General features: G+C 46.4%; 1 protein-coding gene across 2 annotated transcripts; it reads right to left on the reverse strand.

Moving 5' to 3' along the window:
* Positions 1 to 3314: 3314 nt before the first annotated feature.
* On the reverse strand, positions 3315 to 231347 carry LOC133356806 (chemokine-like protein TAFA-1). Of its 2 annotated transcripts, XR_009756898.1 has the most exons (5): positions 230259 to 231347; positions 36614 to 36754; positions 25309 to 25433; positions 18561 to 19687; positions 3315 to 3630 (listed from the first exon to the last, which is right to left on the reverse strand). XR_009756898.1 is itself a non-coding variant. In XM_061574502.1 (4 exons), the coding sequence occupies exons 1-4, from the start codon at positions 230422 to 230424 to the stop codon at positions 19673 to 19675; spliced, it is 447 nt and encodes a 148-aa protein (XP_061430486.1). In that variant the 5' UTR covers positions 230425 to 231347; the 3' UTR covers positions 16978 to 19672. The 2 variants fall into 2 exon arrangements, 1 of the variants encoding a protein (XP_061430486.1); XM_061574502.1 differs by lacking the exon at positions 3315 to 3630 and having other exon boundaries at positions 16978 to 19687.
* Between the last annotated feature and the right edge of the window lie 57011 nt (positions 231348 to 288358).

Below are 288358 nucleotides of genomic sequence, written 5' to 3' on the forward strand. Positions count from 1 at the left end.
TTTTCGGTAAAGTCACGTAGAAGGGAAATAATAAAATAATAAACATATTAAACAATAAATTATCACGACGTTTCGACTGCAACACAAGCAATCATCATCAGGTGTGAAATCCACAGCTGCTTTTTAAAAATTTCGTGCTGTGGATTTCACACCTGATGATGATTGCTTGTGATGCAGTCGAAACGTCGTGATAATTTTATTGGTTTATATTGTTATTATTTTATTATTTCCCTTCTACGTGACTTTACCGAATGAACCAAGAATATGAATCCCTGCAGTCACGAAAGCTTTAAATCGAAATTCCACTGTCTGTTGTTGTCGTTGTTGTCGTTTCCTCAAATCTTGTAACTCAATGTTAACCCACTCCCCAATGTGGTATCGACTGCAAACTTGGTATACTTATGTCATGCTGATGACAATACTATATTCCACGGGGTGACCAGCCCCTCCCCACCCAGCCCCACCCTTCCCACCCCCACCCAGCCCCACCCTCCCCACCCAGCCCCTCCCCACCCAGCCTTCCCCACCCAGCGCCTCCCCACTCAGCCCCTCCCCACCCTCCCCTCTCCACCCAGCCCCTCCCTCCCCACCCTCCCCACCCAGCCCCTTCCTCCCCACCCAGCCCTTCCCTGCACGACGGACGGACACAATAATCCCCTGTGGGCTGGTGTAACCAGGAAGTTCCTACCAAGTCACGTGCCCATCAGTTAATTCACAGCATTAGAATCATAGCCACTGTGGGCAGGCGAGTGCATAGCAGGAGGTTCGCTTCAACAACCGCCGCAGCCACTGACACGTCACGCGGCATCATCCAGCAGTGGATCGATAAAGGGCACCACAGTATTTATTATATCATGCAGTGTATGGCTACATACGCATGCCCAAGAGGCTGCACACTCGTGAAGTCGGCCCGATGTGTTCTGAACCAAATTCTAAAGCTGGTAAATACCACTGATTTTGACCGTAAATGTTGGCTAAATGGGGCACGGCAGGCACGCACGATTAGCCCGAAATCCAATTGCTTAATTTCGCAACGGTGTCCATTTGGGAAACAAATTTGTCCAACTGTGCGCTCCATCGCGACGAATCCCCATGTTGGGCTCGCCGCCACCTCTCCGTCGCCGTATGATAATCATTGACAAGCATCTGTTCACCCACGCGGCACGACAGCACATTTTATCTTCCCCTTTTAGATTTTTTTGCTTCGTCCCGAATGTAACGCAGACTGGCAAGGTGTTGGAATTGGGAAGAAAATAGGATGGAATAATGCACTGTAATGTTCTTACACATTAGGGCATAGTGTTATGCTCTGAGTCTAATTCTTCCCGTAACTAGACTAATGGACCAATTTTGATGAGCAACAGCCCATTGGAAATGTCGTCAACAAATTGGAAAGAGTTGTGCACGTATTGACAGATGGACACCTTCTCCCCCGCCCCCCTTGGGTGTTAAACAAGAGACATGGAGCTGGGTGTGGGCTGTGACAGAACATTTGACCCTCGATTGGAAAAGTCGTGAGCTCAAATTCCCGATGGAGATTCACCGAGGTGCAGTGCCCTTCCAGTGGTATGCAGATGAATTATAGTCGTCATGGCGAAGCAATGAGATGAAACCACATAGAGCCCGAGTTCAACTTTGGGCAGAACTGGCCTGGTTTGTAGTTCAAGCTGGTTTTTTGTTTGTTCCGAGTGGCCGGGTGGCTCAGAGGTCAGAGGGCTCAACTGGCAACGCTGAGAGTCCTGGGTTTGAATTCGAGCAGATGCCCACTGTTACATCTGAATTCCCGATTGCAGAAAGTTCATAGAGGTGTAGTTACCAATGGCTGCACAAAAAAATCATCAAATTGAGGTTTTGCTAAATTATAGCTCTAAAACGCAAGATTAAAATATCAGCAATCTTCATGGAAGGGCTATTAAATTTTTCTATAAAGTGTAAAAGGCCCATTTTTATTCATCATTTTCCAGAGGTATTGCGAAAATTGCTACCACAGCCATTATCTGACAACGGAGGCGCAACGCTCTGTGAGACTCATGAATGGATTCTCCATCGCATGTACATGCCACTGAACGAAATTCGAATACTTTGGAAAAAGGATAGCAGAGTCATGTACAAATTTGAATTCAAGTGAAGTGGGCCTTAACATTTTCAATGAAACAAATTATTTGGGGACGCTGCATTGGCAGCGGTGTGCATTCACAAACAAAAACAAACTCAACACATTCATCGACAACACTGTGGCCTTTTAAGGAAAAAAATACAGAACAGGTAAAATTTTGGTCAGTGGCCCTTTGTCATGGCACGTAAATTATATTCTCAGCCTAATGGCCCAACATTTTAAATATATTTTGAAACTGATTTACCACCGAAACCACCAAACCCAGCTTTGAAGGGTGAGGTTTATAAACACAGTTGATAAATGAAACGTGGCAAGTGACACCTTACGTAGCGATGACTTCCGTCTTCCATGGTTGGGCAAGGCCCATTGAAGTGACTCTAGAAGTAGTTCTGCCATGTCATGTTCTGCGGGTCGTTTGCTGACATGACCGTGATTGGTCTACCGATAGAAGGAGTTGCAGAGGGCCGTGTATTCACTGTTTGATGCGCGGCAGAATAAAAACACAACTGGTAATTTTAACGGATACTGGTACATCATTTAACGTAAATATGTTTTTCTCACGAGCTTTGCACATCATGAGATGCGATTGGTATACTCCCGTCTCCTTTGCAAATTCGCTTCAAGTACAATCACCATGTTATTATTACGAAGCCACTTTTTTTTGCACAATCTGGCACAGACACAGATGCTTCCAATGGATGTATGTTGAACTTCTATCGCACCGTACGTAGCCAACCATGTTCATTGGAGGTGCGGGGGAAGGACAACGAGGTAAATACAAAAAGCAGTTCTGAAAGAAATTCGTTTTCAATCTAGGTTTAAAAGTGACATCGCTCCCAGTGGCTTCTATACATCGGAAGGAAGAGCGTTCCAGACGGCCGCAGAAGCGCATCTGAGAGCGTGCGATGTGGTGACCACCGCCTTTGTTTGATTGCCAGCCAGAAGCTGCTGCTGCTGCTGCGAAGATGAGTTGAGTTGGCGTGATGGTTTATACTCCTTGACGAGAGCAGCGAGGTCATGGGGTTCATTTGCGGAAAGCACCTCCGATTGGCACAGTTGGCTACGTACGGTGCGAAAGAAGTTCAACATACATACACATCTACAGCACTTACCTGAGTTGACGGAGACGCCGATAAGTGGTTTGGTAAGAGTCGTTGAAAGAAGAGCCAGGCAATAATAAAGCGATTCGCACAAGCCATCAATTCAATAACTTTCTTTAATTTTATATCTTTTCATCTTTTTTTAAATCTCCACATACACTTTACTTATATAACTAAAATATAGATTTAATGAGATGTCACGGGGCACTGGAGAGGCAGTAAGGAGGAAGGAATGCCTTTATATAATGATTATTGTTTATGTACATATTTTGAACTGAAAACAGCAATGCAATGGCATGCACACCGTATGGAAGATGTCATTCGATGATTGACCGTTTTTTGCATATTCGGCTGAGGAAATAATTAGCGTCTCGTTTGAATGTCCAAATTCGTGTTCTTTTGCAACGATGTCAGCTGTGAAGAGAAATGCAGACGAAAGATAAAGTTGAAGGTGAAATAAATATAATTTAAGGATAAAACAAGGAAGGTTTTGTTTTAATGCACGAAATATTTGATTTTGTTTGACGGTTTAAAATTGTTGTTTATGTCTTTCAGCAAACTGTATTGCTGCTGTATGGTGACCACCAAAATAAGGCTCTTGTTTTTCTTCTGTCTCAGTCTTGTATTGCTGAAAGTGAATGTGCAAAATTACACAAAGACCACAGCTTCTGTGTGAAACCCTCTCTCCAACTCTTTAGACACACGCTCATACACTTTTCTTCAAATGCAGGGAGAAAGGGATAGATGTTTTGGTCAACACTTTGTTCAAAGAATAATCATCGGAGCCAACATTGTATCCCTTCTCAAACGATCACTGTTGGAAGAACGTCCCCCATCACCACCACTACCACCACCACGTGACTTCCTTCCCACAAAGGGCTTCCCATGCACCTCGCAGGGAGGGACCGATGAGCCGAGTTTGACCCTTAACCAGAGGTATTGAACTTGTCACTTTTCTGATTGCGAGGTGGGCAAACTCTCGCGGTGCCACCCAGCTCGGTCAAGAAACTCGCAAAAAAAGTGTTTCAACGAAAGTTTTACGTGAACTATTTTTGTTGGTTTGTTTTGCAACGGGGATTAGAAATCAGCTCTAACTTGTGCGCCATTCGGTTTGGAGGTAGCTCCCGAACGAAGCGGGGCAAACGAAAAACATAACTCTGATAATTATATGCACTGTCCTTGAAGTTGATTGGTCCACACCCGAGACAGCTTTCCTTTGAGCCTAGTCTCACATGGTGTTGGACCAGATGACGCCAAAAAGGCGCAAACATGACTCCTTGTAAAAAAAGAAGTGTCAGTTTTGTCGCCAGATAAAAGGATAAAAAACCAATTATCATATTTTTACTGGCAAATGAGGTTCCAATGGTGAAGCGGGCCAACTTGAAGTCTGCGCTTGGAAGGTAAAATCGGAGCACGGGATGTCGAGGGGACACGGCGAGTAGCGGTCACCGAAGCGGCTTAGAGTGTGGCGGGTCTAGCGGATGGACGGTGCTGCATCGAACGGACGGTGCGGGGGAGAGAGATAGAGAGAGGGTGTGACTCGCAAAGCGGACTCCACGCAGTGGGACAAACGCCCAGCAGACGGAGGCTCACGTCTATGCTCGCGACAGGACGGCTCGCGAGCCCAACGCCGCAATGACCCAGCGAAGGCAACCACATCGTCACTTGCATGCGGGACGGTCCACTCGTTTAGTTCGATCCCAGAGAGAGAGAGAGCGAGCGAGCGAAGAAGCTGCAGAAATTCACGCCGCACCAATTTCATTTTTTGTTATTGAGAATGCTTTTTACGCGTCGCTGTCGGTGCAGTTGGAGCGCCGGGCGTGCAAGAACGATGACTAAATAAATGCGTCTGTCAACGTTGCTCGCGTGAGCGCGGACGTCAAGCCAAGCGCGTAGCCACGGAGCCACGTGGCAACGTCATCTCCCTCCAGCGCGTTCAGGACAAAGCGACCGGTCCGCCCGCGAACGCCGTGACGGCCTTCGCGGTCGGGGACCGCGTGGCGTAGCAAGCGACACAACGTGATCGCCCCAACTCACTCCGATGGACTTTTTTTTGTGTGTTTGCCCGTCCCCCCCACCTGCTAAGGGAATTTTTAAATCCCGGGCCATACCGCTTTTGGCTCTGTTCACCTTGACCCGAGAAAACTCCATTCACGACAAGCTGCGTTAAACCCATTACTGATATAAAAAAAGTACAACCCCGGTGCCAGATGTGGCCAAAAAATAATAATAACAGGTGTGACAATTAGAGGGCACCCGGCTCAGTGATAAGCTGCCCTGCTAATGGTCGTTGGTCGTGGCTTTATCGGTGGTGGTCTAGGTGTGCCTTTCTGGGCAAAGGTAAAATAAACGTTCTATTCCTCGGTGATCGGATGTGTCACGCAAGGTTAGTGTTAATGGTGACTGACACCTGCATGACTTTATGACAGTGTCTCGATTCTAAACATACCATTGATGTACTTATAAGAGCAATGCCAATACGTTGATATTTCCCAAATCACATTACAGTCGGGGTGTTAAAGGCTCAGCGCTGCAATTGCCTGGTCACACCACTGCTAACGGCAGGTTCGCCAAGAGTCGGAGCTCTGGATACCCCCTTCAGAGGGTGTTTTTGGCCTACTCTTCCATTCTGGCCTAGAAGTCTCGAAAGAGGCGGTTGTACCCACACGCCACCTCACCAACAAGCGGCGTCAATTACAGCAATAGAAATAATACGAACCTCTGTTTTATATATTTTTCGCGGCTTTCATGGAAAGATCACAACGTGCTCTAATAATACAAACAAGATCAGACCTTTGGTTCTTTCGGTAAAGTCAGGCCTGATGACCACCGCTTGTGTTGCGATCGAAACGTCGTGATTTGTTTTATTTTATTGTATTTCTAACTTACGTGACTTGACCGAAAGAACCAACGAGTATTGATTCCTGCAGTCACGAAAGCTTCAAATCAAGATCAGACCTGCCGGTCGACTAACTGTACTGAATCCATTCGTACTGCTGGCTGGCTGGACACAGAACGGGACAATTAAAGTCGCTTGCAGATTTAATTTCAACTGCCGCGCCCGGGAATCGAACCGGCGCCCTCTGGAGTGCAAGCTCGGTGTGCTAACCACTAACAACACCACAGGCAGCGGCTATATACATATATATACCGTAACTCTACTCGTTCACGCTCAAGGGCCATTGCCCGAAACGTTGTCGTGTTTAGTTTGTTGTCCTTCGCCTGCACCACGGTTAGCTACGTACGGTGCGAACTAAAAATGTTCAACATACATATATATTCATAATCAACGTTTTTGGGTTTAGATCGCGTTATTTATAAATGTGTCGTAACCCTCCACCACCCGACGCGGCCAATCAGTAAAAAAGTGTCACGTTGACAAAAGACAAATAGTTCACTGCTTTAGCCCACCGGTGTGTTGAAGCGTGAAACAACAACATTTACAACGCGATCTAAACCCAAAAACGTTGATAACGAATAATATTGGTCGCGAAAGCTTACGTGTTATACATATATATATTTTTCTTTTAAGGCAGCGTTATTTTATTTGTTGAGGTTTTTTTTCTAACGTTAATTGTGCTTGCGTCGGCATGGCACACGAGGGGGTGGATGGCCTAGCCCCACGCCGCGACCGCCTTTGTCTCCCGAGTGGCGACGTTTACACATCGCACCAGGTGCTCATTTGAGGCTGAGTCGACCTAGGGGAGTCGCACAACCGGTTCAGATAATCGTCACTGGTGGTGGCCGTGAGCGGGATTCGAACTCAGGTCGCCGGGTTCGTAGCACGGCGCACTAATCATTACTCTAACATCGCTGGTGCGACACGACCCGTTGCAGAGTCATCAAATAATGTTCAATAAATATTGGCATCGTCGGCTAATTGCCACATCGCAATGCATTACCGGTTCCTGTGTAACAATGAAGGGCATTGCTCATTGTTACAGGCGCGTAACGACTCATTGATTAAGATGAACTGCTCACGATGCACACGAGTTGAATCGCACGTACAACAATTGTCAACAGCTCTGATTTGCAAGCTACGCAAAATGTGCACGATTGCACCGTTTGTGTGTGTGTGTGTGGCGCTGTTGCGGCGAACATTAGACAAACAATACAAATACGGTGGCGCAAACAAGACGGGGAATAAACACTGGCCGAATCAAAATTGCGACATTTTCGTGAAATCGTACGGTTGTGTGGTGGCTGTGATTCACTGCACGACCAATCAGTACGGGCAGTGTCTCGTCATTGCGTCACTCATGCCCTCGTGCATTGCCAATGCGTTGCATTGCTAATCTCGGTCAGTCGACCCGTGGCACCTGGGTCTGCCCCGTGACCTCCTGCCAGCGGGCGTTCGACACTTCACGTGGCCTCAATGTGCACATGGCCTGGCACAAGCGTCGTGGTGACGTCACCGCCACTTAGTGGCGAATGGCGGTTGTTGTTGTTGTTTAGGATGTGTGTGTGTCTGGCTGTGTGTCTAGGTGTGTGTTAAGGATGTGTGTGTGTGCGTTCGCTCGTATTCAACGTGACGAGTACCTGGTGCGATGGGTAAACATCGCCACTAGGGAGACAAAGGCGGCCGGGCGTGGTGTTTGGTCCACCCACCGCCTCGTGTACCGTGGCGGCCTTCGTAGGTGCTCGCTAACAGCACTTGCCCCAACAGTCTGTTACAGACTATACGGGGGATCTTTGTCTTTAGTGTGCAACGTGGCCTTGGGCAGGTAGCAGACTGAGAAGGGAGCAGGGTGCTCCCAGTCCACCCTTGTTTTCGCTTCTCGGCGTACAAGAAATCTGGAGCAGGTGTTTTGTTTTCCTTTTGATGATGATGATGACCGTTATAAAGATGAAGACCGCAACGACAATGATGATGAATATTGGTAACGATTTTTTTGATGGTTATTATGATGTTGATGATGGAGCTGCTGTTTTTGTTGTTGCTGATTTTCGATTCTGATATTGTTGATGGCAATGATGATTAAGATTATGGCAATGATTTTAAAAGTGTTTTTTTTAATGTAGTAGGAAACTAAGCAGAGAAAATATAGCTATGCTTCGAGAGGATTACACTCACGCATCCACACAGATAAGTTCGAGTAGTACATGTTTGTACCGTCTTCCTGGCCGTGTTTCAGCCCAGCAGGTATGGGAGTTTTCAAACCTCCATGTGTCTCACCAGCCCTTGGCTCCCACTGTGATGGATTTCAGGGGTACCAATGCGTACAAACCAGAAGTTAACGCAGGGATTTCGCAAAAGCGTGAAAGCAACCCCGAAGCTTCATAGGCCTCGCCAAACGCCAAGGTGATTCCCTGCTCAATTTAGCATTGAAATGATGCCGCCCCTGCCTGTTTACAGCCAATGGTGTAAATTTCCGTTCCTATGGCAGGAACGAGTCCATCCATTGGACAACCGCCTTTGACGTGTAAAAATGTTTCCAATTTTTCGATTTAAAGCTTTCGTGACTGCAGGGATTCATCTTCTTGGTTCTTTCGGTAAAGTCACGTAGAAGGGAAATAATAAAATTATGAAAAGAAAACATAATAAAATACAATTCTCACGACGTTTCGGCCACAACGCAAGCAGCCACCCTCAGGTCTGAATGGGACGCTGTCTTTCCGACAGACCTGCTCTCCACCTGAGGACGGCTGCTTGCGTTGTGGCCGAAACGTCGTGAGAATTGTATTTTTTTATGTTTTATTTTTATCATTTTATTATTTCCCTTCTACGTGACTTTACCGAAAGAACCAAGAAGATGTTTCCAATTTTTTTAAATCCACGCCAGAGGGAAGGTGAGCTTAGCCCACTGACCTGCTCCTCACGGTCAACGATCCGTCACTGTTATATCTCTCGCAAGGAAGAGTAGGCCAAATACCCTTTAGAGGGACTTCATAAAACTCCCTCTAGTGGGAGGCGCTTCTACCAGCAGTGGCCAGAGCAGGCGATCGCAGGGCCGAACCATTTACCGTCGGCTATTATCATCCCACCAGTTAAGAATATATAGTCCAATTTGTTTTGGCCGATATCATAACTGAGTTAACCTTTTTACGGCGTTCAGATTTCGCACAGTCGGCATACACAAACGCTCTGCTAAGTGAGCAGAACAATTGTTGTCAGTTTTAAGGACGCTAATATCGCAGGTCGGTGCGCACTACGGCGTCGTGATTACAGGGTCGCTGTGGGTCCATTGCCTCCGTTTACTGGTTGATTATGGCCTTTTGTAGAGAAGCTTTCTATTTGCGCGCACAAACGGCAAAGAATGTGACTTATTGACATGCCATCCGAGTGTCTGCGGCGATGTTTGTTTAGCGAGGGACAATGCCCATTTGTCGTTAAGGTCTCTGGGATTTAAACGTACACCCGTGTATATGTGTATCATGTGTATGTATACATGGAAGGATGACGCTGCCTGATGTGTTTTTCGGGTTGTACCGAGTCTTGCTGAGGCATTGCGTCGTCTTGACACTTCCTCTGCACGTGCTCGTAGGAGCTTCTAAATACCATTGGTACCTCATTTGCCAGTAAAAAATATGATAATTGTTTTTTTACCCTTTTATCTGGCAACAAAACTGACACCTTTTTTTACGAGGAGTCATGTTTGCATAGACCACAATACCTGCAGTCATAATGCAAACAAAAAACGTAACTCTGATAATGTATGCAGTGTCTTTGAAGTTGATTGGTCCACACCCGAGACAGCTTTCCTTAGAGCCTAGTCTCACATGGGTTGGACCAGATGACGCCAAAAGGCGCACAACTCAAAGACAATGCACCATCAGAGTATGAGAGCTCGGGGTAAGCATTTACACCATTGGTACCTCATTTGCCAGTAAAAAATATGATAATTGGTTTTTTACCCTTTTATCTGGCAACAAAACTGACACCTTTTTTATAACTTCAAGGACAGTGCATACATTATCAGAGTTATGTTTTTTGTTTGCATTATGACTGCAGGTATTGTGGTCTATGCAAACATGACTCCTCGTATAAAAAAGGTGTCAGTTGTTGCCAAATAAAAGGGTAAAAAACCAATGATCAGCTTCTAAATAGTTCCTGAACCGAGCTTGCGCAGCACAAACCAAGGGACATCTACCGCAGGCAGTACGTAGAGTTTGCGATTGATTTGCGATCGGTTGGGGCGCATATGCAGGAGTGAGGAGGAGGAGAAACGGGTGAGGGAGACGGGCATTGCAGTGGCACGCAGCGATTGTTGGCCAAGCAGGAGACCTGTTAAATCAGATCTTGATGCGCGTGTGTTGACTGCAACAGCTTGCAGGGATCTGGCAAACGGAAGTGGATATTTAGTAGTGGTGGTGGAATCCTGCATCGGCCACAAAGCCCTCCTTCTGATCTTGCGGGATGTATTATTAATATTTTATTTTGTTTCACAACATGGATGATTACGCAACCAGGCAGCGCTGTTGAAAAGCAACCAGTTGCACCGTCAAAGTAAGGACGTTCAAATCCCCTCCCGGTGTTTTCCGGGTCGTACGGGCGTGTTTGTCTGGCGCGATGCGACCACGTGTCGCTTCACGTACTGGGGGGGGGGGGGGGGGGAAGAGCCGCCTTCCAGCGGTACGTGGAGCGAAACGTCGGCCGTCGCGCCGAACAGCACGCGGTACGACCCGAAGACAGATCAGAGACTCAAAAAAAAACCCTGCGAAACACGTGCGCCGTTGATGATTTCAAGCCCCATTCGGGACTTGACTACGCACATCGCCCCCTCCTTAGCCAACGAAGTAGATTTCACTTTAACAGAAAGTCACTGAATGGTGAAGCGATCGAAAGGCGATCTCAGGGGTCGGCAACCTGCTGCTCCGGCACCGCACGGAGGCTCTTTCAGGAACTGTTTGCGTGAAGTTATTTATTCAGCACCGCCTTCTCGTATTCACCACACAGTGCATTGCGGCTCCTTGAAATTTAGAGTTTTTTTTTTACCGAACAAAAATGTCTCTTCCTTGTTGTTTTTTTTGGTCGCCGAACCCTGGACTAGCCCCCTGCCGTGGTACATTCGGAATTTCACCGCTGACGCAGGGCCACTGACAAATAAAAAAATCGCCCAATGCCCGTTTGAGCAGAGACATTTTAACATTGACTCTTATACTCTTAGGTTTTTTCGTTAAAGTCACGTAGGTAAAAAAAAATAAAATTAATAAAAGTAATAATAGAATGAAAATAATTATTTTATTAAAAAAATAAAAATAATAAAAGTAATAATAGAAATAAAATAATTATTAAATAAAATGAGTATTTTATTAATATATTTTTTATTTTTTTAATAATAGAAGTAATAATAGAAATAAAATAATTATTTTATTTATATTATTACTTTTATTATTTTTATTTTTATTTTTTCCCTATGTGACTTTACCGAAAAAAACCGAAAAGTATGAATCCTTGCAGTCACGAAAGCTTCACATCTAGAATTGACTCTTATCCCGGTACAAAGGACTTATGGAGAAAGTGCCGTTAGCGAGCACCTATGAAGGCCGGCACGGCACACGAAGGGGTGGGTGGCCAGCACCACGCCCGGCCGCCTTTGTCTCCTGAGTGGGCGATGTTTACACACCGAGGTTACTCATTTGAGGCCGAGTCGACCTAGGGAAGGCCCAGACAATCGTCACCGGTATTGGCTGCGAGATGGGGAATCAAACTCGGGTCGCCGGGTTCATAGCACAGCGCGCTAACCGCTACACTACCCGCTACACACCGCACCCCATTTAACAACAACAACAACAAACGCCATTCGCCACTAAGTGGGGATGACGTCACCACGGCGCCTGTGCCAGGCTACGTGCACATTGAGGCCACGTGAAGTGTCGAACGCCCGCTGGCAGGAGGAAATGACGGGGCAGACCCAGGCGCCAGGGATCGACTCACTGAGATGGCTGGCCGATGCACCACCTGTGTCCCCTACCGTGCCAACTTGCCGTGTTTTATTCACCCGGCGCTCCGCTCGTTGTTGTGAGCACGTACACACACGCGCGCGCGCGTTGTGCCCGTCGGCGATTCTATTTCCCGCAACGCGCATTGCACTTTGCGCCGAAAAGTGCTCATGTGGGGCCGATTATGAAGCAAAAAACAAAGAACCACACACGGTCCTTCACCGCTAGCGAGGGGAAGAACACGACGGAAATTTTGGGGGCGGTTCACGGACACGGAGGTAGGGAAAGCCACCGTCGTCTGTCCGCTTCGATTACAGACACGAAAACCGTGCCCTCTCTCCCCGCAGTCCTCCCTCTGCACCCGCAGCTTCCCCCACTTCAGATAATTGAATATGAAGGCAGCGATGGAATTAAGAAGTGTTTGAATTACGCAAGTGTCAGAATGCCCTGTCTTGGGTGCTTTTTTTTGGTCTTTAAAGGAGTCCATAATTGGAAAGCAATCAGCTGAGATGCACGTGGGGTAAGAATTGAAATGGTAAAGATTGACGGTGGTGGTGGGGGGCGAGGTGGGGTGGGTAAGCTACTGGTTAATTTTGACGCGCATTTCAAATACATTTGTCTGGATGGGCTGAGTTACGAAGCCAATAATTGGTCTGCAGGGAAAACGTTTTTTTTCCCCTACTTATTTCCAATAAATGTTTTAATAAGGGGTATGGAGGTGTACAGTGATAATCAAGCTCTCTGCGGGCAAGGTTTGGGTGGGTCCTGTGCTTGACTTGCTGCGCCGGAGATTTGTGAAAAAGAGCTTTATAGCCCATCGGATTCCTCCAGTGTCAATACTGATTATGATCAAGATTCTAGGTTTGAAGCTTTCGTGACTGCAACGATTCATACTCTTAGGTTTTTTTCGGTAAAGTCACGTAGGTAAAAAAAAAATTAAAAGTTAACAAAAGTAAAAATGAAAATAAAATAAAATAATAAATAACGACGTTTCGGAGGCAACACAAGTCTCCGTCATCAGGTGGGACCGTCACAGCTAAAATTACTGCATCAAGTGAGGAACATTCCAAAAGACCAGCCCTTAAATACAAGTTAAGGAGGGAGGGCTTATCTGAATGTGGTAACCAGGGAATGGAACGTGGGGGTGGTGGGCGGGGCTACAAGAGAAATTGATCAACGTCGACCTATGCAATACAACAATCGGTGTACCTCGACCTAAACCGACGTTGGTTGAGAATCCAAATACAAGATGGGGCAGCCGATGGCGACGCGGCAATTGGATTTGTGACCCCCAGTTGTGCGGATCTTTGGCTGCTCTCACCTAAGCATGGAGATACTACGATTTTATATATCGCGTTACGATATATAACATCAAACAATCGTGCCCTTATCCGTTTTGGCTAATGCCGTCATTGTGATTTATCGTTGCTAAAAAAACAAACATATATTACATTTACTGGCAAAATAATTATGAAGTGACAAACACAATCTTCAAGTTTCTAATCGGCTATTGCCAATTAAATGAGCTCGGATGATACATCAACATTTCCTAGCTCTTTTGATTAGTGTAGCCGAGGGCGTTTGCATCATACGCGTTGTAGATTGTAAAGTCGCAGTGATGAAGCTTTTGCTGAGTGAACTGGAGTTGAGTAACGCTTTAAAGTCATCTCTTTTGCGACAGTGTGTTCCATGGCCACATCTCTTCTGTTCTACCCGTGTTCCTTTTAATTGATGAATACGAATATAAGTTCCTTTATAAAATAATTTTCATGGGATACAGTGGGTCAATTAATAATATTATCACGTCTGGTCTTCTTAGAATTATGTAGGTTGTAACTATGTGTTCCCGATTTTGGGCAAATTTGAAATATCTGAAAATTAGTCCTAGCTATCATATTTTTGGATGATCCTAAAACCATTTTTTTTGTTTCACATTGGTCAAAAGGTATGATATGATGTCGCATGTCATGTCATTTCCATGATTTTTGCCACCAAAAGTGTTTTTCACGTGACATCGGGTGATGTCATTTTCGTTAGCACAAAGATGAGTCGTGTTATTACATCATTTAAACCATCTGAAAGAGAACCTGCAATTCTCATTTAAATTAAAAAACATCCAACATTCTAAGTTTAAAAACAAATCCAAAATCCATCCCGAGGAGGAGGTTAATCAATGGCCACCGGTTGCCGAACGAATACATTCTGAGGTCGAACTCATGACACACAAAGTGCTTGCCACAAATGAACCACAATATCTTGCTGATCTCATCAACGAGTTAAAACCATCACGCGAACTCCGCTCATTCTCGCAGTGGCGACTTCTGACTAGCCATCGAACAATCGAACAAAGACGGTCACTGCATCGCACGCTTCTGCGGCCGTCTGGAACGTTCTTCCTTCCGATATTCGGAAGCCACTGGGAGTTACACACTTTTAAATCTCAATGAAAAACTAATTTCTTTAGAACTGCGTTTTGTGCTTAGTTTGTCCTTGCACGCCCCCGAACCTCGGATTAGCACGGTTGGCTACGTACGGTAGGAAAGATGTTCAAAATACATATTCCAGCGTGGCATATGATATATTTTGAAAGCCCCAAGTCTGGGCTGGCTTCTGTGCATTCAACACGACGGGAAAGCGCAATGCAGAACCACGGATGTGATCCACATTTCTAATCGATCTCGGCAGGAAAATGGGGGGAAATTCCATGAATTTGGAAATGTATTTTTAAGCCGTGCGATTTAAACTTTGTGAAAGCGAAACGGGGTATCGATCAAGCGAAAGTTTAATTTAATTTGGAAGGAAATAAATGAGAAAAGCATGCGGCAGATAGATGTATTAACCTTGCAATGTCCTGCTCAGGGAGGGTTTAATTTGTAGCTGCGCACCTTATTAACTTTAGTAAATATTGAGCTGTATGTTATGCATCATCTATTTTTCATGTATTTAATAGCTCAAACTGCAAAGTGTTTCCCAATCGTTTTAACAAATGGAGAAAAAAAAACATGGATTGCTCTATTCTTTGAAAACGTGTAAAAGATTTACGAGGTAAGTCTTTTTTTCTTTAATCACGATTGCTCAGCGCAGCCCCAAAGCCCCCCCTCCCCCCAAAATAGAAATAATCCAGCACGATCAAAGTTATATTCGATAAGAGTGTAACACGTTTTTTGATTTGAACAAGGCTATGAGAACTTGGATGAGAGACGATGATTGGAGAGAATTCCAAAGTCGAGCAGTGCAGCGTACAGAGTCGTATTTTTTTTTTTTACCGGTGACGTGGTGGTTAAACAACAATATTTGCCCACTCTGTTATGCAACAATTGTTTAAAAAAAATATTCATGCTACGATTGTTGTTATGAAGAAATGTTAAATAATACGTTCTCAAAAAATGTCGTACATTTTTTTTTGTTCGCTGAATTGTGGTAGGGGTGGCCATGCCCGTGTGTTCCAGGTACATTGCAAGGTGGGTGCCGTTGATCACCGAAAGATTCGTCCATTGCGACAGGCATCGACGATCAAGGCAACGGCGTGCCTTTGTGGAGTCGGCAGAGCAGTACGGTTTCTGACAGGCAATGTGCGTGAAATTTTGAACGTCCTCCACTCTTAAATGCTTTCTTATTTTCTGGGCACTTGTGTTTTCCGTTCCCGTACAAATAATATGAAGAAATAAAAGCCTCCGAGGCTTTCTGTATAATTATCATGCGATGCAGCATTGTGTGTGTGTGTGTGTTTGCTGACCATTCTACCATGGCAGTGACACTTTGCTGGTTGGTACACGTGATTGTATACTCCAGAGTTGGTCGGTTCTATCTCACCAGGGGATGGCAGGTGGTGAAACAACGTCTCCAACTTAATTCTAGATTTGAAGCTTTCGTGACTGCAAGGATTCAGACGTTACTCTTAGGTTTTTTCGGTAAAGTCACGTAGGTACCTACGTCACGTAAAATTTCACGTAGGTACCTACGTCACGAAAAATTTCATGTAGGTACCTACATCACCTACGTGAATTTACCGAAAAAACCTAAGAGTAACGTCTCCAACCACGAGTATGAATGGTTTCACCACAGTTTGATCAGTAGATCCCATATGGTGGTGGTGGTGGCGGCGATGGGGCAAAGTGTGAGTACTCTCACCGCTTACAAGACATGTGATCAGTGTGGGTCAGAGTGGGCCAAATATCGTCTCAAGATTCCATCCGGAGAGGCCCTCTCATCGGCAGTAGCATGAGCAATAATTCGAAGGGCTGCTGCAGCCTTTACCGCCCTGGCGTGTCCACTTTTAAAAATCTAATTGTTTCGTGATTAGAACGAGCCAAGAATAATATTTTTTAAAAACAAGGGGTGTGACCTTTAGAACGAATGGTGATGGGGAAAACTGTGGTAAGGAAGACTAAAATTGGGACTACAACAATATATTTTTTGTGAGGTCTGTGGCCCGCATTTATTTGAATGTGAAAAAACCCCTCTCCAATTATATGCAATTTAATAAGTAATTTATTTTAATACAATTAAGTGGACGTGTCATTGTGCAGTTTAGCTTGGATTGTATTAAAGCAATTTCAACCATTATGGAGAATAAACATAATTACTGTCGGGCGGGAGATTTCGAGACGTGTGAACTCGGAGTGGTTTGTCTCATGGAACCCAGCCGCTTTGTCGTCTCGTCTCATTGGCTGGTCCAGTTCAAATGTACTCTGATAGACACGTGAGTGAGGATGTTACCGTGGTGTAATGGGCAGCTCGCTGGACTTGCAACCCGGTGGTCACCGATTTTGATGAAATCTCCTGGTGCGGCAGTAAAAACAACGACACGTGTTATTTAAATCCTGCCCCCCCCCCGCCCGCCCGCCCGCCCGCCTGTGTCCACCAAGCAGGGTACGTCAAACTTCTTTCGCACCGTACGTAGCCAAGCGTGCTAATCGGAGGGGCGGAAAATAGGTGACACCACAGTTAGCCAATCGGCAGCGTCGTCTGCGGTGTGCGGTAGAGTGCGAGTAATTCGCACTTCCTTCCGAGATGTCTGACCAGCGTGGAAGAGTAGGCCAAATACCCGCTTTTACTTGTTACTAATTAAAGATTATTTAGACCTCCTAATGCTTATTCGTCGCTAGTAGGTAAAGGTATTGTTTTCCCGTGGCGTAATTTGCACGCGTAGTTTTAAATGATGCAGCACTGCGAATGATTCGCACAAATGTCGACACACACACACTCCATAAGCATTAAGCAAATGCATTGCAAGCGAGCAGTTTTCTTTCATCGAGAGCCTGTCTGTCGGTGTAATGTGTTCACCAAAACACGTTGATCCACCAAAATCGGTGAAAAATTTGTAGAATCTGTAAAAAAAAAAAAGTATCAGCAATTTGAACTTTTTTTTCTTTCCAAATTATTAGTTCGAATTTCCCTTCTGTCTAAGCATGAAACGGACTCTCCTTTTTGTCTTAAATTTCCAAAAGAACATAGCAAAACTCGAGCTACTTTGGTCATTGAGAGAGGGCTTTACACAGAAGCTGGGCATGGTTAATGAGACTCCTGTGGAAGTGTGTAACAATACGTTCATTTGAGTCACCACACAGCCTGAAAAACTCTCATTTGACATTACAGTCATACTCTGAAGGTTACGGCGGTCTTGAAAAGCACATTTAAAGCAACAGAAATAAATCAATGACGATAAAATAATATACATTCTTTTTTATCGAACAATGTGCTTGAAACTCTTTGTCATTTTCAGTTGCTGTTCTTTGCTGTGATCGCATCTTCAGTGAATTTTAAACGATTCGGCGATCACCAAGTGATACTTTTTTTTGAAAAGCGAATTTAACATCTGCGCAATTTTAAATGAAGGGGAAAATGAAAAAAGGTGAAACCAAAAAAAAAATGTCGGCAAAAATAACGACGGCATTAGCTTTGAAAGCCTTGCTTGTTTTTTTTATACAACTCACATCATCCACACATTTGTAAAACATTCAACCCCGTTTTCGCTTCGCTCATTTTGGAACAAGTTGGCGCATATTTAAAAATAAACAATCCAACAAAAAAAAATACCCCTCTAAAGACTGATGTCATTTGCACGAAATCACTCTTCACCCTACGCGTGTCGTATACAGGCTACGGAGAGTTAAACAGAAAACAGAAATATGTATGCCTCGTAACTTCATCTTAAAGGGGTTTGCTCAGTCTTCCTCTTTGCAGATATTTACACCGATGGGAATAAATCAAGAGGGAAATTGTCACCCCAATTATAACAATATTTAAACGAGAAGAGATGTTGTTGTTGTTGTTGTTTGTTGTTGTTGTTGAGAATACGCAGCAAGGGGGGGTGAGGGTGGGGGGGGGAGGTTGGTGAGTTTTCGTTCACAAGCATCCCGCCGCCTGTCCCCTTCCATTTTGTCGGGATATAAAACCGGTTAAATTGTACTCGCACACTAAAACGGAATGTGTAACGCAACCAAGACAAACTCGCGGACCGTTTTGCTGCTCAAACCGCGCAGAGTTTCGGGTAGAGGACCCCGGGGTCGGGCGGCGGCGGGCAGGGAGAGAGGCAAGTCCTGCCCAGGCTTCGGGTCGCACCAAACGCCCGCAGCTCGGTTGAGTTTTAGGACACCCGGTGATCTTGTCGGTGGACTGGGAGAGACGTTGCCCTCCCCTCCCACCCTCGCCGCGACGCCTCTCCCCACCCACCACCCATCACCCACCACCACCCCCCCGTTCCGTAATCCGTTGTCGCAGAGAAACTGGAAACAGAGAAAACCAAACTTGCGCTCAGAGAACGTCTGAGGGTGCGCAGGTGTCACGGCTTCTCCTGGGATCGACGGCACGAGACTCCCGTCTCCCCGGCCTCGCAGATTTAATTTTACGCAATTAATCGCATTTTTTCCCACCTCCCATCGACTTAAAGGGTTCCTCGATGTTTTTGTTGTTGTTGTTGTTGTGTAATCCGCGTGCTCTCGCAGTGCCACGCTGATGATGCCTACGTTGCCTCTTCCAAAGTTGCCGCTCCCTTTTCATGATTGCGCTGTTGCTTGTGACGTTGTTGCTGCTGCTGCAGCTCATTGATGTGGCTGTCACTACTGACATAGTTGATCACCGTTGCTGCTGTTGATGGTGCTGCTTCTGCTTATGTACAGTAGTTGATGATGATGATTCTGTTGCTCATGTCAATGTTGTTTCTGCTGCTGTCGTTGTTGCCAAGTTCGATGCTACCACTCGCGCTAATGTTGCCGATGACTTGTTACTGATTTGCGACGTTACTGCTGCTTCTGAATTGTGTTGCTGTCCGTGACGTGAACGCGACTACTGCTGCTACTGCTGCTCTGCTACTTATTGCTGCTGCTGCTGCTGTGTCGGCTCTCGATGTGTCAACAGCCGACGTCGTCCTTGCCGGAGTGAGTGCTAATTTCATTATTTCACCACGCGGTTATATACATCCTATATCGTTATTATATAATTGGCGCGCTGTATATTGTGCTTGATTTTTTTTTCTTTCCCCGTGATGATTTTACCATCTGCGGCAATGTGTTGCTGCTCTTGTTGTTGTTGTTGATCACCGTGCAGACAAGGGTGGTTAATTCTCCAAAGATCAGGACCCGGAAAACTGAAGGGAGATACAAAAAAAACAAAATCGCACGCAGACGCGAGATGAAACGACGTTGTACACACGTCAAACAATTGACAACAAACGCATCCTTTCAAAAGTCGGTACAAGCTTCACCTACTTGGTCATTAAATGCCACACAACAACGCTCCCTTACTCCACCGAATGGAGACTTCAAAATGTGTTTTGTGTTTAATTGCCCCCCCTCGCCTAATGGAGCCTGGCGTCTTTTACACCGCCGGTGTTAATGAGGCAGCGCTCTGCGACTAATTTCCGCTCGTACGTGGGCGTCCACACTTGTGCTGTGAAGAGCGCTGATTATGAAAAAAAAACATTCTGCTTGTAAATCCGAGTTTTCATTGGGTATAAAATTGCACGTTGCGTTTAGATCTTTTTTGAAAACGTATTAAAAATATTTATAAGCGTACAATTGATTTAGCATTTTTTTAATATCACTAATCGCATCACAACCGTTCTGTTATCGGAGATTGTGTTGAGCTCGCTGAAATTGGGGTAACGGCGGAACGCCTGCCGTTTGTTCGCGGTATCTCTGGCCGTCGCTTCGGTCATGAGACCCGCGGAAGATGACACTGCAGAAGTACTCGGGAGCCGCCCTCAGTGGAGCCTATTGGTTCTACCATTGCGTATGATGGCAATATGTTCAGGAGTTGAATGCCAGTGTCGAGGTCTGCTGCTCGTCACGACGAGAGGGCTTCAGGAGAGGGTTTGTTTCGATTTAAAGCTTTCGTGACTGCAGGGATTCATCTTCTTGGTTCTTTCGGTAAAGTCACGTAAAAGGGAAGTAATAAAATAATAAAAATGAAACATAATAAAATTTGGATTTAAAGCTTTCGTGACTGCAGGGATTCATCTTCTTGGTTCTTTCGGTAAAGTCACGTAGAAGGGAAGTAATAAAAAAATAAAAATAAAACATAATAAAATTATTCTCACGACGTTTCGGCCACAACGCAAGTAGACGTCCTCAGGTGAAAACCAGGTATATATACACGCTCCAAGCGCGTGTGCTGTTTCATTCAGACGCTGTCGCCTCGACAAACCTGGTTTTCACCTGAGGACGGCTACTTGCGTTGTGGCCGAAACGTCGTGAGAATAATTTTATTATGTTTTATTTTTATTATTTTATTACTTCCCTTCTACGTGACTTTACCGAAAGAACCAAGAAGAGAGGGTTTGTGGACTGTTGCTGTTTCTCCTCTTCTGTTGAAGGAGCGCGGACTACAGCGGGTTGCGTATATGGTCCATATTTTTGGTTGCAAGGCCACAATTTCACTGCGGTGCCGTTAATTTGAATAGACCTCTCGAAGCCAACACTACACAGTGCCCCCTCCACGCTCTGTAAAGAGTGGTTCACCCGAATCAATCATCATCTGTCATAAGTATAACACGTAATAATAACCTATTATCGTTATAATGTACAATAGTCATCGAGCGTCATTGTGCAGGACACGAGTTACAAAATAAATGAGCGGACAATACCCCTCCATCCACACGTAGTTTTTTTCCACGTAAAAAAATGCATGGATTTTCTTCTTATTCCCATTGGCCACGTGGCATTTTGTAAGTGCATCTTATCACCAGCATTGGTTGCGTAGCAAGCAAACTTTAGACCGGTTTTTACATTTCGTGTCTCGTCAGTAGAGCCAGGCTTGCTTCGACCGATCCTGGTGAGTTGCCCGATGTTTGTTTTTTTATCGAGGAAAGTGCCCCTCCGCTAGACGTGGGGCGTTGTTCGACGCGAAACTATATAATTCACAGCACTAAATAATACTGCTTGAGTATCAATTCTGGATTTGAAGCTTTCGTGACTGCAAGGATTCATACTAATGCTTGAGTATCCTTTATGGAGAATGTACGCAACTAAATAAATAACCGGACATTAATGCCTTCTTAGCATATTCGTGTCTCCACATAATTAATACATTTTATCAACATCACAACTCGGATTAACGATCATGGGTCACTCCTCATATCAGATTATTGCAGCATCCTGTTCTTCGTGTGCCTGTTGATACAGAGCAACAAGGATAATTTTATAATTGCAACTTTGCATCAGTGCAACTAAGTGATGCCAGTAGTGGTGGATACATATTATTTGTGGGCCGTTTCTAAGCCGTGAGACTCGTGTTGGCCCTCGACCGTATTAAGTGAGAAAGCGATTGTAAGACGATGCAATGTTGCGCAGTCACCACCACCGCAGTTAAAAAAGTTGACGATCAAGACAATTATATTCTTGGTTCTTTCGGTAAAGTCACGTAGAAGGGAAATAAAAAATTAATAAAAGTATAAAACAATAAAATTCTCACGACGTTTCGACTGCAACACAAGCAATCATCATCAGGTGTGAAATCCACAGCAAGACAATTTGAAAAAAGTGGCGGTTTTTTCATAACGTCAGCACCACGGACAGCGATTTGGCAGTTGGTCAGATGTTTTATATTTTTATTATTTCCCTTCTACGTGACTTTACCGAAAGAACCAAGAATATGAATCCCTGCAGTCACGAAAGCTTTAAATCAAGATCAAGACAATTGTTGATGATGGTGGTGGTGTTATGGTGATGCCGATTGCATCATCGTCTTCTCGTGTCCTGTCACTGCAGTCACATGGTTATCCAGAATCAGGCACATGATGATGATGAGATTGATTATGATGACGATGATGACGACACCGTCCAGTCTGAAGCTTTGGCCAGGTCATGTCATGGTGCATGGTACCCAAAGGAGCTGAGACACCAATAGATGCTCCATGGTCTGTTTCATGGCTCACAGGAATCGGTGTCATTTAGATGATGATATGATGACCACGCATACTTTGATGGTAATGATGAGATAATGGCCTTGCAAATAACCTGAAACTCATTCCGCGATCTCATCACAAGTGGCTCTGAGATGTGAACGCACATTTCGGTATTTGCCAGGAAAGTATTTAAATGACATGCTCATTTTCAGCTGTTTGTACCACCCGGCAAATGTTGTGGATTTGCTCTCCAACACACCGGTGTGCTGTACTCGTAACGGATTGGCCATGTATTATGGATGATATTGATCTCGAAAGCCTGCGTGTTAAACTGACAGGGAGTTTCGTTTGCTAAACACTATATTTAGTAGCCAACACATTCTTGAGTGCTTATGCCATTTTTTTACACACACACACACAACAGTTAGCAGTGATGGACATCTATTCATCACCCTCCTACCCTTCCTAACAACAGTCCCCACAGAGTGTCTTGCGCTTTCTTTCCCATTTTAAATGGGACCGCCACACCGTGGATCTACCACAACGTGGTCAACCAACCCCTGCAAGTTAATAGGAAACGCATTAAAGCTGAGTGGTCGGCGGAGGCGAGGCGGCATTGAGCAGCCGTTGTTCAGATGTGTGCGTTGCGTGGAGCTTGATCACGTGGTTTTGTTTGTTTTGGTTTTGAGATTAAAACAACCCGGGTCTCTCCTCGTGTTGCTGTTGTTGTTGTTGTTGCTGTTGTTGTTTTAACGTGCGAGAGGAGAACGGTGCCAACTTTTTCTGTCGGTTTGGAATTTAATATTCCGCACCAGCAAAACGAATCAAAAGGATTTCTGTGTCATAACCGTCAGTGGGAAATGAACCAATCTTTACAATGCAGTGTGAAACGTAGAAAGAATGCAATAACCATCACCCCCAGCCCCCAGATGATATTGATATCGGTGCTTTGTGTGCAAAATATTCCCCCTCCCCCCCCACTGTAGCTCAATTCACCTAAAAATCCGAACGCACTTAATAACCCGTGCATGCATCCATCGTACGGGAGCGGCCACCCTCATAAATGATGGATTTCTCATTTTCTGCAGCGTCTTGCGCCGGGATATTTATACAAATCCGTTCAACTTTGGCGCAGCGTTTGTTTCGCAGCGGCGCTAGTTGGAAAAACAAGTCCAAGAAATTAATCGCGCCCTACACACATTTCCGTACGTCATACAAGGCATCGCGTGGATCCAACCAATGACAGAAGCCGTGTTTTTTTTTAATGTTATCACTTAAAAGAGAGAGACTCTGCGCCACATGGCTCATGACGTGACTATTTAAACTCGCAACGAGGGCCCCAGACCCCAAGGCTGGCTTGCAAGCTCACGAATTCAGAGTATGTACAGTATTTATACTTGAGGAATCCGATGAGCTATGAAGCTCTTTATTGCAGCTGTGAAGTAAGGGCGGGTAAGAACGCAGTGGGCGGGCGCAGCAACAAATACGACGTTGTATTGTACTATTGCTCCAACGTATATGCTCCCCCCCTACCTTCACCAACCAACCGGCACTGACTGGCATAGTGAAAATACTATGACGATTACCTCCATAACCCACACGGTTTGGCAAGGAGGCCCCTGATCCAACGGCGGACGAGACAAACATTCGGCCTGTGCACGTGTGTGGGGTGTGTGTGGGGTGTGTGTGGGGTGTGTGTGGGGTGTGTGTGGGGTGTGTGTGGGGTGTGTGTGTGGGGTGTGTGCGGGGTGTGTGTGTGGGGTGTGTGTGGGGTGTGTGTGGTGTGTGTGGGGTGTGTGTGGTGTGTGTGGGGTGTGTGTGGTGTGTGTGGGGTGTGTGTGGTGTGTGTGGGGTGTGTGTGTGGGGTGTGTGTGGTGTGTGTGGGGTGAGTGTGTGGGGTGAGTGTGGGGTGTGTGTGGGGTGTGTGTGGGGTGTGTGTGGGGTGCGTGTGGGGTGTGTGTGGGGTGTGTGTGTGTGGGGTGTGTGTGGGGTGTGTATGGGGCGTGTGTGTGGGGCGTGTGTGTGGGGGTGTGTGTGGGGTGTGTGTGTGGGGTGTGTGTGTATGGGGTGTGTGTGGGGTGTGTGTGGGGTGTGTGTGGGGTGTGTGTGTGTGGTGTGTGTGGGGTGTGTGTGGGGTGTGTGTGGGGTGTGTGTGGGGTGCGTGTGGGGTGTGTGTGGGGTGTGTGTGTGGGGTGTGTGTGGGTGTGTGTGGGGTGTGTGTGGGGTGTGTGTGTGGGTGTGTGTGGGTGTGTGTGGGGTGTGTGTGGGGTGTGTGGGGTGTGTGTGGGGTGTGTGTGTGTGGGGTGTGTGTGGGGTGTGTGTGGGGTGTGTGTGGGGTGTGTGTGGGGTGTGTGTGGGGTGTGTGTGGGGTGTGTGTGTGTGGTGTGTGTGTGGTGTGTGTGGGGTGTGTGTGTGTGGTGTGTGTGGTGTGTGTGGGGTGTGTGTGTGGGGTGTGTGGTGTGTGGGGTGTGTGTGTGGGGTGTGTGTGTGGGGTGTGTGTGTGGGGGTGTGTGTGGGGTGTGTGTGGGTGTGTGGGGAGTGTGTGTGGGGTGTGTGTGGGGTGTGTGTGGGGTGTGTGTGTGTGGGGTGTGTATGGGGTGTGTGTGGGGTGTGTGTGTGTGGGGTGTGTGTGGGGTGTGTGTGTGTGGGGTGTGTATGGGGTGTGTGTGGGGTGTGTGTGTGTGGGGTGTGTGTGGGGCGTGTGTGTGGGGCGTGTGTGTATGGGGTGTGTGTGTGTGGGGTGTGGGGCGTGTGTGTGGTGTGTGTGTGTGGGGTGTGTGTGTGTGGGGTGTGTGTGTGTGGGGTGTGTGTGTGCGGGGTGTGTGTGAGATGCGTGTGACTGCAGCCAGGGCAGATCCGCTCACCCGTGTCGTCTTGACTTTGTTTCCAGCTATGCACATCCAGCCAGAGTTGTCCGGGAGAGTCTTGCACTCCTCGCCTTCCAAACACGGATCCATCTCGCACCACCACTTGCCCACGACTATCGACGCTGTTGCACGCGAAACAAAAGACAAAGATCCCCCCTATAGCCTTCAGCAGACTGTTGGGGCAAGTGCTGTTAGCGAGGACCTATGAAGGCCGGCACGGCACACGAGGGGGTGGGTGGCCAACAGCACGCCCGACCCCCTTTGCCACCCCAGTGGCGATGTTTTTACACACCGCACCAGGTAGTCGTTTGAGGCCGAGTCGACCTAGGGGAGGCCCAGGACCGGTTCAGATAATCGTCACCGGTGTTAGCCCGTGAGCGGGAATCAAACTCGGGCCGCCGGGTTCGTAGCGCAGCGTAGCGCTAACCGCTTACACTAAAGGCAAAGATCCCCCATGTAGCCTTGAACAGACTGTTGGGGCAAGTGCTGCTTGCGGGCACCTGTCCAAGGCTTGCACCTGCACACGTGAGGTCTCTCTCGCCAGTGCTTTGATCCAGATGCGTCTCTCTCACCCAGTGCTTTGATCCAGATGGGCCTCTGTGATCATTATATGTAAGTAAATATATTACATTTAGCGTAAGGGCTTGAAAAGACGTGAAGGCAAGCTCCTAAGACTAATGAGATGGGAACATGACAACTTTTTCACAGATGATCGTCACTTTCAGCAAAAAAAAAACCCGCCGCTATTTCCTTTAACATTTAGCTCTGTTCATGGGAAATTACGTGTAACCTAAGATACGACCACTTGAAATTGACTTCGTGATCCAAATGGTTGGGAAACATTTTTCCAGACGTCCTTTTAAAGTGGGATGCCTGAGAGGTATGGAATGGGATTGCATATTTTTTGACCGCCCTCTTCTATAACATCTCAAGCGCAATGACACTTCACAGAATCAGTACCTCAATGAAAATGCATATTATATACGTTTTTTAGTGCTAGAAAAGTAGGTGGTTACATGAAGACTTTCATTTTTTTGTCATCTATCCCCCCAGTTTTGTTCCGATTTGTGCTATCGGCCTCGTGTCATGAGATCAATGATCCATTCGGATTATTGTGGGACGATGCAACTTACTCTCCGTCCTAGACAACGGCCAAAGGAAGTGGATATAACAGAGTTACCACTGAGATCCCTTCAAGTGACCTCTGGCCCACGCGGTAAATTACAGTGTTTCTACCCCACGTTTTGAAGAATGACCCCCAGAATTAAATGTCATAGAACCGCTGCTGAGATCTTTTCAGGTGCCCTCTTCTATACACACACACACTAGGGGTGTACTTTCTCCAAACCTATAGAGACGTATTTGTGGTATGGCAGTGAAACCAACAATTCAATTATCCATAACTGATGTTTCTCACCAAATTAAGTGCAAAACAGTTAAATGCGCTGGGTTTGTGTGTGTGTGTGTGGTCATTGGTGACCGGACTGAAACCATCAATTTGCTACACTTGAGAACGTGGTTTAATCGCAGGCTGCCGTCTGGATTTGAACCCAGGGCTTCGGCTGTGCCAAGCTCAGCGCTGTGCCCTCTGAGCCACCTGGCCACCGCTTAAAACAAAATATCTTACCATTTTCTGCCTATGTAGTGTGTGACCAGTGTTTGCCACCGGACGGTATTTTAGCGGAGGAAAGCTGCGCTCCAAGACTTTTCGTGAACATCGTGGGCGCAGTATAAAAGCAAGCACCTCTGGTAATTATTGCCATGACGTTGTCGCCGCGTGTAAATCATTCAGTGCAGTCACCGTCCCCCGTTTGAAGGACGGCGCTAGGAGACGCTCTGCGGCGTTGGCGGCGACTTGGACTGTGTTCCTTGGCCCCTGCATCTCCTTCGCCGAGAATGACCTTTTATGATATTTAACGGAAAGTTTAATCGCCGCCCTGTCAATCCGCAACGACTTTGCGGTATTACTCCTCCCCCGTCACTCCCCTCGCCTCCACAAATGAATCGATCAGCAGCGGAGGCAGCAACAAGGAACCCTGGGTTTTCCGTCGCCACCGACAAAAGCCCACGCGCCCTCTGCTACGCTGCATGAGGTCACGGCTTCTCCACCGCGAGTTTGTCCACAAATTCAAACAAGCGGCAGACCAAAGGACGCTGCAACCGGCGGTGGTGGCTTTGGCTCGAGGTTTAAACTCCTTGTGAGATGACACCAGGGATTTTTTATATATATGTAGGCAAGAGACTGGAGATGCAGCGAGATGGAAGGAAAATGCAGACAGCAGTTGGAGGTGAAATACTACGAGCGAAGATGAGATATAAATGTCGTGGCATGAGAGAGAGACGTAGACGTAGACGGAGACTTCAGAAAGGTTAATTCGGTTTTCTAATGTGAATTGACTCGCTCATTAAGATCTAAATTTGCGCTGCTGATAATTGGTTCGTCCGCTATTTTTGTTTCGTGATTCCAAGGCCCCTTGAGCCACTTGGTGCCCATTAACTTTTTCTTGCTTCGCTCATGCCCCCCTGCATCGCCACTGATTCTAAGAGGGTAACTTTTAAACCGTACACTGCGTGCGACTATTGACGGCTCGAAGGTTGTGGTGGTATAATGCGTTGTAAGCTAGTGTTTTGCACCTTCAAAGTAATGTGATTGAGTCACTGTGATTTATTTGGCTACTTTTATAAAAAAATGCACAAAAATAACAGCACAGCATTACATTCCGAAAGTAGACAGTGTACAATAGTTATCTAACGCACATCAGCTGTTGTGGTCCCTTCATGAAGCCAAGATAATGCTCTATAGTTTCTACCTGACGATTGTTTTTTTTGGAATCTTCGAATAAAACAACAACTGCATGTAAGGTCATCATAAATAGCGGGGCAATTGTACGCTCTAAGTAACAGTAATCTGATTACACACTGATCATTGGGATAGTCATACAGGGTTATTAATAATAATGTAAAATTTCGATTTAAAGCTTTCGTGACTGCAGGGATTCATATTCTTGGTTCTTTCAGTAAAGTCACGTAGAAGGGAAATAATAAAATACCACAGCAAAGTCGTGAGAATTGTATAGTTAAATTTTTATTATTTTATTATTTCCCTTCTTCCTAAGTGACTTTCGGTCAAGTCACGGAGATAGGTTCAAATAAAAATGTATTTGAACCTATCTTAGTGACTTTCGGTAAGGAATATGATTTCCTGCACTTACGAAAGCTTTAAGTCAAGATCTAGAGGTGTTACCTTTCATTTATTTACCAGGTAAAGCCCACTGAGTAATATCGCCTTTTTTTTCTTCAGAAGCGACCTGGCCACAACTGATAGCTCAATGAAGGAGCTCATCGCGTGGAAATGTAGAGCAGCCGAATGCTCTAAACGCACGTTTCTAATTGTGGAGGGAAAAGCCGGAGGACCCAGAGAGAGAGACCGGCAAGCTCCAAATGTACAGGGGTCAGGGTCGAAACCCACGACTCGCTGCTGTATACCAGGCGAGGTAGTTAACATCTCGCCACTGTGGCGCATTTGCAGGGCTGCACCCTTTGAACCTTAGGATTGAATTGGCACTGTTAGATTGAGCTGACACGTTTGTAAAGTCCTCGGGTTATCCCGGATTATCCCTGCTGCTTTGCAGTGGCCGGACAGCGATTGTGTTAAACACAATGAATGGCTTTAATTTTTTTTTTGGTGCACGCATTGCCCAATGGGTATTGGGAGGAAAAGTTAAAAGATTTATAAGCGTGCCTATTTGAGGCCATCCGATGGGACGCATACTTAAATAGGCAATTCTGTCTAATTTACGTCTTAATATTGAATTATGGAAAACAGCCAAGGTTAGCATATTGTGTGTTTCACTTATTTTTTTATTTTAACATGCAGATGATAATAGGCTATTATGTCTACCACACAGGTGTATATTTCATTAAAATAAAATACAGTACTATTATCCGTGTGTACCGCGCTGTGCGCGTTTTGGTCTCATGCTTCGTGCCCACTGGCAGATTGCCGTGATGTACACGACATCTCTGGAAGTATGTGCGCCGTGCCGGCCTTCATAGGGTGCTACTCGCTAACAGCACTCGCCCCTACAGTATGTTACAGGCTACACGGGGATGGGAGGGGGGGGGCTTTTAGTCTTTTGTTTATTTTCTCTTTGTGCACGTGGACGTGAAAGCTCACTTGGCCATTGACCTTCCCCCTCCGCCCCACACACTGAGAGGCCGCGGGCAGAGCGACTGCGCGTTCACGAAACGACTTCGTGGTCGGACAGCGGGCGGGCGGATAAAGTGGGACGCGCGTGTGGGCGGAGGAGAGTGGAGAGTGGTGGTTGCGGTGGGTGGTGGAGGTGGTGGGTGGTGGCGGTGGGTGGTGGTGGTAGGTGGAGGTAGTGGGTGGTGGCGGTGGGCGGTGGTGGGTGGTAGGTGGAGGTGGAGGTGGTGGGCGGTGGTGGTTGGGTGGTGGGTGGCGACGATGCGCAGCCGGAGCGGCGCTTCCTCGAAGCGGGCGATGCGGAGGAGTCAGGAAAGCGCGCTGGGGGTGGTTTGGGGGGTCGAGTTTGGTGGAAGTGGAGAGACGCCGGGAGGCGAATCGGTGGGAGGTGGGTGAAATGAATAAGGGCGAGCTTGATGGCGCGGGGTGGGGGGTGGGGGGCAATTAGGGACGGGCAAAGGTTGAATAAAATGTGTAAAACGACGGGCAGGAAGACAGATGGGGAGCGAAATAAACAGGCGGACTGGTGGCTAAGATGGGGGCAGGCAGACACGGACACAGTCGGACGGACAGACCAGCAGACCAGCAGGTAGTCGCAGGCAAAGACAGACAGACAGAAAGATAAGCAGACACGGGCAGATGCAGACGCAGAGGGACAGGCAGCCGTGGCTGAGAGGCACACGGCCAGATGAACGGGGCCGGCTTCGGTGGCAATGGGCAATGTCATTCATTGAGAGAGGGTCAGAGTTGAGTTGGTGGATCACTCGGAGATGGAGCCATGGTGTGCGTAAGGGAAATGGGTTGTTGCTCGACAATGAAATAATAATGAGGCAGGATTACAGGTTTGCCTTGCTTAGGTCGTCTCATCAGAGTGACACGTTATTTTTGCCCAACAATCATTTATATTGCGAATTTGTTTTTTTTATCCGTTGTGAGCACTGCTTGGTGCTGCTGCATTTCCACTGCCGTTATAAAACGTACCCGTGCCGTGCTGAGCCATTCGGGGATCGACCAAGGGAAGCTCATTTCCTGTCCCAACGCGAAACGGTCACGTGACCCCCGTGGCCTGTTTTTCCTGCCCTAACCCTCCTCCCCTCACCTTACCTGACCATTCCAATCGTAACATATCGCTTTTTTCACGATGACAATTTGTTAACGTGTCAGATTTTTACAGCCTCTTATCCCTGAAACTAATACTTCCAGAATCTTCCACTGCTTTTTATTTCATCATGAGGCCTCCTTTGCCAGTACCAAAATATACTAATAGGGGTTTTCCCCTTTTTAATGGCAACAAAACTGACACCTTTTGCAAAGAATCATGTATACATTAACCACAACACTTGCAGTCAAATGCAAACAAAAACAATACTCTGATAATTTATGCATTGTCCTTGAAACTGATTGGTCCACACCAGAGACAGCTTTTCTTCGAGCCTAGTCGCATACGGTGTTCGACCAGATGACGCCAAAAGGCGCACCGTTTATTTGTCAAACTGAAACGCAGCCCCTTGTCCTCATGAAGTAGCTTCCTGACGTTATATTATCTTAAACATACAATTGAAACCGAATTTATATTTAACGTTTTCATGATATGTGTGCTAGGTCAACTGTGGAAAGCCTCTCAGATATTTGACGTTTCCTCCAGATAATTAAAATAGTTGATCCTGTAGGGCATCTAGAGATAATTACAGTATTTTTTTTATTTTTACTATCTTTATTTGATCACGTAAGGCCCGCTAAGCTAAATAGCTTTTTCAGAAGTGACCTGGCCACAAGTGATAACCCAATGAAGTAGCTTATCAATGTGGACATTTATAGCAGCCAAACACTCGAAATGCATGTTTCTAAATGTGGAGGGAAAAACCGGAGGACCCGGAGAAAAATCCACACGATCACGGAGATAAATAGCAAATTCTAACGATAGAAATCAATCACTCAAGTCTTGATATCGATAGCACTATTTCATGCTGTACAGGTAAAAGACAAACATTGCTAAAATACTAAATCGCAAGAACAATAAAATCTATTTCCGGACGAATTAAAATAGCATCGTAATAAATTGCTAGCAAAGGCATGTTAAAAACCACTATAAAATAATCTTAAGTAAAAGCAAGTAAAAAAAAGGTAAAGTCACGTAGAAGGGAAGTAATAAAATAATAAAAATAAAACATAATAAAACAATTCTCACGACGTTTCGGCTACAACGCAAGCAGCCGTCTTCAGGTGAAGAATGAGACACTACCAAACTAGGAGCTTATATATAAGCTGCATTGGGGGTTGAAGAGCGCCTTAACAAAAAGAATGTGCATGTGAAGAGGAATTTAGCATATTCATGGAAAATGCGTAGGCGTTGGGCGGGGGGGTGTCAAAGTCATATTATGCCCATGCATTATGCAGGATCAGCAGCAACCAAGGGGGGTGCAGGGATTAGCAGTAACAAAGGAAAGGAATGTTAATGATATGTAGCTGCAGTTACTCAACAACCACGTAGAAAAACTAAAGTATAAACTACATAAAAAACTAAAGTATAAACTGCATCGCACCATCAGTATACTTACTATACTCTATAATAAGCTGAGTTACTAACAGCAAGTAATACATTACAATTCTACCTCGTAAAAATTCTATAATATGCTTCCATCTAAACCTTATTCTCTTATATCACACGAGCATATACCGTACTATATACTGCCATAGATAAACCCAACATTAAATTATATACTGTATTGCTGTAAACCAACCTATATCTTATACATTTAATATAACACTATGTATTATTCTACACACCCTAATGTGTATCGAAATGGTTTATTACGTCCTTCCAATGATTGCTGAGCCAGAATCCATCTTCTCGGTTAAAATTGTCTCTGTGTTTGTATATGTGGATCGCCTCATGAACGAATCTCTCATGATAGCCAGATGGCTTGCAGAGAACCTCTGTCTTGGAGAAGTCGATATCATGTGAGCCCACTGAGTTGTAACAGTGATCTGCCACGGCTGAGGTGTTTGTCCTACCGTGTTTCAGGTCAGCTTTATGTTCACGGATGCGGTCCGAGACATGTCGTTTGGTTTCCCCAATGTAACTGCTACCACAGAGGCAACTTAGTTTGTAGACGCCAGGGTACTGTATGTCTGGAACCACATCTTTTACAGACGGTACCAGATCACGGATTTTATGTACTGTGTTGAATCGGACCTGGATCTTGTGTTTAATCAGGATTTTGGAGATCTTTTTTGTGACCCCAGCAATGTAGGGTAAGGTGATGGTCTTGAAAGGCTCCTCAACAGGATCCTTCTTGATGGTTGAAGTGATGGCTTTGCGGATTGTATAGTCGGAGTAACCATTTGCCTTAAGAGCTTGGCGTACGTGTTTGAGTTCACTGGAAATGTGTTCATGGTCGGAGATGCATTGGGCTCTATGATATAGAGTCTTGATGAGGGAATTCTTCTGGGATGGATGGTGGTGGGAATCCGGTTTTAGATAAGCATCCGTGTGGGTGGCTTTCCTGTAGACAGAGTGGCTCATTGAACCATCAGGTCTCCTTTTGATTAGGACATCCAAAAAGGGTAGCTTGCCATCATTTTCGACTTCCATGGTGAATCTGATGGCTGGGTGTATGGAATTGATGTGGTCGAGAAATTGGTCTAGAGCAGGCCGGCCATGTGGCCAGATGACAAAAGTGTCGTCTACGTACCTCTTCCATAAGGTCGGGCGTAGAGTGGCAGTCTGGATAGCGTCCGTCTCAAATTTCTCCATGAAGATGTTGGCTACAACCGGAGATAGGGGGGAGCCCATTGGGGTGCCCTCAATTTGCTTGTAGAAGGTTCCATTCCAGGTGATACATACTTCACCTGGAATACATACTTCACCTGGAATGGAACCTTCTACAAGCAAATTGAGGGCACCCCAATGGGCTCCCCCCTATCTCCGGTTGTAGCCAACATCTTCATGGAGAAATTTGAGACGGACGCTATCCAGACTGCCACTCTACGCCCGACCTTATGGAAGAGGTACGTAGACGACACTTTTGTCATCTGGCCACATGGCCGGCCTGCTCTAGACCAATTTCTCGACCACATCAATTCCATACACCCAGCCATCAGATTCACCATGGAAGTCGAAAATGATGGCAAGCTACCCTTTTTGGATGTCCTAATCAAAAGGAGACCTGATGGTTCAATGAGCCACTCTGTCTACAGGAAAGCCACCCACACGGATGCTTATCTAAAACCGGATTCCCACCACCATCCATCCCAGAAGAATTCCCTCATCAAGACTCTATATCATAGAGCCCAATGCATCTCCGACCATGAACACATTTCCAGTGAACTCAAACACGTACGCCAAGCTCTTAAGGCAAATGGTTACTCCGACTATACAATCCGCAAAGCCATCACTTCAACCATCAAGAAGGATCCTGTTGAGGAGCCTTTCAAGACCATCACCTTACCCTACATTGCTGGGGTCACAAAAAAGATCTCCAAAATCCTGATTAAACACAAGATCCAGGTCCGATTCAACACAGTACATAAAATCCGTGATCTGGTACCGTCTGTAAAAGATGTGGTTCCAGACATACAGTACCCTGGCGTCTACAAACTAAGTTGCCTCTGTGGTAGCAGTTACATTGGGGAAACCAAACGACATGTCTCGGACCGCATCCGTGAACATAAAGCTGACCTGAAACACGGTAGGACAAACACCTCAGCCGTGGCAGATCACTGTTACAACTCAGTGGGCTCACATGATATCGACTTCTCCAAGACAGAGGTTCTCTGCAAGCCATCTGGCTATCATGAGAGATTCGTTCATGAGGCGATCCACATATACAAACACAGAGACAATTTTAACCGAGAAGATGGATTCTGGCTCAGCAATCATTGGAAGGACGTAATAAACCATTTCGATACACATTAGGGTGTGTAGAATAATACATAGTGTTATATTAAATGTATAAGATATAGGTTGGTTTACAGCAATACAGTATATAATTTAATGTTGGGTTTATCTATGGCAGTATATAGTACGGTATATGCTCGTGTGATATAAGAGAATAAGGTTTAGATGGAAGCATATTATAGAATTTTTACGAGGTAGAATTGTAATGTATTACTTGCTGTTAGTAACTCAGCTTATTATAGAGTATAGTAAGTATACTGATGGTGCGATGCAGTTTATACTTTAGTTTTTTATGTAGTTTATACTTTAGTTTTTCTACGTGGTTGTTGAGTAACTGCAGCTACATATCATTAACATTCCTTTCCTTTGTTACTGCTAATCCCTGCACCCCCCTTGGTTGCTGCTGATCCTGCATAATGCATGGGCATAATATGACTTTGACACCCCCCCGCCCAACGCCTACGCATTTTCCATGAATATGCTAAATTCCTCTTCACATGCACATTCTTTTTGTTAAGGCGCTCTTCAACCCCCAATGCAGCTTATATATAAGCTCCTAGTTTGGTAGTGTCTCATTCTTCACCTGAAGACGGCTGCTTGCGTTGTAGCCGAAACGTCGTGAGAATTGTTTTATTATGTTTTATTTTTATTATTTTATTACTTCCCTTCTACGTGACTTTACCGAAAGAAACAAGAAGATGAATCCCTGCAGTCACGAAAGCTTTAAATCGAAATAAAAAAAAGGTAGTTTTTAAATTTGATCTAAAATTGCTTAATGATTGTGAAGCCTTCAGATCACCTGGCAGACTATCCCACAGACGAGGACTGTCCACACTGAAGGCCGCTTCTCCGTGAGTTTTGTTCCTGGCCCTTGGGACGACTAAAAGACCGGTACCAGAGGTTCTGAGGGATCTTGCTGGTTCATATCTTAATAGCATAGATGATAAGTATGCTGGTGCCAAACCATTCAACGATTTCAAAACCAATTAAATAACTTTAAAATCAATTCTATGACTGTCCAGCAGCCAGTACAAGCATGGTAGAATGGGTGTCACGTGGTGGGTGCTCTTTCTGGCTTTCGTCAGCACACGTGCTGCCGCATTCTGAATAAGTTGTAGTTTAAATATTGACTTTCTCGGAAGACCGGAGAAGAGAGCACAGCAGTAGTCACGCCTGCTGGTAATAAAAGCGTGCATCAGTCTCTCAGTAGAACACCGAGAGAGAAAAGGCATCATTAGCTATATTTCTGAGATGAAAAAGGCCGTTTTGGTGATATATGTGATGTGGGTTTCAAAGTTCAAATACGGATCAAACAAAACACCTATGCTTTTAACCTGCAGTTTGGCGTTTTCTGTCAGCGAGCAGAAACTTGTGAGCAGCTAATTTCTTCGGGCTCTTGCTCCAATTACCAGGATCTCTGTTTCGTCTTTGTTAAGTGCCAGGAAATTCTGTGACATCCACATTTCAATATCATCAATGTACTTCAACAGGTTCTCGATGGGGCCTACATCATTAGGAGATATGCAAATGTATAGTTGCGTATCACCAGCATAGCAGGGTCGGAATCGAACCCACGACCTCCTGTATACCAGGCGAGGTAGTTAACATCTCGCCACCGTGGCGATCCCTTGGAGGTAGCAAAACTTTTGTAGAATTGATTTACTTACATTGTTAACAAGAGTGCATTCCTTGGTAATCCCACTCATTTTAAATGGTTATCGCATGATTTACTGTTGTTGGCCACACAAAGAAGCTGGAACCACTAAAGTTATGCCACTGAGGTGGTTCCGACAAGTGACATTTCTGATCTGGGCTCGTGGAATAATTTGTAAGAACTTTACTGGCATAATAGGCCCTCGTATGTCTCTTTCCACTGTGCAACCAAACCGTACCAGGGCCAAGCCAGCCTGGCACCGTGCCAATTCAGCCTGGCACCGTTCCAGATTGTTTTCCACTGCGGGAGCCGCGCCGTGCCGTGCCGCCGAGACGTCGTCGGCCTCGCCCCTGACCCGCTTTGTCCCCGAGCCAAATTCACGTGAGTTGTGTGTCCAGAAAAATTTGCCTGCGTTGCCGAATGGCCGGTGGCGAAACAAAAAAAAAAACCCCCACTCGTACCGAGAGGCGTGCGCTGGCTCTGCTCGGACATGCCAATGTAAAAAACAAAAAGAGGTCCGCGGTTTTTTTGTCGTTCGTACCGTCCACGCAGGAGGGATGAGCGCGCGTGGTGCCGGCCACCTTGCCCGGCAGGCAGGAGCACTTGACGGTCTGCGATCGCTCCTCGATCTTGTTCTTGTTGCAGCAGCGTCGAGCCGCGATGACCTCGCACGTGTCCGGAACTGCGCGGACGAGAGGGACCACGGGCGAAAGGGCCCCGGGGTGGTGAGGGCATGCATCGTATTGCGTACGTATGTATGTTGATGCTGGTCAACTGCTCGTGTGTTCAAAAATGGTTCACATCATCTGGGATATTGGAGACAAATCTGTCCAGGTGGCACTTTGGTTAAGAGCGTCTGTGTCACGCGCTCAGGTCGTAAGTTCACATCTTGGTTGTGAGTCAGTACCACTTCATAGGGGAGTAAACATTGTATGTTAACTTCTTCTGCACCGTACGTTGCCAACCGCGATTAATCGGAGGTGCGAGGGTAAGGACAACAAACTAAACACAAAATGCAAAAGCATTCGTTCGGAGGCTGCCGATTGCCACAAAGGGCAGAGGCTGCTCCTTTTTTTGTTATCCCTCTTAACCCTTTCCCGTTCCAATGACATACGTACACATACAGGGCACTCACACGTACGTCATCGTAAAAGGCCACGCGGGAGGGCACGTGGCGCAGTTTTTTGGCACCGGCTATCGTCGAGTGCGGTCGTGTCGCTGTGGGTTCTCCTGTGGCGGAGAACGGCGTCTTTAAAAACAGCGGCGCTACCGCCTGCACGTTCACGAGACGTCTCGGAACGGGAAAGGTTCAAGCGCTCGTATGTTCAGTGCGTTCACTCGATGTCCGGCGCCGTCGCCACGCGTGGTTCATGGGGGGGGGGGGAGGGGTCTGGCTGCATGGCGAGCATCTTCAGGACATCTGCTGCTGGCGAGTGAGTGAGTGCGTCGCGAGCGCTTGAGGGAAGGAATGGTCAACACGTGGCGCGATCGGAAATGTACGCGTTAACCTTAACCTGACGCAGAAACAGAATATTTTATGCTGGAGGAATCCGATGAGCCATGCAGCTCTTTTTTCACAGATGCGTTAAAACTCTTCGCAACACAAAAATCGCTCCTAGAAATCTGCCCGATTTGTTGTCGGATCTCGGAGCCTGTGAGAGGTCGAACGTCGTTTGTGCTTGAAAGGGAGGCTGCCTGGGAACGCCACCGGGTGTTGTCGCCTTGGGCCGTGAGGTGGCCAGGAGATGGCAGTAAAGCAACGAATTGTTGAATCTGTCTGTGCAGAGCTCTGCGCGTTCATCCGCCGCGTGCATGGGCATTCCCCCAGGAGCAAACAATCTCCCGCGAGGTTCGCCGACTACGAGCGATGGGTTAGCGATGAGAGGCGATGTCATTTCTTCAGTCGGCCTTTGTCGATCGTGAGCATATGATCGCTGCACTGTGCTGACGATTGCTAATAATGGTGAAACCGTTTCAGCAGGGCCGCGGGGAAGCAGCCTACCGTCGCCGTGTCAAACATTCACAATCCCAAAGAGGAGAAACGCCGTTGGACCTTGCGAGGCAGCTTCTCGCGACGCTTTACAACGGCCGCCTTTTGGATTGCTCACAGTCCCATGCGGGCCTTTTTTGCCTTCTTGCATTTGGTGCAGAGCTGAGTTTTCTTTCGTGCGCTTGGTGGCTTACCTCCAGCATTGCATGTTTTTTTTTTGTCGTCGCGTTTTTTGGCGATCGTTTTAAACGAGATGGCCGTTGCGCTCCGTGCATCCCACGGTTGGCAGTGGCACAACTTGGGACGCGCAACACGCCAGAGGATCTGCGAGATTCGTAATGTCTGCTAGCTAATGGCGAGCATGCAACCACGACTTTCCTCACATATACTCCAGGCTCTTTAAACTGGATATTATCGTTAGGAAAAAAAACAATTATCGCTAATCAGACTCCCATGTTGCTTCTGCTCACACGTTTTCCAATGTATTGATAATGCATAAGCCACACTTGGTCCAAATCGCTTCATTCATGCTGTGTGGGAGGGCTCCCTATTAATTGTTTTGGCTGCCTCGGATACTTCCCATCCAATACTATTTGTTAATGATGAGAAAAACGCATTCGAACGAGAAGATGCTGTTGGCATTGGCTGCATTTCCCAAATATTCGAGTTGGCTGCCTCTAAGCAAAAATAGGGTTCTCAAGCGCTCAGCCCCTTAGGCTGGTGGTCTAGACAAGGCTGGGGCCGTTGTACACACAATGTGGGGAGTGGCGTGACGTGCACGCAAGGCATGATGGGAGTCACATCTTGCTGCTGTTTATGAGCTGTACACCATCTTTGAGTGTTGTTGACCAATTTCTCTTGGCTACAGATCCCGCAAACTTGGGGGTTGACCTGAACTACCGGCAGCAAGACCCAATGTGCTGACCCCGTGAGTTGGGGAATAAAACAAAAATGAACACATTTAAAAAAACTCGGCGGTGCCCTAAAGATGCGAAGGACTTTGCTCGCCCATCGAATTTGGATTGCAATTCGTGTTGCGACAAAAGCCTTTAGGATTTGAACGTCAGCTCCTTAATGACCTGAATTAATTTGCTTGCTGAGCCGATTCCTCTTTTAGAGAACAACAACAAAATAAACGTGGAAGGAAAAATACCGTAATGCGAAACGCAAATCGCGATTCCGCATTGGCGGTGGCGCACAAGCACATTCAATCACATTCTTAGGTTTTTTCGGTAAAGTCACGTAGGTAAACATTTTTTAATTAATAAAAGTAAAATAAAAATAAAATAAAAATCACGACGTTTCGGAGGCAACACAAGCTTCCGTCTTCACAGCCCAAAAAAGAGAGGCCGGACATTCGTGTAACCGGCGACGTTTGGATGAATAAACCTTTCTCGTCTGAACGATGAGTAAACTAATGAAAAATATCAACGAGTAAATAATAAATTGGCAAAATAATGAAGATGTGAGATCTGTTGGTAAAAGTGAGTGGACTTTGGCCAGACACATTGCGAGGAGGGATGATCACCGATGGCGAAGAATGCTTCCATAATACAATGTTTTTTTGGGTTAGATCGCGTAAATATATAAATGTGTCGTTGTGGCTTTGCTCTCCAACACACCGGTGTGCTGTACTGATAACGAATTGGCACGTTCCGTTAACGTGAGAAACCTTATTAATTGGCTGTGTCAGGTGGTAGCTGGTTTAGCGACACATTTATATATTTACGTGATCTAACCTAAAAACACCTGTATTATCGATGATTTTGGTTGCGAAAAGCCTGCCACGTGTTAAGCCTGTGAAGAATACTAATAAAAACACTGACGGAGGGGCAGACGAGAATTGCAACGCATCAGCGAGGGAACGTCCGCTGAGGAGATGGAGCGGTGAAATCAGTTCGTGCGCAAGTACTAGGTCGGATTGGTACAACTGCAGGCTCATGGGAGGTGACAGCAGTTTGGTGCGAGGCTTTCATCCAGCAGTGGCTCGAACGTCCGTACGTTTTCGCACGCGGACAAATGGTGCTCAATGTGTTCATCGACAAGCCTTTTAAGAGACGCATCAGGCAGTACCGCAGTTATTTTGGTGACGTAACAATGCAAGTGCCCGGTTAATCTTGCGTTCGGAGGCAATCGGGAACCAGCCGGACGGAGCATGGCGAGTGGGTTGAAGACCCTGTCCATCCGACAGAACTTGAAGAGTGTTTTTCCATTACACGTGTGAATGTTATACGGGCAATGCTTCTTTACTCCCACATGGGGAGAGAAGGGGGTGGGAGGGGGGGAAAAGGAAAAAAGCGAACAGAATTTAATAATCAAGACCTTTGCAATAAAGTCATAAGACTTGGTAAAAAGCTTTTCTTTTTTAACATTTTCAATTTTAGTCGGTGTCTCTGCGCGTGGCTTCTGGGTCAGAACGCTGATCCCGGCTCCTCTGAGACCCGAGCATCGCGAGGTAATGGTCTTCGCCCAGCCACTGATGACTGCACGAAACATTCTGACATTTACATTCAGCGTTGCGCTTAATTTGGCTGGATTGCAGCCGAGAATTGGACGCGCCGGCTTCACTGTCACGAGACAAAAAACACGAGTATTGCATGTGCGTATGTTGAACTTCTTTCGCACCGTACGCATGCGACCTTGCTAATCGGAGGTGCGGGGGGGGGGGGGGGAGGACAACAACCTTTACGCACAAAAGCAGTTCCTTGAGAAATGAGTTTTGTTCAGTATAGTTTTGGAAGTGCATCGCACAAGCGGCTTCCTGATGTCGGAAGGAAGAGCGTTCCAGACGGCGGCAGAAATGCACGCCCCCACTAAGTGTCCGCACAAAGAGGGAACTTGAAGCATTCTCGGAAGCAGTTCTATAAACTCTATTTCTTTGGGCCATTCTCCAACACACGGGAGAGGGGAGGGGGTGATGCATCGTTGCGTTGAAGTTCTGAATGGATGCTTCGGCGCATGACAGGACGACGAAGAGCTCCATCTGGAATAGTAAACGTCGTGTGGTGTAATATGATGCGACGAATAAGCCTTCTCCTCGAATTCAGTCGGTAGAGCATCGCATCACGTTGGGCGCTGGACCCAGAGGATGGCAGAACTGCTGCCGAAGCCACTTGGGCGAGGCCTCTCTCATCCCACACGACATAGACAGGTTTCATGCTCTATAAGGCGACCGGTTCCAATATATTCTCTTAGTACATTTGATCGAATAGGGCTTAATAGCAAAAGTTATTTCTTGATCTAATGAGCACCCGAGGCAGTGGTTCATCTGTTCATGGCCTTGAACCAGTGGTGGACATTCCTCATTCATATGGTGGGGGGATGAGTCTTTCTGGAGGTCAACCACTCCACTCTGGAGGGATGACGGGCTGCAGTCGACCTCCAACCGGGAGTTGAACTCGCACCCCATCGGATTGCGAGCCGCTCGGTGAGCAGAGCCGAGGCGGCTCAAGTCCCAAGGGTTATCGAAAGCTTCAAATCTAGAATTATCGAGGAGGGTTCCTGGATTAATCAAGGATTCACGGCCGCACAAGAACCCACGATTTCAATGGTGCAGGCTCATTGTCTCTGACGTGGACATTACGACTCCGACAAGTGGTTCTCAAGGGTGTTGTATATTGTGTCCCTCCCCACCACCCACAAATCATGACCACCAGCCACCCCCCCCCCCCCCACTCCTAGCGCTCACCGCTCCCCAATACAAACCAGGTTTACGAAGGCCACAGTATACAGAGATCCCATGTTCGTGCCTCGAGTCAATGTGGGGGTTTTAGTAAGGCCTTTATTTCGTGGCACTGACATTCCCCACGCACTTTAGAAATGTCTCCTGCACAGTATCCATGCCGCAGCCCAAGCTACTGCTTGAAAGCCTTCACGCCCCCCGCCCCCCGTCCCGTGTCCTCCCCCCGCATGTCCCTCCGCCCCCCTCTCACAGGTAGATAACCACGACCATAGCCACGTGGGTCACCTCAGACTTGCGGTGGCGAGATGTTAAATGCCTCATTTTGCATGTAGGAGGTCGTGGGATGGATCCTGACCCTAATTACACCCGTATATCCGGAGTTTGAATGTCACTCCTCTGTGGTCGCATGGATTTTTTTCTCTGGGTCCTCCGGTCTTTCCCTCCACATTTAGAAAACATGCACTTAAAGTATTTGGCAGCTATGAAATTTCACACAATGAGCCACTTCGCTCTCATTAGTGGCCAGGTCAGTGGGGCCTTACCTGGTAAAATAAAAATAGTTCAGCAGTTTAGTTTAGACGTGAAGGGCACAAAGCCACGAGGACGTTCGCGGCACGCACTCGCCCCGACTGCACGCGCCACGTTCTGCCGTTCGGCCCCGGCATCTGCCGCTTCGTCCAAATGAAACGGGCCGAACCACTCGGCACGGGGAAAGCCGCGACCACAACGACACCGATGCGACTTCGGCGCCGGATCGTTTTCCGAGAGTCGTCGAGGTCGTGTTTGAGCGAAAGCACACCGTTTTAGACTTTAAAATGTTTACTCCGGGTTAAAAAAAAAAAAGAGCAGAGGTAAACAGTCCGGAATTAAATTTGCGTCGCACCGTGGGATTACTTTGCTGCCGTACCCGCGGAGGAGCGGCGCGTGTGGTATTTTTGTTATCCGTGGTGTGAAGGTTTATTTCCGTGCTTTCATGTTTGGAACAGATAAGCCGTTGGGGGGGGGGGGGGGGGAGGGAAATAAGAAGCCACATGAAGGAATGTAACACGCATTTTGTGAGAAAAAAAATCCCAATATAAAGCCCATGTTGGGGCCGTTGCCAATAATGTTGTGCTTTCAAGGTCTGCGAGGCTATTTGTAATTCTTTTGTTTTGCCTCTTTGTAAAATGTTGCCCCATGCGCAGGCTCGAATTCATGTGTAACACAGAGCTGTGCATGGCCCTACAATAATACTAATAGTGGTGACAATTATTGTTGATTTACCAACAACATCTCCACGGAGTCCATCCACCCCCCCCCCCCACCGAAGTAGGGCTTTCGCGACCAATATTATTCACAATAAAGGTTTTTGGGTGAAATCGCACAAGTCTAAATGTGTCGTTAAACCCTCCACCCCCCGACGCAGCCAACCAGTAAGGTTTGTAAAAAAAAAAAAAACGTGCCAATAAGTTGCTACTTCAGCCCACTGGTATGTTGGAGAGTAAATCCACAACATTTATCGTTTGAGTAGTACGACGTTTCGCTGGTAATTCCATCAACCAGCATCATCGTGCGATTTTTGCCGGAATGTCGTTCTCAAATTGTAAATGTTGCGTATTTACTCTCGAACGCGCACCACCGGTGGGCTGAAGTAGTAACCAGTTGGCACGCCTTGTTCACGTGACAAACCTTACTGGTTGGCTGTGTCAAGTGGTGGTGGGTTTAACGACACATTTATACTTGCGCGATCTAACCCATACACCTTTATTGTGAATAATATTGGTCGCGAAAGCCTTACAACGTGTTTGGCCAATTCTTATCTCTCTTCGATGGCTGGGCTGAATACCACTTAATTCTAGATTTGAAGCTTTCATGACTGCAAGGATGCATACTCTTAGGTTTTTTCGGTAAAGTCACGTAGGTAATAAATAAGTAAATAATGAAAGATAAATCCTAAAAATAATAGAAGGAGACCACTTGCCAACAGAGTTTTGGCATGGCTGTACGGGATCGAGTGTTGCCCCCTCGCACGTGTGGGTTTTCTCTGGGTGCGCGGATTTGCACCCAAATCTAAACACTCACTGGATTCGATCTCGGGCTGTCAGTGGTGCTGGCTCAGAGCCCTGATAATGGACTCGGCGCTCTTTGACCTCTGACCCACCCAGACAATTCTTGTAGGATGCAACATTTGTATTTTGCATTGTTTTTGTTTTTCCTTAACCCCCCCTCCCCCCAACTTCCCCTTGCACAAGAGCCCCATCTCAGCCATCTCTCACCCACCTCTCAGCTAAACTATTTTATTTTAAAGGAAACACTTAATAAACGTTTGGCTCTTTCTCAGAGGTGACCACATGTGATATGTCACCGAAGTGGTTGATATCATCGCGCGTGGAAATTCATGATAGTAGCGTAATCATCTAAACGCGTGTTTCTAAATGCGGAGGGCAAACCGGAGTTCCTGGAGAAAAATCCACGCGACCACTATGGGAAGAGAAAACACGCGGACTCCAAATATACAATAGGCATCGTCATGGTCTGGGATCGAACCCAGGACCTCCTGTCTTTCAGGCGAGAGGAATAACATCTCGCCACCGTGATGCACCTAACAGAATACAGGCGACAAATCAACGACAAAATGAGTTACGGTTGGAGCTGCTGATCGGTATTTTTTTTTACTCTTTGCTTAATGATAACGAATGGGAATTAACAGTTTCAGCCACGTGTGCCGATGGGTACAATTTAACGCACAGGGAACGATTCCATTTATTTTGAGCAGTGCGGTAATTAAGCATGGTCTCACCTCGGTGAATCTGTACGGATAATTGATTTGCTCTGCCAATGGGTGGTGGGTTGAGGGCCCACCACACAGCCCACTGCAAATAATCATGCACGCGTATGGGACAAAAAACCCCGAAATATTTAACATGTAAGCATAAGCCTTTGGCGAAACTACATGCGCGCATATCGTTACGTACAATAAAATACAAAAAGAATGGTGATTTTTTTATTCGTGAAAAATCGCACTCTCAAGGAGAGAAAACGACTCGGAGATGCGAAGAAGAACTGCAGATCAGCGGGAAGGCGACGGCTTCATGACGAAACAGGCACCAAATTCCACCCCGATGTATGCGGTCCTCCATACATGTTAAGGTGTTATCGGCCAGTGAATGAGTGTCTACATTTGGGTGGAAATCTGCGCACCCAGAGAAAACCTACGCGTGCGAGAGGGCAACACGTCATCCCGTGCAGATGGAACAGATGGAGTACGCATTTTCGCTGTAAACACCATCTGGCATATGCAGGATATGGCTCCTCAACGCCCATGGGCAGGTAGACTGACAATATCCGTGTGCGATCCACTAACCCTTGCTGCCTCCGGTTATCACGGCTGGTGATGTCCGGTTCGAAATGAGTTCTACATGCATAGATACGCCTACTCATGCGAGCGTGTCTGTTGAGCGTCCGTCGATAACAACTTTGCTACCAAACATCCTAATTGTCAAGGGTTGCGTGCGCCGTCATCAAGCGCGGGTCACGTGACCGCAGTCCCCTTCTCTGAAAAGAAAACGAAAAGCAGCGACGCGCTGTGTTTTGGACAGGGCCGCCCCCGGGCGGAGCGAATCGCCCTCGCCACCATTAAGGCAGCGGCCGTTCATTTCCCAACCCCATTACGAGAATACGGCGTCAAAAAAAGAACGAAAGAAGACGTGTAGGAGTTGCTAAATTAACATCTAATAGGTAAAGTCACGTAGAAGGGAAGTAATAAAATAATAAAAATAAAACATAATAAAACAATTCTCACGACGTTTCGGCTACAACGCAAGCAGCCGTCTTCAGGTGAAGAATGAGACACTACCAAACTAGGAGCTTATATATAAGCTGCATTGGGGGTTGAAGAAGCAGCAATGATGTTGTTGGTTTTGGAGACGAGGCTGTTGGTGGGGTCTCTTTTTATTTTTGTATAGCTGCCATCGTTTAGTAGTTCTTGAATTTTGTTGTTGTATTCTATTTTGTCCATGATGACAGTGGCATTGCCTTTGTCGGCTGAGAGGATGACAATGTCATCCCTCTTTTTTAATTGAGCTAATTCAAAACGCTCCTCTTTGCTGATGTTGCTAGCTGGCATCTTAGCGTTTTTGAGGGTTACAGAGATTTCGGATCTTGCTACGTCTGCAGCGATGTGACTCAAGCCCTTGAGAGCTACATCTACTCGAGCAATTATATCATTAACTGGTATGTGTCTAGGTGTGACTGCAAAGTTTAGTCCTTTAGCTAAAACGGATTTCAAACCTTCAGAAATAGGACTGTTACTGCGATTAATTACGACTTTGTTAATATCTAGCTTTTCAATGTGTGGGTCCGGTTTCTTGTTTGAGAGGCGATTGAATTTGGAAATCAAGTTGTCCTTACATTTAGTCGACATAGCGGCAGCTGAAGAGGCAGTCATTTTTTCCACATGTTCCCAATCCGATGTGGACATTGTTACACTCAAAGATAAGTGTGATTTGTAGAGTGTCTTGTCTAACTGATCTAGTTCGGTGCGCGTAAGTCTGATTTTCTCTGAGATAAGAGCTAAGCTAGTTCTAGACAGAATTCGTTTCGCATTAGAAGAAGTTACAGCAGCAGATGTTAGTGTAAATGCGTTTGGTATTACCTTAGAGTCGCGGCATCTCTTCAGAAAGGTGAGAGACTCGATTAGCTGAGCCTTCTTATCCCGGAGCTTGTTGAAGGATCTCAAAGTTATGTGGAAACCCTCCCCGTAGAGGCGGTTAAATTTCGATTTAAAGCTTTCGTGACTGCAGGGATTCATCTTCTTGTTTCTTTCGGTAAAGTCACGTAGAAGGGAAGTAATAAAATAATAAAAATAAAACATAATAAAACAATTCTCACGACGTTTCGGCTACAACGCAAGCAGCCGTCTTCAGGTGAAGAATGAGACACTACCAAACTAGGAGCTTATATATAAGCTGCATTGGGGGTTGAAGAAGCAGCAATGATGTTGTTGGTTTTGGAGACGAGGCTGTTGGTGGGGTCTCTTTTTATTTTTGTATAGCTGCCATCGTTTAGTAGTTCTTGAATTTTGTTGTTGTATTCTATTTTGTCCATGATGACAGTGGCATTGCCTTTGTCGGCTGAGAGGATGACAATGTCATCCCTCTTTTTTAATTGAGCTAATTCAAAACGCTCCTCTTTGCTGATGTTGCTAGCTGGCATCTTAGCGTTTTTGAGGGTTACAGAGATTTCGGATCTTGCTACGTCTGCAGCGATGTGACTCAAGCCCTTGAGAGCTACATCTACTCGAGCAATTATATCATTAACTGGTATGTGTCTAGGTGTGACTGCAAAGTTTAGTCCTTTAGCTAAAACGGATTTCAAACCTTCAGAAATAGGACTGTTACTGCGATTAATTACGACTTTGTTAATATCTAGCTTTTCAATGTGTGGGTCCGGTTTCTTGTTTGAGAGGCGATTGAATTTGGAAATCAAGTTGTCCTTACATTTAGTCGACATAGCGGCAGCTGAAGAGGCAGTCATTTTTTCCACATGTTCCCAATCCGATGTGGACATTGTTACACTCAAAGATAAGTGTGATTTGTAGAGTGTCTTGTCTAACTGATCTAGTTCGGTGCGCGTAAGTCTGATTTTCTCTGAGATAAGAGCTAAGCTAGTTCTAGACAGAATTCGTTTCGCATTAGAAGAAGTTACAGCAGCAGATGTTAGTGTAAATGCGTTTGGTATTACCTTAGAGTCGCGGCATCTCTTCAGAAAGGTGAGAGACTCGATTAGCTGAGCCTTCTTATCCCGGAGCTTGTTGAAGGATCTCAAAGTTATGTGGAAACCCTCCCCGTAGAGGCGGTTAAATTTCGATTTAAAGCTTTCGTGACTGCAGGGATTCATCTTCTTGTTTCTTTCGGTAAAGTCACGTAGAAGGGAAGTAATAAAATAATAAAAATAAAACATAATAAAACAATTCTCACGACGTTTCGGCTACAACGCAAGCAGCCGTCTTCAGGTGAAGAATGAGACACTACCAAACTAGGAGCTTATATATAAGCTGCATTGGGGGTTGAAGAAGCAGCAATGATGTTGTTGGTTTTGGAGACGAGGCTGTTGGTGACTTTACCGAAAGAAACAAGAAGATGAATCCCTGCAGTCACGAAAGCTTTAAATCGAAATTTAACCGCCTCTACGGGGAGGGTTTCCACATAACTTTGAGATCCTTCAACAAGCTCCGGGATAAGAAGGCTCAGCTAATCGAGTCTCTCACCTTTCTGAAGAGATGCCGCGACTCTAAGGTAATACCAAACGCATTTACACTAACATCTGCTGCTGTAACTTCTTCTAATGCGAAACGAATTCTGTCTAGAACTAGCTTAGCTCTTATCTCAGAGAAAATCAGACTTACGCGCACCGAACTAGATCAGTTAGACAAGACACTCTACAAATCACACTTATCTTTGAGTGTAACAATGTCCACATCGGATTGGGAACATGTGGAAAAAAATGACTGCCTCTTCAGCTGCCGCTATGTCGACTAAATGTAAGGACAACTTGATTTCCAAATTCAATCGCCTCTCAAACAAGAAACCGGACCCACACATTGAAAAGCTAGATATTAACAAAGTCGTAATTAATCGCAGTAACAGTCCTATTTCTGAAGGTTTGAAATCCGTTTTAGCTAAAGGACTAAACTTTGCAGTCACACCTAGACACATACCAGTTAATGATATAATTGCTCGAGTAGATGTAGCTCTCAAGGGCTTGAGTCACATCGCTGCAGACGTAGCAAGATCCGAAATCTCTGTAACCCTCAAAAACGCTAAGATGCCAGCTAGCAACATCAGCAAAGAGGAGCGTTTTGAATTAGCTCAATTAAAAAAGAGGGATGACATTGTCATCCTCTCAGCCGACAAAGGCAATGCCACTGTCATCATGGACAAAATAGAATACAACAACAAAATTCAAGAACTACTAAACGATGGCAGCTATACAAAAATAAAAAGAGACCCCACCAACAGCCTCGTCTCCAAAACCAACAACATCATTGCTGCTTCTTCAACCCCCAATGCAGCTTATATATAAGCTCCTAGTTTGGTAGTGTCTCATTCTTCACCTGAAGACGGCTGCTTGCGTTGTAGCCGAAACGTCGTGAGAATTGTTTTATTATGTTTTATTTTTATTATTTTATTACTTCCCTTCTACGTGACTTTACCGAAAGAAACAAGAAGATGAATCCCTGCAGTCACGAAAGCTTTAAATCGAAATTTAACATCTAATATTTTAGCAATTTCTGCATAATGTGCATTCCCTGGCAGACAGCATTTCAGTGCATTGAGTCTCTCCTGTGGCTAATTAGGAAGAGGAATGAACGCTGAAGGCAGCTTAGGAACGAGCGTCCTACTTCAAATATGCTGGGCTAGGCATGCAGCGGATAGTATGTTCTCGGTGTTGTATACTAACCCTTCTTCCATAATTGAGATTAATAATATTTGATGATTTTTATATATTATCTTTTTACTTGTTTTTTTAATGAGTGAAACACACCAAGCGCAGCAAACTGCAAAACACCAGGTGTTGTTAAGTAATGAACCGGAGGAGGGCTAGGATGGCAGAATTTACAACGTTGCTTCAAGGGAAGATAAGGCCTGATGAACGGGCACATGTCACCCGTGCAGGCGGCAGAGACAGTGGGAGTGTCAGCCAGACATAGTTAAGGCAAAAGCCCAATCATCCTGCATGGTTTTAAAGTAACGTCAAAATTCGAAATTCAACAACAGAGTAGGCTAAATTATCGATCCTCGCGCTCGCTCAAATTGGAGACCAGGCTGCGAGCTACATCAATGAACCATTGCCCATTTGCTAATCCAATACTGAATGTTAATATTACTGAAGTCAAAACGAATTCTATGACCTCAGCACATGGGCAAATAATAGGGCAGTGTCGACTCAAAGGCAATGGAAGAAACAGAGGCGCCTTTGTCTAAATCACAACCACAGAAAGCCAGGAATCATCACTGATTGTGTGTTCAGGAATTCCGAGCTAGTTAGAACACGTGCACAGGGGGGGAGCTGATGTAAACAACCCTGCGCGTCTGGATGTGAGGGGGCCTTGGACCTGGAATCAAGAATAACACTCCCAGAGCAGAAGGTTGGCAGGGGGAGAGGTGATTTAAAAGAGGGTTGTATATCTCTCAAGGCACAAGACCCAGCTGAACAACACGGCTGCGGGGGTCACCAGAAGTTCGCATTCGCCTAGTTAAGACAAAAAGCTCAATTATTCTGTATTGCTATTAAAGTAACGTTAAAGTCGGAATTTAACAACAGGGTAGGCTAAAGTTATCGATATTCACACCCACTCCAATTAAACCAGGCCACAAGTTACGCCTACTGAACCATCACCATTATTAAGTCAATATGAAATGTTATTTCCATACTTCAATACTTTCTATACAATTCGACCCGAAGCATATGACAATCAGAACCTTCCTAAGTCAAAATTGAATCGCACCCAGACAGGAGCGAATAGTCAATATAAGGTTGAAGAGGGAAGGAAATCAAGAGCACGGCGAACTGCAAACGTAAGCAAAAAGCCGGGAACAACACCAGCCCAGCAACAGCGAGTGGGGCTTCGACAGGCCATAAAGTAGAATAATAACTCCCGGGGTCAGGGGACACAAGAAGAAGCAGGCAGACAAAAACCAGAACTGACTCCAAGGTTCAACCGCCCTCACCTACTCAGGGGTGACGGAAATTAATGAGGCCTTGAATTAACGGCAGGCAACAACAACGGCGAGCAGAGATAGGGTGGGGCAAAGACTGCGGGCTAGGAATGCAACTTCGTGTCAGTAAAGCCCTGACAAACAAGTTAAGTTAAAGACATCACAATACATAATATCGCACATAACATCAATGTTAACGCTATTCACCGTAAACTATATTCCGCTTATATAACCATCCAGGCACCAAGGAATACGAATTCCTAGGATCAAGAAACTTACCCCTTAACCTAAGATATCGGAAATAATTAATAGTAATAAGTATATGCATGAAAGACAAAAGTAAAACTTATGGAAAAGCCAGGATAACGGGATGAATCACCACCAGGTCGAATATAAATACATAATAAAAAAAACGATGTTAAACCCAGGGTCGGAGAGAAAGGGAGATCCCGGCCGTCTTTGTATCCCCGCAGCGCGGGATAGGAGTGTGTGTACGCTCGGGGAAACACCTACACTTGGGTCGGGAACCACGATGGGAAACGACAGACCTTAGGTTACATACAGAATCATAACTGTGAAATAGTAAGGGACAAATGTTAACTTAAAACTTTTAACCATTTCTTTGTGCGCCGGGTCGGAGAGAGTGTTGCCCCCCTCCAGGTTGTGCAACACGAACAAAGACGCCTATGAGACGATTTGTAACGTCTGTGTTTTGGGTTCATGAAGAAGGCCAGACAAGAGATAAATTGCACCCAGACAGAGAGACGACTTCGAGACAATTTGTAACATCTGGTTGTTTGCTCGTGGGTTTTATGGAGGGAGTTGACAACGGAATATACCGTCAGTGATGCACACAAGGACACACGGACATACGGACACACACATGGACACACCTGCCTACGGACAGATCCTGACACAGCAAAAATCGGAAGCCCCGCCTTGTGGGCGGGATCCAGGGGGATTTTTCAGCATAAAGGAACGGATCCTGAACATTGGAAACCAGTGCGACGGGAGGGTCCACTCAGAAGCTCGACCGGGAGGGTCGACTCAGCAGGAGTGCGACGGGAGGGTCCACTCAGAAGCTCGACCGGGAGGGTCGACTCAGGAACGAGTGCGACCAGAGCGGGTCCACTCAGGAGTGCGACCAGAGAGTCGACTCAGGAGCGAGGGCGACCAGCGGGTCGACCCAGGAGCGAGCTCGACCGGGAGGGTCGACTCAGGAGCGAGCTGCGACCAGCGGGTCGGCTCGACTCATCTTCAGCTCGTCAATCTCTGCTGCCGCCGGAGATCTCCGCTGCCGCCGGTGGTGAGCGTCGCGACTTGGCGACGATCCAACGCTGCACGCTACGAGCGAGTTGTGGGCGCCACCTACCGACCGGGTTCCGAACTGCGACAGCGTATCAACAGCCATCCGAGCCAATTCACCACGGTGACAGGAGAGCGCCTGATACGTATGACGCGCACCGCCCCCTCACCACACGACCACCAGGCGTCTGTTTGACATAAAGAATCGACTCCGAACACTGACTATTCAAGACAACTCTTACCACTCAAACACACTCGAACCCATAAGTCATCCGTGGCTGGGAAGGCATCACAACGAGACCGAGTGGTGGCCTCCGTCGGTTATAAGAGTATTCTTAATTTTTATCTTTAATATTTAGTGGGCTGTACTCTTAATCGCATAAATTCCCAACAGATCCATCAATACGAACTGATTCTTGGCACCTCCTTCCGCCGAGCCACGCTCACGTGGGGAGTGGTGGCCACCGGATCCTTATCAGGTGATCTGGTCCCCAATTAGTAAACTTGGTATAAGATAACGATCTTCGGAAAAGGAGCACCGTCGCAGGCCCTTACTCCGAGCCGTTCTGCTGTCAGATAACCTGCCGGTGTATCTGTTGAGATTGGTGCCTTTAAGAATAGTAACTGTTTTGATTGTGTTTTTTTTTATCGCCGTATAATCTTTCAAGTATCTTTCAGTCATAATCGCCGCACGTACTCGCATCCTCTACAGAATATTCAACTGTTCCGTGACCCAAGGTGTTAACAACGTGATAAGGGTTGCGTATGATCAATAAGGAGTGCGGTACTGCGTGAACAATATTGAGTATAATCATTCATTAACGTTAAGGTTTTCTTAGCATAGTATTTGCATGTTTTAACGACTCTCTCTCTCACTAACAACCATCGCGTTATGCGGGATCCATGTGCCGTTGTCAAAGTGAAATCAGACAATCGTTGATGATACTGTATTGATGCCGTATTGACGTTCCGGGATTGAGAGTTCGCATACTATATCATAGTTAAGGTTGAATTAGTAATAAATTGATCAATACAGAAGTGGTTGTGTGATTCTTTCCTGAAATCTATGCATAAGATCTGCTTCTGCGTTGAGATTTGAACTTGGTGACCTTAATAAACACACTAATACATACTCAGTAAATGTTAAAGCGATAACGGGGTGAACCGGGGTCTGGTTATCATAACGACTTGCGTTATCATAATTACACCCACTCGCATAATTAATACGATTACCTCTCGAATTGGCATAATTAAAATGTGCGTAATTACATAATTAACATATTTCCGGATAATTACACATTTGGCCAAATTTCATTTAATTATTATTATTTTCACTGAATATTCATAACCCACATATACAACATAATAATTTCACCCACGCACGCATACAACATAACAAATTTTCATACCCAACATATACAACATAATGGGGGCTCGTCTTACCGGGATCCTCTCGCAGACAGGTTATGCATGAATTCAGGAACGAATCACTGATGTGTTAATCAAAGTGTTGTGAACTAACGTTGCCTTGTGATTGTAAACGGGGGTATACAAACAAAACGCGCTCTGAAGGGAATACCAGAGTAGCAGAGTATAACAAGACAGCTGGGCTGAGATTATTTGCTCGAGTTGAACTGACGCATCCTGTGATACAATTGTTTATATGCACTCTGAAAAGAAATATTAAGGTAACTCTTGCCATACTTAAGATGCTAGGATTAAGAATAATATTTGAATGGGTTATGGGATACGGGGAGCTCGTATTTAAACGTACCGACCAATCTGTTACAAAGCAGTACAGTCAGAGAGACATATGGGAAGGGAGCTGTATCGATAACACGAACACACCTTGGGGGAAACTAATTGACTGGATAAAAAGTAACGAAGGCAAACACGATGCAAAAACTGCAGAGAAGGCAGGACAGGACTCATACCTTCTCACACAGGCATACAGACAGGGATTGTGGAATGAAGGAAATTTTGGAAATGAAACGGGAGAGAAATCGTCTCTAATAAACGACGAGAAATGTCCTCACACCCTCGAGAGGGAGGAGAAATCAAAGCTCGCGACACCAGCGAAACTCACAGACGTTGAGCCACAGAATAAATATGGAAGTAACATCAAATCACTCTCTTGGGTACGTGGACAGAGTCCAGGGATTGATCGCACAAAAGTTAAAGTAAAATCGCCAGGACATGGTACACTAAGGGCAGAGGCAAAAACTGAAGGGAAATGGCAACACGAGCGACACGGCCCTGGGCGCGCACACAGAAAATGCACACCACTTAAACACAAGAGACACAGCACAGACCAAAGTGACAGATTGCCTGATGATAACTTGTTTGATGATGACGCTGTCAGCAATCAACTTTCGGAATACCTGTTCACCAGTAAAACCCTTAAGTTGATGGACAAGGCTCTAGTCAGAATTCCCGATTTTGACCCCCACAATAAGACTATGGATATCCACACACATATCGCGACAGTGGAAGAGGAGGCAATGATTAGAGGGCTGAGGAGACGGGATGAAAAAGCGAGTTTGTTGAAACGGACCTTACATAAAGAATCTATTCCATGGGTAAAGTCACTACCACACAAGGTTAGAAATGATTTTAAACAATTGAGCCTGGCAGTGATTCGGAAGTTTGGAGAATATTCGACACTCACTGAGGGGTTTTATGCTGTAAAATCGATGACCCAGGGCATGAACCAAGATCCACGTGACTACCTCGTCCAATTTAAAAGAGCGTATTACGCAGGCGATGTGAATCAATACCACGAAGGGGATAAAATGTTCAAAATTATGTTTTTTGAATCCTTGAGCCCAGAGATTACAGAAAGGGTGAGAATGGTTTTGAATCCAGAAACCGCATCCTTACGCCGCATAGAGAGCAAGGCGTACATGGCATGGTTATACAGAGCTAAGAATCATAATTCGGATCCAGAACACAGGGAGAGGGATGAGGAACCCAGCCTCTCAGAGAGGAATAAAAATCACCGAGCAGTCCCACCATGCAGAGAGCAGCAGAAACGCACGCACACATGGCAAAATAACCCAGAGAGAGGTTGGCACGAGAATGAGAGCGGCACAAAGCCGAACATTCAGGAGAATCGCAGGAGGGGGAGGTTCAGAATAGAACCATACCAACACCCCATGCCCCGACATGCGCAAGGTCAAGATTACCCACAGGGATGGCGAAGTAACAATCCAGGAAAAATTTGGCACCCAAATGGGAAAAACACTGGGCCAAGGGTGCAGGAGAATCGTAGGAGGGAGAGGTTCAGAGCAGAACCATATCAACACCCCATCCCACGACACACGCAAGGTTCAAATTACGCACAGAGATGGGAAGATAACCACCTAGCGGGAAGGTGTTACACATACCGCGGAGGTATGGATGCGAACATTCACGAGAATCGCAGGATGGGAGGTCAAACACAATCGATCCAATTCCGACCAATTCCTCCACCGGCTATACCAGGAGGGAATAGAGGAATAACACAGAATACGGTCCAAATACGTGATGAACCATCCACAGTGATTGAGAGCGGGCAGCCCATACGCGCCACACCCGCCGAGGTGTTAAACCCGGCGCTCAATGTGAAATACAGGCAGGCTGCAAGTGACAGGGCGGGCAAAAACGTGGACAGTGCTCCCGTAAATGACGCGCGGATCGAATACAAGGACAGGGTTGAATTGAAGCGTGATCGGACAGTACAAAAACAGACAGCAGGGACACGCCCTGAGGAGCGCAGGCATGAGCCTTTGAATGGAAAATATCCAAGGGAAACCAAAAATTATGTGGATCGGAGTGCTAAAATGGAGACGAATGTCCATGACGTACCGGGAATGGTGTTGAAATCCAACACACTAGTAAAAACAAAGAGGGCAACATTACGAGGGACAGAATTAAATCGACACACTGACTCGGCAAATGTGCATGTAATCGCAGAGAGAGCGAATGCCTCGAACCAAGTGTCAAAGTGGGTCGTGTGCGCGAATTCTGGTTATGTGCAGCACAATTTTTCACCACACACTCCCACGACACAGAGAGTGAGAGAGGAAACTACAAAAACGAACCCGAAAACCGTGATCGAATTATCGAAGTGATAAGTGGTGAACGAGGCAACATGAGGAAGGTAACGCATAAATGCGTTCGAAACCGCTACCTAGCGTTTCCCAGGATTTAACAAAAACAAAAATGAATATTCGTCGGAGTCATGATGTATCAGAACCGATGTAACGCAATATCGATGTTTAACGCTTGTTTAATTTTCTTTGCTCAATTCAAATAACCATGTTAAGTTGTGACACGTACGCGCGCGTTGTAAGGAATAGCAGCAAAACTTGAGGACAATCGATGGTTCATGATGGAAGAAGGGTATACATTTTTTTAAAAATAACCCGTGGCCATTTGACCACTGGTCATTTTTAAAAGGGCGGTATGTTGTATCCTAACCCTTCTTCCATAATTGAGATTAATAATATTTGATGATTTTTATATATTATCTTTTTACTTGTTTTTTTAATGAGTGAAACACACCAAGCGCAGCAAACTGCAAAACACCAGGTGTTGTTAAGTAATGAACTGGAGGAGGGCTAGGATGGCAGAATTTGCAACCGTTGCTTCAAGGAAAGATAAGGCCTGATGAACGGGCACATGTCACCCGTGCAGGCGGCAGAGACAGTGGGAGTGTCAGCCAGACATAGTTAAGGCAAAAGCCCAATCATCCTGCATGGTTTTAAAGTAACGTCAAAATTCGAAATTCAACAACAGAGTAGGCTAAATTATCGATCCTCGCGCTCGCTCAAATTGGAGACCAGGCTGCGAGCTACATCAATGAACCATTGCCCATTTGCTAATCCAATACTGAATGTTAATATTACTGAAGTCAAAACGAATTCTATGACCTCAGCACATGGGCAAATAATAGGGCAGTGTCGACTCAAAGGCAATGGAAGAAACAGAGGCGCCTTTGTCTAAATCACAACCACAGAAAGCCAGGAATCATCACTGATTGTGTGTTCAGGGAATTCCGAGCTAGTTAGAACACGTGCACAGGGGGGGAGCTGATGTAAACAACCCTGCAGCGTCTGAATGTGAGGGGGCCTTGGACCTGAAGTAAGAATAACACTCCCAGAGCAGAAGGTTGGCAGGGGGAGACGATGATTAAAGAGGGTTGTATATCTCTCAAGGAGGCAGACCCAGCTGAACAACAAGGCTGCGGGGTCACCAGAAGTTCGCATTCGCCTAGTTAAGACAAAAAGCTCAATTGTTCTGTATTGCTATTAAAGTAACGTTAAGTCGGAATTTAACAACAGGGTAGGCTAAAGTTATCGATATTCACACCCACTCCAATTAAACCAGGCCACAAGTTACGCCTACTGAACCATCACCATTATTAAGTCAATATGAAATGTTATTTCCATACTTCAATACTTTCTATACAACTCGACCCGAAGCATATGACAATCAGAACCTTCCTAAGTCAAAATTGAATCGCACCCAGACAGGAGCGAATAGTCAATATAAGGTTGAAGAGGGAAGGAAATCAAGAGCACGGCGAACTGCAAACGTAAGCAAAAAGCCGGGAACAACACCAGCCCAGCAACAGCGAGTGGGGCTTCGACAGGCCATAAAGTAGAATAATAACTCCCGGGGTCAGGGGACACAAGAAGAAGCAGGCAGACAAAAACCAGAACTGACTCCAAGGTTCAACCGCCCTCACCTACTCAGGAGTGACGGAAATTAATGAGGCCTTGAATTAACGGCAGGCAACAACAACGGCGAGCAGAGATAGGGTGGGGCAAAGACTGCGGGCTATGGAATGCAACTTCGTGTCAGTAAAGCCCTGACAAACAAGTTAAGTTAAAGACATCACAATACATAATATCGCACATAACATCAATGTTAACGCTATTCACCGTAAACTATATTCCGCTTATATAACCATCCAGGCACCAAGGAATACGAATTCCTAGGATCAAGAAACTTACCCCTTAACCTAAGATATCGGAAATAAATTAATAGTAATAAGTATATGCATGAAAGACAAAAGTAAAACTTATGGAAAAGCCAGGATAACGGGATGAATCACCACCAGGTCGAATATAAATACATAATAAAAAAAAACGATGTTAAACCCAGGGTCGGAGAGAAAGGGAGATCCCGGCCGTCTTTGTATCCCCGCAGCGCGGGATAGGAGTGTGTGTACGCTCGGGGAAACACCTACACTTGGGTCGGGAACCACGATGGGAAACGACAGACCTTAGGTTACATACAGAATCATAACTGTGAAATAGTAAGGGACAAATGTTAACTTAAAACTTTTTAACCATTTCTTTGTGCGCCGGGTCGGAGAGAGTGTTGCCCCTCCCTCCAGGTTGTGCAACACGAACAAAGACGCCTATGAGACGATTTGTAACGTCTGTGTTTTGGGTCATGAAGAAGGCCAGACAAGAGATAATATTGCACCCAGACAGAGAGACGACTTCGAGGCAATTTGTAACATCTGATTGTTTGCTCGTGGGTTTTATGGAGGGAGTGTGACAACGAATATACCGTCAGTGATGCACACAAGGACACACGGACATACGGACAGACACATGGACACACCTGCCTACGGACAGATCCTGACACAGCAAAAATCGGAAGAAGCCCCGCCTTGTGGGCGGGATCCAGGGGGAATTTTCGGCATAAAGTAAAGGATCCTGAGCATTGGAAACCAGTGCGACGGGAGGGTCCACTCAGAAGCTCGACCGGGAGGGTCGACTCAGGAACGAGTGTGACGAGAGGGTCCACTCAGGAGCGCGACCGGGGGAGTCGGCTCAGGAGGAGTGCGACCAGTGGGTCCACTCAGGAGTGCGACCAGAGAGTCGACTCAGGAGCGAGGGCGACCAGCGGGTCGACCCAGGAGCGAGCTCGACCGGGAGGGTCGACTCAGGAGCGAGCTGCGACCAGCGGGTCGGCTCGACTCATCTTCAGCTCGTCAACCTCTGCCGAACCGGGGGTCTCTGCTGCCACCGGAGTGGTGAGCATCGCGATTCGGCGACAACCCAGAGCTGCACGCTACGAGCGAGTTGTGGGCGCCACCTACCGACCGGGTTCCGAACTGCGACAGCGTATCAACAGCCATCCGAACCAATTCGCCACGGGATCGACTGATACGTATGACGCGCACCGCCCCCTCACCACACGACCACCAGGCGTCTGTTTGACCTAAAGAATCGACTCCGAACACTGACTATTCAAGACAACTCTTACCACTCAAAAACACTCGAACCCATAAGCCATCCGTGGCTGGAAAGCATCACAACGAGACCGAGTGATGGCCCTCCGTCGTTTATAAGAGTATTCTTAATTTTTATCTTTAATATTTAGTGGGCTGTACTCTTAATCGCATAAATTCCCAACAGATCCATCAATACGAACTGATTCTTGGCACCTCCTTCCGCCGAGCCACGCTCACGTGGGGAGTGGTGGCCCACCGGATCCTTATCAGGTGATCTGGTCCCCAATTAGTAAACTTGGTATAAGATAACGATCTTCGGAAAAGGAGCACCGTCGCAGGCCCTTACTCCGAGCCGTTCTGAGATAACCTGCCGATGTATCTGTTGAGATTGGTGCCTTTAAGAATAATAACTGTTTTTGATTGTGTTTTTTTTTATCGCCGTATAATCTTTCAAGTATCTTTCAGTCATAATCGCCGCACGTACTCGCATCCTCTACAGAATATTCAACTGTTCCGTGACCCAAGGTGTTAACAACGTGATAAGGGTTGCGTATGATCAATAAGGAGTGCGGTACTGCGTGAACAATATTGAGTATAATCATTCATTAACGTTAAGGTTTTCTTAGCATAGTATTTGCATGTTTTAACGACTCTCTCTCTCACTAACAACCATCGCGTTATGCGGGATCCATGTGCCGTTGTCAAAGTGAAATCAGACAATCGTTGATGATACTGTATTGATGCCGTATTGACGTTCCGGGATTGAGAGTTCGCATACTATATCATAGTTAAGGTTGAATTAGTAATAAATTGATCAATACAGAAGTGGTTGTGTGATTCTTTCCTGAAATCTATGCATAAGATCTGCTTCTGCGTTGAGATTTGAACTTGGTGACCTTAATAAACACACTAATACATACTCAGTAAATGTTAAAGCGATAACGGGGTGAACCGGGGTCTGGTTATCATAACGACTTGCGTTATCATAATTACACCCACTCGCATAATTAATACGATTACCTCTCGAATTGGCATAATTAAAATGTGCGTAATTACATAAATTAACATATTTCCGGATAATTACACATTTGGCCAAATTTCATTTAATTATTATTATTTCCACTGAATATTCATAACCCACATATACAACATAATAATTTCACCCACGCACGCATACAACATAACAAATTTTCATACCCAACATATACAACATAATGGGGGCTCGTCTTCCGGGATCTCTCGCAGACAGTTATGCATGAATTCAGGAACGAATCACTGATGTGTTAATCAAAGTGTTGTGAACTAACGTTGCCTTGTGATTGTAAACGGGGGTATACAAACAAAACGCGCTCTGAAGGGAAGTACCAGAGTAGCAGAGTATAACAAAGACAGCTGGGCTGAGATTATTTGCTCGAGTTGAACTGACGCATCCTGTGATACAATTGTTTATATGCACTCTGAAAAGAAATATTAAGGTAACTCTTGCCATACTTAAGATGCTAGGATTAAGAATAATATTTGAATGGGTTATGGGATACGGGGAGCTCGTATTTAAACGTACCGACCAATCTGTTACAAAGCAGTACAGTCAGAGAGACATATGGGAAGGGAGCTGTATCGATAACACGAACACACCTTGGGGGAAACTAATTGACTGGATAAAAAGTAACGAAGGCAAACACGATGCAAAAACTGCAGAGAAGGCAGGACAGGACTCATACCTTCTCACACAGGCATACAGACAGGGATTGTGGAATGAAGGAAATTTTGGAAAGGAAACGGGAGAGAAATCGTCTCTAATAAACGACGAGAAATGTCCTCACACCCTCGAGAGGGAGGAGAAATCAAAGCTCGCGACACCAGCGAAACTCACAGACGTTGAGCCACAGAATAAATATGGAAGTAACATCAAATCACTCTCTTGGGTACGTGGACAGAGTCCAGGGATTGATCGCACAAAAGTTAAAGTAAAATCGCCAGGACATGGTACACTAAGGGCAGAGGCAAAAACTGAAGGGAAATGGCAACACGAGCGACACGGCCCTGGGCGCGCACACAGAAAATGCACACCACTTAAACACAAGAGACACAGCACAGACCAAAGTGACAGATTGCCTGATGATAACTTGTTTGATGATGACGCTGTCAGCAATCAACTTTCGGAATACCTGTTCACCAGTAAAACCCTTAAGTTGATGGACAAGGCTCTAGTCAGAATTCCCGATTTTGACCCCCACAATAAGACTATGGATATCCACACACATATCGCGACAGTGGAAGAGGAGGCAATGATTAGAGGGCTGAGGAGACGGGATGAAAAAGCGAGTTTGTTGAAACGGACCTTACATAAAGAATCTATTCCATGGGTAAAGTCACTACCACACAAGGTTAGAAATGATTTTAAACAATTGAGCCTGGCAGTGATTCGGAAGTTTGGAGAATATTCGACACTCACTGAGGGGTTTTATGCTGTAAAATCGATGACCCAGGGCATGAACCAAGATCCACGTGACTACCTCGTCCAATTTAAAAGAGCGTATTACGCAGGCGATGTGAATCAATACCACGAAGGGGATAAAATGTTCAAAATTATGTTTTTTGAATCCTTGAGCCCAGAGATTACAGAAAGGGTGAGAATGGTTTTGAATCCAGAAACCGCATCCTTACGCCGCATAGAGAGCAAGGCGTACATGGCATGGTTATACAGAGCTAAGAATCATAATTCGGATCCAGAACACAGGGAGAGGGATGAGGAACCCAGCCTCTCAGAGAGGAATAAAAATCACCGAGCAGTCCCACCATGCAGAGAGCAGCAGAAACGCACGCACACATGGCAAAATAACCCAGAGAGAGGTTGGCACGAGAATGAGAGCGGCACAAAGCCGAACATTCAGGAGAATCGCAGGAGGGGGAGGTTCAGAATAGAACCATACCAACACCCCATGCCCCGACATGCGCAAGGTCAAGATTACCCACAGGGATGGCGAAGTAACAATCCAGGAAAAATTTGGCACCCAAATGGGAAAAACACTGGGCCAAGGGTGCAGGAGAATCGTAGGAGGGAGAGGTTCAGAGCAGAACCATATCAACACCCCATCCCACGACACACGCAAGGTTCAAATTACGCACAGAGATGGGAAGATAACCACCTAGCGGGAAGGTGTTACACATACCGCGGAGGTATGGATGCGAACATTCACGAGAATCGCAGGATGGGAGGTCAAACACAATCGATCCAATTCCGACCAATTCCTCCACCGGCTATACCAGGAGGGAATAGAGGAATAACACAGAATACGGTCCAAATACGTGATGAACCATCCACAGTGATTGAGAGCGGGCAGCCCATACGCGCCACACCCGCCGAGGTGTTAAACCCGGCGCTCAATGTGAAATACAGGCAGGCTGCAAGTGACAGGGCGGGCAAAAACGTGGACAGTGCTCCCGTAAATGACGCGCGGATCGAATACAAGGACAGGGTTGAATTGAAGCGTGATCGGACAGTACAAAAACAGACAGCAGGGACACGCCCTGAGGAGCGCAGGCATGAGCCTTTGAATGGAAAATATCCAAGGGAAACCAAAAATTATGTGGATCGGAGTGCTAAAATGGAGACGAATGTCCATGACGTACCGGGAATGGTGTTGAAATCCAACACACTAGTAAAAACAAAGAGGGCAACATTACGAGGGACAGAATTAAATCGACACACTGACTCGGCAAATGTGCATGTAATCGCAGAGAGAGCGAATGCCTCGAACCAAGTGTCAAAGTGGGTCGTGTGCGCGAATTCTGGTTATGTGCAGCACAATTTTTCACCACACACTCCCACGACACAGAGAGTGAGAGAGGAAACTACAAAAACGAACCCGAAAACCGTGATCGAATTATCGAAGTGATAAGTGGTGAACGAGGCAACATGAGGAAGGTAACGCATAAATGCGTTCGAAACCGCTACCTAGCGTTTCCCAGGATTTAACAAAAACAAAAATGAATATTCGTCGGAGTCATGATGTATCAGAACCGATGTAACGCAATATCGATGTTTAACGCTTGTTTAATTTTCTTTGCTCAATTCAAATAACCATGTTAAGTTGTGACACGTACGCGCGCGTTGTAAGGAATAGCAGCAAAACTTGAGGACAATCGATGGTTCATGATGGAAGAAGGGTATACATTTTTTTTAAAAATAACCCGTGGCCATTTGACCACTGGTCATTTTTAAAAGGGCGGTATGTTGTATCCTAACCCTTCTTCCATAATTGAGATTAATAATATTTGATGATTTTTATATATTATCTTTTTACTTGTTTTTTTAATGAGTGAAACACACCAAGCGCAGCAAACTGCAAAACACCAGGTGTTGTTAAGTAATGAACTGGAGGAGGGCTAGGATGGCAGAATTTGCAACCTTGCTTCAAGGAAAGATAAGGCCTGATGAACGGGCACATGTCACCCGTGCAGGCGGCAGAGACAGTGGGAGTGTCAGCCAGACATAGTTAAGGCAAAAGCCCAATCATCCTGCATGGTTTTAAAGTAACGTCAAAATTCGAAATTCAACAACAGAGTAGGCTAAATTATCGATCCTCGCGCTCGCTCAAATTGGAGACCAGGCTGCGAGCTACATCAATGAACCATTGCCCATTTGCTAATCCAATACTGAATGTTAATATTACTGAAGTCAAAACGAATTCTATGACCTCAGCACATGGGCAAATAATAGGGCAGTGTCGACTCAAAGGCAATGGAAGAAACAGAGGCGCCTTTGTCTAAATCACAACCACAGAAAGCCAGGAATCATCACTGATTGTGTGTTCAGGGATTCCGAGCTAGTTAGAACACGTGCACAGGGGGGGAGCTGATGTAAACAACCCTGCACGTCTGAACGTGAGGGGGCCTTGGACCTGAAAGTAAGAATAACACTCCCAGAGCAGAAGGTTGGATGACCACAGTGAGACGAGAATAAGAGTGGTGTATATCTCTCAAGGAGGCAGACCCAGCTGAACAACAAGGCTGCGGGGGTCACCAGAAGTTCGCATTCGCCTAGTTAAGACAAAAAGCTCAATTATTATGTATTGCTATTAAAGTAACGTTAAGTCGGAATTTAACAACAGGGTAGGCTAAAGTTATCGATATTCACACCCACTCCAATTAAACCAGGCCACAAGTTACGCCTACTGAACCATCACCATTATTAAGTCAATATGAAATGTTATTTCCATACTTTAATACTTTCTATACAATTCGACCCGAAGCATATGACAATCAGAACCTTCCTAAGTCAAAATTGAATCGCACCCAGACAGGAGCGAATAGTCAATATAAGGTTGAAGAGGGAAGGAAATCAAGAGCACGGCGAACTGCAAACGTAAGCAAAAAGCCGGGAACAACACCAGCCCAGCAACAGCGAGTGGGGCTTCGACAGGCCATAAAGTAGAATAATAACTCCCGGGGTCAGGGGACACAAGAAGAAGCAGGCAGACAAAAACCAGAACTGACTCCAAGGTTCAACCGCCCTCACCTACTCAGGAGTGACGGAAATTAATGAGGCCTTGAATTAACGGCAGGCAACAACAACGGCGAGCAGAGATAGGGTGGGGCAAAGACTGCGGGCTATGGAATGCAACTTCGTGTCAGTAAAGCCCTGACAAACAAGTTAAGTTAAAGACATCACAATACATAATATCGCACATAACATCAATGTTAACGCTATTCACCGTAAACTATATTCCGCTTATATAACCATCCAGGCACCAAGGAATACGAATTCCTAGGATCAAGAAACTTACCCCTTAACCTAAGATATCGGAAATAATTAATAGTAATAAGTATATGCATGAAAGACAAAAGTAAAACTTATGGAAAAGCCAGGATAACGGGATGAATCACCACCAGGTCGAATATAAATACATAATAAAAAAAACGATGTTAAACCCAGGGTCGGAGAGAAAGGGAGATCCCGGCCGTCTTTGTATCCCCGCAGCGCGGGATAGGAGTGTGTGTACGCTCGGGGAAACACCTACACTTGGGTCGGGAACCACGATGGGAAACGACAGACCTTAGGTTACATACAGAATCATAACTGTGAAATAGTAAGGGACAAATGTTAACTTAAAACTTTTAACCATTTCTTTGTGCGCCGGGTCGGAGAGAGTGTTGCCCCTCCCTCCAGGTTGTGCAACACGAACAAAGACGCCTATGAGACGATTTGTAACGTCTGTGTTTTGGGTTCATGAAGAAGGCCAGACAAGAGATAATATTGCACCCAGACAGAGAGACGACTTCGAGACAATTTGTAACATCTGATTGTTTGCTCGTGGGTTTTATGGAGGGAGTGTGACAACGGAATATACCGTCAGTGATGCACACAAGGACACACGGACATACGGACAACACATGGACACACCTGCCTACGGACAGATCCTGACACAGCAAAAATCGGAAGAAGCCCCGCCTTGTGGGCGGGATCCAGGGGGATTTTTCAGCATAAAGGAACGGATCCTGAGCATTGGAAACCAGTGCGACGGGAGGGTCCACTCAGAAGCTCGACCGGGAGGGTCGACTCAGCAGGAGTGCGACGGGAGGGTCCACTCAGAAGCTCGACCGGGAGGGTCGACTCAGGAACGAGTGCGACCAGAGCGGGTCCACTCAGGAGTGCGACCAGAGAGTCGACTCAGGAGCGAGGGCGACCAGCGGGTCGACCCAGGAGCGAGCTCGACCGGGAGGGTCGACTCAGGAGCGAGCTGCGACCAGCGGGTCGGCTCGACTCATCTTCAGCTCGTCAATCTCTGCTGCCGCCGGAGATCTCCGCTGCCGCCGGTGGTGAGCGTCGCGACTTGGCGACGATCCAACGCTGCACGCTACGAGCGAGTTGTGGGCGCCACCTACCGACCGGGTTCCGAACTGCGACAGCGTATCAACAGCCATCCGAGCCAATTCACCACGGTGACAGGAGAGCGCCTGATACGTATGACGCGCACCGCCCCCTCACCACACGACCACCAGGCGTCTGTTTGACATAAAGAATCGACTCCGAACACTGACTATTCAAGACAACTCTTACCACTCAAACACACTCGAACCCATAAGTCATCCGTGGCTGGGAAGGCATCACAACGAGACCGAGTGGTGGCCTCCGTCGGTTATAAGAGTATTCTTAATTTTTATCTTTAATATTTAGTGGGCTGTACTCTTAATCGCATAAATTCCCAACAGATCCATCAATACGAACTGATTCTTGGCACCTCCTTCCGCCGAGCCACGCTCACGTGGGGAGTGGTGGCCCACCGGATCCTTATCAGGTGATCTGGTCCCCAATTAGTAAACTTGGTATAAGATAACGATCTTCGGAAAAGGAGCACCGTCGCAGGCCCTTACTCCGAGCCGTTCTGCTGTCAGATAACCTGCCGATGTATCTGTTGAGATTGGTGCCTTTAAGAATAGTAACTGTTTTGATTGTGTTTTTTTTTATCGCCGTATAATCTTTCAAGTATCTTTCAGTCATAATCGCCGCACGTACTCGCATCCTCTACAGAATATTCAACTGTTCCGTGACCCAAGGTGTTAACAACGTGATAAGGGTTGCGTATGATCAATAAGGAGTGCGGTACTGCGTGAACAATATTGAGTATAATCATTTATTAACGTTAAGGTTTTCTTAGCATAGTATTTGCACGTTTTAACGACTCTCTCTCTCACTAACAACCATCGCGTTATGCGGGATCCATGTGCCGTTGTCAAAGTGAAATCAGACAATCGTTGATGATACTGTATTGATGCCGTATTGACGTTCCGGGATTGAGAGTTCGCATACTATATCATAGTTAAGGTTGAATTAGTAATAAATTGATCAATACAGAAGTGGTTGTGTGATTCTTTCCTGAAATCTATGCATAAGATCTGCTTCTGCGTTGAGATTTGAACTTGGTGACCTTAATAAACACACTAATACATACTCAGTAAATGTTAAAGCGATAACGGGGTGAACCGGGGTCTGGTTATCATAACGACTTGCGTTATCATAATTACACCCACTCGCATAATTAATACGATTACCTATCGAATTGGCATAATTAAAATGTGCGTAATTACATAATTAACATATTTTCGGATAATTACACATTTGGCCAGATTTCATTTAATTATTATTATTTTTCACTGAATATTCATAACCCACATATACAACATAATAATTTCACCCACGCACGCATACAACATAACAAATTTTCATAACCAACATATACAACATCGGTCCAAGCATATTTTTGTCCAATGTTAAAAACTCGAATGCACACCACACGTGCATGTGCGTGCGTACTTATGCACGTTAAACGTTTCTCGGACTCCATGCAGCCAACCGTGCTAATCGGAGGTGCGGTGAGTGCTTACGTAATTGTGCGTCAGGAAATCTCCATCGGCCACTCTCTCTCCACCGTTCAATGAAGGTGTCGCAACATCATCGCCGCCCCCTCGCCGTGTCCCGCGATGGCGCACAGTCGCGTCTCGCTCCTGCGAAATGTCATCGCGCCGTGCCCCACGCGGCGGTGGCGGTGGTTCTCTTGGGCTTGCACCATCCTTGAGCTGCCATTCTGCCACCAGTCTCGTCTATTGACTGTCTTCCCTCCTAGCGGCACGTCCTGCCCAAGAACGAAAAAAAAACTGACTTTTCTGAACGGCCAAAAATGTGTCCTCTCATTTGGCTTCGTTTCCCCGAGCCGAGCGCCCTCCTTTTAATCTCGTAGCGTAATTCCCAGCACGCATCTCTCCATATGTCTTGGCGCAACTTTTAATCTTTTTTTCCCCCCCACTCGTCCTTCATCGAGGTTTCCAATCCATAAATAATGGCAGATGATGATGAAGTGTGCACCGATTGAAGACCATCGGGTGCGCTTCTGTGGCTGTCTGGAACGCTGTTCCTTCTGATATTGGGAAGCCACTGGAGCTATGCACTTCCAAATAGATTAAAAACTAATTTCTTTCGAACTGCTTTTTGTGTTTTAGTTCGTTGACCTTCCCCGCACCTCCGATTAGCTCTGTACAGTGCGAAAGAAGTTCACCATACATGACAGCGGGCACGGCACACGAGGGGGTGGCTGGCCAAACACCACGCCCGGCCGCCTTTGTGTCCCTCGTGGCGATGTTTACACACTGCACTAGGTACTCATTTGAGGCCGAGTCGACCTAGAGGAGGCCTAGGACTGGTTCCGATAATCGTCACTGGTGTCGACTGTGAGCGGGAATCGAACCCGGGTCACCGGGTTCTTAGCGCAGCGCGCTAACCGCTGCACTACCACTCCCCACAGTGTGCCACACGCACAGATGGAAGGTTAAATAGTCGGGGGCAGAGCAAAATCAGGTAATGAGAGCAAAATAATCCACACTCCAGATGCAAAGTCGCCCTCAGTACTAATTTCCCGATAGCGTTCAACGTGAAATAGGAATATTGGCTGCAAGCCGCACGCGTGCTTCCCGGAAAACTCTGCCAGCAACCCATGCTGCTAATGAAAGCGGAGTTAATCTATCAAGCGCTGCCATTTTAAATCGGACGGACACCAATCTGCATGCGTTTAACGTCTCGGAGGTGCGATCCACGGACTTTACAATCTTCGCGTTTGCCGATCGATGGCATTGACCTTACAGGAATTTCGCCCTCGCTCGCAGGAAGCGATTGGACGTGAATAGAAAAAAACACGAAATCACCCTCATCGGCAGTGTATGTATGCATGTACGTTGAACTTATTTTGCACCGTACGTAGCCAACCATGATAATTGGAGGGGCAGGTCTGTTATTTGCATTCAACAAGGACCCAGAGGCAGTGCAGGGCACGGAAGGAGTTGCACTTATACGTGTGTGACGGTCCCACCTGATGACGGAGACTTGTGTTGCCTCCGAAACGTCGTGATTTATTATTTTATGTCTATTATTATTTCTATTATTTGTTATCATTTATTTTAGAAATTTTTTTACCTACGTGACTTTACCGAAAAAACCTAAGAGTATGAATCCTTGCAGTCACGAAAGCTTCACATCTAGAATTATACGTGAAACGTCAGTCATCATCACCATGACAACCATCCATGATCAATCCACTGCTGGATGATGGCCTCCCCAAGCCGCCGCCATCTCTCACAATTCCGCGATGAAACAGGACACCCAGTACCTGCGCATGAGCTGATTCAATCGCTCTGTAGATATCCTCTCAGACGTAATCCCCCTCCCTTTGCTGCCACTGTGTCCCTTATTCTTCATCCCATCCTCCCTTCTCTCCGTGACATGTCCCACCCAAGGCCCACTTACTTCCCTTAACAGAATTGTGTCTCTGAAATTGCGTGCATTCTCTCATGTACGTGTGTAAAACTTCTTCTGCACCGTACGTAGCCCACCACGCTAATCGGAGGTGCGGGGAAGGACAACAAACTAAAATACAAAAAGCAGTTCTGAAGAAATTAGTTTTCAGTCGACGTTTACAAGTGCATAGCTCCAGTGGCTTCCTAATATCAAAAGAAAGAGCGTTCCAGACGGCCGTAGAAGCGCATCTGAAAGTGCGCGATGCGGTGACCGCCTCTGTTCGATGGTCAGCCGAAAGTCGCTGCGAGGATGACCACCGGAGTTCCCGTCATGATTCACACCCCTAATGCATGCGGTCCCATGTCCCTCCGTGTAAAGTCCACGCCTGCATTTATCCCATACTGGTGGCAAAACAGTAACACAAACACGCTCTGATCATATATGCATTGTCCGTGAATCTCACTGGCCTACACCAGAGACAGCCTTCTTTGTGGGCGTTTCTCACCGGTGTTAGACCAGAGGAACGCTAAAAGACGAACAGTACAACGACAACGCAATTATCAGAACACGTGCAGCGAGGGTGCAGCAGCTATATGTATGGGACATTTTTTTCAGTAAAAAAAACTGATGAAATCAATACTCTTATGCGTTTTCGGAAAAGTCACGTAGGTAAAAAAATAAAAAGAATATTAATAGAAGTAATAATAGAAATAAATTAATAAATCACGACGTGATTTGATGACATCAAAATGGGTATTCCATTTTGGTGTTTGCACATCTTCACACCTGCTGTTTTATTGCTAGAAAGATTAAAACCTCTTCTTGCTTTTCATCATTTTTGATACCGGCATGAAGGTCTCATAGATATTTCTCACATGCCTGTGCGCTGTTCATATTCTGTTCCGTTTTCGTTGTTAATAAATATGATAATGTTTCAGATCCGTATGTCATAGCAGGTAGTATACATTCATGAAAACGTCTTCTTGAGGCAGAATTTGTCTATTACTCTTATCAATTTCATCTTTCATTATTTTGATTATAGTCTACCGTTCAATAACTGTTCGCTTGGGACTACCTGCAATAGTTTGTAAACAAAGACATGTCAACAACTGTGACCTTGAAGGCTAGGCGTGGCGTTCACTAAATTCACTCTCTCAGTGTCTAATTCTAGATTTGAAGCTTTCGTGACTGCAAAGATTCATATTCTTAGGTTTTTTTCGGTTAAGTCACGTAAGTAAAACATCAAAATAAAAATAAAATAAAAATAAAAAATCACGACGTTTGTGTTGCCTCCGAAACGTCGTGATTTTTTATTTTTATTTTATTTTTATTTTGATGTTTTACTTACGTGACTTAACCGAAAAAACCTAAGAATATCTCTCAGTGTCGTTCCAACCTTTACAAGGTTCTGGCAAGCAGCCCCCCCCCCCTCTCCTCGGAGTTTGTAATTTTAAACGGGGTAACGTTTTACCTTTGTGGTCACAGAGCACACTTGCATGTTCGCCTGTATGATGTCGGTCGTGGACAGTGTGCACGCAATAACGAAAATTGCAGCACGCAACACAGAAACATTGCTACGGTTACATACTCTTGCGCTTGTACGACACAATTCATTTGCAAGCGTGTCAGGGTTGCCTTGAAAATACCTTTGTAGGCTTGAGAAAGCAATGTTTTGTAATTGCTCAATGATATTGGGACGATTCTACGACACATTGCTATTAAACGCAACTCGAAAACAGAGCAGGCTATTCATACTCAAGGTAAGTTGGGATCGGAGATGTGAAGTTAAGAGGCACGCGGGCGGGAGAGAGCCCTTTCGGGAAGCCAGGCCCGGAAAATTGACGCCGGTCTGTGGAGAGGCACAGAGAAGCGGCAAGCTTTGCACCGTACGTAGTCCACCCACTCCACAGAATGAGGAGTGGGTGGTTCATGGGACAAAAGATAAATCATCGACGTAATTTTTGTAATCACGGTTGTTCGAGCCAAAGCCCCAAAAAGCCCCCAAAAAACGTCAGCTTGCCCGTGACGAACAGCACCGTTAAAGGTCGGTAATCGAGAGGAGTGATAACGCATCTCTTAGATCGAGCAAGATTACATTTCTTTCATTTAATTTTTTCATTTCCTTTATCTCCACATATATATAAAAGGCAAAGTTGTGAATGTGTGTCTGTTGAAAATGTTTAGCGTACTTCCCGACATGCAACAAACTGGAAATGTGCCATGTGGGTACTTTCCAGATTGTACACCATGCAAAGATTATAAAAATAAACTTTTTTTTGGGGGGGAGCTCAATAATGCATATATTTTTTGCAAGTGAGCTGTGACGTCAAATCTGTCACGTGACCCGCGCATGTGGAAGCGTAACGCATTGTAGTGTAGTGGGTAGCGCGCTGCGCTACGAACCCGGCGACCCGAGTTCGATTCCCGCTCACGGCCACCACCGGTGACGATTATTTGAACTGGTCCTGGGCCTCCCCTAGGTCGACTTAGCCTCAAACAAGTAACTGGTGGGGTGTGAGAACATCGCCACTGGGGAGACAAAGGCGGCCGGGCGTGGTGCATCCAAGTCACGGGCGAAGCCGAGTAGTAAAGCTGGTTAGGTATAACCCTGTGAGTCATGTGGCTCTTGACTCGGGTGTAACCGCAACAAACAAAAACATGAACAAGAAACATCTCGAAGTGACTACACGCAACAGAAAAATTGTGGAAAAAACAGCAAAGTCTTCCAGAAAAAAACCAGCGCGTTTCAAAGCTGTGTGCAAAAAATCCCAGTGGGATGCAAGTCAAACAATAACAACCGTAAGCCAATGTAGATTAAAGTTATCAGGCTAACTCTGTACTACAAAAAACAAGCATGGCTAAACCAAAACTTTTCAAAATCACCAAAATAAAGCTATAAAAGCAATGTAACAGTGATTCAAATGTAACAATAAACGATATACATAATATGTACGACCAAACGTTGCAAGCCATAGTTGGCTGCATGAGTCACTCCATAACAGCTGGAGTATCAATAGCAGAATCTAAATTTTCAATACACCTTTAATCATCAGCACACTATGATCAATGAACTTGGAGGGGGGGGGGGGTAGTCGGGAAGGCTATGCAATTCAAAGTGTTATGTCCGTCCGTTGAACTTCTTTCACGCCGTGGGTATCCAACCGTGCGGGTGAAGGAAGAGCGAATGGGCCACGAAGTGGTGGAGGGGATGCGACTGGATATGAAATGGCCACGGGAGAGAAAGCGACTGCAAAAGACGACCACCACGGAGATGGATCCAAACGAGAGCAGCCAAGGAGAGCAGTTCCCGTGGAGCAGAGCGAGATCGACTGTGGCACCCCAGGACAATGAGGAACGGTGACGATGGGGGCGGGGGCACTGCGGTGGCTAGGAGATGTTAACTACCTCGCCTGGTATACAGGAGGTCGTGGGTTCGATCCCGAGCCTGATGCCTGCTGTATATTTGAAATTTGCGTGTTTCTCACTATCATCATCATGGTGGCTAGGAGATATTAACTACCTCGCCTGGTATACAGGATGTCGTGGGTTCGATCCCGAGGCAGATGCCTGCTGTATATTTGAAATTTGCGTGTCTCTCACTATCATCATCACGGTGGCTAGGAGATGTTAACTACCTCGCCTGGTATACAGGAGGTCGTGGGTTCGGGCCCGACCCTGACGATGCCTGCTGCTGTATATTTGGAGTTTGCATTTTCTCCCCGTGGCCATGTGGATTTTTTCTCCGGGTCCTCCGGTTTTTCCCTCCCACATTTAGAATAATTTGGCTGCTATAAATGTCCACGTGATGATAAGCCACTTCGTTGCACTCTCATTTGTGGCCAGTTTGGGTAAAATAAAAAGAGCCGTAGTCGCAATAGAGTCCTTCATCTAGCAGTGGATAGACCATGGCTGCTGCTGCTGCAGATGATGATGATGATGATGTTAATTACACACCATTAAGAACCAATTACCGCAGGCATTGTTTATTGGGCCGTAATGTTAATAACGAACGCGGTGTTTTAACTCGCATTCATTAATATGATTCCATGCCCCCTTGTAACACAAGCCAGTGGGGAGAATAACACCATTATAAAAGTAAAAATTTCTTCTGTAATTGTGATATTATTTAAATAAATTGGAATTTCCCTTGTTACTGCAAGGTGCTAATAGACAATAATTTGACAGACATGTAGATTTATATTATTATAATTAACAGAATAAAAAAAAAATCACGCTTGTAAATTCACAGTGCATACTTATAAATTAGCACTTTCCATTTTATAAGTTATATATATATATTGTTTAAAAGTGCGTAAGCGTTATGAGTAGTATCTCACGTTGATGTGATAATTTTCACACATGAATGCGGAGGTTTTCTCCGTGTTTTTTTAAATATTTTTTTTCCTAAAAAGTACTTAAACATGAAAGATATCGGAAAAAAAATCTATTATATGTGGGTTGGATCACATTGAGGATTTAGTGGCTGTGTGAACACCTGAAGCCGCCACTGCTTGGGGCCACGTGTTTAAATCTGCGAGGTTTGGTCACCTCGTGATTAAACCAGGTTTTGCAACTGCAGCAAGTTCATCTCAATTCGGTCAGCAAAAAAAAAGACTTGACACCAATTTGTTTTTCAACTTAACTCTTTTAGCCCACAATTAACCCCTGTTCATGCTTGGAACGTTAAATTGGTTTAATGCGTATTCTTGGTTCTTTCGGTAAAGTCACGTAGAAGGGAAATAATAAAATAATAACAATATAAAACAATAACAATTCTCACGACGTTTCGACTGCAACACAAGCAATCATCAGCAGGTGTGGATTTTACAGCTGATGATGTCGTGAGAATTTTTATTGCTTGATATTTTATTTTATTATTTCCTTTCTACGTGACTTTACCGAAAGAACCAAGAATAGAAATCCCTGCAGTCACGAAAGCATTAAATAAAAATGTGGTTTAAGGCGATTTTAATAAAAAAAAAACTATCAAAGGAACCCCTAAAATACATTGAAACGGTTTGATGTTTATTTTTTCAAGAGTTTCCATTCGTGGCATGTAAGGGTGGAACACTGCACTTCCTTCCAGCTCCCACAGCCATGGAGAACACAGTCCTTTACCCACCGTTTCTGCCGTAGTCGTCACATTGTCCACGACTCAGTTTGCCACACTGAATGGGTGGACGTCCTTCGGAAGAGGGCTGTGTGCACAGCGGCTAACATGCCAACAAATCCAAGCAGTCCACCGCCGTGGACATGACGCATTGACAGAGCGATTACTAAAGTCTATAAATATACCACACATGACTGACAATACGGAAATCCACTAAGTATAGAGACGCGTGCGAGCGTTCGATTAGCGAGGGTTATTGAAACGACTCCAAATTAATTCCACAGTGTAATTTTCTGGGGCTCCTTCCCTGCCAGAAGAGGTAGGCTTGGCTTGTTAATCATTCAACATTAATAATTCTACTTCTTACCCTTGTTTCTATTGTTTACACTTGCCGAGCCTCTGGACCAGGGGTTGTCAATTCTAGATTTGAAGCTTTCGTGACTGAAAGGATTCATATTCTTAGGTTTTTTCGGTAAAGTCACGTAGGTAAAAAAATAAAAATTAATGAAAGTAAAATAAATAAATAAAAATATCGATGTTTCGGAGGCAACACAAGCTTCCGTCTTCAGGTGGAACCGTCACGTAGGTAAAAAATTAAAATTAATAAAAGTAAAATGAAATAAAAAAAATCACGATAGCTGTATTGTGCTGTGACGGTTCCACCTGAAGGCGGAAGCTTGTGTTGCCTCCGAAACATCGTGATTTTTGTAATTTTATTTTTATTAATTTTAATTTAAGTTTTTTACCTCCGTGACTTTACCAAAAAAATCTAAGAATAGGGGTTGTCAACCTTGGGGATCCAGAGATGCACGCGGCTCTTTAAGGACTTGCTTCACGACGTTAGTTATTAAGGACCACCGTCTCGTATTCACGTGTGATCATGGCTCTTGATATATAGAGTTTTTTTTATTTATTGTTACGAATTCTAAAAAAAGGTTGTTCTTGTTGCAGGAGGATCCTGCTAGCTTGCCACAGTATGGGGCAACGATTGCGACGTGTTACCCACTTAAGTAATTTGCGAGTATATTTTTAAAATGTGGGAAATTTGGATCATGAAGCATTTTTATATGATGCCACGGGACCCTTTTTACGTCCGCTCCGAAGCCGACTCGCACGCATTTTGTGGTTAATTCACCGGCAGTATTAACCAGGGCGGCTTGTTGGGTTTGAACCACGAACTTCTGGGGAAATTCCAAGAAAATGAAACTTCTGGAATTCCATTTGCACAATCCAGTAGTCCCATTGGGTATACATGGTAGATAAATACCAAACGATTTTATGTCATAACATTAATAGACAAATATTTGCTTATTGATATTAAGCTAAGTGGCTTCATGCTAAAACAACCTTTGGGAGGCGGTGTTACAAATCTTGAGTGATTGTTGGAAATTCCTCACTCTTCAAGTGGGGTTTGGGTAACACTGGTCAACACACTTTTTCTGGCATAAGGTATTCCAACGGTTTTAAGGTAATTCTGGGGTGCCGATTCCAAATCTGGCATCAGTTTTTGTCTATTACATCAGGTTTTTGAGATAACAAATATTGCATTTTCAATAAAAACTGCAGAAGAAAAATATTAAATAAATGTTGATATCTACATAAAATGATATTATAAACACACTATCCTAAAAATACAGCACCATATTTTAACACTAAAGCAGTCACTGACTCGCAACAACTTGCAATCATAAGTGACAGAGTTAATTTCGGGTAAAATCAATGAAAATGGGGTATGCCGATAGCATAAAATGAGATGTGATAGAGCAAATCTGAGATCAGATTTGGAATCGGCACCTTGAAATTAGTCTAAAACAGCTGCAAAAGTCCAGGCCAGAAATTTTTTTTTTCTTTGTTGACCAGTGTAATCCACATACATCCACGTAAGCTCCCAGAAGGCATTGGGCCCGATGATGGGTTGTGTAAAATAACTTCGGAGACGTAGACGTATCGTCTGATTATTCATTTTGTCATCTTCTATTGCCCACGACGATGCTCGCGATTATTGTTGTCACGTGACGACCACTGTCGACTTCCCACAAAGCGATACCGATTGTATTGACCCCCAAGGTGATGATGTGCTGAGCTAGCCGCATCGTACAAAAATGGTTTGCCACGATTTTAATAATTAGCACCTGTGTGCGTACGTATGCACACATACACTCCAGGATTCATACGTGCAAGCACCATGACAACAATCGAAATCGCAACAGTTGTTGTCGTTAAAATAACGAATGCTCATATTACCCTGGTATATATATATATTTTTTTTATATAAAAGTGTGAAATGTGAGCAACATTATATACGAAAAACTGCGACCATTTTGTTTCATGTTAATTAATATAAGAACATATTTCCCGCAACTCCGATTAGCACGGCTGGCTACGTGTGGTGCAAAAGAAGTTCAACATACTGTACATGCATGCCTGGAATCACAAAGAGAGGCGGGAAGAGGAACGCATGGATTTCGGAAGCATACGCAGGTTGAAGACGACACCATTCAAATTGTTCAGAATTATTAAGTGGGCTTGGTCAAAATGTGTCGCGACGAGGAAGTGTCAAATTTCGATTTAAAGCTTTCGTGACTGCAGGGATTCATCTTCATGGTTCTTTCGGTAAAGTCACGTAGAAGGAAAATAATAAAATAACAAAAATAAAACATAATAAAATACAATTGAAGGAGTGTCAGTCAAGGGAGGAAACGCACGCAAGAGGACGATCATTGTGGAGATGGAGCGTTGAAATCGGACCATGAGCAGGCGCTAGCTGGGTTGCTGCATCGAGGGATCGTGAGAGGTGGTGATGGCTTGGCGAGGCCATCATCCATCAGTGGATTGATCTTGGCTCATTTAAAAAAGAAATCGCATCTGCTGACCATCTGGCAAAATGCAATAATGGTTTAAGTGCAATAATAGTTTAATTAAAGTGGACAAGTAGGTGAGAGTTGTACATAGTTTGCACAGCGAAATGGCAACATCTGTATAATTACTTGTAAAACCAATTACGTTGGTGGTTAAAGCCGAATATTGCATTATTATTCATAATTACGTTGTCACTGCACCTTATTGCCCATTTAAAAATTAGGCCTTACAGACAAACATGATTGTTTGGTATTTTGATAACTCGTTGCAAAGGGTGTTTTTTTAATGAGGCAGTAATATCAGTGTAGGCTGTTGGCATGCTTTTATGTTTAGCATAATGGCGTTACGTATTGAGACAGATACGTCATTGTGCTGCCACATATAATAGCGTCCTTCATGCATCGAAAAAACCTCGCAACGTGTTAAGACTCTTAGTCCTGGATTGGGATGTTTTGCCCATTTAATGAGCTAAACGTTGCACCACTTTCTGGCTTTGACATTCCTCGAAGACACCGGTGGAACCATCAACCGCATGATCATAACGGCAACAGGCCAATGCGCACACCGCCTTCATAAAAGGACAATTAAGGACAAGGCACAGTGGTGCAATTGTGGCCACGAGACCCAAATCGTGGACTATATCGTAAAACACTGTAGTCTGTGCCCACTGGCAGAGTCAGTGGTGGGTGGGGTGGCACGTGCCCCCCCCCCCCCAGTGATCCGATCGAAATCCCTAATTTCGATCGGATCATTGGGGTTTATTAGTAATAAATCGGCATTTTGCGACCCCCACTGCCACTGTGTAGCATATTATGTGCCAGGGACTTTATGAGATGACAGGACAATGGACTGAATCCATAATTGGCAATAAGTAACGGCAAAGCAGTTATTAGTGACTCGCAGAATTGTGCGCAGTTGCGTATAGAGTACACGACTTCCCTGAAGGCAAACATCTTCAGCGATCGCGATGCCGATTAAACACGGTTCGAACTCGACCCTTGATCGATGGCTGCGCCACCATGCGTCGAATAAAAAGCAAGGGAAAAATCCTTACTTATGAGACCTCCTTTACCAGTACCAGTTGAAAGGGTAAAAACGTATTACTATATTTTGCCACTGATAAAGGAGGTCTCATAGTGTAAATGCTTACCCCGAGCTCTCAATACTGATAGTGCGCTGTGTTTGAGTTGTACGCCTTTTGACGTCATCTGGTCCAACACCAATGGAGACTAGGCTCTAAGAAAAGCTGTCTCGGGTGTGGACCAATCAACATCAAGGACAGTGCATATCATTATCATCATCAGAGTTGTTTCTTTTAGTTTGCATTTTGACTGCTTGTGTTGTGGTTATTGCAAACGTGTTGGCTTGTATAAAGGTGTCAGTTTTTGTACCAGTTGAAAGGGTAAAAACCTATTACTAAATCCTTACTTACTAACAACTCCTATCATGTTTCATTGCTGGAGGGGTTGCCCCCCCTTACCTGAAAATCCTGGCTCCGCCATTGCCTGTACCCCTTCAACGGAAGAGGAGGAGGAATACAAAAACGTCACGGACTCTCTCTTGCAGCCCTCTCGTGGCCAGCGGATCTAGACATTGGCATTTAGCTCCTCGACATGTTGCTGCCATACGCAGGACGAATAATAATAACAATAAACGGAGTGTTTTGCACGCCACGTGCATGGGAGTGGTCGTGTTGGTCGTGGAGCTGTCGAGTGTGCAGGCGGTACAACTGCACCGGCACCCATGGGCCGGAGCAACTCGTTGAACAGAGGTGCTTGGGTTAGTTGTGTGTGTGTGTGCGTGTGTGTGTACGTGTTATTTGTTTTAGTCATCTCGGTCATCTCGGTCAGTCGACCCGTGGCACCTGCTGGGTCTGCCCCGTGACCTCCTGCCAGCGGGTGTTCGACACTTCACGTGGTAGCCTCAAGGTGCACTTGGCCTGGCACAAGCGTCGTGGTGACGTCACCGCCACTTAGTGGCGAATGGCGGTTGTTGTTGTTGTTGTGTACGTGTGTGTGCATGTCCGTGGAGCGGTAGTGTAGCGGTAAGGACGCTGCACTATGAACCTGGCGACACGGGTTCGATTCCCACTCACGGCCAACAACAGTGACGATTATTTGAACCGGTCCTGGGCTTCCCCTAGGTCGACTCAGCCTCAAATGAGTACCTGGTGCGGTGTGTGAACATCGCCACTGGGGAGACAAAGGCGGTCGGGCGTGGTGCTGGCCATCCACCTCCTCGTGTGCCGTTCCGGCCTTCATAGGTGCTCGCTAACAGCACTTGCCCCTACAGTCTGTTCAGGCTATACAGGGGATCTTTGTTTTGTACATGTCCGTGCCGCGTGGGTGTGCTTCTGCGTTTGTCTCGTTTGCGACTGAGGACACATCGACGGTCGTGTATTTATGTGGGTGGTCATCCGCGAGGACCTCGGGCGTACACAGAAGTATTTGTGTTTTATTTTGCCGTCGTTTATTGCTTGTATTATTATTATTATCTGCCGTAATTTCGTTGCAGTGTTATTTTAAGTGACGTTTTTGTGTGCGCCGCGCCAATTTTCTCCAGCACATATTTTTTCTCTCTCCCTCCCCTTCTGTAAGCTTATCAATATCTGGCGCGCGGGGACAAAGCACACACTCCCAATTTTCTACCCAGTGGGAATTCGCCTTTCTAATAAAGGTTGAAAATTATTTGCTGTCTTCCAGTCCACTTATTTATTTGTTTTAGCTTTATAGAGTTGTAAGGCAAATATATAAATATATATATGAGCGATCGTCAAAATGACCCGTTGGATTATTCCTCCTCGCCCCCCCCCTCCCCTAAACCGCCTGACCCCAACTCCATTCTGTCTGGGGAGTGCTTCAGTCGGCTGAGAAGAAAATGACCAGCGGACTTGCGTGGGAGGGAATTTTCACGAGCGCGCGTGCGTGCTCTCGCTCGCACTCTGGCGGAGTTAATAAGTGTCCCTTTTACATGGTTTGCGCACGCCCGTCGCAATAACTGGTGGATGCCAGGAGTTTCAGCCCCTGGCAACCCATTTCTCAAGGAAGGCCCACGAGTGACTTTGACGTTTAGGGGAGGAGGAAGGGAAGAAGAAAGGGGAAAAAGCAAAGAAAATAAACCCCCACCACCTCGGGGAGCTTTACGACTGTAGCGCCATCATTAACCCTTTCCCATTCTGATGACGTACGTCTTAAACGGCACATGCAGATCCGCAGATTTGCACGTCATCAGGTTTTCTGTTCCGATCACGCCATCGGAACGGAATCGGAAGAAAAACGGAAATGAAATAACTTTATCGGCACTGAGGCTCCTCCCACAAGGCCATGCGGGAGGGCGTGTGACACGGTTTTGCCACCGGCTATCGTAGAGTGCGGTCGTGTCGCTACGGTTCTCTGCTGTGAGTACAATTTCTTTAAAAATAACGGTGCCATCCCTTTCGGAATAAAATTAACGATAACTGCTTGCGCGTTCCGAGATTTTATCGGTGAACAGGACTCACCCACCATGGAACTTGCAGATTTCTCTGAACGGGAAAGGGTTAAGACGCGTTGGTTCGCGGTAAAATAATGGACGTGCTGAAAAGAAATATGAAGATGTTTTCATTAAACGACGCATGCAGATCCGTCGACAGCTATGGATTAAGTGACACGAGAGACACCGAGAGCCGCGAACTCTGCCAGTTTGAATAAAACTTCACCGCGCATCGAATCGACCTTTTTGTCTCGCGTAAATTTCCTCCACCTAGCGAAGTCTAAAAAAACGAGCACATTGCTCAAGTTTTCATTGGCAGGGACCAGGAGGGCCTCCATGGCAATACGTTTCGGGTAAGGCGCTATCTTCACGAATCTTCCCCATATTATGCCCCCCCCCCCACCACCACCCCCGCCTCACCGTTTTCGCTGTCGCGACGACAGCGTTGCCCCCACCAAAATATTTGAGCCACCAGCCACCACTGCTCGGCTAGGTTCCAACAATTCGACTTCACATTCTCCATCAGGGGGGGGGGGGGGATCACCTGGGGCAGCCACCCAACCCGCAATGTTTTTAAAATTTTATTTTCAGAATCAGAATATTTATACCGGAGAAATCCGATGAGCTCTAAAGCTCAGCAGTATTATTTGGGTCTTTCGGTAAAGTCACGTAGATAGGTTCAAAGAACTACGACGTTTCGATCGTGACTTTACCGAAAAGCCCAAAGAATATGAATTCCTGCAGTCACGAAAGCTTTAAGTCAAGATTCAAAGCCCAGTAGTTTTGACAGATTTTAGTTGACCTCAGCAGAACGACAGCCTGGTTTGGCCTCACGACTGGCGTTTCATATTCTTAGGTTTTTTCGGTAAAGTCACGTAGGTAAATTTTTTTAATTAATAAAAGTAAAATAAAAATAAAATAAAAATCACGACGTTTCGGAGGCAACACACGCTTCCATCTTCAGGTGGAACCGTCACAGCACGATTGCTGTATCAAGTGAGAGAAATTCTAAGAAACAGTATTTGTATATATACTGGTTGAGGTTGGAGGAGCCAAGGTAGGCCCTGAAAATTATTTTTGTGAGGTTCGGTGCGGCTGAAGCACGCCGCTAGGAATGAGCCTTTGTTGTGTAAACTAGGTGCGGCTGCTGTAAAGGTGCGTGTAAAAGGGACTGAGCGTTTTTTGTTATGTAGAGATGATGCGGCTGAAATCACTGCCAGGAAATTAGTCTTTGTTGTGTAGAATGGTTGACTGAGCCTATTATTATGTAGAGGTGGTGGCGTTCCATCTCTACGCAAGATGCCGACTGCAGATTGAGGTGCTCCTGAGCGCAGAGCCGCCTTGCCACGTTGGGCGAGAGGAGTTGAATCAAAGAACTCTTACGGCTTTCGTGGATGAGTGGGAGGTGCAGTGGCGCGGCGCGGCGCTACGAACGAAGCGACCCCCGCGTTCGGATGCCTTCCACGGATAACCTCGTCCGTGGTGAGTGAGATGTGAACGAGTCCTGGTCACGCCCACTTCATCAACCTGCACCGATCAGCGTGGTGAAGTATGGCCAACTAAATCCCTCCCCTTCTCCCCTGTAAATGACATGGTGTGAGAAGGCCATCATCCATCATTAGATCGACAACGGGTTGTACATTATTACAGTTATTACCGGGTTCACTTTTCACCCTGCAGACAGTTGTCTGATACCGTGATCCGTGTCTCATTAGTGCTAGTGGAGTTGATTTCTATGCAAAAACAATGTCAGGGGGTGTTTTTCTTATTCTTGTTTTGATAAACTTAAAGAAAACATTGAGACTGGCTTATTTTGCCATCTTATAATCCGATACTGTTATATGCATATTTATAATCACTGAAATATATTTTTCAAATCTCAAGTTAGCATTAAGGCAGTGCTCATCCCCCGTTGACAGGCCTGTCCCAGTGTTGGACATTCTACTTATCTATGATAACCAGTGTTGTCTTCCGCCACCAAGTGGTACTATTTTATCGGCCCCGAGGGATGATGGGCTGAGTCGATACCAAAACCAGGAATTGAACTCGCAACCTTCTCATTGTGAGCTGCTCTTTCTACCGCTGTGTCACTTGGATGAGTAATGTATAGATATGTATTTTTATAATACACGTTGATATTGCTCTATGAATATAAAAAACCATCATCATCATCACCACCACATCATCATCAATTTTTTGGCTCTTCAGTAACGAAAGTGCTGAATCTAGAGGAAGTCTCACGGAGACTCAAGATTCGTTTCGGGAGTGTTTTGTGAAGGGATATTAATTCTTGGGTTCATTATCGAGTTGCTGCTATGGGAAAACTCCATCGCTGCATTGACACGATCACGTAATGACGGCGGGCAACGTGGCAAAACACATCGTCAAACACAGTACAGTAAAATTTCGATTTAAAGCTTTCGTGACTGCAGGGATTCATCTTCTTGATTCTTTCGGTAAAGTCACGTAGAAGGGAAATAATAACATAATAAAAATAAACATAATAAAATAAAAAATTCTCACGACGTTTCGGCCACAACACAAGCAGTCGTCCTCAGGTGAAGAAACAGAGCTGCCGGAAAGACGTTTCGGCCACAACACAAGCAGCCGTCCTCAGGTGAAGAAACAGAGCTGTCGGAAAGACGTTTCGGCCACAACACAAGCAGCCGTCCTCAGGTGAAGAAACAGAGCTGTCGGAACGCTGTCTTTCCGACAGCTCTGTTTCTTCACCTGAGGACGGCTGCTTGTGTTGTGGCCGAAACGTCGTGAGAATTTTTTATTTTATTATGTTTTATTTTTATTATTTTATTATTTCCCTTCTACGTGACTTTACCGAAAGAACCAAGAAGACACAGTACAGTAGTAATACTCATGATAACGACGAGCAAAATGCGTTTACGAGAAGAGTCGGACACTTGCGCTAATAAACACGGCGTAGGCGGCAGGTTTTGTTTTAATCTAACCGCGCACACAACCAAATTCGCATCGGTGAATGTGAGCGAACGCTAATGACTTACGCATTTGTTTGGGGTCGCACGGGTTTCGCTTAATCTTGCTCCCTCCCCGAATCCTATAAAGTAAACCCCGCCAACTTGGCCTTGGAAGTAGGGCCGAGTAACGAAAATTTGGATTGTATCTGCCTTCCACAGCAACTGGGCCTCGATCTTTCTGCGTGTCAAACAATGGCTTTTTATTTCATGGAGGAGCTTGGCTCTTGCCATAGTAGTGGGGAAATGTCACCGCTGGCTCGAAACCACCAAGGGAGATGAGTGCCATGCCAAGGGGCCTTGATTGAACCCCTGGCCGACTGAATGTGACTTGATCTCATCAGATTTTACAAGCTAAATCGGACTAAGCCTGGTTAACATTGGATGGGAGACTGCATGGAATGTCTAGGTGTTATGGACTTGGGATGCAAGGTGGGTCCATTATTAAGCAAAAACAGAAGTAGAGTGTTTCAATCTGACCGTGTGCATCTCTGTGTGTGTTATCCCCTCATATGTATGGGTCTTCTGCAGGTATTTTTTTTAAATGTCCCTCCTCACAAGCCAATCAGTCACTCGATCGAAATGGCAAAAACATTACCGATGTGGGACCCTCCTGAAAAGAAAGTATCTAGACTCGGCGATGCTTCCCTGGCTAAACAAAGCGCATGACGGTATATATATATAGTTAAACGTTGTGTCGTGGTTTTGTTGTTGTTGCAACATCGATTCTTTCAGTACAAAACTGCAGCGACGGAAAAAACACCTAATTATATTAATGGGGAGCTGTAAAAAATGCATTCGTCGTTTTACATATGGCACAGTTTGCCTCCATCGCTGCCGCTCCTGCTGCTGTTGTTGTTGTGGTTGTTGTTGTGGTTTGCACGCTGTGCCTCGCGATGCTCTGCTTCTATTGGCTCGGCGCTCTCTGTGTCCGCGTGTCACCTCCAGAAATTACTCAGCCCCGAAAGGATCATGTGCAGTTTTTTGTTCGACGGTCAGGGCCAACATAGGTGGGTTCTGTTGGCCCCACAGATCAATTGTGTGCAGGACCAGCCTTAATGGGTGCTCGCTAATAGCACTGTCCTCAACAGGATAAGAATCTAAATTGGGACAATTTGTGTTTTCACAAGCGTAATGGTTGCCTCGTAGGTTTGTTAGACGAAGCTAAACCCATTGCTGCCTCCAACAAAATATGCATTTAAAAATGTCCTGTTAATCTTGAAATGTCTGTGGCAAACCATTTCCCGACCCTGTAATTTATTCCAGCGATGCCATTCCAGGTCTCTCCGAGCCTTCCGTTACTTTGACCGTTCTCAGAACGCATTACGTTGGACGTTAAACTGACGTTTGTCTTGGGAGATTAAATAAGCCTTCCGGGGGAAACGTGTACCATTCGCTGCAGGTGATGCCCTGTAAATTTCAAAGCTTTTTAAAAAAATGTGTGTTTTTCCCCTTCGTCTCCCCGTTACATTTATAGGGCGCGTTGCCAGTGGGGTGGAAAAAATACACCTTGAATTTCGCAACATTTCTCCTGCCTCCTGCAGATTTATTTGGACTCGCGGAAAAAAAAAATCAAGTTCCTTGCAATCACAGCGCAATTTCAGGTCAGAGTGCCGAAGTGATCCGGAACAATGCACGCGTCGCCGGACCAATAATACAAGTCAAACAGAAACACTGCTGTCCACTTGCTGAGCTAGCTCTGAATCTGTACTTATTTTGTCACAATCTTGCTGGGGCCTGATAGGGGGGCCCACACACACACTCACACGCGCTCACAACGGCGCCGCGCGCAGCTGAGGTCACGTTGGGGAGAGACGCACAATTCTCACCTCGTTGCGAGAGATGGCGGAGAACCTTCGGACTGCCTTGCGCGAGAACGCACAATCCCACACTGACGTGCTGAATGTTGATTTGCACTTGACTCGTTTTATTCAAAACCTATTATGTGCACGTACATGAATTTATATAAAAAATTAATTTGAGTACATGCAGCCTATTGGCTTTACAGACCATTCTAGATTTGAAGTTTTCGTGACTGCAAGGATTCATACTCTTTGTTTTTTTCGGTAAAGTCACGTAGGTAAAAAATTTAATGAAAAAAAAACTAAATTAAATCACGACGTTTCGGAGGCAACACAATCTTCCGTCTTCCGTATCAAGTAATTTTGCTGTGACAGTTCCACCTGAAGACGGAAGCTCGTGTTGCCTCCGAAACGTCGTGATTTAATCTATTTTTTTCCATTTAATTTTGTTACCTACGTGACTTTACCGAAAAAAAACAAAGAATACTTTCCAGACCAATAATGACGAGCGAAAACTCTGGACTGGTTTCGACCATTCTGGGTCTCATCAGCAGAGTCAACTTGTCAAAGAAATGTTGCCCGATTAACGGATGTTATTGAGAGCATTCCTGTAATAATTATGGGACGTCGTTTCACGGGAACGAGAAAACGCGTACATGAAACGCGTTGTGCGTTACTGCGGGACATTGTGGGTGACCGCAGATATAAAGATAACCTCTGTTTTGTGTGTCCATAGATAAATAGGCACATTTATTTCAGTCTCTTAGAGCATTATGGGGTACTTTTTGGAGAGTTGAACTTGATAATACTTGCACAGCATGCATACTTCCAAATGGATCGTAAACATTGACACGTGTCTATTTATCCTCTTCCTCAACGCCGCCTTACGAACTACGCAGCCTGAGCTGATCGCATTCGGTTTGGGGCTCGTAACAATAAACAAATAACAGAAAATACGTCCTTATTTAAAAAAAATGTAAGTCTTCATTTCATCGACTTTCTAGAAGTGTATACAACAAACGCAACGTTTCAATAACAATCACAACGATTTCTCTGCCAGACCACTCCGAGTGCTAACACCTTCGTCAACGAAATTATTCATGTGCCAAGGAAGGAGAAATATAGACATCACTGACAAAGAAAACTGCAACAAAAGCTGAAAAGCATGCGTAGGAGCGCTTAAAATTGCCCACAGAGAGAGAGAAAGAACACCAACGTTATGAATCATGTATTAACACTTACAATAAAAGAGGCCGGTTTTTTTTTCGTGTGGCAAATGGGCTCTGCGTCAGAGTGAAGTGAACAGGGTAGTGAGCATAGTTGGCCAATGTCGTTTTGCACCCTGGGCCGCTCACAAAACTGGGCCGTTTTAAAAAAGGCGCGTTGACAAATGAACCGTGGTGACTCGACACACGGATAAGTTCTTCCGTCGGCAGACACGGAGTAGCAGACTTAAACAACAACAAAAAACCTCTTGGTTGACAAATGCGGTGAGTGTTTTTCGATTCGCGCTTGTTCACCACTGCAAACACCGCCCCCCCCCACTCCCCTTTGAGTAACTTTGTTTATTTTTATATTCTTGGTTCTTTCGGTAAAGTCACGTGGAAGGGAAACAATACAATAATAAAAATATTTATTTTATTGTTTTATATTTTTTATTATTTTATTGTTTCCCTTCTACGTGACTTGACCGAAAGAACCAAGAATATAAATCCCTGCAGTCACGAAAGCTTTAAATCAAAATTTGTTAATTTTGTTTTGCGATCTGAAGCTTTAATTTGTATACATGAGAGCGGTGTGGAATGTTACTTATGATGTGATGAGAGAGAGAGAGAGCGCCTGGAGACGAATACAAGTGCCCTTCGTGAAGGAGATCTGCCGGCAAACGAAACAACACGACAGAATATTTCACTGCAGAAACTCAAAGCAATCAGTGCCGGATGATCCTCGTAGCAAAAGTTGCTGCAACATGTAGTAGCTACACATGTAGGAGCTACACATGTAGTAGCTACTACACATGTAGGAGCTACACATGTAGTAGCTACTACACATGTAGTAGCTACATATGTGGTAGCTACACATGTAGGAGCTACTACAGATGCAGTAGCTACATATGTAGTAGCTACACATGTAGTAGCTACTACGCATGTGTAGTAGCTACACATGTAGTAGCTACTACACATGTAGTAACTACGCATGTAGTAGCTACACGTGTAGGAGCTACACATGTAGTAGCTACTACAGATGTAGTATAGTAGCTACTACACATGTGTACATGTGTAGTAGCTACGGGCCCCGCACTTTCAACGGCCCCGTGCTAAATGCTTTCAAGCCATCAATTCCGGTTTAGTGATTCTGCACTTGCTCTATTACTATAGCACAATACCGCCTTCAGCTTTTATGAACGACTGGGTGTTTAAGATTAGCGATTTGTCGTATTATCTGGCTGTATAGCAAATGAAAAAATACAATTACTTTACTGTGCAAGTAAAACATGTGTGTGTGTGTTTTAATATTTACGTCTTTTTTTTATTTAGGGCCCCTTTATATCATCATGCTACAGGCCCCGCATCGCTTCACCCGGCACTGCGTGCTGCTGGTGGTCGTGGAGACGCACGCACGCCAGGACCGGATTAAGGTTCTTTTTAAATCCTTTATATTAAGTTCACTTGATTGCTTACTTGCGTGCTTGCGTGCTTGCTTGCTTGCTTACGACCGTGCAAATCTTTCGGTCGTTTTTTAACCCACTTGCCGTGATCCAATCGAGCTGACATTTTGCACACAGACTCGTTGTGCGTGACAATTAATTTTCGTAATTTTTTTTCCACTGTTTAGGGAATTTTTTAAAAATATTTAATTACCAATTGCTTAATGCTGGCAGACAATCATCTGACCCATAGGTGGCAGCCATCTCAAGCCAGAGGACGAGAGGACTCTAGCCACCACGCATATAAAGGATTTATAGTAAAAAACTTTGTTTTTACCGGTTCATTTATTAGGCTCTATAGGAACTTCTGTTTCGTAGGCCACTCACGTTCTATAGCAGCTACTGCTGCTGCTGCCCCATGTTACAACTACCGCAGCTGCGGCTGTGCGAAAAACACCATTCGAAGATGTTTTTGCTAATTTTGGCATGGAAATCAATCTCGGAAAGTTCATCTCCCGTGTTAATTTCTTTCACCTTAAATTTCGATTTTAAAGCTTTTGTGACTGCAGGGATTCATCTTCTTGGTTCTTTCGGTAAAGTCACGTAGAAGGGAAATAATAAAATAATAAAAATAAAACATAATAAAATAATTCTCACGACGTTTCGGCCACAACGCAAGCAGCCGTCCTCAGGTGAAGACCAGGTCTGTCGGGGAGACAACGTTCTTTCACCTTATTAAAACAAACGATTGACACTGACATGACTGCCTCGTTGTATAAACACTGCGCCTCTATCCTTTGCTATATAAATACATTTATAAAAGTAGATATCTTGGTTAATATTTTTTTCATCATAAATACACTCAAAAAAAAACATGGACCAATGTTTTTCGTAGGCCCTTTCGTGGTTCGCTGGCCCTAGGCACGGTGCCCACTGTAGCCTATTGGATCATTCGGCCCCTGACGCACGCCGCTGGCCGTGAGCGAGCCGTCATCACGAACCAGGAGACGACGTCACTTGTTGGGCCCAGATCGCAGAATTTGTACCCCTCCCCCCCCACTGCACAAGCCCTTCCCCCCCTGCACCCCCCCCCCCTCTACCCCTGCACCCCACCCTCTACCCCTGCACCCCCTCCCCCTCTGTACCCCCTCCCCGTCTGCACCCCCCTCTACTCCTGTACCCCCTCCCCCTCTTCACCCCCTCCCCTCTGCACCCCACTCCGCCCCTGCACCCCCCTCTACCCCCTGCGCCCCCTCCCCCCTCCGCCCCCTCCCCCTCTGCACCCTCCCTGCATCCCACTCAACCTCTGCACCCCCCCGCACTCTCCACCCTCCCCCCAATACGCGCGTCCATCCACCGGTTGCGTTGTTCGCCTTATAAAGATGTATTTAGAGGCTCGGCTGGGTTATCCACTGTCTACGAGGCTCTATTAAAGCGGCTCTCCGAGCTCGCATTAACCGCGGAACGGTGTGTAGACTAAGCGTGTCTGACGAAGGCTCTCTGTGTTTAGAGAATTAACCACGGACCGCTATTTATACATTCAAGTGCCTTTGTCTCAGAACATGAATCATAAACCATCAAAATCGTAAAGGTGCATTCTTCTCTTCGGAGCCTTGGCCACTAACCACGAGGCTCTGGAATCATAAAGATGTCAGAGCCTGTCTCTGAGTCACGAAACCTTGCTCATCCTAAACGGGTTTCAATAGAAATGCGCGAATCACCGGAATTAACACCGAACCATGAGAACCATTAAGGTGCACAATTACCTCTGTAACCAATGGACATTAACAATGCGAGCTAAAACATCTTAATGGGACGCTTGATACACGTAACGTGGAACTCCTGGCTTGTTTCCACGTCTGGCGCCTTCTTCTTGGTTCTATCGGTAAAGTCACGTATAATGGAAATAATAAAATAATAAAATAAAGCATAATAAAATAATACAAACAAAACATAATAAAATAATTATTGTATAATGTAATATGCCTATTATTTTATTATTCTCATAACAATATTATTTTATTATTTCCATAATAAAATAATTATTTTAATTATTTTAAAATAATTATTTTATTATGTGCTATTTTTATTATTTTATTATTTCCATTCTACGTGACTTTACCGAAAGAACCAAGAAGATGAATCCCTGCAGTCACGAAAGCTTTAAATCGAAAGTCTGGCGCCTTGTTTCCATGACCAGTGTGGCGTCCTGCTGGGCCCAAGCTGGGCCAGGCAAGTCTTGGCAAGTCCAGTCAGGCCAAACTAGTCCCACGGAGATCCAGACCCAGGCCCCCAAAACGGATTTTTTTCAAACTCGGAGCTGGGCTGATCCTTGAGTCAGTCATGAAGTCACGGAGTAAATGTTCGAGTCAGATGCGCCTGCTATTACGTGTGTAATTCTAAAAAATATATAAAAACTTTTTATCGTTATATGTGCTTTAAGAATAGGTCACGGTGCCACCCTTAAATGACATGCCCACTTCACTGCAGGTGGAATGACCTCCACTCGAGGGAGCTGAGTTGTCTTGAGTTGTATTTGGCCTACTCTTCCATGCGGGCCAGCCATCTTGGAAGATATGTGAGTACCCACCCTTTCTTTACCCCACCACATGCAACGAACTGTAGTGTACCTGATTCATACTATTACTGCTGGGTGTAAAGAAACGGGGAGGAAAGGGGATTTCAGAAAACTCGTGTCGTTGTTTTACCTGCCGCGCCTGGAGATCGAATCCAAACGGCGATCTTTGGATTGTCAAGCCCAGTGAGCCACTGACCCGTTACACCACGCAGCATGCCGTACCAAGCTACACGGCAATACTGGCAAGATTTTTTTTATGCTTGAAATAGTCTGTCCATTCTACAACCGTGTTATCTATAAATCATCTGAAAATACTTTGGGGCCAAATCGAAGTTCTGTTATCTGCGACATTTTACCAACAAGGGAAGTTGCTCGTGGGTGATCATGGCGAGGTAAAAATAAGAACTCCACTTATCCAGGTTTTTTTGGTTTGTTTGACGGATAAGAGGAGTTGTGTGAAAAGCTCACCCCTATTGCATCTTCTTGCGTATACATTTTTTTTGCAGATAATAGGATTTTTTTACGTGGACAATACTGTATAATGGGATGACGACAACTTGCATTATCGCTCGATTTTGGAAACCGTCTGATTCTGTCTCGTTCCCAGTGGTCATGGAATGGAGGCATTACCTCGTCTCTCTCTGAGCTTTGGACACTGACAACACTAAGACTCTTAGGGTTGTCAGTCTGGCTGTCTGACCCTTGGGCATTTACGCTGAACCCTAACAATCCCAAAGGTTATATTGTACTCCGGCAGTATTCCACACCGCAATCTGCTTGTGGGTGTGCGCGTCTGACTCGGAGAAAGGGGAAACAAAATAAATAAAAACCCGTCGCTTTATCTTTTGCAAACATTCCCGTTTTTTTTTTTATGAATCTCGCCAAATCGGCACGGACATAAATAGAATAGGAGACTCTGATGGAACGGCGGTGGCAGCTAAAAATAAGAGGGAGAGAGGCACGGGAGGGAGAAGACGTGATGAGATGGAGAAAAATAGAGGCACGATGGGTCGGAGAGATAGGGCAGGACAAAAAAAAACCCCAAAAAGATGCCCGTTTAAAAGCACAGGACGATGATTGAGGGGTGCAGGCGTTGCAGGAGTGATATGGAGTGCTGGCACACTTTTTTTTTAGAAACTATCTCTGTAAAAATGCAAATGCCCCATTTAAAAAAGAAAAACGACAGCGATAAGTATGACAGCAATTCTTATGTTGAGAACTGCATCGGTGCGTGGGATTGTCACCTGGGGAGACAAATGCGGCCAGGCGTGGTTCTGTGGTAGCCTTAATAGGTGCTCGCGAACAGCACTTGCCCCAACAGACTGTTGAGGCTATGCGGGTGATCTTTGGTGTACTTGCATGCAAGGGAGAAAGGATGAATGAAAGCCTTTTATCGAGCCTGCCTGAGTATCCACTGGGACGCGATATCTATTGTTGATGTACTGCATGTAAAATAGTTGTATGCAAAGTACATATAATACGTAATGTCTGTGTGTACAAAGTTATGCATTTGTATAACATTAATAATGTATTTTCCACAATTGCACGCACATTTTCCAGCATGTGTATGCATGTACGTATGCATTCTTAATATTTTAAATATATTCTGCATATTCAACATAAAGTAAAGGATGTGCAATATTTAAATCACACGGACATATTTGTTTGTGTATGGAATACATCTGGCATATGAAAGTACAGTATGCAATATTTTCAGCACGACTGAATACGCATGTAAAATATCCCCACCTTATGCATATGTATGCACTGTTTTCAATCAATTAATTTATGTTCCTAAATATGCCAGTGTATGTATTTATGCAGGTGGTATATTTTCGGCATAACGATGGAGGAGTGGGTGCAGTGGTTAGCGCTTTGCACAATAAGCCCAGCGAGCCCTGTGAGATTTCTGGCCATTTTCTAACATCAGTCGTGAGTGACATTTGAGCAATTTCCAAGCTCCCTCCCCCCGTCACCAATCTGCACAAACCGGAGCGGTGAAGTATGGTCAAACTCCCACGACTGATACGGCGTAAGAAGCGCTTCATCCAGCAGTGGATTGATAAAGGCACGTGCAATATTTAATATCATTGATATTGATTTTTTGCATTATCCATACGGGCAACATTATATTCTCAGTACGTGTATGATTGTGTTTGTGTGTGTGTCCACGTGTGCATATGTACATGCGTATTGTAATAAAGAACAGACAGCCTGTGATACTGTACGGTATATGAGAAAGACCACGGGTCAAATTGTTCAATTGCTCTCTTTCATGTCGCGCAAAAAAATAAATGTGATGTTGAAAAAATCGCACGCGTGCACACACACAAACATGTATAAAGCACAAACTCTCAATGCACCATCTGTCACCATGTCCACGCATCCATCTGTCGTCCACTGCCCAGCCTGGCGATGCTCGGCCCATAGGCATGCATCAGAGCACAACAGGACACCCGAGTGAAGGACTTCGTGCCAAAGCAACAAAGATATTCATTGACCCGTTTCCCAATTCCCCAGCTTCCCATCGAAAGATCGCATTTGCGATATGGATCGAGAGAGGGCGCGCAGATAATCTGGGCTGGATAAGTGTTCGACGTGAAGATGCGGGAGTCGCAAAGCTCCTGTGATGAAAGGTTGGCCTGGCTTCTTTTTTTTGCGTGTGTGTGTTTACCCTGCGAGTGTGTTTCATTCCGTGCGGCGTGTGTAACGGAGCGGCCGTCGGGGTTGGTTCGCATTCTCCTTTTCGATGGATCTTGAGCGAGGAATGACACTTTTGTGGCGAGCGCCGGCAATGTCGCTCACCGCATTGTGCGCTTTCAGGCTGCGCTTTTGCGGCCGTATAGAACGCCCATCCTTCCGCTAATAGGAAACCACTGGAGCTGGGCACTTCAAATCATCTAGATTGAAAACTTGATTCTTTAGAAACTGCTTTTTGTGTTTAGTTTATTGTCCTTCCCTCCGCACGGTGCGGGCAGAAGTTCAACGTACAATGTTCACTCCCCTATGAAGTGGTACTCGTTTTATCAACAGTGTAGAGATGATTGGCTGAGTCGACTCACAACCATGATATGAACTTACGACCTGAGTGCGTGACACAGACGCTCTTAACCGAAGTGCCACCTGGCCAGATTTGGCTCCAATATCCCAGATAATGTAAACTTTTATTTTTGTACACACGAACAGGTGGCCAGCATCGTTACTTGAAATTAATTTGCGTAATTTACTCATGTGGAAGCAGTCTCAATTCCATCTTCAGTGTCAGTTAATTTTTTCGTGCAAAAATTAAACGAGAAAACACTTCTTTTTAAATCCATCATTGGTTTTGAACAGTTAGGGCACTTATGGTAATTCATGTGCCTTATTCATGGTAGCATGAGGGGCAAAGCATCCCATTCACAAACGCCCCGTGAATTTGTAACGCTGTGCTGATCCGCGTACAGCATTCCGTTCCTTCGCTGCCGCTCTGCAAAAAAGTATGGGGCAGGTTGCGTCACGCAATGTTCAGTTCTCTTTCCACACGGGCCGCGGTGTTTCTGACAAACAGACTTCACTTTAGATATATATACACACACGCGCGCAAATGTTCTTTCATCGATGCACAGAGGCGCAGGTCCCTAGTCGGCCCCCCGTGTCTGGAACAGTCGCGGCGCCGCTGTGAAAGTTGCGAGAAACGGCGCTCGCTTTCTCACTCTCGCTCTCTCGCTCTCTCTCTCTCTCTAGTGTGCACCGATTTTAGGTGCCACGCGGCATCTCGTCTCGCGAGTCGGGAGGTCGCGACGAGTTCAAACCCCTGTCGGCGGGTAGCAGCCGAACGCTGTCGTCCTCGTCCTCGTCGTCGATGAGAATGAGCACCGCTTTACGGAATGCGAGCGCAGAGTTTGCGGCGGATGAGACTGATCCTGGTCCTGGTCGTTGGCACTGCGGGACGTTCAACGCTGGCTTCGTTTCATGCTCGTTGATCAAATCGAGCATGAATATATCTATACACAATTAAATTTCGATTTAAAGCTTTCGTGACTGCAGGGATTCATCTTCTTGGTTCTTTCGGTAAAGTCACATTTAGACGCTGTCTCCCCGACATACCTGGTCTTCACCTGAGGACGGCTGCTTGCGTTGTGGCCGAAACGTCGTGAGAATAATTTTATAATGTTTTATTTTATTATTTTATTATTTCCATTCTACGTGACTTTACCGAAAGAACCAAGAAGATGTACACAATTACATCTAAAGTCACTTGTGTGGTAAAGGTGCATCGCTGTGGTTGCCTGCTCGTGCCACCACTGGTGGGTCAGGCCTCTAAGGAGAGGGCCTCAACAGAGAGGGTGTTTGGCCGACTTCGCTGGCCAGGCGTCTTGGAAGAGCCGGGATGACCCACAGTTCACTCCACCCACACGCGCGCGACCTCCTAATTGAGCCTCTGTGGTGGATGGACAGAACGTTCTCTGGACGTTCTATGTTCACAGTATGCTTAATATATTACTGGTAGGAACCACCTGGCTCCACCAGCCCACAGGGGATTAGTGTGTCCGTCCGTCCGTCGTGGATCCAAAAATGGGAGGGGTGGGGTTGGGTGGAGAGGGGAGGGTGGGGAGGGGCTGGGTGGGGAGGGACTGGCTGGGGAGGGGAGGGTGGGGAGCGGCTGGGTGGGGAGGGTGGGGCTGGGTGGGGGGTGGGAGGGGTGGGGCTGGGTGGGGAGGGGCTGGTCACCCCGTGGTGCCCTTATAAAACTCAACGTTTAACCTACTCACGCCGGCTTGTGCCCGCCCTCACAGTCGGGCATATTTGCGGAATACACCACGCCGCCGTTGACCCTGGCCATTGACCGAGCAACCCAACGTTCCTACCAGCTCCCTCCGCAGGAATGTGTTTTTTTCACGAGGAGACTGCCAATGTATCATTCGTGTCACGTGCGAGTATGGGAGGAGTAGAGGATGTAGTGACGGCCAAATTGCTCGCACCTACAGTGGGATAGTTGAGCAAAAAATCCGCACAGATAGGCGAGCAAACGACTTTCCGTCATGCATTCAAGGGGGTCCGACCTGGCCTGCTTGAAGTCGTACGTCTCATGGCTTTGATACAATCCACCAACCTCGACCTCCGAGTTCCCGGTGTGAAACGTGCGCACGGCCATTCCGTTGTCTGAACAAAGTACGACGAAGATCCTCGCAATAACAACACGAGGAGTCGTACAAACAGAAGAAAAAACTACTATGAATCGGAATATGTATTTGGACTGGAGGAATCCGATGAGCTATGAAGCTCTTTTTCATAGATGTCCAGTTGAGGTGCGTCAGCAAGTTACACAAAAATAATAATGCAAAAACCGATAGGAGTGCAAAGCATAGGAAAGATAAGCAAGTCACAAAAAATAATACAAATAAAACAAGTAATTATCACGACGTTTCGATTGCAACACAAGCAATCATCATCAGGTGTGAAAGCCACAGCAATATTTTTTTTCCCTTCTACGTGACTTTACCGAAAGAACCAAGAATCTGAATCCCTGCAGTCACGAAAGCTTTAAAACGAAATTCACACAAAGTAAATACCGACAGTCGTCATGACAGCACTTCCAACTTGCCAGACCTCGGGAAGACATTTAGTTTCGTGTTGGCGTGATGAGAGAGTACCTTTTACGTGGTAGCAAGTGCATGATTTGACATGTTTATTTCGTTTCGGCTCAAAACAATCGGCGTCTACCGATCCAATTATTACGAACGTCGTTGATTAACGCATCTCGCGAAGAAACGCCGTGAAAAAACGAAGTGAAAACAATTAAAAATGTGACACTGCGCCATAGACTCTGGGATCGTGAAATAAAGTGACGTGTTTTTACGGTAAAATAAAAAAATGTGGACATTATTTAATAATTATAATGATAATCGCAATGACAATAAAATCCAGGCGTGCCAGTGTCATGAATTTTAATTGGGTTTAACATGTGGAGATACCTCAATGTATCAATATGTCGTCCAACAGTAACACACAGGATACCCACGAAGAATTCATTCTGCAAACGGCATCGTCATCGCAACACGTTAATTCAGACTACCCTCTTTGGAATCACGTCAGGAGGTCATGAAACGTGTCCGTTCCACAATTCGGCCGCAGAGCTTCTGACGAAGAATTTGTTGAGGTTTTTTTTGGCATTCCTTCCGTCCCACAAAGTGCAAGGCCGTCACAAGGGCGCTATGTTCCGGACACGTGGTCTGCAGGAGTTTCACGGTGGAGAGGCGATGATTTCTCGATGTAATCCCAATTGACTACATTTTTTTGTGGGGTGAAATTTTTCGAGTTTGGTGAATTTTTTCCACGCGATGGCCGATTTTTATTTTTTGTTTCGAACGACGTCAAAACGGCCAACTCGTCTCGAAAGTCCACCGAGAAGCGGCCTGCGCATGGTATTTTATGGTGAATAAACCCACTAATAAAGTAACCGGGAGCGGCCTGCCGGCTTCAAACCACAGACCCCTCCCTGTAAGCGTAGCATCGCTTTTCAGACGCGCTTTCTGCGGCCGTCTGGAACGCTCTTCCGATATAATGAAGCCATTCGGAACCATGCACTTTTTTAAAAGTCACCTGGATTGAAAGCTCATTTCTTTAGAACTGCTTTTTGTGTTTTAGTTTTGTTATCCTTACCCTGCACCTCCGATTAGCACGGTTGGCTACGTACGGTGCGAAAGAAGTTCTACATACGTGCCAAGCGGTGGCTGCATTTCCGCTGGGTAATTTCACTGCTCCCAAAATATACTTGTCGATTTCCCTCTCGCTGTGTCTCTCACTCTGCGTCACGGGATTCCCCATCGGGAGTAGTAAAACGTCGCTGGCTGCATGTCAGTCAGATAATTATAGATTTACAAATATTTGACGAAAACTTAAAACTATTAAACTCTTTTTTCTATTTGACCAGGTAAGGCCCACTGAGCTACATAGGCTCTAGATTTGAAGCTTTCGTGACTGCAAGGATTCATACTCTTAGTTCTTTCGGTAAAGTCACGTAGGTAATAAAATGAAATTAAAATAATAAAAATAAAATAATAAAAATCACGACGTTTCGGAGGCAACACAAGTCTCCGTCATCAGGTGGGACCGTCACAGCCAGATTTGCTGTATCAAGAGCAAATACATTATTTTATTTTTATTAATTTTAATTCCATTTTTTTACCTACGTGACTTTACCGAAAAAACTAAGAGTATACATAGGCTCTTTTTTTAGAAGCGACATGACCACAAATGATAGCTCAAAAGACGTGTCTTATCACGCGGAAATGTATTGCAGCCAAATACTCTAAGCACAAGTTTCTAAATGTGGAGGGAAAAAAACTGTAGGACCCGGAGAAATTTCACGAGACCACGGGGAGAACACGCAAACTATAAATATACAGCAGGCATCAGGGTCGGGATCGAACCCACGACGACCTCCTGTACACCAGGCAAGGTAGTTAACATCTCGACACTGCGATGTGGTGAGAGCTGGCAGAAACGTAAGTAAGTGATGATTTAATTAATGTATTTATTACACAATAATTGTCAGCTAGGCATGATGCTGTGGTCACCATTTAGATTTGGTCTCCCGGTGTGGCAATTCAAACAACGATGAAAGTTTCGTGAATCTCTTCCGGCCACCTCAGTCCACCCGGTATGATAACTGGGCACAGTATCTTCTTGGTTCTTTCGGTAAAGTCACGTAGAATGGAAATAATAAAATAATAAAAATAAAACATAATAAAATAATTCTCAGGCTGCTTGCGTTGTGGCCGAAACGTCGTGAAAATTATTTTATTATGTTTTATTTTTATTATTTTATTATTTCCATTCTACGTGACTTTACCGAAAGAACCAAGAAGATGAATCCCTGCAGTCACGAAAGCTTTAAATCGAAATGGGCACAGTATGTTTAGTCGATCGCTAGGTCGCACGTGGTGCGGTGGAGTGGAGGCTACTCACACCCCTTCCAAGACGTCTGGCCCACGTGGAAGAGCAGGCCAAGTACCCTACAGAGAAATGGTCCAAGTGCAGTCCCTCTCCAGCAGTTGTGGCAGCAAGCAATCGCAGGCCTGCACCTTTATCTTTGCCGCACACTGTTGTTGTGAGCTTGAATAAGAACGAAACTCGAAACCCAAATATAATCAAATGCAGAGACTTAGATGTGCCAGCCCATTGTTTTGACATGGCCATTATGAGTCATCCCTGGAGACACCCAGCCACCTCCATTAGACCACTGTTTTAATGACTTGGCTTGAAAATTGGAATATGTGCACATGATTTATAATCGAGCGGTCCAAGTCTCTTCATGTAAATGCAATGAAAAGGGAACTCTTGCGACAATAGCAAGCCCAGCATCGACACTTTGACGCCGCGACTGCGGTAAGCGCTGACTCTGAACTCCAGAATCACTGCCAATAGTAACATCGTCCATTGTTTCACTTCAAGTTGAGAGCCGTAGACTCACACAGACAAATATCACCACAGAGAGACCCTGGGACTCACACAGACAAATATCACCACAGAGAGACCCTGAGACTCACACAGACAAAATATCATCACAGCAAGACCCTGAGACTCACACAGACAAATATCATCACAGCGAGACTCTGAGACTCACACAGACAAATATCATCACAGAGAGACCCTGAGACTCACACAGACAAATATCATCACAGAGAGACCCTGAGACTCACACAGACAAAATATCATCACAGCGAGACCCTGAGACTCACACAGACAAATATCATCACAGCGAGACCCTGAGACTCACACAGACAAATATCATCACAGAGAGACCCTGAGACTCACACAGACAAAATATCATCACAGCGAGACCCTGAGACTCACACAGACAAATATCATCACAGCGAGACCCTGAGACTCACACAGACAAATATCATCATAGCGAGACCCTGAGACTCACACAGACAAATATCATCACAGCGAGGCCTGAGACTCACACAGACAAATATCATCACAGAGAGACCCTGAGACTCACACAGACAGATATCATCACAGAGAGACCCTGAGACTCACACAGACAAATATCATCACAGAGAGACCCTGAGACTCACACAGACAAATATCATCACAGAGAGACCCTGAGACTCACACAGACAAATATCATCACAGAGAGACCCTGAGACTCACACAGACAAAATGTCATCACAGCGAGACCCTGAGACTCACACAGACAAATATCATCACAGCGAGACCCTGAGACTCACACAGACAGATATCATCACAGAGAGACCCTGAGACTCACACAGACAAAATATCATCACAGCGAGACCCTGAGACTCACACAGACAGATATCATCACAGAGAGACCCTGAGACTCACACAGGCAGATATCATCACAGCGAGACCCTGAGACTCACACAGACAAAATATCATCACAGCGAGACCCTGAGACTCACACAGACAAAATATCATCACAGAGAGACCCTGAGACTCACACAGACAAAATATCATCACAGCGAGACCCTGAGACTCACACAGACAAATATCATCACAGCGAGACCCTGAGACTCACACAGACAGATATCATCACAGAGAGACCCTGAGACTCACACAGACAAATATCATCACAGAGAGACCCTGAGACTCACACAGACAAATATCATCACAGCGAGACCCTGAGACTCACACAGACAGATATCATCACAGAGAGACCCTGAGACTCACACAGACAAATATCATCACAGAGAGACAATGGACGATGTTACTATTGGCAGTGATTCTGGAGTTCAGAGTCAGCGCTGACTCTGAACTCCAGAATCATTGCCAATAGTAACATCGTCCATTGTTTCACTTCAAGTTGTCTCATTCGGGCAAATCGTTTGAGGTGTGGCTGCGCCGTTGAACATCGCTTTGGACTGAAATACATATCTACAAATAATAACTCAGATGACGATAAAAACATACAAGGTCTGTGCATTACTTTGTGCGAATGTTGTCCAAATCAAGGGCTGAGAGGTACAACTTTTCACGAGCAGATTCATTGGAACTGTGCGCAAAGTGCACTCTTTGCTAGGATTTAATCATCGGAGTTGAAATGTACACGGAGATGCTGCCGTGCTTGTATGCCATGTGAAACAACGGTGCCGGTCTTCTTGGTTCTTTCGGTAAAGTCACGTAGAAGGGAAATAAATAATAAAAATAAAACATAATAAAATAATTCTCACTACGTTTCGGCCACAACGCAAGCAGCCGTCCTCAGGTGAAGAACAGGTCTGTCGGAAAGACAGTGTCTGAATGAAACACCACCATGCTTGGCAGCGTATATTTAAGCTGGGTTGGAGGGGGAAGAGCGCCTTGACAAAAGTTGTGGCCGAAACGTCGTGAGAATTATTTTATTATGTTATATTTTTATTATTTTATTATTTCCCTTCTACGTGACTTTACCGAAAGAACCAAGAAGATGAATCCCTGCAGTCACGAAAGCTTTAAATCGAAACGGTGCCGGTCTTTGAAACCCCCGTGCCTGTGCAGCCAGCAGTAGCAATGGGTTCACTAAAACCCATCGGTGGGTCGAGGTATGGCGAGATAAAGTGTGGGCATTGCTACCTCGTCCACGAGAGTTTGGTCAGTGTGGAAGAGTAGGCCAAAGTACTCTCTTTAGGGGGGGCGGGGGGGGCTGATAGGATCTATCTCTAGAGCTTTTATTAGTGGAGACCCTTCTGCCAGGACTGAACTTTTAGCTTCACCATGGAATGTTAAAGTGTGACCTCGACAAGGTGACATTGCTATTTGCATCCAAATAAGATACATTTAAACCTGGCCACGATTCCTATTATCTATTTATTTCTGCGCTCTAATTTTGGTTAAAGTATATCAGTCTGAACGGCGAGTTTATTGGGTTATTATTATTTCATTGCATGCCTTAATTGCTAATGCTGATGATAATTAAGCCTATATTTTATAATTCATCTGAATTAATGAGAATGTTGTTGTGTTATCCAAATAATAATGACAAATGAATGTAATGTTACGTATATTTTATACATATAAAATACTACCATCACTCATCTTATCTATGGTACTTTTTTTGATAGTATCAAGGTATTGCATGCGTGTCTCTGTGTTGTCTCTTTCTGCTTGTGTCTCTGTCTGTGTGTCTCCGTGTCTGTATTTTGTCTCTCTCTCAAAATTAGTTCTACCTGATGATGATTGCTTGTGTTGCTTAGAAACGTCGTATTCTATTAATTCATTTATTTTCTTTCTACGTGATTTTACCGAAAGAACCAAAGAGTAATTCATGCAGTCACAAAAGCTTCAAATCAAGTTAAAAAAACCAGGCTTTGCCTCTTCTGGTATAGATACAGATGTTATGAACCCACAATTGTAAATGTTGTGGATTTACTCTCTAACAACACGGGTGTGCTGAAGTAGTAACTAATTGGCAGAAACCTTTATTACGAACTTATGAAGATAAATAAAAACCATTATAACTTAAGAAAAGCATACACAAGCCTAGTGATAAAAAAGTCCACCCCACCATATAAAATAAGGAAACCCGGTCGCCTAAAAAATATTAAGGAAGAGAAAAAGGCCTTTAAGAACAGATGGTGTGATAAGGTGAGATTTGAATGATCGTGTGAGATTTGAATGATAGGGTGAGATTTGAATTTTAGGGTGAGTTTTGAATGATAGGTGAGATTTCAATGATAGTGTGAAATTTGAATGATAGGGTGAGATTTGAATGATGAGGTGAGATTTGAATCATAGGGTGAGATTTCAATGATAGTGTGAAATTTGAATGATAGGGTGAGATTTTAATGATCGGGTGAGATTTGATTGATAGGGCGAGATTTGAATGATAGTGTGAGATTTGAATTATAGGGTGAGATTTGAATTATAGGGTGAGATTTGAATTATAGGGTGAGATTTGAATGATAGGTTGAAGTGAATTCCACAGTCGAAGGGGGTCTGTGATTAAAAACGTACAAGTAGCATATGAATACGACTTATGAATGTAATGCGCCTCCATTAAGAATTAATTATATATTTTTCAATAGTTTTTTTGGCCAACATTTCTCACATAAATTTCAAAAGAACTCACAACTTTTCTTAAGACACGACCGAATATTGGCACTGAAAACAAATGTACGACAGTCTCTTGTCGAATGTAAAAGAAAATATGAATTGAAAAAGTTGGGATGAACACATTGAGACAGCTGCTGACAAATGTGCTTTTGCATTTAGAGTGTTTTGCAATATTTTTTTTAGCAATTTGTAGTGGTGATGCATTAAGTGGGGTTCTTGAGAGCTCGCTCTGTCAGTGTACTCACTAGCAAAGTCGAGCTGGCACCGCCAGGCAAAGATTTGCAAACAAATGGGGACATTTATTCAGTCCAAAACAACAACCCCCCCTCCCACCAGAATGTGCATTAAACATAGGTCCGTGCTAAATATTACTGAATAATGTTACTCTTAGTTTTTTCGGTAAAGTCACGTAGGTAAAAAATGAAATTATAATTAATAAAAGTAATAATAAAAATAAAATAATAAAAACCACGACGTTTCGGAGGCAACACAAGTCTCCGTCATCAGGTGGGACCGTCACAGCCAGATTTGCTGTATCAAGTCAATAGCTGTGACGGTCCCACCTTGATGACGGAGACTTGTGTTGCCTCCGAAATGTCGTGATTTATTATTATTTTATTTCTACTATTACTTTTATTAATTTTTATTTCATTTTTTACCTACGTGACTTTACCGAAAATACTAAGAGTATGAATCCTTGCAGTCACGAAAGCTTCAAATCGGAATAATGTTCCAAATGAACAATGTCTTTATAACCAAGAAAGCTGTCTCTGGTGTGGACCAATCAGTTTCAAAGACAATGCATAAATTATCAGAGAATTGTTTTTTGTTTGCATTTGACCACAAGTATTGTGGTTAATGTAAGCATGATTCCTTGCAAAAGGTGTCAGTTTTGTTGCCAGAAAAAAGGGGAAAACCCCTATTAGTATAACCAGTGGATTGTTAAACACGTGCGTTAAATAATCAAGCAATGCGCTATTTAACTTACCAAGGAATGTTTCACTGGCTCAGGACCTAGTTTCAAAACAATCCCCGACACTTTGGAATTATTCATCCACTTCGTTCAATCGCTTTGCAGGCTTATCGTGGGGGGGGGGGGGGGGGGGCAGCGATGCAAGGCGAAAACCCATGGCTGGTGGACGAAGAAAAAATAACAACATTTAAACGCTGTGGCACAGATAGTCTGTCAGCGTGCGGGAAACATGCTTGCTGTACTGCCTTCCACGGGTACCACCACAATGCCATACAGGTATCTCGCATAACACAATAGCATCATTTGTGTGACCCACCAACCCTCGGTGAAGGTCACTGGAAAACAGGCATCCATTTGCGCTACACTTAAAAATGCAATTTACTTCGAGATTTGAAGCTTTCGTGACTGCAAGGATTCATATTCTTAGGTTTTTTCGTTAAAGTCACGTAGGTAAAAAAATTAAAATTAATAAAAGTAAAATAAAAATAAAATAAAATCACGACGTTTCGGAGGCAACACTCTACCGAAAAAACCTAAGAATAATTCAATTTACTTCTGAGCTTAGAAAAAAAGAAGGGAGATAATGACACAGTTGCAGTTTGGCATCACCGTGCGGAATGCCGCAAGGTGCTTGGCAAACCAAACATCACGGGGGAATTGCCGAAGCGAGCGACTCGGCCGTCAGGAATCCAATCGCCGCTGCGCTTCATACCCAACGCGTTGGCAGCCCCCGACTCTCACGTGGCATCTGTGAGGCTCTTCGCCGTGGCAACTTCGAGCTGCCAAATGCCCGCCGCCGCCGCCGCCGCCACCGCCGACTCGGTGAACTCGGCGAAACTAACAGGTCAAGCAGGGCGGGATTGCCTGCCGGTTACCGGAGGCGAAGTGAGCCATAGTTTTTCGGTGGCAATCCCCCCCCCCCCACCATCACCACCGCCACCGCCACCCCCGCCACCACCACCACCGCCACCACCACCGCCGCCACCACCACCGCCACCACCGCCGCCACCGCCACCACCGTCACCACCGCCACCTTACCGCCGCCACCACCGCCACCGCCACCACCGCCACCACCGCCGCCACCGCCACCACCACCACCACTGCAACCACCACCTCCACCACCACCGCCACCACCACCACCGCCACCACCACCTCCACCGCCGCCACCGCCACCATCGCCGCCACCACCGCCGCCGACCCCCGCGCGCGATGTTACTCACCGTGGGTCGGCGTGATTGCGCGCACACGCCAGCCTCACGGAAGAGGCTCCCTTTGCACGTAATAGAGCGGGGGGGGGGGGGGGGAGGACACGGCAATTTCGCCGGAGAGCCGCCGGTCTCGTAATAAACGTTGTTCTGTGCCACAATTTGCATTTGTTAACCTTCAGCCTGCCTTTGCGACGAACCTCGGGGATTACCGAGGGGGCCCTATTGCATATGTAGTGGTGGTATTGACGTGCGCCGGCAGTGATGGATCACGGGGCGCGGGGTTGGGCACGCGGTGTGGGCGTGGCATGGACGCGCGCGCCGGTGGTGAGGCGCGCTCACACAAGCTGGGAAAAGAGGATCGTAGCGAGTGCGCAGTGATTGGTCAGATAAGTGGGTACTCTCAGCGACGTCCGCAGGAGGGGTATAAAGGGGGACGCGCGAGAGCACTCGTGGTCAGTGTTAACCAGTTGAAGACCGAAGACGGGGTGGAGGAGGTAGGGGCCCTGTGTGGCTCGGAGCCGAGACTGGGGGGACCGTAGTCCGACGCCCGTTTGGGTCGGGACGGTGGTACCCAGAGCCGAGACGGGCACCCCGGCTGGGTGTGTCCCGGAAGGCTACGGGGCGTAAGAGCCCGTGTCAGTACAGCTGAGTGGGTGTTGGTCACCCGTGTAGCTGAGTGGGTGTTAGTCACCCGTGTAGCTGAGTGGGTGTTGGTCACCCGTGTAGCTGAGTGGGTGTTAGTCACCCGTGTAGCTGAGTGGGTGTTGGTCACCCGTGTAGCTGAGTGGGTGTTGGTCACCCGTGTAGCTAAGTGGGTGTTGGTCACCCGTGTAACGAAGTTGTAGCTGAGTGGGTGTCCGTCACCCGTGTAGCTAAGTGGGTGTTGGTCACCCGTGTAACGAAGTAGGGTGTTAGTCATCCGTGTAACTACAAGTTGGTGAAAATAAAGAGTGTGCTACCCGTGAAGTCGTCTCCTGCCGAGTTACTACTTTACAACTGGCGTCAGAAGTAAACCTGTCTTCAAGGAGAATGGACACAAGGAAGACTTCTCGTTCCCACGTGCAAGACCGGGGAGACGACGACGTACCGGTGACACCACCCTCGGGAGGAGAGGACGAGGAGTTGCCGCCGATGCAGCACTTCGCGGAAATGGCCGATGCTCCGCCCGCCTCCGACACCAGCCTGCAGGACGCACACTCCCGCCTGGCGGAGTTGCTGCTCGCCGCCGCTGCGATCTTGGCGGAGATCTCCGTTCCAGCGGCCGGTGGAACGCCTGCGGGGTTGGAAGAGGCGGCGCGGCTGGAGGGTTCCCGCCATAAGGCGTTTCGCGCCAAAAGTTTGGGAGTTGGCGCCATTTTTGAGGGTCCGCCTCCGGTTGGCGGGAAACGCGGACACCACGTGGCCAGAGGTCTCCACACAGCGCAGCCCGCGTCATCGGCGAGCGCCGGAGCTCTCCATTTTGCGCCTGCAGAGGGAGCCGACATTTTCTACAACCACAGCGGCGCGCGGGAAAATCGTTCCAACGACGACGACGACGATCGAGTTCTCCAGCAACGATTGCCCGCGCTGTCGGTGTTCAAGGCGGACGGGGGCAACTGGGGAGCCTTCCAGCGACGGTTCATCGCGCATCAAGAAATGTCGGGGTGGTCCGACACCACTGCCCTGCGCGCGCTGCCAGCGATGCTCGACGACGACGCGCTTGCGGCCTTCACGTCTGCCCCGAGGTCGTCCCGCTCAACGCTCCAGGCCGCGCTGCACCTGTTGGCCAAGGTGTTCGGGCCGCCCTCGACCTGTCGCCACCAGTTCTACGATCGGCGGAAGGTGGTTGGAGAAACAACGCTCGCCTATCGCACGGCGCTGCTCGCCCTGGCGGATTCAGCTTTTCCCCGCATGGACAAGGAGGGGAAGGACGCCATGGTGACGGAGCAGCTGCTGGCGCTGGCTCACGGATTGGGAGTTCCCATTAATACGGCGGACGAGATGGACATCTGCTCCCTGGGGATTGCCACGAGTATCCACGCTTACGAGGTCCTACAGCGGAAGCCGACGGTCGTCTGCGCATCGGTGGAGAACGGGGCACCGGCCGCCACGATCATCGGACCTCAGCCTGCTGTGCCTCGGGAGGAGGCCTTCGCTGGTTCGAGGCCGGGGGAGTGGAGAACGGGAGGTCGTTCGCCCACACGCTCCTCCCGCAAGCTGGAGCAACCGAAACCTACGACGTCCCTCGTCGTCTGCTACAACTGCGGCCTTCGGGGCCACGTCGCGTCCGGGTGCCGGGCCCCGCGTCAACGCACCGCGGGACCACGTCCGGACGACGACCAGAGACTCAAGACATCCCAACTGAACCCGGCAAGTCGCGGCACCTCACACGTTCGGTCCACACGCACGGCACGTTCGGGTCGCCGCTTAGCGGTGGGGGGACCGTGTATGGGCGCCGGGGGTTCGGTTCGGCGAGAGGGGTCCGCGTACGGCCCGAAGGCGGTCGAGTGGTCCGAATTGGCCCACAGGATTGTGGCTGCGTCGGCCGGGTCGTCCGTGGTAACGGGGTACATTGACGGGGTTGAGGTCCGGGTGCTCGTGGACACGGGTGCGTCGGCCACTATTATTTCGGACCTTATTTATAATATTCTTCCCGTACAATGTCGACCACTTCTGCCGGTGGACGTACCATTTTACGCGGCAAACGGGGGATCTTTGGGAATCATCGGCCAGATTCGGGCGAATATTTGTATTGGCGACATTAAATTGGCGGGTCCTATTTTTGTATCATCATCGTTGGCCGTTCCTTGTTTACTAGGCACGGACTTTCTGTCTAAAATGCCCATAAAAATTCTCATAGACCAGGCCTGCATTGAGCTTCCGTCGGGTCGGCGGGTTGAGTTTTTGAAGAGTCCAAATAAGATACGCACGGCTTGTGCGACGGTGCAGGCGCTGGCAACCCGGACTGTACGGGTGCCCCCGGGATCGCAAATGTTGGTACCCCTTCGGTTGAGAAAACCCCTTGGGGCGGATGCGGGGGTGCAGGGAGTTCTATTGGGGCCGTCTAACAGGGCTAAAGGGGACCTCGACTTAGCGGTGGCCCAGACCATGGTGAGGGGGGACAGTGAGCCGTTCGTTGTGGTCCTGAATACGGGGTCGCGGCCGGCCGTGATTACGCAGGGAACGGTGCTCGCTCACGCCGCGCCGCTACCCGTCGAGGAACAGCTCGTTGCTCACGCTGATTCGCATGTCGATACGCATCCCCAAAGTGAGGAGGGGACGGAGTGGTTGAACTCGTTGTGTGCCGGGTCCAGTACCTTGTCCAGTGTGCAGTTGGGTGCATTGAGGGGCTTGCTGCTCGAGTTCGCTGACGTGTTTAGCAGGCACAAGTACGACATTGGCTGCACAGACCTGTTGCGCCACCACATAGAGACTGGGGACGCGGCCCCTATTCGACAGAATCCCTTCCGGCTCAGTCCAGCCGAGAAGGAGCATGTGCAGTCGGCAGTAAATGACATGTTGGCGGCCGACATCATTGCGCCCTCTTCCAGTCCGTGGGGTGCTCCTATCGTCTTGGTTAAAAAACAGGATGGATCCCTGCGGTTCTGTGTTGATTTCCGCCGCCTAAACAAAATATCAATGGCCGATGCGTATCCGCTCCCCAGGATGGATGAGTCGCTGGATGCCTTGGCAGGAGCACAGTTTTTTTCGACGCTCGATTTGCTTTCGGGATTTTGGCAATTGCCCCTCGATGACGAATCAAAACCTAAAACCGCTTTCCGGACACCGGGAGGCCTATTTGAGTTCAACCGATTGCCCATGGGTTTACATTCCGCTCCTGCCACGTTCCAGAGGCTCATGGAATTGGTTTTGTCAGGCCTTCAATGGGACACCTGTTTGATTTACCTCGATGATATCATCGTTTTCAGCCGAACTTTTGAGGAGCACCTCCAGCGACTGAGGGCAGTGTTTCTCAGGATGCGTTCCGCGAAGCTTAAATTTAAACCGGCTAAATGTTTTCTGCTTCGGGAATCGGTCAGGTATTTGGGCCATATCGTTAGCCGTTCGGGGATCTCGACGGACCCTGCTAAGACGCAATGCGTCGGCTCATGGCCAACACCGACCTCTGTTACTGAAGTCCGCAGCTTCATAGGATTTGCCTCCTATTACCGTCGTTTTGTCAAACAGTTTGCCACCATAGCCAGGCCCCTGCACGCCTTGACGGCTAAAGGGGTGCGGTTTCACTGGGGGCCGGAGGAGGAGGCCGCGTTCTGCTCCCTTCGTGACGCCTTGGTGCAGGCTCCCCCCTTGTGTTACCCCGATTTCACGCAACCGTTTGTGCTCGACACGGATGCCAGTAACACGGGTATCGGGGGAGTGCTCTCACAGGTGGTCGGGGGGGTCGAACGGGTGGTCGCCTACGGTAGCAGGGTTCTGTCCCCCGCGGAACAACGCTACTGCGTGACACGGCGTGAATTGCTGGCGATTGTGTTTTTTATACAGCAATTCAGGCCGTATCTGTATGGCCGTCACTTTACGGTTCGCACGGACCATGCGGCTCTCCAATACGCTATGCGGGTGGCGCAGCCATCCGGCCAATTGTCCCGATGGTTGGAGGTCCTTCAGGACTACCAATTCACGACGATTTACCGCAAGGGGTTGCGCCACTCGAATGCGGATGCATTGTCACGGTTGCCGACGCGTACGGAATGCGCATGTCAGTTGGGATCGGCGCGGTGTAAACCTTCTGTCGATGTCCCCGCGGAAGTGGTGCTAGCCGCCACGGATACTACGGGGGTCGACGCCCCCACGGGGAGGGACTCGCTGTTAGCATTGCCTCTCATCGAGTGGGGCCGTCTGCAAATGGCCGACAGCTCCCTACTCGCGCTACGTCGGAAGGTTAACGTTCCCGAGGGCGGGGAAACGCGGGTCGGTTCCTGGGTGTGCAGACAGGGCCTCTTGATGAAGTGGGACTCCATGTCCCGGCGTCACATGCTTGTGGTGCCGGTTGCTGTACGGGGTAAGGTCGTCCTGGCTGCCCATGAACGACTCATGCATCTGGGGTTTCACAAAACGCTCGCCCTCATTCAGCGAGACTACTATTGGCCTGGGATGGGCAGTGACGTGGCGAACATTCTAAAGGGGTGTGTAGGGTGCGCTAAAAGAAAACCGCCACCAATAGCGGCTAATCCACCGCTTCAATCCATTCAAGTTTCGCGCACGAACGAATTGGTCGCGCTAGACATCTTGGGGCCCTTTCCCACTACACCTCGGGGAAATAAGTTCCTGCTGGTTGGCGTAGAGTACTTCACCCGCTGGCCCATGGCGTGGCCACTCGCCAACCAGTCGGCTGCCGCAGTGGCGGACGCCTTTGTCCAAGGTTACGTTTTGGACAAAGGCGCCCCCGAACGCTTGCTGACGGATCAAGGGAAAAACTTTTCGAGTGTTTTGTTGCGCGAGGTGTGCGACCTGTTGGGTACAAAGAAAGTACGTACCTCCCCGTACCACCCGCAGACTGACGGTATGGTTGAACGTCTGAACAGGACGATTACGTCTATGCTGTGCCAACAGGTATGCGACGACCAGGTGGATTGGGACTTACAGGTACCGGGGGTACTAGCGGCCTATCGGATGGCACCCCATGCGGCGACGGGGTTTTCTCCATTTTTTCTGATGTATGGGCGGGAGGCTGATCCGGCCATGGACGTCCAACTGGGGATTTCACAGCCACGTGCGAAATCTAAATTGGCAGACCACATTAAGTTTAACATCGCCAAATTGGCTGAGGCGCGAGAGGCTGCGAGATTGAATTCACGCTCTCGGCAGATCGCGAACGAGCGATTGCATGAACGGAAGGTGCATACGCACGATTGGGAACCGGGCGATAAGGCCTGGCTGCATTGTCCATACGCACCGTTGGCTACGTCCCCCAAACTGTTGAGACCATGGAGGGGACCGGTGGAAATTGTGCGGGTTGCACGACCCCAGAGTATACAGATTAAATGGGGAAAACGCCGTTGGTACGTGCACTCCTCCCGACTGAAACCCTACGCGGCGCCGCGTGACCCCGGGTTGTGCCGTGACGACCGAGCGTGTGATGTGACCGTCGACTCGGGGAGGGATGTGTCGCAGGCTGATCCTCACGTGTCTCCACCTGACCCACCCCCAGGTGTCTCGGACCTGACGGCTGTTGACCATCGGGAACCGGAACCCCGCGGCTCGCACGGAGCCCCGATGCCTGGCCCATGCCTTCCTGAACTGCCGGCGCCGCCGGATGGCCAACTGCGTCCTGTGCCGTACGACGGTCCGGCAAGGCGGACTCGGTCAAGGACGCAACACTTTTCATGAAAAAAAAAAAAAAAATTATTTTTTTGTTAAAGCCCGACTTCGTTGCCGGCTTCCCCCTCTGCCGGGGTAATGTCCCGTTCAAGGGACGCTCGGACATTGGAACGCTGCATGAGTCGGAGAGAAAAGAAGAGAAAATGATTAAAGAAATTTTTTTTTTATTGTTACTCTTTCCGCATACACAGTATCGTTGCCACTCGCCGGATTGTGCATGTTGTTCTTGTTGCGGGTGTGGCGGTTGCTGGGTTTTGCGGATTGCGGTGTTCATGTTGTGTTGTTAGGGTTTGTGTTATGTTACGGGGCACACATGGGAGTGAATGGGTGTTGTATGTTTTATTAGCAGCCGGGTCGGCTGCGAGCTATGTGGTAGGGGGTGATGTAGTGGTGGTATTGACATGCGCCGGCAGTGATGGATCACGGGGCGCGGGGTTGGGCACGCGGTGTGGGCGTGGCATGGACGCGCGCGCCGGTGGTGAGGCGCGCTCACACAAGCTGGGAAAAGAGGATCGTAGCGAGTGCGCAGTGATTGGTCAGATAAGTGGGTACTCTCAGCGACGTCCGCAGGAGGGGTATAAAGGGGGACGCGCGAGAGCACTCGTGGTCAGTGTTAACCAGTTGAAGACCGAAGACGGGGTGGAGGAGGTAGGGGCCCTGTGTGGCTCGGAGCCGAGACTGGGGGGACCGTAGTCCGACGCCCGTTTGGGTCGGGACGGTGGTACCCAGAGCCGAGACGGGCACCCCGGCTGGGTGTGTCCCGGAAGGCTACGGGGCGTAAGAGCCCGTGTCAGTACAGCTGAGTGGGTGTTGGTCACCCGTGTAGCTGAGTGGGTGTTAGTCACCCGTGTAGCTGAGTGGGTGTTGGTCACCCGTGTAGCTGAGTGGGTGTTAGTCACCCGTGTAGCTGAGTGGGTGTTGGTCACCCGTGTAGCTGAGTGGGTGTTGGTCACCCGTGTAGCTAAGTGGGTGTTGGTCACCCGTGTAACGAAGTTGTAGCTGAGTGGGTGTCCGTCACCCGTGTAGCTAAGTGGGTGTTGGTCACCCGTGTAACGAAGTAGGGTGTTAGTCATCCGTGTAACTACAAGTTGGTGAAAATAAAGAGTGTGCTACCCGTGAAGTCGTCTCCTGCCGAGTTACTACTTTACACATACAAGGGAGTTTTGGCTGGCGGAAGTATATCGATAAATAAAACCTTATTTTCACATCCCTTATCACTGCTCTCCAATTATCAACCGACCAGTCTGACGCCGTGTACACAGTGCTCCCAGCTCCCCCCCCCCCTCGTCTCAGACTATATAGGACCCTTACTTCCAATTCCGGCGTGCCGGCTAATACGCTCGTTGCGGGGAAACTGCCGCTCGGAATTGCAGAAACGTGACCGGCACCCGATTCCTGGGCCCTGCTCCACTAACGTGGCTCGGTTCCTGCCATTTTGACATTGATATTCACACGGAGGTGATGTCTTGCGGAGGATGTGTAATGTGTGCTTATTGCTCCTCTGCGAATGATACGGCCCCTGTGGTCTGTGTGTAACTATTGACACAGCTGATGATCGCCAGATCTTCTGCTTAGTCCGAATACAAATTTCTGCGCTCCCCCCCGCCCCGCCCCGCCCCTACCTCGCCTCCCTACCCCTCCAACACACCGAAAGATGGGCCTATTCACCCCAGAGCGCTGGTTTGATCTGAAACATTGGGCAACTGAAACATTGGGGGCATTTTACAAATTCTCCACACCTCTGTCGGCCCGTGATCCACGCAGCACTCCAATTGGACCGCACCATTGTTAGCCGAGCGGGAGGTCGCGTGTGCTGAGATGAAGCACGGGTACTCCCAATCCTCTTGTAACACATGTGGCCGGAGTGGAAGAGAAGGCCAATACCCTTCTAGAGTGTCCCTCCAAGGGCTACTACCTCGAGTGGGAGAGGCCTCTTCCGTTGGCAGTGGCGTTTGCGATCAATTGGCTCGAGTCGCGAACCTCTGAAAATTAGCGGCGAGCACGTGACTGACCACCTGGTCATGTAGCTGCCCCGTGATCCACCAGCCCGCACCTCCGAAGAATTGGATGACAAGGTGTGTGCCACCATCACCACATCGCCCGCCATGTTTATTTAATTAGTGTGAATCGTTAGATGTGCGTTGTTGACAAAAATCCGCACCGTCTATTCCTGCACGTGTTCCTGCTTGTGGCCGTCATGATTTATCTTTTGGCTGCTGGGAAAAAAAAAGAAAGGTGATATAGCAGAGCGTGGCTTGAAAGGCGGTGGAACGTCAAATCATAAAGTCAGTTTGTCATTTGAGTCTCATGCTGCAGTAAGCACCGGTGTAAGTCACTCCAATCATCGCCGTAAATCAGGCCTCGCATCCAGCGCTCTTGACAAAACGCCTGGAAATTCCTCGGTAACGACGATTGTGTGGAATAGGAACAAAATTACACGAAAGATTTTAGTCGTATGGTATTTCCGTGAATGTGTTAATTCATAGAGGACCCAAAAATCCCCAAAAACGTCTTCACGACCAAGGTAAACATTGGGAATTGCTGAACTTGGTGGCTGTGAGCCAGTGGTGGATTCCACATTCCCATGGCAGGGGCCGATGTCTAGAAAATACTTACCATTGTTGAATTTCCCATAGAGTGGTATTATTCTTGATTTGAAGCTTTCGTGACTGCAGGAATTCATACTCTGTGATTTTTTTATGTAAAGTCACGTAGGTATAAATAAAAATAAATAAAAATAAAACAAATCACGACGTTTCGACTTCAGCAATTTTTATTGCCATGGTTGTCACACCTGATGAAGATTCCTTGTGTTGCAATCGAAACGTCGTGATTTTTTTTATATTTTTATATTTTATTTTTAACTACGTGACTTTACCGAAATCACCAAAGAGTATAGAGTGGTATTAATTGTGTTAACCACCAGAGAAGATGATGGGCTGGGTCAATGCCTGACCGAGAATTGAACTCTCAATCTCCCAATTGCATTCGTCTCTTGCACGTAAAGACATTATTTTTATAGCATGCACACTAATAATAATAAAAGTTCCTTGTTAAAAACCCCCGTGAAGCAATGCAATGATTATGACAAATACACGGGCGATTGAATAAAGGGACTATTATCCGTGTGCATGCGTTGTTGTAGCTCTGTCATAATAACAACAATAACAAGTATAACCCGTAAAAACAAAGTTTTTCACTATAAATCCTTTATATGCGTGGCGGCTAGAGTCCTCTCGTCCTCTGGCTTGAGATGGCTGCCACCTATGGGTCAGATGATTGCATGGCAGCATTAAGCAATTGGTAATTAAATATAATATTTTTGTCCTAAAAAGTGTAAAAATTTTTAATTTTTTTTCACGAACATTAATTGTCACGCACAACGAGTCTGTGTGGAAAATGTCAGCTCGATTGGATCACGGGAAGTGGGTTAAAAAACGACCGAAAGATTTGCACGGTCCTAAGCAAGCAAGCAAGCACGCAAGCACGTGAACTTAATATAAAGGATTTAAAAGGATACAGACATGTTCCCTAAATTAAGATCAAAATGCCCCTAAACGGCGTTGGTCTTTTAAGCTTAAGCACTGGCGAAAAAGTAGCTTTACTTTGCGTTTTTTTTGCATTGTTTTTGCTCGTGTAGCTCTCGCAAAATAAGTGTGCGTTTCACAACGGCGATGTAAATATTGTGAGCACGCAGCAAGGATGTTTCCCCCCAGCTCACCTCACGCTGGTCACGAGGTTATTTCGCGCATTTTAATTCCTCCGCTCGGCGTTCAATTTCAGATGGCGCAGCATTCGTAAACGTGGAAATCTTTCCATGACCCCGTTCATGTTTATTTTATGATTTTTATATATATGCGGCATGTCACGTGAGCAAAAAAAAAGCGCTCTTCCCCCCCACCCCCTCCCTCTACCACCGTTGCATATTCGCTTGAGACATTTCCTATTCACAGAGAGGCTCGATATGAAATCCTGAAAAACGCCACTTAAAATTTGCACGCAGGAACGTCGCCTTTCGCGAACCTCGCAGTGGCAACGTTATTTGTTTGTCGTTGACGGCTGCCAACGCCGACGCAGAGCGACGAGCTTAAGAAAGAGCGGAGGCGCAAAGCGTCCACCGAGTGGGGACGTGAATTCAGGTCCCGTCGCTGCTTGCAGTCTGCGGAAACCTGACCTGTGCCCTCTCATTGCCGTGGTTGAGGCCATACGTGCATGTGTTAAAAACTGCATTATTAGCATTATTAGGGTTGTGTTTGTTTTCCCAGGAAAGCCTTGCTGAGTCTCATGACTTATTTTTGGAGGGTGGGGTGGGGGCAGTGCGATATTTGCTTTGTTCTCTTCCAATTAAGCCCCGTCATTTGAGGGTAATTTTTCAAATTTGGCAATTTTTGGATTAACATCGGAGCACAATTGCCTCCTCTTGAGAATGACATCGAGGGGATCTGGAACGTCCACTGCCCGTGAAGCAGAAGGCACGTAATGTTTCTGCATGATTAACGTATCCACAGTAATAACTGGGGCGACCGTTGGATTTGAACCGTGAATTTCTGCAACAAGTGGCAAATGTCGATTTAAAGCTTTTGTGACTGCAGGGATTCATCTTTATGGTTCTTTCTGGAAAGTCATGCTGCTTGCGTTGTGGACCGAAACGTCGTGAGAATTGTATTTTATTATGTTTTATTTTTATTATTTTATTATTTCCCTTCCACGTGACTTTACCGAAAGAACCAAGAAGAAGCGGCAAATGCATCACCGACGCTGACTTTCCGTTGCGCCACTTCAAACGGCACCTTGGAAATACAAATCTACATTCAGCTGCAATGGACAACAATTCGTAAGCTGAAATCAATTCGAACGCTTTCTGCAAAAATGATGAGAAACACTCAGTCACTTTATTTGCTGTCACCCTTCGTCAGGGCCAAACTATCTCCGCGGTGATCAGGCGGGTATGACTGTCCACTTGAAGCCCCTAAGGGCGGAAGGCAATAATGGCTTATACTGCAGCGATGATTGCTAACGAGGACGAACCCAGAAATACGGTTGTTCCATTGTGCTGCTGACGTCTAAAATAATAACACGGTCACAAGTTTAGAAACAATGTCGTGTTGCGGTACGCACACACGTGACTCGCAAAGGCATGATGGGAGGACCGACCTTCTGGTCACAATCACGCCTCGAGCTGTCGACACATCACTTTTGTTCGTGCATTGAGTTTCAGTTGATTAGATTTTTCGACGCATGATCCCGTTGAGCCAGTTTCCCCGCGGTGCTCGCATGAGCAAAGCAGCAGCAGCAGCAGCAACAGAAACAAAAGACACAAAAACATCAACATTGCAGAGAACGGGTACAGCGGTGTCCTTAAGAAACATTGCGCAACAAGTGAGGTATTTGACGGTCGTAAACCAAACTTCGCGCGAATAAAAAATACAAATAAACTATTTGTCGAATGTTGCCAGGTAAGGCCCACTGAGCCACACATATCGCTTTTTTTCCCGAAGCAACCTGGCCACAAATTATAGCTCAACGAGATGGCTTACCGTGTGGAAATTTGCAGCAGCCAAATACTATCGAAAGAAAATGTGCAAATATAACGAGAGCGAGAGGAATCTACGAAACTTCTTTGTGATGCGTAAGCACACTCCTGTAATCCAGGCGCGGTGAGGTGTGTGTTTTGGTGCATCGTAATAATGTGCAACGCACTGCAGTTGGGCAGGGCCTCAATGCAGTGCAGTAAACAAGTCGCTTATCTATATGCATATATGCGTGGGGTTTGGGTGTTCTCTCCTTTATAAGTGCATGTTCCTCTGGGTATTGCAGCTACCTCTTATGGGGAGCGGTGGTTTAGCGGTCAGCGCACTGCACTACGAACCTGGCGACCCGGGTTCGATTCCCGCTCACGGCAAACACCAGTGACGATTTTCTAAACCGGTCCTGGGCCTCCCCTAGGTCGACTCAGCCTCAAATGAGTACCTGGTGCGGTGTGTAAACATCGCCGCTAGGGAGACAAAGGCGGTCGGGCGTGGTGCTGGCCACCCACCCCCTCGTGTACCGCTCTGGCCTTAATAGGTGCTCGCTAACCGCCCTTGCCCCTACAGTCTGTTAAGGCTATATGGGGGATCTTTGTTTGTCTTTTTGCAGCTACCTCTCACGTACTCAAAAAATTATTCAGATGGAATTGGCAAAGCACCCATAAAAATACAGGAGTCTTGAGATTCAGTCGCTAAGCCTTTTCTCAGGCAAATGAGGAGTTCAGCACCCCTTTGTTGAATTGCTCCTTACATGCTCCCATCCGTATTTAATATTTCACTGCACGGAATGCTCTTGCTTGTATGGGTCGTGTTGTCACATAAACGCCGTGATTGTGGGAAGGTTATTTTTTTTTACATTTTTCTCAGTCGCGGACAAAAAGTGTACAATTTTGGCGGCACAAAGCAAAAAACAAATCAGTGGTCGCGGGCAAAAGCCAAGATTCTAAGAATTGTGTACTCTTTATAGATATTTGATTTTAAATGGAACCACCCATTACTGATGTCAGGTCAAGTTGGACCTCTGCAGTCGCGCTCGTTGCCAGGTTCCCATCTCGCACCGTCATCATTGTCTATGCCCTTCATTTGACGCAATCCCACGAAATAAAATGGCACATTAGCTGGGAATGAGAAACGGGGTCCGCTTTAACGCTTTTAAACATCATTCGTTTTTTTTTTATGTGGTCATTTTGTGAAAACGCACAGACGGCCGTAATAGCAATGAGCATAAATGCATCTTTTTTTTTTTGCTTGCATCCATGCGCTATGAGATATTTTTTTTTGCATTTAGAGTGTCTGCTGCAAAGCACGCCAGGACGGGAGAGCATTTCTGAAAATGAAGTCTGCGCACTGTAATTTGGCCCGAGTTACGTTCAACCCTTGCCCCATGTTTACCGAAAAACGTTTTCTGGCAGTGAAACAATGTAAGGACCGCCCGGGATGCATCTATTCTTAGAAATCTCCGTAGGCCACCGCAAGTTTGGCTGTCGGGAGTGCAAGGTGTTTATTAACTCGTCAGTATAGAGCGAAGACGTCTTCCCCTACTCTTAATGAGCGAGGGGCAGTGCCTATCCTCATTGGCAGTCCTGAGCCAAATTTCACATTTTCAAATTGAGTGCGGGTTGAGTCTCTCCATCGCATGGCCATTGTTTCTAAATCCCAAGGTTGGTAACTATGCCTTGGTTAGCTTAGAGAGCTCAGGGAAACTCATGACTCCCTCCGTACGGACCACAGAATATAAAAGTGTTTTGTTCTCAATGAAGTCAGGGGGTCTCATTCATATACAATTTGGATTCATGCTTTATTCAAGCTTCTACCAATAGGTGGACATTCCGCGATGATAAATCGGCGCGAAATTGTAGCCCGTTTCACCAAGTGGCACGGGTGGAGCCCCATTGCACGCAGAGCCCCACAGCCAATGAGAAGCTGGGTAAAACACTGCATGTTCTGCATCATATTGAATGTTATCATCATCATTGTCAGAAGCAGAATCAACAGTGCTAAGGGTAGACATCGTCATCATTACCATCCTTCAAAATATCAATATCATCAAGATGTTGTCATCACCATCATAATCTGAAACATCATAATCATCACGATGTTCATCTTCAATGTAATTATCTTCACCGTCATTATCCTCATTATTATCATCATCATAATCGCCACCACCACCACCACCACCAAAAAATAATAAATCACGACGTTCCGATCGCAACACAAGCGGTCGTCCTCAGTTGGAAAACAAGTATAACCCGTAAAAACAGAGTTTTTCACTATAAATCCTTTATATGCGTGGCGGCTAGAGTCCTCTCGTCCTCTGGCTTGAGATGGCTGCCACCTATGGGTCAGATGATTGTCTGGCAGCATTAAACAACTGGTAATTAAATATTTAAAAAAAATTCCCTAAAAAGTGTAAAATTTAGGAATTTTTTTCTTCACGAAAATGCATTGTCACGCACAACGAGTCTGTGTGCACAATGTCAGCTCGATTGGATTACGGGAAGTGGGTTAAAAAACGACCGAAAGATTTGCACGGTCCTAAGCAAGCAAGCGAAAATAATATAAAGGATTTTATTTTATTTTTCTACCGACGTGACTTTACCGAAAGAACCAAAGAACATATGTATGCATGTTGAACTTCTTTCACACCGTACGTAGCCAACCGTGCTAATCGGAGGTGCGGGGTGGGAGAAGGACAACAAACTAAACACAAAAAGCAGCTCTAAAGAAATGAGTTTGTTGCAGAGGAGAGAGAAGCGGAGAGTGCACGTGGCAAGAGAATAGCCGTAGAGCAGAAGCACACGGAGAGGGATACATCCAAGCAGGCCTGCCTCGTGCAGTAATAGGGTTTTTGGCGTAGAAAGAAATATAATAAGTTTGTTTTGATATTGATCAGTTACTATTTTACAAAGGGAGAGATCCGTACCGCCGTGAGCCCAGCAGCAGCCGCCACGCAAAACAACGACGTGATGAACGTCAATATTGCAGAGTAACGAGTGTACAGCGGGGCTCCTTAAGGAACATTTCACGACGAGCAAGCGAGGTATTTAACGGTCGTAAACGAAACGCACACGGGGGAGTAACAAAAAACAACGTTGCAAACATAGTATGAGAGCGAGAGGCACCACAAACATGTAGGTACATGTGCGCAAGTGCGCTCTGGATAAGAAAGCCTCACGGAGTCTCAAAAACACACTATGAGTAGGGTCCTGCATAGCACGAGTAACCAATCCTTAAATTAGCAGTTTGTGTGTTGGTAAAAAAACATTCTGGAGGGAACGCGTGCATATGAAGCAGCAATATGTTCAGGGGCTAAATGCCAATTACCAGCAAGCCACGAGAGCGCTTCAGGAGAGAGTTCGTGTTGTTTTGATACTTCTGTGGAAAGAGCGCAGACTGGAGTGGTTTACTTACGTGATCCATGGTTTGGCAAGCGTGGCCAAGTCAAAGTGATTTTCTGGTCAAATGAACGTTGAGGCGACGTTCCTACTCCCGTTTACAGCCCTGAGCCAGTGGTCGAAATTTCCCACGCCTACGCATAACGACAGCTACTGTATGACTTCCCCACGAAGTGGTACGTATTGTAGCGACCTTGAACGGATGATGGGCTGAGTCCAACCCCCGAACAGAATTTGAACCCGGCAAACCTTCCGATTGCGAGCCGCTCGCTCCACCGCTGAGCAGCCTGGCCGCATGATGATAATAATAATAATGATAAAAAGGTAAAATATCAAAATGGTAATGGATGATTCATGAGCTCCTGCTTGCCGTGCCGGCATTCGGAGAGATAAAAGCGTGGCGGTGCGTAATTGAAATCGAGGGGATCGTGTTGATGATGAGGTGACGGTTGGGGAACGGGTGGTGAGTAAGCGCCGTGGCTGTGTGGAGCAGCGACGAAGAGAGCGAGCGAGCGAGCGTGAGCTGCAGACAAGCGCACGCACACACAGGCACACAGGGAGGCTAAACTCGCCCCCATTCTGTCACATTAATTAGACGAAAATATACGGAATAATTCGCAGCAGTTGTTGATTGGCTGAGGGTTTACTTTCGCCCATCCCTGTACACGTGATTGCTGTCTTTCTGCAAGCCACACACACAAACACGTGACGCCTCCCCCCCCCCCCTCTCAATTGCCTGCGTTGCGAACTGAGAGCAATTAGCAACGCAGGCCAAATATCAGGCGCGTCTAAAAATCTACATCTTATTAAATGTGCACGTCAAAGGCCCGTTCACGCGGAGGGCAAACTGTTCAACAACAACAGCCATGTTCAACAGCTATGATCAATTCACTTCAAGATGAAGGCCTCTCCCCGCATCGTCACCATCCCTCACGGCCTCGCACACGAGCTCATTATAATGCTCCATCTCTGTGGTGGTCGTAATCTTTCGGACGTCTTTCCCTCTTTGGGCTGCCATTCTGTCACCAGTCTCATCGATTGGCCATCATCTCTCTCAGGGATGTGTCCTTCCCAAGGCCACTTACTTTTTCCTTGCGGTCAATATGAAAGCTCTAAATTTGCTACTGTTCTCTCATCCGCGTGTTCCTCAGTCCGCCTTTCGGTGCAATTCCCAACGTGCACGTGTTTCTTAGTGTACGTTTCAGTTTTACTTCCATTTGTTTCGTCAATGTCCATGGACCTGATCCATATGTCACAGCAGATTATAATGCACCGATTGAAATGTTTGTATGTTGAGCTGCTTTCGCACCGCTCACAGCCAACCGCGCTATTCGGCAAGAAGAGTGTTCCAGACGGCTGTAGAAGCGCATCTGAAAGCGCGGAGTGACAGTCTTTGTTCAATGGCTAGCCAAAAGCCGCTGCGAGGATGACCACCGGGGTTTTTCGTGATGGTTTATACTCCTCGACGAAATCAGCGAGGCATTGTGGTCCATTCGTGGCAAGCCTGTTGTGTGTAATGAGCACGATCTTATTATACTCTTAGGTTTTTTCGGTAAAGTCACATAGGTAAAAAATAAAATTAAAATTAATAAAAGTAAAATAAAAATCACGACTTTTCGGAGGCAACACAAGCTTCCGTCTTCAGGTGGAACCGTCACAGCACGATTGCTGTATCAGCAATTTATTAATTTTAATTACATTTTTTACCTACGTGACTTTACCGAAAAAACCTAAGAGTATGAATCCTTGCAGTCACGAAAGCTTCAAATCTAAAACGATCTTGTTACTTTCCTCTGTAGGTTCTTCCCTTTGTTACATTCAAGTTGTCATATTCAGGCCAACTTACTCTTGATTGCGTCTGTATTTTCATCAGTTTGATCCCAGTATACACTCAATAACTGTCCTTGCTAAAACAATCCTGTTACATTTTCCATTTGTGTCCCTCCACAAAGTATTTATTTTCGAACAAAATTCATTTTGATAAGATTAGAATTATTTTCATCCCAACTTTTAAGTCGCCTGTTTTAATTTCTCATTAATTTCCTGCAGTTTATTGCCATTGGCTGGTATAATAACGATGTCGTTATCATGCCGTCGATGGTTAATGTAGACTGTCTATGTTCGTGGTCATGTATTTACTTCTGCCAAACCCAATTTTGAAAAATATATTCAAATGACACAATGAATAGTCTTGAGTGCGATGTTTCTCCTTGTCCAACTCTGCATCTGATTTTGGCGACATTCCTGCACGCAATCTCTGCACAGCTGTGCCACCTACATAAGTGGTTTCAAATTTCTCATATTTTGTGTTGTTTCCACTGACTCAAATGCAAATCTAAACATTATAATGTGGTAACATGACAAATTAGGCAGCCTCATTTGAAATCAGTTGTCAGCCAGGACCCATTCGGAATCAAGGGTGATTCAGGATGGTGGCAATGCAGCCTTCAGCCTGCTACGGTCCAACAGCAGTGGAAACCATCAATAGTCACACCATGTCCGTCCAATGCTTCTGCCCATGTTCGTCCAGTGCTCGCTGAGCTGCCTTGGATGATTGTTGCCGAACGAATGCATTATCAGGTCGCACTCATTACACGCAAAGTGATTGGCACAAATGAACCACACAATACCTTGCCAGTCTCGTCAAGGAACAAAAACCATCCTCGCAAGCAGAGGCTTTTGGCTGGCCATCTAACAAAGACGGTCACCGCATGGCGTGCTTTCAGACGCGCTTCTGCGGCCGTCTGGAACGCTCTCTCTTCCGATATTAGGAAGCCACTGGAGGTATGCACTTTTTAAATCGTCAAGATTGAAACATCATTTTTTTTAGAGCTCCTTTTTGTATTTATAGTCTTTGGGTCTTTCGGTGAAGCCACGTAGATGGAACAAATTATGAAAATTTCGATTTAAAGCTTTCGTGACTGCAGGGATTCATCTTCTTGGTTCTTTCGGTAAAGTCACGTAGAAGGGAAATAATAAAACGATAAAAATAAAACATAATAAAATACAATTCTAACGACGTTTCGGCCACAACGCAAGCAGCCGTCCTCAGGTGAAGAACAGGTCTGTCGGAAAGACAGCGTCTGAAATGTTGCAATCGAAACGCTGCCTTTCCGACAGACCTGTTCTTCACCTGATGACGGCTGCTTGTGTTGTGGCCAAAACGTCGTGAGAATTGTATTTTATAATGTTTTATTTTTATAATTGTATTATTTTCCTTCTACGTGACTTTACCGAAAGAACCAAGAAGATAAATTATGAAAAATTATAACAATATCACGACGCGTCGATCGCAACGCAAGCAATCGTCAAAATCAGATGCAGTGTGCCCCTTCGATTTGTTACGGAGCGCAGCGCATCAATACACATTGCGAAGTTTGTGAAACGGCTATGGCAGTTGTGATGCGCGACATTTACACGGGTGTCTGCAAACGCCGACACTCAAATGAGCTCGTGGACGACTCTCTTCGGTGTTGGCGGTGCTGAGCCATTAGCGAAAACGTTACATTGTTGATGATCAGTCCCCCCCCGCCGCCCTCTCTTGCACAACCACAAGCATCGATGAAATCCCAAGAACCAGCAACTCGTTTTTTGACTGACGGAGTTGGGCCAAGAGCAATCGGTATTTGAATCCATGCATCCCTCGCGCTTTGAGAAATATCTTTCATTTTCATCCGTCTTGGTTTTTAAAGTCATTGTCTGCCCCCCTTTTTTAAATGTCAATTGCCTTGCAAGCTCCACTGTCGGGGAGGACCCGTGTGAACTGCAGCTGGTCAGTATTTAATGACCACTACTGATCCTCTTTCATTGTTGCGCTGCTTGTGTGTTGTTCCTGACACCAATCTCATGACCTTACTTCTGAAACTTCTGCCATTGTGCACGTCAGCGTTTGAGAACGCCGCCCATCGATTCCCGGAGAAAAGAAAATCAATTGCCAAAATGCAGAGGTGCAATACATGCCGTGATGTATCATAATGACTCCCATTGTCCGCTCTGCGTAGAAAATATTTCTCCTATCTCACTTCTCCCTGGATATACACACGCACAGTCCAAGCTCGCATCGCGCAGGCCTGTGAGCAAAGTGCCCGGAATGCGCTCTGATCTCGGAAGCTAAGCAGGGGTTGGGCCTGGATAGTGCTTGGATGGGTGATCACCGCTCACAAACAGGTAGTCCATAGGATGTAGGGCTATTGCGGAGTGCAGCAGAGTGGGAGTAAATACAAATGCACGGTTGTACGTGGTGTGCTTCTATGCCCATCAATATAATGTTCATAATAATATAATACCCACTTGAGCCTCACTGATGTTATCTTTACTCTTTGGTTCTTTCGGTAAAGTCACGTGGGTATAAAATAAAATAAATTAAATCACGACGTTTCGATTGCAACACAAGCAATCATCATGAGGTGGGAAAACCACAGCAATAAATTTTGTTTGCTGCTTGTGTTGCAATAGAAACGTCGTGATTTAATTTAATTTATTTTATACCTACGTGACTTTACGGAAAGAACCAAAGAGTATGGATCCATGCAGTCACGAAAACTTCAAATCTAGATTGATATTATCTTATCAGGAGTGTCCTGATTTAATGCTATTAAATGTGATCATTTTGATTCGTGTAGTCATCGGTGACCAGGCTGAGACCATCAGCTCGACTACAACTTGAGGGGCTGGTTTCATTTATGGGCAGCTTCCTTTAGATTCGAACTCAGGACGTCAGCGGTGCCGGCTTATCGCTATAACCTCAGTCCACCTACCACCTCATGATTAACCTCGCTGATGTTGTCACACCTCGCTGACTGTCGTCAAGGAGCATACATCGTCATCACGCGAGCTCCGGTCATTCTTGCAGAGACTTGTGGCCAACCATCGCGAACAAAGATGGTTACTGCATCGCGCAGCGCTTTCAGATGCGCCTCTGCGGCCATCTGGGAACGCGCTGTTTCTTCGGATATTAGGAAGCCCACTGGAGCTATGCACTTTATAAATCATCGAGATTGAAAACTCATTCTGTGTCAGTGCTTTTTGTGTTTAGTTTGTTGTCCATCCCCCACACACACACACAGCCGATTAGCACGGTTGGTTACGTACGGTGCGACAGAAGTTCAACATGCATACATTCACTTTGAACAGATTTGTCGCACGAGTTCCCCATCTATCGATACCTATATACAGAAGACAATGGTATTCCGTCCAAAAAAACAAATCAACCGGTAGCCAAATGCCTACGCCAGGCAAGCGATTGACCGAGTGGCCAAGTTTGTTATTTTTCCGGAGCGTGCATTCAGTGCTTCAAGCTGAAAGGGAATTTAAATTTTACTGGCATGGGGAGAAACAACAATAATTCATACATGCATAGCATCACCGAATCGCCCTGGAAAGTGGCATGACTTCCATTGACTCCCGTGGTATCAACGTAGCTGTTGAGTGTGTCGCCTTTCTTGGTTGTTGTTGTTTGACTTGCATCCCACTGGGATTTTTGCACACAGTGATGGTGTACGGTGCTTTTTCTGCAATATTTTGCTGTCTTTTCTTGTATTTTCTGTTTGCACTCAGTCACATATTCACTTTAAGATGTTTTTTGTTCATGTTTTAGTTTTTTGTTTGTTGCGGTTGCACCCGATTCAAGAGCCGAATGGCTCACAGGGCTATACCTAATAAATGAACTTGAACATGAGGCGGTGTGACTGCACCAGGGTCGGCAGGCTGGTGAGGCTCTGGCCCCTGGCTACAAAGAGACGGGGTGGTGGGGGCAGGAATCTGGACAGAGGCCCCACATCAAACCACGCAACGCCACTTTGGACGGCACTACGTGTTGCGACCTTAGTCAATGCTCAGAGCTGGAATACATTCCGAATTAAAGTAATGAGGCCGAATTGTGGCTATCAGCGACCACGCTGAGACCATAAACTCGCCTAAATTTGCAATCCCGGTTTGATAATCGCGGGCGGCTGTCACGCGGATTTGAACCGAGGTACTTAGCGGTGTCAAGCTGAGTGATTTAGACGCAAAGTGATACTTTTCAATTGAATGTGCTCACGGTTTAGGGTTAACTCTGACACGAGCCAATGGGAGCCTTCACATATATCACTGGTGATTATTTGAGCACAATTATTATTGAGGCAAATGGTCATTCTGTTATATTTGCCGGCGCTTCCGTTTCATACAAATTTTAATTTCCTTCTGTGCAAATGAAAGGTGGTTCAAATGCAACGTTGCAATTGGATATCAGCTGCCTGTGAGCCCATCCGTTGAACTCACGTGTAAATCGTGTAATGCACAAACCAAATCAAAACCCCGTTCGTTTGTACCTTAGTAGGTATGGAAACATGGCCTGGAGCATGGAGACTGTGGGCTGGAGTTTGGTGACCCATTGTCATCAAATATAAGTTCGAGAGCAGTTGCTTCTCGAACAAGACACGCCACGCTGGCTAGGAGATGTTAACTCCCTCGCCTGGTACGCAGGAGGTCGTGGGCTCGATCCCGACCCATGACTGTGCCTGCACAATTGGAGGCCACCTAACATCGATGCGCGCTTTATGGACAGCAAAAGCAAATTTGAGTAGAATTCGTTCTATGCCTACCAATACAAATGCAGTGCAATATTTATTCCATCAGCCGGCTTTCCAGGCCAGAATTATCATACATTATCTCATAGGACGTTGCCACGTGGTTGGAACGATTGGCCCAGTACTCCATATTTTCTCGAATTTCTTTAAGCAAGCAAACTGTGGGCCCGATCTTGACCTCCTAGGTCTCTCATCGGCAGAGTTAGGCACGTTAGGCAAAATGCTGCTGGTTTTACCAGATGTTATTGGCAAGAGCACTTCGTGACACAAAGTATGGGACCCTGTTTAACACAAAGAGCAACGGTGAGTTTTGTGCACATTTATTACGAGGTAGATCAGACAAAGCTGCTTCATTGTTTGGGGAGATAAAACAATGACGACGACGACCACAGCTCGGCTTTCGATGCGGTTGTGGTAAATGTCTAAAGAAAAAAAAGAACCGCCTGCTTCTATTGCTTGTTTTTTTGTGGCTTTAATGTCCAACACACCGGTGTTGCTGTACTCGTAACGATGTGGCACGTCCTGTTAACGTGACGAACTTGACTGATTGGCTGTGTCGGGTGGTGGCGGGTTTAACGACACATTTGTATCTACGCGATCTCACCCGTAAAAAAACCTCTATCCATTCTGGCGAATTGCCCGATGATGCTGGATGCAATTACTAGCGAAACGTCGTACTCAAATTGTAAATGTTGAGGTTTCGCGCTTCAACACACCGGTGGGCTAAAGCAGTGAACTAATTTGTCTTTTGTCAACGTGACACTTTTTTACTGATTGGCCGTGTCGGGTGGTGGAGGGTTATGGCACATTTATAAATAACGCGATCTAAACCCAAAAACGTTGATTATGAATAATATTGGTCGCGAAAGCCTACGTGCTAAACTAACCTCTATCATGTTTCAATGCGTTGTAGAAAATGCCAGAGCACGTGACTGACGTCAAACTTGCATTGACAGTCTGTGCTCAGATTGCAGCAAAGTTTACCATAAAATGTTTCAGGTTAAGTGCCATTGCGGTTCAATTTCGCAAGACCTGAACATGCGTCGTAAAAACATAAGCCTTTTCGAACAACGAATTGTTTGGCGTTAGATTCTCTAAACATGAATGTTTGGTCCCCAAAACTCGCACACTGTTGTAGTGAATAACAAAATAAATACAATATACCGTATTCCCCAGATGACAAGACGCTTCGGATTGTGACGCGCACCCCCGCTGCCATCGCTGTTATACAAATACAAAGATCCCCCATGTAGCCATCACAGGCTGTTGTAGCAAGTGTAGTTCGTGAGCCCCGATCAAGGCTGGCACGGCAGTTGAGGGGGCTTAGTGGCCAACGTACAATCCTGGTCACGAACGCGCGTAGTAGATTATGAGATGCCCCCTAAGCTTTTCCTTCAAGCTACAAGGAGGCAGGGCGGGGGGGGGGGGGAGTGAGTGGGTGAGTTAGTGAATGAGTGATTGAGTGTATGAAGTGCGCTGTTGTGACCTGCAGTGAGTAGGTGAGTGGGTTAGCGAATGAGTGGGTGAGCGATTGGCTGTGTTGTGTTTTGACCTGCGTGAGTGAGTGAGTTGGTAAGTGCGTGCGTGGGTGGGTGGGTGTGAGTGTGTTGTTGTGACCTGCGGTGAGTGTGTTGATGAGTGTGTTGGTGAGTGTGTGGGTGAGTGTGTTGGTGAGTGTGTGGGTGAGTGTGTTGGTGAGTGTGTTGGTGAGTGTGTTGGTGAGTGTGTTGGCGAGTGTGTGGGTGAGTGTGTTGGTGAGTGTGTTGGTGAGTGTGTTGGTGTGTTGGTGAGTGTGTGGGTGAGTGTGTTGGTGAGTGTGTTGATGAGTGTGTGGGTGAGTGTGTTGGTGAGTGTGTTGATGAGTGTGTTGATGAGTGTGTTGGTGAGTGTGTGGGTGAGTGTGTTGGTGAGTGTGTGGGTGCGTGTGTTGGTGAGTGTGTTGGTGAGTGTGTTGGTGAGTGTGTTGGTGAGTGTGTTGGTGAGTGTGTTGGTGAGTGTGTTGGTGAGTGTGTGGGTGAGTGTGTTGGTGAGTGTGTTGGTGAGTGTGTTGGTGAGTGTGTTGGTGAGTGTGGTGAGTGTGTTGGTGAGTGTGTTGGATGAGTGTGTGGGTGAGTGTGTTGGGTGAGTGTGTTGGTGAGTGTGTTGGTGAGTGTGTTGGTGAGTGTGTGGGTGAGTGTGTGGTGAGTGTGTGGGTGAGTGTGTTGGTGAGTGTGTGGGTGAGTGTGTTGGTGAGTGTGTGGGTGAGTGTGTTGGTGAGTGTGTGGGTGAGTGTGTTGGTGAGTGTGTTGGTGAGTGTGTAGGTGAGTGTGTTGGTGAGTGTGTGGTGAGTGTGTTGGTGAGTGTGGGTGAGTGTGTTGGTGAGTGTGTTGGTGAGTGTGTGGGTGAGTGTGTTGGTGAGTGTGTTGGTGAGTGTGTAGGTGAGTGTGTTGGTGAGTGTGTTGGTGAGTGTGTGGGTGAGGGTGTTGGTGAGTGTGTTGGTGAGTGTGTTGGTGAGTGTGTGGGTGAGTGTGTTGGTGAGTGTGTGGGTGAGTGTGTAGGTGAGTGTGTTGGTGAGTGTGTGGGTGAGTGTGTTGGTGAGTGTGTTGGTGAGTATGCACGAGGTGGGTTGAGTGATTTAGTGGGCGAGTGCGTGAATAGGTGGGCGAGTCATGATCCCGAGAATACGCTGACGCATTTGACTGTCGAATGGAAACGAAGCGACCGTGTTGGCAGTTGCGTACAAGCCCATAATTAAACTCTACTCTACGGAGGTTCGGCATCAACGCCGTTACAGCAACAAAAACATAGAACGAGCTGACGTCACGAGTGACGGGTCTTGTTGGGATATCGTGTGCACCTTTTTAATATTTGTATACGTTTATATAAAAAAAAAATTCACACGGCAGTCGTGACGATGAACAGGGCGAGAGATTTTGACCGCGTGTGCGTTTCCGCGCTGACAGTTTAAGGTGAGGTGGGTGTGGGGGTGACGGTGTGTGGTTAGCACTCCGTTGCTTCCGTTTACAATTTTTACGATTAGCGGTGACTTTGATGCCGCCAGGTTTCCCTTTGCGGGGGTCGTTGCACTCGGGACAAGCCTTGGCGCTGGTGATACAGCAAAGGTTAGCGAGCTGAGCCTGTGGGTTAATTTATAGATTACGCTTGCTGATATTGTAAAGGCTAAGGCTGCGTGTTAATGAAATGGTTAGGTTGGAAATAATGTAAGGGTTACGGTTGGGGCTAAATATATGGGCTATATTCTAAACGGCTGATAAAAAAAAATATCCTTGCTGCTAAGCCACTGCACTAAGAACACACGCACACACACACACACACACGTATCAGTGTCTTTCTCAGAGATCCCGTTCGTGTCGCTCGAGATGCTACATATCTGGCTAGGACAGGGGTTGGCAACCTACGGCTCCGGAGCCGCATGCGGCTCTTTACGGGCTGCTTCTTGACGATGAGTACGTATGTACTCAGATGCATTGCGGCTCTTGAAATACTGAATTTTGTACCGAATTGGAAAGAAATGGCTCTTCTTGTTATTTTGGTTGCCGACCCCTGGGCTAGGAGGTCTTGTCTCACCGCGTTGTCTGGACCACGGCGGCATTTGGTGGTTTTCCACCGCATTGGGACCAGCGGTCGGGGAAGCGTGAGCAGTCGTGTTTGGCGGAGTTTCCAGAGCGTATTTTGTCAGACGCGCGCCCACTGGGACATCAACCCCGTGAGCTTTGTTGTGCTCAGTTGTTTTCACGGCTAGGTGGGTGTGGAATTGGGCTGAAATTCTCTAGCCACAGCTCCACCTTAAACACGGCCCATTTTGGACATCTCCCACGGGCGGACTGTGGCCTGTTGGCAGCAAGTGATCAGCAGTTTGAGGAAAGGGCCCACAATGAATATCCCATTCGTGGATTTAAAGGTAAAGGTGCAGCCCTGCAATTACTCAGTCATGCCACTGCTGGCCGAAGGGCCTTCAGTAGAGGCAGCTCTGTTAGAGAGAGGGGCACCATCGTGCCACGGTGGCTAGGAGATGTTCACCACCTCGCCTGCTATGCAGGAGGTTGTGGGTTTGATCCTGACCCTGACGCCTGCTGTATATTTGGAGTTTGCACGTTTTTTCCGTGATTAGCGTGGATTTTTTTCAGGTCCTCCAGTTTTTACCTCCACATTTAGAATCAACATGCCTTTAGAGTATTTGGCTGCTATACATTTACAAGTGATAAGCCACTTCTTTGAGCTTTCATTTACGGCCAGGTTGCTTCTGAAAAAGAGCTATATAGCTCAGTATGTGCTTTAAATGGTAGAATAAAAACAGCTTTAATTTTTTTCAGAGCAACTTTGAGTCTCTAATTTTACGCTGGCCAAACATCTTGGCGAGAGCAGCCCGCACTTTACCCCACCGTATGCGATCCATGCTGATCACCTGACTGTGCAGTTTCCATTTCTACTGCTTGGTGGGCAGAAGCAGGGGGCGACTTTGAGTAAACTTGCACCACTCTTTGGTTCTTTCGGTAAAGTCACGTGGAAATAAAATAAACTAAACAATAGAGCACGACGTTTCGATTGCAAAACAAGCAACCGTCATCAGGTAGAACTAAATTTGAGAAAGAGACAAAACACAGACACGGAGACACACGGACAGACACACAAGTAGAGAGAGACAACACAGACACACAGAGAGAGACACAACATAGACACACAGAGAGAGACACACAACATAGACACACAGAGACCCAATGCATAATGGGTCTCTGTGTGTCTCTCTCTGTGTGTCTGTGTTGTCTCTCTCTGCTTGTGTGTCTGTCTGTGTGTCTATGTTTTGTCTCTGTGTGTCTGTATGAGTCTCTGTGTTTGTGTGTCTGTCTGTGTGTCTCCGTGTCTGTCTCTCTCTCAAATTTAGTTCTACCTGATGACGGTTGCTTGTGTTGCAATCGACACGTCGTACTCTATAATTTCATTTCTTTTCTTTCTACGTGACTTTACCGAAATAACCAAAGAGTAATTCCTGCAGTCACGAAAGCTTCAAATCACGTTTACACTTGCACCGTTATTTCAACTGCCGCACCGGGAGATCGAACCGACGACCTCTGGATTGCAAGTCCAGTGTGCGGACCATTGCACCAGGGCAGCAATCCACCCCTGCGTGGAATCTCCCGCACCTCCGATTAGCACGGTTGGCTACGTACGGTGCGAAAGAAGTTCAACAACATATATATACATACATACGATCAAGATTCCATGTCAACGGCCGTTTTGTTCTATGACGGCCCAAATATGCAATGTCAATCAGGCTCGCTGTATTTTGTGAGATTTTAGTGGCTGTGCACAACAAAGTGCCTTGTTAAGAATGCTAAGTGTTTACACCATTGGAACCTCCTTTGCCAGTAGCAAAATATAATTGTTTTTTTTTAAATCTTTTTTGTGGCAAAACTGACACCTTTTTTAAAGGAGTCATGTTTGTATTGACCACAATACCTGCTGTCGGAATGCAAACAAAAAACACAACTCTGATAATGTATGCACTGTCCTTGAAATTGATTGGTCCACACCCGAGACAGCTTTTCTTAGAGCCTAGTCTCACATGGTGTTGGAACAGATGATGCCAAAAGGCGCACAACTCAAAGACAATGCACCATCAGAGTGTGGGAGCTCGGGGTAAGCATTTACACCATTGGAACCTCCTTTGCAAGATATTGTTAAAAAGGTGTCAGTTTTGTTGCCAGATAAAAGGGTAAAAAACCAATTATCAATGCTAAGTGTATTAGGGTGAAATGTAATCATGGCAGGCTTGATTATTCAAGGAAAATGACTTTGCAGTTCCGTTTTTTTTGTGTGTGCCATCGACCATTCTCCTCTTGTGCAATTTCTCACCCCCGGAACGTGCTGGAATTCCCTGTGTGGTGCGTTCCAACCGCGAAATTGAAATTCGTTCTGTTGTGCGTGCTTTGCGCCAAACCCAGCCATCTGCAAGGCCCCACTGTTCCATGATTATAATCCTCGCTCTTTGTGTTGACAAGTAACATTTAACGGGTGGGTTGAGTGGTTGAAATTATTGCGTTTTATTTCAAAAATTGATTTTTTCTTATTTTTTCTTGTTGCGAAATTGCCTTAAGCAGACAGGGAAGAAATGTGGCAATTTAACAAAGGTTAATTCGTTGGTAAACAATCCCGCTGTGATGTACTTACACAGGACTTTTATTCAATATGTATTAAAGTGTTAAGATATTTTTTTTCCTTCACATTTTACTGATGACCAGTTAAGGGAAAAATTTATTTTCACTCCTCCAAGAATACCAATAGCTTGAGTAGAAATGATCAAAATATCGACGGCATTTACTATGAATGTTGTTGAAACACGCGCTACATGCGGTTCACTGTAACAGCTGACAGATGATGGAAACGTTTGAATCAGAGCTGGGACGATTCATCGATTAAATCAACAACTTTTTGTCGTGGTCGATTGGTCGGGCCCCTTTAAAAATGGCGGTCGCCCCCTACACCCTGCCTACTGAAGGCAGGAAACCCCCTACACAAGCCACGCCCAGTGTGAAACGGCTGATGATGCTGTTGACGTCATCGAGCCCTGGTCATCGTGGCCATCGCCACCTGTCGTCCAGCGGCACACGTGGGAGATTCCGCCCCCCCCCCACCAACTACTTTCATATCATCCGATTAGCCAGGAAATCGGGCCATAATCAGTAGAGTAATCGATGACTTAAATGACTGAATAGAGCACATGGCCCTGGTTAAAACACTACACCAGTGAACCCAAGTCCTGTTTCTCTCTCGTCAAATGGGAATCGTGCAGTGAATTGTCTTGCATTGGTGGCTCCTAAATCGCTGGTACACAAATTCCACTTTATTTCTAAACAACAGCCCAATTAACTATCTGGTCGTGTTGTATGGGGGTTATTCCGCGCATTGTGTCCGGCGTAATGTTCGAAGAAGCTCCCGGGGCTCAGAGCGAAACATCGAACATCGCAGCCGATCGACACGCGGCACAAACTGAACGCGCATCGGAAAAAGCTGCACGGAAGCGCAACCGCGAAAAAAATCCACATGGTAGCAGTGTTCGATTTACTGAGTGCGGAGGGATGATGGGCCGAGATGACCGCTGAATGGGACCCGAACTCGCACTCGCCCGATTGCAGGCCCCGTACTCTTTTTCACGTAGACACTGTGGGTCTTATTTTGGGGATTTTAAACACATTTCGTTGTCAGTTTAATTATTTGGCAATGGCTTTCGAAGGACAAAATTCCCTGCGCTATTTGAAGCCGTTTTCAGATTGTTAATATTTCATGACGTTTCCCGGAATTACGATTTCGGCGTCGTTTTAAACCGGTCTGCATTTTGCAAAAATAAAAATCTCAAATTACTTAATGTCCAGTTTTAATTTTTATAATTTTGCTGTTAAAATGTATCAGAAGGGTGGAATTAGTTGCTAAAAAAGCAATATTATGGTAATAACACGCAGATAATAAAATAACATACGGCATATGATTTGAAATTAAACTTTAAACAAGCCGGGTACAGTTAAGAACAGGATATTGTATCAGAAATGTTAAAGTAAAACTCATTTCAGGTTCATGCCTTCAAAAGGGACAATTTAATTAAAATGCCAAGACTGATGACACAATCTAACCAACAAATACCATTATTCTTCTCAGCCTTCTGATATTAAAACATAAAACCACAGCCATGCCACGTATGTAGGAAAGTAAAACTGTAATTCAGCGAGGTGTGATTAACAATACAGTACATATTGCTAGGTTTTTTCGGTAAAGTCACGTAGGTAAAAAATTAAAATTAACAAAACTAAAATAAAAATAAAATACTTTTACTTTTATTAATGTTATGTTTTTACCTACGTGACTTTACCGAAAAAACCTATGAATATGAATCCTTGCAGTCACGAAAGCTTCAAATCAAGAATTAACAATACAGGTTGTGTGGCACTGTGGTTTGGCCCTTCTCATGAAGAACCATCACTCTCATAATCATCATCAGCCATGCTCAATCCACTGCTGGATCAAGGCCTCCCCAATGCGGCCGCCGCCATGTCTCTTGCTCCCGCGATGTATAAAGAACCACCCAGCGCCTGCACGCGACCTGATTTCATTGCTCCATCTCACTGGTTTGCTTTTGACTACTTGTGTTGTGGTTATTGCAAACATGATGCCTTGAATAAAGGTGTCAGTTTTGTACCAGTTTAAAAGGGTAAAAACCTACTACTATATTTTGCCACTGGTAAAAGAGATCTCATAGTGTAAATGCTTACCCCGAGCTCTCAAGACTCTGATAGTGCACTGTGTTTGAGTTTATACGCCTTCTGGTGTCATCTGGTCCAACACCAATGGGGACTAGGCTCTAAAGAAAGCCGTCTCGGGTGTGGACCAATCAACTTCAAGGACAGTGCATATTATTATCATCATTATCAGAGTTGCTTATTTTTGTTTGCTTTTTTGACTACTTGTGTTGTGGTTATTGCAAACATGATGCCTTAAATAAAGGTGTCAGTTTTGTACCAGTTTAAAAGGGTAAAAACCTACTACTATACCCAATGCTTGTTTGACAATTTTTTTTATATTAGTGACTGGGCTGAGAAATTGAGCTCCCAACACGTTATGATCCTTTTTTTTTATCACAGATGGCTGGCTGCCTTGGTCACAATCCAGAATCTCAGCTATTGCTAGTTCCCGTGCTTTTGAAATTACCATCGTTAAGTCCCCCAATCATGCTCCTAGTGGGTATTGTGCTGCTCGAGGTACAGTTTTATGGATCAGACACCCATCAATACGGCTCTCTTCTAACTACCGACATTAGGGGCCTTGTGGCTGCCTGCTACGAGACTTAGGAGGTGTTAATCCTGGTGCCTCCAGAAAATATCCCACTACGGCTCAATAACAAAATCTCTCCGACTGGACAAATATCTCCAGGACGATTAATTCTCAAGTAAATCCTCTGTTGGGAGTGAGGCTTTTATTTATGTATTTGCCTGACGGTGCTCCTGACTGTTTAACTTGTTGAAATTATATTCGGTTCACCTTGAGACAATACGAAGCATGTTATTGGTACTGTATGTACAGTTGTGGTTGTGTTGAAATATAATGAACGCATTGATAATAGCGGGATGATGGTAATGCTGATGATTATTGGAATGATGATTTGATGAGTTGGTTATTATGGTTCAACTTATTATCGCATGCTGATGAATGTTGTGAATTAAATTATGATTATGGTGATGATTGAGTGATGCCTAGATATTGACGTTAATTTGTATTTGCTGATTATGTTTATGATGATGTTATTTTTGATGATTAGGATTTCTATAATTGGCCACCGGATGATGATGATGATGCATGTTTCGTATTGATTTGTCATGAAATCATCATGACTTCATTGTTATTTATTAATGATGATTCACTGAATGGGGAGTTAATATGCATCTCCCTTCGCTTAATAAAGTCACAGGAGAGACATAATCAGTCTTGTCGGTTCAACAGCCAAACCTTGATGCCTTTCACAAATGTTAATTCCTTTGATGGAGTGTCCTCGTATTAACTGATGAATGATTAAATGCAAACCATTCATGTCCTATAGCAGCCAAACGTGTCTGAAGCTTGCTGATAATTTAACGTCGTTTTTTCATATTAACAAATGTAGCATAAGCACTCGGCCACCACACTGTTACGTAATTGTGCGTCTGAATCGTTTGCTGATTACACAATATTCAAATACGACCCATTTGGTATTATTTTAAGGTTGATGTACTGGCATATCATTTGCCGCTGCAGGACATGCAAGACACATTTATTTATCTTTTGTACTCTATGCGCACTTAAACACCAAAACAAAATAATGCTTCTTGATGCACACTCTCTCACGTTATAGAAAACTCTCTTCAGCCGCAACAAATAATTGGTTTATGATTTGCGACCCTGAATACATTTGACGTTGTTTTATTCCTGTTCTATATCGAGTTCTTGAGCCAGGCTGGGCCAGGATTGGGTAAAGGACATAGCCCCACTTTTTTTTACGCAGGCAAGCGAACGCCACAGGCTCGTATATTTCTTGACTAATTTTCTCGACAAAAATTTTCTCTACTTAAGGATGCACAATTGAAAAATACATAAACAAAATACCTGCAATACATTCGAAATCATAATTAAAATGGGAGTACTGTATCATCATAATCATCATTACCACCATCATAATAAAATTAAAGGACGGCTTGCTTTTAGCAGTGGTTGACATAGTCAGAGACATTCTTTAAACCGCCAGAGTCGGATGACGTAAGAAGCGCTTATTCACAGATACCCAGGCCAAGCTGGGATCGGTATTGGCTGAACATTACAGATGAAGTTACATAGATATATAAATTAACCAATCCGTACGTAAACTTGAACAAAACAACAGAATGGAAAAGAAAATAATCATAATGATAGCTAAAAATGAAACAAACAAAGGAATAATAGAATTCAACTTTGACATTTCCAAGTTGTGAAATCAGTTGTCAAATCATACTCGCAAGTCGCAGTTGCGAATGTGCCTGTAGTTTACATTACGTCAGCAGTGGTTGTTGTGTTAAAGAAAAAACTGGCTCCCGTCATAGTAAGGTGGAACTTCCAACCCTGGTTCAGGACTACACAGAGTGGACCGTAGATATTCTAGATTTGAAGCTTTCGTGACTGCAAGGATTCATACTCTTAGTTTTTTCGGTAAAGTCACGTAGGTAAAAAATGAAATTAAAAAAAAGAATAAAATTCACAACGTCACAGCCAGATTTGCTGATACAGCAAATCTGGCTGTGACAGTCCCACCCAGATTTGCTGATACAGCAAATCTGGCTGTGACAGTCCCACCTGATGACGGAGACTTGTGTTGCCTCCGAAACGTCGTGAATTTTATTATTTTATTTTTTATTCATTTTAATTTCATTTTTTTACCTACGTGACTTTACCGAAAAAAACTGAGAGTATGAACCGTAGATAACCAATGGAAATTACAGCAGCTGCCTTGTGGCTGAGGTAAGCAAGCTCATTGAAGGGTGCCAGCGAAATAGTCAATCAGATATGCAAGTTAAGAGAAAACCCATGATCGGTGCCAGCCAGAAAACCATTAGTTTCAAGCAACACACAGAGACGTGGGCATTAACCACCCAGCCTTGTGCATTATGCAAAATCCATCAATAGTTTCTCAAGTACTCATTAGTTGGTCACATTTACATTTGGAAGCACCAGAATGCAGTGCTTCAGGAACTGTTGATGGATTTTGTATAATGCACAAGGCCGAGTGCTCTTTATAAGCGATAAAGCTGCCATGTGACTGAGAGATGAGTTATTAAAGTGCTGCGTGGCCCTCTAGTTAGAATATGGATTTGGTTAACCGTGCTTTTGTCTGCGAGAAAGTTTTTACCCAAATAGAAATAATGGAATATTGGCAAAAGTGGCTTCTTTTGTCAATATGCACCAGAGCTGTTTGCATTGTGCAGTGTCGTAATGTCACGTGACATGCAAGGCAAGATGGGAGGATGGATTATTTGGTTCTAATTTGACCGTTTATGGACTGAAAATCTAAATGTTTTGCGCTTATTACCACTATTATTTGTTTCCAGCCAGCACTCCAGTTATTTCTCCGAGTTTTTCAACATTCATAGAGTTACGTTTTGGTTCAATGTTTCTGTTTGTGACGCCAGTGTCTGCCCAAGCAGAAAGTAAAGCATTGTCACAAATATGGTCTCACTGTAATCGGAAAGTTATAGCACAATGACACTTACTGCCCTTAAAAGTTCAAGTCGTGAAAATATTTCTGCAAAAATTCGAACAGAGCCATGACCCATAATAGAGGGTTTTTTTTGGGTTAGATCGCGTAACCCAAAACCCCAAAAACCTCTTATGAATATAGGTCGCGAAAGCTTACATTTTAAACATAGCCATTGCTGCTACCGAGCCTCACATATTTAACCCAAGCAGCAAAACACGTTCCTTCGGAGTAGCAGGTAGGAACTTGGTTGGACAGCGCATTCGTGCACGACAGACAAATAATCCCTGGTGGGCAGTGTGGAACCTGTTGTTCCTACCTGTGTAAGTGTAGTGTATCGTGTCGTGTATAGTGTAGTGTGTCGGTTAAGCGTTTAGTTTTATAAGGGCACCACGGGGTGACCAGCCCCTCCCCACCCAGCCCCACCCCTCCCACCCTCACCCAGCCCCACTCAGCCCCTCCCCACCCTCCCCTCCCCACCCTCCCCACCCAGCCCCTCCCCACCCAGCCCCGCCCTTCCCACCCAGCCCCTCCCCACCCAGACCCTCCCCACCCTCCCCTCTCCACCCAGCCCCGCCCCTCCCACCTCCCACCCACTCCTCCCCATATGCATGACAGACAAATAATCCCTGGTGGGCAGTGTGGAACCTGTTGTTCCTACCTGTGTTAATACACATTTTGTAAATGTCTGAGCTTACGTGACAGATAATATTCCCCATACCTGAACAAACTTCCTGCTCGTAGCGATACGATCGGTGAAGGTAAAGGTGCATCCCTGCAATTACTTGCTCTCTCTACTGCTGGTGCAAGGTGCCTCTTTAGGCCTACTCTTCCATGCTGGGCAGACGTCGTGGTTGGAAGTTACCCACACTTTAGCCCAGTGTATGCACGACCCGCCGAGAGCCCCATTGCTTCAGCTGCCACGCACGGAGATCGAGCCAGTCCAGCTGGCCTGTCGTTGCACCGAGGAAGCATCGAGATGTGATTCATGGGTCTTAATTTGTCCACGGTGAGAAGAAAACACCCCCCCTCCTCCTCCTCTTACAAATAATAATAATATGAAATTTCGATTTAAAGCTTTCGTGACTGCAGGGATTCATCTTCTTGGTTCTTTCGGTAAAGTCACGTAAAAGGGAAGTAATAAAATAATAAAAAAAATAAAAATAAATATGTTTTATTTTTATTATTTTATTACTTCCCTTCTACGTGACTTTACCGAAAGAACCAAGAAGAATAATTGTTGTAATATTGTTGATGGCTAACATGCAGAGGTTGCAGTTGATAGGGCACAGTGGCAGTGCATTGTTTTTGTCTCCGCGCTTACAACTGCAGTATAAAATTAGAACGCAACCAGATTGCCTTAATCAATAGGCCGTCGAGTATAAATTTGGCATGAGCTCATAACGTCGGCAACGGACCTCGCGGTATAAAAAAAGCTTACTTAGAGGGACGGTGCCTCGATTGTCTCCCGACTAACAGACGGCCGTGATGTATTGCCGTGCAACACATTAAGCCGACGGGCCCAAGCCAATGCGTCATTTTTTGTTGTTGTTGTTGTTGCCGTAGAGCTTTGAGTTTATAGCTCCGATTTCTTTACCGGCAGCCCTCTCCTACCACCACCACCGCAACCCCTTGACTCTCTTGTTGTTGTTGTTGTTGTTCGTGAATGAGTGGAGATCAACAGTAATTGCACATGTTTTGCAAATTTAATGCGCTTTTGATGCCGCAGTGTCTGGGCCCCTTTATCAACGGCGTGCGTTTGTCGTTTATAAACGGCCGCTTCCTGCACGGCTCTGGCTCGTGGGGTACATTACGCGGAGTGCGATTAATTTTTTTAAAAGCATTACCCACTCCCCACCCATCTCTCTCTCTCCCTGCCCCCCCCCCGTGATGTGTTGATTTATCGTCCGCTGCGGCGTCGCACTCTTCGCGAGCGCAACTTCGAAACGAAGATGGTGAAAAAAATAACAAAAGCGACAAGCCAGCAACGGCGGCGGAACGCAGCGAGGGAGTTTTCTAAGGGCCCCGCTTCAGCTCAAGTTAAACGGGGAGATTTTGCTGCCCAATGTTACAAAGTCGTCGTCGTTGTCATCGCCACCGGGCAATGTTCAATCGAGCGCTGGATGAAGGCCTCCCCAAGTCACTGCGAAACCCTCACGATCCTGAAAAGTATTGATCCACCTTGCACGTGCACACGAATTAATTTCATCGCTCCATCTCCCCTATGGACGTACTCCCATCTCGTCTATCGACGCACTCTGTCTCGGATGCATCCTTTGCTTGGCTGCCTCTCTGTGTCTGTACCATCGGTCGTGATCACTTCTGCCTTGACGTGTCCACACCCCCCCTCGATCACCCCACAAGTCGACTAACTGTTTTCAATAGCTAGAAATTAAGTCTTGTGTCTGCGTATGTTCTCTACCACCTGGTTCCACCAGCCCACAAGGGATTATTGTGTCCGTCTGTCCGTCGTGCATCCTAAAATGGGATGGGTGGGGCTGGGTGGAGAGGGGAGGGTGGGGAAGGGCTGGGTGGGGAGGGGCTGGGTGGGGAGGGTGGGGAGGGGCTGGGTGGGGAGGGTGGGGCTGGGTGGGGGGTGGGAGGGGTTGGGCTGGGTGGGGAGGGGCTGGTCACCCCGTGGTGCCCTTATAAAACTCAATGTTTAACCTACTCACGCCGGCTTGTGCCCGCCCTCACAGTCGGGCATATATGCGGAATACACCACGCCGCCGTTGACCCTGGCCATTGACCGAGCAAACCCGACGTTCCTACCAGCTCCCTCCGCAGGAGAAATGTGTTTTGAGATTTGAGGAAACTTCGGTCGGCTTTGCGAACAGCATTCACGATGCGAGTGTAAGCGTTTATATACGGCGAATATCGCTCTTAAATAAACTGGAATTCTATTGATGCTGGGGGTGGGAGGGGGGCGGCTGAGTTTGATGGCAATATACCAGTGGTCTAACCGCAGAACCATGTGCTCTGGAGGAATGGCTTAAATGCAAAGCCTAACATTAAAGCGCATTTCCCAGCAATAACCCAGCGAGCATCGGGGATTAATCTGAAGCAAATGCCCGTGTCTGAAAAATCTCCCCCTCCCGGTTATTAACCCTCTCCCACAGGTGCCCCTTGTGTGTAAAATACGGGACGGCTGGGACAGTGACGTGGCCCAGCAGGTAACACCCAAAGAATACCCACGCACGTGAGAGGGGAGTGGGGAGGGGGAGCAACGCTAGATCCCGTTCTGGTGGAACAGATTAGTTCACCCTTTGCTGTACCGCCTTCACATGGCAAGCCAGGGAATGGAAACCTCCATGACGCCCGCGTGAAGGGAGCTTCCCGACATCCGTGCGATTCGACAACCCTCGCCGCTGGGTTACAGGCGCGTGCATGAAGGCCCCGCCGTGTACGAGAGAATTCTTAATTAACGGTAGAGTTGACGGAGTAAGGTGGGGCGAACACGCGAGGTCGGGATAAAGCGGTGTGTGTAACGAGAGGAATACATTTATCGGCGACACGTTACGCAGGGAAAGGAAGTGGACGGATGAAGAGTGATTAAATCAGGGGAGTGTTTTGATTTGTGAACGTCCACGAGTCGGTTGTGAGTCGTGCCATGCCGGGGTGCTTTCAAATTAAACGCGCGTGTTGTGGAGAGCGGCAAGAGTGGGAGTGCGTGCGCTGCATAGAGGAGACGTGACGTCGTGACTGCGAGTCGAGGTTTGGGTGTTCTGTTTCCGCCCGATTTGATCGGCCGTTTGGAATCATCTGAAAGGGGCCCCTGGTGAGGTTCGATGGTGCCGCAGTGGCGAGATGTTAAATACCTCGCCTGGTATGCAGTAGGGCGTGGGTTCAATCCTGACCCTGACGCCTGCTGCTGTATATTTGGAGTTTGCATGTGTCTGTCTCCACGTGGTCGCGTGGATTTTTCTTGGGGTTCTCTGGTTTTTCCCTCCACATTTAGAATCGACATCACGCGTTTAGAGTATTTGGCTGCTACAAATGTCCACGTGATAAGCCACTTCGTTGATTTGTGGCCAGGTTGCTTCTGAAAAAAAATCTACTTAACTCATTGGGTCTTAATCTTAATTTGGAGCTTTCGTGACTGCAGGACTTATTCTTTTGTTCTTTCGGTAAAGTCACGTATAAAGATAAAATAATAAATTCAATAATAGTATACGACGTGTCGATTGCAACACAAGCAATCATCATCAGCTATAATGAAATAGCGACACAAAATCTAACCAGAAAACCACAGACAGACATATAAGCAGACAGATATCACCAAGATACACAGAGAGAGAGCAACACAGGTACAGAGAGGGGTGATCGTCTCTGGGTCTTACCTGGTAAAATAAAATGAGTAGCTGTAGAAGTCGGTGGACAGAAAACTGGGAGTGAGCGCGCATGGGGAAAGCTGTTGGCTGTGCAGATGTGGCATGCTTTTGGAAGACGGGGAAAGACGTGGCATGCTATCAGAACACCGGGGAAGATAGGGGCACACGGGGATAGAGGCTGTGATGGGAGTCGAGTAGAGAGCTTTCTGACTCCACGAAGTTGCACGAGATGGCTATCGTTCATTTCATACAATCGGTGTTTCTCCGTTATTTGTCGGCATTGGCGGAGGGGATAGCCAAGGCTTTATAGCAGTGGCGGGGAGCGGTTGGCATTGGGCCCTGATGCGAGGAATTCACCGGGGGCCCCTTATCCAATTCCAGAATTATAATCAGAACGTTTATTTAGACTGGAGGAATGCGCTGAGCTTTGAAGCTTTTTGTCACAGATATCCAGTCGGGGTGGGGGAGAACGTTCCAGCAACGAGCCATAAAAAAAACCACGATAGGAGTGCACAGTATGATAAAGCTAAACAAATCACTTGAAAAAGATACAAATAAAATCGAACCATATTTTTGAATATTTCCAGGTAAAACCCACTGAGCTATTAGCTTCTATTTTTCAGAAGCGAACTGGCGCCCAGCCCCTGGGGCACCTCTGGTCCCTGCTCCCCTGTGCAGTTGCAGCGCCTGCGCACTCAATCCCTCCGTCCACCCCTCGAAAGCCCACAACCGCACGAGCGGACCACCGAACTACTTGTCGTGCTGTCCTCTGCAGGCCACCCTGGCGTCCTTTTCCCGATCTCGGTGCGATCCACCAATTGCGAATCCAAAGGCACTGAACTCGTCGCACGCGCGTCGCCACCCTTGGCGTGCACGCGGCACGAGCGGGTTCAAACGAGGGAAGGATTTCGGCGCTTTGACAATCGTGTTGGGGTGATGGGGGAATGATTGGGTAAACGTATCAGTGGGAGGTTTACTTTTTAAATTAAGGCCTGTGATGTGGCATGCTGCGTTAATTCGTATCTTCGATGCAGACATTAGGAACCTACCAGCAGCCAGTTACGTTTAAGCTCTTACTCACAAAGCTTCCAATTTTCATATTTTATCTTCATTATTTGCATGCGTAGACCACCTCCCGCCACCTCCCCCCCCTAAAGACAAAGATCCCCCGTATAGGCCTTAGCAGACCGTTAAGGCAAGTGCTGTTAGCGGATACCTATGAAGTGCCGGCACAGTACCCGAGGCGGTGAGTGGCCATCCTTGTCACCCCAGGTGGTGATGGTTTACGCACCTGCGCCGGGTACTCGTTTGAGGACGGATCGACATTGGGGAGGCGCAGGAGCGGTTCAGATAATCGTGAACAAAATTCTCGTTGGGGGTTGTCTTTAATCATCATTCCTCCGGGGTGGGTAAAGTGTCAATGGGACATTTTTTTGGCAGCTTTGAAAAACGATGAAAAAAAAATAAGAATCGATTTTGTGTCCTTTCTGGCAACGAAAACAGTTGTTAAGATGTTTACACACCAATGCAGACTTGATGCCTTTTCAAAGGTATATATATATTTTTTTTACATCTCAACGCCTGTTTCGTTGCCAGAAAGGGACAAAACATCTTCCTGTTTTTTTTTATCAGAAACAAACGTAACTTTAACAGGAGGATCACTGACGGTTGTCATCGTGGAGAGGCTCGCTCCTAGCCTCAGGGCGCAAACAGGAACATCAGCATCACCTCCTCCATGCTCATTTGAGCAGTAAATCCACGCTGCTTTCTTTTTGGTAAACCGACGAGTCCACACACATGCTCCTTTTCGCGAAATGACAAGTCCACGCATTTCTTTTGTAAACCAACAAGTTGACACGTGTTTCCGTTGTAAATCGACAAGTCCAAGCACGTTTCTTTTGTAAACCGAAATGTCCACACGTGTTCATAGCAACGGCCAGAGAACATATGTTTGGGGCTGCGAAAATAAAAAGGTGTGGGAGTGTTTCGCGAGTACACTCTGTACATCTCTTCCGCAAAACCGAGATCTGAGTAGAATCAAAACGGCTGTCTCTTCTCGAGATCACACAACGCTTCAACATACGAGTGGGATTTTTCTATGACCTCATTATAATGTGCCCCTGTGTGTCCTACGGTGCAGTGTCGTGGGAGAGGATTGGCAGCCCTTTGCATTGCAAGTGTTGAAAAACTCTGCGTGATCCCGATGTCGAACCAAGGGGACCGATTTATGCCGCACGGTGGAGCCGATTTTCGTTTCCACCTTCAACTCGACGTGTACGTAGGGCGCCACGGTGGCGAGATGTTAACTACCTCGCCTGGTATGCGGGAGGTCGTGGGGTTCCATCCCGACCCTGACTATGCCTGTGTATTTGGAGTTTGCATGTTTCTCTCCCTGTGGTCGTGTGGATTTTTCTCAGGCTCCTCGGGTTTACCCTCCACATTTAGAATCGACATGCGTTTCGAGTATTTGTCTGCTATATATTTCCACGCGATCAGCGACTGCGTTGAGCTGTCATTTGTGTGCCAGGTCCGCTTCTGACAAAGAGCTATATAGCTCCGTGAACCTTTCCTGGTAAAATAATAAGCATAGTTTAGTTTGTAGTAGTTTCGTAGGTCACGTGCTTTTTTTTCGTATCTTAAAACCTCGAACCGATGTAGTTAAAAACAAGATTTTTTTGTAATGAGCCTTTCAAAAGTGAGTGTCTAATTACAACGATGAGTGGTGGATAAATGTTACAGTGATTACTGAGATGTGTAATATTCCACATACATCTGTATTGGCCTTGCACGAAAATTGTTGGGATCCCTTCATTTAGCTCCTAATTAGTGCCTCGATCCCTTTCTGCGTAACTAGTAGGAAGACAAGCTGATAACATCCCATTTCTAACTCTCCGTCTTCCTCTCGCTCTCCTCCACAACACTAATTGCATCACCGGGACGAGCCTCTCATGGACTTATTCAAAGCACTTTGGTAGAGTATGGTGCTCAACGTCCACGTTGGGCACAGCTGGCAGGATCAAGAGGGAAGAGGCAGGAGTGATATCGATGTGACTAACATATAAACGACGGGACGCTGCTGCGGTGTAACGGTTAGCGCGCTGTATGGACGGTGTGTTGGACTTCTTTCGCACCGCACGTAGCCAGACCGTGCTCATCGGAGATGCGGCGGGGGAAGGACAACAAACTAAACGCAAGCACCGGGCTTGTCATAATCCCATCGTCGCCGCTTCGATTCGACATCGCCACATTTGAAGCGAAGGTTTCAAGTTTCCTAGATCCCCGACAACTCCTTCTCCAGCCTACGGCATATCGATGCACGCATCGCAATGGGCCGATTGGCAGGTCGCGCGTAGGATGGGGAGCTGAAGTGTGGCTGCTTCTGGCCGGTGTAAAAGAGTAGGCCAAGCAACCCCCCGAGAGCTCCTTCACAATGAAGTTACGCAGACATCAAACGGATATAAATATAGGGGGCGACGATTGAACTCGTGTGTATGCAGACGGTGGCGGCGATGGGAATGCGAGAGAGAGAGAGAGGGGTCGTTGCGGAAGACGGGTTGGTACTGTGACAACGCAACTGCCACGTGGAACTTAGCAGGAGGAAGGAGGCAATGATATGGTGGCATCAGCAACATTGGGCCACGGTCACCTCTCGAACGTATCCGCTATGTGATGTCGTCTCGTCGCCCACAGTTGATTCCGTCCGTGGCTCTCTCGCTCCCTGCCTCCGTGTTTTTTTTGCTCGTGTATATATCTCTACCCGTCGAGGGTTAAAAAAAAAAATTCTTCCTCCACGTATTTTTTGTTTTCTCTCTCTCTCTCTCTCACTTCACCCCGCTGCGAAACTGACCGGTAAACTCAATAAATCCAAAATGATCTGAAGAAAGTCAACAACAGAGGGGGGCGAGGGGAGGGGTAGTGGAGGGGGTAGTGATGGCAGCGGGGGGTGGAGGGGGGGGGCTCTGAGCACCGTCGATCGATGCGGGGTTTGCCCTCAAGTCACAGCCGGCGGGCTATACCGCTAATGTCTCTGGTAGTATACAAAGAGTTTATATTTATTTGTGTGTATATATATTGTTGTTGTTTTATATGTAAAACATTTTTTTTTGTGATTTGTTTACCGTTCCTATACTGTGCACTCCTCTCGTGATTTTTGTACGGTTATTGAAACGTTCTGACCCGCCCCCAATTAGACATCTGTGAAAAAGAGCTTCATAGCTCATCAGATTCTCATTCTGTGTCGGCACCTGGCTTTCACCGCTGAACCCTTCGCGCTGGAAAGGGGCTCGGAGGGCATTCATTCATTAATTACCACCTTCATAATGGGCGAGGCATCATTCCATTGGCACCCAATCTGCAGTCCATGTCATCAAGGGGCTTGTTGACCATCATCACGCAAACTCCGGTCGTCCTCACCGTAGCAGCAGCGGCTTTTGGCTGGCCATCGAGCAAAGACGATCGCCGCATCGCGCGCTTTCAGATTGCGCTTCTGCGGCCGTCTGGAACGCTCTTGCTCCTTCCGATATTAGGAAATCGCTGGAGCAGTGCACTCTTAAATCCTAGATTTGAAGCTTTTGTGACTGCAAGGATTCAATCTCTTAAGTTTTTTCGGTAAAGTCACGCAGGTAAAAAATGATAAGAATAAAATAATAATAAATGAAAATAAATCAATTAACTCACGACACCTGATGAAGGAAGCTTGTGTTGCCTCTGAAACGTCGTGATTGAATTGATTTATTTTCACTTATTATTATTTTATTTTTACTATTTTTTATCTACGTTACTTTACCGAAAAAGACACAAGAGTACACTCTTAAATCATCTGGATTGAAAACTAATTTCTTTAGAGCTGATTTTTGTGTTTAGCTTGCTGTCCTCCCTTCGGACCCTACAATTATCACGGTTGGATACACGCGGTGCGAAAGAAGTTCTACGTACGTACATTCATTCACGTGTTTTTCATTTGACTATTTTGCGTTATTGCGATCGTATAGATGGGCTCAATTCAAGTGTGTTAGCCTCCAGCGCCTTAACCCGTCGATCAATAGTTGAGAAGAGAGCGGATTTAGTACAAAACCCTGGGGAGGAGGGAAGGGGGGGCAGAAATTCAGCTTGCGTCTATCCTAATCGGCCATGGTGGAGTCACGGAGGCCTCGCGTATAGTCACCCAAATTGTCTTGGCATTCTGAAAGCGATTTGAGCTGTGCCCGCAGATGGTGTGGAAGTCCCGGGTTGGGCCCGTTTTGGACTCCCAGATAAATCGCTGTGTTCGTTCATACCTTGAGTTCACTTGCAACGGAAAGCCACCGCATTTAGTTTCTCGTCGATTTTAATGCCGCTCCCCCTCCCCCAATTCTGATCGATTGGCCATGAGACGGACTGCTTTGTGAATTCAAACCTTGGTCAGTGCTCAGTTCAGCCCATCATTCCTAATAGATGGGCTTCATCTGCCACAAGCAATGTGGCATTTTCTCTCATGGCTCCGAACTACTCACAACATCCCATGCTCGCTTGGGCATCTCTACCACCAGTTCTCGGAGCCTTGTCACAAGAGCAACAAACACATGCCACTCATGGACTCCCACAGTCAGCAGAGCCTCATGCAGCCCCGTGAGCGAATTACGAGGAAGATGACACCACAGAACTAGTGTGTGGAAGCCAGACTTGGCGGCACACACACCTGCAATCCAGCGCTCTCCATTGCAGTGGAGGGTGGATCATGGCAAATGCATGACCACTGGCACTTATTAGTCTCACCAGCGGTGACTGGTCTTCTGTGGAAAAATGTAAATACATTATTTCGTCAGAATTGTGTGCGAACATGTGCCAATTTCTCCATAAAAGTTGGGGTGGGAAGTTACCAAGGCAATTCGTTCTGGGCTTTTTCCATCAAGAAATGGATGTTAACCTTTTGGCTTTGCCTCGGAGAGCCTCGCGTCGATGCAAGACTCAAGAGGAGGGTCCTGGTTCGAGATGTTTGGCAATTTTTTCAAATGTATTTTTTTTTACATTTGTATTTCATCTTGGAAAGGAACAGGGTTGCTTGTTGAAAACCAATGCGAACAAAGAAGGTATTCTACCATACAGATAGGTCAGTGACCTACTTTCTGTACTGCTTCCTCCAGATGCCACCCTTTTGCCACGCATGGTGTCTCACACGCACACTATGGTGCCATCCATGCACCTCCGATTATCACGATTTGGCTACGTACGGTGTGAAAGAAGTTCAACATACATATATATCTCCATAAACCACTAATCCCCATCTACGAAAGTCAACGGATTAAAGTCATACATCCCCACCACCAGAGTAAATTGTAAGCGTGTAATGGAAATGCTGTGAAATATAACAATAATAATTGTACAATGTAATACAAGTTGGATTTATAAAGCCTTTTTAAATGGCACAATTATTACTTTTCTCATTCATCTTGAAAATTGCTGAACATTTCATTCAGTTTATTTCCCCCCCTTGCTATTGCATGTGCTGTTAGTTTTAAATTTCAGCTCTCATGCTTAAGTAGACCCATATGATTGCATTAGTGCTCAAGATGTATGGCTTATCCATAATGGTCATCGATATCGATCGCTTTTAAATACACACACGCAAAAAGCCACGAAGAAAAATAATAATTAAGTCTTCAAACAAAATTGCCAGTGCTTACAATAAACAAGAGTTGCCGCCATGATCTAATGGTCATCATGCTGAACTTGCAATCCCGGGGTCAATGATTCTATTCGATTTCACGGTGCAGGAGTTGAAACAATCGTGTGAGCTTCTTAAATGCCCTCGCCTCTGCAGCAGTCTAAACGACAACAGCACGTTTCGATTTAAAGCTTTCGTGACTACAGGGATTCATTTATTTTTTATTATTTTATTACTTCCCTTCTACGTGACTTTACCGAAAGAACCAATAATTCTCCCTATTATTTTATTACGTTTTATTATTTATTATTTTATTACTTCTCTTCTACGTGACTTTACCGAAAGAACCAAGAAGACAACAGCACGGTTAGTGGATCGGAAGATCACACATGGTGGGGTAAAGTGTGGCTACTCCCATCTCTACCAAGACGCCTGCCCAGCATGGAAGAGTAGGCCAAAATAGCCTCTAGAGAGGCTCTTTGGGTCTCCAGTGGAAGCCCTTCCACCAGCAGTGGAGAGAGCAAGTCATTGCAGGGCTGCATCTTTACTTTCACCAATCAAATCGCTGCAAGCAAGAAGTTGGTTCCAGTATGGGAAAGATTAGCTGCAATGTAAACTCGTTTTTTTTGGAATGCTGTTAATTTACTGCTTGGGTTAAAATTGTGAAGCTGGGTTGCATTTTGCCGAAACAGATTTATTTCTTGAAGGTCTGAGGCCAGTGAGTGTCATTGTCCGATAACTTTCCATTCATTCTGATTTATGAGACCACATTCTGTCAATATGCCATTATTCCTGTCCGGGCGGACACTTGCACACAAACAAAATCATTGCGCCACCTCGAACCCTTTCCGTTAAATGTTGAAAACATCATCGGACAAAAAAGAAAGAGTGTGGTCACTGTCACCTCTCTCAAGACGTCTGGCCTTCGTGGATGAGAGCAAACTACAAATACCGTTCCAAGCCGGGGTGGCCAACCTATAACAGACCAAGAACCACAAAACGTACCCGTGAGGTCTGCAATGAGCCGAGTGTTTTCATATATATATGTTCAAGTTCATTTATTAGGTATAGCCCTGTGAGCCATTCGGCTCTTGAATCGGGTGCAACCGCAACAAACAAAAACATGAACAAAAAAACATCTTATGGTGAATATGTGACTGAGTGTAAACAGAAAATACAAGAAAAGACAGCAAAATATTGCAGAAAAAAACACCGTACACCAACGCTGTGTGTAAAAATCCGAGTGGGATGCAAGTCAAACAACCAACAACAACCACAGGACAACTTAGAATAAGGCCATCAGTCTAACTATGTACTACAACAAACAAACATGCATATATTGACAGTGTTTCAGCACAGCACGGGAGACATTCATTCTTGTTTGCTACTACTGCGAGAGCGCGTTCTACGTGATGCCCCTTCTCTATGGCCTCATGTGGTGGATTAAATAGCCGCCGTGCGGCTCTGGGAGACGCCAGTGGGCCACCTCTGGTCTGGAGTGACTGTCTTGGTCTCCCACGAGTGGAGGCCCTGCCACTAACCAGTGGCGTGACCAAGCAATTTGGACAGCTGCAGCATTAACTTTGTTTTACTTTGAAGTTCATCCGTTGTAAGCACACGAAAACCCGGCCTTATACCCATCACGCGTGTTATATTATCAGCCCAAATAATTGTTTCAAAATCGCAGTCGCTAAGCAGGAGCCCTCGGCGTATAATGTCAAGAGGCTGCAACGCAGAGTGTACTAGATTAAGTTGGGTCTCATGATATTGCAAACGCGTAAGGAAGGAAGTTCCAACGCCGCCGTGAGAGCACAGGGTGGCTGTGGCAATGTGATGGACAGTAGCTGCAGCAGAGAGACAGGGAGGAGACAGACTGATGGTGAGAAAGTGGCTGTCGTCACACTCGTGATAGTAGCTGCAGCAGAGAGACAGGGAGGAGATCGTCTGATGCAGAGAAGGTATCCCTCCGTCAGTCTGGCTGTCCGTTTCTCTCTCTCTATAACATGGGTTCATGATAACCCTCGTAAAGATAGAGACAATGAAAATGTAATCTCAGTATGTAGTTGGATTGCGATTACGGACCTGCCCGAGAGAAAATAAAGGCAAATCGATGTCAGGGTTGCCGACAGCTTGGTGATATAAACCAAAAACAACGGTGAATAATGCGTGAGCCTTGTCGGCCAACGTGATGACGTGGACGATGACATCATTGCCGCGTGGCATCATGATCGCGTGGACGCACGAAACGTCGGGACACGACTCCAGGATCGCGTGCCTGATTTTTCTCCCCCCCCCCCCCGCCCCCCCCCGTTCAATCGCGAAGTACGGGCGCTGAGTCAGCCTCGCGAGCGTCGAAACGGTCGCAATTTGTACAAAAGTGCGGCCGTAACGGCCACTTTAATGGGAAGGCTGCTCCAGGAAGTGACCCCCTCCTCCCCCTCCCCACCAATTCCGCCGCTCTCCGACTGCGTATTGCCCCCTTGCTGAGCGCCCGACGGTGCAGCGTCCCCGGTTCCTATCGGGAGAGCACGCGTCGTGAGCCGGCGATGAATCCCACCCCACGTGGTGCCTGAGCAATCTTCGCTCCGCCACGGATGCCCGTAAGAGGCGGTTTACATTTAGAAAGCACATGCATAGCAATGCGTGGAGATGAAAGTCGCCGAGCTTGCCCGTTTCGCGTGTCCTCTTGGACCCCTCCCCCCACCTCCCTTTCTGTCGACGAGTCGAGGGATGTTGTGGTGAGCCCCCCCCTCCACCGTCTCCTAAAACCCGCGTTGTTTTTTTTGTAATTCAATTGTTTTGTTGCGATCGAAACGTCGTGATCTATTTTTTTTATCTTCTATATACTTCACTTTACCGAAAGAAACAAAGTGTATGAATTCCTGCAGTCACGAAAGCCTCGAATCAAGATTCAATTGTTTTGTTGATTTTTTTGCGGCATGCGCGCGCACGCCTGCGTGTTACCTATCGAATGCACGATATGTTTTGAACAGATTATTCGCTAATATTTTGACGGTTGAGTCGAGGTGTGGTTTTTATTTTTGGTGTCGTTCCTGGGGGTCAGTGTATTCCATCAGGGTGGCCTTTGACTGACCAGGTGGCTCAGCGGTTGGCAATTGGAAAGTTGAGAGGAAAGTTTTAAGTTCAAATTTTTGGTTGGAGATTAACTCGGCCCATCATCCCTTCGGGGTCATAAATTAGGTACAACTTTGTGGGGAAATCAACCGTGGTTGGTACGGAGAGACTCATCCCCACTATAGGAATGTGGAATTTCCACCACTGGCTTCGGGCTATAAACAGGACATGAATGAGCACTGCTTCAATGCGCATTTGAGCAGCAACTCACTCTGAGTTTGCACTTTAACCAAAATAGAGTGCTTTGTTTAAAATATCTCGCCTGGTATACAGGAGGCCATAGGTTCGATCTCGACCCTGAGGATGCCTGTATATTTGGAAAACCCATGTTCTCCCCGTGGTCGCATGGATTTTTTCTCCGGCACGTCCGGTTTTTCCATCCACATTTATAAAAATCAACATGCGTTCAAAGTATGCGGCTGCAATGCATCTCCACGTGATAAGCCATTTCGTTGAGCTATCTTTTGTGGCCAGGTCGCTTCTGAAAAAGAGCTATAGAGCTCAGTGGGCGTTAACTGGTAAAATTTTAATAGTTTAGTTTATACAGACTTGGCAAGATCAAACTGCTGCAATACGACACTGGGCGATGAGTGGGTCTCTTTGCCGCATAAGTGGGTGCGGTGACAAGAGACTGCATTGCATGATTTCTTTTGATGATCCACACATGGTGACTGTTTCCATGAACTTCACTCATCGATTGCTCCACCCGTGCTGAGGACGATGACTGTTCCATCTCATCCACCAACGCGTTCAATCACCACGCTGGATATCACAACACACCACCCACTCGCCCTCTCACCCACCCGCCCACCCACTCACTCACTCACCACACTGCCAGTCACATCACTTCTCTTTCCGCTTCTTCCCTCGCACTGCTCCTCTTTGAAATGTTTTCTTCCCCAAGCTCGTACGTGGAATTAAATGACCACAATTAAAAAACGATGGTAGAAGTCACAGCAAGCGATTGGAAAAAAAAATAATTCGGCGATTGGCGCATCGCGAATAGTGGGCTCTGAATTGTCAAACAAGTTGGGGAATTCTATTCGTAGCAAAACAATTACCATTTACCCCGGGAAAAAGTAACATTTTCAGGTGAGATGGAGTTTAAGCGATAATCACTGTCCTTCGTAGTGTTACATGGACTGTGTGGACCTGATCGGAGGATCAGCTGTTGCATCGAAATTAGTGGACCTATCTCTTAAATGTGTACCCAGAACAGAAGAACCTGAATTGTTGGACGATGGCCTGAATCAATGTTCCATCTAAAAAGGCAACACACTTTTTACTTAATGAATTACAAGACCCATTATCCTCTAGAAGCTTATTTTTGAGATTTTTTTTTAGCAGTGGATACATACCTACATACATGCTATCAATACAACTCTACAAAACCTAAACTAACGTCAATGACCAATTTGCCTGCTTTTGTAGGCTATGGCAAATGCATTTTATTGTGGTTAGTTCATCTAAGACATCGCAAAGCAAGGCCATAAAAAGTATCTCAAAACGATAAAATCCACGATTGAACAGTAACACTGAGAGTGCATGAAGAGGTGCAGCGAAAACGCATGGGCCTCATAGCACGAAGGACCTGGTTCGACTTCAGAGTCGGGCACCTTTCTGTGTGAAGTTTGTATGTTCTCTCCCTGCTCTGTGTGAATTTTGATGAGAAAAAAAACTCAAGTCGATATTGAAAACAAGTGTGATGATGATTGCTTGTGTTGCAGTCGAAACATCGTGAGAATTGTTATTGTTTTATAATTTTATTATTAAATTATTTCCCTTCTACGTGACTTTACCGAAAGAACCAAGAACATGAATCCCTGCAGCCACGAAAGATTTAAATCAAAATTTAACGGTGGCAATGTTCTTGAAGAAGAAAGTACTACACTGCTTGGCAGTATCACCCTCGATGACAAGTGCTTGTAAAATGTGGGAATCTGAAAAAAAAACGTGGCATGAAAGCTGATTCGTGCATAAAGCAGCATGGAGAGATCCATGCTGGTAATTACAGAGAGAGAGAGAGAGAAAACGAAAGGAATGGATGAGCAACCACTCGTAAACTTACAGACGTCTTCTTCTTGGTTCTTTCGGTAAAGTCACGTAGAAGGGAAATAATAAAATAATAAAAATGAAACATAATAAAATACAATTCTGAAGACGTTTCGGCCACAACGCAAGCAGCCGTCCTCAGGTGAAGAACAGGTCTGTCGGAAAGACAGCGTCTGAATGAACACCACCAGGCTTGGCAGCGTATATTTAAGCTGGGTTGGAGGAGGAAGGGCGCCTTGACAAATGAATTTGTATATCCTCCATTAACCCACCTTAAATGTACGCTGCCAAGCTTGGTGGTGTTCATTCAGACGCTGACTTTCCGACAGACCTGTTCTTCACCTGAGGACAGCTGCTTGTGTTGTGGCCGAAACGTCTTGAGAATTGTATTTTATTATGATTTATTTTTATTATTTTATTATTTCCCTTCTACGTGACTTTAACGAAAGAACCAATTAGATGAATCCCTGCAGCCACGAAAGCTTTAAATCGTAAACTTGCAGACGTCTTGTTGACCGTTGCGAAACTAAGTTGGCTCCAGTAGGACACATCGCTCGGCAAGGCATCATGAGAACTCAGTGTAATCCCAGACGGGTGCCTGGATTGAAACCCGGGACGTCATCCATGCTGGCTCAGAGCTTGGATCCAACATTAATCCTCGGAAGCCACGCAGCCAAATGTGATTTGTAACTTTCATCTTCTCCCATGTAGTAGCGATAGTTAATTTTTAATGTGAAATTTTATTGAGGGACTGTGTGTTGCTTTGGTGTGGTCTGCTGTTTTGCTGCCTTGCCCAATCTTGGGAATTGGTATATCTATGCAATTTGAACTTATATACTTTAACTATACTCTTTGGTTCTTTCGGTAAAGTCACGGAGTTAGAAATATAATAAAACAAATCACGACGTTTCGATCGCAACACAAGCGTTGTCATCAGGCAATGATGACGATCGCTTCTGTTGCGATCGAAACGTCGTGATTTGTTTTATTGTATATCTACCTACGTGACTTTACCGAAAGAACCAAAGAGTATGGATTCCTGTAGACACAAACGCTTCAAATCATACTTTAACTATTTTACTTATTTTTAGTGGTTTGCTTATCTTTCCTATAATTTGCACGCCTCTCGTTTTTGTTTTTCATTGTTGTTACTTTCTGGCCTGCCCCTAACTGGAAATCAGTGAAAAAGAGCTTCGTAGCTCATCGGATTTCTCCAGGATACATGTTCACATTCTTATTCTGAGCCACATCTCCGAGGCCAGGCGTTGTGTTCTAATGACCACTGCCGTTGTGCATCGTGGCCACCAGTTGACCCATGTCCACTGCGTAGTCTTTCCACGCTTGTGCGGGCACAAACCCTCCGATGCCTCCTTTTCCGAGGTGCCACCGTGCTGCTGGGTATCGGCCGCGACGTCAGGCATTCCGCTCCACATGCCGCCCAGATAATTCGCAGCTCAAAGAAGCTCCCCCGGCCACGTTGAGCGAACGTCACGCGATGGGGGTGGTGGGGAGGAGGAGGGTGGGGGAAGGGGGGGGGGGGTGGTGCAGACACGTCTTGTCTCCTCTCCAAAGTTACGCTTCGATTTAAATCGGAGCGACGCCGATCCCCCACTCGAACAGCGGCGGCAGCGAGCGAGCGAGTGAGCCTGCCGTATCACATTGTGCTCCGGCGAGACCTACGCAGCTGGAACGTAACCCCCGGGTTCGCGCGCGTGCGCGTGCGACAGCAAATTTATACCCCCGGAGGCCGGGAGTGCGTGAGCGCGGTTGTGGAAGTGGGGGGGTGGCAGCCGTGGGAAGTGGGTGGAGGGCACTTGAGCAACAGAACGCAGCTGGCGCGTCAAAGGGGGGCATCTCTTAAACCCTCGGGGCTTTCATGTGAACGAGCCGCTTAATGCCCACTTAAAATCACGCTGGTGAAGGTCTCGCGTTGAGGGCTCCAATGGTGACCGGTGTTGACGAGCGACCAGGGTGAGCGTAGGCCTGGACTCTGGTCGTTTGTGACAGCGGCCAGAGGCGCCGGACGGCAATCTGCGTGGCTTTCGATGGAGCCGCGTGTATTTTGCTTGGCATTGGAGTTTGTGTGCTCGCCGGGAGCGGCTGTAAATGTAGGTAAAGCGCAAGTTTTGGGAAGGGCAGAAGCTTGGAAGGTCTACATGATTGTGTGCCCTTGTATATGCTATGCATATGTTACAAAATATATATATGTCCCAACATTTCTCAAGTTATAGAAAGCGACCCCCCCCCCAACACACACAGATGTGGGGGTTAAAGGTTCATCCAACAGGGTTCCAAAAATTGTCGAGCCCCCCACAATTATTTTCACTCCCCTCCCCCCTCCAAAAAGACATATATTTTGCAGATATATATGCCTACACACCATACACACAGTAGTTTGTCGTATCTGCACACATGCGGCAGGGGGGGGGGGGGAGATGACATCAGTGGCGATGACGGGGAAGTCGCGAAGCGATCCGCAGGAGCTGGAACAAAGCGGCCGTGGGCCACCAACATTCACGGTACAACAAATGTTAGCAACCTGACATGACTCAAGTAGGCGTTTCACGTTCGCTAGCGGGTGTACCTCTTCGGATCAATTGATATCCACCAAATTAAATGTCGATTTAAAGCTTTCGTGACTGCAGGGATTCATCTTCTTGGTTCTTTCGGTAAAGTCACGTAAAAGGGAAATAATGAAGTAATAAAAATTAAACATAATAAAATACATGATTAAATTGTATTTTGTTATGTTTTATTTTTATTAAAGTCACGTAGAAGGGAAATAATAAAATAAAAATAAAATATAATAAAATAATTCTCACGACGTTTCGGCCACAACGCAAGCAGCCGTCCTCAGGTGAAGAACAGGTCTGTCGAAAAGGCAGCGTTTTTTTTTCAGACGCTGTCTTTCCGACAGACATGTTCTTCACCTGAGACGCCGAAACGTCGTGAGAAATATTTTATGTTTATTTTATTATTATTTTATTATTTCCCTTCTACGTGACTTTACCAAAAGAACCAAGAAGATCCACCAAATTGTAATATGGAGTTTGACACGCTGCCACGAGCTCAACTGATGCTGCCCTCACTTCATCGGGGCCACGCGGATGACGTCGTGAGCCCTGGGCTTGCTGCACCGTCGACCGCCCGAGGTCGCCTTCATCGCCGCGAGCTGCGTCGTCCTCAAGCGCCACCGCAATTAGAACGGCGGCATTCGAACGCGGCGGTGCGCTTGGGGGACCGTCCATAAATGACGTCACGCGATTTTGGACGATTTTTGACCCCCCTCCCCCCCTTCGGCACACAAAGTCAGACCCCCCTCCTCAAATATGACGTCACTGCGCTACGTATCCCAGCGTGCCAGAGTTCGATTGCCGCTCACGGCCAACATCAGGGACCTCCTTCCCTGAGTTGACCCGGGGCCGTTAAATGAGTGGCCGGTGTACCGTTTGTAAACATGTAGCGCTGGGAAGACAAAGGCGGCCAGCCTGACGGGTTGTTCGCCGCACCACCCATTCGTGCGCAGTTCCGGCCTTCATAGGTGCCCTCTCCCTAACGAGCCCTTGTGGCTATCCGGAAGGTTTTTTTGTCATTGTTGTGCGTGCATGCACAGGGCTGTACTTGGCATACGTGCATGTACAGGCCCGTCGAGAGACATTTGGGACCCACGCACAAACTCTCGTTGGCTGGGTGTCCCGATCTATTCGCGTCCGCACTCGCCGCTGCTAAAAAGGAACAAATTTGCCCAGGCCAATATTGTGTCGGGGTGTCAGGGGAAGGATTCCCACCAATCGGAGGGGGAGTGAGACGGTGACAGGAGAAGGGGGAGGAGCAGGCGAGGAGATATAAGGGGGAGATAACGGGCGAGAAGAGGGGTTCGTTGGCGGGGAACGAGATTGGGACGGCTGGGGACGGGTGTGGATGGGAGGAAAGGAATAAAAGACGAAACCCCCTGCCACCTTGTGTCGGCTCTCATTGACAATTGCACTCGATGATGAAAGATTTACTCGGCGGCGCGAATTCCGTAAATGTTGTACCTGGGACAGAGGCCCGACTGGAATGTTCCTTCTTATTCTTCGTCTTCTCGTAAATCAAAGAGGTTGCTGAGAATATGAACCGCTGAAGTACATCGCCATGGCAACCTACATGCAGCATCCATCACAGGAGCCGGAACATTTTTTCTCCCGGTTTTATTGCTGATTTGTTATCGCCTCCTTTTAAACGGGGTCACGTGGAGTGCTTTGTGTGTACATAAATGTGAGATAAGTACGAGATTTAGACAAATTAATACCGGCTTGGTATATCTTGGGTCTCCCATCCCCCCACCCAATCGCCACCCCACAATAGTTTAGGGGCCCCTGGTAAAGTTACACACAACATTAGTACACACACACACTCACAGGCAGGTCGGCGATCTAATTGATAATGTGAAGAGAAAAGCGTGAGTGGGCTTGCACAAGGGGAATCTCACAAGAAGGGATATGATGTCAGATGGTCGAGAATAATCAAGTGAAGTTTTTATTTGCTTTAACCCGGCTGAGAACTGATGAGATCAAATGAAACCCGTCCGAGAGGACGTCTAATCAGGAGATGGAGCGGAAAAAATTAGCTCGGGTGCTGTTCATGCTTTGCTGGATTACTTACAGAGATGGCAGCGGCTTGTAAAGGCCTTCACCCAACAATGGGTTGGCTTATGACGATTAAAAAAAAAAGTTTGACCTTCGTACCCATTGTCAAATTCTACATTATGTAACGGAGACTTCTATATCCTATATCATTCTTTACAGTTTCTGGGATGATGTACCTTAATGCTTACTTTATATACAGATGTAACTATATAGTATTTCGAGTCCTATTGTGAATACACGTAATATGATTTAGTGTTGGTTAATCTATCCTGTAGATGTTTCTTATTCGTCCAAACTGAAGCAGGCAAGTGGATCGGAAATGGAATTGGGGGCCGTCCATAAATGACGTCACGCACCTGGGGGGGGGGGGTCAGATATTTGTGACGATGTGTAACGAGGGGGGGTTGAGAAATGTGACGTCACATGAAAATGCGCAACTTTAAATAAATATAGACAACACGTTATACTTAATTAAATAGACGTTTTAATATTTTTTTTATCCTACAGCATCAGAGAGCAGCGCCACATTAATTACGCACTGCAATAACAAGCGATTTGAAGCATATTTTATATATTTTTTAGGGGAGGCAGAGCTTCGTGACGTCATATTTGAGGGGGGGGGTCTGACTTTTTGTGACGCCGTGTGACGAGGGAGGGGGGGGGGTCAAAATCGTCCAAAATCGCGTGACGTCATTTATGGACGGCCCTTTGGCGCAATCGCACCGCGATATCTTTTCCCAACAAAAGGCACTTTCGGTAGCAACAATACTTTTACCAAGGTCGTTTTTTATGCAGGATGCTCCTGAAAGAAAGCCAACCCCCACCGGGAATGTTCCATTTCATCGGCCGCGGAAATCTCCTCTTGAATTGATTGGCAAAGTTTTCACGCCGCGCTGAACGCACGCCATCGTAGGTGATATAATTGACTCACCACGGGGCCGCATTTTCTTAGCGTGCACTCACGGTTTTGTCATACCTCTGCCAAGGCGGCCACAATTAATCTTGCCCGTGCAAAAAGTGAACTACAGTGTGAAGTTAAGTGTACTACCAGTTGCGCTCTGTTGCTCGGAGACCTGGAGTCTAACTCGCGTATGACACCAAGGAGTCGTCTCGAGGTTTTTGCGGTGATATTTTGAAATTGACCCTGCCATGCACTAATAATTAATTACACTGGTCAACACACTTTTTCTGGCATAAGGAATTCCAACGGGTTTAAGGTAATTTTGGGGTGCTGATTCCAAATCTGGCATCAGTTTTTGTCTATCACATCAGGTTTTTGAGATATCAAATATTGCATTTTCAATAAAAACTGCAGAAAAAAATATTAAATAAATGTGGATATCTACATAAAATGAGATTATAAACACACTATCCTAAAAATACAGCACCATATTTTAACACTAAAGCAGTCACTGACTCGCAACAACTTGCAATCATAAGTGACAGAGTTAATTTTGGGTAAAATCAATGAAAATGGGGTATGCCGATAGCATAAAATGAGATGTGATAGAGCAAATCTGAGATCAGATTTTGAATCAGCACCCTGAAATTAGTCTAGAACAGCTGCAAAAGTCCAGGCCAGAATTTTTTTTTTGTTGACCAGTGTTATTGTTGCATTGCAGAGTAATGAGGGAAGGCAGTGGCTTGGGGAGACTTTCATCCAGCAGTGGATTGACCATGGCGGATGATGATGTGGTCAGGGTGTCCCAGAGACCAGGCTTCACGGCCTACTACTGTGCGGCTTTCCACGAACACAAAATTAGTCGTTACATGTTTCACATGCCTGATGATTGCTAAATATTCAAATTAACATCGAGGTCTCGTGTATGTGTGAACGCGTGTGTTTCGCATGCCACCCCAGTTCGATTCCCGCTCATGGCCAACACCGGTGACGATTATCTGAACCGGTCCTGGGCCTCCTCTAGGTCGACTCAGCCTCAAATGAGTACCTGGTGTGGTGCTTAAACATAACCACTGGGGAGACAAAGGCGGCCGGGCGTGGTGTTGGCCACTCATCACCTCGTGTGCCGTGCCGGCCTCCATAATATCTCGCTCGCAGCACTTGCCCTAACAGTTTGTTAAAGGCTATATGGGGAACCTTTGTCTTTGTTTCACGTGCGGGTCGAACGCTGGTGCGTTGGTGAACGCACTGCTCTACAAAACCCGAGTTCAATTCCCAGCCACGGCTAACGTTAATAGTGGGTGACATGCGAACCAGCCATGGGCCTCCCCTAGGTCAACTCGGGCTAAAACGAGTACCCGGTGCCATGTGTAAGTAACAACACTGGGGAGACACAGGTGGCCAGGCGTGGTGCGAACCAACCTGCCCTCTCACGTACCGTCCAGGCCATAACGGGTGCTCGCAAACAGCACTTTCCCCCAGAGTCTGTAGTGCAATGCGGGTGTGTGTGTGTGGGGGGGGAGGTCATCGTCTTTGCTCGTGTGAGCGCCGTTTTAATTTGAATCGGCACTCTCTCTCTCTGCGTCACATGGGACGTGATTTCCAATCAATGGGTGCATGCAGTGTGTAAGGAATTAAGTTGTAATTTGAATGGAGAAGATTGGTGATGTGGGAGAAGGAAGAGGGCAAAGAGAGCGGATCTCACGCGGACTGGAGTGTGGCCGAGACCGGATTACGGCAGCAATCTCGTCGTCTTTGCTGTGCTTACAGCGCTTCGGATCGCAGTCGCAAGGCTGTGAAGTTAGAGCTGACCATATTGGATGAGTCAAGTCGCATTAATCGACTAAAAATGATGATAAGACTTCTTCCCGCCCTCATATTCCTAAATTCCCGAAGGCAGAAAACCCCACAAGCCCCAATTCGTGCGCAGTGCCGGATTAAGCTCGTGTGGGCGCCTGTAGCAGCTGTTATAAAAGGGCCATGAATAAAACACGTAAATATTAAAACACATTTTTAACTCGCATAGTAAAGTTATTGTATTTTTTCATTCGCTATACAGCCAGACAATACGACAAATCGCTAAATCTTAAACACCCAGTCGTTCAGAAAAGTTGAAGGCGGTATAGTACTATAGTAATAGAGCAAGTGCAGAATCACTGAACCGGAGTTGATAGCTTGAAATCATTTAGCGCGGGGCCCTTGAAAGTGCGGGACCCGTAGCTGCTACACGTGTAGCAGCTGCTACACGTGTAGTAGCTACTTCTGCTACTAGGATAATCCGGCACAGTTCGTGTGACGCAGTTGATGATTCATTGACAAGATTAATCAACCCCTCGGCCGTAACCTCCCGGTCGAGCGGCAACACGTGGGAAGAGGCAAGACTCAAAAGAATACATTTTTTTAACTGCGTTATAAAAATCACGAGAATCGCAAGAGTAAGCGATTCCTTAAGTACTGCAATCGGATTACAGCTCAGCTCTAGTTGCGAGTTCGAATCCCAGTTGATGCGTTCACTCGGCTCATTATCTACTGCCGACACTACCGGCCCATATACAATGAGCACCACTTTTTTTATGAGAAATAAAAAAGAGTGTTTGTCTCATGGACAGACCGATCCACACCATGAAGAATATTGAAATTACACAATTGGACTACGGTTGCCAAATATAGTTGAGCACTGCCCATTGCAGTCACCCGATGCGCTTTTAACGATTTCACAAATGCGCGCATTTAAATTCTTCCATTTACAAATGGCGCGGGGCTGATGGTCAGGAATATTCTTTTAAAGTTTCGTCGTTAAACAATATAACGCAGATTTATTACCGGTAATGTTTTTTAGTTTCTTTTTTTATCGCACCGCTCTTCTTCGCGTTCATTCCGAAACGTACATTCGGAGTGGTGAAATCACTCGCCAAAGTTTTTTTGTTGTTTGTTGTTGCGAGATGCGCGTTGATATACTCGGCCGGATTGCGCGCGCACCTAATTGTGTCGTGAGCCAATTTCACGTGTCGTTAGGCCGCCGTTCACACGCACGCAACGCACGCGCGTGACGTGTCACACGTTGCAGAATGACCGCATTTGCCATCGAGTGCAAAACAAACGCACGTTCGTTCACATCACTGAAGCCCGCCGCCGCCGAAATAACTTTTAAGCCACCCCCCTCCACCCCACCACTTTCTGTGAACGCCCGCTGCATTCCATTGCTGTTGTAATAATTGTTGTGTTTAGTTCGGTTATTGGCACTGCCCCACTAACATTTTCAGCCACCGCCTTGCTTTGATTCCAATGATTGGGCTTCACATTCGCGCAACGCTGTTCTCAGGAGGAGGGGTGCCTGGGGAAGGTGCCCAACCCCACTCGCCCCGCCCACCCACCCAACCCCACCCGGCCTGCCCACCCGCCCAACCCCACCCGCCCCACCACGACCCACTCACCCACCCCACCCGCCCAACCCCACCCCGCCCGCCCATCAACACCCACGCTTCACCCCATCCCACACGTGTCCGGCTGAGCAACTCATTTGTTTTGTAACCATTAATACTGCTGGGCCAGAGAAATAGAAAAAAAAAATGGCCATGCTTTGAACTGGTGAAATGTTGATCAAGTTAGAGTAGATGAATAATGAATTAATGGTATTCGCACAAACTTCATTCGCGCTTTATAAACAAATGTAATTAATTGTACGTTGAGACGTAATACCCTGCAGTCGTGTCCGTATCACTCAATAGACGCCACAACTGCCAACTGCTTCCTTGCCGATCCTCGCTTCCATAAATGATGGATCAAAAACTCTCTCCACTCTCGAACTCCTCGGAATGAATTTAAACTTTCAAAAAAAAAAAACAACCCCGTGCTGAACGTCCTCGCTTCTTTATTGCTTTTTATCTTCGTGCTGCTTTCGGTCTGCAGGCGGAGAGTGCACGAGTTTCGTGCACCCGGGGAGCTCTTCGTGACTTGAAAATGACTTTTCTGCTTTAAATCCCAATCCCACTGGTATGCAGAAGCCAGCTTGATAGTGCACGAGTCCTCTGCATATATAAATTATATATATGCACACAAACCTTTATCTCTCTCCAGAGGTAATGCAACGCGTCTGAGATGGGATTCATAGTGCCTTGTAGAGACCGGTCTGTGCAGTCGTGTACCATACCCAGGGTTTAATTCTATCCGGAGAACTATGGCTGAGCTTCAGAAAATAATCCCTCCCCTGCGGAAGGTGGTGGGGGGGGTTGTGGTAGCGGTCAGATCCAGAGGAATGGTGGTAAGGGGGTTGTGGGGGCGAAAAAATATCCCTGGTGACCCCCCAACTGGGACGAAGAGATGGCCAGTCGATGGCAGTGCAGTAAGTTGGTTTGCTGACCTATCCGTCGGGATTGTTGAGTTTTAATATTTTTATTTGACCAGGTATATACAGCTCTTTTTCAGAAGTGACCTCACCACAAATTATAGCTCAACGAAGTGGCTTATCACGTGGACATTTATAGCAACCACATACTCTAAACGCGTGTTTCTAAATGTGGAGGGAAAAACCAGAGGCACCGGAGAAAAATCCACGCGACCACGGGCAGAGAGACATGCAAACTCCAAATATACAGCAGGCGACGTAGTAAACATCTCGCCAATGTGGCGTCAGATGCGAGCGTTGATTTCCCCTGCTTATTCCAGGATCACAGCGCCACGTTTTGCACACCGCTCCAGTCCCACATCCTCCGCTAGCATATTCGGTACACACGCACATGCATAAATTAAATGTATATATAGTCTTTAAAATTACGGTCGTTAATATAAATGTAGTGTAATTGTCATGCCTGTCAGCATTATTATCCCTTATTACACAAATTAGTCTACCTATTTGTAATTTATCCCAGCAGGTATCATCACGACCCGGCAAAGTGTAGAAATTGCTTTCCTGCATAATAGAGTAGCATTGTATATTGAACTGACTTTGCTACCAAAATTACGTCAGTTGTGCCTATTGCAAAAACAAATGCCGGGACAACCATAACGTTTATACTGGTAGGAACCTCCTGGTTACACCAGCCCACAGGGGTTTATTGTGTCCGTCGTGCAGGGAGGGGCTGGGTGGGGAGGGGAGGGTGGGGAGGGGCTGGATGGGGAGGGTGGGGAGGGGCTGGTGGGGAGGTGCTGGGTGGAAGGGCTGGGTTTGGGTGGGAAGCGGCTGGTCATCCCGTGGTGCCCTTATAAAACTCAACGTTTAACCTACTCACGCCGGCTTGTGCCCGCCCTCACAGTCGGCCATATTTTCGGAATACACCACGCCGCCGTTTACCCTGGCCATTGACTCAGCAACCCAACGTTCATACCAGCTCCCTCCGCAGGAATGCGTTTTAATGTTCCAATAATATTGTCCTTTTTCGAAGTAAAGTTTAACCGAGTCTTAAAACGTTTTTATCATGAGGATCCTGCATTGAAATATTTCGCTATTTACATAATTTCCGAGTGATTCTCTTGTGAGAGGTAACCCGAGTACCCAGAATGCAATGTGGATGTCTTGAAACGGCCACAATCGCAATGAGAGGACCCAGAGGCGTTTTGCCAATGCTCAGCCTCTGCTAAGGTATCTAACAGCCGACATATATCTCAGCCAGGATTGACAAGATATCATGATAATATTGCCTGTGAAAACACACTTGTTAAACATACCATAGATTGGTTTAACACTTAGGCTTTCGCGACCGATATTATTCATAATCGACGTTTTTGGATTTAGATCGCGTTATTTATAAATGTGTCGTAACCATCCACCACCCGATACGGCCAATCGGCAAAAAAGTGTCACGTTGACAAAAGACAAAAAGTTCACTGCTTCAGCCCACCCGTTGTGTTGAAGCGTGAAACCACAACATTTACAATTTTTTTTTTCTACCACAGATTATTCACAACCCTTCAAGCCACGCCCCCGCCCGTCCAGTTGCCAGAACATTGCTCCCTGGACAGAAGCTCCCTTGACTCTGCTGTCTGGATATGGAACTGCCTCCCCGATGAACGCATTGTCGGAGAGAACACTGATGCTGGTCTTCAGGCCTTCAAATGCCGAGCACGTGGACATCTAACTACTCCACACGCCTTGAAGGACTGAGTCTTTGAGCTGCAGTGAACCAATGATTATGCCGATTAGACGCACTAATGTCTGATATGGCTGTTAGTTCACGATTGCACCCAATAAAAACAAAAATTGATTTCCATTCTATTGCATAAGTGTTCTATGGGCAGAAGACCCATTAAATTGAATGGAGTTTTTAACATGGGAATTGCCCATAGAAGAATCACGATTCCCCTGCAGGAATAATTCGGGGTGGAATTGTTAAGAATCAAATGTTTCCAGCAAGAATTGCCCGACTGGAATACCAATTATATCTGCGCATTCCGTGTTGAGTCATTAAATAAGCATACTTCTTAAAACACGAGCCCTTTCAATTGTAAAGTGTTGTACTTTGTCCACCGCCTTTTGAACGACCTTCAAACCGAAAAAAAAAACCTTTCAACTTACACGACGCGAACCCGTTGGACTCTCAGTTTTAATTTCCGACTGTCACTATAGAGTCACGAAATGTTGCATAAACCACCGGGGAATTGTCCGCTTCCGTATTGCTACACGGTTAAAGCAAGCGATAAAAGCCCTTGATGAAATACGCCGGTGCTAAGCGCAAAATAATTTAGAATGTGGTCGGTGTCAATGTTTCGTCTCACGTGCTTCTGTTCTAAGCCCTTCGCAAGCAGTAAATATTAGTTACGGCCGGAGATGTTTTTATGAAGCCTATGTTTACCATTTAGTGCTGTGATTGTAAAGATTGCTACCACGTGTGCGCACACCCGGCCAATGCCGTATTTCTCTTTCCACTCCCTGTAGCAGGAAGGTCTTGGAGGTCATGTGTGCCTGTACCTGCCCAATAGAGATCCAGGTTGAGATGCAGAGTGAGTATCAATCTTATTGTGTGTTTTAGTATCTGCTCTGAGTGCCACTTTGTTTTGCAGAGAAGAGTGGTGCTGTGCGTCAGAAGCTCGACTCAGTGGGAAGGTCCCCTGTGTTGGACTGTTGGTTGAAGGTCAACCTGGGCCAATAATTACCTCTGGGGGTCATTTATATGTTAAAAATGTCAAAGGTTTTGTTCTTTTTTTCAAAACTAGGTATGAGCTCCTGAGAACCGGGATGAGTCGGTCTCATTTTCAAGAGTGACCCTTGGTCACCAGAATGACAAAAGCGAAAACGAATACAGATCGGAACAAAAAACGCAACTGTTGTATTACACAGTGGAGTTTGGAAATATTGCTAAATGGAATTCCCCACAGCACAAATCGGTTGAGGAAGATTAGCTCCAGATTGAAGCCACCGAAACATTAACAGTATGAAACAGATATAGGGTGACTAATGATACTAATATGTAAACAAACAGGGATATATTGCGAATGAAACTGCAAGTGAGGTTATTGTAGAGAATCGACAGTTTAGTATTTTATTGTGATTTAGGTGGGACAGTAATGGAGGACAATTTTGAAGAGATGGAATTCCAGGTGTTTAGGGGATTTACGCAGAAACATGCCCAGTGTGTGTGCATTGGGTTCATTGGTCTATGGCTATCTGTGTGAGTCTATGGGTCTCTATGTGAGTTAATGGGTCTCTATTTGAGTATATTGTTCTTAGCGTAAGTCTATGGGTCTCTGTAAGTTTATGGATTTCTGTGCAAGTCTATGGGTCTCTGCATAAGCGTTTGGGTCTCTGCAAATTTTTGGTTTCTCTGTAAGTCTATAGGTCTCTGTTTGAGTTTATGGATCTCTATGCGAGTCTCTGGGTCTCTGTGTGAGTCTCTGGATCTATGTGTGCGTCTGCTTGAAGTAATTGGATTCCAGGCGGACCACATTGTTGAGGCAACAATAATCACGCTCGAACAACAACAACAACAAAAAATATAGTGTGACTTTAAAGCCACAATTGGCTGCAGGTAAAACCCTGGAACTAGTATAGCTATATCGACCGTTGGGTCAAATGCTGTTAGCAGGCACCTATTGTAGCCGGCATGGCACATGAGGGGTTTGATCTTTGCTAGCACCACCTGCTCGACCTCATCCTGGCACCGTGTAGTTTTGCCAATTGAAATAATGGTGGCATGTTCACTAAACCCCACCACTTCTGTCCATCCAGGAGTATAAATGGCTAACACCACCACAGTTAGTCGATCGGATAAGTAAAGTGTCGTGGGGGTAAGGTGTGGGTACATCCCACATCTTCCAGAAAAATGTCTGGCTGCCATGGAAGAGTAGGCCAAAGGCCATCGAGACGGGCTCTCTACAGCTCCCTCTATTGGAGGCCCTTTGGCCAGCAGTGGCATTAACATGCAATTGCAGGGCCGCGTCTTATCAGCTGAATGGATCGTAACACACCGCACACACACACATACACAAATGTAGCCCACATTTAAAGAGAGGCAGAAGATTGTGTTGAGCGGGAGAGTTTTCAAAGGTCGCACTCACGTATCACAAGTAGCCAGCAGTAGACGATCTGAACATAACTATTTTTCGCCATGGGCGGTGTGCAATTTGACAAGTAACAAATTAAACTTTCCAGCAACAACAACAACAAAGAAGGAAAACGAAAGCACTTACACTTTGTATTTGATCCAGCAAAACTGTTCCTTTCTTTCATGCCTGCCCATGTGTCACGAACACTCGTTGTTTAGCCAAAAAAAAAAAACGCTTTCACATCATTTTCAATTGCCACCCCCACCCCTGGGCATTGGCGCTAGTGAAGACGCGTACCTTCCAATTCAGATCCAGTTGAGCCTTCTTGTCTGGGTCCATGAATTAAAAGTCTCTGCCAGTCTTCGACACTTTTTTTTGCATTCTGAAGGCTCATCGAACGTACGGCAAGCTCGCCAAATTCATAGCGAGAGCGCAATAAGTGTTCCCGCATGGGTCCATCAAGTCGGTCATATTTGTCCAGTGCCAAAACACCGGGCCAGGTTGAAAAAAGATAATTGCGAGCTATATTAAAACCAGATTTTTTTTGGGGTGTAGAGATTTGACGTTTCAGCCCAGTGACTGATTTTCTACCAAAAAAAATAATTACGCACATTTGAAATGTATATAACATCGCGATATGATGTAGCATATACAAACAACACATCTGCATTTAGACCCTGACCAATGCTACGACATTGGACAATTTAACACGTATGCTTTCGCGACCAATATTATCCATAATAGAGTTTTTTTGGGGTTAGATTGCATAAATATGAATGTGTCGTTAAACGCGCCACTACCCGACACAGCCAAGTAATAAGGTTTGTTATTAGTTCAGCATACAGGTGTGTTAGAGAGTGAACCCACAACATTTGCAATGCGAGTGAATCCACTACATTTAATAATAATAACAATATCCCTCTGCACATTCGCAGCATCACCTCAATCGCCTCCTTCAAGAGAGACTTAAAAACTCACCTCTACAACCACGTGCTTTCGAGCGATTCTGAGCTTGGCTCCGCACCTCTGAGTTGCGGCCGTTACGTCCGCAAATTTGCGCGCGTTATAAATTGCAATATTATTATCACAACATTTATAATCTGAGTATGACGTTTCGTCGGGAATTACAACCAGCCTCATCAGGCGACAGCCAGATTTGTGGAGAAATCCTCATGTTTTGGTCTTAAATAGTGGGATAAATGTGATATTGTACAATATACCATCTTCAATAATCGTATCGTCCGTTTCGCTAAATATTGTTCTAGGGTGATTAATTTCGCCTCATTTTATTTTTGAAGATATTTAACTTTCCTGACCTAGATGTATATAAAATACAAACCTTATAATACGCATTGAGAATAAATGAGTGCTACCAGTGCTTTGCAAAACGGTCGGGCAGATTTGGTTACATTTGTACAGATGATGTGAGATATAGTGGAGGTAGATTTAGATTCCCTAGCAATTGTGATGATACATGTTAATTAAAACAACATTTTCCAGACAATAATATAATCTTGTTCATAATAGGTTTTTGGGTCAAATCGCGTTATTTATAAATGTGTCGTAACCCTCCTCTCTTCAGCACACCGGTGGGCTAAAGAAGTGAATTATTTTGTTCTTTAAAAAACGTGACACATTTTTTTATTGTTTGGCCATGTCGGGTGGTGGGAGGGTTACGACACATTTATAAATAACGCGATCTGACCCAAACACCTAATATGAATAATATTGGTCGCGAAAGCCTGCGTGTTAAATTGAATATTATCTTGCTCAATGCAAGCAACACGTTAACCTATCTATTACATCTTTGATTGCGCTGTTTGTTGCTAGCCGCTTGATGTGTTGGGCCCTTGGACAAGTGCTAAATAACAGTTTTAAAATAAATAAATGCATAGGTCTTGCGACCAGGTTGAGGTTATGTGTTAAAGTGGAGTGTGTACAGTCCCCGTGCTGAAATAAATAAAACTAGTACAGGTCATGGATACTACATGCGAGCCCCTGCACTATACTAGAAAGTGAAATGTGCACTCTAAAATATTCTTTGGGTCTTTCGATAAAGTCACGCAGATAGGTTCAAAGAAAATTAACAAAAAATGATGACAAACGCTTGTGTTGTGATCGAAACTTAGTTTTCTAATAATAGGGTTTTTTCCCTTTTTTCTGGCAACAAAACTGAAACCTTTTTACAAGGATTTATGTCTGCATTAACCACAATACTTGCAGTCAAAACGCAAACAAAAACACACACTATGATCATATATGCATTGTCTTTGAAACTAATTGGTCCACACCAGAGACAGCTTTCTTTTGAGCCTCAACCCAATTGGTGTTCGACCAGAGGACGCTAAAAGGCGTACAGCTCAAAGACAATGCAATACCAAAGTAATGAGGGCTCGGGGTGAGCATCTACATCATTAGACCTCCTTATTATATTTTGGTACTGACAAAGGAGGTCTAATGACTTAGTATTCTGTTATTTTTTGTTATTTTCTTTGAACCTATCTACGTGACTTTACCGAAAGACTCAAATAATATGAATTCCTGCAGTCACGTAAGCTTTAAGTCAAGATTCAAAGCTCAGTAGTTTTGACAGATTTTCGTTGACCTCAGCAGAACGACAGCCTGGTTTGGCCTCACGACTGGCGTTTCATCTCTACGCAAGATGCCGACTGCAGATTGAGGTGCTCCTGAGCGCAGAGCCGCCTTGCCACGTTGGGCGAGAGGAGTTGAATCGAAGAACTCTTACGGCTTTCGTGGATGAGTGGGAGGTGCAGTGGCGTGGCGCGGTACTACATTTCTTGGAGGCTTCCGGCAGCACCTCCCTAGTCTGGCCCCACCCACTTTTACATAGCCACACCTACTCAACAACAAGCAGAAACCAACCCCGCGAGTGACCTGATTCATCCCTCGACGCTGGCTCTGCCTTCTTCTCATTGGCCCCGCCTTCTTCTCACATGCCCCGCCCACTCCGCTGCTAACCCCGCCCACTGCTCATTTAACCCCGCCCACTACCCAGGTAACCACGCCCACTACACAGCGTTTTCTAACTGTCCCAGGCCTTACACGATGTTTGGTACCTTTATGCAAGGTACACGTTACAACAACTGCACGTGTAGAATATCATTTACTGTGCTTCAGTATAATGTTGCGCATTTCTATACCGGTTTGGCACGTAGGCTTTCGCTGACAAATATTATTCATCATTAAGTTTTTTTGGGGGTTAGATTGTCTAAGTATAAATGTGTCCTCAAACGGTGTCGATGCAATGCTGCCTATTTCTGTGGCAAGTGATATTCATGGTTTGATCGTTTACGCAAGTGCGATTTTACAGCACACTTCGGATAAATGCCATTACCTTCTCCTGCTGTCAGAAACAGCGTGGACCTATCCTCCGCGTTTACGAGACTTGAATAAATAGGTTGCATGGAACACGTTTGCATATGTTTATGTGTGTGTATACGTACACCAGCATTGGCAGTGGCGCATGAGCACGACAAAGTAAAGATTCAACACGTTGTCGTCAATGTCACTGCCATAAGGTAACAACAGGTGATGTTCCAGGCGATGGCCTTTCTTTACGGTGCACATATGACACTGTTTGGTGATATTGTAAGGACAAGTAATACAAAGAGACACTTTCATTAAAGATTTCCACAATACGGAACCCAACTTTAGACGTCCACAATGAGGAACTCGAGGCGTCGTTCTCGTGATCCTGCTTGTATCATCCTCCGAGCCTCCCCACTCCTCGTGCTCTCCCCTTATAGTAGATCTCCCGCAGCCCCCTCTCTCGAACCTTCTTGCCCTTACTAATAGGGGTTTTCCCCTTTTTTCTGGCAACAAAACTGACACCTTTTGCAAGGAATCATGCTTACATTAACCACAATACTTGCAGTCAAATGCAAACAAAAAACAATACTCTGATAATTTATGCATTGTCTTTGAAACTGATTGGTCCACACCAGAGACAGCTTTCTTTGGAGCCTAGTCTCATATGGTGTTCGACCAGATGACGCCAAAAGGCGCGGGGAAAAACCCTATTAGTATATTTTGGTACTGGCAAAGGAGGTCTTCTTGCCCTTGTTTTACCTCTCGCCAATCCCCGTCCGTTTCCTTCAGTGGATCCTTTCTGTTTTCCCGTTCAACCCTCATCCTCCAATCCCCGTGGAGGCCTCTGTCTTCCAATCGGAGACTTTTGTTTATTTTTAAATAGCCGTTAGGCTGCATATGGCTCGGGGTCATATGTCGGCCATTACAATATTAAGAATATGGGACTAACAACTGCAATAGTATGCATATACAGGTAGTCCCCGACTTACGACTTACGATATTTCGATCTTACGATGGCGATAGCGATATGACAAAATTGTAAAATATTTTACATTTCGCGCGGCAGCATACGAGGTACGATACTGTACGTTGGGACGCTGCCGGAATGTACTGTACGCATATAGTTTATACAGTACGGTACTGTAAATTGCTCTGTTTTGCTAAATTATCACCATTCTTTAATACTCCTGGGTAGGCGAGGCCATTTTCGACTTACGATATTTTCGACTTACGATGGGGTCGTCGTAACGCATCTCCATCGTAAGTCGGGGACTACCTGTGGTGGGCAATGCAGTGATGCAGCGTGCACTTAGGCAAAGCGAAAAGAATGCATTTTTTGTTCAACATTAGAAGTGAAGTTTATCACCCGATACATGCAAATATCTTGTTACAAGGATGTGGGGGGAGGGGGGCGGTGGGGAAAGATAAATTAATTTGTCAGCAATGTTGTCAATTTAGCCATTGTGCTGCGTTTTTGGAGTCAATTTCCCCCCCGCAGTTGTTTAGTGTTGACACGAGTGCAGATCAGATGTCAGAACAAGTTGTTAGCATTAATATCAGGTGAAAATTAGGCGCTGGTTTTTTCCCCCTCCCGATCGCATCGTGTGAAGAATCGTGTCACAAAATTACCAGAGGAAAATAATACAGAGCCCTGAGATGCCCAGGACAAGGGGGGGGGGGGGGGGCGAAGGGTGATTGATAAAATTGGACCTCCGCCTATCATTACAAACCAGCGGTACCCGATGGAAAAATATAAACCCATTTAGAAATTGCTTTTGTGGTTGGCTGGATAATTTAAGGGGTATATAATAATGGTCCTTGCCAGAACACTGGGGCAGCTTCGACCCGTGAGTGATATTAAAGCAGGTTTTTTTAGAAAAACGGGTGACTTGATGGTGTCAGCTTCGTCATCAATAAACTGCAAAACAATCTCAGTTCTAAATTAACATGTAGGACTTCTATGCTAGTGTTATGATTCACTTATAACATTTTTTGGATGAGGCCACGTGATGATGTGGCCCGAGTAAAAGCGTTTAACGTGCCAATGTAGTTTTACTTTGGTTGTGAGCAGTGCCGGATTAAGCTAGTGCGGGGCCTGTAGCATATGTTATAAGGGGACCCTAATATAAAAAAACACATTATAACACACATTTTTTACTTGCATACAATTACGAGTAATTGTATTTTTTCATTTACGAAACAGCCAGATAATACGACAAATCTCTAACCTTAAACACCCGGTCGTTCGTAAAAGTCGAAGGCGGTATAGTACTATAGTAATAGAGCAAGTGCAGAATCACTGAACCGGAATTGATAGCTTGAAAGCATTTCGCGCGGGGCCCTTGAAAGTGCGGGGCCCGTAGCATACGCTACTTGTGCTACTAGGATAATCTGGCACTGATTGTAAGAATTGTTTTTCGACGCAGCAGTGAGCGTGAAACAATAGCAAGCGGTTCGCTAAACGCTTGTACACGTGACGGTTAGAATTGTTTGTAAGCAGTTGGAGGGTCCTTGACGACACAGAATTTTGGCCAGCAAATTGCCTAGGACAAAAATCTATTACGCATCAAAATCATTGACACTGAGAATGGATGTACGTACACGGTCCGTCACATATTCGACCGTCAAATATCTCTCCTTGCCCTATTGACCTTCCACAAATAGTGTGTGGGCAGATTTGTACAAGTTGAAGCTGTCAATTTCTGCATTTTGCTCACGTACTAATGTATCCTTTACCTCACGAACATTCAGCTGTTAAGCACAGTCAAGCATTACCGCACGTCAAACTCGGCTTGCACTCTATTCTTGTCCAGTAACCTATTTGTGGACGGTGGTGTAACTGTAATTTTCCGTCGACGTTAGCACACCCGACCCATTCACGTATCCACCTACGCCTCCACTCCCACTGCGGTGAGTCAGCGACGCGACTTCCATTCGCGGGGCGTCCCAACATTTGAGTTTGGCGGTGGCGGTGGCAGCAGTTGCCTTGAACCCATTATCTCGCGTCGGTGCCAGTAGCATTTGCGCGACCCGATCGCAGAGCCATGCGTCCATCAGTCGAGCAGAGGGAGAGCGGCAATGGCTGATATTCCTGGCGGGTCGGCGCGCGTAGGGAGGGTTTGAGAGTCCGATGTTGCTGCTTTCGGTCGTGGGAAATGGGGTCAAGCGTGAAGGTGATCAAATCAGCCAGCCTCGGCAGAGAGCGCATGCATTTATTTTCACCAAACTTGACAAACAGCAGGCCAAAAATATGCTTTTCGTTGCGTATTTGTTGTTGTTGTTGTTATTGTTGCTGTTGCCGTTTTCCCCCCATACATCTGCGGGAAATTGCCTTTCTGCCATCGCGTGAATCGGGCCCCCGTGAATTGAAATCCTAGGGCGGAGTTGACTCGTCTTCATCATCGTGATCATGAGCAGCAGCATTGGCATTGTCGTGATCATCGTCGTCGGCAACAGCGCGATCAGCATCAATGTTTGCATGACCGTCATCAGCATTGTCAAAATTATTATCGGCATCATCAGGATTTTTTGGCTCCCTAAGCACCATGAATCATCATCATGATCAGCAGCAGTATCATCATCATCAGCTACAATATCTGCATCAATATCAGCATTATGAACATCCTCATTAAATTGCAGCAGTAGCCAATGTGTCCATTGCTTCGTGCAAAGAAGGCTACAGTGGTAGTTGATGCATTCAGTGTTGCATTGGTCCTGCCATCGGAATGTGGAATTTCCCTCCCACTGGACCACAGTTGCTGATGAAGATGAGCACCACCCACTGAGCGTGGGTGACACATTTTCAATAGAAACCTTGGGGCTGTGACCTTATCCCGACACATCATGCAGTGAAGTGCCTTGTGAATGGCTATACCGATAAGTCAAACCACCAAGACATGAAAAGATTAGCATCCTCAATCCAAGCAATAGCTGCACACACACACGTGCACACAAAGAAACATTATTCCCCCTTTATCCATTTAGACCGGCAGTTCTCAACCTTTTTGGAATGATGCCCCCCCCCCAATCACGACCACCGTTTCCTGCTCCCTCCAATACCCCCCCCCGTCACTCCCACCAGGTTACTAAGGCGACAGTACACGGAGAGAGATCGCAAGTACATGCCTCTGGGCGATGCTGTGCGAGCGACGGGAATAGTTTTCACGTTGTGCTTTGGTGTGTTGTGTCACCGCAACGTGGCACTGATATCCCTCTGTGTTCTCCTGCACAGTATTCATGCCGCAAGCTGTGAGCACCTCCCCCCTCCTGAAAAGGCTTCTGCGTCCCTCATCCCAGGAGGCCGTCCGTGACCCATGCGTTAGAACTTCTGATAGCGACTTTTGGGGTTCGTGATGTTCACGAGCACCTATTAAGGCCATCACGGCGACCCACGTAAGTTGGTGGTGGGGGGAGTTGCCACCACATGCCGAATTGCCTCCTCTCTCCCCAATGGTGGTATTCGCGAGGTACTGATTTTAGGCCGAGTCAACCTGGTGGAGAATCAGCCCTGGGTCTAGCACACAATTTGCTGTCGGCAGGAATCAAGCATGTGTCAGCGGGAGAGAAAAACATTGCAACAACAACCAACCCACCCCCGCCGCTCCCAAACACAAATATACGTCAACACCGTGCAGTTTACGTTTGGGCGGGGGGGGGGGTGACTGGGGGGGGGGGGGGTGACTGGGGGGGGGGGGGGGCGGTGTGACGGGTGGGGGGACATATCTATCTAAATTTTGTGATGTCATATTTTCCCCACATGTCTCTCATTGCCATATCAATGTTACGTTTCGGTAACTCGAACGGCACCATTGTCGAATGCAAATGGCATTTCTCCATGGCAAGGATTTATTAAAATTTATGTACAAGATGCTTCCTGCAGAACGCACATCTGTATGCATTAACAGTCCATATGGTGGGGATAGGCTGGTAATCTTCGCATCCTCGGAGATAAATATTCAGCAGGCACCGCCACACTATTAAAATATCATGGGAATGAGTAAAAAAAACATTCTGTGGGAATGTAAGTGTACTTGTGTTGATGTATTATCATCCAAATAGCAGGTATATATATATAAAACAAAAGATATTGCAATCAGTTAATTTGACTCCCGAGAAAGCCCCATCAGTAAACGGTTTTGCATTTGAGATCTGGGTACACAAACACAAACAGCGCAATTAAAGTTTGAATTGTCCAATTTGCGCACAAAATGTACGTAAGTTCAGTTTATGAGGAAACAATGTATACCTTGTCAAACACAAGTTGATCTTGTTTGGTTAATATTTGATATGTAAGTTGCTATTATGAGTTGTTTTTATCCAACTATTTTTCTCTAAAAACAATCGAACTTCGATTGATTCGCGAACTTGTCGTATGTTACTTTTGTTTTGTATTTTTTTCTCTCTCTCGAGTCCAACCATCTTTGCAATCTTATTTATTAAGTTCCTAAATACATTTATTCCGTTAATTTCCATGGTTGTTATCTTGCCTGGCATAAGCAAATCTGACACGGCTAGCATTTTATACATTTATGTGTCTTCCTTTGATAGACCAATCCAACTTTATAAACAACATATAAAAAACCCCGCCAAATTTTATCCCAACCAATTGTGCCATTGACGTCACGGCATTAGATGAAGTATCGAATCAGATATATTGCAGAGCAACGCAGCCGTTCAGAAGCAGATATCAGATGGTGATATCTTGCGAATAGCTAGCAATTTGTGGCTTGCCAATTGTCGGCGTCCGTTTATGCTGCTTTCATGGTCTCACCGCTTGTTATGATAACGCTTAATGTCTGTGTGTTGTCTTCACAATTATACAAATTATTGGGCGATGCTGCGTTGGGAGTGGTGCACAAATAACGACTGCAAAATAAACACATTCTTGAATAACATTGCGTGGACCTAAAAAGAGCAAACATATATAATAGGTGACCTTTCGGGCAATGGCTCTTCTTGACAGATACATAGAGAGGCCAGAGATGTCCCCAGGAGAGGCCAACGAGATTCCTACTGCTCTAGCCTCCATGTGCTGTAAAGAATGGGCAATTGGCTGAAACGTCACCTATTCCATACTTTTTATTTGAAGGCAGTGTTATTGACGAATTATTTTTTTTTGCATTGTGGTATCTGATTTGTTATTTTACTCATTATTTGAGTTAAGAAATTTGACAATTTTTCGATTTAAAGCTTTCGTGACTGCAGGGATTCATATTATTGCTTCTTTCGGTAAAGTCACGTAGAAGGGAAAGAACCAAGAATATGAATTTGAAAATTGTTACAACTGCCACTCTCGGGGGTCAAATCTCACTACTGACTTCTGTAAGTCGAGTATGCTAACCATTACACCATGGCAGCATATATATGTAAATATGTGTTATATATGTAAACATGTTTTTATTTTAAATTAAAAACTATGTTTTACATAATTCAATGTGTTACGTCATTAAATATGGATCTTACTCTGGCTTTGATTAAACCAGCAATGAACAACTCAAGATGAATACAGTGTATCGCGATAGTATATATGTGCATGACAGACATTACAAGCTGCAAAATTGTATAAGTATTATTACTACTACTATGCTTGTCTATCCAGGAGGCTGAAGACTCTTTTTCAGGAGGCACGTGCTAATCTTTCACAGTCCGAGGTGATGTGGCTTTGCGTAACCCCAGTCGAGTAATTTGCAGTTTGGGATATTTGGCCAATAGCGGCGAAATTGTACGATTTTTTTTTCTTGCTATGGGACAAAACCAGAGAACACAGAGTAAAACCCGTGCAAAACAGGGGGAGGACAAACATCCTCCACACAGAAAGGTACACGAGTCAGGAATCAAACCCAAGCATCCTCATGCTGTGACACATGAATTTTTACCACTGTGCTACCCTGTTGCCTAATACTTGAACACATTCCTGCGGAGGGAGCTGGTAGGAACGTTGGGTTGCTCGGTCAATGGCCAGGGTCAACGGCGGCGTAGTGTATTCCGCAAATATGCCCGACTGTGAGGGCGGGCACAAGCCAGCGTGAGTAGGTTAAACGTTGAGTTTTATAAGGGCACCACGGGGTGACCAGCCCCTCCCCACCCAGCCCCACCCGTATAGCCTTTAGAAACTGTTGGGTTCAAGTGCTGTTAGCGAGCACCTATGAAGGCTGGCACGACACACGAGGCGGCGGGTGGCCAACACCACGCCCAGCCGTCTTTTTCTCACCAGTGGCGATGATTTTACACACTGCACCAGGTACTCCTTTGCGGCTGAGTCGACCTCGGGGAGGCCCAGGACAGGTTCAGATAATTTTTCACTGGTGTTAGGCGTAAGCGGAAATCGAACTCGGGCCCGCCGGATTTTCGTAGCGCAGCGTAGCACTAACTTCTCACACAGATACTTAAGACGCATGCACAGCTGGCCATATATCCCACATTAGGAGCCACTGCCTCATGCGCTCCGCCTAATTTACACACGGATGGATACTTGGTGAGCGTAGCAATTGGAAAGGTGGGCTGCCACAAGAAAGCAAGCTGCCGGGTGGCCCACGAGGTCCTCAAGTTGCTCACCTCTGTCATTGCTCGCGGTTAATCTCGCTGTCACAATGGACAGCCGGGCCCCCCCCCCACCCACTCTTCCTACGAGTGTTTTGGCAGCATTCCCGGTGGCATTGCGGTTAAATCCAGCCCAGGAAAGTGGCAGCCTCTTTCCATGTTCTTCACCTCAACTGCCAAAGCTATCCTGATAGGGTGGTGGCTTTGAAGCCTTTTCACAGTCGAGTAGCGCAATTGTGACCTCAATTATTGGTCTTTGGCCGGCTTCTTGCGGCGATGCTACTCCGGCCACTTGGACTCTGAGCGTCGTGCTTCAACAATGAATGCTGAGAATTATAACGTTGTCCTTATACCTGGTTTGTATGACTCGTGGTAACTGTGCTGGCTGCTCAAAAACATGTTGGACGTGAGATGAAGCGTTCAAATGCCTGGATTTGGTCAGGCCGTCGTTCCTGGTTTCGGAAAGGCTGTCGTGGTGGTCGAAAAAACATTTTTTTAAAAATCACGATGTTTGTCCCGGTGTAACTTAATCTGGCTTCCCGCTCATTCTCGCAGCACAGATCAGGCATCGGCGGAGGAGTGGAAGTAGGCAAAGCCCCTCTAATAAGCAGGTCGGACGTGAGGAAAAGCGAGCGAGGGCGTCCACTCGCTCTGCGGACGGCGGGGATGGTAGGTAGAGTGAGCGCGGCTGACAAGCCGGAGGGGGCGAACAGAGGGAGGGAGGCTGCCAGTTCGCTCCGCGTGCCAATTGAGCCACCCAGAAATGCAGTTTAGCTGTAAGCCAGCGGGTCTTAACCTGGGATTCACGCATTCCTCACGTGTGGTGCGTGATGCCATTTTCTGGTGGTGCGAACACGTGGGGAGAGATATTTTTTTTGGAAGGTAAATCATCGAAAACACTAAATTAAGCACGGCCACTTGAGCTCAATTTACTTTGCTTAATCAAACCCGAGATGTTTGTTAACATTATACATTTTTGTGAACGGTTGAGGGGCCGTCCATAAATGACGTCATGCACCGAGGGGGGGGGGAGGTCAGACATTTGTAACGATGTGTGACGAGGGGGGGGGGGGGGTTTGAGAAATGTGACGTCACTTAAAAATGCGCAACTTTAAATAAATATTAATTAAATAGAACTGTTATAAGAACACTAATATTGATTAATTTTCATTATTAACTATTTGATTATTTAAATTTACTAAGGTCATTTTGCTTCTCCATGGAAATTTTTTTTAATGATTGTTATTAAACATTTTGATTCTAATGATTCTAACCGGGCTTTTCATTCTGTGGAATGAATATGTGATTGTTATAATTGTACTCTCCATTTTGCTTCGTTCTACTGCAAAGTTTCAAGTATTTTTTATAGTTACAATTACTTTTAATATTTTATAATTAGAAGAGAATTTCAATATGATATTCGGAACATCTGCAGTTTTAGTGAGACGTTCAATAGTTTCAAGTGATTTTTATGCCAAATTTCAGCTTTCCAACGCCTCCTTTTTATATATTCTTGGTTATTTCGGTAAAGTCACGTAGAAGAGAAAGTAATATTGTTTTATATAATATTATTTTATTATTTCCCTTCTACGTGACTTTACCGAAAGAACCAATAATATGAATCCCTGCAGTCATGAAAGCCTTAAATCAAAATTTAGCCTCCTTTTTAATAAATGTTTTCTCCTACAACATCAGAGTGCAGCGCCACATTAAATACGCACTACAATAACAATAGTTCAAAGCGATTTGAAGCATGTTTTATTTTCAAATTGGAAATATCTTTTTTTTTGGGGGGGGGGGCAGAGCTTTGTGACGTCATATTTAAGGGGGGGGGGTCTGACTTTTTGTGACGCCGTGTGACGAGGGGGGAAGGGGGAGGGGGGTCAAAAATCGGCCAAAATCACGTGACGTCATTAATGGAAGGCCCCTGAGAGCGAAAGGGGCGCAAGGCTGGACTAAAGGTTAAGAACCACTTTCCTTCAGGCTAAAGAGGCTGCAGAGCCGAGCTTGGCGCTTTGAACCTCGCCACACACTCCCACCGCGGCGTGGTAGCGGGGACAGGCTTGTCATGACGTCAGCGACTTGGTGAAGAAAAAAGGTGGACTAATATTAATATAGTAATAGGTTTTTACCCTTTAAACTGGTACAAACACTGACACCTTTATACAAGGCATCATGTTTGCAATAACCACAACACAAGCAGTCAAAATGCAAACAAAAAGAAACAACTCTGATGATGATGATGATAATAGGCTCTAAGAAAAGCTGTCTCGGGTGTGGACCAATCAACTTCAAGGACAGTGCATATCATTATCATCATCGGAGTTGTTTATTTTGGTTTGCATTTTGACTGCTTGTGTTACGGTTATTGCAAACATGATGCCTTGTATAAAGGTGTCAGTTTTTGTACCAGTTTAAAGGGTCAAAAACCTACTACTACATTTTGCCACTGGTAAAGGAGGTCTCATAGTGTAAATATTAATAGTACTTAGCTAAAGTTAAGCACAACTTAGTCCATAGACTTTTCAATCACTTCCTGACGTCACCAGAGACGGAGGAGAGCACTCCAAAAGGGCACGATTGCACACTCTTGATTTATGTGCGTCAAAGCTGTGTTGCCATGCAACGGGTGATACTGAGTCCTATTTATATATGTGTGGCGACTGCACACATACTGCATAATTATTCGTTTCCTATTCGTCTAGTACCATTTGTGGATTCTGTCTCGTAATGTGGTCAGTATTTGTGTCTAACTAGATTTGTGCAATAATTAACAATGGGGTGGATCTAACATACGATGTTGCCTTGTAAGAATTCAGACAATATGGTATGTTTTTGAATGACTGACATCTTATTTAGCCTGTCGTCAGTATATCACTGATGTGAATTCTAATTACGGTCTAAAGCAGCATGAAAGCTTATCGATACTCGTAACCAGACAAATGTGGCAAAATTGGGGACACATTTTAAACTTTTGTTGTTGTTGTTGAGCCGAGGCCTACTCCCGTTTGTTGCTGTAGGTTCTGATGCATTTCCGCGATATAAACACGAATTTTAAGATTTTTTTGAATATTAAAAGTGAAATGTGGCAAATGTGTGCCTTCAAACATGACAGAAATGGCTAGAAAATCTGCAATTTGACAACATTATGGGGGATCACAGAAGAATGCTCTCACCCTAGAAACATCCATGAACCATTTTTTTTATTTTACTCTGTAAAATTCAGAGGCGACAATTTAGAATGTTTTCATCTTTAAAACTGAGCCTACAAATATTAAAGCCACCCCGCTACTTTTTAGAAAAGTGATGCCAACTCCGATAGAGCGTGGGTGAAGCCCATTATAGGTTATAGGGGTAGTATACAAAAGGTGCAGTATATGATATATGCTTTCTGTGTTTTGCCCTGCTCCTCTCCCACACTTCCTGTCTTCAAACGACTTTCAAAACCGCTCCAAACCACACAAGCTGTTCATTTTTCAAGCAGATGCTTTTGATATTGAGCTGTAATCCCCCGTGAAAAATGCGACTATTGTTAGCGGCAGTTGCTCTCAATCAGGGAAGTATCGGGTGCATTTATTTATCGTTTGTATACCATTACAACGATGACTAGTGGGGGTGCAATTTGCAGGTTCTGAGCTGGTCTCAATACATCTGATCTGGACAGACACGCTTCCAAGCCAATAATATCATCCTCAATTCGTTTGTTGTCTTAACCAAATGGATTATTGAATGTAATCCTTATGAGCTACCGTATTTAGAATCATGCGTTTAGATTATTTGGCTGCTATAAAGTACCAAATGACCATGTAATTTATAGCAGTTATCATTTGCGGCCAAGCTGCTTCTGAAAAATAACGACTAACTCATTGGGATTTATCTGGTAAAATGAAAAATAATCTAGTTAATATTTATTTTCAGTGATTTGTTTACCGTTTCTACACTTTGCACTCCTATCGTTGTTTTGTATTGTTTGTTGTAATTTTCTGACCCGCCCCTACGTGACATGTGAAAGAGCTTCATAGCTCATCGGATTTCTCTCGGATAAAAAAAAACCACATTCCTGCGGAGGGAGCTGGTAGGAACGTTGGGTTGCTCGGTCAATGGCCAGGGTCAACGGCGGCGTGGTGTATTCTGCAAATATGGCCGACTGTGAGGGCGGGGACAAGCCGGCGTGAGTAGGTTAAACGTTCAGTTTTATAAGGGCACCCAGCCCCACCCCTCCCACCCCCCACCCAGCCCCACCCTCCCCACCCAGCCCCTCCCCACTCTCCCCACCCAGCCCCTCCCCACCCAGCCCCTCCCCACCCTCCCCACCCAGCCCTTCCCCACCCTCCTCTCTCCACCCAGCCCCACCCCTCCCATTTTTGGATGCACGACGGACGGACGGACACAATACTCCCCTGTGGGCTGGTGGAACCAGGTGGATCCTACCAGTAAAATCTGATTCTATACAAAAGCATTTTAATTACCAATCTCATTCGTCAGATTTTCATAAATCCACTGCTGGTTGAGGGCCCATGCCATGCAGATTGTGGGGGGTTATTTGACCATTCTTCAAGCCGCTGACCAGTGAGACTTGGTTAAACACGATGTGTGGGGGCAGGGAAGCAGTGTCACACGCTGCACCGCCCTCTGCAGCTAACCCCGCAGCTCCACAGCAGCCTGTAATGCTTGTTATGCATGGTTGTCGCCCATCATCCAAGCGCTGTCTGAGCTCAGCCCTCCTTGGCTTCCGAGATACCATGAGATTGGGTGCATTTCAGGTGGTGTTTTAATTGTAATTTAAAGTATTCCTCTCTGTAATTGACTGTTTTGGAAGGTCATTCGAGCGCCATTGGCTAGGATTGGCTAATTATTGGCCGCATTGTCTTTGATTGCCGAAGGCTTAGGGCCTTCATCAGTATTTATGAGCAATGTTTACATGTGTTATGCTTAGTGTGGCTCAATAAGTCAATAGGCCATCAATAGCGTGCAAAGGTTTGTCGGCAGTCGCCAATACTGTCAGCTGTCTGGGGTTTTACAGCATCACTGGCAGTTTTAGAGCTCTTGAAATTAGCTGCAAACTTTTCCAAAAGGCGAGGGAGTCTGTATCTTTTGGTTTGCCTTTGTTGCATTGAATTACAAGCGATGCAATTATCGACTCAACGTTGCACATCCGTTGTTGGTTCACTATTAGATTGAAACGTTTCTGAGTGCAACTATTTCCTTTGTTGACGAACACAAGCTGCAAGTAACACATTACCGATACCCGACCACAGGCAATGCAAATCTGGTGTTGTTAATAATTTACTTGTGCGTGAGCGAATTACTGTGATATCATTTGGGGTGTATTCTCGATATTAGGATAAAAAAAGATCAATCTTCAAACAGAGGGGCCTTAGGTGTGAAATTTCAGATTATACGAATCGCATTCTTGTTTACGGATTAATTCGGAAGTATGACACGACACGAAATGACATCAATTATATTTATACCACTGTGCCGGCCAAAAGTGGTGTCGAGTGGGTGACGCCACTTTTGTGAGCACGCAAAAACGTAGAACATTACGGAATGTAAATGATCGGAAACTCCAGAAAAAGCTTCCAAAATTGTCTTAAAAAATCAGAACATTTTAAATCTGATACTCAACCCTTATTTATCATGTACCGTGTACATGACATTTTCATGAACATAATTTTTAAAGGTACAAGATTATTTAGAAGGCAAAATCAATAAAATGAAGATATGTGTGTGATTCAAGAGTCTGAGCACGAGCCAGTACCGCTGAGTTACAAAATTATTTGAATTTGGGTTCAACCACCCGTAAATAAACCAGGTTCTCATCCCAGTCATAAACGACCAACACAAATTCTGTAAGAGGTTCATAGAAAAAAAAAACACTTTGAAACGTAATTTAATATGTAGAAAGAAAATTAAATGGAGGAAAATATAAAGTTATCGGTTTGCAAAGATAATAGCAACCAATGCATTCTTAAACGTTAAGAGTAAAGGTGCATCCCTGCAATTTCTAGCTCATGCCACTGCTGGCAGGAGGGCCTCCTCCTTAAACACGGGCCAGACAATCTCGGATGGCGTTATATGTACATAGGATACTACAAAGCTTTGAGTAAGAGTATGCTATGCGTTAGTTGTGATGTCGCATCCAGAAATAAATTACACCCGGGTCTGTCCGGGTCAATGACCCCAGAAAATGTTTACACATCCAGCAGACGCCATCCAGAATTCCGATTGCTCTCTACCTGTGGCTTATAATTACGCGCCCGTACCCTTTCCCGTGTCGAACAGCATCCTGGGAAATAATTCTGAGAAATTAAACTCTTGTCACATCAACTAACTACATATTCTTGTTTTTTTTGTTTCCCTTCTATGTGACTTTACTGAAAGAACCAAGAATATGAATCCCTGCAGTCACGAAAGCTTTAAATAAAAAAACTAACTAGATGTTATTTTGAAGACTAAATACGGAATCAGGTTACGTTGAGTGAACAACAAATACACAACAAATGGCATTACATTGCTTTTAAATCCATCAGTAATCAGTAACAGATGAGTTCTCAAATTGGAATACCTCCAACCACTGGGCAGTGAAAGCTATGCAAATCATAATTCCCGATTATTGTAATCATCGCGGCAGACTATGGATGGAATGTCAGAGTTGGCGGGCGGGCAAGGGAAGTGGGTTGCGCGCGTGCGTATTTTTCGTTACTTCACGCCAATATCTTCGTGGCTGATATGCAGCGTTTGCAATTGCAAGGCAAATCGGTGTGGTGGAGAAGGGAGGGTAAAAAAAAAAAACTACAAATGTTCATCCATCACTTTGCGAAAGGTGCTCTCTGAAATATTCATTAGATCTAATTATCATGCTGAGCATCCATTAGCGGATGAGATGCATCAGATGCAACACATGGCTGATGCACGTTTCTGCTGTGTGGATATTGCTTAGAAATGTAGCCCTTATTTTCGAAATGTTGATCGTAAAATTGCTTCCATTACATTTCATAATTTGGAGGTAATTTTTTTGCGTGATTGTGCATATGCTTTGTACGAGTCAAAGTAAATACTGCAAAAACTGGGGGGAAAAAAGATCCCACCTCATGGTTATATATCGTATCGCCGGCCAGGTGAATAAGCGGGTCGAACGAGCGGCCCGCAATCGGAAAGTTTGCGAGTTCAAATCCTGGTTGGGGGTTCACTCGGCCCATCACCCTCTCCCAGGGATGATAAAGTGAGTACCGCGTTGTGGGGAAGTCAACAGTGGTTGTCCTATGGATGTGGAATTTCCATCACCGGTTGGGGGGGCTCTGAACAGGAGATGGGCACCGCCTGAATGCTCGCTTGAGGAGGACGTTACTTTTGCTATATGCAAGTTCTTGGTATCAGAAACCGGTGCTACGCTGTTGTGGAGAAGGCAAAGCGGCATCTTCTGATACAAGCACACTTTAAATATTAGCTCCATCTGGCATTGATCCCCAAGGGGCCGCCCATAAATGACGTCACGCACCTAGTGGGGGGGCGGGGGGGTCAGACATTTGTGACGATGTGTGACGAGAGGGAGGGGGGGGGGGTTTGAGAAATGTGACGTCACATCATAATGCGCAACTTTAAATAAATACAGACAACGCGTTTTACTTCATTAAATAGACTTTTTAATAAATGTTTTCTCCTACAACATCAGAGTGCAGCGCCACATTAAATACGCACTACAATCACAATAGTTTAAAGCGATTTGAAGCATGTTTTATTTTTTTGGGGGGGGGGGGGAGCAGACCTTTGGAACGTCATATTTAAGGGGATGGTTTGACTTTTTGTGACGCCGTGTGACGAAGGGGGGGGGGGGTCAAAAATCGTCCAAAATCGCGTGACGTCATTTATGGACGGATCCCCCAAGGCGTGTGCGCATATCCAGCCACTACTGTTGAATTCATTACCAATGTATTACCATCCAGTTGTGCGGCGACATGGCACCGCACTTGGCTCGCAGTTGGAAAGTAGCGAGTTCAAATCCCAGTGGAGGATAGACGAAGCCCTTCACGAGTACCAATTTATAGGAAGGTCAACATTGGCTACTGCCCAATGGATGAACTGGCCCCTTGCCATGGGATTGTGGAATACCCATATTGGCTCAGGGTTGTGAACAGGGCATGAACGCTGCTGCAGGAATGCAATAGTGGTTGTCCTCTTAGACTGACTGCTGTCCAAAGCACGGTGGAATTTCGACCCCTCGGTAAAGACTTCAAAAGAAAATTATCTCTGTGAACAGGAAAACTCTGATATTTTATTATTACGTATGACAACATGAAACTAATAGTGGTGCAATGGTTTGCAGGGCTTACATATGTCTATATTTTTGTTTATTTATTTGTGTGTGATTTTTTTAAACATTTAGCTCCTGTCACAACCGTTGTTTATTTGCTATGAACGCTTCCCCAACTGAGGCTGAACAGTTCCACGCATTAGCCTCTGTCCATCCACCTGTTCAACGCGAACAAAATGTGGAGAGAAAGTCGTGTTGTTGTGAGGTACTAACGCCAGTACAACACTGTAAATGTTGGTTAAAGGACCGCTCAAAACTTAGGGGCATGAACCAGCGCTAAAAGGACCAGCCTTGGTGTGCCAACCCTACCGGCCGAGGCGTCCCCTCCCTGGCGGAGCCGCTATGCAAGTCCGTGGTCTCATTGGGGCCTAGAGTCGCCACTGCTTCCTGCGCGTTGGCCACAAGCGCTTAACCCCGTATCGCTAAACACTTTGAATACTTCCAAGGGACAAAAGCGTGTTGGACATCGTTACTGAATCCATGGTGTGCATGCCATATGTTTAATATATCATTACAAAGTTTTTGGACAATGTACTAAATAGGCGAGTGATGCGCTTCATCTTATTCAAGGACGCAAAGTACATAATTAATTTTGGATTCGGTCATTGATTTTTTTTTAAGTGACCAAACTCGTAACCTCAATGTATCGCGTTCTAACCAACCTCGAAGACTCAACATTTTTATTAAATCCTTTATATTAAGTTCACTTGCTTGCGCGCTTACGACCGTGCAAATATTTCGGTCGTTTATTAATCCACTTCCCGTGATCCAATCGAGCTGACATTTTGCACAGACTCGTTGTGCGTGACAATTTATTTTCATGAAATTATTTTTCCAAAATTTTCCACTTTTTAGGAATTTTTTTTCTTCATATTTTATTCAAAATACCAATGTGATAAAAATGAAACTCTTACTCAAGAAAAACAGAAATGAATAATAAAATAAAACCGATGCCACGCATATAAATGATTTATAGTGAAAAACTTTGTTTTTACGGGTTAATTTTTTCTTGTTGTTGACTTTCGTGGCAAAACCGAGCTGTGTGCAACGATTCTTTAAAAAACGCCTTCAAATCATATTGTGTATCTTGTCAAAATGAAGGGGAAAAAGTTAACGTAATGAGAAATGAAAAAAAAAAACATGAATAGACACATTTAAACGAACGCATGAAAGTGGATATGTAGAGGATAAAATGGAACATGTTTAATTTGTTGGACGGTCGGAAATGTGTTCCGCTGGCTTATTTGCAAGTGCCCAGGGCTGTGTTCTTTCCTAGTTAGTTTTTGCCCTTCAAATTGAATCCGCGTGACTAATTCTTACGGTTGCCGTTAGCCGATAGTGATTTAATGGTATGTTAACGGAAATGTAGCAAACAGCAAAGTCAAAGCGATGTACCCTTTCCCCCCCCTTTTATCAAAGCGGCAAATAGCACCACGCAGACACCAACAAATGCACATGCGACACCGCATGAGCAGTATCCTAAACGTTCGTTAAATGCGAGTAAAAATTTTTATTCCGCATATGGCATATTTTATTTTTCCCGATGTATGATGATACGTTCATTTAATTCAAATAGGTTTAAGAAAAATTAACCCGTAAAAGCAAAGTTTTTCACTATAAATCCTTTATATGCGTGGCGGCTAGAGTCCTCTCGTCCTCTGGCTTGAGATGGCTGCCACCTATGGGTCAGATGATTGCCTGCCACCATTAAGCAATTGGTAATTAAATAAAAAAAAATCCTAAAAAAAAATCCTAAAAAAAGACATTGTCACGCACAACGAGTCTGTGTGCAAAATGTCAGCTCGATTGGATCACGGGAAGTGGGTTAAAAAACGACCGAAATATTTGCACGGTCGTAAGCGCGCAAGCAAGCAAGCAAGTGAACTTAATATAAAGGATTTAAAAAAACTACGGTACGATCTGATCATTATGAAGCACCATTGCAGATAATTAAAAAAGTAAAACTCTTCTCTGATTTGTTGTGTTGGTGCTCTGAGGAGCCTCTATTATCCGTGTCTAACTGCGCAAATTCCTCATTGTGTCCCCGTGATGAGGCTCTGATAAACATGGAACACATTCCTGCGGAGGGAGCTGGTAGGAACGTTGAGTTGCTCGGTCAATGGCCAGGGTCAACAGCGGCGTGGTGTATTCCGCAAATATGGCGTTGAGTTTTATAAGGGCACCACGGGGTGACCAGCCCCTCCCCACCCAGCCCCACCCCACCCACCCCCCACCCAGCCCCTCCCCACCCTCCCCTCCTCACCCAGCCCCTCCCTCCCCACCCAGCCCCTCCCTGTAGGACGGACACAATAATCCCCTTTGGGCTGGTGTAACCAGGAGGTTCCTACCAGTATAACAGTGAATGAATTTGCGAGCAATTTCAGATCACTCCTGTTATCCGTGAAGAGCGCTCCGCTGTGGCGAGATGTTAACTCCCTCGCCTGGTATGAAGGAGGTCGTGGGTTCGATTCCGACCCTGACCGCCTGTGTGTATTTGGAGTTTGCGTGTCGCTCTCTCTCTCCCTCTCTGTGGCCGCGTGGATGTATCCCAGGGTCCTAAGGGTTTTCCCTTCGGATTTAGAAACATGCGCTTGGAGTATTTGACTGCTATAAATGATAAGCCACATCGTTGAGCTATCATTTGTGGCCAGGTCGCTTCTGAAAAAGAGCAATATATGTCAGTGGGCCTTAACTGGTAAAAAAATATATATTGGTTTAGGTTCAAGACTCACAGGGAATAGGGTGAAGTGGCCATCATTTCGAGTCACTCTTCTTATCCATGCAGTGGCATCAGCAATTTCTTGCTGATGCCACTGCCAGAGAAAGGGCCTCTTCGAGAGGGAGCTATGGAGAGCTTCTAAATCGGGCATTTGACCTACAATTACACGCTGGCCAGACACCGGGGATGAGGTCGGAGTATCCACACTTTGCCCCATCACCACCACCACCACACGTGACCTGCAAATCAACTGACTGTGTGTGGGTGGACCGATTAACACCGCCGGATTGGTCACAGATGGTGGGAGGGAGATTGAAGGAACTTTGCACCATCGTTGCCGCGCCCGGAGATCAAACAGGGCGAATATGCAGACAGTTACAGATCCGTTGATGTGCCTGTCGTGCCTTTATTTTGTAACGTCCTCAAAAGGTCACGCACATTTGGCGGCGAGGGAATCTGAGTGAATATTTAATGAGAGCAACACAACTTGACAAATATTGTCCTCGGCAATGAAGCCATTCTGATCGTCCAATGTGAAGTAGTGACGAGGAAAGCGAGTTTTATTATTTATTAGTGCCACTGATTTATTATTATTGTTAGAAACTTCGCAACATGTAGGAGCGTCGCAAATTGGAGGAATGTATCAAATCGTAGGGTAGAGGGGAAGACGAGGCAAGGAAGCAGCCAGATGAGAAATAAGCAAGGGAAATAAATATATTAATACGACGGCAAGTAACTAAGGCGGGAAGGCAGTTAAATCAAACTTAATTGAGATTTATCGAGCGGGAGCCAGGGTCGCAAGCAAATGGGGAATTCTCTGAGCCTTGAAGTGACCGATGGGAGTAAGACCCTGAGTTTCTGTTGTATCTGCATCACCCTTCTGTGTTAACTCGCCGCAAATGTGGCCCAATGTGGCACGCTGTGATTTTTTGTTTTGTTGTAAAAGGTCACTTGTGTTATTTACCCGTTAGCCGGTCGCGTTTCGGTCTGAACAGATCTCGCAGCCTTTAACATAGGCGAGCGCATGAATAAGGAATACAAGGACGGATGTAAATTAATAAGTGGGTCTCGCAGATAATTACATGAGGCGCGAAAGGGTACCGAATCGGATTTCTATTCCGCTTTGATCAAGAGCGGTGCCCTAGATAGACAAAGAAGCCGAGTTCTCTCTTTTCCTCCGCTTGCATCCCCAGAACATAGCCTCCTTAATTTCCCCATCAACTGTCAGATGTGAAGAATTTACCTGCCGTTTCACCCGTCTCGAATTCAGAAGGTTGTAAAGTTCAAGCCTCAGACCATTACCTCTCTCGGAGTTGATTAAATCAGTGGTGCCACTTTGTGTGAGATGCCAATAGTGGTCGGCCTATGCAGAGACAGGGCTCAGCCAGAAAAATGTGGAATATTCATCACTGGCTCAATGGAGGAGAGCACTGTACAATACATAATTTGAGCAGCGTGATGCGCATGGAAATTATGGTTCTTTGCCAAACGTGTCCAATGGAGGATTCGGCAAGTCTGTTCATTACACGAAGTACAATTACTTCTCTCTGTTGGCGGCCTTGAGCCATTGTTGGACATTCGACATTCCTATGGCAGAACGGGAGGAGACAGAAGGGTTGTAAAAAAAAGTAAACTATTTGTATTTTACCAGGCAAGGCCCACTGAGCTATAGAGCTATTTTTCAGAAGCGACCTGGCCGCAAATTATAGCTCTACGAAGTGGCTTATCGTGTAGAAATGTCTCGCAGTACGAATCCTCTTAAACGCACGAGTCCAAACGTGGAGGGAAAAACCTGCAGGACCCGGAGAAAAATCGCACGCGACCACGTGGAGAGAAAATATACAAACTCCAAATATACAGACGTCAGCGTCGGGATGGAATCCATGACCTCCTGCGTACCAGGCAAGGCAGTTAACATCTCGCCACCGTGGTACCCCTTGTGAGGGGTGCGGGGTGCCATTCCATAGGACAAGCAGTGTTGACTTAACGCAAAGTGATATACATTTCATGAGCACGGCTTAGGAAAGTCCATTTGTACATGAGTAGATTACTTTTCAGTGTCCGTCGCACCAGCAGTTCCCAGCAGACGTGAGCGGGGGCAGCCGTGGGAATTGCCCTGTCGACCTCTGCCTTTCCTTCCCCGTGCAAACTTGCTCAGTGGCGAGCGCGCTGACCGCTCTGCTGCCCGGCCGCCAATCGACCGACGTTTGTGCGGTTGGTTATTTGCCTAGGGGAAGGGAAGGGCATCTCCTAGGTAAGCACAGGTTGACGGGGGGACCGGGCGGGGAGGGGGGTGAATGGTCTCATGGGTCCGAGCCGTACTCGGACTGGGCAGAGGAGATTGGTGTAGGCTCCGTCTGCCTGGTTTAGCATGGACGGCTGCGGCCAAGTGATTAAGCAGGCAGACAGTTTTAAAAGCGCAGATAATAAAACATTGCAATGAGCATCGCCTTGCCCTACTTTTTTAAATTCCTTCTTTACAGTTGTAGCTTTGTTACATATTTTATATATGTGTATATATACACAAATATAATATATATTTTTGCATACGTCCCTTGTGTGTGGAGTGCTGCCCCTTTGGCATTGTTGGTTAGCGAGCAAGTGGACTTGCGATCCAGAGGACGCCGGTTCGATTCCACCCCGCATCGGTTGGATACGTACGGTGCAAAAGAAGTTCAACACGCATACTATACGTGCATGACCAGCGTGAAAGGGGTAGGATTAAATAAATGCCTTTTTTTCATTTCAGGCTCTCCAGAGCTTCGTCGGGTGGAGGATGCCCTAGCCCCAGCAATGGCACGAGTTGGTAAATGTTTTGTATTTTTTATTATTATTTTATAATTTCCCTTCTCCGTGACTTTACCGAAAGATCCAAGAATATGAAAAATATGGGGCTGTACCCTTGCGTGTCCCCTTCTGCTCGGGGCGCGAGGGCAGTCGCCACGTAATGATTCACCCCGCTCAGCGATCGACGAATCATCACCAATGGTTGGGGGGACGGGGGGGTCATGATTTTATTTCAGAAATGTTTTCCTTATTGATTTGGACACGAACCGCTGTGCTTGCCACATCACGCACACACCCACACGCATTTTCATACACAGACACGGAGACAAAGATTCGCCGTGTAGCCTCAACAGACTGTTGGGGCAAGTGCTGTTAGCGAGCAACCTATGAAGGCCGGCACGGCACACGAAGGGGGTGGGTGGCCAACACCACGCCCGGCCGTCTTTGTCTCCCGAGGGGCGATGTTTACACACGGCACGCTAGGTACCCATTTGAGGCTGAGTCGACATAGACGAGGCCCAGGATCGGTTCAGATAATCGTCACTGGTGGTGGCCGTGGGCAGGAATCGAACCCGGCTTGCCGGATTCACAGATACACAGATGCACACGCGCACACATATACAAAGGTCCCCCGTATAGCTTGAATAGACCATTGGGGCAAGTCCTTCAACCGATACCTATGGAGGCCGGCGTGGCACACGATGGGGTGGTGTGACCAGTACCGTCCTAGGCCACCTATGTCTCCCCAGTGTTGTTCTATACACACTGCACCAGATACTCATTTAAGGCTAAGTCGACCTCGGCGAGGCCCAGAAGCGGTTCATTCATCCCTGATGTTGGCCATGAATGGGAATCGAACTTGGGAAACCGGGTTCGTAGTGCCGTGCACTAACGTTTGTGCCACCGCTCCCCACACACACACACACATTTTCACGTAATGATAATAATTCACACTTTATGTACCTTTCACCTGGAGACTGTAAAGGGCTCACACACATACAGAAGCAAATGCCCCTTGTATGGGCTCCTAAGCTATTGAGTCACACGTGGTTGAGGCGGCACGCTGTACTGTGAACCTGGAGGGGTGTAATAGGTTGAGGGATGGTGTGGTGGGCAGCCCGTAGTCTAGGGATGTCCACCACACCACTCATTTTCGAATGGGGTACTACATCATCAGCTGCAGCCTCACCATTGCCATGTGTCTTTGTCTTTATAAGAATTATCATCGTTGTTATCATCACTGCGATCGTCATCTTCAACATCGTCATTAGGGGCCGTCCATAAATGACGTCACGCACCTGGGGGGGGGGGGGGGGTCAGACATTTGTGATGATGTGCAACGAGGGGGGGGGGAGTTTGAGAAATGTGACGTCACATCAAAATGCGCAACTTTAAATAAATGTAGGCAACACGTTCTACTTAATTAAATAGACTTTTTAATGAATGTTTCTCCTACACCATTAGTGAGTAGCGGCACATTAAATACGCACTACAATGACAATAGTTTAAAGCGATTTGAAGCATGTTTTATAAAAAAAAATTGGGGGGGGGGGGGGGCAGAGCTTTGTGACGTCATATTTGAGGGGGGTCTGACTTTTTGTGACACCGTGTGACTGGGGGGGGGGGGGGGTAAAAATCGTCCAAAATCGCGTGACGTCATTTATGGACGGCCCTTAAGTGGCTACACACGTGGTCTGCAATCCGGCACTGTGGAGGCAGCGAGGGTTGGCGTCCAGGAAGTGCCATGCCTCACCAGGAGAAAGCAGCACAGCGAAAATGTGGACTCCACGTGTTCTGTCTGTATGGGATCGAGTGTTTCCTCCTCGCACACGTGGGGTTTCTCTGGGTGCTGCCGTTTCCTCCCTTGTGTCAATGTGGCACATGGTGTCAGAGTCGGGAAAAAAGCCTCCCCCCCCCTATTAAAATACTCGCCAGGATGCTATAAACTGCACCCCCAGCCAAGATGGCTACTGAGAGCTCAATACTTACCTGATTTCTGACGGGAAACCAATATCAGATTCCCGTGAGGCAGGGAGAAACGGGCTTAAGGAGCTGAGGTTCGAGCTGGAGTCCCGGATGAAAAGAAACCCAGCTGCAAGAAGTCTCCACGTCCATTGTTGTGCGCCCGTTGACATTCGAATTTACTGATTTTCTTTTTTTTAAAACGATTATTGTGCAGCTACCGAACTGAACATACGCTCTACATTTCGATTTAAAGCTTTCGTGACTGCAGGGATTCATCTTCTTGGTTCTTTCAGTAAAGTCAAGTAGAAGGGAGATATTTTTATTATTTTATTATCTCCATTCTACGTGACTTTACCGAAAGAACCAAGAAGATACGCTCTACAGTCCAGAAGTGCTACGTAAACGCTCATTACTCGGCCGATAACACCTTAACATATAGAGGACCGCAAAGCTTGGGTAATTTTTGGTGCCGGAACTACCGTGCGGCTGCCTGCCTCGCTTGCCTTCGGTTCCTCCTCGTCGCTCCTCTGCGCCATCGTTTTATCTCCCGGAGAGTGAGCGAACGCCGAACGTAACACGTCGACGTTACGAGTAGTTCTCGTGTTAGCACGGCCACAAGTCCCAGATGCTCATTGGCCTGCGGGGTTCTTGTTTTTGTTTGGCGGCCAAATTTGAGGTCCCCACCCATTGCGCACGGGGCGAAATCGGTCGGAAGCTCCTGCGATGTGAATTTTGGCAGAATCCGTGCTGGTGGAATTTCCGTTTCGATGTCGGATTCCCAACAAGAGCGTGGACACGGACATCCGCGCTCATCTCATTTTGGCGTCTGTCTCTCTCTCTCTCACCTGGTGCCGTGATGGGGGGCCAGTTTTTCCGTAGGACGTCCGCTCTTGACGTCCCACTAAATGGTTCTTATTTATTGACCCTGGCGAGATGATAGGCTTAACTGTGACCTCTGACCGAGATTTTAACTCGCTGTCTACCTACTTTTAAGTCAGACACGCTGCTGCACAGACACCTGATCATGCAAGATAATATATAGTTGATTTGAAATTGTTAATGGGGAGGAGCACACACATGGTTAACGCTTTGTTAACAAACGAGGACATATACGCTAACGTCAACTCTCACTCATCTGATTAAATTACTCCGGCGTATCATCGAATATAATATTCTCTTTTTTCTTCTTCTTTTTTGACTGACAGACTAACATTTTTTGGCGACCTGTCACCAACAAACCACCAAGAAATACCCAACAAAAAAGCCTGACCGGTTATACTGTATGTTATACCACAATCTCGTGTTCACAGTTTTACAGTTGGAGGGAAAATAATAATAATGATGTGCATCATGAAGACATAGTTTCTCAATTGTAAGCGAATGGCAAACAATTTTAGGTTCTAAATTAGCATTCTTACTGAAAGCAAGACGGATATTTCAATAATGCAGGCACCTCAAAGATCCCGACGACACTTAACCCCACTTATATTGGACCCCAACAGTGCTTGTGCTATCTGTATTTCCTGGCTCCGGTCATATTAATGTGGAATTTGCACCAAGGAAAAATTGTCATCCAAGCACCTATCCCAATGCTCAGTCGGCTATGAAGACAAGTGTGCTTAACTCGACGGCTTTATGAAGTAGTATGATTTTTAAATGCATCAATTAAACATTTGGGGGGGGTGGGAATGAGACAAACAATAGAGGAAATAAAATAAAAAAAATAAAATTAATTTTTTAGGTGGCGCACATATCAATTTGAAAATCCTTTCCCTCCCATCTCTCCCTCTTCCGGAAGTCCCGCAGACCATGCCGCGTTATCATCAATCATCATCAGCCACCGCCATCGTCATCATCATCCATCACAGTTATCATGTGCCGCCACCACCCACCAGGCACGAGACTCGGGATCCTGAGCCTCGGCAATGTTTGGAAATCCAATAGCCGCCCTTCGTACACTCGGAAACGTGCGCGGAATGGAATAACGCGTGGCAGACTTTCCCCCTTTCTCTCGTCGTGTCAATTGCATTCTTCGCAACTCCTTATACATTGCAAGCAGCCGGCATAATTTTTTCCCCTCCTGTAGCAGATTGTGTTTCAATTGAATTACGACAGTACGAGATAGTCACGCGTTGCCTGCTTTATCTGAAATAAATGTATATTTACTTCCTTTATTGCTGGATTTGTTGCGCTACGGCGGTCGAGCGAAAAATCAAAAGGCTGCGAGTTTAAATGCATTCGTGGGGTCAAACCAGCCCATCATCTCTCTTCGAGTCAATACAATGAGTCCCGCGTTGTGGAGATCGTCAAACCAACATGTGCTTGTTCTTTTCATAGATTGGTCTCGCCGTAGGAATGTGTTGTATTACAGCACTGGCGCTGGCATGGCTATCGAGTGTGCAGGTGGTGCAACTGCACCAGGGCCTACAGGCCTGATGAGCCCATGCACCAGGCGAGGGAGAGGAGGGGAATTCATACAGGGGGGGGGGGGGGGGGCATTTAATTCCAATCACCAGGGCCCATGCCAACTATGTTCGACTACTTACCACTGGCTACAGATTTACAACGAATGAGCACGTACCACAGGCTTCTTTAATATGCAGACACTGACTCTTTGACCTTTCGCAAAGTGGCTATCACCGAATGTAAATGGGATGGTTAACTGCCCAGTGATCTGTTTGCCTAGCTTCATACCTGCTTACCTACCTACCCTCTCCTCTAAGCGCTCATTCACTCCACCTCCCTACCTACTCACCCATCGATTCATCCACCCACCCACCGAGATACATATCTCACCATCTAGCCACCTACCTACCCACTCACCTATTTACGCATGAATTTTACCTACCTACCAATCCACTCACCGACCTCGATACCTGCCTAATCATCCATCCACTACCCATCCACCTAACTACCTACTGTACCTACCTCCCAACCCAGCCACTCACCCACTCACTCACCCGCCCACCCACTCACCCAGTGACCTACCGAGACACCTATCTCATTATATAGCCACGTACCTGATCACCCACCCGACTTCCCATCCTGCCCACCTGTCTACCTCTTGAACCACCCACTTACCCAGCAACCCACTTTACAATGTAAAAAAAAAAGAGATCATTAAATATTTATTTTTTTCTCCTGCGCTGCCTTTGGATATTGCTAAATTGAATGATGCCGCGGTAAATTGCGCAAATAATTTTAAGCTGTGATGCACGGGCCTCTTGTGTAACTTAACCTGGTCACAGCACATTAGTGTCGCTTTCCTTAAACACTGTAAACTGATCGGAGCGGTTCATTTCCTTTTCGAAATTTATGCCGCAGCGCTGGCCCGGCTTGAAGACAAAATTGAATAACGAAAAATGAAAACTGACTTCGCTTATCCGAGGCCATCCTCTAATTGCAGCACCTCCGCCTGCAATGCTCCGCATTTATGCAGAATCAAACGGCTCGTGTGCATGGAAAGAAATCGAAAATGTTGGGGGGAGAGATTTAAAGGAATTTGTGCCGATTCTTGAGGTCCGTTGAAATATACAGCAGCTGCAGAGGAGGTGCGGCCAGCTCCCGATTGGACGGTCGTGAGTTAAAATCCTGGTTGGGGGGGGGTTGAGTCAGCCCATCATCCCCTTGGGGACTATAAAGTAAAGACCACTTTTTTGTGGGAAGTGGGGGGGGGGGGGGGGGTCAACAGTGGCTGGCCTATGTAGATACTCGCCCCGCCATAGGAATGTGGAATTCACCCCACTGGCTCAGAGGTAACAAGATAAATCCGACATCAACGGGTGTGGCATTGTAGATAATTGCAGTGCGTTCATTCCACGTGCGCTTTTAGATGATTCACTTGTGGTGGTTTCGAAACATGCACCTTTTTTTCCCTCGACCTTAATTTTGTCTTCGAATGTTGATATCGTGCCTGATATTTCATACACCTAATTTATATCACGCTGCATTTTTTTTCGAACCAAGGTCTTCATCAATAGAATTACTGAATTAATCAGATCACAAGCTAAGCAGGTCTTGAGCCTGGTTGTTAGTAGTTGTATGGAACACCGCCTGGGAATACCGAGGGTTGTAGGCTTGGGCTGCGAGGTGTTCAGGACATGACATTACAGCAATGGATTCTTGAATCCATCTGTGTGGAGCGTTGTGTACAGATTCATGCCAGCACTCCGAATGCCTCCTACATGCCAAGCACTCAATTACTGGAATTGGCCAAACATACCAGGACAGGACCCTCCTGGCAAAATATTCCTGGAAAAAGTGCACTATGAGCATACATATTATTACTGTGGTTTAAAGGACATTACACAAAATAGGTTTACAGTTATCGCAACAGTGTCCTGCAGTTAGGCGTCTTGCTCACGCAGTGGTTCCATCTTTCAGTGATCCAGCTACCCCACATATAACCTCCACAAGCATTAAAGACGTACACCAGCACCGCCAGAGGTGCCTAATGTCCAGCTGATGTTTGCTACATAATCAATACTGCGCTCATAAACTGACTTAATGAGCCTTGTATGGAGATCGTTAACTTACATGGAGGGAGAGCCCTGTACGGCAATTACACCACTGTATAAATCTTGGTCAATCCACTGCTGAATGGAGGCATTACCCACGCTGTGTCAGTCATGGAGGCAGCTCCCGAAGGGGTGGGGGAGCTGGAAAGGGGCTCCACCTCCCCCCCCCACCGCAATTTTTTTTTAAAATTTCAAGGCAATGGAAGTTGGCACGGAATTTGGTACATTCCAATCAATGGGCGTCCTTATAAAACACGAGCAACGTCAGCTAGACAGGAATGCATCTGCCTAGGGCTTGTTTGAGCATCCTCCCCCCCCCCCGTACACTCACTGTCTGGAGTGAGTTAGACAGTGAGAGCATGGGGGAAGGGGGCTGGGGTCGGAGGACCTGCATGGGTACCGCTCTCCGCTGATGTTGCCCGTAGCTGGGATTCCAACTCAGCTTCGTAGCGCAGTACGTGTGCACGTTGTTTATCCCTGCATTTCTTTCGGACCGTACGTAGCCATACTTTCTTAGGTTTTTTATAGAAAACGGGATAGTTTGTAGGTAGGATAGTTAATCGTGGACACGATGGGCCGTAGTGGGGTGCCTTCTTTATGGTCTGCTAGACCTCCCAGATTCTATGATCTTGGGAAGATCATATAATCTGGGTGGTCTAGCAGCCGAGGGTTTTAGGGAGGGACGTTTGGTTGGTTCGATTAGGGAAGTCGAACTCGTGATGATCTTGTTGGTTTTTGTCGTTAGGCTGTTAGTGGGATCGCTTTGAATTTTGGAGTAACTCCCATCATTGAGTAGATCCAGGATTTTGTTGTTGTATGAGCCTTTATCCATGATGACCGTACATCTGATGAAGGAAGCTTGTGTTGCCTCCGAAACGTCGTGATTTATTATTTTATTTGTATAATTATTATTTCTATTATTTGTATATATATAAAAAAAATTGTATTATTTATTTATTTTCCCCTACGTGACTTTACCGAAAAAACCTAAGAGTATGTATCCTTGCAGCCACGAAAGCTTCAAATCTAGAATCCGTACGTAGCCAACCGTGCCGATCGAAGGTGCTGGTACGCTGACGACGGCCCCAGCGCTCGACGCACCCGTATAATTGTACGCAATGGTTGTGAGCAATTTTGATGATATTTCAACAACTTGTTTATCTCTCCTCTAGCTATGGTTGCAACAATGATCGGTCTCTCGCGGGCGCACATGCGATTGTGTCGGCCGCGACATCCAAAGTGCGCTTTGCTTGTGTGGGTTTATTTCTCTCAGGGCTGACACTTGCCTCTGATACAATTCCAGTCGATGGTAGCTCTAGCGTCTAGACGCTCTCTCGTTGTTGCTCCTAAATTTGTGTTGAGTTTTTCAAACGACGCCGCTTTTAAAAATGAAGCCACAAACGTGGAGCGGCGATGAGAACGACCCGGTGGCACACCGAAGTCCATACCAAAGACAAAGATCCCTCGCATAGCCTTAAACAGACTGTAGGGGCAAGTGCTGTTAGCGAGCACCTATAAAGGTTGAAACGGCACACGAGGGGGTGGGTGGCCAGCACCACGCCCGGCCGCCTTTGCCTCGCCAGTAGCTATGTTTTACACACCGCATCAGGTGCTCATTTGAGGCCGAAGCGAGCTAAGAGAGGCCGAGGACCGGTTCGGGTATTTGTCACCGATGTTGGCCCTGAGCTGGAATCGAACTAAGCGTGGCCGGGTTCGTAGCGCAGCGTAGCTAACTGCTACAACTTCACACCACCACTTCTTTTTTTCGATTTAAAGCTTTCGTGACTGCAGGGATTCATCTTCTTGGTTTTTTCGGTAAAGTCACGTAGAAGGGAAGTAATAAAATAATAAAAATAAAACATAATAAGTCGTGAGAATTATTTTATTATGTTTTATTTTTATTATTTTATTACTTCCCTTCTACGTGACTTTACCGAAAAAACCAAGAAGACCACCGCTACTCTCCAATACGGGAGCGAGTGTCCAATCGGGTCCCTGTCGACCCCACGACTCCCAAACACGACGGGGTTATCCGACGTGCCCCGCTAGCAAGACTCGGACGTCGGTCGATCGGGCGGGCGTCGTGAAATAGATGGGTTGCCCGCCCGCAGTGTCCCGAACAAGCGACGAGTGGACAAAGCCGAGGCGAGAAATCACGATCCTGGCTTGAGCTTGCGCAGAAGGCGACGTTGGGCTGCGAGGAATTCGCGTTCGCACGACGCGCGCGGCACATTGCGGCCGTTTCGTTCGTGAACGTGGCGAAGGGCGACCCGCTCATCGGACAGACTTGCCCCTTAGTGCGATTACACGGGGAGGCATGGACGCTGCACATCAGTCGCCAGACTCGAGGGGCAGTTGCAATATATCTTTTTTGCCAGTTGCTCGACAAATGGCGTACAAAATGGAGGGTGGGAGAGAGTACAAATGGGGCATCTGGCGAGCGACTGACCGCTTGAACTCATTCTCACGCAAGCGCCTGAAATTCCCTGCGCGTCTGCCGAGGCTCCTCACTGAACACCAAAACTCAACGTGAGACTGTTCAATTTCGCCCTTCCTCCATACACCCCATAAATAAAGCGGATAAAATTATAAAAATTATTTTAATGACAACATGGTTGTCATGTTGGTGGATCAGTCGTAGAGCGAGCGGCTCACAATTAGTAAGTGGTGGGATAGTCGACTGTGATTGTCATGTGGAAAGACTTGCTCCTGTCATAGGAATGTAGAATTACCACCACTCGTGTGCGTATGTACGTATGTATGTTGCATTTATTTTGCACCGGACACTGCCAACCGTGCTAATCAGACATAAGATGAGCACCGCCCCCAATGCACAATTGAATAGGAAATCATTTGAGACATTTCAATGAATAACACATATAATTTGCAGTGCAATTGACAGTTAATTATTATGAAACATTTTGGCGATGATGCAAAAGCTCAAACAGCTGTTCTCCGCTTTGGTGTGTGATCGGGAGGACATGACCCACACAATCACAGACTAATTCAGCTTAAAGTAGGAGGACCCCGTTGCCAAATTCACTGCAAGATGAATGCAGCACCTTCTTAGCATGCTGGGTGATGAACCCATTGACTTGAATTTGATTCCCAGGCACGGCTAACATCAGTAGTTCGTGGCAGCTGAACTGGCCCTGTCACTCCCTTCTCCAACCCACACTGGCTGGCGTGGTGAAGTACGGCTCAACAATCCTGACATAGAACTGTGCATTTTGTGTTTGTTTGGACCAGTAGTTGAACTCACGTTGCTGGGTTTGCAGCTCTACGCACGAACACAAGTGCATGTCTGCATGCAAAAACATGTACACGCAAAGTAACGCCTAAGATCCCACCCCCCATTTAGCAATACAGATTGTTGGGGAAAGTGCGTTAAGTGAGCACTTATAAAGTCTGGCACAGCACATAAGAGGGCAGCCTTTGTCTCTCCCGCGATGATGTTTTACATACCTCGTGATGTACTCATTTAAGGCTGAACCGACCTAGGCAAGGTGCAGGACCGGTTGAAATCATTGACACTGATGTTGGCTGTGGCTGCAGATCCAACTGAGGTCACCGGATTTGTAGCGCGGTGCGCTATCAACTTTATTCTACCACTCCCCTGATGCATACAAAGACAAAGACCCCCCTCCCCCACGTAGCCTTAACAGACTGTTGAGGCAAGTGCTGTTAGCGAGAACCTATGAAGGCCAGAACGGTACATGAGGGGGGTGGGTGGCCAGCACCACGCCCGACCGCCTTTGTCTCCCCAGTGGCGATGTTTACACACCGCACCAGGTACTCATTTCAGGCTGAGTCGACCTAGGGGAGGCCCAGGACCGGTTAAGATAATCGTCACCGGTGTTGGCCGTGAGCGGGAATCGAACCCAGGTCGATAGGTTCATAGCGCAGCGCGCTAACCGCTACACTACCGCTCCCCACACACACACGCACACACACACACGTACACACACACGTACACACACACGTACACACACATACACAAACCAACGTACACACGTAATTGATTGTCGTGCTTATAATGCTGTACAATCCGATAACTCTCGCCATACAAGTTGCATGACCGGCATCATGCAGCACAATGGGACGCCCGCACGAACACGCTGCATAGTCGAATAACATTCAATAAAAATGTTGGTAATTGGGAGGTAACCTTTGGCTGCATGCTCCGCTTGTCATGCTTTGGCGTGCTCCCCATATGGTCTCAATAGAATGCGGCGCAGAATCGCCTCTGTGAGTCCAGGGACATGAAGACATGCACCGCTGGCAATTGTGATTGACCGTGCGGAAGTCACTCGCAGCTGTACAGCGGCGGTGAAATGCAGGTGAATGCAAACACACGCTCGGGCACGCGTGACGTTGGTCCTGAAGCTTTCTATCGAATTAAAGCTTCAATGCATTTTATACATGTTTATAATTCTCGATTTAAAGCTTTCGTGACTGCAGGGATTCATCTTCTTGGTTCTTTCGGTAAAGTCACGTAGAAGGAAAATAATAAAATAATAAAAATAAAACATAATAAAATAATTCTCACGACGTTTCGGCCACAACGCAAGCAGCCGTCTTCAGGTGGAGAACAGGTCTGTCGAGAAGACAGCGTCTGTTCTCTGAAGACGGCTGCTTGCGTTGTGGCCGAAACGTCGTGAGAATTATTTTATTATGTTTTATTTTATTTATTTTATTATTTTCCTTCTATGTGACTTTACCGAAAAAACCAAGAAGATGTTTATAATTCATTCAGTCTCGTGCAAGACGACGCCTCGCTGAGTCACGATGCCAGTGTGCAGCAGTGGGCAATGTCCCTGCTTTAGTTACGCGTCGGAAAGATAATGTTGGTGCCTGTGCCCCGCCACGTGCGAGGGCATTGCCACTCATATCGCTAACGTGTTGATACGTCGGCAAACCTACTTGCTATACTGCCACGCTAGCCACCTCATAGCCCTACAGGTGGTTTGAGCATACAGGGAGACAAGAGATCCCTCCGTAACAGCCTTAACGGACTGTTAGAGCGAGTGCTGTAAGCGAGCACCGATGGAGGGACAGGCTGCGTTCGTCTCTTCACTACTGATATCTTTTTTCCCAGACGCTTATTTAAGGCCGACTCGAACCTGGGGAGGCCCTGGACCGGTCGAGATATTCTCCACCGGCGTTGGCCATAGACGGGAATCAAACCCGAGTCACCGGGTCTCGTAGCGGAGCGCACTAAACCACGACAACCACAGCTCCCCTATGCCCCGCGAGACAAATCCCGCACAGCACACGCACACGCGACGCACACGCACACGCGACGCACACGCACGGCAATCACTGCCTAATCCACCGACTCCGCAAGCACCAAAGCGTGCTGGATTACGGACGAAGCGAGTCACGGCCACCAGCGGACCCTTCGAACGCGGCTTCGAGCGACCGTGGCCCGGCACCAGCAAACAGATGAACGCTTCAGACAGGTGAAGCCAGCTCAATACGGCAAATGGCAGATCGATGTCCTGTGTCAGTCGCATCCTTAGCCGAGCTTTGTTTGCTGTCCACGGTGCCTCGGCTCTTAAATCATGTCCTACCGCGTCGAGGTGTGACCTCAGCGCCGTGATATCGTTGGTTAAAGCGGGGATGTATAAAAGAGCAATAAGACGCTCGCAGGTAAACGCCCCCCGCGGTAAATTTCACGTTCGCCCTACGCCGGCCTCGTAAGCGTTGGCCAGGCCGCGAAACGACATGATGATTCAGCTATTAAAATCAATTCTTGCCGTTGATGGCGCCCCCCTGCTTTAAAATCGCGTTAATCATCAGAATTGATCGCGGGTATTTTATTATTTAAATCGTGAGAATAAAATTGATGATTTGTTGTGTTGGGGAAAGCGATATGCTGATGTCGCATTTGTGTGCACACCGAACAGGCAAACCAAAACGCAACCGCATGAATGAAAAGGGGGAAATTGGAAACGGTGTGAATGATTGAGATGGTAAAAATGGGACCCAACAAAAAGAACGATTCGATTAATGCAAACGATTAATCGGATCACAGCATTTCTCTGGGGGCTGAAGAGTTACTTTGCTGAGTGGTTGCATTGGAATGGTCGTGTCCTCAATTATTCAGCAATGACACTTGACATTTGACTTCACGTGTGACATTTACAGGCTTACCTTATCTGTAGTATATATACACACACACATACACTCGGGTTTCTTAAAATCGTTTATTTTTCATTTCCGGCAAATCGCATGAAAAGAATAGTAAAATACCGCTTACCGATTTGCCACACGTAGAGAAATATCCAGCCATAAACGTGTTGACCTTCTGAATTGATAAATCAAGGAAACTGCCCCAGTGGTTGCCAATGGTTAGCACATCGCTGGATACATAATCCAGTGGTGCACCAGTTCAACTCCACCTCCTGGCAAAGCTGCAAGTTTCTTGAAAAAATCTCCTCCGTCTCTGCCGACCCGAAAAGTATGAACGGGTGCCACCACAGTTAAAGGCAAAATCGTCACGTCGTGCGTGGTGGGGTAAAGTGTGGCCACGCCAAACCTCTTCCCATTAAAGTCCCTGCAGTCCGATTGCCGATTCGTGGCTTCCATAATCCATAATACGAGGCAAAGCTCAAAACTAAAATCCACCGCGTACCTTAACAGACTTTCGGGGCAAGTTCTGTTGGCGAGCACCTACGCAGGCTTGCACGGCACATGGGTGGTGGGTGGCCATGCACCATGCCCGGCCACCATTAGGGACTCATTGAGGCTGAGTCGACCTAGGAGAGGCCCAGGACCGCTTCAGATAATTGTGAACTGGTGTCGGCCTTAAACGGGATTCGAACTCATACGGCTCCCCACGCAAACACACACACACACACGAGTAAGCGGACCTTTGCAATGTCTGGGCGTATACACATCGAGTGATACAATAGCGTGCCATTACTTAGCCACGTGTCCTTGAAGCTCAAGCCCCACCGAGTCTGTTCGGAGCACGTTGTCGTGTCTCTGCAGACAGGACTTTACTGTGTCTGGCAATTACTGTTATTCTGGGGAACGGCACAAGATACATTTGAATATTCTCATGTTTGAACATTAATGCTCATGGTTCAGAGAGTGAGTCATTGGCATCCAAAGGATGCTTAGAGTTAGACATTGATGGTTGAGTTTAAGGGAGCCAGATGTGTTTGTGTGTGTGTGTATTTTTACGTTTATACACATTTCTACTCGTATAGAAACGATAGAATGCTGATAAATGTGGACTTGAATGAATGATGGAAAATTCTAGTTCAACGAGAAACTTCCTTGCAACCTCCCCTACCCACGTTACCCAGACTTTTCTTCATTCTACAAATCCATTTCTGGTTCTCAACTGTAACAAAAAAAACCCATAAGGAATGGGAGGATAATTTAGAAACATTAATTTCTTTTTAAAAATCCCGTTTGTTTAGCGTTGTGGATATTTTTGGCCATGGTATTTTGATCTAGGTCCAATAGTTGTACGTCATACACAGCTCATCATCAACACCATATGTCCCTGGTTCCTTCTAGTGAAAATGAGCCCTCGCACAACTCTGCACGACTCGTGCATTTCATAACCACAATAACAAAAACAGTGATGATTTCGACATGTAACGCTGTGCTGCACGGTATTTGCCCGCTCTTGAAGAGAGAGAGAGAGAGAGAACGATTCAGAGGTACGAGGAGGAACCACAGACGAGTAACAAGAAGGCAGCATCCAGGTGAGCCCCTGCCAAACCCCCCTCCAAGCTCTGCGGTCCTCCACGTATCAAGGTGTCATCGGCCAATTAAATGAGTGATAATACACGCGAGAGGAAACCGGAGCACGAAGAGACAACCCACGCGCACAATGGGGGCAACGCTGTCATCTCGTGCACATGAAATAGGTGGCAGACGATATTTTTCGTGCCGCCTTTTCCTGCCAAGCCGGGTACGGCACTTCTTTTGACGGGGACGGGAAGGGAGTTTCACAGCACTTGTGTGTGTGAGATCTGCCAACCCTCGCTGTGACTTCGACACCGCTGGAGTACGGAAATATTTATGCATGTTGAACATTTTTCGCACTGTGCGTAAACAACCGTGATAATTGGAGGTGCTGATTAGAGGCAGCTACGCGTGCAAGCAGCATCGCCACTACCACTGGCGGAGCCAGTGGGGGGTGGGGTGGCACGTGCCCCCCCCCCAATGATCCGATCGAAATCCCTAATTTCGATAGGATCTTTGGGGTTTATTAGTAATAAATCGGCATTTTGCGACCCCCACTGCCACTGTGTAGCATATTATGACGTGCCAGGGACTCTATGAGATGATAGGACAATAGTCTGAGTCCATAATTGGCAAAAAGTAACGGCAAAGCGGTTATAAATGACTCACAGAATTGTGCGCAGTTGCGTATACAGGACACGACTTCCCTGAGGGCATCAACACCTTCAGCGAGCGCGATGCCGATCACACAACGCGGTTCGAATTCGACCCTAGATCGATGGCTGTGCCATCGCCGCACACGCGTCGAAAAAAAAGCAAGGGACAAGTCTTTACTGACTAACAACTCTTATCATTTTTCATTGCTGGAGGGGTTGCCCCCCCCACCTGAAAAATCCTGGCTCCGCCATTGACCACCACAAAAATTGCTGTGACCGACTCGAAGCTTCGTATAATGCAGATGCAGTAGTTTCGTAATCTTTGAGCGTTTAAAAAGGGAGAGAGAGAGAGAGAGAAAAGTGCCCAATGTTCAGGAGAGAGGTTTGGCAGGATACAGAGCGTGAGGCCTGCCAAAGCCATCCGTTGGCAAGCGCCGCTACCGGCTCTTGGCCGCCTGAACGGAGATAAGCGTTGCCCCCCTTGTCTGGGTTTAAGACGCGATGTGCACTTCGACTTCCGTCAACTCCGTGGTTTTGAATTCACTGAAAAAGGAACCTCTCTTGGAGGGGGGGGGGGGGGGGGTGGACGGACTCTCGCTCGCGTTTGGCTCTTGGGAGAGTGGACAAAAGGAGAGGGAGAGAGCGGAATGATGAGCCCGTGTTTCGGCGAGCGTTTACCACGTGCTAGGAATGCCAGCTGCGGGGGAATTGGTGTGAATTCCGCTCGGTGATAGATTGCTTACCGGCGAGAACGAAGCAACTTCCCTTAATAGAACCGCGCTTATCAGTAATTGAATCCTCAAGTAATATAACAAAATGCAATATAGGTACCCATTAACATATTCATAATTTTAATTAGTATTGGACAAAATGTCGCAGTGGCGGTTTAATTATTGGGTGTGACGACCTGCTACTGTGTTTTGCGATAGTAATTAATGTAGAAGAAGAAGAAAAAAAACTGCGGGCATATTATTCCATTTGCATCATTTTTTGGGGCAATTAAAAACAACATCTCGCATCGAAATTAACATAGCGGTCGTTGATTGACGGCCACCATGAAAGAACACTGAGTTGCCGACGTTGCAAACCTGGGTTGGATCTCAGTTTTTGTTTTGTTTTTCACCACCGGGGATTCACAGGTTTGCAAGTGTTGTTCTCAGTCCACTTACTGATTCCTGCACGAACATCAGAAGAAAAAAAAAATGACACGTTTATATTAATGTCGGTTGTTTCGCCTGGGACACGAAAGGTGCCTTGCACATTCGTTTGTTTGGCTGGCCCCACGGCCGCCTGGCGTGCCGTGCCAGTTTTAAAAGGTGCTCACTAACAGCTCTCTTTCCCCTGTAGTCTAAAGCGCTAAGTGGCATGCTTGTCCTGTGTGTGTTTGTGTGCGCGCTCGTCTCAGGGCCCGCGTGCTATTTATAGATTTAATAATGACAACAGCAGCACTTATTTATCTGGCAAAGCCTCACTGATTTTTTTTTATCAAGTACAGCAATGCCCCGATTTTACGTCGGTGGGCGGCGGGCGGCGGGTGGCGGGGCGGGGGGGGGGAGTGGGAAATGCGTTCTTGAAATGTGCGACGACGAATTTCTAAACGACGTAATAAATCAGAGCGGTTTACAGGGTTAGTCGTAGTGGGTGGTGTAGGCGAAGGCCGAGAGGCGACGGATAACGGCAAAGGAGGGACGATGCTGTCAGCGACGTGAGCGTGCGGGGCGGGGGGCGGGGGGTGCCGAGGCAATGCAAAACAGGCAGCGGTGTCAATAACGGAGCGACGGCGTGATTTTTGCGTAAAAGGGGGGAGACGTACATGGGGGGGGGGGGGGGGGTGGGAATTGCTGTGCTCACTTTTCCCAGAGAGGGTCTCGCAATGGGCCGCGTTCGGCCGGTTCCGTTTTAAATGAGTGCGAGTAAAAGCGGTGGACACGGAGAAAGCCCCATGCGTACGAAGAGGGGGCGAGGGGGGGGGGTATCGCTCAAGGGTCCACGTGGGATGGATTCCGTCTCCTGGCCACCTTGCAACCCCAGCACATTTTGGGGGACCTAACAAGCCTGCGCACTCGGCTGTCGCGGGGCAGATAGAGTCCGTGAAAATGTGGAGGGATTTCGCTCGCGTGAGCCTAATGCAGGCAACGGGAAGCATTGCCCAACAATGGACAACCAATGGAAAGTGTGGATTCCATGAACCATGAGTGGGGGATTTTCAAGCGCCCACCATCAAACGTTCGACCAAAGGCAAAAATGATCGGCTCAATTAAAATCATATTGGCTTTAATGTCCTCGCTGCTGACTTCAAGCCTGAACAAGTGCTGTACATCACCAGAAACATTCATTTGACCTTTTCACGGTACCTGCTCATGCAGGCAAGCAATTAGAGCAATCACAGACCAAGGGATAGCCCTTATAGGAGACGAGTGTTTATCATTCTCCTGAGCCTCTGTCTTAAAGGTGTAACCTAGCCATTTTTAATTAACCTTTGGCTCAGCACCCTGTCTGAAATGTCCCAGCAGCGACAAGCCCGCAGCATTGTTATTAAATGTTTACATTGTTATTCCTTTTGTTTTTACATAATCCTACAGCCGTTTCGCTACTTTTACCGAGGGCAGCACCGAGGAGTCTTGCGATTTCTCTTCACGGGGAGGATCCTACTTGGGGTGTTTGGCTTACTGTTGTTTTTTTGAAGGAGTCTTTCACTCAAGCGGATGCAAGCTGCAGTGCGCGGAGCATGCGTATGAATGTAAAGTGGTAGTTAGAAAAAAAAGTGTTTTTGTTATATTTCAAGAAGAGCCCGGTGCAGAGCAAACACCGCGATGTAAGGAGGGTAGAGTCGTAGGTCTCGATCCTCTGTGCCTCCTGGGTTTAGACGAGGGGAGGGGATTGGGCTCCCTGCTCCACCCAAGTGGTGAGATGTTATCGCGCTCGCCTGGCCCACAGAAGGTCGTGGGTTCAATCCCGACCCTGAAAACTGTATTTTTGTTCGCCCTGTGGGGCGCATAGATTTTTCTCCGGGTCCTTCGGTTTTTTTTCCCTATCCGCATTTAGAAACACGCGTTTAGAGTATGTCGCTGCTATAAATTTCCACGTCATAAGCCACTTCGTTGAGATCTAATTTGTGGCTAGGTCGCTGCATAAGTCAATGGGCCTTACCTGGTAAAATAAAATAAAATAAACAGTTTAAGTGGAGACTGCGAGCAGGATACGTTGTAATTTCATGTGGGAGTGGGAAATAAGTGAGGAATAACTTAAGAGGATCGAGGGAGCAGGGGAGAAGGAGTGGGGGGGAGTGTGACCGGTAGTTAAAACAAGAAGAATCGGTGTATCATCTCAAGCAAATGAGTCACGAGGCAGGCGTGGGGCGTGATGCAGTGCCACCATTGTGTGGGTTTCCCTGGGCGACAGGGAGGCTCGTTGGATACACGCGTGCCTCAAGGCAAGAAAATCGTGGGTTTTGAGTTCTCAATTTGGGCATCTCTGTGTGGAGTTTGTATATTCTCTCCCCCCCACCCTGTTCTGCATGGGTGTACTCTGGGTTCTGCGGTTTGCTCCCATAGAAAAACGAAAAAATAATCATCATTTAACACAACTGGTATTTGGTGGATATCGTAATACTGAAAACTCGCCTGCAAATGACTCAATTGGTATTACACAGAGCAGCAACATCGCCCCCTTTCCCCCCCTCTACTGTGAAAACTTGGCAGGACCGTCTTGAAAAAAAGAGTCTTGAGACTCAGCGAGGCTTTCCTGGGTAAACAAGCGAAATAATAATAATATGATGATGCGTGTATGTTGAACTTATCTCACACCGTATGCAGCCAACCGTGCTAACTAACCAATTTAAGGGGTGTCAGGACCCCCCAACCAGCCCAACCACCCCATCCAACCAACACCCTGCGATGGCTGTGACCATTGTAATGAACCTGTCATCCAGATTGCCTCTGTATGAAACAACCGTCATGTACGTATGTACGTATGTTAAGCTTCTTTCGCACCGTACGTAGCCAACCATGCTAATCGATAGTTTGCGGGTTCGTTATTTGCATTCAACAAGGCCAAGTGGCAGCAGCAGCAGCAGCAGCGAACCCCTGGTCCGGAGCTTGGTAGAGCGTGCCACGCTCCATCTCACACACACACACGGGGCAGGAAATCCACGCGCGTGGGCACAGACGCACCTAATTAAATGTGCTGTGAAGCCAGCGGCACTGCTCAGGCGAGCGCCCGCGGCCCGCCGGAGCGCTAAGAGATAGAAGCGTCCGACGCGGCGGTAAATTTGCGACTAACGGGACTTAACGCCGACCGGAGAAAGCCTGGGACGTTTGTAAGGCAGTTGGCGCGTGTGCGGTGGAGTGATCTTGGATGAGCGCTCACGAAGCCGGTTTGCCGGCTGTGTCTGTAGAACTGGAAGCAGGAAGACTTCCTTCACAATTCTGGCAAATCGCTCGATGAAGCCGGTTGTTATCGCCAGCGAAACGCCACGGAACTCAAATTGTCAATGTTGCGGGTTGATTCTCAAACGCGCACCGGTGTGTTGAAGTCGTAACTAATTGGCGCGTTTTGTTTACGTGACAAACCTTTCTAATTGGCCGTGTCAGCAGGTGGTGGGTGAATGACATTTATATTTACGTAATCTAACCCACAATTATCTTTGTTATGAATATTAGTCGCGAAGGCCTACGTGTTAAACCGCGCGTGTGACACCCTTCCGTAGATCTATTGCCGGCTTGGGGTACGGCGGTGTCAAGATGTTATCTCCCTCGCCTAGTATACAGGAGGTCGTGTGCTCGATCCCTATCCTGACGCCTGTATATTTGCAGTTTGCATGTTCTCTCCCCGTGGCCACGTGGATTTTTCTCTGGATCCTCCGGTTTTCCCCTCCGCATTTAGAATCAACATGCGTTTCGAGAATGTGTCTGCAATAAATTCGCACTTGATAAGCCGCTTCGTTGAGCTATCATTTATGGCCAAGTCGCTTCCCACACGGAGCTATACAGCTCGGTGGGCCTTATCTGGTAAAATAAAAAATCGTTTAGTTTCATCATACATCGCTGGGACATTCGTTTGACCTTTTCATGGCACCTGCTCACGTGAGCGAGACATTAGAGCAACCACGGAGCTTTAAGGATATCCATTTTTTAGGAGACAGGTGCTAATCATTCTCCAGAGCCTCAGACTTTGAAGGTGGGACCTTCCCATTTTTACCTCCGGCGTGTACTGTACTTCACAATGGATAATAATTTTCTCACATTTTGGTGTTCGTGCAATATTTTTTACATCGCAGGGGGCTGTCGCGATGCCGCTGCGACTCATGGGCAGACAGCAAGCAGTCGTCCCACGGCACGGGTTTGCATTGTTGCTGTGAGTAATCCCAATTGAATAATTACATTTTCTTTGCCTGTCCATCTGTCTGTAACGACGTGGAAGGGGAAGGGGGTGGGGGGTACAGTAACTTCGTTTAGACGTTCAAAATACGAACAAAGCTTCAGTGTAAAGTTTGGTTGTTGTTGTTGTTGTTATAGATGTACCCAATTTAATACCGGGCCACGTTGATCAAATGGTTGCCCAAAACTTGGAGACGATATCGGAACAAAAAAAGCGCTCTTTGTAAATATGCAACAACAACAACAAACAACAACAACGAATGTCGTCGTTCTAAAAACAAAAAACTGCCCGTCAACTTCCCGCACTGTTAATTGCACGCGTGCCGAGGACAAACGCATTGGCGTCACAAAATCCACGCGCGATGTTTCCCCAACTCACTTAAGCTGCCCTTGCCCTGTTGGGTCATAATAGAGGGTTTTTTTGGGGTTAGATCGTGATCATATATAAATGTGTCGTTAAAACCTACCACCACCCGACACAGCCAACTAGTAAGGGTTGTCACATAAACAGAACGTGGCCAATTCGTCACTAGTACAGCACTAGTATGTAGTGTATAGTGTAGTGTATAGTGTAGTGTATAATGTAGTGTATAGTGTAGTATACTAGTACAGCACTAGTGTATAGTGTAGTGTATAGTAGTGTAGTATAGAGCTGTAGTATACTAGTACAGCACTAACCGGTGTGTTGGGGAGCCAAGCCACAACATTTACAATCTGAGTCCGACTTTTCGCCAGGAATTGCAACCAGCTTCATCAGGCGACTAGCCAGATTTGTGGAGAAGTCCACCTGTTTCGTTCCTTATATGGAGGCGTAGATGTGGTGACCACGCTTCTGCGCTCTTGAGCCACGTGGGAGGGGGCCCTCTTGGCTTCAAATGTGCACTGCATGGCTCTCTGGAAGACAATGCATCCGCCCCTGACCCTCCACCGCCGCCAAGCTAACGTGGAGTTGCGTTTCCACATTGCGGTCACGAGTCCGCGTTGCGGCGTGTCGCGGCATGCAGGGATGAGCACACCTCCTGGTGCTCGCTTGAGCTCGGAGACAATTAAGACGTTTCGAAGTAAATCACCGGTGTATCCCGTTTGCGGTGAATTGACGTCACGGGGGTTGGGTGGGGTGGGGACGAGAAAAAAAGGTCAATTGGAAAATAAGGAGACATTTGATAACAATAAGACGTACGCAGGCGAACCTCGTGCTCAAAGACGTGTACAACTGTCGTGACATCGTGGATGTCACTGGGTAATGCCGGACCTAGAGAGGCACGGCGTGCGATGTAGCGACATCGCGGACACCCAGGCCCTGGAGGGGCTCTGTGAGCGCTGGTGGACAGCGCTGAGTGGCACCACGCTCGGCGTGCAGTGCCGACCCCTACAGGATGGGGTGTGAGAGTGTCAGCCATGGAATGGGGTTACGATAGGCCGTGGCGCTCTGGTTGACCCCGGAGGACACGTGACTGGTTAAGTCTACACAGGAGCCCCCAGGTGGGGGCTAGGGGTGGTCACGTGTCAGGGCCGAGATCCTGCTAGAGGATTCTAGAAGGTGGTCGTGGCCATGGGCGGAGCCAGCCACGAGCCAGTGAGGATATAAGCCGGGTCCCCAGAGGGACCGGGGTTCAGCGTTGCTGTTGTCATCCTGAAGAATCTACAGTTCTACGTCCGAGAAGAGGTCATCAACACGTGGACCCTGGACCCAAGCTGGGGTCCTGTCCGTTGTAGCTACTCCCAGTGTCATTAGTGTAGTTAGCCTGGTAGGTCCACCACCATAGGGTGTAGTTAGCCTGGTGGTCCACCACCATCGGTTGTTATCTGGTGAAGGGGCAGTTACCCCTTGGTGTTAGTATCAATAAATGTGTTGACTCCAAAGAGTGCGTCTGTGACTCAGTTGAACTCACTGCGCAACTATGGGGAGAAGTGATTACGTGCTGGGCGTCCTTGTTTATCAAAGGCTTCTGTTTTATTTAGCAGTGCCGGTAGCTGATAAAAGAGCTGCGGAACAACATGGGGTATTAGGCGGGGGCGGGCGGGCAGGGCGAGGGGGGGTGGAAAGACTTCACAGAGCCGTGACACTGATGGCAGTTTTAAATTAAGATTGCGTGTCTTTTTGACACACGGATGGGTCTCGCAAGGATCTCGCGAAGCCTTGTCTGGCACAACATAGTTCAACAGAATCGCAGGGTCAATGTTGGAATAATTTGGTTGATAATGAACCGAAGACAAAGTTCCCCCTCCCCCTGATAGCCTGAACAAACTGTTGGGGCAAGTGCTGTTAGCGAGTAGCAGCAACTATTCAAGGACGGCATGGCACAAGAAGGTGTGGGTGGCCAGAACCATGCCCGGCCGCTTTTGTCTCCCCAGTGGCGATGTTTACACACCAGGTACATATTTGAGGCTGAGTCGACCTAGGGGAGGCCCAGGACTGGTTCAGATAATCGTCACTGGAGTTAGCCGTCGGCGTGAATCGAACTCGGGTCTCCGGATTCATAGCGCAGCGCTATAAACCGCTACAATACCGCTCCCCACATTAATGCACACCCGTGCACACACACACACGGGATGACTTTTCAAATAAAATAAAAACTGATTTTAAAGAACAATTATAGATCTTTGGATCATTTACGTTTAATGTCAAAAGTTTGTTGAGCTTACAACGCGATGTTGCCATGTGACTCCCATGGCTAGGGCGCGAGCAGCTTACGGACGAATCCGAAACAGCTGCTGTTTTCGGGAGCATCCCGAAACTCTTCTAGCAAGGCCTGATGTCAGATTTTTTTTCCGGAGTAATCTGAAAAATCGGAAACACGTCCCGCATCGAACGTATGCCGCCAAAGGCCGCCGTGAGAAACATGTTCCAAGTCTCGGCGTGGAGTTGAGCGGCTGGATAGCACAGAAGGCAGCGTGCAACATTGCTGACGCACACGTGGCAAATGTAACGCCCCTTGAAACAGCCAATGTGCTTCCTATCACGTGGTCCAAAGTGACAGTGCCCGACTCGGTACTTTTGTTTTGCCCCTCTCCCCCAAACGCCCCCCCTTGGACTTTATTTCATTATTTTTGGTGTACGGTATCGGCATTTGGAAAGTGTTTAGGTCGATTTATTTGAAAGTGTTTAGGTTGAAGTTGTTCGATGTCGGGAAACACAGTGGCCAATGTCCTTCAAGGGACAAGCTCTGGGACGTTTATAGCATTCTGGTAATCAAGGAGAGATGCGCTCCCCAGCGCCACACAGTGCCACACAGGCGCAACAGGGCAGCAAGGTGATGCCTACACGATCAGAGGTCGCAACCGGGTACCCGATACCCGTACCCTACCCGATACCCGGCTACCCGTACCCGGCCGGGTACGGGTAGGACGTGAGTCACTGGTGAGTAACTGTTTGTCACTCATTTCCCAACGTCTTGTCTCTTCTCACAATTCAAGTTCCTAGAATCAACCCACCCGCGCCTGCAACATGACTTCATCCCAGAGATCGCAATCGGGTACCCGTCCCCATACCCTACATGATACCCGGCCGGGTACGGGTAGCCGGGTATCGGGTAGGGTACGGGTACGGGTACCCGTTTGCGACCCTGGTGCGGCCGGGTACGGGTAAGGAATCAAAACCCGTTTGCGACCTCTGCTACACGATCAGAGGAGAGAAACAGGATTCTGCCCCCCACCACCCGCCCCCCCCCCATGTACAACCGAGTTTGAGTTATCCTCATATGCTTACGGTTTTTCTCTGGATGCTCACGTTTGATTGACATCGTGAGAATTGTGAAGAAAAGTCCGCATGCTGGGACGGCGGTCGACAGCAGCCAAGGAACGGAGAACAAAGCGCGTCCAAAGAGTCACGTCCACCGAGGAGGTGGAGCGATGAAATCGCCTTGAGAGCAGGTGCCAGGTCGGCCATCGTCTGGCGCAGTAGGGCACAGCAGGGTGCACATGTTGGCGCATCTGCCAGTCACCTCGGTCGGTCAACCCGTGGCACCTGGCTCTGTCGTGTGACATTCTGTCAGCGAGCCTTCGACACTTCACGTGTGGCCTCGGAGTGCACCTAGCCTGGCACAGGCCGCTGTGGTGACGTCACCTGCCACTCGGTGGTGAATGACGGCCGTTGCTGTTGTTGGTGGTGGATCACTTGCATCGTAGGCCTGTGAGAAATTCCAGCGGCTTTGGAGAGGGACTTTAGCCAGCAGTGGATTGATCATGGCTTTTGACGACGATGACAAGTAAATGTCGAGAAGAAACTAAAGTTGCACATGTCAAATTATTCGTAAGAAATGTGAGACTGTGTGTGTGTGTGTGCATTTTTAGGTACCTTATCCAAACCTTTTATATGGAGTCTCCTTTTAAATTTCAATATAGTGGTACCAACTGCATGCACCCAAGACGCTAATGGACTGACTCAACCTCCGATTAGCATTTGAACACCCGACCTGCATTTTTGGGATGGTCACCTCAACCACCGCCCTATACGATCACTCGTCATCGTCGTAAAGTGTCGGTTGATGTTTGATGTTGCGCAATCGATGCTTTCCACTGTTCGCAATCTTCAGCCGCTCACGTTGTCCCACCAGCTGATTCCGTGTCTCTTCCCTTTCGACGTCTCCTTGCAGGATCCACTTCATTATTTCCTCCTAACGACGCGTCCCGCACACGCCTGCCTTTTCCTCTCATCGCGCTATCCTGCCGGAGAATTTAAATTCCCGTCAACTTTCATATTCTGTCCAGTCCCTTAATTCGCATTCCTTCGATATGGGTCCACATATTACAGATGCTGTAATTGCGCTGATTGCTTCCGTAGATTAACTGCTAATGAGTCTTCTCCGAGGGGAGTCAGCCTGATGTGAGCCATCGTAGTAAGCCAGTTGATTAATTCGACGCCGGAGAATAAATATGAAAGGGTGTTCTCCCCCCAAAAAAGCAGCGTACCTGGCATTCTGATTGCCTCGAGTCGTATTTGCCGGCGTGCTTCGGAGATTAAAACGCCAACCGTTGTCACTCGTGGCCAACTCCGTTCGCTCCGCACAGCTGCTGAGTAGCAATGTGTGTTTTGCGCTGGGGGGAAGGGGGCGCTACACGACTCGTCAACGGACTCGTCGCGGATGAGTTGACCCGGGACCTGGCAATGAGTCGATGAGGCTTGCGCAGTGGGGGGGTGGGGGGGGGAGAGAGCCGGGATATTTGCTTCGACTTCACGAACGGCAAACGTGGGGGCTTTTACCGTTCGACGCGTTCGTCAGTGGCACTGCGTGGCCTTAAACAGGGCGCATGTGAAATAGACGAGGTTTAGGGCGATGGGGCCCTTCTTCACGGCACGTAAATGTGCTACGGAGGGTTATACGTTGTTCTCCTTTCCAGGCAGTTACTAAATTTAGGGTCTAATTTAAGGAAACACCAATGTATGGGTCGCGCTTATGTTGTGTTGATAAGTCTGATAGTCAAGATGCTAAGATATACATGTGCCAGTTTAATAGTAATGTAATATTGTCTGGGTAAAAGAAAATATATGTAGATATTTATTCTTGAAAAAAAGTGGGTTTTTTTTCAAATTGTCTTGCTGTGAATTTCACACCTGATGATGATTGCTTGTGTTGCAGTCGAAACGTCGTGAGAATTTTATTGTTTGATATTTTTATTATTTTATTATTTCCCTTCTACGTGACTTTACCGAAATAACCAAGAAAATGAATCCCTGTAGTCACGAAAGCTTTAAATCTAAATATAGACATATCTGAATGCACATCTTTTGTAACTAGATAACTGTTGAAATTAGTGTCTTTTGATGGCTTTACAAATGTTTTTCAGCAGCGCCAGTCGGGTTTACGGATGACAGTGACGGTAAAGTCAATGTCTAGTTTTAATCTGAAGTACTTCATGTCTATGGTTCTGCAGCTTGTGTTATTTTTATCATTTAATTGACCCAAAATATACATTTGGAATCTGGTGAGAGACATTTTAGCTGAGTCCCTTATGCAAGGGAGAGCTGGAATAAAATAAAATAAACCATTCTGAATAATATAGAGAATCATGAGAAAATGTTGCTTTGCCAAAACACAAGAATTCTACCAGTCCTGGGTTTCCATAATTTCACCAGCCTGCAATGACCAGCGTGGTGAAGTATGGTTAATCAACCCCTACAGCTGACATGGCATGTGGGGCTTAAAATTACAATGATTAAAACTGCAGATATCTTAAATAAGTAAAAACAAAAAGAAAGGCCCCATACATCATGTCGACCGAAAACCAAACATAACCCGTGCCATATCTGAAAGTCACGTGTGGCGAAAAACCTAAAATATCGGCAATGAATAATTTAATCCGTAAATGAATTAATTGAGGCGCATGTCTTAGCCCACCGTGAATGAGTAGGGAGTGAATTGTGCTCCCGGATTCATCGGCTGCGTCCGTCCCGTGCAGCAGGCCTTGTGCGTATTTGAGCATGGCAGCATCTGCGTACGCACCAAACTCTTGCGCATTGCATCCATGCAGATAATGAGAACAAATACAAACGTCGCCCCTCCCCCCCTCCCCGTATCGCCTTTAACAGAGTGTTGAGGCAAGCGAACTCCGGCAATGCACACGTGAGGGTGGTGTCGCAAACACCACCCCCGGCCACCTTTGTTTCCCCGATGATGATGATGTTTGCACACCGCTCCAGGTACTCGTTTACGGCTGAGCCAACCTAGGCGAGGCCACCGTTATTTGCCGTGAGCGGGAATGGAACCCCCGGTTCGCCGGTTTCGTCGGGCGGTGCGCTAACTGTAGCGCCACCGCTCCGCCCCCCCCCCTCCCAGATAATAAACGCACGCGCGCGTCCGTGCACATGCGTGCTTAACGCTGCTGCGAGTTCAGTTTTCATGGTTACTATGCCTGTAGGTGCCGTAACTGTCACATATCTGCACGCCAATTAGCCGAGGGTGAAATAAGCAGGCGTGATCCTGCGTGTGCTGCGGCGCGCGCGTGAGACTTTCACGTGCGTGTAACGGTGTTACACTGCGCACGCACGCACGCTCGCTCGCTCGCACGGAAGACACACATGAAAGGCGACGCTCCACCCGTTTAGCCTTCGAGGCCACATGGGCGAAGTGCTGTTAGCGAATGCCTATGAAGTGCTAGCGATGGAAACGCGAACGTTTTCTTGGTTCTTTCGGTAAAGTCACGTATAATGGAAATAATAGACCTGTTCTTCACCTGAGGACGGCTGCTTGCGTTGTGGCCGAAACGTTGTGAGAATTATTTTATTATGTTTTATTTTTATTATTTTATAATTTCCATTCTACGTGACTTTACCGAAAGAACCAAGAAGATGAATCTCTGCAGTCACGAAAGCTTTAAATCGAAATTTAACGCGAGCGTTGTTTGGCCCAGCGCGGCCACCGACGATGGCTAAAACGCACCAGTTTGCTTGTTTGAGGCCGAGTAGATCGACAGGATGCCCGCGACACGTTTAGGATTCCAATTGGCACCGTGCGTGCGCCTGGAGGGAGTTGAATTTGCGTCAGTGTTACTGGCCGTAGAAATGTGGAATTCTTGCCATTGACTCAGGAACATTGGTTAAGGTGAGTGCAGCTCAGCGCTCAATTTGGGTGGAGGATGAAATGCGGCATTAGCCGCACGCTTCTGTGCTGCTCATGCCGATACGTGCACACAATTCTAATTTACAGTCAAAAGAGATTTCAAATGAGCAATGATGGAGTGCTCATCCTCCTCTTAGGTTTTTTCGGTAAAGTCACGTAGGTAAAAAAATAAAATTAAAAATTACTAAAAGTAATAATAAAAAAAATCACGAAGTTTCGGAGGCAACACAAGTCTCCGTCATCAGGTGGGACCGTCACAGCCAGATTTGCTGTGTCAAGTGAAAAAAACCTAAGAGTATGAATCCTTGCAGTCACGAAAGCTTCAAATCTAGAATTGCTAATCCTCCTGTTTGCAGATCTAAGCGAATTTGTGCAAATTCCACATTCATATGGCAGGGAAGATTCTACAGCATGCTAGGACAGACACCCACTGTCCTATAGGATACGACCCCCAACCAGGAGTTGAACTCGTGACCTTCCTTGTGTGTGCCGCTCGCTCTACACGCCGAGGAGCGACCCGGCAGGCTTGTTTATTTATGCAGAGATAAAAAAAAACATGCACGGAGCTGTCACTCAGTCAAACATCTTCCAATCCACACAGTTGACCAGACTGGCAGTCGGAAAGTGCCTTTGCGGTGTCCCGAGTACACGCCCGATGATTCAATTTGCTGCGTAATTCACGGAAAGTACTTGTGCCTCTGTTGAAACGACGATGTCGATGACCCCTTGGCTCTTGAGACCGACATTAATACGAGCAGGTCGCTGTGTTGCCCGCGTCTTGTCCAAGATGCTGTAATTTTTCGTTTGTAAAAATAATTGAAGAAACTCGCCTACCGTAGTAAATGTGCAATGTCGGTTAGTCCTCGCGAAAGCAATAGACATTCGCAACGGGTTATCAGCCCGCTAAAGATATGCAAATGTTCTAATCTGCATATATGAAGAATTTTGTCGAACGCGTACAATTTCTTTTTTTTAAATATATCAACCGTCACAACTTGCACGCCACCTTAAAAAAATGTGTCTTGTAAGCTTTTGCAAATGTGATATAAAAATCATGTATGCTGCATCGCAATCCAATAAGATTTATTTCAGGATTAAAGCGTTACATTATTTGATTAAATTCTGCTAAGCTCGCAAAACTACCCGTCACACGCGAAATAATGTATCAAATCCACCTGTACAGTCGTTTTTCGGGCTAAGGTCACACTTTAAACTTGCTCGACCATGAACGCAAATCTTGTAATGGAATGCGTTTCCATTGCTCTTTTTACGGTGCAAATCCACAGCTTTTAAGTACATTTATTTCAATGTATCCCTATCAAAAAAAATAATAACCTTGATTTGAAGCTTTCGAACTGCTGACAGCAGTTATCCTGCTGTGTTTGTCTCACCTGATGACGGTTGCTTGTGTTGCGATCGAAACGTCGCGTTCTATTAATTTCCTGTCTGTGTGACTTTACCGAAAAAACCAAAGAGTAAACAATAATAGCCATCTAAGTTTATACTCGTTTATTGTATCTCCATGCCATTAAGGTATTTACAAGAACCACATTTATTCATATTTTGTACGTCGTGTGCCTGTGTTAAAAGTGTCCGCTTCCATAGAAAATTGGTGAATATTGACAGATGTGGCCAGTCCAATAAAACCATATTGACCACATTGAACATCCAGAAGGTTATAGGGCAATTACATGAAGTTGGTCAACCGCAGGCCTTCAAGGAATAAAAGCGATTGTATAAGAATTTGCAGAATGTGCGGTTAACCAACGTCAAGTATTGCAACCAATACCTCCACCTAACCACCTTCCATATGTTGAAATAAAAGGCAGATTAGCCTGTTTTTTTAATAATCGAAGCACAATGGTTCTAGTGGGGCTGCGTGTTGAGTTTGACTTCCGTCAAGCTTATCGCCACATACTGCTGCTGCTTCTGACTCGCTGACGATGGGCGCGGTAGTGCCTGGTAAAAAAAAAAAACAGCCTTAAGAAATAAATGCTCAATGTTCTTAGGTTTTTTCAGTAAAGTCACGTAGGTAAAAAAATTAATTAATAAAAGTAGAATAATATCGTGCTCTGACGGTTCCACCTGAAGACGGAAGCTTGTGTTGCCTCCGAAACGTCGTGATTTTTATTTATTTTTTTATTTTACTTTAATTAATTTTATTTTTTTACCTACGTGACTTTACCGAAAAAACCTTAGAATATGAATCCTTGCAGTCACGAAAGCTTCAAATCTAGAATTAAATGCTCAATGCTGCAAACCCGACCCAAAAACGACAAAAAAAACACACTTCAATTGCTAGCGTCCGTAAAAAAACGTGTGTCTTCTTATTGGTTCATCATTAAACGCTTTTCTTCCCCCCCCCCCCACGCTTCTTGCTCGACTACTTACACATTCAACTTGCCCGCCCCTGTCGCTGTGTGAGCCCTGTCCTTTCCCAAAGATGCCAGCGATCGTGGGCTGCCTTTCTCTTAGCTCTCCGTGATGGTATCTCAAGAACGTTCGCATTAGACTGGGAGTCAGTTGCATCCAATTATTCAAATTGCTTATGCACTTAATTCTCTGTCTTGCCTGCCTTCTTGTACCTATAATTTTCCCAGTCAAAACATTGTATTCCGTCTACCTTGCCTTGTAATTTTGTATCATGTTAAATTTATTATATCCAATGCCTGCTGAATATTGTTTAAAGTGAGCAACTGAAAACGCCAAGTGAAATAATCTGAAAGTTGTCCATTTTTTTTTAGTTAGAGTCGGGATTATTGGCATAAGGCACTTCCACTACTACTCGAATTAAAGGTCTACTTATCCGTGACAGTGCTACATATTATCCTATATCATCATTATTGTTGTTGTTGTACCCGACACACACGCAGATACACACCACGGCATGTATGTACGTGTGTGTGTGTGTACGTAGTAGGGAGCGGTAGTGTAGCGGTTCGCACGCTGCACTATGAACCTGGCGACCCGGGTTCGATTCCCGCTCACGGCCAACACCAGTGACGATTATCTGAACCGGTCCTGGGCTTCCCCTAGGTCGACTCAGCCTTAAATGAGTACCTGGTGCGGTGTGTAAACATCGCCACTGGGGAGACAAAGGCGGTCGGGCGTGGTGCTGGCCACCCACCCCCTCGTGTACCGTTCCGACCTTCATAGGTGCTCGCTAACAGCACTTGCCCCTACAGTCTGTTAAGGCTATACGGGGGATCTTTATCTTTGTACGTTGAACTTTTTTCGCACCGTATGTAGCCAACCGTGCTTATCGGAGGTTGTGGCAGTATCACGAGGGAAAAAGAAGGCGAGAAGGATGTGGCGTGCTACATTAATTCCCGGAACAATGTTTCGGACTGTTCCGTCTGAAGTTATGCACTGCTTAAACCTTAAAGGGTCTGCATAATCTTCCGCGGGTGGTCCAACAGTAATGCCTTAAGTGCCTTCACTTTCTTCATATTTCAGAGGTCACTCAAGCTAGATAATAGGACCATCCTGTTATTTGTGAGGAGTGGGACTCAATGATAAAGGCTGAGGGTAATTCATCAGGAGGCCTGCATACCGTAGACGGGTGACTCCTGCATTGTTAGAGTCCACCTATTACAGCCAGGGGCCAAGTGAAATGGGCGGTGTGATCATCACCAGGCGTACACACCTTCGGCTGGCTCGCTTACTTCGTCTCAAAGCCAGTGCTGATGTTAAGGACCGCACTTCAGAACTGAGTAGGACTAATTAAGGTGACACTGCACTCCGACCGAAGACCCGTTAAGGTGAATTCAGTCCGATTGAACAATCGATCACAAACTCCCTTATCAACCGACAGTTCTGAGTCAAAACGCCTTCAATCACAGGACGTTAACCTGAAGATTACAGATCGGACTACTCGTCTTTTTAGCTGAGCCAGTTGCCTGAAATCATACAGGATGCGTTGAATGCAAACGCACTCACACCAAAACCACACAAGTCCCCCTTACGTCACCGAGCTATTATTATAACACACATGCTAGGGTGCCGTCGTAGTGCAGCTATTATTCATAATTTGCGAGCACCTATTATTGTCGTAAAAAACACTCGGAAGGCACGCTTGCCAGCGGCGGCTGTCACGTGTCTGTTTGCGACGACGTTCACGAACCACGACACCACGGAAGGGCCCACATTGAAATTTCGGGCTGAGTCGACCCAGGGGATGCAATTCGCCAACCGGCCACTACAAATGTGAGCCGTTGCTATTTTGCGCGGACAATGCAGGGGACAGCGATCCAACTCGGGGGTTTGCTGGTATGGTTAGTGGAGTGGCAGTGCGATAACAGACAGCTAACAGCAAAGGCAGCCCTCCCACCCCGTATACTTGTATAGCCATTCACGATCCGTTGGGGCAAGTGTTGTTAGCGAGCCCCGGTCAAGGCCGGCATGGCACTCATGGGGGCGGTGTACGGCAAACACCGCACCCGGCCGCCTTTGTCTCCCCATTGCTGATGTCTGTACACCGCACCAGGTAAGTCACTCGAGTCCGAGTCCAGGACCGGTTCACTGTTGTCGTGCGTCGCGAGTGGGATCGAACTCGGGGTCGCCAGTTTCGTAGCGCAGTGCACGGAGCACTGCGCCACCCGCTCTCTACAACCACGAAAACACAACGACGCAGATCGCCCGTGGAGCCTTAACAGCCTGTCCGAGCAAGTGACGTTAGCGAGCACCTATGAAAGGCGGCCCGGCACACCACAGCACATATCCACAGAAACACAAGCGAGATAAACATGAATTATGCGACACGGCTGGTGTGATTGGGCGGGGTATATGTGCGGGGGGAGCGGTAGTGGAGCGGTTAGCGCGCTGAACGACAAATCCGCACAGCACCAGTGACGATTATTGTATCAGGACAGGTCCTGGACCTCCCTTAGGTCGACCCAGCATAAAATGAGTACTTTGTGCGGTGTGTGAACATCGCCACGAGGGAGACAAAGGCGGCCGGGCGTGGTGTTGGCCACCCACCACCTCGTGTGCCGTGTCGGCCACAATAAATGCTCGCTAACAGCACTTGCCCCAACAGTTTGACTTATGAGAGTCACAAAGCGTTGTTCATGGAATGTTTCCACCAATTATAAGAGCCACTGACACTGCTGCAGCATCAATGCCATGCGCATGGATACGAAGAACCATGTAACGTGTCAATACTACGGTGGATTTAAAAGGGGAGAACATTTCTAGGAGGTGGAATTTCTGGCCCACCTTCATAGCACCTGATGTGCTATGAAGGTGGGCCAGGTCATGTGCAATGTGCTGTGAAGAAGGGTCATTGTCCGAAACGTCGCCTATCAATTATATATATTGTCCTTTTAAGGTCACTGTGTTATTTACCGATGTCATCACTGCCAAAGCATCATCAGCAGCAGCCTGTTCACCAAATAATCGGTGCATGAATATGGATCAACCCGGGACGCATTTTGATGTGCAGAGTGAAAGGCTGCATTCGTCAGGGTGTGTGAAAATGCGATGTGGGGATGATATGTAATTATGGATTACTCACCTACCTGCCGTACTGAAAGAACGTCCACCACAGAAATGATAATCTGCATGATAAGTTTTCACCATATGTGTGCTTTGACAGTATGAAAAAAAAAACCCTTTCGGCTCTCCACTGCTGGGTGAAGTCCGCGTGCGTCATGACCGTTGTCTGACCATACTTCACCACCTTGGTCAGTGCGGGTTGACGAGGAATGACCTCGAGAACTGCTCAAATATCACTGTCAAACGCTAAACGATGTTGTTGAATACGATGTATACCCACTCTGTGCCCCACCTTTTCAGAGATTGGCTCGTACGTTCGCCTAGGCTGCTCGTTTACGCAGCCTTAACAGCGGGACGACACATCCACGCCTGGAATTACATTGAGAGACAGGACGGAGGAACGCGTGGATTGGACATCAGGTTTTGAAGACTTTTGATTGTAACCGTGCAGACAAAAATAAATAAATGGCTGACGGTTCCACGATATCGAGGGAGTGGCGGTCAAAGCACGTAACGTACCCGAGAAGGATCGTATCCCCGGGGGTCGGGGGAGGGGCCGGCCAGGAGGGAGATGGAGCGATTGAATCGGCTCGTGTGGTACGAACTGGGCGGATTTCAACATCGCCGGGTAGATAACGGTGGCTCGACAAGAGGGCTTCATCCAACAGTGAATTGACCGTGTTTTATGATGATGATGATGATAGTGACAGAGTGACAACGGCGGATGCCATTAACTGGCTTTAGTCAGGAATCGAACCCAGGTTATTAAGTGGTGAGATGTTTTTCAAGGGGACCACTGCAATGATTTGGTGGGGAGTTTTTTTTTACACACAAGATAGCCTCGCCGAGTCTCAAGGCTATTTTTTCAGCAGCCTGCTATACCCCGCATGCATAACTAAACATCGCGTGTTATTGTGGTACTGCCTTGGCAGTGGTGCACACGCACAAAACCCCAACGCAATGGTTAATAACACTGCTCCAAAAGGAAATCATAAGTATGTAGATCGTGCATAGAGGAAGAGAGAGCGAGAGAGAGAGAGAGAAGCACCAATGCAGGGAGGATAGTGGGCTTCACATGTGTTAGAAGACACAATAAATATCTCTCTCTCTGCTATGAATTAGACCCATCGCGCGAAACGTCAACTACTATATATATTGACAAATGTGTTGAGTATTTCACTCGCACCGCATGGGTGGATAGTGCATGCAAATGATTAATTGTTGTTGCGTGTAAAAAATAAATGAAAACAAGTCCCCGTCGAAAACCCATGCACATTAGGAGAGATCCGATGGGAACGTTGACGAATAGACACAGTCGCCTGCAGACACCTACTTGCTGTACTGCCCCCTGCAGGTATCATCTGCACCACCGGCTTCTTTAACGCTGCAGGTGGGTGAGTGTCTCGCATTGAGTCGCCCTGGCTCCATCTCTACGTGACCCACTAACACCTCCCACCCCCCTCCGTCCTACCCTCATCGCCAGCATTCGAGTCGACAGATTGCAGGGGGAAAATAAGTGCGTTGTTTTTTCCCCCCCCTTCATAATCGGAGAGCTCACTTTGACACGGCCGGCATTGCGATGCCTTGCAGCCAGAAATTATTAAATACCAGCGGCGGTGCATTTCGTACATTGCGGGCGAGTGCTTGCTGATTACGATCAGCGTTTTATGTTGTGCTGACGGTTTGATTCGCGCTTGTTACGGCGTGTTAGCAATTGTTCGGGTATTACATGAGAATTCGTGTGTGTATCGAATGCAACGTTCGGCCCAGGGCATAATTAGATAAGCAAACTACAAAGAACACATCCGTGCCAGTGACCCTTAGACCACCAAGCCACTATCTCACTTGCCACATCATTAATGCTAAAATTTATTTCAGTGATGGCCTCCGCGGATGTGGCAATGACGATGACCCAGATCATCGTAGCCCCTTCGAAGTGCTAAATTAAGTACGAGCGCTTGGTGCGAATATTAAGCCGCGCGATATCGATGGACTGCTCTATGGCATGGGAATGTGGAATGTCCAACCATTGGCTCAGTGCTGTCAACGATGGCCATATGAACATAGGGACACTATGACTTTAATATGTAGGTGGTTTGAGTCCACATCGTATCGCCATCACGTGCAATGAATAAAGGTCTGGTTCTAGACACACCAGTGCATGTGCGGTGCAGTCTATAATATTATATAGACTGACCAATGAGTCGAGAGTGAGTCGCACACTGCACTGAGCATTGCCAGTGTTTTTTGTTTTGTTTTTGTTGCATACATTCAGCTGTAAATTCTCCCGGCGTCAATAGAGTCACGATCCAATATTTACGCTCTCTCCTTTATCCACTCTGCACCACCAACATCGTCTCAAATGAACACTTCTTTAAGGAAGCAATTCCCAGTTAAATTCGCACGCCGACTGATTGAAAGCAGCCACGCTGTATTTGAGTGCGTTTTCTTCCGTGCACTCGAGCTTGCTTGTAGGCAGGGACATGGGTATACTCCTCTAGAGGTGAATTAATTTTGATACATTATCATCACATTTGCCGTGCTCATCAATTGTTCACGTTCAGCATCTTCATCAAAGTTTTGTCTGCCGACACGCATGCAATACCAAAACCGCAGTAACGTTCGTACAAACTCCACAATTCACGTGGCATGCACACACGGGGACACCTATTTGCGGCGTTCTCATTTGCGTGGATTCACAATTCGTATCGGGGTCGGTTTCATTGTGACTGCGAGACCACTTCGACGGAGGCTTGTCGTCAGTGCGCGCACGCGATCGTACAGCAATAGACAAACACGCACTCTCCCCGTGCACACATTCAATCACAGGCGATATGGAACACTCATTCATGCGTGTGCAATGCGTGTACAGTACATACCAGTGTACACTCGCCACGTGCAAATACCCCTGGTATAATTTGAAAGTGATCATCGTGTATCTATCACGGCAACTTGATACATGCGCCGAATCTTGGTGCTGCAGCGCAAGTGCAGTTTTGTTGTTGTTGTAGCACGCATTGTGCAACTGGCGATACGCTCACGGACGATTCACGTTCACACAACCCAACGCAGCCGCTGTAGGGCTTCACATATAAGCATACTGCAGTGCATCATTGAGTTGTAGCCACACGAGTCCGAGCAAGTCAAACGGCCGGCGTGCAGAGCCGCCGCGATCACCAAAACACACCGTCGAAGATCAAACAATCAAAGGGTCTTCTTGCCTTACACGCCTTGCGAAGCCGTGCCAAGACGCACGCAACACACATCTCAGCGCATCGTCGCAACACAGTGTACAGTACTCTGCAGGGCATTGGACTCCGACAGTCTACAGAGCATTGCTGTTGTCAACAACGCACGCGTTCATTGTGCAGACGAGATAGGCGTGCAACACAATTAGCCTGCCTTTGCACAATTAACACAACCTAGCTGGACATCTGATAAGGCGACTGCCATGAAGGTGGCAATAAAGTCACCCACGATCGCCCCCCTTTTTTTGGGGGGGGGGGCGGTAGGGGGTCAGAGAGGGTTCCCTACGCTCTGCCTGCCCCCCACAGCCCCCCACGCTTGCCCCCCCCCCCACTCAATCACCCCCTCCCAGGTGTGTGAACCTCTCCTCCGCGTCTCACCTGCCCGGACGTGCCGCTGTTGATGGGCCGTCACTCCTCCGCCGCCGCCGCCGCCGCCGTGAGCGAGCGCCCCTTGGCAAAGGACGGCGACCGCGAGGAGACTCAGCGAGGCGACGTACAAGAGGCCGGCGCCCGCCCACGGGGCCCCGCGCTCTCCACAGAGCATGGCGCTAGCAGCGAGCGCCAGGAGCAGCGGCAGCAGCGGCAGCAGCAGTAACCAGAATGGACCCGTGACACGCGCGGGGCGAGGCGAGACTTGAATGCGAGCGCGGCTTGGAGTCGTGGTCGGCGCACAGACCCCGTGCGGACGAGAGAGCGAGAGAGCGAGATCTCCTCCTGCAGGAAGGAGAGCAAGGCGATGTGCTTTGCTACACTAGTGTCCCATCTCTCTCTCTCTCTTTGTGTGTTCGGCGAGCGACTCTCGATTGCAGCTTAGAAAGTGAGAAGAGCAGAGGGCTGCCGCTGCCGCTGCGCTAATTGCGAAACAAGTGTTGGATGAAACTGGAGCTCAATCCTTGAGTGCGGGCAGATTCTTTCGCAGAATTCTGCCTGCGTTTCCCTTCTCCTCTCGGCTCTCTGCGTCTTCCGATTCGCCTCCGACCTCCTCCCCTCTCCGTGCCGTCGCGCCTCTCGCCGCCTGCCTTGCGACGTGTCCCGTCTCTGTGCCGCGGCTCCCTCTCCTCTCGTCGCAGCCACTCACTCCACCTTGGCTCCTTTGGAGTCTGATCCTTGCCCGCGCTGCTCTCTGTCCACTCCACGGACCGCCACCGTCCGTGTTTGCAGCGCCTCGGACCAACAAGAGAACAACAACAACAACAACCAAAGCACGCGCCGAGGGCGAAGCGGCTGCGATGCTGTGCTCAATATGCGCCGCTCTCCAAGGTGCTGATCGGAGCACATCGACTACTAACGATCATCATCATCACTATTACACATGCGTGCGTCCCGGTCTGTCAATTGAATGTGCGCGCACGCGTGTGTGTGTGTGCGTGCGACTGTGTGTGTGTGTGGGAGACGATAGTGTGTGTGCGCGATCACGCTCTAGCAGGACACCTCGCGCCTAGCGCCGGATCGCTTTTATCGGAATGCGAGCGAAAGGATGGGGAATGAAGGCAGGCGCCGCTGTCTGAGATGGATGATGAGGCGGGGGGGGGGGGTTGAGTGGGTGGTGGTGTCGGGTGGATGGGATGGTATGGTTGGAGAGAATAAGAGAGAAAAGGGAGGGAGAGGGGGAAGGAGGGAGGAGAGAGAATGGCGTGTTAGGGCGGAGTTTAAGGGATTGCAAAGCGCATCGTGAAATAAATAATGAAAAATAAGCAAACTATCCCCTTCATTCACTCACTTATTCCATAATGCACGCTACTTACTGGCGAGCAGTATACAATGCACACGCAGTGCCGCGCACGCGAACGCACGCACGCACACACACACTCACGTTTATACGCGGTCCTCTATTGCCCAAGCAATTTATAGTTGTTGGAGAAATATGACTTTTTATAATTCCACGAGGCTCTGGAGAAAGGCCCCCTGTTGGTGAATATGTTAGCTCTGCTTGGCCAGCACACACACACACGTGTCTGTATGTGCGTGTGCGTCTTCCATAGCTCTTGTCGTCCCCAAACAAGGCCATCGGTCTCTCACTCTGAGTTTAAAAAAAATATAATTAGACAACAGTTATTATTATTATCATTCTTGCATCCATGATATTACAACAGCTATTTTCTTCTTATTATATCTCCGACATGAGCAAACAGGCGTTATGCTCAGGTGGCGAGTTCAATTTACCTGTCAGGGGTCGATAAAATCGAGAGTACCACAATGTGGCAAAGTGAACAGAAATTGTTTTATGTATGGACTTGACCCCGCCAGGCTAATGTGGAGTGTTCAGCGATGGCTCTTGGAATGTGGCAAAGATAAAAAATAGATAAAAATTAAACCGCTCTGATTATCGGTTGATTTACACAAAATTGGCACTGTAATGGGATGTGAAGTGCTTCGTCATAATATTTTAAGTTTGTTAGCTCCATACCTTGCCATGCAATCAATTTATTCTGCCAAAGGTCTAAGGCCAACCAACCAATTTCATTGTCCTACGAGACCACATTTGTCAATATTCGCTCATTTCTGCAGGAATAGGAACGTGCGCACATACACACACACACGCAATTTACCAAACGTATACGGAGAGGTAATGCACATCTTATAAATTCAATGTAATGCATTTGACCACACCGAGCGCACATTACTTCACAAATAGGAACCTAAACCTTTAAATAAACTCGTTTTTTATTTTTTTTCCCGTTGGAATTATGTATTCAGGCTAATTCAACAGTCATTCTCCTTAATGCGTAATAAAGACTTCATCGTTTTTTTGTGTGTGATTTAATACTGCAGGTTTGGTGTTGCGTTATGTTTAAACTCGTATACTGTACTGCATATCTAGATATACTGTTACACGTGGAGCCACGGGCTTAGTGGCTCAGCGAGAGGAGCGAGCGGCACCCAATCAGAGGGTTACGGGTTCAAATCCTGGACGGCGGTTTTTACTCAGCCCATCATCCTTCCCCGGGGGTCGATAACGAGAGTACAATTTTGTGAGAAAGTCAATAGTGGTTGTCCCATGGATGAACTCGCCCCCCCCCGTCCGCCATAGGAATGTGGAATGTCTATAAACAGATGACCGCTTTAATGCTCATTTGAGCATAAAATCAATTGGGCGTGTGTGTGTACGCGTGTGTTATTTACGAGCTGGTAGGCATATTGTTCCATCGTGCACACGTGAATTGGTTCGCATCGGCTAAGCCGAAAAATAAATTGTCTCGCGGATTCATTCAGATTTCCCGTCGCTATACAGATGAGCAACAGCGCTAGTCTGCATCCCACAGCGGTTGAGCTGGCTTGCCACTGAGTTGGACTCCCGCTCTTACGCCTGTAATGCATCCTTAAATGTAAGAGCATTAGTGGACTCCCAGTCAAAAGGTTGCAAGTTAAAATCCCAGTGCGCGGGGTCGGCTCAGTCCATCATCTTTCTGGCGTCGATAACATTTGCTATATCAAATCTAGATATGCTATATCGTGGACGTGATTACTACTGTTGGTCATAATAGAGGTATTTTATTTGGTGTTAAAATGCGTAAATATAAATGTGCACTGTACTTGCTCCATAGAAGAGACTATCACCTTTGAACTCACGTTGTGCCGCTGGACGGGAGGTGTGTGGGCGGGGCTTGGTGACGTCATCGCTATAATCAGTTGTGAAAAAATTGCTTTATAGCTCTTTGTATTCCTCCAGTATAAATACATCTCATGATTACGCCGAATTTGGCTTTGAGGGGGGGGGGGGGGGGGGCTGGGTGGTTTCCCGACTTCGACATGCGGGATAATAATAATTCAGATATTCTTGGTTCTTTCGGTAAATTCACGTAGATAGATAGAAAAAAAAATTCTGCAGTCACGAAAGTTTTAAGTCAAAATAATTCAGATGTATAATGCGAATTCCATCCTAGGATCCCAATACCCAACTCATGGAAAGCAGGAAGCAATAACAGAACCAGGGCCAACCAACAGACCCAACTAAAAGAGGACAAGGCCACTTTAAAGAGATGGGTTTTCAAAGCAGACTCAAACCTGTCTATCGTGATGCGAGAAGGTCGCCACATCTAAGAAGGGGGGCATGAACTGATCGGCGTCAACGAAGCGCCGCCGTCGATTTACGCCTTTTCCGTTTTTGAGCGTTCGAGTCACGGACGGCATCGACGAATCGTCCCACGTGTCTGGGAAATGTCGTCGGTCCGCTGTGGTCAGGGCCCACCGCCGAGGAACGGCCGCTCCAACGCTCGTTTGGCCGAGCGCGGACAGAAGCCGGGACGCTGTCGGATCGCGCGGCGAGGAGACTGGCAGAGTCGAGTCAGCGTTGATGTCGCAAACACGCGGCTACCATCTCCCCGTTGTACAGCCCCCGAGTCGGTGTCTGAGAAATCCCATGACGACGACGTGCCAAAGTCGTAGATAATTTTATGATGACAAGCGAGGCATTTGAAAGCCGCTGCACCTTTGCATTTGAACTTTTTTTTTCTTTCATGCCGGGCTTATTGCACGGTGAGCAAAGCGTCGCAACGCATCCCACTGTTGCACTTGGACAAAGGTGGTGCGCGTTTAATCGAGCGTTGACGTTGTTTTTGGAAATCTATTTACGGACACTCGTGTTGACAAGGGTGCGTCTGGACAACGAATGTGACTTATTTCTATTCGATCGACCAATAAAATAAACGACTTCATCCAGACAGAATCCAGCAGAGCGCTGTAGATGCAGCGTGCTTGCAGGAGGGCATGGACGTTCCGAATTTCGATTGTTTTGACAGTGATGATGCACATTTGCAAAAGGGGATGGAGGGAGAGGCAGAACAAAAAGACTCCATGGACTCGAGTTGGGCTTGAGTGGGAGGGTGGGCGGAGTAGGAGAAGAGAAAAGGGCATTGGTGGAATGCCGATCCATTTTTTGTTTCCAGCCAAAGTCAACACGCCAGATGGGGCTAATCGAATTCGTTTGAAGAATGAGAGCATCAGATTGTAATTCCGATTACGTAGGCCACATTTGCCACATCTGGCTACGGGATTTCTTGGTGGAAGTGGGTATAGGATTAATCGCAGGAAACCTCGTTCCTGGTCGTGGGCGTGATGTCGATTAATTGTGATTGGGGAAAGAAATAACAGCTACGTTGCACGACCAGCCACGCAGAGAGTATACGCGTGCAAGTTACGTTTCTTTACACACCCATGAGGGAGACTGCTCCAATGGTGAGCCTCGATGCAAGTTCAGTTTGAGTTGCGATGGCCCCAAACACAACCAGTGGGTGGCTGGTAGTTGTTAACCTGGTGACTGGGTGGTTGTAACCTTGATGATGCTCTCCTCTCCTCCCCCTCAACTTGCTTGTTAAGGGATTACATCTTGAATCATTGCCTCACTTGATGCAGCTAATCCGGCTGTGACGGTCCCACCTGATGACGGAGACTTGTGTTGCCTCCGAAACGTCGTGATTTTTGTTTTATTTTATTTTTTATTAATTTTGATGTTTTACCTACGTGACTTTACCGAAAAAACCCAAGAATATAACTTGATGATGCTGAATGGGAATCTCCAGCGAAACGTCGCATACATTATTTCTCCATTGCCTTTGCAAAATTCCTCCAAAGTTTCACCGATAAACAAACTCAATTGCCACATTTGCCCACGTGACTACTCAATTTTTTTTATTTACAGTCAGGTGGTTGAATGGTTATATTTAGAAACGGGCATAATCCGTGCACAATCTAATCCGAAATATACTACTTATGAAAGTGCCAACCTTGGTTTGCGCTTCCCTTAGACTGACTTATTGCTGCAGTGCGTTCTACGGCAGCACTTGTCCTAGAGACAGAAGCCGACAACGCATCCTCGTGTACCAGCTCTGTCTGAATAGGTGCTTACAAACTGAACTTGGCCACATCAGTACGTGCGTGGATGTTACCGACACGCGTAAATGCCGTATGCACGTACTGTACACTCGGTGCAATCTGTGGTGATTCTAAGGGCACTGAGGGAGTACTGTATAGGGGTGCATGGTAACACTTATGCCTCACAACAAGACACACCTCGGTTCGATTCCCGACTCAGCTGCTTTTTGGTGTGGAGGTTGTGTGATCTGCCTGTACATTCTACGTATATTTCCTACGGGTTTTCCAGATGCCTCCAATAGCAACACAAAAAACCCTACCCCGTGCAATGTAACTGGTATTGGCCAAACGTTCTCAAGCTAAACATTGTACCTGCACATTTGTAAATTGGGATTATACCTAAAAAACATCGCCCCCTACTGCCAAATCTTGGCAGGACCTGGGTAAACAAGCGGTTTAATAATATCGTATTTTACTGGTAGGAACCACCTGGTTCCACCAGCCCACAGGGGATTATTGTGTCCATCCGTCGTGCATCCAAAAATGGGAGGGGTGGGGCTGGGTGGAGAGGGGAGGGTGGGGAGGGGCTGGGTGGGGAGGGGAGGGTGGGGAGGGGCTGGGTGGGGAGGGGCTGGTCACCCCGTGTTGCCCTTATAAAACACAACGTTTAACCTATTCACGCCGGCTTGTGCCCACCCGAACAGTCGGGCATATTTGCGGAATACACCACGCCGCAGTTGACCCTGGCCATTGACCGAGCAACCCAACGTTCCTACCAGCTCCCTCCGCAGGAATGTGTTAAAAACGGGAGGCTGTAAGAACCGGCCATCCATGATGGTGGAAAGTTGACTGTGTGACTGCTGTTGGATTTGGCAGAAGGAAGGAAGTGATGGCGAGATGCGGTGGGATGCACAACACTGGCCCTCGTGACTTCTTCACCTTTCAACTTGAGAGCCTCCCGAGCCAACCAAAGCTGCCCCTGGTTGAGTTGACACGGGGGATAGTAAATCTACACAATCAATCACACAGAGAGAGTAGTCACTCGTTTCTTTAGAACCGCTGCTTGTTGTTGTGTTCAGTTTGTCGTCCTTCCTCCGTACACCTCCGATAAGCACGGTTGGCTACGTACGGTGCGAAAGAAGTTCAACACACGCACCAAGCGATGAGAGAAAGTGCCGCATTAACATTCTGTCTCTCCATGGCAATTTGCACAAAGGTAGTCAGGTGCCAGTTGCCGTGGTCCACACCACCACCTCTTCGTGTGTCGTGCCGGCCCTTAATAGTCGATCGCTAAGCCCGACTGCCGTCAGTAACGGTGATGGGGGGAGTGTCTTCCCGGCCTGTGCACGTCTCTATAATGCTGCCCCTTACAGTCGGTCACTTTGCGTACGCGTGTAGGCGTTTACAGACAAAGAAAAAAGGGCCCATTTTGTACCTGCTTATTTTCACGTCGGTTGTGTTGCCACAATGATGGCCTTAATTAGAAACCACTCATACTGAAGGTGTGGGGGTGGGGAGAAGGGGGGGGGTACATGCGATATCACAAACGACTGTGCAAAATTGTTTTATTATCGAAGGCGACTCGGGGTTAATTGGAATAATCGTGGGGAACCGCCGCCGATGGATTGTCCGAGACGTGAAGGCAGCGAAGGGTAAAAGTAATGACATTCTACGGTAATATACGTGTTGGAGAAAATTCCATCGTTGGACATTTTGGCAGACTTGGTGCCACATTCATCACATACCACAACTAGTTTCCCCTCGTGTATACGGACAAGGATTTGCATGTGCATAGCGCTTAAATGCCACGGCATCTCAATACCACCTTACACGACGAAACAAAACAGAACAGACTGGAAGGTTTACACGATCGTCGGGAAAAATAAGAAAAACGAAAGAGACGTTAAAAAATAAGATGCAAAAAAGGACAACGAGGTGAAGGACAAGGGTTAAGCAACTTCCGATGCGCGCGCGCACACAAACACGTACAGGGGCGCACATCAGCTTCCAAGAAACCCGAGCATCAGCAAAAGTCCAAGGAACAGTTGGGTAACACAATGGAACCCAATAGCCAAAAAAATAAAAATAAATGTCCTCTGCTCACAAACCCTGGACATGGTGGCAGTTAATAACCGAACACATGGGAAAGTTAATCAAACCGAGACAGACCTTGGCACCCTCTGCTTGATTGGCACACACATGAGTAGAAACACTGTTTTATTTTCTTGGTTCTTTCGGTAAAGTCACGTAGAAGGGAAATAATGAAATGATAAAAAATAAAACATAAAATAATTCTCACGACGTTTCGGCCACAACGCAAGCAGCCGTCCTCAGGTGAAGAACAGGGCTGTCGGGGAGACAGCGTCTGAATGACGTCTGAATGACGCTGTCTCCCCGACAGACCTGGTCTTCACCTGAGGACGGCTGCTTGCGTTATGGCCGAAACGTCGTGAGAATTATTTGATTGTTTTATTTTTATTATTTTATTATTTCCCTTCTACGTGACTTTACCGAAAGAACCAAGAAGATGAATACCTGCAGTCACGAAAGCTTTACATCGAAACTGTTTTATTTATTTAGACCCAGCGCGTCTTACTGACGGGGACGCTCCGTGGAAGAGTGCCCGGCTCGTAGTAGGCAGGTTGAGAGTTCAGATCCTGATTGGTGGGTTGACTCAGGCCATCATCCCCCCCGGGGTTGATAAAACGAGTATCACTTTGTGGGGAAGAGTTAACGGTGTTTTCCCTTCGGATGCTCATTGGAGCAGGAGATCACGTTGTCATTTGATGTCGCAAACTTTTTAAAATAATGGCATTGCCTGACTGAATATGAGTCATGAGCCCATTAATATCACGGGATGAAATGGTGACGAACAAACACGTGACTTTTCATACAATTTCTTTGCAGATACAGCAGACGCTGTGGATATAAGTCAACCTTAGCAACATTCTGATATCAGCAACGCATCCTTACATCCCAGCACTCGCCAATTCACTCCAGTTATTCGCTTGCCGCTATGGACCACTTTGCCAGTCTTCTACCGCTAACTACCACAGTTGACTGTCCTCGTGAATTTGACTCGTTGGTTCCTGCACCCATGTGGAGAACGCAGCGTATCGGACTGACCGTGTTTGTTTCATTCACACTCTGTCCTAGCACCACGCTGCAGGGAAAAGAAAAAAACAACATTTATTGATATTGTTATTTAAGCGAGTTTTTTTTTGTACGGAGACCCGGGAGAATAAAAAAAAATTATGAGCAGAAGGGGTAAGAGAACACATTCGAAAATCTAAGCAATAGCGAACGATGAAGAGACAACACTCAACCGGTTAAATAAAGGACAATCAATTTGGTGGCGCCGAAACATCAATGCAGATTTAATGAAATCACACTAACCCACTTATATTCCCACTTTATTCTCTTACTGAACCTGAATCAATGCAAAAAACTAAGTGGCGTTACCCAATCGAGTGATGGACGGTGGTGCTTTTCAAAGTATCCTCGAATGCTGGGTGGCATCATCTAAAATATAAAGGTGCAGCCCTGCATTTAATTGGCAATGTCACTGCTGGCAGAAGGACACCTAGTGGGTATTATGGACGACTCTTCCACGCTGAACTGCATTTCGTGTTAAGTTTGTTGGCCCTTATCCCGCACCTCCAATTAGCGCGGTTGGTTACGTACGGCGCGAAAGAAGTTCAACGCACATACGTGCGTGGCACAGATGTCTTTGAAGAGGTGGGGGTACCCACACGTAACTCCACCCACATGCGACCGACCTGCTGATCGACAAACTGCGGGGTACGCATTCATTCAAGTCGAGTGTGGGTGAAGCATTCCGCTACAACAGAATCCGTGCATAATTTGCACCATTCACAAATAACCCAATTTGTCCGTAAAAAAAAAATATTCCCTGAATCTCAATGCTCACTTTCAGGACGTGCCTTGTTGGGACGTTTGATCAATTCATCATGGAGGGGATAATAAAAAAGGTGGTGATATATTTTCCAGGGGACACACGTTCAAGGTTCGAATCCCTGTGACCACGCGCGATTTAAACGACAGTTTTAAAAAACCGTACGAAAATAACCGCAACAAAAATACGCGCGCGGTCTGATTCACAGTGGACGTTAGAGATCCCGTGACGTCGTGTTCAAGAGGAGGCCCTCGTGTGCCGGCGTCGTTGTCCAAATTTTCAAATGCACATTTCTCGCAAATTACTCAGTGGGAGTAGCAATCCCTGCCCGCCCCCCCCCACACTGAAAAACTTAAACTTGTCAGTACCATCCATGAGACTCAGTGACGCCTTTATGGGTAAACAGGCGAAATAAACAAAGTAAATAAACACGTATAACTAGGCAAGCAGTCACCACTCACCTGGGACACACAGCAAGCGCATCAACGTCCAGGAATATTGGTTTGCTGGCGTGTGCCTTATGTATAAAATCCCAAAATAAATGCCGGGGAAATGTGCGTTGTTTATAAGCCACCGATTCGCTTTATTGCAACCTACCGGTCAACTCCTGACCTCATGTGTGCGCCTTACCCCCAAGACAGTCTCTGTGTGACCTACCAACCCCCGTAGACAAATCGTCCTAAGACGATAAAAAAAATAAAGTCGACATCGTAAAATTTATATTTTTTTCAAACACCTTGGAACAAATGAAGCACTCACAGCAGCGTCCGTGCTGATACTTCGTCGTCTGCACGCGACTTGCGCTCTGCCTTCCCGGGATGTTTCGCTGTGGCAGGATGAAAAATCGGTCGCAACGGGCAGAACTGCATTTTCCCCTCGTGTTCACCGATGTGGATCGCTGGTAGTGCTCCTCAATCTGATCGCGTCCATGTATTTCGTTTGACAGTCCATGCGCCCGGAGCTACATTAAGTTGGTGGGCAGTGGCTCGTTTACCATGAAGCCCCGCTGTGGTGTCTTGTGTGTGGTGTGTTGTGTGTGGTGTGTGGTGTGTGTGTGTAGTGTTCCCGGGCTACGTTTTACTTATTTATTTGCTGGCCACAACCGGAGTGACACCTTCGCCCGAACCAGTAACAAAGTGCGGGTCGCAGGCTCAATTTGGCTCGCGCGCACAGACACACGCGCACACACACACACATAACCAACAAAACAAAACCACCAACGAGAATTCACGGTTTATTTTTCTCACCGTTGTTCGCATTGCTCACCGTTGTTATTGATGTCGTTCGGGCCACAACGGGACCCCCCCCCCCCCCGCGCGTGCACTCCTTTGGAGGGCTTCGTACGTTTTGTACGTGCGTTGAGCATCTTCGCGCGCCACGCGTAGCCAACTGTTCCGATCGTAGGTGCGGACGTCGGAGGCTTCGCAGTCGATGTTTAATGAGAGCACCACGCGAGCCGTGGAATTAATTCGGATTTTTGTGCCGCAACTCGTTTGCTGCGGAAATTACCAAGCACAAACAAAATTTTGTTTTTGCCTCTTCAGAGAATACGGCACTTTAGGCATGAAAGGTATAATTCTTTTGGAGGGGGTGGGGGGGGGGGGGAAATACCGTGGGACTTATTGAAAGTGGTTAATTTGGTCATGACAGTGCTAACATAAATGGGGCACTTACATACAAGTGTGTGTGTGTGTGCGAGTGTATAATTGTTTGGATCTAGTGCATGTTCATTTTGTAGAGTGGCAATGTAGTCATCATTATTATTATAATCACCGGCAATTCGTCACCATCATCAGTCACGGTCATATCCACTGCTGGATGAAGGCTTCTCCAAGTCGCCACCACCTCCTACAATCACGTGATGCAAGAATCCACCGAGCGCATGCACATCAACTGATTTCATTGCTCCATCTCGTCGGTGGTCATCCTCTGATAAGCATTACGTCCCACTCCATCACCGTCGTTATTGCTATTGGCGCCGCGGTGGTGAGATGTTAACTACCTCGCCTGGTATACAGGAGGTTGTGGGTTCGATTCCGACGGTGATGCTTCTATATTTGGAGTTTGCGTGTCTCTCTCAACGTGGTCGCGTGGATTTTTCTCCGGGTCCTCTGATTCCCTCGATTTTCCCTCCACACTTAGAAACACGCGTTTAGTGTATTTTGCTGCTATAAATTTCCACATGATAAGCCGATTGAGCTATCATTTGTGGCCATGGCGCTTTTGAAAAAGAGCGAAATAGCTCAGTGGGCCTTACCTTGTAAAATTAAAATAGTTTAATAGCTTAATGGCTGTAAATTTATATTCATCGCAACTGATAAGTTCATAACTATCGTCATCATAGTTATGCTCTGTATAATGCACAATTCACAACGCAGGCACCTGGATATGGCTATTTCTCAATGACATTTTCTGATTTTATTGCCAGCCATGCGTTTTTAAACAGTCGCATTAAGTTCAACACCACCACTGGTGTGCCTTGAACAAAGCCAAAGCATATTTATAATCGCATGGAAATATATTTGTGTGTATATATTATTATGATATGATATTATTAGAATATATACATATAAAAAACATTCACTTGATTTTTAGACACACGGAAACAGGTATGGGATTTTTCATCGGCCAAACACCTTTTACAAACACATTTTTCAGCGTTGTTTGGATGACGGCTAAATAATCAGATATTTTCGTCTGTGTAGTAAAACATTCAACAACAAAAAACGGGGCTCAAGGGTGAAATCAGATCTCCCAAAAATCTGGGTAAGGAAAGATCTGTGCCCTACTCGAATATGCACCGTATTTCATTCCTGCATAATGGTGATGTGAACACACACCCAGAAAAAAGAGGCTCTAGTTCCTTAAATGTGTAATGGGTTCAACTGAGTCACAGACGTAGACTTGGAGGCCACACATTTATTCAGTTTCAACACACGGGGTAACTTCCCCTTAACAGAATAACAACCTAAGGTGGTGGCCACCAGGCTAACTACACTGGTTACAACGTAACTGCTACTACGCCCCGGGTCCACGTGTTGGAGACTCGTTGAACGCAGAACGTAGACGAAGGGTTTCTTCTCGGATGAACAACAACCCCGGTCCCTCTGGGGACCCGGCTTCTATTCTCCGTGGCGTGGCCGGCTCCGCCCTTGGCCCCGCCCACCTTCCAGAATCCTCGGGAAGGATCTCAGTCCCAACCACGTGACCACCCCTAGCCCGCTCTTGGGACTCCTTTGTCAACTTAACTGGTCACGTGTCCTCCCGGGTCAACCAGAGTGCCATGGCCTCACGTGACCTCATCCTTCGGTCGGCACCCACACACCCTGTCCTGTAGGGTCGGCACTGCACTTAAGGCGTGGTGCTATCAATCAGCGCTATCAATCAGCGCTCACCGGGCCCCTCTAGGGCCGGTACTACACCCACGGCATATTGACATCCAGCGATGTCACTACACGTGTATTCATTGATTTACCCAGGAAAGGCACACCCGAGTCCAATGACTCGTCTTCAGGAGGGTCCTTCATTGTAATGTTTGGTCAACACCAATTACATCGCCTCTTCTTAGCTTATGGCTTTCTGGTATCTCGGGGCCAGTGCTTGTCAGTGAGCGCCTATCAAGGCCGGCACGACACACGGAGGGGTGTGGGTGGCCAGCACCACGCTCGACCGCCTTTGTCTCCCAGGGGGTGGCGATGTTTACGCACCACAATGGGAACGCATTTAAAGCTGAGTCGACCTACGGGACGCTCGATCAGAACCGGTTCAAATTAACGCCACTGATGTGAGCCACGGTTGGGAAGGAATCGAACTCAGATGGTCCCAGGTTCGTGGCGCAGTTCACTCGCGACAACTCCCCACGAACTCGGAGCACGTCTGTCTGTGTCATCGGTGCGTGCATGTGTATATTTCCGCAATGCCTCCGTGTGAGTTGTAAATCAATAATCTCCCGTAAACAACACACCACGAGGAGAGTCGAATGTCGTGCCGCATTGCTTGTGGCGACATTCATTCTAAAGTGAGCTCTCAAATACCAACAGCTTCCTTCTTATCGGGCAACACTGCACGCTTTAACCACATACCGGCTCCCTCCTTCAATGTGTCTCACACTCCTCCCACGTCTCCCTCCTCCTCCCCGTGTCTCCCTCCTTCTCCCCGTGTCTCACTCTCCTCTCTGTCTCACACTCCTCCCCACGTATCCTGCCTTCTCCCCGTCTCACTCTCCTCCCCACGTCTCCCTCCTCCCCGTGTCTCACTGTCCTCCCTGTCTCACTCTCCTCCCCACGTCTCCCTCCTCCCTGTCTCACTCTCTCCCCACGTCTCCCTCTTTTCCCCGTGTCTCACTCTACTCCTTCACTCCCCACGTCTCCCTCCTCCCTCCGCCTTGGGACACCAAAGCCACCGCTGCTCCGTGTAAACTTTATAAAAGCGACCGAGGGCGCCTGAGTTGTGAGTGGAGAGCTCGCCCACGTCAGCTCACTCTATTAAACCAGCACTGACCAGTGTGGGGAAGTACAGTCACGTATCTCCCTCGCCCCCCGTGGTAGTGTAGCCCACAACCTCAGTCAGTTGCAACCGCGATTTCATCAATCACCACGGTGGCAGCTGGCTAGGGTGCAAGACTAGAGGATTTTATGAATCACTGGGCAAGAACAGGACGCCTTCGTGATGTGACCATTGATAGCGCGTAACGCGCGGATTCTATCTGAAGATGAAACGTGTCGAATTGCAGCCGGAATTGAAATAAATAAATTGGGACCCCACACATACTCCACACCCACACACCACACACACACTACACACACACACACCACACACACCACACAAGCACCACACACCACACACACACTCCACACACACACACCACATACACACCACACACACACCACACACACACCAAACACACACCACACACCCCACCACACACACACCCCACACACACACACCACACACACCACTCACACACACACCACACACACACCACATACACACCACACACACCACACACGCACACCACACACACACACACACACACACACACCACACACACTCCACACACCCACACACCCACCACACACTACACACACACCACACACATACACTACACACCACACACCACACACACACACACTACACACCACACACACACACACCACACACACCACACATGCACCACACACCACACACACTCCACACACACCACATACACACCACACACACACACACCACACACACCACACACATACACACACTCACTACACACACACCGCACACACCACACACACCACACACAGCACACACACACCACACACACCACACACATAAATCACACACCGCACACACACCACACACACACACACCACACACACACACCACACACACACCACACACACCACACACACACCACACACACACCACACACACACCAACCACACACCACACACACACCACACACACCACACACACACACGACATACACCACACACACACACCACAAACACACACCTCATCACACACCACATACACCCCACACACACACCACACCACACACACACGGGTGGTCGAACGTCAGCGTGGTGAGGATTACATGGGGAGAGCTCTGTACTTCCGAAAATAGGCGACCTCTTTTTTTATTGCTCCACCGCCACGGAGGGAGAGTTGACGGTAATTCTCGAGGTGTGGACATTGTCGCTCTCTCCCCGAATTCACGCGTCGAGGTGGAGTGGGGCACTGCCGCTCGCGTTGGTCCAGAGAACAACCCCCTGGACACGCAACGACGCAGCCACGGACGGCGGCGTGATAAAGTGGACCAATTGCCGGAAACGGTTAACGCCCAAATAAATTATGCATTGTTAAAATCAGTATTACAGCATTTAACAAAATGCAACGGTGCCACGTTAAATGCCATGATGGCATGTATTTTTCATGGAGTAAGTAATTACACTCGCGCGCAAATTAATTATTTTAGCTGTTTTGCATGCTCTGCGTTTTTTTTTCTCTCTCCCAGTAGTTCGTCATTTGTGTACGTGAGGTTGAGGGTCATTCGATAACACGCGGAGCGGTTGGGTGATACGAGTGTGATGTTTACTTTAGGGTTTCAAATAGTACACCCAAGAAAAAACAAGAGGAGGCACGTGTCGAAAGCACTCAGCCTTTGTGCATTATGCAAAAGAAGCACCATCAGCAGTTCCTGAAGAGAAGCGCATTGTGGTCCTTTCGTCTGAGGTCACCACCAAAATAAATTTGAGTAAATGCCACCGATTCACAGCAAGCTTCAACAGGAGTGGTGATGCAGAGACAGGCAGCTGTGGACTGGTTTCATCATTAATGGAACTCATCAGCGGAGTAGAGTCATCCGATGCCCACTGCGACATTGTCTACGCGATGGGGCCCATGAGTGTTGGCTTTCGGTAAGATCAATCGCATGCTGTAAATGACGTGGAACAACAAAAAACACAGCCATCATCGTAACAGAATAACAGCGCAGGCCGGAAAAGCACGAATTTTGAACAACACGCACGAACATGTGTCAACTGCGTCATGCACTAAGGCAGAGTGATTGTTTTTGCTTTGACACACTGTTTGCACATAGTCACTCTAAGATGTATTCTTGTTCATGTTTTTGTTTTTTGTTTGTTTGCGGTTGCACCCGATTCAAGAGCCGAATGGCTCACAGGGCTATACCTAATAACTTGAACTTGGTTGTTTGGAACTCAATGGTTTTGTCTGGGTTCAACTTCTTCCAAGACTCGCTGGTCCGTGTGGAAGAGTAGACCAATTACCGTCTAGAGCGGTTGCCTCGCGTTACACCTCACGGAAAGGCCCTCCTGCCAGCAGCGGCGTGGGCAAGTCATCGCAGAACTGCGATCTTTGACGTTTTATTCATTTAAATAGCAAATTCTCTGCAAGGGCATCAGCGTTTTTTCCCTGTCAAGATCTCCAACTATTGACGGTTATGTTTACACCCTGAAAGTGCGTGTTTAAGTGGACCGTGGCGCAGAGTGCTGCTGTAATCGACTGCTTCTCGCCTCGATTATGCGGATTGATATTGTGTCTCCACTCAAACTTTTTTTTTATTTTCAATTTACATTTAAATTTCTCCGATTTAGAACGTCGAACCGTAGAGAAAACACACCGCTGCGATTGACTTTTAATTGGGTCGTTGTGCATCGTATTTTCGCTCGTGCTGTTTGCCAGCATTACTGTGGGGGTGTGTGTGTGTGTGTGTTTTTTTTCTTCTCAGCAATTTGATTTTAGAACGTGCAATTTCTTATTCTCCTTTCTTCCACGTGTAGGTGGTTTGTCTTCACCCAGGTGGATTTGCAAAGCAGACGCGCGTCTCAGAGCACTAATAGAATGCTAAAGTTGAATGATTGTGCGGTGCGCGTGGCAGTCTATCCAAGCGTGACGGCCACGCTCGTGCGTGCTTGTAATCTGGCGCTCAGGCTGCGATGGTGGATCCGTTTCAGTAACATGGGGCAGGTCAATCTCGCGGCGCGGCATTTAGTAGTGGTTGTGGTGGTGGCGGGGGAGATTCAGTCTGCTAGACGAAAGACAAAATTAGAATGCAGTTATACTCTTTGGTTCTTTCGGTAAAGGCACGTAGGTATAAAATAAAATAAAAAATAAATGATGATTTATTTTTATTTATTCTATACCTACGTGACTTTTATACCTACGTGACTAAAATAAAAAATAAATGATGATTTATTTATTTTATACTTACGTGACTTTACCGAACGAACCAAAGAGTATGGATTCCTGCAGTCACGAAAGCTTCAGATCAAGATTAATGCAGTTGTGTTGTTCTCCCACTGCACCTCCGATTAGCACGGTTTGGCAATGCACGGCACGAAATAAGCTCCACATACACACACACACGTAATGGGCCACGGGTCATCACGGCCTTCCCCCGGACACACAGCGTGTGAGCGCGAGAGCAGAATGCACGACACACTGTTGAGCATTTCACTTTTGTTTAAAGTTGTTTAGCATTTTCTTGTTTTTTTCGGTAAAGTCACGTAGGATGGAAATAATAAAATAATAAAAATAAAACATAATTAAATAATTCTCACGACGTTTCGGCCACAACGCAAGCAGCCGTCCTCAGGTGAAGAACAGGTCTGTCGATTAGACAGAATCTGAATGACACGTCCTGGGCTTGGAGCGTCTATTTAAGCTGGCAGGGAGGAGGAAGAGCGCCTTGACACAATAATTTGCATATCAAGAGGATTTTTTGCATATTTATGTAATATTAAACTATGTATTATTCTACCCACCATACTGCTGCATATTCATGTTTAGCATCGTCTGCGCCATGACACCCCCCTGTGGGGTGTCATGGCGCGCTGGTGTCCCACAAGGCCGTGCGTGGGGAAATGGTCCAGATAACTGGTGCAGGCAGTTCGGAGTTTCACCACCAGACCACCAGATGTTTTACTGGCTTGGTGGTTCGCGAAGGCTCTTTGAGGGTTCATGGTGGTGGGTGTGTGGCGCCGAACAGGTTGGAAACAACTTGCACATAGCATTAGTGCCAGAAGCCCACTCCACGGTGAGGTGGCTGGGAAGTGGTAGTACAGCAAGGGAGTTGCTGACCCCGGTAGGACAGATTGTCGAGTGTTATCCCCTCCACTGCACGTGTAGATGTGTGGTACTCGCGTTTCCTCCGCCAATCAGCAGACTCGTCCATCCCAGCATAAATAGTCGCTCCAAGCCTGGGGCGTGCCATTCAGACTCTGCCTTCTCGACAGACCTGTTCTCCACCTGAAGACGGCTGCTTGCGTTGTGGCCGAAACGTCGTGAGAATTATTTTATTATGTTTTTTTTTCCTTCTACGTGACTTTACCGAAAGAACCAAGAAGATCGTTCATTACCGTCAATTCTGATTATCGTCATCGTCGTTATGAAGCAAGTGCCTCCGAATGAAAATCAATCCGTAAAGTTATTCGGCTACTTCGCGCCCATAAAAAGAAAACGTCAACGCGGTTCGGTTTTGCGATTATGAAACCCTTTTGCCAAATGTTGATTCCACGCAGCAATTTGGCAAAAATGGGGAGTTTTCATTTGCATACATTCTTGACAACCTTTGGATTGCTTGGGCACTGGCATTCCAAAGCGCAGTGGCGCACCCCACTTAGACCATTGACTGAATCGCGTAAAATTTCACAACACGACTGACCTACTTTCACGGACATTATTCTTGCACAGGAAGTTGGGTGTGTGTGTGTGTGAGTGCATGCAGGCAAGTGTGCTCGAATCAGCGTGCACGTGAGTGAGTGTGTGTGTATGTATGCGTGGGGAGCGGTGGTGTAGCGGTTAGCGCGCTGCACTACGAACCTGGCGACCCAGGTTTGATTCCCGCTCACGGCAAACACCAGTGACGATTATCTGAACCGGTCCTGGGCCTCCCCTAGGTCGACTCAGCCTCAAATGAGTACCTGGTACGGTGTGTAAACATCGCTACTAGGGAGACAAAGGCGGTCGGGCGTGGTGCTGGCCACCCACCCCCTCGTGTACCGTTCCGGCCTTCATAGGTGCTCGCTAGCAGCACTTGCCTCTACAGTCTGTTAAGGCTATATGGGGGATCTTTGATGTATGCGTACGTGTGGTGGAAGCGGGGACGTGATTCCCGCTTCACGATTAACATCGTTGACGAATAATCTGAACCAGTCCTGGACCTCCCCAAGATCGACTCGGTTGTAAAATTTGCACTTGGGGTGGCGTTTAAAAAAACAACCCATCACCACTGGGAAGACAAAGGTGGCTGAGCGTGGTGCTGGCCACCTACCCATGCCGACCTTGATAGGTGCTCACTAACAGCACTTGCCCCAAAAGTATGTTAAGGCTATGCTGGAATCTTTGTCGTATATGTGTTCAACGTGTGTCACCATGAATACACGGGGCGATCCGTTTGTAGATACCCCACTGATTTCTAATGGCCCCCCTTTTAATTCGAATGACCTCGGCGTGCGCACCATTGAGCACATCCACGGCGGCTGTGTTGGACACTGGCGTATCATCAGCGCAGTGCTAACGGATTTAATACGTGCGGCGAGATTGGTGGGCGATCATGTAAGAAGCCTTGAATGAAAATGGCGTTTACTAGAACAATTCTCCCTGTGTGTGTCAGTGTGTGTGTGCGTGCTCAACACGCTCTGTTAAGGCTGTACGGGGAATCGCTGTCTTTGACGCGGTGCCGTGTTTAGCGCACTGTGCTACAATCCCGACGACCTGCATTTGATTCCTGGCTATGCATTTCACCATTCATCATCATCATCAGACATGGTCAATCCATGAATGGATAAAGGCCTGCTCAGGCCAACGCCACTCTCTTTACCATCCTGCAATGCAATTTCATTGTATGGGGAAAAAACCCCAAATATGCCTCGTCTATTAAGCAGACTTGTTTTTTTTCGTAGGGGATGTATTGTTCAAGTTGCCATCTCTGCTGGAGCCGGGAAGGGTTTTGAGCAAAGATTGCATGTGTTGTACCCTTTGCTTGCTCTATTTATTCCCCTCCCCCATCACCCCACCCCATATAGTTGTGTTAATTAGAATCTAATTTCACAGCAAGTGCTCTTTGCGAGCAACTACGAAAGCCGGAACAGCGCACGGCAAGGGGCTGATAGGGCCAACACCACGCCTGGCTCCCTACTGGGCATCTGTGAAATTAAAAGAGCTTCATAGCTCATCGGATTCCTCCTCCAGTGTGAATACAGATTGTGATTCTAACTTAAGGCTTAGAGGAGGCCCAGTGCAGGATCAGATATTGGGCCCTAATTTCAGCCATGGAATCGAACTTAGGTTGTAGAGTTTGTTGCGCTGTGGGCTTAACCGCTAACCAGTACCCTTCCACCTATAGACACGCGCGCGCACACACACATACGCATAATAACTCTAATTTTGACTTACATAGAGTGGTGCAAGTGCTGTTGTTGGTGAGCATCGATTTAGGTCACGCAACACGGTGGTGTAGCCAGTAACACCCTGAACCGAATGTCTTAAATTCTAGATTTGAAGCTTTCGTGACTGCAAGGATTCATACTCTTAGGTTTTTCGGTAAAGTCACGTGGGTTAGAAATGTAATAATAAAAATATAATTGAAATAATAATAGAAATAAAATAATAAGTAAAATAATTTCTGACTTTACCGAAAAACCTAAGACTAGAAATGTCTTAAAATTTAAACGAAACCGTTTTTTTTTTTAATTTGACCAGGCAAGGCCCACTGAGCGATCTAGCTCTTGTTCAGAAGTGACACGGCCACAAGTGACAACTAAACAAAGTGGCTCGTCGCGTGGAAATGTTATTGCAGGCAAATTATTTAAACGCGTGTTTCTAAATGTGCAGGCAGACAAACAGTTGACAAGGCTAAAAATCCACGCGACCACGGGGAGAACATTCAAACTCCAAATATGCATGCGTCAGGGTCGGCATCGAACCCACGATAATCCTGCAGACCAGGCAAGGTAGTTGACAAATCGCCACCATTTTTGTCTTCCCAGTTCTGATACCATGTGGTACAAATCTCTAGGCTGAGTCAACCTAGGTAAGGCCCAGGCTCGTGTGTGTTATATGATCTAGAAGTCTGCTGCTCATCGCTTTGACAGCTGATGTCTGAAACAGTGCCATGATTATGGATATTTATGATCAACCATAACTTGCATCCTTTACGGGGTCATATCATTACAGCATGGTTATTTGATCCGAAAAATAATATTCAGCAATGACCAATCCACTTCTGAATAAAGGTCTTCCCAAAGCTGTCACCATCTCGAAACATCTTGCAAAGTAATAATACATTCAGATTCTTTGGCTGTTTAAACAACATTTTTTTAATCTATGCAAATGTTAAGGCATGCTGTACAATATTAGTAACCGCGTGCTACTCTAGGTTTAGATAGATAATTTTCCATCCCAGCTGGGTATGATTACTGTTATTTGTCAGAAATAAATATGTGACTTAAAAGCCAATTTCTATCATGACAGAGTGGTGTGGGTAAAAGAGACCGAGTTGATCCAGGCATTGACGTACTGGCACTAACAGCTGTTCACTGACAGAAAGTCGCCCCTTTTGGTCTATAGAGTGCTATTTGGTAAGATTATTCCATCTCCTGCTTACCAAAACACCAATTATGTATGTACGATGGACTTCTTTCGCACCGTACGTAGCCAACCGTGCAAATCGTAGGTGCGGGGGAAGGACGATAAACTAAACACAAAAAGCAGTGCATAGCTCCAGTGGCTTCTTAATATCGGAAGGAAGAGCGTTCCAGACGGCCGCAGAAGCGCATCTGAAAGCATGCAATGTAATGACCGTCTTTGTTCTATGACTAGCCAAAATCCGCTGCGATCTCAACATTCATTTCTCAACCATGATGCGCTATCCCGTGGGAATCTGGAATCTGAACAAGACCTGCCCCTCCTTAGGTTAACTCAGCCTCGAATGCACTATATGAGCATCAACATTGAGGAGAAAGAGGTGATTGGGCATACGATGCGGTGCTGAGCACACCACGCTTGTGCCATGCACGCTTCGATAGGTGCTCGCATATTGGTGGGTTCGGCGTGTGGGTTAGGATACATTTCCCCGGGCGTCCGTTAGTGTGGAATTGTGTCCAATGTGCAACGTCACTTTGCCGTCTGCAGAAGATGACAGCGACTTCGTGTGTGCACAACTTTTGGACCGGGCATGGGTGGTTAATCGGTCAGGGCAAATGTGTGACGCTCGGATATGCAACGTTGCACTATACGTTTGTTATGAACTTGGCTCGAGCCTCCCCTAGGTTGACTCGGTGTTAAACGAATCGATGGGGCAGTGGTAGACAGACATTCTCCAATGGTGCTTGCTACACCTTGTGTGCCATGCAGGCCTTGATAGGTGCTCGCGAACATCACTCGCTCATATAGCATTGCCCCGTTAGTTTGTGCATATAGCGTGCACGTTTATTACAATTGTGAGTGTGCACGTGTGTGTCCTGTGAGTACACATATATGTGTGTATTGTGTACGAATTTACGGTGTATGTGCATTGTGAATGGGGAGCGGTGGTGTAGTGGTTAGCGCGCTGCGCTACGAACCCGGCGACCCGAGTTTGATTCCCGCTCACGGCCAACACCGGTGACGATTATCTGAACCGGTCATGGGCCTCCCCTAGGTCGACACAGCCTCAAATGAGCACCCGGTGCAGTGTGTAAACATCGCCACTGAGGAGACAAAGGCGGTCGGGCGTGGTGCTGGCCACCCACCCCCTCGTGTACCGTCCCGGCCTTCATAGGTGCTCGCTAACAGCACTTGCCCCTACAGTCTGTTAAGGCTATACGGGGGATCTTTGCCTTTTTTGTCTTTGTACATTGTGAGTGTATATATGCAGTATATTGTGAGTGCATCTCGTGCAAACGTGAATGTGTACGCGTGTATTGTGGAAGTGTGCATTGTATGCTTGTGTGACAGCTTAATAAGTGTGTGATGTCGTAAGTGTATGGGTTGGTGCAGTGGTTAGCGGCACAGCTCTACTTAGGGGCCATCCATTTAGTACGTACGCATGGAGGGGGGAGGAGGGGGGGTTAACCCAAATGTGTACGCTTGCGTATGGGGGTCTACTGACAATGTACGCATCGGAAACGGGTAGGGGGGGGGGTGAAGCCTCGATAATAATTTGTCTACATTGGCCTTCAAATGAGCCACAGTTCAGTGTCTTCAGTTGTCAGACAACAGGCACTACCGGGAGAAGTGGGACTGTGGGAGAGGTGTCACTTCGCGTGCCACCGTGCCCCCTGACTGCAGCTATCACGCAGCTCAGCAAAATAGGTGGCCAAGGTATGCAACTTAATTATGTAATGCAGCTGGCGGTTGACTATGTTTGCTTAAACACGTTAATATTATTCATCCTTAATCGTTTCTGCGTGGATTAAATATCGGATTAAATATCGGATTAAATTTCGGCCGTTCTATAGGATTCGGGGGGGGGGGTGTAAATAGTTCGCGTGGTACATGGATGGGGGGGGGGGGGGGTGCGTCAAGTTTTGACAGATTTTTGTGTACCTACTAAATGGATGACCCCTTACCTGGCCACCCATCGTTCGATTCCAACTCGCGGCCAATATCGGTGGTAAAATATCTGAACCAGTCCCGCGCCTCCCCTAGGTCGACTCAACCTTACATCATCACCTAGTCGCGGTGTGTAAACATCAGAAATGGGGGACACAAAGGCGTCAGTGACACCTGCCACGTGGCTTGCCAGCACTTGCCTCAACAGTTTGTATTGGCAACACGCGGGGTGGAAAATCTTTGTATCTTTTTTTGAGTATACATCGAGTGCGTTGCGTGTATATGTATTGCAAGTGCGTGTGTGCGTCTCTGACGGATGATGGGCGCACAAGCCACGCGGGGTTTGGCGTTCGGGACGACACAAGAGGTGTCGTCTCATTCCCCAGTTGTTTAATTAGCCGGCTTTGTGGTGGGGGAGCCCGCGGCTCCACGTGTCCTACATCCCGCGTGCGTGTCACAGGAGCCATGGGTGGTGCAAGGGGGGCACGGTGGGGGAAAGTGCTCGTGTGTGTGTGCGTGTGTGTGCTCGTGTGTGTGTGTGCTCGTGTGTGTGTGTGTGTGTGCTCGTGTGTGTGTGTGTGTGTGCTCGTGTGTGTGTGCTCGTGTGTGTGTGTGTGTGCTCGTGTGTGTGTGTGCTCGTGTGTGTGTGTGTGTGTGCTCGTGTGTGTGTGTGTGCTCGTGTGTGTGTGTGTGTGTGCTCGTGTGTGTGTGTGCTCGTGTGTGTGTGTGTGCTCGTGTGTGTGTGCGTGTGTGCTCGTGTGTGTGTGTGTGTGGAGGAGGCTCGTGAAGGACGCTGCTACTGGGCAGTTGGAGGCAGTCGCCCTCCAACAACAACGGAGGGCGGAGGAGCGACGCTCACAATAACGAGCGGAGCGCCGGGTGGCTAAAGCACAGAAAATTGGCACAGTAGAGGGTACAGGTGGTGCATCAGCCAGTTATCTCGGTCATCTCAGTCAGTCGATCCGTGGCACCTGGCTCTGCCCCGTGACCTCCTGCCAGCGGGCGTTCGACACTTCACGCGGCCTCAAGGTGCACATAGCCTGGCACAAGCGTCGTGGTGACGTCACCGCCACTGATTGGCGAATGGCGGTTGTTGTTGTGTGTGTGTCCATGCTAGAACGTCTGCGTGTGTGTGTGTGCACGCGTGTGTGTGTGTGTCCATGCTAGGACGTCTGCGTGTATGTGTGTGTGTGGTGAGCGGTGGTGCCGCGGTTAGCGCTGCGCCGCGCTACGAACCCGGCGACCCGCGTTTGATTCGCAGCTCACGACCAACAGCAGTTGGAGAATATTTGAGTTGGCGTTGGGCCTCCCCTAAGTCGACCAAGCCTCAAACGAGTACCTGGTGTGACGCGTAAACACCAGCACGGGGAGACGGAGACGGCCGGGTCGGGGGCCATCCATTCAGCACGTACGCATGGATGGGGGAGGGGAGTTTAATCCAAATACGTACACTTGGGTATGGTGGGGTCTACTCACAATGTGCGTACGCATAAGAAACGGGGGGGGGGGGGGGTGAAGCATCGATAACAATTTGTCTACATTTGCCTTCAAATGAGTTAGATAGTCCGGCGGTGGACTATCTGTTTGCTTAAACACGTTAATATTATTAATCCTTGATCGTTTCTGCGTGGATTAAATATTGGCCGATCGCTAAGGTTTGGGGGTGGGGGTCAAGGGGGGGGGTGGGGTGTAAAAAGTCCGCATGCGTACAATGAGGGGGGGGGGGGGGATGTGTCAAGCTTTGACAGATTTTTGCGTACCGACAAAATGGATGGCCCCTATGGTGTTGGCCACCCACATCCTCGTGTTCCGTGTCGGTATTCATAGGTGCTCGCAAACAGCACTCGCCCCAACAGTCTGGTAAGGCTACACGGGGGGATCTTTGTCCATGTGCATGTGTGGTCTACGGTTGGCGCAATGCACCACGAACCCTTCTGTCCTGAGTTCGATGCCCGCTCGCGGCCGTTATCGGCAGTGACCGCTTCTATGGACCAGTCCTTGCTACTCCCCTCCATCAACTCACTCGACACCCACCGGGAAGGAAGTTTCACACCGTCCGTTCGGTGATCCACCAACGCTCGTACCCTCCAGAGCGCTGGATTACGGGCGTGTCTCCACTGGGCTTCATTGACCCCGATGTGATATGTGGAGCGGGCTCTGATTGAGCAAATGATTGACGAATGGTGAAAATTATCTGTTTTTTATGTAAACAATAAAGGTAGCAATGGGTACATTGGTCGGTATGAGAGTGAAAAAACAATAGGGAGTGTGTGCGTTTTCAAGGAATGTAACATCGACAGTGAATGCTGAATTGAGCAAGCACATTCTCCCCCAAAATCCCCCACGTGCCACACGAGACACACAGCTGCTACGTATCATATCACTGTACGGTATTCAATTATCTCGGGCTGTGAGACTGAATAACATCAGGTGGGTGCAGGCGCGAGCCGACACACAAACAGGCGACTAACTAACAACGGACAATAGCCATTCTAATGAAATGGAGGCAATGTGCTGTTTCTCATCACTCGGTGCCCCTCCGTTTGCTTCTGACACGCACTGACCACGGTCACACCGAAGGTGACCTTTCCATCAGCCGGTGGTAAAGTAAAACAATTGATGGATTGGCAAGGAGGTTGTTTTTTTGGGGTTCAATTGAAACAGATTTGTGAGCCTTAGACTTCATTTTTAGACGTCCTCTCATATTCCCCCCCCCCATCCCTGTTCACCCAACATCATAAACAGGCGCACCACAGTTAATCGTTCATAAGGTCGTGCGTGCTGCTTCAAAGTGTGGGTACTCGCAACCTCTTCAAATATGTCTGGCCAACGTGGGAGAGAGTGGAAGAGTATGGCCAAAATATTATCGCGGAAAAGAGTGGAAGAGTAGGCCAAAACATGTTCTAAACCGGTTCTCTAGAGCTTCCTCGAGTGGAGGTCCTTCTGCCAGCAGTAGCGTGAGCAAGATATTGCAGGGCCGCACCTTTATATTTACCTTCAAAAAATATTTTTTTTGTATTCGTAACTAATGTGACACAATTTTATAACATCTCTTAAATGCATTGCAGAACATCGGTATCCCATTGCAAATGTGAGAAAAGAACACAATCCGATCTAAAAAGATCGGAGTTAGTGTGAATGGTATAGAAGGTAGAAACAATGTGGGGATGCAATGCCATTAAAGGCAATCGATGCATCACACATTGGAGACTCTCGGTCACGTTCGCGTGCCGTACCTTCACCCCGCGGAATGTCTTAGAAGGTGGACGAGGCTGCGATTAACTGATGACAGCTACATCGCTGCCTAATGCACAACGTCGAGTTTTAAAAGCAGCAGCAATAGCAGGGGGAACACACACGGGGAGTGCAAATCATTCCAGACCACATCGCCCCGTACCCTTTAATTCGTAAAATTTTGACTTGAAACTTTCGTGACTGCAGGAATTCATATTCTTTGTCTTTTATTTCGGTAAAGTCACGTCGAAAGAAGAATAATAATAAAAAATTAAGTGAATATTTTTTTTATTCACTTTCTTTTTATTCTTCTTCTATCTACTTACCAAAAAAAACAAAGAATACTTTCATTCGTTGTTGGTCTTTTTCACCCCCATCACCCCCTGCACCCCCCCACTCTTATTACCAAAATTAACTGGTGCTGACACATCATAAACAAATCACGCCCCAAGCCGTCCCTGGATGTGGTTGAGGCCTTTCCCTCGCTCTCTCTCTCTCTCCTCTCCTCCGTCCAAACGTGCAACAAAAGGCGAGCAACGCAGCGTAGCTGCTGCTGCTGCTGGTGCTGTTGCTGCGCTATGATAATTACATAGAGATATTGTATTAGGAGACAGGGGCGGGTGAGTTGGTGGGGGGGGGGGGAGGCGGTTGGGGGGCTTGGGGAGGGGGGTGGGTGGGTCGATTTTTAACGTCGTCTAATGCCGCCTTACAAATCTGCAAGGCGAGACGGCGAGCTCAGGGCAGGCAGGGGGGGGGGGGGCACGCGCGGGGAGGACTACGCGGTAAAAGGACGAGATCAATAATCGCATTTCGTGCCCCCGGCCTTTATGTTGCCGAGTTATTTTTGGGGCAAAATTGTGGCCTCAGTCAAGGGGGGGGGGGGGGTGGGTGGAAGAGGAGGAGGGGGGGGGGCGCCTTGGTGGACGTGGTGGGAGAAAAAATAGAGGAGAGTTTTTTTTTCTCCGGCCAGAGCTGAAAGTTGAAGGGGGCAACTGTTGATTGAGAGTGTGTGTCACAGTGCCACGCCGACTTAGTTTTTTTTAAAATATATATAGACGTGAGCAAGGAAAATGCCATTGCTGATGTATAGATCTTCTATCTGCAGGTAATGCCTTTGTAGAGCTGAGCCAAATGGTTCGTCTAATTCAAGGTTTAAGTGATTTAAACTAATCTTTAAACCTGAAGTAGTGGAACTATGTCAGGTTTAACATCTTGCTACCGAGCAGCACCATGTTGGCGAGATGTTAACTACCTCCCCTGGTATACAGGAGGTCGTGGGTTCGATCCATACCCTGACGATTGTATATTTGGAGTTTACATATTCTGCCCGTGGTCATATTAGTTTTTCTCCGGGTCCTCCGGTTTTCCCCTTCACATTTACCATCAACATCACGCGTTTAGAGTATTTTGCTGCTATAAATGTCCACGTGATAAGCCACTTCGTTGAGCTATCACTTGTGGTCAGGTCGCTTCTGAAAAAGAGCTACATAACTCTGTGGGCCTTACCCCTTACCGGGTGAAATACAAAATCATGTTTTTATAGTTTAACTGGTTTAGGGAAATACATGACTCCCCCCCCCCCCCCCCCAAAAAAAAAAATACGATTGTTGAAGCTGATGATGCTGACTTTGACAAAGATGAATAAGAAGGCAACACAAATAGTATTTTTTTCTGGGAAGACCGCACTGTCTTAAGTCCTCAGACTCATTGTTGAGAGTCATTGGCAGGTGTTAGGAAATGTCAGTACCCGGAGGGAACCTGCACAATGCACCAGGCGACCACGCAAGTTTAAGTTTACCTAGGGGAGACTCCTGGACAGATTCCGATACCACCCGCCACTCGTGTCTTTGCCGTGAGTGGCGATCAAACCGCATGGACCGCTGCGCTACCTGCGACACAAACAAAGCGACCCCCAGTGTAGCCATTTAGAGATTGGTGGGGGTGAGTGTTCTTCGTGAGCGCCTTTGATATGAAAGCCGGAATGACACAAGTCGGGGTAGGGGGGGGGGGGGTGCTCACAAGGTTCTCACTTAAGGCTGAGTTGACCTAGGGAAATCCCAGAACCGGTTCAAATGTTCACTTTTATTAGTCGCGAGCGGGAATTGAACTCGGGTTATCGGGTTCGAGGTGTAGTGCGTTAACCACTTCGCCACCGCTCCCCACATTACAAAAGACAAATATCCCCCGTGTAGCCTTAACAGACTGTTGGGGCAAGTGCTGTTTGCGAGAACCTATGAAGACCGCCACGGCACACGAGGCGGTGGGTGGCCAACACCACACCCGACCGCCTTTGTTTCCCCAGTAGCGATGTTTACACACTGCACCAAGTACCGATTTAGAGGCTGAGTCGACCTAGGGGAGGCCCAGGACCAGTGCAGATAATCGTCACTGGTGTTTGCCGTGAGCGGGAATCGAACCGGGGTCGCCAGGTTCGTAGCGTAGCGCACTAACCACTGTACCCCACATTACACACTTAGCCACGCACAAATCATATTGGTGACAATTAAAAAAGCCATAAATTCCACCCATTTCTGAAAGTATGGTCAAAGAATCATATGTTGCTCGTTGGGGGTTATTTGACCAAACTTGCAAGCTAGTGATGGGAAGGCCCAGGACTGCCTCAAATTTCACCACTGCTAAACTCCCTCTTGCATGTAAAAGGGCATGTTATTATGTTGGTATACTGAGGGCTACTCTGCATATCATCTTAAAGCCTATGTGTATGTTATACCGTGACATTGTAGGAAACATATTTGGTACAACAATCAGCAAATGGTGATTCAAATGCTCGCTCAATAGAGTAAAAACAATATGCGTGTTTGAAAAAATCCACTATTCCTTCACAGTATCTGATAAGTAATATCTTAAGGGAAATTATTTTATAGTCTTGATGCAATACGAAAAAGATATGAAAGAAAATACCTATGGGAGTTTTAAATTAGTCCTTTGTGACCCTAAGAGAAATTTCAAATACTCATAAATCTAATATTACATTTTCTAAATCCTACAGGGATTATTTATCATATACGAGATAGCTTTTCAGATGGAATATACGAGCTTATTTTTGTAATAAACACTGTATATTTCCCAGACACAATCTTAAGATTTGATGGTCACCAACTGTTCACCCCACGACAAGCTGGTGCTGTGCGTGCCCCTCTCCGCTGTGTGGACACACAGAATAGTTGACAAAGACACTCGCTCGATTCTTCAGGAACCCTGCTAGTCCAATTGAATATAAAAAGCATTCATTAAAGACAAAAGTGTTATGAAATAGACCGTGTGAAATGATTGACTTTAATCATATGTCATTATAATATATATTTATTTTGGGGGCACGTTATCGCTAATTGTATCCAAAATTATGCTATTAATGGCAGGGTCTAATAAGGCGGCGAAAATGTCCTTTCCAATCTCCTGCGGTCAGCAGGTCCTCGTTGTCGTCATACCTGCGGGGAATGGCACTCGCCGATGGCACTGCGGTTGCTGCTCCTGCAGTTAGCCGAATTGAGATGTCCCTTGTGCAGTGCTTGAGTGTTGAGCGAGTGAGACCTCGTGTTGTATGCGGTGGAGTTGGGGGAGGGGGGTCCTTGCCTGTAAAATCGACAGTTCACCAGCGTCTGATTCAAGCAAGCCTGGCTACGCGATGAGACGGTGTATGATGTCGTAACGGGTCCAGAGACACAGCAGAGCCTCACCATTCTGGCGAATTGCCCGATGATGCTGGATGCAATTACCAGGGAAATGTCGTACTCAAATTGTAAATGTTGTGGTTTCGCGCTTCAACACACCGGTGGGCTAAAGCAGTGAACTAATTTGTCTTTTGTCAACGTGACACTTTTTTACTGATTGGCCGTGTCGGGTGGTGGAGGGTTACGACACATTTATAAATAACGCGATCTAAACCCAAAAACGTTGATTATGAATGCCGCTGAGATTATACAGTCCCAGAATGGTCGTGTGGCTGATGGGTTGTGGAGGAAATACGCTCACGGATTTTGTTGTTTTGTTTCACGTGGAGAGACCTACGATATGCGGAGGAGACGTATTGACTGCTCATTCGTTGTGTCATCAATACGGGAGTGGGCTTCTTCACGCTGTATTAGAACATGCCTGTGAAATGTCACGGTTTAATTTCATAATAGAGGTTTTATTTGGTTCGATCACGTAAATATAAATGTGTCGTCCATCAAAGAACTCCATCTGCCAACTCCATGCCACGTGCAGTCATCTCCATTTTTACAAAATCTCTTCCCGCTGATTTCACCCTCCGCCGGTGATCTCCCACAAAGTGGTAGTCAATTTAATCGAGTCGTGAGAATTATTTTATTGTGTTTTATTTTTATTATTTTATTACTTCCCTTCTACGTGACTTTACCGAAAGAACCAAGAAGAAGACATTGTTGAGGTCGATGCAAAACGCCAATGTAAGTGATCGCTTTTTGTAAAATCATTTGGTTTTATTTACTTTATGTTTGTAATGTTTTATATCTTGCTTATTAACTTTTTCTGCCGTGTCTGTCTGTCTGTTGGCCGGGTCACCCTTGGAAAAGAAGAGCTGTGTAGCTCAATGGGTTATGTACTCGGATAAAAAAACTTCTGAATCTGAATCAATTGGTGGCACGTTCTGACATGGACAATCCCAGCCCTGTAGTCCACCCATTAGTACACTCACCCTCGCATACTAAATGCACAATACAACACATTTACTCCGCGTAAAAAAGAAATACATCTATAACTCGCCTTTAAAACAAAACAAAAAAACTTACCTGTACCTGATTATCCGCGCTGACAATACGAATGCGATGAATCAGAGTTACTCTCGAGCCAAGAGCTCATTGCATCGAAGTCCATTGGATGCACATTTAATAGCCTTGAGCGCACGCCGAGTCGAGCTACGGCACAACACCAGTTGACACGTAACGTCTCGATTCGGTGCCGAGTGGCACGCAGAATCAGGTTACTTTTCCTTGAGCTCATTTGAGGCACAGAGCTCGGCTGAGATTACGCGTTCAGTGGGAGCTTGGCGGGCGATGGCCACACCGCGATAAGCAGAGCCGTGCTTGACCGAATCGCTGAATCCGGTGACGGTCCGCGCAACAAGGGATGTTGCATTATTTGGGAACAACGTTGGCAAGTTTCTTAAATCGACCCTCAGCTCCTGCCACCCAACTGCCTCTGTCAATCGAGCGGTACAAACGGGTTCGTGTGTGGTGGGGTAAAGCATGGGCGCTCCCAGCTGTTGCAAGGCGTCGGGCCGGCGTGGAAGAGTAGGCCAACATATCCTCAGGTACCTCCGATGAGCACGGTTGGCTACGTACGGTGCGAAAGAAGTTCAACAGACGCGCGGCATCACATTCACCCCCTCCTATTTAAGAACGAAACAGGAAGACTTATCCACAGTTCTGGCTGTCGCCTGGCGGGGCTGTGTGTGCTGAACTAGTGACGATTTTTTCTTGGTTCTTTCGGTAAAGTCACGTAGAATGGAAATCATACAATTATGAAAATAAAACATAATAAAATAATTCTCACGACGTTTCGGCCACAACGCAAGCAGCCTTCCTCAGGTGGAGAACAGGTCTGTCGAGAAGACAGAGTCTGAATGAGGACGGCTGCTTGCGTTGTGGCCGAAACGTCGTGAGAATTATTTTACTATGTTATATTTTTATTATTTTACTGAAAGAACCAAGAAGATGAATCCCTGCAGTCACGAAAGCTTTAAATCGAAATTTAGTGACGAATTGGCACGTGGGCCGGGTGGACGAGGAGGTGGCTGAGACGGACATTGGAAAGGCACCCAGAGGTCGTCGACCAAGCGGAGGACCTGAGGCCGGACAGTGGTGGCGGCGGCGATGGGACTCTAAGAGCGGTCTTTGCTCTACGTGCGTGCGTGTGTTGAACTTCTTTCGCACGTCTTCTTGGTTCTTTCGGTAAAGTCACGTAGAAGGGAAATAATAAAATAATAAAAATAAAACATGATAAAGTACAATTCTCACGACGTTTCGGCCACAACGCAAGCAGCCGTCCTTGCGTTGTGGCCGAAACGTCGTGAGAATTATTTTACTATGTTTTATTTTTATTATTTTATTATTTCCATTCTACGTGACTTTACCGAAAGAACCAAGAAGATGAATCCCTGCAGTCACGAAAGCTTTAAATCGAAATTTCTTTCGCACGGTACGTAGCCAACCGCGGTCAACGGAGGTGCATGGGGGGGGGACAACAAACTGAACACAAAGAAGAGTTTTATAGAAATGAGTTTTAAATGAAGTTTTAAAAGTGCATAGCTCCAGTGGCTTTCCAATATACAGAAGGAAGGGCGTTCCAGACGGCCGCAGAAGCGCAATCTAAAAGCGCGCGATGCGGCGACCGTCTTTGTTCGATGGTTAGCCAAAACCGGCTGCTGTGGGGATGAGCGGAGTTCGCGTGATGGTTTCAGCTCCTTGACGACACCGGCAAGGTATTGCGGTTCATTTGTGCCAAGCACTTTGTGCGTAATGAGGGCGACCTTTTAATGTATTCGCTCGGCAACCGGAAGCCAACGGTGGTCAAGTGTTTACCGTGGGACACTTGTAGAGTCTGACAAAGGGAAGGCTGCAATGAGTAGAAGCAACAATGTAATTTGCTGCGGTGACCTCATCATTTTTATTCTCTCGTTAGCATTTGTGCGCGTGTGTGTGTGAGCAGTACGTCAGTACCACTTATAATCTGAATTTGCATTTGAACTCAGTATTAAATGTACGTCTTGTGAGGTGTTTCAACAACAACAACACTGAGAAGATACGGAAAATAACGTTCAATACTCCCCAAACTATCCCTTTATGCGCTGAACTTTTCTTAATATGTGCTCACTAACAACGTGTGGTACGGTACTACAGCGTTGTGATACAGGTGGGGGTCTTTGTCTCAGAGCATGTGTGGTGCATCTGTCAGTCATTCACCACAGTTGCTTAACCTGTAACACCTGGGTCTGCCCCATGACATCCTATCAGTGAGCCTTTCACAGTTCGGGTGGCCTCCAAGCACAGCTAGCTTGGCATGGGCGTTGAGATGACGCCACTGTCACTTAGTAGCGAATGGCAGCTATTGTGGTTGCGATGGGAGGACAACTGGTGTGCTTGGAGGAAAACCAGACATTTGATTGGAGAATACATCAACTTATTTACACAGAGAGCCCAATGGAAACACATTTTATTTCGATTTAAAGCTTTCGTGACTGCAGGGATTCATCTTCTTGGTTCTTTCGGTAAAGTCACGTAGAATGGAAATAACAAAATAATAAAAATAAAACATAATAAAATAATTCTCACGACGTTTCGGCCACAACGCAAGCAGCCGTCCTCAGGTGAAGAAAAAGTCTGTCGAGAAGACAGAGTCTGAATGAACACATTTTCTGTCCAGCCACCTACAGGCACCATTGCATAGCACTGCAGGTCAACGGATGTCCTTGTGCATGTGATATTGTCTCCATATTTGTGAGTTCCACCAACCCTGCCTTCCAAGTCACCCTCTATAACAGACTATAAACTAAAACTATAAACTAGTTTTTTAGTTAACCAGGTAAGACCCACTGAGCTATGTAGCTATTATTCAGAAGCGACCTGGCCACAAATGATAGCTCAACGAAGTGGCTTATCACGTGGAAATTTAAAGCAGCCAAATACTCTAAGCACATGTTTACTAAATGTGGAGGGAAAAACCGGAGAGACCCGGAGAAAAATCCACGCAACCACGGGGAGAACATGCAAACTCCAAATACACAGCAGGCGTCAGGGTAGGGATCGAACACACGACCTCCTGTATACTAGGCGAGGCAGTAAACATTTCGCCACGGTAGCGAGTGCATCCTTGCCACCCCGGTTTGGCCAAAAATTATAAGCATGGCACGCTGCGCGGGTAAAAGAAGGTGAAAAATAAAGGAAAATTTGATTATGTGTTAAAGTCACTATGATAAATTGAGGCACACGGTGAGATTAGGTTACAATGGGTTTTGCTCGTGTGCATGTGCGCAGCCTGGCTATCGCCTATTGTGCACAGTAATTTACCGCCCTTCAAGAGGAGGGCAGCGGGTTTAAAAATCGCCCTTCTCGCTCTGCCTGAGGTCATTTGAGACTCCCATGGTGCGGTTTGCAAGAGCAAAGCTACGCGTTGCGGTAGGGCCCGTGGTGAAATTGGCCCCGCTAATGATATTTGTTTGCACAAGAAATAAGCATGTCAAATCTAAAAAAAAAATGTCTTTTAATCGCCTTTTGCGGAAGCCTTGGCAACGCGAATTAGCTGAACAAGTAAATTGTCTCGGTGTTGTGGCGCATGCGTGCAATCTAGCTCGGTTGGTGGATTTTCGTGCGGACGGAGTCGCCATGCGTGCCGTCGACTTCTATCGTCACTCTGCGATCAGTGCCATGAGTGACTACCGTGCAGTGTCGACAGTGGTTGTCTTGTGGAGAGATTCACCCCTGCCATAGGAACGTGGACTTTCCACCACTGGCTCTGGGATGAAAACAGGAGGTTGACACCAGTGCCTCATTGCTCATTTGAGCAGCATGAAATCACGATGATTCGACTCCTCCACTAATATTTGCAACGCGACACTAAAACGCAGGCTGATGAAAGACCGGCGTCACTTTGTCCTCATGATGATGTTGGCCATGGCCTGGAATCATACTCTGGTCACTGTGCTCATTGAGTAGTGCTTTAACGACTGCTCCACCTCTCACATGCACGCGATGCATTTCATTCTGCTCAAACAAAATAAACTCATATTGTCAAGAAATCAAATGAAATCTCTCCTATGAAATATTTAAATCCAGAGTAAAACAGGCAAGTTTGTTTCTTAATGTTAAAATTGCTTTTTGTGAACCCTCCTGGTGTGCGACAAGGCGAATATTCAACTCGCGATGTGGGTGGTCCTGAATCTATCGCGTAGATTAAAACAGGCGGCTACACTGACAAGATGTTTACTCTAATTGTCACAAATACTGTATCTCCTATGAAGTGTCAGATCACAAAGGGAGGGCATCAAACAAAGGAATGGCTTGACAAGTATCACCACATATTGTTTATGGAACTATGCAATCGGGTTTCACACCTGAGCAATCAGTTGCACGCAACTCAATCGTTTGCGCGTGTATGTCTCTGCAACCAGTTGCGAGCAGCTGTGCCTCGCGAATCTGTTCAGCGAGTTGATCGCGCAACTGGTGGCTCAAGTTGTGGACCCAGGTTCAGACGAGGTGCGTTGCAAACTGAAGTAAAATATTTATTGCGAGATCCATCTGGGTTTGTGCCATAAGCACATTTACTCTAAAGCTGAACGGATGAATGGTCACGTGATGAGTAGGATTGCAGCGAGAGGGCGATACTACGATTCATCGTGCAATTTCAAGAGTTGAACGTGCAGCCCTGCAATTGCTTGCTCACACACCTGCTGGTGGAAGGATCTTCACTGGAGGAACTATTTCGGGAGCTCCAGAGAAAGTCCCTCTAGGGGGTACTTGGCCTACTCTTCCATGCTGGCGAGACGTCTTAGAAGAGATCGTTCGATGTAAGGATCGCAATCACAAAACAGTCCGTTTAATGAATGATTATTCTTGCTCATTTTGTTTCAATTAATATTTTATTGACTGACAACTTATTTACGAAAAAAACGATCTATATAAATAGCTATAATCCATGAAATTAGTGCTTTCAATAATTATTTCTGGAGTAGCTGATGACACGATGTATGTGTTTTGAACTTATTTCGCAACATACGTAGCCAACCGTGCAAATCGGAGGTACGAATGGTTATATGAATTCATAATTTTTGTAGCTTTTATACATATTTAAGAATTAATTGTGCAACTGGCAGCATGCACATTGTGAGCAATGTAGATTGTAAAGTCACGATGATTAAAAGACTTGCGATTGGACTGTTGAGTGAACTATTGCGGAATTTAGTTTACGTATCTTTATTCATTATGGAATTACAGCAAAGCACAAAAACAATTCAACAAACCTTGCTGAGACACAATTACAAACTTATGGCAAACTGGCAACACGATAATTACACTATGTAACACAATGTTTGTTCCCTGCGTAGGAAGTGTTATTTCGTAATTGCTTATGCTTAAAAAGTATAGAAGATGGCTATTATTCCCCACAAACTTGGCTTTTGTGACCAGGACAGTGATATTTTAAAGTTTACCTATTTTCAATGAGATAACAGGTTAATTTGTTTCTTTTCGTTCACATAAAGTCAGAAAAAAACAACATATGAATCAAAATTAACATTTATTTATTGTAAAGTAATACAAACACGACTACAAAAGATTTAGAAGTGAGTAGTTTTTCGAGATTTACGATTATACTGTAAACCACTTTCACGAAGCAGACCCCAAATGTAGTCTCCCATCATGTGCTCGTTATACTGTCCTTGGTAGCGGCGTTCAAAGTCCAGCATATCGTGGTGGAAGCACTCGCCTTGCTCCTCCGAGTACGCTCCAATGTTCTCCTTGAATGTATCAAAATGAGCATCAAGGATATGGACTTCGAGGGACATCCTACAGCCCATTGTGCCGTAGTACTTCACCAGAGTCTCAACCAGCTCCACATAGTTTTCGAACTTGTGATTGCCCAGGAAGCCACGAGTCACTGCGACAAAGCTGTCCCAAGCCGCTTTCTCCTTACTAGTGAGCTTCTTGGGGAATTCATTGCACTCCAGGATCCTCTTTATCTGTGGTCCGACGAAGACACTGGCTTTGACCTTTGCCTCAAACAGCTTCGGGAAGAAGTATTGAAGGTACTTGAATGCTGCCGACTCCTTATCTACAGCTCTGACAAATTGTTTCATAAGACCCAATTTGATGTGCAGTGGTGGCATCAGCACCTTCTGAGGGTCCACCAGTGGCTCCCACTTGACATTGTTCCTCCCCACAGAGAACCCAGTCCGCTGTGGCCAGTCCCACCTGTGGTAGTGCGCCTTTGTGTCCCTGCTGTCCCAAAGGCAAAGATAGTAGGGAAACTTGGTAAAACTGCCTTGGAATCCCATCAGGAATTCCACCATTTTGAAGTCTCCGATGACCTCCCAGCCATATTCATTATATTTCAAGGCGTCCAGTTTGATGCTGTTGTAATCCTCTTTGAGGTGGACCGAGTGAGCCAGGGGAAGAGACGGGTATTTGCTACCATTATAGAGCAGGACGGTTTTGAGGTTCCTGGATGAGCTGTCAATGAAGAGGCACCACTCATTCTGGTTACAGGCGATTCTGATTGCCTCGAACAGACTGGTCACATTGTGGTAGAAGCAGAGCCCATCTTGACGGGTGAAGAAGCTGCAAACAGGTTGGTGACGCTTCCTCTGATCTGCGACTTGCACAATTTCATCCAACAAGTTTCATTGCTCTGCATTGGACTTGGTGAGACCAAGATCTCTGATCAAGTCGTTGAGGTCTTTTTATTTGGGGTTTCTCTCCTCAGCTCCACCTCTGAAATTGTCATCTGGATTTATGTATTCCTCGCTCTCTGACTTACTGCTCTCTTCTAAAGACGGCTGCTTCTCTCTCCGGAGGAGTGGGTACGGGGAGCTCATGGCAGTGTGGCACCGGGGCGATGGATGAAGGAAGGTCTGGATACGAGACAGCAGGTGCATTCTTGCCAGTCCGACGTTTGGAAGGGTCCACCATGCAGAAGTAGCTGTTGCTTGACTGGTCAGGGAGTTCCCGACAAATTCTTGGGATAGCGGACGTCATGGCTCTCTTTTCCCCGCTGTACCATCCTATAAGAGATTCTCGCACCATTTTTTCATGCATGCTATATTTGTTCAATATCATTGACATTTTTAAAACATTAAAACATTTTAAACATTCACTATTTTAAAAATGTTAATCAATTTCATCGCATAAAATTCCGAGCAACAATTGTCCATCTTACCTTCCAGAGATGTTTTTGCATTGCTCGCAGGTGAAATCAGGTGCCCAGGATTTGTCTTGATCCCCAACAGGTATGCCGAAATATGCCTTGTATGCCTCACACATCTTAGCAGATGCTTCCACAGAGTACTTTTCCGCTCTGTTCTTGATTAATTGGCCGCAGACATAGCACAATGCGTCTGCCAGATGCTTGCAGCCTCTTGATGCCATCTCAGAAAAATGCAGATATGTATCCACTTAGTCAGCTGGAACCAACTGAACTGGTGGGCTTAAGGCGCCCGTATTTATACTACTAAATAAACTACTATTTATATTACTGTAAAGTTCTAGAATGTTCTAGAAGTTACTCCAAGTTTACTCAGCACTGAATCTATCTGGAATGTTCTGGAAAATAGGTAAATTTCAAAATATCAATGTCCTAGTCACAGAAGCAAAGTTTCTGGGGAATAATAGCCACTTTTGTACTTTTTACGCATAAGCAATTAGGAATATAACACTTAGAACACAGGAACAAAATAAAATGTTACACAGTGTTATCATATCGTGATGAATATCCAATGTAATCTCGTTGTGAAAAATTACATTGCAGCAGCCGTAATGATGAGACGTGGCAGTCTGTGGCTATGCACGGTCTACTGATGAGCACTGATAGGGTCAAACTAGCCCATGTCTACCAAGCTGACGATTGCCCATATCGCCTCTCTCTGAAGCCTGTCAAACCAAATTGTGACACTGCATCTCTCGTCAGATGAAAAACAAACGCGGTGCCATTTTACGTATAACAGTCATAAAAAAAAACCCGCTTCAGCCAGTGAAATATAAAGCTGCGTGACAAAGCTTAATTTTAACCAAATTTAAAAAAATTGCCACAAAGTCTCTCTCGCTTCCCATAGCGTTGGAATTTTGAGTCAATCAGCAGATTGACGTTTCTCCACTTGCAAGCCAACTCGGTTACTAATTTTCCCCAAACCGTGACGGACGGGCTTTCTTGCTCCTCTCATATACACGTACGTTTTAAAAAAGGGCACAACGTTGGATTTTAGCCGCATCAAGGTATTGCACGAAAAAATATAAAGAAAACGTTGGCAATGCCTCGCCCGCACCCTCCGTGGTGATGGCTACACCCGGACACCCGTAAGCAGCCTCCTGTGAGAAAAACCCTGTTCTGCACATGTCAGATTTCAAAGTATGGGTCTCGACCTCCATAAAGCTCCCGTTTTCAACATCTGCCCACCTTCCTTTAGTGCTTTCGTAAATGGGGGCACATAGAGTTAATTGCCCCTTGCCCTACTGTGCCCTGCCACTTGGAAAAAAGAATTTCCTTGAGCTCTTGGTCTTAGGATTGTGATTTTTTTTTCTTATTTTATTTTGAGGTCTGCGATGGCACTTGTGGTTTCGTTGAGGTGTCACAAGGTCTTTACTCAATTCACCGATGTTCACCCCCCCCCCCCCGCTGCCCCCCTACAGTTATTTATGTTCCTGCCACAAAGGCATCTCGAATTCCTATCTTGGCCCATCTTCAGGAGCTAAGCAGTGTTGGGTTTGGTCGTTTAGTACGAAAACGGCAGTCTTTCCGCCCCCAAAAAAGAGTGTGAAATTATGGACAAAATAGCCACTTAAAAAAGAGGGCCATATGTATATAAAATTCAGGGTTCCGTAGAAAATTGGTGTTGGTTGATTTGTGGCATAATAGAATGACAGTTGTCAGCTGTCTGTAAATTTACTGTAAAAATGAGAATGCTTTTCAAAACGGGTGGCAGTAGAATTTCTTGTTGCTCCTTTATAGCTGCCCCAATTATTTGGTTGATGAAGTCATTCGTGACATTGTCACGAATGACAAATGCTTGTGACCGAATTACCCAATCTAATCCGATAGCAGAGGTTAAGCAAAGGTGATACTGCATAGTACTGTATTTAGGAGTGAGGTTTTCTGGGAATACCAGGTCTTGTAGGCTGAAGATGAGGAGGCCATAGGATACCAGTACAGCACTAAATTATTGAATCCATCTGTATGGAGATATGAGTGTTACCCCTACCCCACTCCATGTATTTGTCTCTGAGTATTCTGGGTTCCTCCCACATAGTCAAACATTCATTACTGGAATTTGCTCAACGTATTCTTATAGAATGCTCCTTAAGAAAAGGTAGTCTTGATACTAGTGAGGCTTTCCTGTGTGAAAGGTCGAATACATATGAATGCATTGGACAAAAATCCACTGTCTGTGAGTACAACCATAATCGTTTGTAAACAGGACAGCAAACAAAGCAGAGATTGTGCCATGTGAGTTTAGATGTTTTTATTGCTACGTTACGGACTAAAGCTTATTTGGTGCAACTTTGATTGAGAATAGGATCATTATTGTGAAATGAAATCACATTATGATGGATAATTTGGACCAAATTAAGCCGACCCGGATAATTGTGTGAAACACATAAATGCGTTATGTAAAAATCAGTGGTTACTAGCATGAAATACCTGAACTGAAAAGTGTCCTTATTTTACATTTAGATTGGATATTAAGGGACAATTTTACTTCAAATATTTTATGTTTTCTGTATCATTTATGCGCAGACCTTTTCCAATCTAAAAGCCCGATGAAAGCCTTCCCACGCCACGTTATCCACGGTGGGGGGGGGTTCATCCATACTTCACCAGACTGGTGAGTACAGCTTGGTTTGAGACACGTCGTGGAAGTGTCCAGGGCTACGTTCAGACATAGCCACTGATATTTAGCCGTGGCTAGGAGTCTAACTCAGGGCATCGAGTTTGCAGCGCGCCTAAAATGAATGTGGCGACATTGCGTTCCGTCATTTTATGTAGCTAGCTATATACAGTGCGTATATATATAATTATATATATATATATCCCAGTGTTCATATCTGGCATCTGGGCAGCTTCACACTCAAATAAAATATATCTCTGAAATTGTAAATTGGTGAAGTGAAAGGCAGCATGCACTAAAATAAGGCAAGCCCCAATGTGACCTTGTTTCACCTGAACTTCATATCGTAGACGCGTGTTCCTTATTTGAGCCTGGCTTGTACGGTCATGTGGAACCACCATTTACCCTTGGCGTCCATCACTGTGTCTGCCTCAATTTACGAAAGCAAAGGGGCTTTTCTGGGCTTTGTGTTGTGGTGTCCCCGATTCACATTTGTGAGAATTAGTGTCGTGCGCTGATATCAACATTTGCCACTTATTACACGTGTGTATAGAAATAATCATCACCACGGTGATGATTGTCATCTATTGAGGTAGCTGCCTGGCTAAACGAAGCTCATACCAAGTTAAATTACCGAGTCGGAACCGCTGGGGATGCCTGGATTCGAATGTGGGATTCCGCCAACCGTGATTAAACCAGGTTTGCGATTGTATTGAGTTAATGGTCTCAGCCCAGTCACGAACGCCTATACTAAAAGTTGTGATATTTAATCAGAATGTTCACTTAAAGCGGTCCTTTCTAGTACTAATCGCACCTCCAATTAGCACGGCTGGCTATGTAGGGTGGGTAAAAAGTTCAACGTACATACATACTAGTAATGACTAATATTGTCTTCGATTTAAAGCTTTCGTGACTGCAGGGATTCATCTTCTTGGTTCTTTCGGTAAAGTCACGTAGAAGGGAAGTAATGAAATAATAAAAATAAAACACAATAAAATAATATATTAATTATCACAATAAAATAATTATTTTATTGTGTTTTATTTTTATTATTTTATTACTTCCCTTCTACGTGACTTTACCGAAAGAACCAAGAAGATGAATATTGTCTTCATTTACATCCAACGAACATGTTGCAGAGCATAAGCAAGGTGCGCTGTTAGTGTGAATGAGCAGACCTCGACATTGGCGTTTAACTTGGGACATATTGCCGCACACAAAATTGAATAATGTGAAGAATGAGGCAAACTGACGTGACTCCTGGAGAAGTTCAGTGACATCAACTTCCACGGACATTCTCACAATAACTCGGAGGGATTCAAACAGAAATGTACATCTCGTGACACGAGGTCGGTAGTACAAAATTGAACTATAATTGAGAAAAAGAAGCAAACATAAAGGACCTGTGTTCACTTGTATAAGATTCCTTCGGTGAAATGTCCTCTCAGCTCACACTGATGCACATTGCAAACTAAGCGAAATTTCGCTGAGGATATTTCATGAAACCGAACATTGAATGATATTGGCTACATTCTTTTGTGGAATTCTGCCTTTGGTGGACATTGCACAAAAGCGATTTTTACGAATTTCCTAAAGTATTGCGTGGGCTCAGCACACTTGGCAGAATGGGTGGAGCCCCATTCTGCACGAAAAACCCCGGCAGCCAATCAGCATCTGAGGCAGTGCCTGATGTCATCATGTTAGCCCTGCAGTTGGGTCGAGTCGACCAATCAGGCTCCTTCAGTCTCTCACACAAACACGTGGTCATGCCGACGTGTGTACGGATGTTGAACTTTTTTCGCACCGCACATAGCTAATCGTACTAATCGGACATGCTCATGTTTTAATTGGTGAAAGTGTGTGGATGCTTTTATTCAGCAATGGATTGATAGTGGCGAATGGTGCACTGAGGTCTCTGTAGTTTGATAAAAACAAATATGGTGGTCATTTTAATAGTGAATACTGGTTTCTAGGCATGCAGTAATTTTCACTCCTCCACCTTACAAGGGGGTTATTAATCTTTGACAATTTGGGGTCACGATTCATTTATTAATTTGTTCTAAATTTGTTCCTTCTTTATAAAGTCTTGTTTTCCCTTATCTTATATGCAGCTTTGCTTACAATCATTTGCATTGATTGATGATAATAATATTATCCTACCATTTCATGCACATATCGTAAGCATAACAATTTATCAAAATGTATGCACCATTACGTACTTAGTAATGACAATCGTTTTATGAATAGATTTCTCTAAAAGTAAACACATTCTTTATTGCGATCCTGCATTGGCCATAGTGCAAAGGCACAAATAACAAAACCTCAACACATTTGTCAATAACACTGCCCTTAAGAGGGAAAACAAATATGATAGGCAACGTTTCTGGCAACAGCTCTTCACAGTAGAACATATATCTGAATTATAAAATATGCGTAATAGGTGACGTTTTGATTCATTGCTCCAAACGTTGGCTCTGTTATATATTTTCTTCCTATTAGGGTGGCGTTCTTGACGAATGTGCTGAGTCTGAAAGTGAATCGTGGTCGCTTCAAGTTGATCTTTGTAAGCGAATGCTATCCGAGGCGCAACGAAAATGAGCGTATAGCATGTTTTCACCTTCCACGCCTGCCATGGAGAGGCTCAACAGCTGCGTAAAGCTTTTAAGATTCCCGCGAGATGCGTGATGAGCACTGGGGTTGAGATTTTTGATCTTCGCTTTATGGTGGCACCAGCCTTCAGTTGGGGATTACAAGCCAAGTGCGGCCATTTTCTTTTATAATGTCATACACTTATACACGTTGTCTCTAACGAGTGGCATTTAACTGGTCGTTGACATTTACAGATAGGCACTGCGGTTGTTCGCCGATGCGTTCGCAAAACGTACTAGTGTGTTTTCACTGCTGGCGTCGCGCAACTGCGGTTGCTATATCTCATCAATATCCTTGTTCTACCGCTGAATTATTTCTGTATTTTCGATACACTTCATTAACACATTAGTAAATCGAATTTCATGGAGTTTTTATACAAACGACTGACAAACTGTTTACCATTTGGATTTTGAGAAAATCTTAGGCTGACAGACCGGTCTTCGATAAGGACTTTAGGTAACAGACTGAAAGACTGGTCTCTGGTAGAGACTTGAGACAATAGTCTAACAGACTGGTCTTTGACAGGGTCTGTGTTGGGACTTTAGGATAACGGGTCGCTGTTGTGTTAAAATAGCCTGCATTCGAAAATTATGTATTCAGTGCCTTGGGAGTAAAATCGCTTCGGTAAAGACAATATCCTTCTTCATAACGTTACATGCAGCATACAAATAATGGAATATCCAACGTTGGCTCACGGGACGAGCAACGGAGACTGTCACTACGCCCCATGCTTGCGCTGGAGCCGGAAAACTCTTTGAAACTGCAAGCAATTTCATTTGGTCACAATTGTACACTGGTGCATCATAGTGATGGCGGCTGAAAATACATTGTTAATTGAATGAATAAACAAAGAAGTAAACACTGTGATTGCAATTTCCCAGAAAGTTAAAGGTTGGTTCAAAACATTATTTTGCCACCAGCCACGGTCGTTCAAGTGTCCATCTGTTTTCCGAATATCGCCAAATTGTGCCTTTGCATCCGTCCGTTGCAGACGCTTGTTTAAAAGCAAGGCTTAGTGACAGCTTAATGGGTAAGCGGCTCCTCTGCATACGTTTAATTATTTAGGCTATTGGTTGCACATGGCTGTATTCTGGAACGAGGGTGAAATATGGGCTGCAGTGGGAATTGGCTATGGACGTGCATTAGGGGACACATATGGATGGGTTGGCGGGTGGGGGAAAGGCATTGGCGACTCAAACAAGCAGTTAATCTAATAGTGCTCAATTAGCCTCAATTATCTCCGATTGAATCAATCAACGTCACGGGAAGCTGCGGGAAGGTGGCCGGGAAGCGATGGACTCCGAATTGCCTAGGCGGCAAATTGACTCAATGTCTCTTAAGAGGCGATCATTTTTGCGGGAGCCTCAAAGGGCGCCTCTTGCTCGGGAAACTTTAAGTGTTTGCTGTCCATCGCCTGAAAGATTACGAGCCAGAGATGGAGTCGAATGCAACCGGGTTACGGGTTCCGGGGTGTCGGGCGGGGGGCCTATGGCGAGAGTGATGCGAGGTGGAGAAGGGAAGAAATAAATAAAATCCTCGACGCAATCGTAAATTGCCCCTAAACGCTTTGTCAACTGCAAAGCGCACTACAGGGGGGAATGCTTATTTTAGTGAAATTTTACATCCGTTAGAAATTTGCCGGTGAGACAATTGTTCCCTTTGAAGCGGTGCGCTTGCTTTGTTTAGTTTTTTCCATTTGCTGGCTTCAATAAAAACCAAAAACTAAATGCAAATAATAATATTCATACATTTTGTCGACGGAATATGGAAAGTTTACCACTATTAGCTCACAGCCAGCGTTGAAGATGAGCAGCACCAACGTGCTTATCCGAGACGGGGAGACACTTCCCCCGAAGACTATATTACACGACTAGATTTTATAACGTGCTGGAATTTCTTACAGTTAATTTTTCTATTTAAATCGCAGCATGTTGGTGTGGCCGCATTTTGGAAGCATTATAAATACAAATGGCATTGAATTACAATTGTGTAATTATTTTTGTAATATATACTGTCATTTTATATTTTAATTGTGCACGCTCTATAATTGTATTTTACATACGGTCATTTGCGAGTTAATATTTTCCATTTAATTTCAGAATCTCGAAATGCGGTGGTATTTTTGACATGATAAAAAATGCAATTGTATTTCAAGAATTGAAATGCGTGTGTTTATATGGGAAGCGTTAGTATAGCGTTTAGCGTGCTGCGCTACGAACCCGGCGACCCGGATCCGATTCTCGCTCACGACCCACACCAGTGACGATTATCTCAACCAGTCCTGGGCCTCCCCAAGTGTGGTGTGTAATCATAGCGAAGATGGAGACAAAGGCGGCCGGACGTGGTGTTGGCCACCCAACCCCCTCGTGTGCCGTGCCGGCCTTCATAGGTGCTCGCTAACAGCACTTGCCCCAACAGTCTGTTAAGGCTGTACGGGGGATCTTTGTCTTTGAAATGGTACCACAATCCAAGCGACCTGCATTTGATTCCTGTCTATGAATTTTAGCATTCATCATCATCAGCCATGGTTAATCCATGACTGGATGAAGGCCTCCTCTAGCCAACACCATGATCTTACCATCCTGCGATGACATTTTGTTACGTGGAGAAAAATATATGCCTCGTCTATTAAGCATAATTGTTTTTTACGTAGGTTTCTCCATCTGTTCTTTTCTCTCTCCACCAACTCACAACAGGCTAAGTGGCACAACACAACATCAAAAATGTGCATTTCTTACGCCGACTTGTGCGTGTTATCTGAATAGGGCTGTGCAATGTGCATATACAAAGCAAAGTTCGTGTTTAAGCTCTTAACACTCCCTACAACATGCCACCTGGATTTCTCTCCCTACTTCTGAGCTCATTAAAATTTTGTAACACCTAAGCTGCCTTCAAAGTCCATGAACAGCTCAACCTTGATACTCCCCCCCCCCCCCCCATACATTCAATTTTCTTTCGTATTTTTTTTTTATACCGGCAGCTGAATCCTACCAAGCGATCCGGGGTAAAAGTCTTGGCCGTGACGCCTGACACAATATCTGAAGTGGACCGTAGTGGAGTATAAAATAGGTACCAGTTGTCTCGTGGTGCTGGCCCCCACCACGAACTGTGCAAACTTAAATAGGTGCTCACAAATTTGACTCTTTTTGACAGTCTATATGGTCACCTCAAGGAGTCTGTGCGTTGTGTGTTTGTATGTATTTATTTACGTGTGCGGGTGTGTGCCGGCAAGGCTGCATTGTGGAATATTTGTGTACAAATGTTACACACGCGTGCGTTCCATTTACGATATCATTAAACCAAAGATACATTTGTCGTTAGATTTCATAACCCCCCTCCACCTCCACTGCCCCCATCTCCTTTAGCTTTGACATTCATTTCGCGATTAATTGTTTTTCCTTTCTTTTCAACACGAGCAGGACTCATGTAATCCAAGGCTTATGAATGGCCAGATCGATGCCTTTGGCAGTCGTGTACAACACTAAGCCATGCAGATATCGCACGGCGGAACGGCGGCGCGTCTTGTATTGTGTCCGCATTTGTCAAACGCTGATGGAAAAGGGGCTTACAATTTCTCGGGCACCATCGATCCACCGGTCAATAACCGCATCCAAACGCAAACACCTTGCTCCACACCTCGACGGGCCTAATGTGTGTAAAAGGCCTTAAAGTCCACCGTGTACAAACAAGGATCGGCCGCGTATAAATTTGCACACGCATCTTGCGAGATTAAAGGACTTAATGATACAAGGCTCGCCAGTCGAGTCAATATGCGAGTGCCTTTGATGTTATTAGCTCATGATCTCAGATGATGAATTTAACACTGTTAATGTTTTAATTATTCAACGTGTTGATATCGATTGTCGTGCCATTATTAGCGAGCACTCGTTTCTTTCCCGGCCTGATATTTTGACACACGGCCATCGCGCGCAGTCAAGCGACGTGTTTTGTTTTATACATGTGTCGTTGGAGCTAATGGGATTAATGAAATAGATGACACGATGAGAGCATAATTTTTGTGGATTGTATCCCTAATTGCGTTTCAGTTGTGCCGTCGGAAGTTACGAGGCCACCAGTTGAAGAATTGAATCCAGCAGTATTATTTCATGTAAAGCACTCGGACACATGCCGGCGTTAAAACAAGGCTCTACAGCCATTATCATCATTATCATCATCATGATCATGATTAAGCAATCAACCTACCTGGCCTGGTGGCTCAGCGGCAGAGCTCACAATCGAAGATGTTCCGAGTTCAAACTCCTGGTCGGAGGTTTAACTCAACTCATTGTTCCTCTGTGGTCGATGCAATGAATGCAACTTTTGTGGGGGAGCTGAACGAGGTTGTCCAGCGATTAAACTCGCCCCTGCTATGGGAATTATGGAATTTGAGCCACTGTCTCGGGGCTGTAAATGGAGATGACCAACCGCCTCGATGCTCCTTTGAGCAGGCAATCAGATTGACTTTTGAATTGACCTTGAGAAGATGAAGCCACAACTCTATCCCGACACCAGATAGTGCGTCCTAATCTTGTGTCAGTCGTGGGTTTCCAAATGTGAATATTTGTGATGAATTTCCAAAAGTGAGTTCTCAGAAACATGGGATATACCGAGATAAGTCCCCACGTTATGTGGTGTATTGCTCTTTTGTTCAGTTATTCGGGCCTGGAACTGAGAGATGAATCACACGGGCTACAGCTTGAGAATCTGGTGTTAATTATGGTCGGCTGCTTAGACTAGACACCAAGATTTTTCGATTTAATGCTTTCGTGACTGCAGGGATTCATCTTCTTGATTCTTTCGGTAAAGTCACATAGAAGGGAAGTAATAAAATAATAAAATAAAACATAATAAAATAATTCTCACGACGTTTCGGTCACCTGAGGACGGCTGCTTGCGTTGTGGCCGAAACGTCGTGAGAATTATTTTATAATGTTTTATCTTTATTATTTTATTACTTCCCTTCTACGTGATGACTTTACCGAAAGAACCAAGAAGATAGACACCAAGATATTAGAAGTGCGGGCTCAGTTTCTCCAGTACGACTATAATGAGCCCATTAAGCGACCTGGTGGCTACGTCTCGTCATTTTAATCAATAAATAAAGCTACCATCAATTCAAGAAATGCTGCAGTGGAGTAATAGTTGTCACACTGCATTTGTATGCATGTATGGTGAACTCTTTACGCACCGTACACAGCCGACCGTGCTATTCGGACGTGCGGAGGAAGGACAACGAACTAAATACAAAAAGCGGTTCGAAAGAAATAACCTTATCATCTAGTTTTAAAAGTGCATAGCTCCCAGTGGCTTGCCAGAGGGTCGCAGAAGCACAATCTGAAAGTGCGCAATGCGGTGACCGTCTTTGTTCGATGGCTAGCCAAAAGCCGCTGCGAGGATGACCGGAGTTCACGCGTGATGGTTTATAGCTCTTTTCGATTTAAAGCTTTCGTGACTGCAGGGATTCATCTTCTTGGTTCTTTCGGTAAAGTCACGTAGAAGGGAAGTAATAAAATAATGAAAATAAAACATAATAAAATAATTCTCACGACGTTTCGGCCACAACGCAAGCAGCCGTCCTTTGATGCTGCTAATCCTGCATAATGCCCGGGCATTTCACAAATAGTACTAATCACATATCTGCATTTCCCATAAATATGCTAAATTCCTCTTGATATGCAAATTATTTTGTCAAGGCGCCCTTCCCCCCTTCCAACCCAGCTTAAAAATACGCTCCAAGCGTGGTGGTGTTTCATTCAGACGCTGTCTCCCCGACAGACCTGGTCTTCACCTGAGGACGGCTGCTTGCGTTGTGGCCGAAACGTCGTGAGAATTACTTTTATTATGTTTTATTTTTATTATTTTATTACTTCCCTTCTACATGACTTTACCGAAAGAACCAAGAAGGTTTATAGCTCCTTGAGAGCAGCGAGGTGTCAGGCCTATCTCCCGGCGTGGCAGTTGCAACAATCGTGAGAGTTTCTTAAACCTCCCCCCCACTACCCCCCTCCCCAACCGTCCCTGTACACCCAGCAGTGCAAATGGGTTCACAACATTCAAGTCATTTGGTAGGCCGTGTGCGGGTGGGGTAAAGTCTTCCAAGACGTCTGGCTAGCGTGGGAGGGTAGGCCCAAGGGCACTAGGGGATCTTTCTTGAGATCCCTCGAGCGAAGGCTCCTTTTGCTGGCAGTGGCGTGAGCAAGTACGATAACTACCTCCTTATTTTAAAATCCCATCACTAAATAACGTATAATGTAGACAATTTAAATCATGCTTTTGATATTGTAGTCTTCATTCTCATCATCACCATCATCTCGTCACTGGATCAAACTGCTTGACTCTAAACGTGGATACGTAAATGCATCCTTGGCTGCTTAAATAGAAAAGAACACACTCGAAAAGATTTTCTCACTCTAATTTAATTCCCCTACCCCACCACACCTCTGTATCAGACACATTGTTCCATAGTCTTAAGCTCCGGTGGCGAAACGTGAAAGTGTTCCCACGTAGGTGTTAACGTTGAGATATTTCGACGTCAATTTGCACTTAGTCTGTTCCACGCGCGCAGCTTGTTTACACGCAATGCGTAAATACTGCAACAAACTAAACAAACAACAGTGGCTAAACTTAATATATAAAAAAATCCTGCGGCTATAAAGTTTGAAATAATTGCAATATAATTGCCCCATCGGTGTACATCGCGAACATCGTGAACATTGCACGTTCTGTTTTAGCGATTTGTACTCGGATGTTCATCTATTAATTGCCATGCGGTGTTTACGTGGCGAGGAGAGATGGTGCCGTGGGTAGCGCACTGCGTGATAAAAATCCAACGATCTGAATTCGATTCCCCTCGACCGTGGCTAAGGTGAGCGGCGAGCAATATCTGAACCGGGCTGGTTTCAAGCCAAAGGGGGTGGGCATTGGAATGACAAAGGGCCAGTGCTGAAAACTTTTCAAGAGTTTGCAAATAAACTCGGCGAAAAATGGCGACTTCTTGACTCGGTTAACTCTTTTCTAGTTAATGAAGTTGCACAAACATTTTTTGAGTGGGGATTTAGTGTTTCATCATTTTTGTTGTTGTTCATTGTTAATACGTTTATGTGCGATTGTAAACTTCCATCACTTTTGTTTCTCGACGAGTTGTTTTCCATGTCCCAAAGTATTTCTGGGCAAAGCCGTGTTTTTTTGTAAAATTCACTGCGAACTGCTTTTCTGTGTAGTTTCCTGACCCATTCATAATAAAAATGTCCAGTAGAACCCCTCGTAACGACGGCAATTGGTTCCATGAAACCGGTCGTTAAGTGATTTGCCCGTTACGCGAGCAGAGGAAATACACGTTAAAGGCTTAGCATTGAAAGTTACACATTTTCACCCAAAAAAGTACTTTACAACATTTAAACAATGGATGTTAATACATTAAGATACTAGAAACAAAAACACATTGTATTAAAATAAGCATGGTTAATCAATGCATGAATTCTTATTTACAGTACCTACAACATTCCGTCGTTAAAAAGGGGAATGGTCGGTAAGCGAACATTGGACTCTATGGAAGCCCGTTGTAAAGTGATTAGTCATTAATTTTGGTGGTCGTTGAGAGGGGTTCTATTCTATACTACTATACACTACACTACTATACACTACACTATACACTACACTGTACACTACACTATATTCTACACGTTGGGCTCTATGGAAGGCCGTCGATAAGTGATTAGTCGTTAGCAGAGGTGGTCGTTAAGAGGGGTTCTATTTTATTACAAATGGAATGATATTTTATTTACAAAACAACCACCCTCCGTCCCAACAAACAACAGCTCTCACTGTTTTCATCCCAGGAATTTTCCAAAGTTAACATGTTCAGGTCTCGATAGCCATGTTTTTTTTTCTCCCAATATATTCATAGATAAACACACTTCGAACCATTGCAATGTTTTGCGTTGTTGAAGCAAATCAATCAGATGTCAAAATACTCCAGACATTATTCTTCTGTTCTGTGGAAGTAGCAACATTTCACGAGGGCTGATTGAGTTCAGATATTAAGTCAAGGACATCGCCGGACGTGGAATCAACCCAAGACTATAACGTCTGATTGGATTGCAACAGCACACTCCTAACATTGAGATATTCAGCTGTTGTAGAAACGCTTTAAAACAGTTGCAACCGTTCGAAAATGTGAATGTGGGTGCTCCTCTAGAGGAGGCTATTTTGGCCTACTCTTCCACGCTGGCCAAACATCTTGGAAGAGGTGGACGTTACCTACCCTTTACCCCACAACAGGTGGCCTGCCAATCGATTGTGCGCCGAGACGATGGAATGCCCTCCCCACCCAGTGGTTAGACAGGCGAGTTCACTCACGCTCTTCAGGTCTTCTCTAAAGACTCACCTGTTTCGCCTGCAGGTACTACACGTCCCGTGTATGACCCAGTGGACTTTGTAGTATTTCTATTGACTAACTTTGTGCAAGGCGCACTGAGATCCCTGGATGAGTTGTGCCTCATACATGTGAATTATTATGATTACCCATTTGATACCGTGACGTGGACCGAGCTGGAGGGCTTTATGAAATTGACAATTCATTCAAACTGCCACGCCAGGAGATTTGATTGCAACCGTTAACTTGCGGATTGGCAAGTCCAGTGCGGTAACAATTACACCCACCATGGCAGGGTCCATAAACTGATGGTGTTTACTGGCCACTTTCACTCGGATCAGATGGCAGGAGAACGAAGAGCAATGTTTGTGTTGTGAATGAAGTGAGTGTGAAGGCAAGAGGGAGTGCAGCATTGTCGTTATTTACATCGGAGAGCGAACATTACTCTTATGTAAGCAATGGCTTTTCTGTGCAAGTGAATATATGTATATAAAACAAGAACAATCCAGGGCAATGTTCTATCATTTTGTTAATCATATTTGTAATGCCAATGTAAAATAGTCGGTCTCTCTCCAGCCAACAAGTGTGGTGATCCGCGTCCTTTCGTATGTGTGCGCGCTCTGATTATTTTGCTAAAAGTTTGAAAGCAAATAAAGTGAAGAGATGTAATTTGTTGGAATTGCCATCATTACCACAGCGAAAATCAAAATTCACTCTGAGGGAATGTAGTTTTAGCTTTGGCACTCCAACCCTATTTACATGTCTTCAATTGATATATGTAGACAATAAAATGCCTGCGAAATTTCACTTCAAGTCACTCCAAATATTACAATTGTGCCCAACACATACATGTAGTGATGTTAGCATTTACCTCATATGTGCATACAATAACAACAACCATCAGCCACCACTGGTGGTGACATCACGTTGGCACTTGTGCCAGGCTCGGTGCGCTTTAAAAGGCACGTGAGGTGTTGAATGCTCGCTGCCAGGAGGTCACAGGACAGGCCCAGGTGTTATGATGCCTAGGTGTTTTTGGCTCGCCATCGAACAAGGACGGTCACTGCATCGCACGCTTTTCAGATGTTCTTCTGTGGCCGTCTGGAATGCTCTGCCATGGGAGCTATGCACTTTTAAATTTATATTTGAAACTCATTTCTTTAGGACAGCTTCTTTGTGTTTAGTTGGTTGTACCCCTCCCCCCACCCCGACCCACCTTTGAATAGCACCGTTGGCTACACACGGTGTGAAAGAAGTTCAACATACACACAAAGAAAAAGAAATCAATAAAATGCAATGCAAGAATACCATTCAACATTGTGTTAGAGTAATCGGAATCAGAATATTTTTTATATCCTGGAGAAATCCGATGAGCTATGAAGCTCATTTTAACAGATGTCCAGTCGAATGTGTGTCATACGCCCTCTGCCACCTGACACAGCCAGTTAATTGAAGTTGATTGGTCCACACCCGAGACAGCTTTCCTTAGAGCCTAGTCTCACATGTGCGCCTTTTGGCGTCATCTGGTCTAACATCATGTGAGACTAGGCTCTAAAGAAAGCTGTCTCGGGTGTGGACCAATCAACTTCAAGGACAGTGCATATCATTATCAGAGTTGTTTCTTTTGTTTGCATTTTGACTGCTTTTGTTGTGGTTATTGCAAACATGATGCCTTGTATAAAGGTGTCAGTTTTTGTACCAGTTGAAAGGGTAAAAACCTACTACTAAGTAATATATTGTCACATTTGTTCATCACACGTTATTGATTGATTGTGTCGAGTGGAGGAGGGTGTACTGACACACGTTTTACCATCGCGATTTGACTCAAAATCTAATTATGAATAGCAATATGAGTCGCGTTAGATGCACAAGTAAACTCATTTTTACGTCATTGTCTCAGTCAGCTGAGTCAGGGTTGTTTGAACCACAATGCTGCTGAACTGGCCGATGTTTCTAGTCAAGAAATCCCTCTGGAAGAAATGAGTCCCCGTTTGCCAAGTGGTTTTGTATGCCAGTGGCTTGTTTACACGGTTAAACAATGTTCTTGGCACTCAAAGGTCCGGATTAGAGTTCACACAGCAAAAAACAAACTTACACTGCTGCAAGACGAAACCTGTGACAATGGCCACTCGTGTTTGGTGACGGATGGATTTCACACGTCTCTCCGGGGCTAGCCCCCAGGTGCTTTCGCGTGACAAGGTCTGACACCGGTGCCCCTCCACTGCACCAAAATGAGGTGGGATCGGAGCCTAGAGTCGCCAAAGAGAGATCCTCATTGAGGTGTTGCGCCCAACTCTGAGCGTGACACACAATGAACACGAACGTTACCTACCCCCCTGGTGTGTCATCGCTTCCCTATGCTCGGGCAGTTTGTCTCATTACGGACTGGTGCTTGCGGACATGTGCGCGCATTTTTACGTGAGCGTCGTTTGCGGGTTAGGCGGGCGGTGATTAAGAAAAATAAGGAGTAGTTTACGTATTTATTTTGTGCCTGCATTTGGTGGTGACATCATAGCCACGAATGTCAGACACCGCTGCTGCTGTACATCAGTGAGCGAAGAAGACTCCCGGTCAAACGTGAGTTGCACAGTGCTCATCTCCACTTAGTGGCCCTGAGCGAGTGGGGAAATTCCACATTGCTCTGGCCGAGGTTACTCTCCCCGACGGACACCCACTGTTGACTTGGAAGACAGTGATGCTACGGTCGCACGGTCACCGTGGGTTGGTTTGAGATTTTAACTTTCGACCTGATTATGAGTCGCTTGCTCTACCACGGCACAACTTGGCTGGATGAATGTGTTATTATCAATGTTCGCAACTGCTATACGAACGAGGCCTGGGCTTTCCCGAGGGCAACTCAGCATAAATTCGCTAACTGGTGGGTAAAAGTAGCAGGGATAAGAGGATGATTTGTTACGTCTGGCATTGGAGTGAGCAATGAGCCATGAGAGTGTGTTCATAGGCAGCAAGGGCTATGAATTGAATAAATACCTTAAGTATATATTATATAAATGGGCACGAGGGAAACCATCGTGGTGAAATAATAAATTAGATTGTTATGATTCTACTTGGACAAACTCCAAATTGTCAGAGATGTCTGGTTCTTAAATACAAGTCAAGAGCAGAAAGGATCACAGAGTGGTGTGATGGCAACTTACACTGCAGCACAGTCAGAGGGCACAGATCATGACAGGCAAAGTCAAGACGGTTAACGTATGAAATCTAGGGCAGCAAGTAGCAAATTTTAGACTAATTCTGAGCAACAGATTCAAATTGCAGGAGAAGCAGAATTGTGAAATGGGATTGTTACCATTTTTAATGAATAAAATAACTGGCATAATTTGTTTTATGAAAACTGAGCGGCAAGATAAAGATAAGAAAACAGAGGAAGTGATTCTGACGCCAGAAAAAAAATGCACGATGAGGATAAAAGAGACATTAAAATGGATAGAACTTCAAATGAACATTTTTTTATGCATGGATATCCGCATAGTGAATAGAAAACGAATGGAAAACTAGATCAGAGAGCACAAAATCACAAAGGTGACTAATGACGTCCCAACAAGAAATAGGTAAGTTAAATCAGCAAAACGGAGGTCGAAGATTGATAATCCACACATGGTAGCTCTGGGGAAGAAAGATAGAACCTTAGCACGTGGAAAAAAAACATTAATTTTAAATTCATAGGAATTTTATGCAGATCTTTGCAGCAAAAACAAGTCACGTATCCTCAAAATCAAAGCCCCCATTGATGCAAAGTAGAGGAAGATGCAGATGTGACGTTTGAAGAAGTCAACACATCACAGTAGGAGAAAGAGGAAGGCTGCTGGACCAGATGGTACAACTTCGGACATCGTCAACAAAACGAGAGGATCCCGTTGGATCAAGAAAAGTGGACCTATTCGGGGCACGTCCGCTTAGGGTGAAATACTTCAATCACGGAGTGATGCCCTCAATCACTAACTCTTACGTTCAAATCGGGAGAAGAAACTGACTTTAAAATTGCACACCCATTAGCCTCCCGTCAAACGTATATAAAATGATACAAAGATCGTTGGGGGAATGGAATAATGTAAAAAAATGTTGACACCAAATAACCTTGCGAAGAAGCCGAATCGAGGAAATGTTTTGTACAACACATATATGCTCCCAATCGCTTGCAGGGAAACACGAATTTATGTCAAAGTGCATAACCTTTGTAGGCTATGAAAATGCATTTAACTCAGACCTGTTGCGTTGGTGGTTGGGCGTGTGGGGTGGTGTGTTGTGATTGGAGGGGGGGGTGGAATTTTATTGTATTTTTAAGTTTGTTTAAAATTTACTCTCGTATCCCCACCCCTCCCCCATTGATACAAGGTCACGGTATTCGCTAAAAAATCATAGTTGATTTCACTCTGTGAACATTGATAGTCATTTGATATCTTCAATTAAGTACATCTCACTATCTCCAGGTGATTTGCTTGTCAGATTCGATGTGGTCTCTTTGTTTACCAAAGTTACTGTGCCGGAAACCATCACAATTATTGAAGATTTGGTCCAACAAGGACTGGTTAACAATAACAATAACAACCGCCATTCGCCACTAAGTGGCGGTGACGTCACCACGATGCTTGTGCCAGGCCAAGTGCACCTTGAGGCCACGTGAAGTGTCGAACGCCCGCTGGCAGGAGGTCACGGGGCAGACCCAGCAGGTGCCACGGGTCGACTGACCGAGATGACCGAGATGACTGGCTGATGCACCACCTGTGCCCCCTACTGTACCACACACACACACTGACACACACACACTGAAACACACACACTCACACACACTCACTGACACACACACTCACACACACACACTGACACACAACAACAACAACAACCGCCATTCGCCACTAAGTGGCGGTGACGTCACCACGATGCTTGTGCCAGGCCAAGTGCACCTTCAGGCCACGTGAAGTGTCGAACGCCCGCTGGCAGGAGGTCACGGGGCAGACCCAGCAGGTGCCACGGGTCGACTGACCGAGATGACCGAGATGACTGGCTGATGCACCACCTGTGACACTGCCTCACCAACACTTACTTCACCTGGAATGAAACATTCTACAAACTATTTGAAGGTACCCCAATGGGCTCTCCCTTATCTTCAGTTTTAGCCAATGTTTTAATCGAGAAATTTGAGACAGATGCCATTCAGGCATCCACCCTACGTCATTCCTTGTGGAAGAGATACGTTGATGACACGTTTGTCATCTGGCCACATGGCCTACCAGCTCTGGACCAATTCTTCAACCACATCAATTCCATACACCCAGCCATCAAATTCACCATAGAGGTGGAAAAAAGAAAAGATTACCAAAATCATGAGCAAACACAAGATCCAGGTCCGGTTCAACGCAGTACATACAATTCGTGACTTGATCTCATCTGTGAAGGATGTGATCCCTGACATAGAATACCCCGGTGTCTACAAACTAAGCTGTGTCTGCGGCAGCAGTTAAATTTGGGAAATCAAGCGACATGTCTCGGACCGTGTTCGTGAACACAAGGCAGATCGGCAACACGGTAGGACCAATACCTCAGCCGTGGCTGATCATTGTTTTAACGCAGTGGGCACACATGAAATAGATTTTTGCCAACACGAAGGTACTCTGCAAACCCACTGGCTATCAGCAAAAATTATTTCATGAAGCCATCCAGATATATAAACACAGACACAATTTCCACCGAGGAGATGGGTACAAACTGAGCAACCATTGGAAGGACGTTATTAACCAGTTTAAGTCATAACTGGCTGTGATGTTCCTATCGTACCTACCTATGTTAGCAGTTACTTTCGACTCTCTGAGTTACATTCACTAACACAGCCAACCTTTAGGTGTGTTGGTAAATGG

Source organism: Lethenteron reissneri, chromosome 55 (assembly GCF_015708825.2).
Source record: "Lethenteron reissneri isolate LAM-NWPU_2019-01 chromosome 55, ASM1570882v1, whole genome shotgun sequence".
NCBI lineage: Eukaryota > Metazoa > Chordata > Hyperoartia > Petromyzontiformes > Petromyzontidae > Lethenteron > Lethenteron reissneri.

Coding starts and splice junctions, on each gene's coding strand:
- LOC133356806 (XM_061574502.1), bottom strand. CDS start 230,424: ATGCTCTGTGGAGAGCGCGGGGCCCCGTGGGCGGGCGCCGGCCTCTTG. Junction 36,755..230,258: donor ACAGCGGCACGTCCGGGCAG/GTGAGACGCGGA, acceptor TCGTCCGCGCAG/TTCCGGACACGTGCGAGGTC. Junction 25,434..36,613: donor TCATCCCTCCTGCGTGGACG/GTACGAACGACA, acceptor CGCGTGCAACAG/CGTCGATAGTCGTGGGCAAG.